The sequence below is a fragment of the Polistes fuscatus genome, unplaced genomic scaffold (assembly GCF_010416935.1).
Source record: "Polistes fuscatus isolate 324 unplaced genomic scaffold, CU_Pfus_HIC Scaffold6, whole genome shotgun sequence".
Taxonomy (NCBI): domain Eukaryota; kingdom Metazoa; phylum Arthropoda; class Insecta; order Hymenoptera; family Vespidae; genus Polistes; species Polistes fuscatus.
The window spans coordinates 2287860-2553871 of NW_025113140.1; the positions used below are offsets into that span (position 1 = coordinate 2287860).

The 266012-nt window shown below is 29.9% G+C and overlaps 35 protein-coding genes and 3 long non-coding RNA genes across 75 annotated transcripts; 23 read left to right on the plus strand and 15 right to left on the minus strand.

The window, feature by feature from the left end:
* Positions 1 to 21342: 21342 nt before the first annotated feature.
* On the minus strand, positions 21343 to 24495 carry LOC122523363 (FAD synthase-like). 4 transcript variants are annotated; one of them, XR_006305286.1, is made up of 10 exons: positions 23933 to 24495; positions 23771 to 23865; positions 23527 to 23650; positions 23331 to 23443; positions 23138 to 23269; positions 22920 to 23062; positions 22634 to 22837; positions 22363 to 22554; positions 21898 to 22286; positions 21343 to 21798 (listed from the first exon to the last, which is right to left on the minus strand). XR_006305286.1 is itself a non-coding variant. In XM_043645045.1 (10 exons), exons 2-10 carry the CDS (start codon positions 24039 to 24041, stop codon positions 22040 to 22042), a joined length of 1359 nt encoding a protein of 452 aa, XP_043500980.1. In that variant the 5' UTR covers positions 24042 to 24064; positions 24288 to 24495; the 3' UTR covers positions 21863 to 22039. The 4 variants fall into 4 exon arrangements, 3 of the variants coding, with proteins under 3 accessions (XP_043500980.1, XP_043500979.1, XP_043500978.1); XM_043645045.1 differs by lacking the exon at positions 21343 to 21798 and having other exon boundaries at positions 21863 to 22286; positions 23933 to 24064; positions 24288 to 24495; XM_043645044.1 differs by lacking the exon at positions 21343 to 21798 and having other exon boundaries at positions 21863 to 22286; positions 23933 to 24064; positions 24166 to 24495.
* Positions 24496 to 24830: 335 nt separating this feature from the next.
* On the plus strand, positions 24831 to 27172 carry LOC122523362 (probable tRNA (uracil-O(2)-)-methyltransferase). The gene is made up of 3 exons (XM_043645042.1): positions 24831 to 24922; positions 25048 to 26053; positions 26128 to 27172. The coding sequence occupies exons 2-3, from the start codon at positions 25106 to 25108 to the stop codon at positions 27016 to 27018; spliced, it is 1839 nt and encodes a 612-aa protein (XP_043500977.1). The 5' UTR covers positions 24831 to 24922; positions 25048 to 25105; the 3' UTR covers positions 27019 to 27172.
* A 290-nt stretch (positions 27173 to 27462) lies between these two features.
* Positions 27463 to 42853, minus strand: LOC122523361 (zinc finger protein 236-like). 9 transcript variants are annotated; one of them, XM_043645034.1, is made up of 19 exons: positions 42170 to 42853; positions 41917 to 42032; positions 41562 to 41828; positions 41346 to 41480; positions 41043 to 41207; positions 33360 to 33491; positions 33106 to 33249; positions 32878 to 32995; positions 32580 to 32722; positions 32294 to 32492; positions 32078 to 32156; positions 31845 to 31980; positions 31625 to 31764; positions 29973 to 31535; positions 29700 to 29874; positions 29501 to 29613; positions 29097 to 29403; positions 28747 to 29023; positions 27463 to 28624 (listed from the first exon to the last, which is right to left on the minus strand). In XM_043645034.1, the coding sequence occupies exons 1-19, from the start codon at positions 42270 to 42272 to the stop codon at positions 27501 to 27503; spliced, it is 5436 nt and encodes a 1811-aa protein (XP_043500969.1). In that variant the 5' UTR covers positions 42273 to 42853; the 3' UTR covers positions 27463 to 27500. The 9 variants fall into 9 exon arrangements, with proteins under 9 accessions (XP_043500969.1, XP_043500967.1, XP_043500973.1 ...); XM_043645032.1 differs by having other exon boundaries at positions 32282 to 32492; XM_043645038.1 differs by lacking the exons at positions 41043 to 41207; positions 41346 to 41480; positions 41562 to 41828; positions 41917 to 42032; positions 42170 to 42853 and adding exons at positions 33725 to 34698; positions 39515 to 39623 and having other exon boundaries at positions 32282 to 32492.
* An 89-nt stretch (positions 42854 to 42942) lies between these two features.
* Positions 42943 to 45561, minus strand: LOC122523369 (restriction of telomere capping protein 5). The gene is made up of 5 exons (XM_043645058.1): positions 45396 to 45561; positions 44755 to 45132; positions 44397 to 44675; positions 43695 to 44188; positions 42943 to 43625 (listed from the first exon to the last, which is right to left on the minus strand). Exons 1-5 carry the CDS (start codon positions 45558 to 45560, stop codon positions 43475 to 43477), a joined length of 1467 nt encoding a protein of 488 aa, XP_043500993.1. The 5' UTR covers position 45561; the 3' UTR covers positions 42943 to 43474.
* A 21-nt stretch (positions 45562 to 45582) lies between these two features.
* LOC122523365 lies at positions 45583 to 49645 on the minus strand. 4 transcript variants are annotated; one of them, XM_043645050.1, is made up of 6 exons: positions 49559 to 49632; positions 48642 to 48665; positions 47929 to 48527; positions 47752 to 47864; positions 46487 to 47665; positions 45583 to 46345 (listed from the first exon to the last, which is right to left on the minus strand). In XM_043645050.1, exons 2-6 carry the CDS (start codon positions 48654 to 48656, stop codon positions 46215 to 46217), a joined length of 2037 nt encoding a protein of 678 aa, XP_043500985.1. In that variant the 5' UTR covers positions 48657 to 48665; positions 49559 to 49632; the 3' UTR covers positions 45583 to 46214. The 4 variants fall into 4 exon arrangements, with proteins under 4 accessions (XP_043500985.1, XP_043500981.1, XP_043500983.1 ...); XM_043645046.1 differs by having other exon boundaries at positions 45583 to 47665; XM_043645048.1 differs by lacking the exon at positions 48642 to 48665 and having other exon boundaries at positions 45583 to 47665; positions 49559 to 49645.
* LOC122523367 (coronin-1C-A) lies at positions 49198 to 56056 on the plus strand. 5 transcript variants are annotated; one of them, XM_043645053.1, is made up of 7 exons: positions 49673 to 49990; positions 50572 to 50656; positions 50761 to 50969; positions 51163 to 51644; positions 54640 to 55018; positions 55133 to 55375; positions 55462 to 56056. In XM_043645053.1, exons 2-7 carry the CDS (start codon positions 50629 to 50631, stop codon positions 55639 to 55641), a joined length of 1521 nt encoding a protein of 506 aa, XP_043500988.1. In that variant the 5' UTR covers positions 49673 to 49990; positions 50572 to 50628; the 3' UTR covers positions 55642 to 56056. The 5 variants fall into 5 exon arrangements, with proteins under 5 accessions (XP_043500990.1, XP_043500991.1, XP_043500988.1 ...); XM_043645055.1 differs by lacking the exons at positions 49673 to 49990; positions 50572 to 50656 and adding an exon at positions 49198 to 49339; XM_043645056.1 differs by lacking the exons at positions 49673 to 49990; positions 50572 to 50656 and adding an exon at positions 49198 to 49339 and having other exon boundaries at positions 50764 to 50969.
* A 328-nt stretch (positions 56057 to 56384) lies between these two features.
* Positions 56385 to 67214, plus strand: LOC122523366 (glycerol-3-phosphate dehydrogenase, mitochondrial). 2 transcript variants are annotated; one of them, XM_043645052.1, is made up of 12 exons: positions 56385 to 56603; positions 60923 to 61091; positions 62575 to 62722; positions 62969 to 63191; positions 63308 to 63471; positions 63563 to 63675; positions 63766 to 63959; positions 64040 to 64428; positions 64570 to 64820; positions 64904 to 65251; positions 65359 to 65457; positions 66450 to 67214. In XM_043645052.1, the coding sequence occupies exons 2-12, from the start codon at positions 61005 to 61007 to the stop codon at positions 66582 to 66584; spliced, it is 2151 nt and encodes a 716-aa protein (XP_043500987.1). In that variant the 5' UTR covers positions 56385 to 56603; positions 60923 to 61004; the 3' UTR covers positions 66585 to 67214. The 2 variants fall into 2 exon arrangements, with proteins under 2 accessions (XP_043500987.1, XP_043500986.1); XM_043645051.1 differs by lacking the exon at positions 65359 to 65457 and adding an exon at positions 65509 to 65610 and having other exon boundaries at positions 56387 to 56603.
* A 2417-nt stretch (positions 67215 to 69631) lies between these two features.
* LOC122523370 (transcription factor Sp4-like) lies at positions 69632 to 74914 on the plus strand. Of its 2 annotated transcripts, none has more exons than XM_043645059.1 (11): positions 69632 to 69777; positions 70560 to 70761; positions 70872 to 71186; positions 71254 to 71662; positions 71780 to 71964; positions 72323 to 72412; positions 72527 to 72889; positions 73037 to 73271; positions 73486 to 73963; positions 74094 to 74388; positions 74564 to 74914. In XM_043645059.1, exons 2-11 carry the CDS (start codon positions 70726 to 70728, stop codon positions 74729 to 74731), a joined length of 2574 nt encoding a protein of 857 aa, XP_043500994.1. In that variant the 5' UTR covers positions 69632 to 69777; positions 70560 to 70725; the 3' UTR covers positions 74732 to 74914. The 2 variants fall into 2 exon arrangements, with proteins under 2 accessions (XP_043500994.1, XP_043500995.1); XM_043645060.1 differs by lacking the exon at positions 69632 to 69777 and adding an exon at positions 69794 to 70327.
* A 590-nt stretch (positions 74915 to 75504) lies between these two features.
* LOC122523371 (putative Polycomb group protein ASXL3) lies at positions 75505 to 81333 on the plus strand. Of its 4 annotated transcripts, XM_043645065.1 has the most exons (9): positions 75509 to 75744; positions 75883 to 76143; positions 76218 to 76477; positions 77025 to 78107; positions 78179 to 78460; positions 78541 to 79389; positions 79474 to 79713; positions 80425 to 80468; positions 80723 to 80813. In XM_043645065.1, exons 1-8 carry the CDS (start codon positions 75735 to 75737, stop codon positions 80428 to 80430), a joined length of 2991 nt encoding a protein of 996 aa, XP_043501000.1. In that variant the 5' UTR covers positions 75509 to 75734; the 3' UTR covers positions 80431 to 80468; positions 80723 to 80813. The 4 variants fall into 4 exon arrangements, with proteins under 4 accessions (XP_043500997.1, XP_043501000.1, XP_043500998.1 ...); XM_043645062.1 differs by lacking the exon at positions 80425 to 80468 and having other exon boundaries at positions 75505 to 75744; positions 80723 to 81333; XM_043645063.1 differs by lacking the exon at positions 80425 to 80468 and having other exon boundaries at positions 75510 to 75744; positions 76221 to 76477; positions 80723 to 81333.
* Positions 81334 to 85226: 3893 nt separating this feature from the next.
* LOC122523372 (protein spire) lies at positions 85227 to 93945 on the minus strand. 4 transcript variants are annotated; one of them, XM_043645068.1, is made up of 16 exons: positions 93732 to 93945; positions 93027 to 93339; positions 92905 to 92936; positions 92685 to 92808; positions 92377 to 92543; positions 91787 to 92008; positions 91556 to 91585; positions 90906 to 91163; positions 90630 to 90777; positions 88719 to 88949; positions 87999 to 88129; positions 87662 to 87902; positions 87049 to 87359; positions 86714 to 86962; positions 86341 to 86630; positions 85227 to 86238 (listed from the first exon to the last, which is right to left on the minus strand). In XM_043645068.1, exons 2-16 carry the CDS (start codon positions 93328 to 93330, stop codon positions 85995 to 85997), a joined length of 2982 nt encoding a protein of 993 aa, XP_043501003.1. In that variant the 5' UTR covers positions 93331 to 93339; positions 93732 to 93945; the 3' UTR covers positions 85227 to 85994. The 4 variants fall into 4 exon arrangements, with proteins under 4 accessions (XP_043501003.1, XP_043501001.1, XP_043501002.1 ...); XM_043645066.1 differs by having other exon boundaries at positions 88686 to 88949; XM_043645067.1 differs by having other exon boundaries at positions 88686 to 88949; positions 93577 to 93945.
* LOC122523375 (exosome complex component RRP4-like) lies at positions 89844 to 96966 on the plus strand. Of its 3 annotated transcripts, none has more exons than XM_043645072.1 (7): positions 89844 to 89931; positions 94315 to 94453; positions 94534 to 94774; positions 94853 to 95293; positions 95767 to 95976; positions 96057 to 96301; positions 96380 to 96966. In XM_043645072.1, the coding sequence occupies exons 2-7, from the start codon at positions 94320 to 94322 to the stop codon at positions 96945 to 96947; spliced, it is 1839 nt and encodes a 612-aa protein (XP_043501007.1). In that variant the 5' UTR covers positions 89844 to 89931; positions 94315 to 94319; the 3' UTR covers positions 96948 to 96966. The 3 variants fall into 3 exon arrangements, with proteins under 3 accessions (XP_043501007.1, XP_043501006.1, XP_043501008.1); XM_043645071.1 differs by lacking the exon at positions 89844 to 89931 and adding an exon at positions 94082 to 94187; XM_043645073.1 differs by lacking the exons at positions 89844 to 89931; positions 95767 to 95976; positions 96057 to 96301; positions 96380 to 96966 and adding an exon at positions 94082 to 94187 and having other exon boundaries at positions 94853 to 95389.
* Positions 96967 to 96996: 30 nt separating this feature from the next.
* On the minus strand, positions 96997 to 99962 carry LOC122523373 (ATP-dependent RNA helicase abstrakt). Its single transcript, XM_043645070.1, has 10 exons — positions 99746 to 99962; positions 99366 to 99642; positions 98944 to 99289; positions 98731 to 98864; positions 98502 to 98658; positions 98270 to 98432; positions 97886 to 98186; positions 97646 to 97795; positions 97359 to 97541; positions 96997 to 97279 (listed from the first exon to the last, which is right to left on the minus strand). Exons 1-10 carry the CDS (start codon positions 99779 to 99781, stop codon positions 97143 to 97145), a joined length of 1884 nt encoding a protein of 627 aa, XP_043501005.1. The 5' UTR covers positions 99782 to 99962; the 3' UTR covers positions 96997 to 97142.
* A 695-nt stretch (positions 99963 to 100657) lies between these two features.
* On the minus strand, positions 100658 to 106062 carry LOC122523273 (TATA box-binding protein-associated factor RNA polymerase I subunit B). 2 transcript variants are annotated; one of them, XM_043644934.1, is made up of 10 exons: positions 105768 to 106062; positions 105594 to 105681; positions 105269 to 105473; positions 105033 to 105192; positions 104817 to 104941; positions 104525 to 104740; positions 104200 to 104429; positions 103934 to 104126; positions 102031 to 102471; positions 100658 to 101931 (listed from the first exon to the last, which is right to left on the minus strand). In XM_043644934.1, the coding sequence occupies exons 1-10, from the start codon at positions 105873 to 105875 to the stop codon at positions 100713 to 100715; spliced, it is 2985 nt and encodes a 994-aa protein (XP_043500869.1). In that variant the 5' UTR covers positions 105876 to 106062; the 3' UTR covers positions 100658 to 100712. The 2 variants fall into 2 exon arrangements, with proteins under 2 accessions (XP_043500869.1, XP_043500870.1); XM_043644935.1 differs by having other exon boundaries at positions 103934 to 104123; positions 105768 to 106056.
* Positions 102401 to 103916, minus strand: LOC122523274 (isoaspartyl peptidase/L-asparaginase-like). The gene is made up of 4 exons (XM_043644936.1): positions 103448 to 103916; positions 103081 to 103380; positions 102550 to 103019; positions 102401 to 102466 (listed from the first exon to the last, which is right to left on the minus strand). The coding sequence occupies exons 1-3, from the start codon at positions 103785 to 103787 to the stop codon at positions 102565 to 102567; spliced, it is 1095 nt and encodes a 364-aa protein (XP_043500871.1). The 5' UTR covers positions 103788 to 103916; the 3' UTR covers positions 102401 to 102466; positions 102550 to 102564.
* Positions 106063 to 107540: 1478 nt separating the features above from the next.
* Positions 107541 to 149892, plus strand: LOC122523486 (protein phosphatase PP2A 55 kDa regulatory subunit). Of its 5 annotated transcripts, none has more exons than XM_043645252.1 (11): positions 107541 to 107642; positions 123080 to 123128; positions 134198 to 134611; positions 140903 to 140968; positions 141109 to 141206; positions 141742 to 142020; positions 142098 to 142275; positions 142389 to 142723; positions 142830 to 143045; positions 143122 to 143289; positions 143373 to 149892. In XM_043645252.1, the coding sequence occupies exons 3-10, from the start codon at positions 134524 to 134526 to the stop codon at positions 143272 to 143274; spliced, it is 1413 nt and encodes a 470-aa protein (XP_043501187.1). In that variant the 5' UTR covers positions 107541 to 107642; positions 123080 to 123128; positions 134198 to 134523; the 3' UTR covers positions 143275 to 143289; positions 143373 to 149892. The 5 variants fall into 5 exon arrangements, with proteins under 5 accessions (XP_043501187.1, XP_043501186.1, XP_043501191.1 ...); XM_043645251.1 differs by having other exon boundaries at positions 143390 to 149892; XM_043645256.1 differs by lacking the exons at positions 107541 to 107642; positions 123080 to 123128; positions 134198 to 134611 and adding an exon at positions 138349 to 139322 and having other exon boundaries at positions 143390 to 149892.
* Positions 137670 to 138349, minus strand: LOC122523488. Its single transcript, XR_006305310.1, has 2 exons — positions 138233 to 138349; positions 137670 to 138038 (listed from the first exon to the last, which is right to left on the minus strand). It is a non-coding gene; the product is annotated as an uncharacterized LOC122523488 (long non-coding RNA).
* A 174-nt stretch (positions 149893 to 150066) lies between the features above and the next one.
* On the plus strand, positions 150067 to 154246 carry LOC122523485 (protein TRC8 homolog). The gene is made up of 4 exons (XM_043645250.1): positions 150067 to 151242; positions 151346 to 151651; positions 152029 to 152396; positions 152487 to 154246. The coding sequence occupies exons 2-4, from the start codon at positions 151360 to 151362 to the stop codon at positions 153765 to 153767; spliced, it is 1941 nt and encodes a 646-aa protein (XP_043501185.1). The 5' UTR covers positions 150067 to 151242; positions 151346 to 151359; the 3' UTR covers positions 153768 to 154246.
* A 1789-nt stretch (positions 154247 to 156035) lies between these two features.
* LOC122523490 lies at positions 156036 to 169206 on the plus strand. The gene is made up of 4 exons (XM_043645258.1): positions 156036 to 156142; positions 167332 to 167468; positions 168430 to 168632; positions 168958 to 169206. Exons 2-4 carry the CDS (start codon positions 167348 to 167350, stop codon positions 169027 to 169029), a joined length of 396 nt encoding a protein of 131 aa, XP_043501193.1. The 5' UTR covers positions 156036 to 156142; positions 167332 to 167347; the 3' UTR covers positions 169030 to 169206.
* LOC122523206 (cilia- and flagella-associated protein 61-like) lies at positions 158260 to 162519 on the plus strand. The gene is made up of 8 exons (XM_043644861.1): positions 158260 to 158435; positions 158557 to 158691; positions 159681 to 160013; positions 160412 to 160488; positions 161099 to 161346; positions 161470 to 161726; positions 161813 to 162029; positions 162256 to 162519. The coding sequence occupies exons 1-8, from the start codon at positions 158260 to 158262 to the stop codon at positions 162517 to 162519; spliced, it is 1707 nt and encodes a 568-aa protein (XP_043500796.1).
* On the plus strand, positions 160412 to 165836 carry LOC122523489 (cilia- and flagella-associated protein 61-like). The gene is made up of 14 exons (XM_043645257.1): positions 160412 to 160488; positions 161813 to 162029; positions 162256 to 162813; positions 162911 to 163036; positions 163114 to 163226; positions 163309 to 163460; positions 163547 to 163763; positions 163968 to 164137; positions 164389 to 164601; positions 164680 to 164784; positions 164868 to 164945; positions 165051 to 165167; positions 165432 to 165500; positions 165637 to 165836. The coding sequence occupies exons 3-14, from the start codon at positions 162602 to 162604 to the stop codon at positions 165823 to 165825; spliced, it is 1761 nt and encodes a 586-aa protein (XP_043501192.1). The 5' UTR covers positions 160412 to 160488; positions 161813 to 162029; positions 162256 to 162601; the 3' UTR covers positions 165826 to 165836.
* Positions 169207 to 170382: 1176 nt separating the features above from the next.
* LOC122523116 (odorant receptor 13a-like) lies at positions 170383 to 172567 on the plus strand. The gene is made up of 7 exons (XM_043644715.1): positions 170383 to 170594; positions 170880 to 171188; positions 171312 to 171598; positions 171769 to 171868; positions 171995 to 172099; positions 172195 to 172344; positions 172441 to 172567. The coding sequence occupies exons 1-7, from the start codon at positions 170439 to 170441 to the stop codon at positions 172495 to 172497; spliced, it is 1164 nt and encodes a 387-aa protein (XP_043500650.1). The 5' UTR covers positions 170383 to 170438; the 3' UTR covers positions 172498 to 172567.
* Positions 172568 to 172592: 25 nt separating this feature from the next.
* Positions 172593 to 185713, plus strand: LOC122523207 (kinesin-related protein 4-like). The gene is made up of 8 exons (XM_043644862.1): positions 172593 to 173255; positions 174178 to 174481; positions 174578 to 174672; positions 179021 to 179127; positions 179491 to 179903; positions 180224 to 180404; positions 180567 to 180736; positions 180830 to 185713. The coding sequence occupies exons 1-8, from the start codon at positions 173173 to 173175 to the stop codon at positions 185648 to 185650; spliced, it is 6174 nt and encodes a 2057-aa protein (XP_043500797.1). The 5' UTR covers positions 172593 to 173172; the 3' UTR covers positions 185651 to 185713.
* Positions 185714 to 186122: 409 nt separating this feature from the next.
* On the minus strand, positions 186123 to 188362 carry LOC122523157 (dehydrodolichyl diphosphate synthase complex subunit nus1). Its single transcript, XM_043644784.1, has 4 exons — positions 187845 to 188362; positions 187296 to 187415; positions 186455 to 186704; positions 186123 to 186354 (listed from the first exon to the last, which is right to left on the minus strand). The coding sequence occupies exons 1-4, from the start codon at positions 188134 to 188136 to the stop codon at positions 186264 to 186266; spliced, it is 753 nt and encodes a 250-aa protein (XP_043500719.1). The 5' UTR covers positions 188137 to 188362; the 3' UTR covers positions 186123 to 186263.
* Positions 188363 to 188658: 296 nt separating this feature from the next.
* Positions 188659 to 190943, plus strand: LOC122523159 (programmed cell death protein 2-like). The gene is made up of 4 exons (XM_043644786.1): positions 188659 to 188913; positions 189299 to 189732; positions 189841 to 190293; positions 190383 to 190943. Exons 1-4 carry the CDS (start codon positions 188803 to 188805, stop codon positions 190645 to 190647), a joined length of 1263 nt encoding a protein of 420 aa, XP_043500721.1. The 5' UTR covers positions 188659 to 188802; the 3' UTR covers positions 190648 to 190943.
* A 1215-nt stretch (positions 190944 to 192158) lies between these two features.
* On the minus strand, positions 192159 to 194299 carry LOC122523158 (complex I assembly factor ACAD9, mitochondrial-like). The gene has a single exon (XM_043644785.1). The coding sequence runs from the start codon at positions 194041 to 194043 to the stop codon at positions 192184 to 192186; it is 1860 nt and encodes a 619-aa protein (XP_043500720.1). The 5' UTR covers positions 194044 to 194299; the 3' UTR covers positions 192159 to 192183.
* Positions 194300 to 194384: 85 nt separating this feature from the next.
* On the plus strand, positions 194385 to 194665 carry LOC122523160. Its single transcript, XR_006305261.1, has 2 exons — positions 194385 to 194444; positions 194522 to 194665. It is a non-coding gene; the product is annotated as an uncharacterized LOC122523160 (long non-coding RNA).
* A 1068-nt stretch (positions 194666 to 195733) lies between these two features.
* On the plus strand, positions 195734 to 197679 carry LOC122522908 (dehydrogenase/reductase SDR family member on chromosome X-like). Of its 2 annotated transcripts, XM_043644288.1 has the most exons (6): positions 195734 to 196190; positions 196368 to 196475; positions 196556 to 196729; positions 196817 to 197024; positions 197103 to 197301; positions 197391 to 197679. In XM_043644288.1, exons 1-6 carry the CDS (start codon positions 196022 to 196024, stop codon positions 197592 to 197594), a joined length of 1062 nt encoding a protein of 353 aa, XP_043500223.1. In that variant the 5' UTR covers positions 195734 to 196021; the 3' UTR covers positions 197595 to 197679. The 2 variants fall into 2 exon arrangements, with proteins under 2 accessions (XP_043500223.1, XP_043500222.1); XM_043644287.1 differs by having other exon boundaries at positions 196817 to 197301.
* Positions 196463 to 197010, minus strand: LOC122522909. Its single transcript, XR_006305201.1, has 2 exons — positions 196919 to 197010; positions 196463 to 196591 (listed from the first exon to the last, which is right to left on the minus strand). It is a non-coding gene; the product is annotated as an uncharacterized LOC122522909 (long non-coding RNA).
* Positions 197680 to 198941: 1262 nt separating the features above from the next.
* Positions 198942 to 200359, plus strand: LOC122523132 (probable dimethyladenosine transferase). The gene is made up of 5 exons (XM_043644740.1): positions 198942 to 199187; positions 199275 to 199641; positions 199725 to 200070; positions 200143 to 200249; positions 200316 to 200359. Exons 1-5 carry the CDS (start codon positions 199130 to 199132, stop codon positions 200356 to 200358), a joined length of 921 nt encoding a protein of 306 aa, XP_043500675.1. The 5' UTR covers positions 198942 to 199129; the 3' UTR covers position 200359.
* A 1962-nt stretch (positions 200360 to 202321) lies between these two features.
* On the minus strand, positions 202322 to 206801 carry LOC122523133 (E3 ubiquitin-protein ligase Topors-like). Of its 2 annotated transcripts, none has more exons than XM_043644743.1 (7): positions 206682 to 206801; positions 205478 to 205937; positions 205083 to 205292; positions 204777 to 205012; positions 204510 to 204668; positions 204214 to 204421; positions 202322 to 204072 (listed from the first exon to the last, which is right to left on the minus strand). In XM_043644743.1, exons 2-7 carry the CDS (start codon positions 205900 to 205902, stop codon positions 202491 to 202493), a joined length of 2820 nt encoding a protein of 939 aa, XP_043500678.1. In that variant the 5' UTR covers positions 205903 to 205937; positions 206682 to 206801; the 3' UTR covers positions 202322 to 202490. The 2 variants fall into 2 exon arrangements, with proteins under 2 accessions (XP_043500678.1, XP_043500677.1); XM_043644742.1 differs by having other exon boundaries at positions 204741 to 205012.
* A 432-nt stretch (positions 206802 to 207233) lies between these two features.
* On the plus strand, positions 207234 to 208647 carry LOC122522982 (succinate dehydrogenase cytochrome b560 subunit, mitochondrial-like). The gene is made up of 5 exons (XM_043644458.1): positions 207234 to 207471; positions 207539 to 207595; positions 207839 to 208038; positions 208163 to 208305; positions 208401 to 208647. Exons 1-5 carry the CDS (start codon positions 207452 to 207454, stop codon positions 208503 to 208505), a joined length of 525 nt encoding a protein of 174 aa, XP_043500393.1. The 5' UTR covers positions 207234 to 207451; the 3' UTR covers positions 208506 to 208647.
* Positions 208648 to 208755: 108 nt separating this feature from the next.
* Positions 208756 to 210527, minus strand: LOC122522981 (replication factor C subunit 3). The gene is made up of 5 exons (XM_043644457.1): positions 210382 to 210527; positions 210017 to 210154; positions 209757 to 209922; positions 209363 to 209681; positions 208756 to 209283 (listed from the first exon to the last, which is right to left on the minus strand). Exons 1-5 carry the CDS (start codon positions 210466 to 210468, stop codon positions 208926 to 208928), a joined length of 1068 nt encoding a protein of 355 aa, XP_043500392.1. The 5' UTR covers positions 210469 to 210527; the 3' UTR covers positions 208756 to 208925.
* Positions 210528 to 211072: 545 nt separating this feature from the next.
* On the plus strand, positions 211073 to 214005 carry LOC122522983 (ras association domain-containing protein 8). 3 transcript variants are annotated; one of them, XM_043644459.1, is made up of 10 exons: positions 211073 to 211296; positions 211412 to 211522; positions 211644 to 211952; positions 212039 to 212150; positions 212257 to 212498; positions 212560 to 212721; positions 212788 to 212904; positions 213000 to 213139; positions 213251 to 213558; positions 213692 to 214005. In XM_043644459.1, the coding sequence occupies exons 1-10, from the start codon at positions 211225 to 211227 to the stop codon at positions 213790 to 213792; spliced, it is 1674 nt and encodes a 557-aa protein (XP_043500394.1). In that variant the 5' UTR covers positions 211073 to 211224; the 3' UTR covers positions 213793 to 214005. The 3 variants fall into 3 exon arrangements, with proteins under 3 accessions (XP_043500394.1, XP_043500395.1, XP_043500396.1); XM_043644460.1 differs by having other exon boundaries at positions 211108 to 211296; positions 212257 to 212495; XM_043644461.1 differs by having other exon boundaries at positions 211108 to 211296; positions 212257 to 212468.
* A 1152-nt stretch (positions 214006 to 215157) lies between these two features.
* Positions 215158 to 217509, plus strand: LOC122522985 (FYVE, RhoGEF and PH domain-containing protein 4-like). The gene is made up of 9 exons (XM_043644462.1): positions 215158 to 215233; positions 215331 to 215476; positions 215592 to 215722; positions 215796 to 216017; positions 216091 to 216277; positions 216392 to 216804; positions 216869 to 217006; positions 217083 to 217229; positions 217329 to 217509. The coding sequence occupies exons 2-9, from the start codon at positions 215380 to 215382 to the stop codon at positions 217485 to 217487; spliced, it is 1494 nt and encodes a 497-aa protein (XP_043500397.1). The 5' UTR covers positions 215158 to 215233; positions 215331 to 215379; the 3' UTR covers positions 217488 to 217509.
* A 177-nt stretch (positions 217510 to 217686) lies between these two features.
* Positions 217687 to 221996, plus strand: LOC122522895 (probable splicing factor, arginine/serine-rich 7). The gene is made up of 2 exons (XM_043644259.1): positions 217687 to 218505; positions 218595 to 221996. Exons 1-2 carry the CDS (start codon positions 218184 to 218186, stop codon positions 219722 to 219724), a joined length of 1452 nt encoding a protein of 483 aa, XP_043500194.1. The 5' UTR covers positions 217687 to 218183; the 3' UTR covers positions 219725 to 221996.
* LOC122522898 (dual oxidase maturation factor 1-like) lies at positions 220040 to 221962 on the minus strand. The gene is made up of 9 exons (XM_043644261.1): positions 221801 to 221962; positions 221643 to 221700; positions 221427 to 221561; positions 221249 to 221347; positions 221026 to 221179; positions 220679 to 220890; positions 220484 to 220600; positions 220314 to 220420; positions 220040 to 220201 (listed from the first exon to the last, which is right to left on the minus strand). Exons 1-9 carry the CDS (start codon positions 221960 to 221962, stop codon positions 220088 to 220090), a joined length of 1158 nt encoding a protein of 385 aa, XP_043500196.1. The 3' UTR covers positions 220040 to 220087.
* A 501-nt stretch (positions 221997 to 222497) lies between the features above and the next one.
* LOC122522897 (membralin) lies at positions 222498 to 243537 on the plus strand. Its single transcript, XM_043644260.1, has 10 exons — positions 222498 to 222758; positions 223239 to 223669; positions 223775 to 223995; positions 224173 to 224389; positions 224549 to 224642; positions 224737 to 224980; positions 225090 to 225180; positions 227649 to 227706; positions 234944 to 235027; positions 243388 to 243537. The coding sequence occupies exons 2-10, from the start codon at positions 223403 to 223405 to the stop codon at positions 243522 to 243524; spliced, it is 1413 nt and encodes a 470-aa protein (XP_043500195.1). The 5' UTR covers positions 222498 to 222758; positions 223239 to 223402; the 3' UTR covers positions 243525 to 243537.
* On the plus strand, positions 228267 to 230522 carry LOC122522894 (cytochrome P450 9e2-like). The gene has a single exon (XM_043644258.1). It carries the CDS (start codon positions 228318 to 228320, stop codon positions 229866 to 229868), a length of 1551 nt encoding a protein of 516 aa, XP_043500193.1. The 5' UTR covers positions 228267 to 228317; the 3' UTR covers positions 229869 to 230522.
* Positions 243538 to 266012: the final 22475 nt, after the last annotated feature.

Consider the following 266012-nt stretch of genomic DNA (forward strand, 5'->3'; position numbering starts at 1 on the left):
ACGATTGCAATCTGAAACAGAAATAAAAAACAATACTATTAATATCATTACTATTACTGAAAACCATTAAAATGTTTGTGGAATTATGAGATACAAAAAAAAACTTACTTCGAATCTTCAACGATGAATGCACGATGGGTCTCCTACCCTTAGGATGACGATGACAATGCACTAACACTGATTCTACAACTGCATTACATGCAATTAATTCAATTAACACTAGATTAATGGACTAACAATAAACCAATTTGACTCATATCAAATTTCTTTGTTACATATGCTACATATATATAAAATTTTAATATTATTTTTTTTAAATATACGTTGATTTTTAATACCATAATGAAATATATGTAAATATTAATTAATCCCCTCTACCCATTTCTTCATGCAAACAATTTTTGTAAGTTTTTAAAAAATAGTAAATGAAACAATAATAAAAAAATCTAGTGTTAAACGAATTTCCAAATGAATTTAATTAATAAATTGTAACACTATTCCAACGATGATCTGAAACAAAAATAAAAACAAGATTATATAGACCATTGATATAAAAACATTATTATAATTATTGAGAAAATGTTTTATATAAAAATTGACTTACATTTATTCTTCAGTGATGAATGCACGATGGGTATCCTACCCTTAGGATGACGATGAGCACACGTTTAAACCGAATAAAAGAAACTTACGGAGTTTCTTAACCGAGCAAACGAAACTTTTACATACGGCGTACAACACTGACTTTACTTTCCGATTCTTTTATATTTTATTTTATCGATACAACACACGAGTACTTCATTGCCTACGCGCTCGATTGCAATGATGTTCTGAAACAGAAAAAGAAAAAGAACAATTAATGTCATTGTCGCAATAAAAAACCATGGAAATTATCATAGAAATGTTTGATAGAAAAATATACTTACTTTTAGTCTTCATTGATGACTGCAGGATGGGTATCCTACCCTTAGGATGACGATGAATAAAATAAAATTAAATAAAACTCTGAAAAGCTGAAACATACTAAAAATTATATTACATACAATTAAATATTACAATATTTCCTGAAATCATTCCTGAAGGCATTGCACACTTTCAAAGATATTTTATCATAAAGAATCAATATAAATTCAAGCAATATTAATTGCCTTAATCTCACTACTTGTATAATATTACATACAAAGTATGTAATGTTATTTAAAATATTTATTGAAAATTTTTTAAGTTATAATATAATTCAATAAAGAGTAATCTAAAAAATAAAACTTTTTTATACTATTCTATCTAATGAGAAACTTATTAAAGTATTTAATGTTAGAATGTAGAAGTATTAAACGTTAGACAACGTTAGAAATAAAATCAATAAATAGTTTAATACGTCACGTTCGTTAGATCTTTACTCGATGAAGGACGGAAGGGGAATGGAGATCTCTCTGCGTATATCTCGTAGAAGTATCGAATGCTCGGTGCTCGACTGTTTACGTTTCGTTTCGACGGTTATTCTTCTGTTTTCACCTCGAGAAATTCCTACAAATATACATACACATTCATAGTTGCTTGTAGGTGAATGTTTTGTTTTCTTTTTTTCTCTCTCTCTCTCTCTCACTCTCTTTCCAACTCTTTTTATACATTTCTATATGTCACATAGCTTAAAAAAAGAATAACGCTTACCTCGATGAATATGAAGATAAAAAAGTGTAAACACAATTGTTAGACTGAGTATATGTATTCCTGCTGGACTATTCGGTAACCTAAAAAAGTAAAAGAAAATAAAATTACATTAGTACAATATAAAGAAAATCAAATATATGAGTGTATGTGTACGAGCTACCTATACTTATGTATATATGCCTGATGTATGTGTGTATTAATTTAATACGAAATACGATCTTTGAATACATAATTATGAAAAATAATTAATTATAGCATCATTAGAGATGGTAGTAAGTATCGATACCATGAAGAAAGCTGGAAATTAGAAGAAATATTGTTAAGTAACATTGGTGAGATTTGGCGGCACGCCGAGATATATCGAAGTTACATTGTCACAGATATCGTTCGAACTTTTCAATATTTCGTTTTGAAAACACTCACATATGAAAATCTTGTGCGTAGCTATCATTTGATATATAATAGAAAGGTGTAAACTATTTTTTAATTACCTGGATTAAACGAGATGACGCAGTACGTTAGAACATATACAGCTGACAGAAAATGGCGTTTCCTCTACCTTTCCCCTGCGTTTCCCCTTGCGTTGCCACTGCGTTGCCTCTGCTGCGCATCTGCTGCGCGCGGTAGTATGCGCGGTAGTCCACTTTCAAAAAAGTAGCGAAATCCGTTGACCAATGGCTACTTGAGATTTTGCATTTTTTCAATCTATTATAGAAAAAATCGAATAGTTAAAAATCATATAGGAACATAATTGTCGAAATATATACTATAAAAATCGAGTCGTTATCTATAGAAATGATGCCGTAAAACAAGATACATATAATTACGTAGAAAAATGCATACCAATGTACATGGAATTTTTTTCTACGCATATATTTTATCCTCGACATTATCGTAATCTTTCGATTATATCATTTGGAAATCATTTGTTAGAAGAATCTATTAGTATATAGGAATATTATTTACGTTAGAAAATAATTTTTAATTACCTGAGATTAACGGGACGACGAAGTATCCATGCGATCTCCACGACGGCCAAGAAGAAAAGAGCGCTGATTCGCTAATCATCTTTGGTCTTACATTTTGGACGTAAAGTGACCAATCAGAAATTCCTAATTACCATATAGAAATTTCATGACCACGCTAGTCAAGCTAGATATGATAATTTATTTATTAAATAAATAAAAAATTTATTCTATTTTTCTATTTAAAGTACACGTATCTTGTTAATATTTAAAAAATAACGAAAAGAATAAAGACAATATGCACTATAATCCTTATCACACAGAACAGAAAAACATTCATAATTTATTTATTACAATAATTAAATATCTATTTTATTATTAATTATAATTATCTAATTATTAATTCAATTAATAATTATTGTTTTCAAATTTATTTTTCTATTAAATGTATACGTTCCTTTATAATATTTAAAAAATAAGAAATAAAATAAAGAGGTTATACACTAAAAACCGCACAGCAGACGTAGTCGTATAGAAAAGAAACCTCGTTGCAGATATTTTAAAAACAATTGACATACAGCATTGTAGCCATCCTTCAAGAATTAAAATAACAAGAGTTTTTCCACATCAAAACAGAGTATGGGAATTTATACTTTCATCGTTGGCATGAGAGATTTCAATTGTTTTGTTTCAATTTATTTTAATTCTTTAAGGATGGCTATATTGCTTTATGTCATTTGTTTTAAAGATTTCTATAACGTGGTTTCTTATCTATACGATTATGTTTCTCTGTGCAATGTGATGTCAATTGTCTTATAAATATCAACAACGTGGTTTCTTTTCTATATAATTGTGTTTTTCTGTGCAATGTGACAAAGTTTTTAGTGTATATTATCTTTATTCTATGCATTATTTTTTAAATATTAACAAGGAAAGTGTTACACGTATAATAAACACTTATATATTTAATTTTCTTTATATTATACTAATGTTAAGTTATTTTATACTTTTTTTTAGGTTTCCAAACATTGGTAGAATACAGCATGAATACACATACTCATTGTCAGTCTAATTGTGTTTACTTTTTTATATTGATGTCAGTTGTGATAAGTTTATGTCTTTTCTTTTATAACATAAAGAAGATTGTTATAAAAAGTATAAGAAGGAGAAAAAGAGAGTGAGTGACATCTTATACAAATATCATACAAATACATATAGAGACTCTTTCAGTTTGCTTGATACTTTACTAATACAATCTTATGATTTTCAGATTTGCAAGAATTTTAGGATTTGGAAAAGCACAGCATCTATTAGGCTTTCTTATTGTTTTGTGTATCAAGTACATACATAAAAGAAGGGTTTACAAGATTTTGAAATGAATCCTGGCAATTTTTTTTATGGTACTTAAACGAGCAAACATCTCAGCTTTCTTCTATTATAATGGTAAACTTCAACAATTCACATTTTCCATTAGTATATTGTTTATTCATTGTTAGAATATATTGGTTGTATAATTGTTTAGAAAAATGTACTTTCTTTTTTCATTTACGTATACGTATATATTATGTATACATTAACAATTATTTTAATGCATTAATGCACTCTCTTTATGTTACAGCAGAATTTTACCCTCGAAGTCCTCACTGCGCAGGAGCATTAAAATAATTACATGAAATAGATAAAAATACGAAAATCATAACGTTTTAATCTTAAATTTTATTGATTAGATGGATTATTCAATTTATACACATGCGCAACGTTCGCAAAGTCATATAAACAACTTTCAATAAAAGTACTTTCATAGAGGACAACGTCTCATTTCAACGGTGGATTTCGAAGGGGACGGTACATAGATCATATATTCCGATCTTTTAGACATCAATAGACATTCCTATCGATTATTTAACAATTATTTTAATATTCTAATGCAATCTCTTTATATTTCAGATTGTTTAAACACATATGTGCTGGTTTAAACATTACATACTTATTAACATACTTTGAATATAAAATAATTTTAATGTGATATTTTTCTGGATAAAAATTTTATTATCCAAAGTCATCATTGCACAGGGACGTTAAAACAAATGTATATTAGTTTAAACAATTACATAAAAATTGAAGGAATGTTTAAATCAGAACGTTGCCATGTGATAAAGTTTTTAGTCTATATTGTCTTTATTTTACTCGTTATTTTTGAAATATTAACAAGGAACGTATACATCTAATAGAAAAATAGATTAGATAATAATAATTATAAATTGGATAATTATATTTATATATTATTAATAATATAAAATGGATTTTTGATTTGTTAATAAATACATTATGTATGTTTCTTTATGCAGTGTGATAAGGTTTATAATGCATATTGTCTTTATTCTTTTCGTTATTTTTTAAATATTAACAAGATACGTGTACTTTAAATAGAAAAATAGAATAAATTTTTTATTTATTTAATAAATAAATTATCATATCTAGCTTGACTAGCGTGGTCATGAAATTTCTATATGGTAATTAGGAATTTCTGATTGGTCACTTTACGTCCAAAATGTAAGACCAAAGATGATTAGCGAATCAGCGCTCTTTTCTTCTTGGCCGTCGTGGAGATCGTATGGATACTTCGTCGTCCCGTTAATCTCAGGTAATTAAAAATTATTTTCTAACGTAAATAATATTCCTATATACTAATAGATTCTTCTAACAAATGATTTCCAAATGATATAATCGAAAGATTACGATAATGTCGAGGATAAAATATATATGCGTAGAAAAAAATTCCATGTACATTGGTATGCATTTTTCTACGTAATTATATGTATCTTGTTTTACGGCATCATTTCTATAGATATCGACTTATAATGATCGATTTTTATTGTTTGGATTAATAAAGTATATATTTCGACAATTGTTATGTTCCTATATCTTATTTTTGACTATTCGATATTTTTCTATAATAGATGGAAAAAATGCATAATTATAAAGCAGTCAGATGTCAACGGATTTCTATACTTTTTTTGAAAGTTGACTACCGCGCATACTACCGCGCGCAGCAGATGCGCAGCAGAGGCAACGCAGTGGCAACGCAAGGGGGTACGCAGGGGAAAGGTAGAGGAAACGCCATTTTCTGTCAGCTGTATATGTTCTAACGTACTGCGTCATCTCGTTTAATCCAGGTAATTAAAATATAGTTTACACCTTTCTATTATATATCAAATGATAGCTACGCACAAGATTTTCATACGTGAGTGTTTTCAAAACGAAATATTGAAAAGTTCGAACGATATCTGTGACAATGTAACTTCGATATATCTCGGCGTGCCGCCAAATCTCACCAATGTTACTTAACAATATTTCTTCTAATTTCCAGCTTTCTTCATGGTATCGATACTTACTACCATCTCTAATGATGCTATAATTAATTATTTTTCATAATTATGTATTCAAAGATCGTATTTCGTATTAAATTAATACACACATACATCAGGCATATATACATAAGTATAGGTAGCTCGTACACATACACTCATATATTTGATTTTCTTTATATTGTACTAATGTAATTTTATTTTCTTTTACTTTTTTAGGTTACCGAATAGTCCAGCAGGAATACATATACTCAGTCTAACAATTGTGTTTACACTTTTTTATCTTCATATTCATCGAGGTAAGCGTTATTCTTTTTTTTAAACCATACAGAAATGTATACAAAGAGTGAGAACGAAAGTGAGAGAGAGAGAGAGAGAAAATAAGAAAACAAAATATTCTATCTACGGGCAATAACGAATGTGTACGTATATTCCAGGAATTTCTCGAAGTGAGAACAGAAGAAACGAAGGCAGCCGAAAACAAAACGAAGACAGCCGAACGTTCGACATGAAGGACGCGATTACGTGTTCATTCCTGATCAGTCCTTCAACGAGCTAACAATAAGATCTAACGAACCTGACGTATTAAACTATTATATATATATAACGTTATCGATTTTTATTAACAATTTTTACTGATATTAAATACTTTATATGTAATTTTATACAAGTAGTGAGATAAAGGCAATTAATATTGCTTGAATTTATATTGATTCTTTATGATAAAATATCTTTAAAAGTGTGCAATGCCTTCAGGAATGATTCACAGGATATATTGTTCTATAATCTTTTTAGTATGTTTCAGCTTTTCAGAGTTTTATTTAATTTTATTTTATTCATCGTCATCCTAAGGGTAGGATACCCATCCTGCAGTCATCAATGAAGACTAAAAGTAAGTATATTTTCCTATTAAACGTTTCTATGATAACTTTAATGGTTTTTTATTATAACGATGATATTAATGTTCTTTTTCTTTTTCTGTTTCAGAACATCATTGCAATCGAGCGCGTAGGCAATGAGGTACTCGTGTGTTGCATCGTAAAAATAAAATACAAAAGAATCGGAAAGTAAAGTCAGTGTTGATCGTCGCATGTTAAAGTTTCGTTTGCTCGGTTAAGAAACTCCGTAAGTTTCTTTTATTCGGTTTAAACGTGTGCTCATCGTCATCCTAAGGGTAGGATACCCATCGTGCATTCATCAATGAAGAATAAACGTAAGTCAATTTTTATTTTAAACACTTTCTCAATAATTATAATAATTTTTTTACTTACAACAATGATATTTATAATTTTGTTTTTATTTCTGTTTCAGATCATCATGGGAATATATCAGTGTTGGAAGTGTTTGTGAATTGTGTTTGTGAAGTGTTGCAAGTGTTCGTGCATTGCTATCGTGCGCGAAGCAATATACGGGAGTGTTGTATCGTTAAATAAATTAAAATCACGGATTAGAAGCACGTTCGTTCGTTAATTCAATTCCGTCGCGTTCGCGAACTATTTTTGAAATTTATATATTAAATTAACTGCGACCAATGCAGTAATTGCATTAGAGTTTGTTCGAGTAAAGTTGTATTTTTATCTTTAAACAGTCGCACAGACTGTTCGCGTATTAGAATCAGTGCATCAATGAAGATTTTTCTACTTGCATTGACTGTGTGCAAAGCAGTCTTTGAATTAGTTGTGTAGAATCAGTGATCGGGCGTAAAACAAATTAAAATCAAACGCGAATTAGAATCAGTGTTGTTCGCCGTATAATAAAATTTCGGTTTCGCGATAAGAAACTCATCTATAGTTTCTTATTTTCGTTTATACCGCGTTTTTAGATTCACGCGAGGTGCATCGCCATGGTGCAATTGAATTTCATCCCATTGAAATGCATTGTAAGTATCTATTTTTATTTACATTTTATTCGATTTTATTTTATATGATTTTGGATTATATTGCAAATAACTTATCGTTTTGTTCTATTTTATTTTACAGATATGACGACGGACTTTCTACCTTATCAAAGAGGAATGAATTCTTCGATGGATCTTCGATGGATCTTCGGTGGATCTTCGATGGATCTTCGATGATCTTCGATGGATCTTCGATATTCGCATTCTACAATACTTGCTGCGAAGTAGGAGTGTTTTGGAGCCATCGTAGAACTTCTTATGCCGTGAGTTAAAATTTAAAGTCCCTCCGGTGCTCAATCATGTCGAGGATGAAAGGTCCTAATCGGCACGAGTTACTGGTTGTAATTATTTAAATAAATTAGTGACGAGCACATGAGTAATTTCTTTCTAGGAGTTACTCATGAAAATTGTATATTATATTGTATATTGTATTGTATATTTTATATTAGTTCAGGATAGGTTTTCTTGTCTCACCGGTTAAATTCACTTAATTAATAATGCAATTAATTAATGCACTTTCTTTTTCATTACGTGTTTTGTTCGTGGTTAGTAGTGGTGAAATCGAGCATTTATTTACTCGGTTTCGTCCAGAAAAGCATGTAATAAATGTCTTACATGCATTGCTTCGTACTTAGTTTATCTAATCGCGATTAATTTTGATATATCGATACTTCGATATTATAAATAAATGAGCAAGAAACAAACTCATTCGCGACGGATAGATTCTAGCAGTTAAGTGGTGGCTCAAAGCCCAGTTCTTTTATTAGAACAGCCAACTTAATGAAAGGAGTCGTCCGAGGTTTTGAAATATATTAAAAGATATTAAAAGATATTAAAAGTTAATATTTATCAAATAAATTGTAGAGTCCTTAGCCGCTTAGATAAATTTCTATAAAAATGTATTTATGTCTTATGTATATATGTTTTTAATCATATTTTTTAGATCAGGATTTTCAGCTTCTAATATACTAATCTCCCGTTTCTCCCCCCTATACTTTCTGCGTTCTCATCTATACGTGTGCCCAGGTGCTACTCGTATGGGTGAGAAACGGTTAGTATAGGTTTAGTTTTAAGTTTTACCCCTATTGGCGGCTGTCATTGTGCTAGTGATTGCACGATGTACTTTACACCTGTATGTGCGTATTAGGTAGTGTACTGTACATCGTTTCGTGATAGTTTTTAATAAATGAATTATTTAATACTTAAAGTAATACTTAGTATAGCACACCTAGAGTTAGGTGTGATATAAAAAATACCCCTGGTTGTATTTTTCTATTTATATTAAATTTTTCTCATTTTTTTTTGTTATATATAAAATCGTTTTGAATAGTAGAGTTCCCACATTTGTTTGTGGAAATTTAACAATACTTGTATTATATTAGTATGCTGATATATACTAGTATGTACCAGTATTTTTGCTTTAGTCATTATTGCAATAATCATTAGCCTTGGCAGTCGATTACAGCATTGGTACGTACTCCCATAAGTTTAGAAAACACGCGTTTGAACTAGGGTGTCGGAGGTGCCCCGGGGCATGCTCTCTAGTTTAGGCTTTTGCACCCTGGTGGTATGTGAGAGAATCGTGGAGTGAGTGGGTGGGTATGTATGTATGTTTGATCTTTTTAGATATTGCCAATATATAGGCAAGTAGCATACTTAGGTGTGAATGTTTATTTAATTTGTAAGTAGGTAGAGACCGGAGAAGTCGCGCGATTGTAATTTCCACTCAGGAGTGGACAATTTCTTCTCCGGATATTATACAAAGTTTCAGCAACCTTTAGATTCATTTATCATTTAAATATTTCTTTTATATTTTCCATATATTGCTGATACTCTGTACCGCGAGATATAAATTAGTATCGAACGATTCCAAAGTCTTTGCGTTTTCTTAAAAATTAATTTTTTTAAGAAAAAGTGAAGATAGCTGAATACGTTGGATACTTACTTAATATTAAGTATATTAACGCTTTGCACTTTAGTAATTCCTACTCAAAATACTTCATTTGTTACATGTGTATAGTAAATACAAAGTAGAGTAAAAATTAAAGATAGAAGTGGTCGAGTAAAAAAGTAAGACCATATGATTATATGACAAAGTTCCTGCTTTTGTTTGATATTTTTTAATTTTTTAAAAGCAAAGTGTTAATAATAGGTTCATCGATTAGATCAAATATCTATTGAGGCATTCGAGTAAATGTAACTGTACGATTTGTTTTGTAAAATGCGCTTAGAAAAAGCCTCACAGCAGAGTTTAGGGCATGAAGAAAGAAGAGGCTAAATGCCGAAGAGGCTAATTGCCGAAGAGGCCCCCACTTAAATGTGGCTGAAGAGGGCAACTACATAGACTATTGAGTTATTTTCAAAGGTTCGACAACAAGTTCGAACTTTTCGAAAATAGCTCTTTAGTCATATTTTATACTTTATTATATTACATTCTTGCTCGTCATTAATTTGTAGTTGTAATTGGAGATGATGGACCATTCCATCTCCTTGGGACACCAAATTTGTGTCTCTATCGTCTAAAAGATGCATATGTGTTTAGTTAGAGTCAGAAATATTACAATTTTTGTATTATTAAATTTTAAATCTTAAATAACGTTCGGTAAATATTACAGTAATTTCTCTTTTCTTGTTTCGTCTTTAAAATTTTTTATTGTGATCGTATTTTATTAAATTTGCAATTTTTCTTTTCTATAAGTTTTTCGTAATAATTATTAGATATTATTTTTTTTAGTAACTTGATATTTGTACTTTTCCCTTTTTTTTTTTTGTATATACTTTATGTAAATGTAAAATCACGCGTTTAAATTTAATTTCATTGTAACGGTAAATAGAGATTTGATCAAAATAAATAGAGAATTCAATTGAAAAGTGCATCTACGAATTGGACGATTTATATGTCAGGCTATTGTATCACTTGATTATATGATTAATATAGTTTGCTTCTTGTTTCAGGTGATCATCGTTGGATATATCATCTACTCGTTTGGATTTCCTTCTACTTAAGCTCCTAATAATGACTACTTTTTATAATGTATATGTAAAATGCATTTCTGAAGGCACACACATTCATTGTTATTTGAAATTTTATAACAAATATAACTCTAAATATTTGTAAAAATGCACCCTTTTTTTAAATCATATTAATATAAAATACTGACCATTACAATTGTGCATAATTTAAAAAAAATCGGTGGGGCGTCTACCTGACCATCCCCTGGTAAGAACGGCTCGACCAACGTTTACTAAATGCAATTTATAGGAAACTTTTATGGAATGGCGCCATAAAGGAAAGTAGGTCAGAAGTTTTTCCGACTGTAAAGATACACGACCGTAGAAATATTTCGCGATATGAGAAAGACAGGAAAGATGGTTGTGGGTTGTGTAGGATGAGATTGGGGGTGACGGGAAGGGTGGAGGGAGCTGGAAGCGGGTAAGGGGACAAAATGCATCGCGGTAAACTCGATTGACCCTTTTTCTTCCAACGATCGAAAAAAAAAAAACCAAAGACTTTATTGCTATTCTAAAAAAAAAAGAAACATAAAATAATTAGGACGAATATAAAAATTCGATGAAAATAATTTTATTTCTATATGGTTTTCTAATTATGAAATACAAAAATTACACCACGGTATATAAATATTTATTTTTAATCGTATAAATGAAATAGCAAGTTTCATTTCTAACGTCTAAGAAGAAAATTTTCTTCTATGATTCTTTTTGTTCGTATATATTTTATTAACATAAATAGAAATATTCTATCTTCAGCTAACTTGATGTTTCAATTTGTACATTCCCTCATACTTCAAATATACCAAAATCGCTAAAATAACGCACGTCGTGTTGTCTACGAAATTCTTTACCAACTTTCTCACATTTTTTGACATCCTGTCTTTCAGTTCATTCTCTCACATTCTTTACTATTTTCATACGTGGGAGGAAGAAGACGAACGAGATGATGCATCGTAAGACGTCGACGAGTTTGAATTTATATACGAGCGATATGCTGCTACGAAGCAAAAAACGAAAAAATAAACTAAAGGAAAAGAGAAAGAAAAACAGGGAAAGAAAAAAAAATCTACGACAACAATAACGATGAAAAGCATCCAACGAACTGTATCCTGTTTGCAATAATATTTTCTATTCTACCATCTCCATTGTTGTTTCTACGAAATACGAAAGGGTAGTCCAAGTGATGTTTTAAATTCAATTATTCTTTTTCGAGACCTTTTATGAAAATTTTGTTTTTTTTTTTTTATATTATTTAAACTGTAAACCTAAATACTTGTAGAATCCTACAGAATATATATATTTATTCTGATTTCTGTAAATGCATACAAGAACTTGATATTCTACAGTTTTCTATTTTATTTTCTTTTTAATGCTATGCTTACCTACCGTAATGTTATCAAAAAAAAGTAGAATTTATTTCGACCAAGTTTCCTAACACGTTCGTATAATTTAATTTCCGCTAAAAAAGAAAAATGTGTAAGCATTGTTTCAATAAAAACTTTGGAAGTCTCGGAAAGTAAGTTTTCTCACATATCAGGTTCTTGCATGCACCCACAAAATTGAATTCGAGTCGATATCGAGTTAGACATATGAGAGAGAATGAAATCTGGGAAAGAATCGTAAAGTCTCGTAGAAATAGGTTTCGCGTAGATCAACGCTGTCCCAACTGGCGGCATAGCTAAGCAAATCACAATTTTCTTTTTTTTTTCTTTTTTAAATTTAAATAAACATCCAATATCAAACTAAATTAATATTTAAATTGAAGATACAACGCGTTGTTTTATATAGAAAATTTACAACAACGTTTGCTATGATGTTAAGACGTTCTTAAATTTGCGTATACATTAATTTTTGGTAAATTGAAACTTTGATAAACACTCGTCAATTCATTGATTGTTTCTATTGATCACATTTTATAATTAAAATATTAAAAAGCGTAGATATATTTGATAAAAGAATAAATTCATTTGAGAACGTGTTACCGTTAATCTACTTATTGCAAGATTACGAAAGATAAAAGAACTTTGATAAACAATCGTCACCGATCTTTTCAAGACAATTAAAATGATCGAACTGTTTTTTCCTATTTTCTATACGTAGATTTTTATTTTTTAATTTTCTATATTTTATTTATTACTTAAACCGATCGTTTATTAATTATCAATGTTTCTTCGCGTACTAAGAGAACATTGAACAACATTGGGGCTTAGAAAATGAACAAATAATCGAATATGACAAAAATGGTTTATTTTTAAATTAGTCAAATTGTGTGATAGAAAGAATAACAAAAAAGGGTTTTTTCTTTTTTCGTTCTTCGGCAAAGCTCAACGGTTGTTCCAAGTGAAACGAAACGATGCCAAAAGGAAAGACGAGAGAATATAAGACATAATTAACGGAGCTTCTACCGCTGTTGATTTATCAAATTTCCTTGATTTATCCGCGACATTATCCGTTTCTCCAACTTTCTGTTTGCGCAAACTTCGCGTATTGAGAAGCACACTTGAAACTCTTGAAAGTTCGTAAACTCTCTCTCTCTCTCTCTTTCTCTCTCTTACTCTTTCTCTTTTACTTTCCTCCCTCCCCCTCCCCCTCCCTCTGTTTCTTTCTCTCTCTCTCTCTCTTGCAACGTTCCTTACGAACAGTGGCTTCAACCCATTTTACTCTTCCAAACTCCCTCTCGACGGATCAATACCGAGGATATAATAAAGGTAAACAAGAATACGAAATGAATACTCTACGAATACACGTTTTACTCGAACGCTTGCAAGTAGAACGCCAAGGAGAATAAGAAATAACTTGTAGATAAATAATACAAGGGAATAATGCAAGCGAGGGTGGTGGTGGTGTGTGTGTGTTATCATTCTTTTAAAAATCTATATATGTGTGTGTGTGTGTGTATAAAATTCGAATAAATTAAATAATTGAAATTATTTTGTAGATTAAAAACTCGAATAATTGTATTCAAATATTAAATACAATTTACATAGACGCGAATTTTTAATCTGATTTAAAATGATGTATCACGAGAGATAGGGGGATGTTATTTAAAATTTCAAAGTAGGGAATAACCAAAGTGAAATATTACATTTTATATATATATATATTTGTTTTAAACTTTCTTTTAATATATAAATTGATGTATATTTTCTTGTTATTTCTCTTTTTTTTTCAAAATCAACATTAATTCACGGTAGTTAGTATTTAAAATAAATCCTACCGTATATATAATATATTTATAAAGGAAATAAAAATTTAAATTAATGCTTTTCAATCTTATAATCAATGAATGAATTTAATTAATGAATTAAAATGCATCAATATGACTCATATTTAATTAAATATTATAACATGCGTATATATATATATATATATATATATTTTAATTTCGAGAAAAATACGTACTTTTTATTATTATTACTTTCAGTAATTCATTATCAACGATATTTCATTTACTAGAATACTTTATCCCTCACTATCTCTCCACACAATCTATTTATTTCTATCTATCTTAAAAACATTAATAAATAAATAAAATAACTCGTTGCTCTTCTTAGATTGTTCAAATCTTCGTAGGAATAATCAAAGTTATATCGAAAAATCGAGAATAGGGTGAGATTGTTCATCCAATCGGCAGGCCATCTTTTACGAGACTACAACCTCGGGACCCTGCCAGTTTCTATCGTCATCCTTTTCCTCATCCTCGTCCTTGTCCTTGTCTTCATCCTCATCCTCGTTGTCCTCGTCCTCGTCGTCGTCGTCGTCGTACGAGAATGGAATTTACGATCGTCGCATTTTGCATGATTTATAAGACGATATTACACTTGTAAATGCCGAATAAAACGATCTTTCTCTCTCTTTTTCTTCCTCTCTCTCTTTCTTTCTTTCTTTAGAGACAATCGTAGTCTGATTTACGAGCTCACTCTCATTGTAACTGTCGCGAAACGAGAATCGATCGCGAAAGAGTTCTCCAAGAGGAGGAACATTGCTTTCGAGCCCTCCAACGACGATAATAATAATAATAATAATAATAATAATATTGTATCGAACATTTGTTAAGAAAATAAATTGAAATAATTGTCCGTTCAATATTAGGGTGAATCAAAAGTTTTTTTTTAATCAATATTTATCAAAATAAATTTTACAATAAACAATCCCCATTATGCATATTTCAAGATAAAATTTCTAACGCAATAAACTTACGAACACTTTTGATTCGCTCTAACATTCAATCATAATCAAAGATACGTTTATAAAGATGAACAAAATTCAATCATAAATGTTCCAATCAAAGAGTATAAAAATTAATTATACGAAAGATGATATAGCGAGCCTTCGAGATGATCGTTGATTTTTATTTAAATTTTCTTTTCTTTTTATTTATTTTTTTTTCTTCTATCGACGTACACTTGTCAGAGTGTGAACGAGTATCGAAGATTTACCAAACAGATATCGGATGCTTGAAAATATGAGAGTAAATCGTAAGTTCAATGTTAATCCGATACCCGGTTCATCTTTCGAACGGGCACCCTTTCGAAGAGAACGTTTTGTGAAAGACCAACAGAGAAAGATAGAGTTAAAGAGAGAAAGAAAGAGAAAGAACATTGACTAACAGGTGGCCTCCATCGGCCGTTAACAACGTCTTCCCGAGAAAAGAACAGCAAAACCAAGGGAAGAAGGAACGTGGTGGTGTTAGTAGTGGTAGTTGTGGTGGTAGTAGTGGTAGTAGTAGTGGTGGTGGTGGTGGAGGAGGAGGAGGGTGGGTAAAAAAGAAAGGTAAAACGTAAGGTAGGCTCACAAAGGGGACAGATAAATGTGATGGAAGAAGGAGAGAAAAGTTTCTGCTTGCCACCTGACGGCCTCGTGCCGTAATCCGAGACCCTTTTCGAAGATTCGGTTTCTCATATTTTGGATATTATGTCGTAGGCGACTACCTGATCATTATCTTTCCAGCTAATCGAACCGTTATTCATACTGAATCAACATAATCAATGTTATTGAAACTGTGTAATCCACAGAGTAAATATAATTTTTAGTTCAAATACATGTGTGTGTATATATATATATATATATACGTAATTATATATTTATATTGTTAAATTGTTCATATGTTATTTTTTCAATGTTATTTTCTATTGGAAAAAGAAAATTAGTGTACATGTATCTTTAGTTTTTGTAAAATTGAAAAAATTCTGTTCATCGATAAATTGAGAATATGTATATAACATAGGAATACCTATTATTTGTTTAATGTTAATTGAGATAAAAAAGAAAAATCAACTGTACATAATATCTTTATTTTGATAAGCTTTTTTTTTCCAGCTTATAAGCATTTCACGTTGGGTAAAGTAATTTGAAGATTTTTCAATTGCGAATAAATTGCATTCCTTTCAAACAATTTGCTTTTATAAAAAGGATAGGATGGAAGGAGAAATAAGATAAAAAATAAAGAAAAAAAGAAAACGAGAAGAAGAAGAAGAAGAAGAAGTAATAGTAGTAGTAGTAATAGTAGTAGTAATAGTAGTAGTAGTAGAAAAGTATCTCTTACACCTCGTTTCTCGAATGAATCCAATGAATTCTCGCGAAGAACGTTAACGCGACTCTACTATCTCTGGTGGTAAAGGAAATAAGGATAGAGGGGAAAATAGAAAGAGAATGTAAACCGTTCAGACATTATCCGTCATTATCCGTCATTCGGCAATTTGCAAATGAGATCGTAAAACGATAATCTACTGGGAGTTAGCTTCTCTTCTTACTTTCCTTAACGTAACCCCCAAGTAGGAGATTAGAGAAGAAACGTTTTGCTACGAGGCAACCGGTAATTTCACGAGATATTTTCGATGCTTCTATGTGTATAATGTTTTAAGGAATATGCGACAGTTTCTCAGCAAGGGGGAGAAGAGGGGTAAAAAAGCTTTTCTTCGACGATGAATCACAAGCAAATGGAGATGGACGAGTAACTGAGAGAGAAAGAGAAAGAGAGAGAGAAAGGAATCGTAAAACAAAAGTAGTGGCCTTAGTAAAAGATAAACCGTTCCCTCGCAAAACTCTATTTCACCCAATGATAATAATAAATCTCTAGTGGACAGTCAAAATAGCCTATAAGTCTCTTTTCTTTTTCTTCTTTTTTTTTTCTTTTTTTTTTTCTTTGTCAAAACAGTATAAGTACAACTATATATTTTATGTATCGACGTTCTACATTGTTTATAGTATGTAAATTTTGTATGTTATACGAGATGAGATATATGTTTGAGTCAAGTTTGACGTTTAAAATTTTTAATATCCGAATTTTTATATATCGTACTTTAGAAATTTAATATTAAATATACGCGTTTTTCGTTTTTTACTGTTAAATTAATAAATTTTAATTTATACTCTTTTCGTCGTCCGTTATGCAAATTTTGTCATATAAAAATCGATTATAAATAATAAGAGTATATTATTATCATTAGGTAAAGTAAATTTTAAACGACGTTCTAGACGTTCTAGAAAAGATGGAAATATATTTCGTAAATTATTCGTCGATCCTACCTTAAAAAAAAAAAAGAAGAAAAAAAAATTAAACCTTCGCGATGTAGAAATTTCTTGATCAAATTATTCCCCATAGACGATTCTCAGGATAAAATTTAAATTTTATTTTTTTATTTTTTATTTAAAAATACGATTGAATCTCTCTATTTCCTACAAAATATCAAGATTTCTTATCGTTTCCTTTGTACAATATTTAAAAAGACTAAAACAAAGTTCTATAAACCGTTGTCGAGTTCGTAGTAGAGGAGAAGAAGAATGGTAAAAAAGAAAAGAAAAGAAAAGAAAAGAAAAGAAAAGAAAAGAAAAGAAAAAAAATGTGATCGTAAAAAGAAACAGAAGGTACTTTTCATTGGTGGCCGCTCATCGGTCACTTTTAACGGTCCACGTAAACGACGTTTCTTGTGTCTTTTCGAATTTGAAATTCCACGGAGAGGAATTCTCCTAGCGGGTTGTCGAAGAGTTGGATGAGCACCCCCGATGGCCAAATGCATAATTCATAGCTCACTTACGATTCACTCCGTCGGATCCCCTTCCACGAATCTGCCTTTACTCGTTCTCTCTCTCTCTCTCTCTCTCCTCTCTCTCCTCTCTTTTTCTCTCTCATACTCTGCCTCGCTTCCTAGTTACTTTTGTTATTAGAGGAAACTTTATACTTCGTTATTTATGTGATGATTATACCGCGGGAACTTCACTCGTGACGAAACCACCACCTCCTTCCATTCCACCTCCTTTTCCTCCCCCTCTTCCTCCCCCCACGACGACGACGACGACGAAGATGAAGACGAAGACGAAAAGGAGAGTTAACAATTTCAATATTTGCTCGACTTTATGTTGCATGTAATAATATACGTTTCTCTCAACGATATGACAACACACACAGGGACACGGATATATCTTGATAACGATTTCGTTTCGTTCGATCAACCATAAAATAATTTAACGAGACGATGAGAAGAAAGAGAGAGAAAGAGATAGGGTAGAGGAACAAGTGTTAGGTGATTAAAAAATACCTTTCGAAACGGGATAAAGTGATCCCATGCAAAATTGAACGATCTCAGAAAGTTTAAATTACCATTCGTAGAGGAAATATAATAATACAAGGAAAAAAAAATTACGATTAAAAGGAAAGGAGAGGAAAGAGATATAAGAGGGAGAGAGAGAGAGAAAGAGAGAGTGTACGATTGTACATATAAAAAGAAAAAGAGAGAGAAGTTATTCGCAGCTTATATTCATTGATTTTCGAAATGTCTAGGTGGTAGTAATGGATAGGTAATTAGCGAAGTTTGGAGCCGCGAGCGCATGCCTTCGAATAAAAGCAAATAAGGGAAACAGGGAAATCGTGTGTGGGATGGAGAGTACACCAAGAAGAGGAGGAAGAGGAGGAAAAGGAAGAGAGAAAAAGAGAGAGAGAGAGAGGGTGGGTAGGAGGGAGAGAAAAAAAAGTCAGAAACAGAGAGAAAACGAAAGAGAAGGGGGAAAGAGAGAGACATACCGTGGTGAGGGTGAAGTGAGGTGAGGGGGTTCGGGCCGGAAAGAAAAATACAGTCGCAAATCAAACAGAAAACACATTTTCGCTCTTTTTATACCTCTTTCGCGTAAATATTTGTTCTGGAAATATACGTTCGTTTCGTTCCATTCCGTCTCTCGTCGTTCGGCTGTTCTGTTCTCACCGAATATATATTCACTCTCCCTCTCCTTCTGACCCTGTGCCACTTCCCCCTCGTATCCTCCTCTACAGCTTGGAGGCTCCCTTCCAACGAGCCAACCCTCACCCTCTTCTATATTCTCTCTTTCTCTCTTCCTCTCTCTGTGCACCCCAACCCACCGACTTTCTTCAACCCGCCGAGCAATCAATTCCAAACTCAAATGAAATACTCCGTTGAAATACGAGACTCCCCTGTCTACTTCGTCTGCTACAACCGCCTCAAAATGGTCGCATGTGAGCGAACGTTCAGCGATCGTTTAAGAAGATCGTACCTTTCGGCATACCTTATTTTACCTCGTCATTCTAGTTAGTTTCTTCTTCTTCTTCTTCTTCTTCTTCTTTAGATATGTATATAACATATATACATATATACATATATGTATGTGTGTGTATATATGTATAAGTATGTAAGTAGACAATTAAATCTTCAATCTCGAATCTAAATCAAATTCAAGACGATCCACGTAACGCAAGATGATGTAATTCCTACGAAGAGATGGTACAGCGGGGATCCTATCTATTAACAAGGGAGTACTACCAACTCGTTAATTAATTGGAAAACTTCGTAGAACATCCTCGGCAAACTCGTAAAGGATTCGTATTTCTCTCTCTCTCTCTCACTCTCTCTATCTTAGTATGTATGTATGCATATATACATGTATGTATATACGTATGAATATATGTACTTTTATATATAATATATATATGTATATATAAAATGTTACAGCAACGTTGGTATTACGTTATTCCGCGTTGAATTCTGTACTGATTCTTTTTTCTTCTATTTTTCTTTTCTCTCTCTCTCTCTTTTCATCCCCCTCACCCCCTGTCCCACTCCTTCCTCTCCATATAAAAGAACCAATACAATTTCTACAGATATTAAACTGGCATTGCTATAGAAAAGCTGAAATAGTATTTTATCCATTTCCGTTTTGCGCCGCGCTTGCATTATATACACTTTCCCTCGGTTTAGTCTGTGCCAGCAACACAAGCTCGTGCGTGTTCGTGTTTGTTTGAAAAATACCACCGGTGTACTTCAATATTTTTAACCGAAATTGAAATGACGATGAACGCGGTATTTTTATAAAGTTCCTTTGCTTGAAACCCCACCGGTGAAGAGGGGAAGAGGAGAAGGGGAGAAAAAGGAGAAGAGAGGAAAAGAGATAAATATTTCCTTTTTCTCCTGTTGACTCCTGTAATATAGGAATATATTGTGATAAAGAGATACCAAGGGACATATTAAAATGTAGTTTGCTTTATAAAACCTAACTAAATCACGCTTTGTATTCCATTAGTATTTTCTATTATTAATCCGCCTCTTCATAATAATAAATATATGTATTATGTTACATATTTCGTATATAGACAGAGATAAAAATAATTTTAACGTTAGCATGGAGATATGATACACGAGATAGGTTGAAATTCAAAATTTACAATGATAACAGATATGCATATGTAGAGTGTCCCAGCTGAAGAAGACCACCTAAATATTTTCGATATTTTTAATGACATAAAAAATGTTTAAGACATACTTTGATTGGTTTCAATAGAAGTCTATCATAGAAATGATAAGATAAACAGAAACAGCATTAATAAACGTATTTGCCTTTTTTCTATTTATATTTTGAAATTCTTCTGAATATTAAAAATCATTATGTTTCGCAAAGATAACAATAAAAAAATCCTTGGATTATATTTTACGGGACTTAAAATCAGCGTAGTAACGTTAATCGAAAAATATCCGTGGTGTTTGTCTGGAGAATGCGGGTACGAGGACGTTTGAAGTTTCAAAATGATTTCCCGCAAGGAACAATCTATGTATAATGTAAGAAAAACGAAAGAATAAGGATATGAAAAATAGTAACTCTCTTTCGCGGAATATCGCGAATAGAACGACTCGGTGAAGACGTAGAAGAAAAAAGGAAGGGGAAAGAAGGGTGGGTGGGTGGTTGGTTGGTTGGGAGAACAGTGAGGGGGCTCTCCTCCCCGGTCTCATTTTAAAGTTTCAAAGGAAAAAAGCTAGAAATACTTTAACTGGAAATGAAATTTCGAAAGGGTGGAAGGAGGTGGAAACGGAGGGAGATTCCTCCTCTTCTACCACCCTCCTCCCCCAAACAGCCTTTTCCCTCACTTGAAAAATGTGTAATACGAGCTTATACTCAGACTTCTCCTTCCTCTCTCTCTCTCTCTCTCTTTCTCTCTCCTAACTTCAGTTCCTGGAATCTCACAACCCCTCCTCCTCCTCATCCTCATTCTCATCATCTTTCTCTTGCTCTCCCTCAAACTCACCCTCGCTCTTACCCTCACCACCAGCACCCATACCCACCCCCTGAACCTCATACCTCTTCAATGTACATTCGAGTTCCGCTGCTCGGATGGCTGAGCAGACATATTGAAAGCGCACGTAGACAATGGTAGGAAGCTTTTGTGTTTCTTGCTGTGCATGCCCTTACGAATATTAAACGACTTCCGTCAACCTGCCGGAAGCATTTTGGGATTTTTCAAATCGAGGTCGCGCGTGATTCGCAACGATGAGATGACTGTTACTCTCCTCCTTCTTCTCCTCCTCCTCCTCCTTCTCCTCTCAGAGATGAGACACAGATTCATATCAAAATATCTATTTCTTGTCGTAAACTCGTTCTTTTTTCTCTAACGAGGTAATTAATTGTTCTCAATAAAATAATTGAATATTGAAGAATAAAAAAGTACGAGATTGTTAAAAGATATCATTATTATTTATTAGCATACCTGCTTTCTGTTATTTGTATTACTTTCACTTTAACGAAATATTTTCATATTTTACGAGTTTATATACAAGACTGCGAAAATATGTGTATAAAGGTGATTCAGTAAAACACGTTTCTTCTTTCATCTTGGAAAGTTCATGAAATCATGTTAAGGGCAATGATAGAAATCTAGCAAAGTTTCGTATATCTTCTTGTGTCCATTTATGTAAAGGATTTGTTATTTCTAATTGCCCAATAGCCTCCTCATTTCTTGATTGGCATTCCAATGCTTCACTAAATTTCTTTTCCTCCGTTCCGACTAATAAGATTTCTAATTGCGGTTTTACTGACCTTAATTTCTTCATAGCATGCAAAAGATCACTTTCTAAATTGCAAATATTTACGTTATATCTGAAAACAATATAAATATCAAATAAACTGTTTAAGATTAAATAATTTGATAAAAAATTAAAAAATGATATCCTACCTTTTTACAGTATCTTCGATTAATTGTTCGTCGTTTTTAGAAAGTTCGGACAATTTGAAACAAAAAATTTGTAATTTATCGTGCACGCGTAATACTGTGTGAGCCAAATGAACAAAATGTATGACTATCTGTGTTTCTATACTACTATTAAGAAAAACTGCTATTTTCTCAGATTGATGTTGATAAGTTTTTCTAGAATAATCAAATGATAAAATGATAAATAAAAAATATATATAATTGTATTATAAAAATTAATATAACTATGTTTTACATTAATTTGTCCAAGGTCTCTTCATAAATAAACGATCGTTGACATTTCTCAAGAAAGTTTTTATATTTTGTAAGGCTATCAATATGTGAATTATTATCGTATTCCACCAAAATATCTGGTTCAATAAGATTGCAAAGTTGTTGTTTTGCTTTGTTCGTTTGTTCAATGCTGTCACTTTCTATAGTAATAAATGCTTTGTAGTAGCTAGGAATAATTTATATATATATATATAATGTCTACTTATTTGATATAACAAAAATTATGTTAGAGATAAACATTTTTTTACCTATTATTGCTTACAGGATAGGAACCAAATGAAACATTTGGAAATTCTTTAGAAACAAGTGTTAAGGCATTTGCAAATAATTCCTCTTTCGCATTCAAATATATTTCATCCTTCGCAAAGTACCTATTTGATGAAAACAATTCCTAAAGAAATGTGTTATAAAAAACTTATAATAAATACTACTAAATATATTTGTAAAGAGTTTTAACGAACATTACCTTGTGCAATATTCCAAAAGATTTTTCAAAGAATATTGGCGACCCAGGGAATATATACACATTTTCTAACATAACGCATGGATATCTCACGCTTTTTCTTTTCCCAAATATTAAAGATGCTTTCGTTGGTATCTAAGACAAAATCATATATAACAAAAGTATTTAATCATAATAGTATAATAAATGTACATACATAAGCCATTTTGTAATTAGGTGATGTTGGACTTATTACATCAAATTGATTTTTTATAATCTCAACAAGTTCCGGATGATAGTGTAGGGAGTCGTCAAAAGCTTTAGCAAGTCCTACACAGTTACCCCAATTTTGTATTCATTATTTTTAATATTTATTATTCGCTACCAAAGAAATACTTTCTTCAATCATTTACCCTCATATGTAACATCGTCATGAGTTGGTCCAATACCGCCCGATGTAATAACATGATTATATTTTCCAGAGAACTTCTTGATTTCTTCTTTTATTTCTTCTACATCATCGCTTATAACTGATATCTTTAAAAAAGAAAAACATATAAACATAATATTAAATATGACATTAATTAGAATATAGGATTTTGTATAATTATTTAAAGTTCACTCAGTAATAATAAAAAAATGTTAAAATATACTAACTTTTTCTACCTTAACGCCACATTTATATAATAAACTACAAGCATAATGAGAATTAGTGTCCTTTACCCGTGCTTTCAGTATTTCATTTCCAATGACTAAAAATTATAAATACTGAATGTTATTGTTTTTAAAAAAGATATAATAAATTTTAATTATACTCACTAATTAGGCCAGCTGATGGATGTTCATTAGAATTATGTATCCAACTTTGTAATAAATTTTGATAAAATTTAACAGAACTCCGGAGAGTATATTGACGTATATGAAACATTTTACACTTCAAATTACTTTCATCTATAGAAGTGATCACATTATATACATAAATATAAATATAAAATCTTACTTGTTTTCTACTACACATACAAAAGAAAAAACAATTTAATATATAACATAACCTTTTGACATCAAGATCTAATAATAATTAATGTCGTGTTTCTATTAAATGCATTTGCCAAGTTGTTTCATGATAATCTAAACGACAAAAACCTTAAAGAAACGACTCTAATTATTACTATACCTGATAATATATAATATATTATTTTCCTTTTTTTATTTACACTTGTTTCACGTGTTGATTTTATAATTCGATAATCGAAAGTATTGATTTCGATAATCTATCTCGATTGTAAGTAGTAGATTCAATTAAGAGTACGACACGGAGTACGAACGTAGTATAAAATAAAATAAATATTTTATATTATATATTGTACCAACTCTTAAAAATAATGGCTAGTACGGTGTTAAAAAATGCAGGTATTCATTCGTCAAAACAATTATACAAGTTTCTGTTACGGGAATGTAATAAACTTCCACAAGGTGCTAACGAATTTTATAAACATTCTGTTAGACAAGTAAGTCTGTGTGTATGTAGTAATAAAATTCTAAAGAATTTCATCGAAATGTCAATAATACAAAATAGTTAGCCACGTGTTTATATCAACATAACCTATCATAACTTGTTTTAAACGTTATCGGTTTGATTAACGCGTTATTTCGTTGACTATTATTTCTCTTGGATAAATATATTTTATATTTATTCAATGTTGCATCATTCTACAGAGTTTTAAACAACACACACAAGAGTCTGATCCGGAACGTGTTAAAGTGATTATGGAAAAAGCATTCTTTGATGCTAAATGGGTTTTGCAAAAGGTATTTTTAGATAGTATTTAAGTTTTAATAAGTTTTAATATAAACAAGTATATATATATATATATACACACATGTGCATATTTATGTAATTTATATTATTTTTTGTTTTCTTTTGTTATCCACAGTACAACAAGGAAATAGGAAAATAAAATACACATAAAAAAATATAAAATATTTTTTAAAATGAATTTTGAACTGGTAGTATCTGAAAGTAGTGATAATAATGTTTTAAATTTTTGGAAAGCTATAGAGATTCTAATAAATAATCCACATACTATTAATCGTAGAATTCTAATTTGCCAAAAAATACTTACAGCACAATTTAAAAGTAATCACAACTTATATTCCTATATTAAAGTAATACAATCTTTGTCGATAGAGAATAATGTCTGTGAGGATAATAATAATTGGATAGAGACGTTAAAAATAAATGAATATTGTAATGTAGTTAATTCCATAAATTTTCTTAAAAATAACGGTGAGAATATATTTTTAAATGTGAACAAATTATTATCTCGTAGTTCTCAATTTGGTACAACATTAGAATTTATATTTATTAATAAAGCAGAAAACTATGTTTTGTTTCTTCAAAAATGTATTTCTGAAGATAAACTTTCATTAGGTACAAATGTAATTTATAAAATAGTATACGAAAAAGAAGGTATTATTTCTATGTACGTACAAAAAATAGATGATATAAATTCTCATAAAAGTATTAATTGGCTCAAAAACACATTGTTTATACGTTTATTGAAATGGATAAAACAAGATACTTCTGTTAAAAATCGTCTTATTATCAATTCTTTATCTCTTGTGCATTCCGAAAAATATGCTAAATTATATACTGAATTGAAATTAAAATATGGTACTTCTATGGTCAAAGTATGGCCTGAAAATACTGATCCCTCAAAATTTGTTTACGAAGATATCGCTATTGCAACTTATTTAATTTTATTATGGGAAAATGAAAGAAATGAAAATGGCAGTAAAAAATTACAATCATTTGTTGATCTTGGTTGCGGAAATGGTCTACTTGTATATATTTTATCAAGCGAGGGTTATCCAGGATTAGGAATTGATCTACGAGCAAGAAAACTCTGGGATCATTTTCCAAAAAGTACTCGTTTAGAAGTACGTATATAAAATTAAATTATTATAAAATGGATAATTACTTGTTTACTATATAATTTTACTGATATCTATAGGTTCGAACTATTATTCCATCAACTTCATTATTTCCTGATGTAGATTGGCTTATCGGAAATCATTCTGATGAACTTACACCATGGATTCCAGTTATTGCTGCACGTAGTTCATATAATTGTCGATTCTTTTTATTACCATGTTGTGCTTATGAATTTGATGGTAGCAAATTTCAAAGACAAAATACACTTATAAGTAAATATTCAGAATATATTTCGTGTATCTCAAATATGTCCAAAATATGTGGCTTTGATACTCAATTGGATAAGTTAAGAATACCATCGACAAAAAGAATTTCTTTAATTGGTTTGAAAAGAAATTATTCAAAGGAAGATTTTCTTTTACAAGAAAAACGTATTCAGGAATTAATAAATATTACGTCATTGGCAAAAAATAATGTGATTAAAAACGATAATAATGAAATGTCATTTAATTCATGGTCTGATAATTTTAAACCAAGAAATCCTATTGAAAAAGTACGAAATTGCACACAATTAAATCAAACTTTAATATCTGATATTGTCAAATTAGTTACATCAAAATTATTGTCTACGTATCGTCCTATAAATCTTGCAGAAAAAAATAATAAAGTTTGGAATGCAGGTGGTCAAATTGATTTAAAGGATATTATCAAATGTATACCTTTAGAAATGTTGAAACAGCTCAAAAATGAATGTGGTGGTATTCAAACATTACTAAAAAATAATGGCCACATATTTTCTGTTATTCAAGGAAAAGTACAATTAAAAATACCTGGAATTAGTTCTATCAATGTTAAAAAAAAACGAAGGACTAATGCTATAAATTCAATAAAAACAAAATCTTGTTGGTTTCATGAAAATCATCCTGATGGTTGTCCAAACATTGAAATGAACTGTAATTTTAAACATTAATTTTTATTTGTTCATTAATCGCTTATACTTTAAAAGTTTTCACACATAAATGCTATATAAGTTCAATTCTATAATATGTTTTATTACAAACAGTAGTAATTTATGTACAAGTTATATTTTTACGTATCAAATAAAGATAATACAACTTATCAAAGAAAGTTTTTTGCATCTTAGTAATACCAGATAGGTTTAGCATTAGAACACTTAAAATAACTGACTCTCAGAATTCTAATAAACCGCAGAATATAAATTTACTATTTTAGTGTTATCAGTGTACACGATATATACATCACAGCGAGTTTTAAAAAATTTCTCAATGTAAAGACAAAGAGAGATCAGTCTAATATTATTTATTTTTTTTTTCCTTTTTTAATCTTTCATAATTAGAGCAGTGAAAAGTAATCAACCTGATTTCTCAGACAGGATTAGAGGAGTTTAAGCGTATTTAGCATTTGAAAATGTTATTCTATTTTTAAAAATGATTATTTTACAAACTGGACAAAGGCAATATCATCTAAACTTAAAATTTTTGTTTCACTTATATTATTTTGTATTAATTTAGCACTTAAAACTTGTTGACTTGATTTTAACTTTTTAGCACTGACAAGATCCAATCGATGAACACGTCTTAAATGTGTTCGTAAATTTCCTCTTTGTGAAAAAGTAAAATCACAACATGGACAAGCGTGTGGTCGATCACCTGTATGGTGTTTTTGATGCATTTGTAATGTTGCCTTTTGGGCAAATGATTTGGTACATAATTCACATTTAAATGGACGTTCACCTGTGTGAATTCGTTTATGTCTCTCTACTTGGTATGGCTTCATAAATGTTTTTCCACAAATATCACATGCTCTCTGTTTTGATGAATTGCTCTTATTTGTTTGCTTCTTCATTGTCTCTTCTGTTTTAATTGGTGTAGTGTCTGTATATTCTAACTGTGTTATATTGATATCTATATTTGGCTCTACTGAAACATGACTGGTTGGAAGGGCTGCTCTTGCGGATGCTTCATTTGTAATAACAACGTGTTTAGCACTCGTATCAATATAAGATTCTTGTATAGATGTAGCATTAACAAATTCTGGTAATTTATTCTCATTCTGAATAACATTTGCATTAGAAATAGGTACTAATGGTGGTGGTACTGCTGCTACTGGTGGTGGTGGTGGTGGTGGTGGTTGCGATGGTGAAGTTTCATCCGTTTGAATAGTAACATATCCATTTGCTAATAAGAAATGCAAATTTGCTACTAATTGATTATTCTCATTTAATACTATCGAATTATTATTTAATATCATCGCTTCGCTATTCAAATTAATCTGATTGACCAAATTATTAGTATCGATACTAATTGTATCAAGATTTGAATAATCAACATTTGACGATGTAGATACATCATTATCAGTTGCTACTAAATGCACTACACCTTCAACTGATTTCTCTAAATCAAGACTTGCTTCAGCTACGGCAGAAACTTTCATGTGCTTTGGTTTTCGTTTTGTTATACCTTTGTGTTGTCTCGCGTGTTTTAATAAATGTACCTTTCTGTGACCAGAAGTTCGAAATCTTAGATCACAAATCTGACATCTGAATGGTTTGGAACCTAAACAAAAATTATTGTAAAAAAATAATCTTAGACATCTATAATTATTTCGGGGACAATTATATTTATGGGACACAACCTAATATATATCTATATAAAATTAATGAATTATTTTTACATACCAGTATGTAATCGCATGTGAACCTTTAAACTGCCCTTTGTAGCAAATAGACTATTGCAAACATGACAACAAAATGTCTTCTTGCCACTATGTACTTTCATATGAGAATCCAATGTACATTTCACTGCAAAACACTTATTGCAATGTTCACACTTGTATGGCCGTTCACCAGTATGTGTCCGAATGTGTCTTATAAGATCACTTGGTTTGCGAAATGTTTTCGGACAGTATTTACATTTATTAATATATTGCTTTGTTTCTTTTTTCTGTACACCACCCTAGATCGTAAGTTCATCAAGTTGTTTAATTAAGTTTCGATCCATACATATAATAAATTTTATTATTACTTACACTTATTTGATCCATGATTTTTTTTTCTGCAACTATGTCTAAAAGAACTTTTTCTGACACTGATGAATCGGTACCCATTTTATCATCTAAAGAAATATTTTCCTCTAAGGAAGTTTTGTCATCAAAAGAGATTTTACTATTTGAAGTAGAATCGATAGAAAAACTTGTATTAATAGACATATTTTCTTTTTGCGAGCTGTCTGGTTCTAATGAGCTAAAATTAAGTTTATTAAAATGCATTTTATGATGAGATTTCAACTGGACCTTGCTAACAAAACCTCGTTGACAAATTGTACACTTCCATTGTCTATATTATTTAAACAAACAAAAATGTTAAATTTCAATAGAGTACAATTTATTATATTAATATTCTTTAATGATAACAATATTAAATAAATACTTACTCTTTATTTTTATGTAATTTTATATGTCTGCTAAGTCCACCGCTAGTACAAAATTTAAGAAAACATATTGTACACTGGAAGCCTTTTGTTCCACGATGAGTTTGTAAATGTTCCTAATGATACGATTATAAAAATTTTTTTTTTTTACATCGACTAGTATTAATCAATCATAATTAAAATAATATTTGATATTTTTTACCTTTAATTCTTCTGTAGTAAAACCTTGTTCACTGCAAATATGACATTGAAGTAAAGAGTCACATTGAATGTTGCATCCATTAATATCTGTATAAATGATATTTGATGGGGAATGTAACTTTGAATGAGCATTTAATTGTAATGTATCTTGAAAATTATCGTTGTTTAAGTCACATCTATAAGAAATAATTATAATTGTATAGACATGCATTTTCACATTTCCAAAAATATATAATTATTATATAAGTAACATTAAATATCTAATGTAACTTACTTTATATGCAAAGTATTATTTTCATGTTCGTGACATACGATATTTTCTTGATGTTTTTTATTACAATCATTTATCATCTGTATTTCAGTGCTATTTGTTAAATTCATCATTTCTATATCTGTTGTATCCGTTGTATCTGCTTTAACTACAACTTTCGGATATCTTGGACAAGATTGTGGCAGTTTTAAGGCATCGGATCCAGTTTGTTTGGAATCCAATATCATTAATTGTTTAGGTGTTTTAATGTGATTGTCATTTGTATTACTTTCAATAGCAATAGTGTTTATTTCTTGTCTCTCTTGTATAGACCTAGTTAAAATATTTGCTATATTTGCAGAATTGTCTGTATTCAGTCCAATGTCTATTTCAGAATCAGGTTGTAATGTTATCTGGCTAATATCAAATGAGTCAAATTGTGATGAGAACATCGTATTAACAGATGACTCCAAGTTTTTATTATTATCATAAATAATATTCAGAACAGGTTGTTCTCTTTGTTCAAGAGTATTTGCGTTTGTATCATCTACAGGTCTTGAGAGATTGCTTCCTAAACCAAGATTCATTCCAATATTAAATAATTGTTGATTAAAAGTTTCTTCTATTTCGCGTATACTTTCAGGTGTAAGCGATTGATCCCCTGTATAATTAGGAATTGTAATAGTGGCTGTTTCATCGGTGTGTAAAGTTTGCGATGTTGTTAAATTATTAGTTTCAATTGTAGACAAATTTGTAGACAAACTTGGATTGATAACTGGCTGTGTTCTGTCTGTAGTTAAAAATGTTTTTTCTTTATCAGTTATATTTTGAAATTGATCGGAAAAAGCTAATGCAAAATCAGGTGCCATTTGTGGTTGGAATGATACTTCCATTTCCTCTGAAAGTGCTATATTCTCTGGTAAAATAGTTCCCTTATCCTTATTTAATGTCTTTGGTACATCCTTTATCTGTTGTTGTTTCTTTTGTTGTTCTAACTGTCTCTGTGCGAGTTCATGCTTATGTATCTTCATATGTTTTCTACAATTAACTGAAGTTTTGAAGGTTTTATGGCAATAAGGACACATAAATGGTCTTTTGTTACTATGAGTAACTAAATGTCTCTTCATACTGCTTTGAGTAGAAAACTTAGTATTACATACGGTACAACTGTATGGTCTTGCGTCATCGTGTGTATGCAAATGTGACTTAAGAACGCTATTAGATGTAAATCTTCTATCACACTTTGTGCATTTAAAAGGACGCTCTCCAGTATGCCGGCGAAAATGTTGTTTTAAGTGACTAATTTTTCTAAACGCTGCATGACATACCCAGCATTTGTGTGGTCTTGCAACATCTGCACTGTCATAAACATGCTTTTGTTTTGATTGTACATGCGCCACGCTGATCTTATTGCCAGCATCGCTAATAACTAATGGTTCTTGTAAAACTATTTGTGGTACTAGACTTTCTGCTTCCGGTGAGATATTTGATTTTCCTTTAGAATGACTTTTCATATGACTTTTTAAAACAGCACTAGAACTAAACGATTTATCACATACAGTGCATTTATGTGGTTTTGTATGTAATCTGTAATATATTAAAATATATTTCGTTTAATAATAATTAATGTTAATAATTATACATATATTAATTGTATAAACCAATGTATAAAATACCTTGTGTGAGTAGTAAGACTACTATGACATGCAAAAGTTTTATCGCACGAACCACAAGCATACTTCTTGGTACCAGTGTGAGTACGTTCGTGTGCAATCATCGTTGATTTTAATGCAAATGAGCGAACACAATAAGAACACTAAAATACATTAAATATAAAACATATTAATAATATTATTTTTATACAACGTGTAAAATTTGAAACATTTTAAAACCTACCTTAAATGGTTTTTCTTGAGTATGTACTCTTAAATGACGTATTAAATCTGATGGTTTTTTAAATTCTTTGTGACAGAAAGAGCATGCATACCATCGTATATTTCCTATACATCGCTGCTTTATTGTTAAATATTTTCTGAAGCAACAATCATATATATATAATTATACAAAATACTACAGATAAAAATACAATAATACGTAAAAGCAAATAAAAACGTTATAAATAATTATACCTCATTGTGCCGTCTGGTGCTCTATCCAATAATGTAACGTATGTTGTTTTTGCTTCTGCTTTTCTCGAGTCTATTGTTTCTAAAATGAAATATAAATATAAATATATATATATTTATATACATATAAAAATATACAATAAAAAAAAAATTAAAACATATTATTAAAATTTGCACACATCGACAAGATTATACATTATATAATACCATTAGTGGGACCTTTTTCTTTACTAGGCAATCCACTATTATTTAATGCTTCCTGTAAAATATCAGTTCTGTTTTCAGTCGTAGCTACAGATTGAGTAGAATTTTCTACATTAGTAATGCCAGATTCCAAGGATGCTAGTTGTGATATGACACTATCAACTGTAGCTCGCATATCAGCCTCCGCAGAAGTTTCGCATTTTGATGTTGTCTCCTAAAGAAAATATTAAATATTTTCCATTTGATTCAAATAATATATATATATATATAATATTTTAATTAATTATAATGTTTTAATTACTTCTGTCACATTCGAATGCATTCTTTTCATATGACCATTAAGACTGCCAAGTTTTTTAAAAATACAAGGACAATAAGTACATCCATATATTGATTCTCCTTCAGTAGCACTGTGTACCCTTAAAATATGGGCATTTAGGTTTCCTGAAAATATATTTATAAAGAAATAGATATATATTTTAGAATGATTAAAAGAAAAATTATTAAAACAGCTCGCGATAAAAAATATATCTTTTAATATTTCAAATTACTTGTGTTAGATTAAATTAATAGATACATTACGTTAATTACAATCCTACCTTTTTGACTAAATCTTGCATTGCAAAGAGTACATGTATGAGGTCTGATACCCTCATGTTGCCACATATGAATTCGTAAAGAACCTTTTTGAGTAAATGCTCTACTACAGATGTTACACTGTAAATAAAAAAAAAAAAAAAGAAACATAATGTTAATAAATATTTGCATCGTTTGGTTAACAATAAGAAGAAGACAAATTCTCCGAAGAGAGAAAAAAATATGCTTACTTTAAAAGGCTTCTCTCCCGTGTGAACTCTAATATGACGCATCAGTTGACTAGGTTTTTGAAACGATTTCAAGCATATCGTACACTTATACATAATCTTATGTTTCGTTCCTTTTTTCGTCTGTTTGACGATTTTCGTCCGTAGCTGTACGCAAAAATCATCCAAAATAAGATAACATTATGATTATTTTATATATATATATATAAATCATTGTCTTATATAAATAAATAAAAAAAGAAAAGAAAAACTCTTACCTTGTAATGTTCACGAATATGAAGTCTATATAAAGCTGACTGCACGAATTGTTTATTGCAAATCTTACACTTTCTTACTTCCTCAGTCAATGATTTTTCCCCATGTAACTTCAAGTGTGCATCCAATTGAGCCTTAACAAAAAAATAAAATATATATATATAAGAAATAAAAAATTATATAAATATAAATAAAAAGAGAAAGAATAAAAAGAATAATAAATAAGATATCGCTATATTAAAAATTTGTTAACGAGAGATAATATACATTATACAACGATTCGTTAAATAATTAAAACCTTCTCTTGGATTGATAAATATAATTTAATAAGATCCAATATATATCTATAAACAAAAAACCGATGTACCTTATAATACTGTGCACCGATTCCAAGAGCGAGATGAAAGACACGAGTGCAGATCAGTAGGAGAGCAAAATTGATGCAGTCCACGGCGAACGACATTATGAAGAAGATATACTTCTCCAGAATAAAACATATATGTGTATGCGTATGTATATATATATATATTTATATATATGTATATAAAAAACGAGAAAGTATATAAATTTGACTAAATGATACTCTCGTTTATAGATTCGCGATGTGATTATAAAAACTTATAGTCCAATTGGAAGAACATGATAATCACTTGTGGCAGTAATATAATATTGTGCGTGTATATGCATGCAATAATATATAAATAATAATCCATATAAATAATTATATTAACAATTATATATGAACACAATCAATAATTAAATATGCAATGAGAATTATTAATCATTGCATTTTACTTTTGTTCACAAAGTTTATAGTTTATCAATTTTGTCTCCTATTATTTTTCTTCTATCTCGTAATAAAAGATAAAGGAAACACAAAATAACAATGAACACCTTGATGAACACAAAACGTATTAAATAGAAAATAGTCTTCTTCGGAGATCATCGATCCTCGATGATAGGGGAGTTGGCTTTGCGGTATAAAAAAAATGATGAACATCAGAGTTATTACCGCCTCCGCGTTAACTTCGAAGTTCACTCTCTCTTTCTCTTTTTCTGTTAGATTACGATTCCAATCCTCGAATAATAAAATCTTTCTTTCTACTTCTTTTAATTCTTATACAGTTCTCGCTTCGCACCTCCTGCTGCTGTGGCTGCTGCTTCTTCTGCTTCTTCTGCTGTTGCTGTTGCTGCATCCTTAAAGGAGGACGTTGCACTTCTTGCAAGTTGTAGCCCATTCGTGGGTTCGTTTCAATGTGCGAAACACGGTAATCTTTCTTCTTCTCCTCCTTCCTTTTTTCTTTTTTTATTTTTTGTTTTTATCCTTCCTCTATCTCCTTACTTTTACAAACAACATTTTAACAAACACTTAAAATGTAATCAAACAAATCATTCAATATCGCGATCCTTTTTTTTATAGGATAATCTTATACGAAAAAAGATATGATTTAAAAAAAAGTAAAAAAAAGAAAGGAAAAAAAACGGAGTAAAGAACGAAACATGTGTGGTAAGTATCGTTCGAGGTTGCTGAAACTGTTCTAACACAGCATAGTCAGTCGGAAAGCAGTAAGACGGAAGTTAAGTTTACGAAATTTGGTTTATGTTCGTCGTAATCGATATACTCGTCTCGTTTCTCTAAAGACTTCTAAATTTGAATCGCGGTATCGCGGCTAGATTTTAACAAGAAGGAACAATCTTTCTCCTTTTATTTTTCTTTCTTTCTCTTTCTCTCTTACTCTCTTTCTCTCTCCTCCCTTTTCTTCTACTTTTACTTTTATTTCTTTTCCTTCCTTAGATCTTTGGGATTTTAATCGAAGAATTTTTAAAATTAAAAATACATACTATAATTCCATCGGTAAAATGAAAAACAAAGATACAACTCTTTATGCGTATATAATTTTTTTCATTTTACATTATAAAAATGTTGAATAATAATAACAATAATAATAATAATCAATGATCTTTTTTTCTTCTCCCCATCTTTCGAATACGAAAGAAATTTTTACGATGTGATAAGATAAAGGCACCTTTCTCTTTCTTTCTTTTCTTTTTGTTTTTTTCTCTTTATCCCAATATAACGAAATGAATTAAAGAACGATACACACACACACAAATAAAATAGAACTTTTTCTCGTCGATTAATTCATCGTGAAAGAAGAGATAAACCCGTATATTTATCGCGTTCACGGACGTGTAGCGAGGAAGTAGTATCCGATAGATCGCCCACCCTTTTTTTCACGAAGACAAGACTGATAAACGCATCATCATTTTCAAATCTTTTTATTACACGCCTTTGAGAAGTAAGCGAGACGAAATTTTCAAGAGGAATAACAGCGCAATGGCGAATTCGTGACCCCGTAGAGTTCACTTTTTACGAAAGAAATAAATGTGATTCGTAAATTTGTTTTATCAATTTTTTTTTTCCTTTTTTTTTTTTTAAATTACATTTAAAAGAGTAAAAATGATCTATATTAAATATTTTAATAGAAAATTATTATTATGTCATAATAATAATTAGAATCCAAAGATACTCTCTTTTGTAACATTGTTAAAAAAAAAAAAACAATTCTGATATTTAAAAAAAAAAAAAGAATAATTATCAACGCAAAAGCAACCGGCAAATTTCGCGCTAATTTTAAACAAAATTATTTCTGTAGAGATTGATTCAATAATTTAATATAGAGAATATTTTTGTTATCTCTTTTTTGTTAAATACTTTGATAAATTATCAGTCGTTGAAATGTTTAATTCACGATTAGGGAGGGAAATAAAAAATAAAATATATGTTTGATTTGATTCTGACGCACGGCCGACAAAAAAATTCGCCATCGCTGTTCTAAAGAAAATGTACGTAACACAGTAATACGGTTATTTAACTGGAAGAACTATGATAAAATGACGGAATCAAGATCGCCTTCTCTTGATTCCGGTAGCCAAAACGAGGACAAAGTGGACGCAAATTATAGTCATGGATAATTGTCGTGTCAAGTGTCAAACTGCCTCGTTTCGCCTATGCAAACGTTACCGGGAACAATATGAATCTTCTCTCATTCTTATCAACTGAGATTTTTTTGATACTATTTTTACCACTACCTCATTTCCCTTATCCCATCCTTTTCCTATTTTTTCATATTTTTTCCATTACAATTGAACCGGTGATTAATACAAAAAAAAAAAAAAAAAAAATGATTTAACTCGAAAAAAATTAAAAGAACAACAATTAATTTATTCCACGATTCGTGGATATAGAAATGATCTACATAATTATTACGAATTAAGCGATAAAATAATTGTTTGAATTTTTTTACTTACGATTACAGAGATCTTCAACTTATTTCGATTTGAAGAAAAAAATTACAGAACCTATAAACCTGAAGTTAGATCGACATACGTCTTACTGACATAGTATAAATCTCGCATACTTCCATATTTGGTATTATACAGTTATAAAAATAATAAAAATAAAAATACGCGTGTATGTGTGTGTGTGTGTGTGTGTGTGTATATGCAAAGAAGTGTGTTATATTTCACGTTACACGCAACCACTCGCAATGTATTATCCTGGGGGGGGGTCCACTTTGACTTGTAATGCGCGTATTCGAATCTCGTGTTCTTATTTTATATGTATATACATATATTTTGTTTTTTCTTTTTTTTTCTCTTCACTCTTACTTCCAAAACTTTCGCTCATTTTTCATATCCGACAGCCGCGTCGTCGTTTCGATTAAATAAAAAAAAAAAGAAAAAGAAATAAAATAATTAATGAAGAAAAAACAAAAAAATGTGACCAACATTGGCTGCCATGATTTTAATCATTGCTTATTATAATGAATGTTTTATTTAATCGAACAAACCATAATTAATTATACTATCGAGAAATAGATATTGCGAGGAAGTAATAAAATCATGCGCCATCGCGAAACCCCCCCATAGATTATTCAAATTACCTATACACTTCTCTATTGGCTATTACCTATTACCTATGTACATTGAGTTACCATCAATAAAGGTAACTTGAGATCGTCAATCTAAAATAACGATAACGAAAGTTATACGATCCTTTGTTTGCCCTGTCTAATGTTAAAAACGGAATACGTTGCAAATACAGAGTGTTCCAATAAACAGGAAGTGATTCATCGTGAAAGAAATAAGTCGAAAATGTAAAATATAGTTTAACCCTCACCCACCCCGCCAAAAAAAGCTTCCTTTCGGATAAGAATAACTTTGACAATTTTCAATGTAAAATATTTCTTTTTATATGGGGTTTCGTTAAATCAAAAATCTATTCAATTTGAGTAAGTAAATAATTATAAGAATGTATTAAAAAAAGATAAAAAGATACTTAATAATTTAGTTAAAACTATCAGAGAAACTTCTTTAACTCGTCATTGTCTTTGCGATCATAATATGGTTGACATCATCTCAGCCATAGAACGATGCAATAAGTGTATGATTTAACTTACGAACCCGATGATTTACGTCATCGTTTTATTATAAAATAAATACAATTTTCAAATGTTTTCCTTATATCTGTAGCAATTATTACGATAAATATATTTTCGATGATAAGCATTTTGAGAGAAGAAAAGAGGAAAGAAGAAGAGTTAAGAAACCTAAAAGAGGACTTGGAAAAAAAAGTCCTTACAGGTCGGTGGACTTTCTTGAAGAGAACTTCGTTTATATTACGTCAGCGAATATTTGGCACGAGAGGAGTCTTTCCTTATTCCTCTCGTCGTTCTTTCTTCTTCATTTTTTCTCTCTCTTTCTCTGTCCTTTCTTTCTTTTTTTTTTTTTTTTTTTTATTTGCAAGGATTGAAGAGAAGAAGGACCAAAACCAGTTCTTGGTTTTAACCTCCGTTATCAAATCGGTATATCTAGCGGTACGGATTAACAAATAAAATTTTTAAAAATATAAAAAGAAAAAAAACAAGAAGAAGAAGAAAAAGTAGGAGAAACGAGAGACGAAAAGAAAAGAAATTTGCGAGTAATGTTGACGATTAAGGGGCCATTTTAAAGAAATTCGTGGGCTTTATATAATATATATATATATAATATTATTTTAATGAAAATAATAGAAAAAAAAAGAGCCGAATGAATTTTTCTTCAACTTCCTTAAATACAACATCTCAACGACGCGTGTCCTATTTTTTCTTGTTAAATAAAAAAATAATAATGATAAAAAAAAAACACCATTACGATAAGGTGAAAGAAGAGACCAAAAAATACAAGAGAGCGAAAGGGGGGGGAGAGAGAGAGAGAAAGTGAAAAAAAATGGTCAACATCGAGAAAAAAAAATCAGCCGACTCGATCTTCCACTCTTCTCTCTCTCTATCTATCTTTCTCTTTTTCTCTTCTTAGCATCCACCACGTGCGCGCGCGTGCACGAGAGCTTTTATCGCGTCTCTTTTCCTCTCTTGGTATATATTTATTCGTAAGCACGTTTCACGCACACATTTTTCTTCTTGGTACCAACGACCCCTGGTCTTCTCTTCCGAGAAACGATAGTCATGAATATAAAAAAAAAAAAAAAAAAAAAAAAGGAGAACGATCCTCGTGAGAATGACCTAAAATCGCGGAACGCGATATTATATTAAAAAATTCAAATGACGAGAGAGAGGGAGAGAGAGATGATGATGATGATGATGATATAGATATATGATTAAAACAATAAATAAGAAATTTGTTTATAAAAAAAGAAAAACTCTTTGGAGAGGTATACACGTGTGCCTTTATAAGAAGAGGGCTACAAAGATAATGTTTCTTCGTATTTATAGTGTTTACTAAAGCTTCTAAGAATTTTCAAGGGTCTCTCGACCAAGTTAGAAGAAAATGATCTTACGGTCAACTTATATACGGATTATTAACACATACAAAACACACCATAGTGTTAGTGTCTTTTTTAAATGTCCCCATGAAAAACGCACCACTTTAATTACACTACATGGTATAGCATTGGTAACAAGATATCTTTTTAATTACGATAAATATTCGTAAACGACAAAGTTAACAAAAATGAAAAAAAAAAAAAACAAACCTTGATCAATTAATGAGTCAATAAATAAATCCGATTATCGAAGGGAAAGAATTATGAACGGGGAAGTGAGAGATAAATAAAGAAATAAAATTTTAAAGAAAAAAAGAAAAAAAGATATAGAACAATTTGTTGAAATCTTGATCGGTTTAAAACACGTGCGCGTCCCACGAGATCCAGATTCTGACTGACTGACTGACTGTTAGAGCACAACTATCGCTTCATCGTCGTCATCGTTACCACAGTCTCGTTCTCTTCCACGATTCCAATTAATTTTTTTTTCTCTTTCCCCTCCTTTTGTACTAATAGATACATCAAAGTAGAATACTTTTGTTAATACGTTAATAGGATCTCCATAAATTATATCATTCTTAACTTTATTGATGTTACATTACTATATCTATATTATCTAAAAATATGTAACTATACTATTCTCTCTCTTTAACAAGACAGATTGGTGGATCGATTTTAAAAGTTTATAGCTTATGCTTCGATGCACTCTATGACACCGGGTGCATGAATATTTGCGTATTGAATCGATCAACCGTAAAATAAATCGATAAATAAATAAGTTCTATTTGTTTATCCAACCGGTAATAATCGTTGGATTGAAAATAAGAAAGTCAATAACTTCTATGTTTCTTTATCTTCCTTTCTTTTTATAGTTTTTCTTCTATTTTTATCAAGACACGCGATAACGAAGAAAATAAAAGTTGCATTTTTATGTATTCCCTTCTTCTCTCTATATATTTCTATAATGTCAAGCATATCTTCTCTTCACTCTTGAATCTTGGTGTCTTTGTTAATCTTTTACTGGACTGTTGGTGAGATAAGAAAAGTGTCATATAAGTTCCCTTCGAAAAACGCTAAGTATGCAGATGCTCGTCGCATATGCATGCATAAGTGTAAGCTAATATTCTAACACTTTAGAATTTACGATACATGCAAGAGCTACAAAAGAGAAGGAGAGGGATCTATGAGATCATACGATTCAGTTGCATAACACATGTGTGTCCACGTTATATACCGCCCGCCGCCCACTTGCAACACTTTTACAGTCCATATCCCTATCACGGTCGCATGTGCTATAAAGACGCGGCAAATGCACATACAAGTTCATCCTTGAATCAATGGCAATTGACGACATTCATTTATCGATCTTAATAACGGGATAGAACGTCGATCGTGAAATGTATTTCAAATATTGTAAAGATGATTTAACATGAAATGATATTTTTGTAATTATTAATTTTTACATTTCTTTTCCTCTTTCATTTATGAAAGTATTACGACTTTTTTTTTCTAGATCAAATCTTTACCTTCTTTTGCCTTTTTTTTTGTAATACGAGTTTGCTTTTATATTTCCTTAGCTACAATTTAATTTCAGTTTAATGAGGAGATAAGAACACAAGGGTCAAGGGGTTGACCTTACCTAAACTGAATAAAAGTAGTTTTAAAATCGCGTTGATATGTCGAAAGATTTTGTTTGTGACGCATTCACGTTTATCGTATCCAGGAGAACAGAAAAATATACTACAAAATTATATATGATCCCTCGTGATTTGAATATTTTTAAATACTAATTATATAATAGTATATACGGGGTTTTTCCTTCTTTTTTTTCGTTATAAATAAGAAATAACTAAATGCTTACTTTCGTTGGAAAGGCATCTTCGCATTCCGTACAAAAAAGATTTTCTTCTTTCACATGCAACGACATGTGAGATTTTAAACTGGCCATTCTTGCAAATTTCCTACCGCATTCGGGACATTTTGGTTCTCCAGTATTATGTGTTGCCATGTGAAGCGTGAAATTCGTCTGTAATGATATTATATGAAATTACTAGACTGTAGCTAAATATAGACTGTATCTAATAAAAATTATAATTTGTGTATGAAATGAAAATCAAATGTGTAATCTATTAATAAATTTTCTTCTGTATTCATGATAAATTACCGGAATATTAAAGGATGCAGAACACTTTGGACAACGATGTGGTTTTTCCTCTGCATGCTGATCCATATGTTTCCGATATAGAGATTGTTTATCAAATTCTTGCCCACAGACATTGCATTTCATATCATCTGCATTCTATTTACAGAAACATATATAGTTTTAATTCAGTTGATTTTATATTATATCGATACTAATAACAAATTTAAGATAACATACATAAGATGAAATGATTTCATTTTTTCTTGGCCTACCAGGATTGCGCTTAGTATTATTTTTTTGAATGGTAGGTTGATTTGTATTTAACTCGGAAGAAAAGTTTTGTTCTTTATTATTTACTGCTAAATCTGTTGACGGAGGAACTATAGATTCTATGTAACTTGGTACATCTTCCATAACAGCAGGAACTGCTTCTAATGTTTGTATCGGTAATATAGCACCTTGTGGAATCCCAGTAATACTATCTATAGTTATTTGAAAAACAGGCTACAACAAAATATAAAAATATTTATATTATAATTATATTTACAATTATATAAACTGCAAGAGGTAACAAAATATTAAATGAACATACAGGATGCACAATCATATTTCCATCTATGGTTTTAACTAACGATGGTGATATAATATTATTCTGCTGCATAAATGCTACAGGTGTTGACATTATTGCTAAAACACCATCTTCGTGTTCTGTAATAATTAAATTCCTATTTAACATCGATTAAGAAGTAATATATACATATATATTTTTTTAAAATGTTTATTTAAATCTAATTAATCAATAAGAGATAATAGGATCTCTTATTAATATAAATATAAATTTCTACCTGTTACTGCTAAAAGAGTTCGACCATCTTCAGCGGTTATAAATCCTAATGGTAATGCATCGCCAGTCGATGATTCAGAAACTACAATTTGTTCTGTCAACATTTTGCTACTTATAAATAGACAAATATTAAAGTAAAAAATGTTTATCTATCTACATATCATGAGATACTACATTGGATTATGTGTATTGAGTCTATTCATTACTAATGAACTAATGAATAAGAAAGTGCATTGAACCTCTTTAATATTTCACTTGTTGAGTTTTTATCATTACTCATTTATTTCACCGTTACTTTAATCATAATATCATTATTAAATTTATCTTTCTTTTTCGAGAAAGAAGTTAACCTCTAAATGAACGCTGAGATAATAATGAAATAGATCGCCATGATATACGCAAAAAAGTGTACGAAACTATAATGAGCAAAACAAAAGAGTTCGCACTATACTATAATGATTTATCAATCCAAACACTTGCAATGAATAACAATATTACTGTCACAAACTTTATTTGACAGAGCACAGAATTTTTAAAGCAACCGCATATGAATATACTACAATACGTTATTTGATAATATGGCGGCACATATAATTAGTTCAAAGTAGGAAAAAGTTTCATTTTTATTTTTCCTTTGTTTCTCTCTCTCAATCCTGTATCTATTATTAATAAAATCCACCTTTATCCAAATAAATTATACATAAAGTTTTTTTTTTATAAGAATATAATAATATAAATATGAATATTAATTAAAAAGTATTTTTTACAATATGGTTTCGTCACGTACTTATAAAAGTAAGGACATTTCTTAAAAAAGAAACTCTTTACTTAGATGTTTATTTAAAATAGAGGAAAATTTTCCATTGTTAAACATAATGAATAAGAAAATATTCGTACATTTTAACACGTCACAATTAATACGATCAAAATTTTTAAAAACCATAAGTACATAAAGGTATATCATAACACATTGGAGTTTCTTTTAAGTATGCATAAATCTATAAAAAGTCACATTAATTCTAATTTTTTAAAAATCGTTAAAATAAAACGGCATATACTGATTGTTTACAATCTAGTTTGGCATTGTGCTTAAGTGCGTAAGTACATACATTGCAAAAATAAAATTGTAAATGGACATCCTAACTGCAATCTTATATATGCATATATGTATACACATATAGGCATAAGAAATAAGTACACTTTTCTTCTGAAGAAAACTTCAGCAGTATATACATATATACAAAAATATTCATTCCCTAATCCTGCATAAATTTGTAAGTTTCATAATACAGTTTTGTAATCCGTGTTACTTATTAGATTCGTTGTAAGATGCTCTTCCTGCTAGTTCTAGAAGATAACGGTCAGGATGATCTAACCAATCGCTTGCACTTAATTTAACAATTCTTTGTCTTTCTGCCTCTTTTACTTGCCACTTTTTAATATCCAATTGGCGTTCTCTGAAAAATGTATTCTATTTAATACATTACATTCTGATTTTGTAAAATAATTTAATATAATATTATTACCTTAACTTTTCATCTCCACACCCCCAGACTTCTAGAGTACTAATAGGATATGGTGCACCTGCGATACTGACTGAATGGAATGATTCATCGATACTTATATGTGGTGTACGTGGATTACTTCCAAATCGTAAGCCATGAGGATAACCCCTAATTCCAGTATTTAAGTATAATACTTTGGGTCCTTTTTCTATTACTCTATAAGTTGGACTTAATTGAATTCCCATTGAATCTTCATCACCCCAATAAAGATGACTTTCACGCCATTCAACTGCTGAGCATATGCAGTATATGAAATATTCACCATCCTTTTTTGGATCAGCAGCTTTTACAAGTAACAATGTTGGACCTCTGTAGCCTAGTACATGATGAAGAAAGCGATTAGCGCCTGCTCCATGCTCTGAACTATTATATAATAAAGTCCAGTGTTTAGGACATATATTGCCTGTAGTTTTGGCTATAATAGCGTGTGTAATATCCTTGGGTGTATTATTTGCCTAAATAACAAGGCTACGATGAAACGCCAATAGAATTTGTATTTATTATTAAAGAAAAACTTAATTTAGAAGTATGTATGCCATATGTTTTTCTCTAAATTAAATAATTCCTATTATGAATATATATGCACATATTATACATATACGTACACACACATACATATAGAAATATATACATGATTGATAAATCACAATAAATTGAAATTACCTGAAGATAACATTGTGGTAAAGTGGTTGATAATAACCAAACATAGCTCACAGGCAATAATGACTGAGGTTGTTCAAACCAATCAGCACATTCCAATACGGGTGTTGGAATTTCTAAATGTGGTTGCGGTTGTTCTTTTGATAACAGCGCTTTACCATTTCTATAAGCTGTCGTCAACACATGAACTACATAACAATGCAGCCCATGTACAATACGTGGACAATGATGCCACATCCAATTATTAACATAACTCACAGACAAACTATCTTTACCGTGAAACTGAAATAGCCAAAAACATTCATTTATATATCTTAGTTTAGATAATGAAATAAAATAATAAGCAGTACATCTTACTAACGCATGAAACGACAACAGCATTGACAACACGATGTATATAAATACATGTTGCAGTTCCACTACTATCCATTGCCAGTTGATAACAATTCATAAGTAAAGATCTAAGTAGATCGGGGCATATATCTTTACTTTTTATATTAGAATAAATTGTTATATAATTTTCCAATATAGTTTGATCGCTCATAACAGATAAAAACTTTTCTGCTTGTTGTTTGAAAATAGAAACTGTCAAATGTGGCGTAGTTGCTTCAGCAGAGTAATGCAAATAAGTAAATAAATTTTTAGCTAATGTAGGATAATTGGGAAATAAGTACTTCTCAAATATGCCCATCGTAACTCCATGTACATGTTCTTCTTCATATGTAAGATGCGATAAAATCTGGAAAAAATTTTAAGGTTATGTTTTAAGTAACAATTCATAACTTTACATGATAAATAAACATAAAATATATAATGAGTTAATATCATTAATTAAATATAGAAATTGATAACAAATACCCCTTAAAGGATTAAAATTAAAAATATATATATATAATTTTGTATAGCTATAAAATTCTTGGTAATAAGAAAACATAAAATACACATCTTTTACTACATGGAGAAGAAGAAACAAATTTTTTAATTATTTAATTAATTAATTACCTTAGCTAGATTATCAATTGGTAAAAATGGTGTAGAATTATGTTCGATGTCATTACCAGAGGAACTTCGTGAAACCGCGTTTGTATTTTGCGTATTGCCATTATTTGTATCTGCATCAGTCTTTTTATGAGAATTGCTTATATTACGTGACGCGTGATTACCCATTTTTATATTGAACTTTTAAATATTTTTTTTTTGTTTCGTTACTTTTTATCTTTAATACATATCATTCCAACATTAGCAAAACCTAGACCTATATCAACGTTGTGCGCTATTGTACGAATTTCACATATGCCTACATTCAACATCACACAATCTCGGCTTTGCTTTCACCTCTTATAAGCAAAATCTCATAGACTTTCCTTGCTTGTGAATCAAGCATTAATTTATATCATATGTATATATATATATATATGTATACACACATATTTACTTAATATACAAATGTAATATACATTTGTATATACAGGTATATATTACTGTAGATGCGGCTATGTATGTCAAAGCAAAATGAAATATGGGAACTTATACATTGATACATATTAATTAGATATATGTGTAGTAATGAATGTGGCGACACGGCTACCGTGTCGAGATACGGAACTAATTGTTTTTCAAAGTTTAATTTAAAAAATACAAATATATTCACAAAATATTCATACTTTTGACAATAAAATAGTTATTTAAAAGTAATATATGATCATTAGAAGAATTTATAAGGATCCCATATAATTTATTTTTAACTTTTATACAAAATTTATAGCAATATTAAAAAAATATATGAACAAATATTATTTCTATTTAATTCTTTTAATGCTATCAAATACAAAAATAACGATCCGTACCATTAAAGGTATTTATTGTTCTTGGCTTTTTGGTGCTGCGTTTTGTAATTTCTATTGTATTTAAATGTTTTTTGTAATTGGTCCTTGGTAATTCTTCCTCATCGTCTGTAATGGAAATGTTGTTATCATATTTATTATCAAAATTACTCTTTTTTCTTCCATGGGATGTTTTAATACGATTCATATTGTTTACTTGTGATGTTTCATCTTCAATAATGCTAATATTGTCATCATTATAAACTTTACCAAGATTTCTTTCGTACGTTACAAATCCCTGAGGACAAGATATTGTTTTTGATTGTTTAATATCTTTCTGTTGTTCTAATGCATTACATTTAATTGCTTTATCGCCTTTTTTTATTTTGTCATCAAGCACAGAATATTTAATATCATCTTCAATATTAATATCATTTAAATTAGAATGATGTGCTGGTCTATCTTTTGTTTTTATTTTTTTTTGTGATTTAGTATAATCCTTAGAAATGGAATTCAATATTGCTTTTCTTTTCCTTTCTTTATCCTGTTGTAATGATAATCTTCTGTTTTCTAATACTTTTTCAAATACAATTTTAGGAGTACCATAAACTTGACTTTCTTCAAAGTCTTCCGAATCTTTTATACTCGTTCGTTGTAAACTGTTTCGTGACTGTTCTTGTAAAATTGTATTTGGGTTCGCATGCATATTTACTATGTTGTGATTATTGTGATCAATACTTTTTGAAGTTATACTTCTTTTTATTGTAGATATATTTTGATATTCTGGCACATAAGACCTCCTTAATATTTCTTTACTATGTAAGTGACTGCTATACAATTCAGAATCATCATAAGCCCTTTGTTCTTTATTTGCATCGTTTAACTCTATTTTATAAGAGAAAACATCTTCAAGACAATTAAACATTTGTAAAATTTTCACAATGTATTCTTTAGGACAATTTTTATGTTGTAAATTATTGACAATGATATTGACTTTATCTTCCTTTATAATGTCCAGTAATGTACGCTGATTTCGAACACTTAGAAACTGAGTAATATTTGTAATATTAATATGTTCCTGTCGAATTTCCTTATTAAAAATTTTACTATCGTGAACTTTCTTTGTTAAATTAGGAAATTGTATATTTGTTAAATTTGGCACAAAATTTTCAATATTAGATACATTATTATCAATGTTGATTTTGGGAGTATGATCCGTATCATTAATACATATTTTATTGGAAGATTTAAGATATTTGTCTTCGTCTATATGTATGGATTGCATTGTCACTTCGCTATTTAAATCATCATCACTATCTGTAATTTTTGTTGGCCAATGAAAATTATGTTGATGGTTATTAGATACATATGATTGCCATAATAAATATACATTTTCCCAATCGTCTGGGAAGCCATTATAAAATTTGCCTCTCACATATTTTGGTAATTCTAAATCAAAATTTAAGAACAGTAATATTTTTTAATAATATTATAAAACGATTAATTATGTCTTATGTAGAAATTTGAATTCTTACCATTTTCGTTATCCATGATATTTCCTTCAAGATGATATACGAATAAACAAATAGACTGTATACTTCTAGCTGTTAATCTCCTAATAATAGGTTTACTGCACGCAATTTTTCCACTAAAAAAATTAATATGAAATAATAGTAACGAACATTACTATAAATTTAGTTTCTAAAATTTACCTTTCTAATTGTCCCTTGATAACTAGTTCATAATCTTGGTTTAATATAACTTTCCAATTATAAAAACGTATAAATGATTTTTCATTTGAACTATTTATAGAATTTCTTTTAGATTGACCAAGATATTTATAAGTATTTAATGTTGTAGCATCATTATTATCGAAGCAGTTATTTCGTTGAGGAGATTCTTTAGTACTCGAAAATGCAATTGTCGGTTCATAAGAAATATATTTGTTTTTTTTCGTTGTCATTACTTTTTGTACATTATTACTGAAGCAGTTATCTTGTTCTGGAGATTTTTTATCATTCGAAGATGCAATTCTCGGTTCATAAGTTGTATATTTTTTGTTTTTTTCTATTATTCTTCGTCTGTTGTCTTCTGTTGTCATTATTTTTTGTTCATTGTTGTTAAAAGATGTACTTTTATCTTCTATTCTTGAAGATTCCAAAAACATAGAAAAACTCCAGTTATGTGCATTTGAATTATTCTTGGATTGATCAGCATTACTTGAATCTCCACTTCTCTTCAGCATAGAAAGTTTCAAGGAACGCTCTAATCTTTTACAACGTTCATCTCTTTTAAATTTAGCAAAATTCATCTATAAATGATAAAAACATTCACTTTTAAACAAATATAACATCATAAGTATAACAAGAAGTAATGCATACAAGTATAGCCGTAGGCAAGGAAACCGTTAAAGTTTGAAACTAACCTCCACTTCTGCCATTGTATATATCTAAAATATCAAAACAAAGCTTTTCTAATCTACCTTTGAAAAAATATTTATAATATAATAAATGTAGTTTTAACTACTTAGCATTTTTCACATGATTGCAGATAACTAATTTGCTAAGTTTAACATAAACCGTATGTATTTATAGAGAAATAAAATAGCATTTTAAATCTAACATTATACGTGTTTATGATGGCATTTAATGTGGTATAAACGACCAATGAAAAATCAGCTTTAATTATCCAATCAATTTTGATATATATATATATATAATTATATATATCGTTATTATATATATTTTGTTTTATTTTCTAGCATATTATTTAAAAAATCCTACTCTTATTTTATTATTATTTTTAATATAATGAAAAGCATTAAATAAATAAACTAAGTTAAGTAAGTTAACTTCGTAATTAGTCAGTGAACGATTAAACGGCATTAATAAATAAATAGTATATGAATATCAAATTTTATATAAAATCGGTATATCGTGATATTCATTAATTTAATGATTATTTGAAACTTTATATTCACTTCGATTATTCGCGCTTAAAGTAGCCATATTGAATCGAAAAGCATGCGCAACTGTCGTCTTCGTCAGCGCGTGAAATTTGGGGGGTGGGGAGAATTCTTTCCCAAAAGCGTGCATTGCCTGTCATCCGGATTATAATTCGTTGGTAAAGTACAATTTGTATTAACTAATTTATATTATTGATTAGTTAGATTAAATTTTTTCTTTTTAAATGACGATAAGACAATTTTGACAAGTGATATGTTTTGCAATTACATTGTTGCAATTATTATATGTGCAAAACAATTAGAGAATATAATTTAAAGCTAAATATATATTTATTTAAATATAAGAGTTAAAAAAGTTTAAAAGAAAATAATATTACCCGGGGGTGGCTTTTCGCGTGAGTAGGGTGCGCATTTCCAAATAAGGTGTTCTGAAACGACCGATTCGTTTGTGTTAAATGGCGCTACTAGGACGTGGACGCCTAATGAATTACAATGTGGTGAATTAGAATAATGGCGGGAGTATTCAAATGTTCAACCTTCTAGCGTAGATACGTTTTACATTGTTTACCTATGTATAGTATAGAAAAGAAGAAGATGAAAAAGAAGAAAGGAAGGACGCATAAATAGTATATTTTTATACTGTTCACTTAGATTCTAATGAAAATTATTCCTCTTATTCAGTGAATCATACCGGTGACGCATCACCTGCCATACCCGTATGACTGTTACCGTATCAAGTAACTGTTTTTATCATGAAGTTACAGTGATATCGTAAAGATCAAAGACTACTTGAGAGTAATAAAATAGTAGTACGTATATAAACTCTTTTTTTGTATTCATTAAAGTAAAGCAGAGTGGAAGATTTGTGTATTTCTTTACATACGAAAGCGTGCGCGCATTCACAAATACATTTCCATCTTATGAAAAAAGTACTACTGAGTTTGTGCTATTTGAATATTGTAAATTACTTAAATATACCATGTTACCTTGCTTCAATCTCACTCAATTTACAATCACGATAAGATCGCGCATTAATTTTCTGTTTATTTAACTATAATATATTGTTGTAACATTACATATGTACATATATATATATATAATAGATATATATGTACGTGACTGTAGCGTTTCTCATTATGAATCATGTTCTTATAAAAGCAACGGAGAGAGTTTATTTCTGTAGTCGCCAATTTCGGTTAGAATGAAATCTATTTTCTGATGCATCAAGCTCAGGATGCAGAGAAAGATAGAAAAGGAAAGAGTGAAAGAAAAGTTTCCTCTTATATTTGTAATAATTGGCAACCCTGGCATACACTTCATTTGCACATATTAACTCGTAGAAAGAGAGACCGGGATACAAAATCACGGTTTGGAAATATTCTTATTTCAGTCGCGCTCGTTTCGACGTCAAGGGTGGGGAATCTATTTATAAATTGGGGGATGTTCCATGCGTCGCCCACGCCCGCAGTACCCACGTAACAATAATTTATTAAAATAATCATAATAGCCGGTGTATCAAGATATTGGTGTTTCCTTCTAGGTTAATATTTGTTGGTTTAATTTTTGTTTGCGTTGAAAGTAGGTGCAGATATGTCTTTTCGTGTTGTACGTAGCAGCAAGTTCCGCCACGTGTACGGAACGTCTTTAAAACGGGAACAATGCTATGACAATATTAGAGTTTCGAAATCCTCATGGGATTCTACATTTTGCGCCGTAAATCCGAAATTTTTGGCTATCATCGTTGAGTCCGCGGGCGGTGGTGCTTTCATAGTTTTACCCCATAATAAGGTAAATTTCTAAAGTTTTTCATTTCTTATTTATGCAATATATCTTTACTGAGTATCATACGTTGTAGTGGATTTATTAAGATTCTATATAGTATATTTCATAGAATTTGTTTCTTAGTTTATATGCATGATCATGATCATGAATACCTTAGTTACAGTAATCTCTAAACCAGATCATTGAATTATTTTCATAGGTAGGAAGAATATCAGCAGACTATCCTTTAGTGGGTGGACACAAAGGTCCTGTATTAGATATCGCATGGTGCCCTCATAATGATAATGTCATAGCTTCGGGATCTGAAGATTGCGTTGTTAAAATATGGCAAATACCGGATGGAGGTATTTCCAGGACATTGACAGAGTCTGTGGTAGACTTACAATTGCATCAACGAAGGGTCGGTCTTGTGCTATGGCATCCTACAGCGTTAAATGTATTACTCACTGCTGGATCAGACAATCTTGTTTTAATTTGGAATGTTGGAACCGGTGAATGTTTAGTAAGAATAGACTCTCATCCTGATGTTATTTATTCTGCCTGTTGGAACTGGGATGGATCCCGATTGGTAACTACATGTAAGGACAAAAGGATTCGTATCTTAGATCCAAGAACAGGAAAAGTTTTAGAGGATGCTATTGCCCATGAAGGAAGCAAAGCAACACGTGCAATATTTTTAAGGTATGCAAATACATTATATTTTTATTCTTACTGTTTATTTTAATTATTAAAAATGATCTACTTGTAAGTAACATTATTTTTATTTATCTTGTTTGAAATGTTTTTAATGTAATATAATTATAATCACAGGAGTATTAATTTCATAAGTTTATTCTTATGATTAGCTTTTTCTCACTATAATAGGTTTTATTTTATATTTGATAATATTGAAATAAACCAGTTTGAATTTTAACGAACATATAAGGCTCTTGCAAGATATTTTTGTAATATTTAAAAAAAGGCAGATTTATGATATTTGATATTTGATATATATATGATTTTATTTTATATAATTATTTACTTTAAAACGTTACATTGAAATAGATAATAAACATATACATTAACTATAGTCAAAATTTAAGCATGCACACTATAGATATTAGAACTGTACTTTATATATAAAGGCATGTCTTCCATTTCTGGTACTTTACAACCATTAAGAAGTATAAAATATAGCTGCCTTAAATTGTCTTAATACAGCATTATAATGCTTTAATGTATCTACAAATGAAAAACTTTATGTGCCTGTAAGATGCTTTCTATATTACAAGAATGACAGTAGTTAGTCTTAAATGCGCCTATGTAACAATAATACACTATATGCTTTGCAAATATCTATTATTTAATCACAACATTGGTGCATATTGCACAGGAAAATTTGCATACAAGGTGATGGTGCACAAATGCACACTTAGAGTGGTGAACATTTTTATATTTATGGGAACACAATAATAAAAATATATTTAATATATTAAATAATAAATTATGAAACATTTATTTCAGTGAATGCTCTTCACGCATAGAATAGAAATGCACAGTATCTTTAATTGTTGGAAATTTATTTACATAGTATTATTTATTTTTTTAGATTTAATAAAATAGGACAGTGTTGATGAGCAAGTGAATTTAACATATATTTAAGTATTTCTTTTATATCAATTGTAACATGTGAATTATCAACTTTTCCTAAAAGAATATGTACAAAATATTATATGCAATAGCAACATATATTTGTGAACGATAGGATAATTTATATGTATTATTATGAGTATCATTTTATACATATAAATTAATGGTTTACGTAGGGTACTACATATTCTAGTCTTTTTAACGTAGCCAAGTAATCTTTTTTTCTATCAATCATCGAACTATATACATCCGCCTTTTTACATTATAATTATATCATATTAATTGCTCTTCTATTTAGGATTCAAGTATTTTAACTAAATTAATTTAAGAAGAAAACAAAATATTAAATTATGAACTGAATACTTTTCTTTCTTTTGTTAGTAAAAAGGGATATATATTTTAATTGCTTCAAACAATCAGCCTAATTTAGTCAAATTGCTTGCTACATTGGTTTATTGTGATCCTTTTTATGTATTTCTGGATTATTCTTTGGTTATGAGAAAAATCTGCAACAGCTTTCTAAATGAGGCATTTGTCTGCACAATAGAATTATTTCCATTGCTTTTTATCACTTGGTCTTTCCAATTTGTGTAGTGCAAGATTCACATAATTTTAATGGAAAACTTCAAGGTTGAAATTTCATCATGAGGAGGACACCACCTTAATAAATGCAAATATCAAGACGTCTGCTCTATAATGTCCAGTTAAAAATTACAGTAAGTATTGTACATTAACTTATTCATCCGAAGTATCATGCTGAAAATGTAAAGTATCATTGTCTCAGTCTAGAATATGTGACTCTCTATATTAAAATATATTTAACTATTACATTTTATTTATATTTTTGGAAATAAGAAGAATCATTTGCTGCTCACAAATTTGAAAGGGAAGTATGTTAGATCTATATTGCATACATATCACAGAAACATTATTTGCATTCTTAGAAGATAGATGATTGACAAAAATTAATTTACAGTTAATGTCAAACGTGTCAAGGATAATTTTCCATTTTCATTTAACTATAATAAAATGTCCTATTTTTTTAAATCTAATACTACAGCAACATGGTACAGTTTGTGAAGACTACTAATGCTGGCTACTGAAATATTCAATTAATAAATGTACTGTTGAAGTTTTACTATATCTTCATTATTTAAATGTATAGAAGCAATATAATCGCATTTTTAACAAGTTAAGTTTGTACGTGGCTACAGACTAGTAAAACAATAATTCCTCCGATGAAAGCACTTATGAACAGTTGCAAAGTCTCTGTTTATGTTGTAACAAGGTGGATGTTAATAAGTACTGATGATTAATATAGGTACAGAAGATATAATGTATTGCCTCCGATAATACAATAAAAATAAAACTAAAACAAATATACAGTATGTACCTTAATCAGGCACGCGGCCAACTTGATTATCTATCTTCCATGTACATTACACATTATACACAAATAAAACATGGATTATCCTTTATATCACATCTTTTACAGTAGGGATTTCGGTTTTATGTATGATATTTCATATTTTACATATCTACTGGGGAAGATTTCTATTTTAAAAAAGGTATAAATTAATTTTCCTTTGTGTGTTAAAATATCCTACTCGAATATTAATATCTTTATTGTAATATTGCTTGTCAATTGTTTAAATTTGTATTGCTAAAGAAAAGAAGGAAAATTAATTTACTTCTTCTCATGGAGTCATACCTCCGTGTATATATATATGCATATATAAATATGTACACACATTTTCATGGAATTGCACCAAAAACCATGTTATTATTAAAGAAGATATGTCGATTATCTTCAATAATTATGTGACTTATATTTACATATATTGTATAAAGGAGTGAGAGAAAATGCTAAGTTCACCACTCAAACCTACCAAATTAAACCAAAATTGGAGTAGTAATTATCTATTAATATATTAATGGCATATCAATTTAATTATCTAATAGTGCTTGTAACATTACTAATCCAGTGCCAATAATTGGATAAGTTAATATTTTCCATTAATATTTAATAATATTTATTCTGTTTCAGGGGAGGTTTGGTTTTCACAACTGGGTTCAGTAAAATGTCTGAAAGGCAGTATTCGTTACGAGCCCCAGATATGTTAGGTGAACCTATAGTTATGGTAGAATTAGATACCAGCAACGGAGTTATGTTTCCTTTGTATGATCCTGATACAAATTTGGTATATCTGTGTGGCAAGGGTGATTCTGTTATTCGATACTTTGAGATTACACCCGAACCTCCGTTTGTTCATTATATCAATACTTTTCAAACTCCTGACCCTCAACGAGGCATAGGAATGATGCCAAAACGAGGTTGTGATGTTAATAGCTGTGAAATCAGCAGATTTTATCGACTAAATAATTCAGGCTTTTGTCAAGTCATTTCGATGACTGTTCCTAGAAAGGTAAATGTTGTTACAAATTGTTATATGTATTATGTTGTTACAAATTGTAAGGTTGCTATATATGCGTGTATTCTTGTTTTCTTTTCTTCTTTTATATATCATAATATCTTGTAGTCTGAGCTTTTTCAAGAAGATTTATATCCTGATACTCCTGGAGATACAGCTGCAATAACTGCAGAGGAATGGGAGAGCGGTGCTGATGCAGATCCCATACTGATATCTCTTAGAGATGGTTATCAGCCATCGTCATCTAAAAATGAACTTAAAGTACATAAGAAAACGAATATATTAGATAAAGGAGCCAAAGTTGGATCCAATCCTGCACAAAATACTGCACAAGTCTCACCTGGCATTCTTGTAAGTTTTATATTTTCTTTTTTATGAAAAAAATTCATACATGCGCTATATGTCATATTCTAAAAATAGTATTTCACTTTTTGTAGGAAGAAATGTTAAAAGAATTCACAGAGGAAATCAGAAAATTAAAAGCTGTGATTGTAAAACACGAAGGAAGGATACGAGTATTGGAATCAGCCGTGGCTCTTCAAATGAAGGAAGAAGAGAGAAATGAAAAAACATCTTCTCCAGCTGACAGAGAGTTGCTAGCTTCTGACGAAGTGTAATTTCAAAGTCATATTTTTAGCTGACAAAAAAAAATAATAATAATAATAATACAAAAGAAATTAATCGTGTAACAAAGTAATTATATATTTTGATATAACAATTTGTGTAAATAGTAGGTTTCAACGATGTGAGGCGTGTTTTGATTCTTGCAAAGATCTTTGCTATTTATTGTACATCATTCATCATACATCTACATTTGTATTATCTTTACATCTCTTTATTGTGTTAAAAAGTTAACTAATTATGATGGTGTTAGCTGTTGTTAGTATTAAGACATCCCATGATTATATATACTATAGTATTTCACTATGTATATGAAACTTTATAACAATAATTGTTGAAAAGAAAAAAAGAGTGCCTAATTTGTACAGATATTTTGCTGTAAAATAACAAAAGTAAAATATTCTATTTAAATACGTGCTACCCTCCAGTTCCTGTATCTTGATAAAGATAAAAACTCGTTTAGATTAAAGAAACACTATAAAGAGAGAAAATAATAAATAAATATATAAACGCGAACGATCGTAAATTCTGAAAAATAAAAAGAAAATCTTTTTCAAACAATTTTCATATATAATAAATATATATAATACAAATTTTAACTGAATTTTTATCTGTAAAAGATATATGATAGGTTGATATCTATTATAGTCGTTCTTTTTTTTAATTATCTACAAAGCGTCACTTTGATAGGTTACAGAAACCATGGAGGGGGGCGGGTATTTAATTCTGATAATATCCGAGAGATATCGCTTTAATCGAAATAGTTAGAGTTCTCAGTTGGGTCCCGGGCCGGTTCGTTTATACTGTTCTTGTAATGTCGTGAACAGTTCTCACAGATCGCTGGACGATGCGAGCTGTCGCGATTTTCGTCGGTGAATATGTCCTTCGTTAAATCATAAAGTTCTTATTTAATCAATTGGACGATCGTGAAAGAAACGTTGAGACGATATATCTCGCGGTGAGTAAATGCCATTCAAAGAAACTTCCAAATTATTACATAGAAATGTTTTTTAAACAAGTAGATAGAAAGAAGAGAGATAAAGTATATTGTATCTATTTGTAAGAGAGAGAGAGAGATAGATAGAGAGAGAAAGAGATTCATCGATGTAGGTGTAACGTGGGATATGTAGTAGAAAAAAAAAGAGACAGGAGTCCCTTGGCGCGCCTTCTTCGTTCCTTGTTCGAATCAATGCGCGCTCGAACCCGGCTTAACCTCTTAGAAAGAAAGATATTTACCTGAAGGCTATAGTAGTTTCCTATTGTTCGAAATTTTGTTGTCCCTTTTTTTATTTTTCGATTAGGTACGCTTGACTTGGCTTTCTATTAACGTTTCGTAAATGGATTCAATGTAGGACCATACCTAATCATTATCTTACCTACGGCCTGTCTTGACATTCGAAAACATTTGGCACGAAAGCGGCAGCTATTTCGAATACGTCCTTGCGACATCGGCCCCTCTTTTCACAAATGGATTTGACGAGAGTTTTATATATATATATATATGTATTGTAAATTTTTAGAGTGTATTATCCGCGCAAGTCCTCATTATCACTAAAGGGTAAGATATGAACTCTCGGGATTGTGGGGTGGTAGATAGAACAATTCGAGTGGGAAGTTTTAAAAGGAACATTCGAATATTTAGCGTATTATTGTATCCTGGTACTTGCCCTCAGGTGCAATCTTTCTGTTAAGAAGGACGAATCATGATTTTCCAATGTCATTTACGCCTATCGTTGGTACGTACTTCGTTCGTCTCAACGTCGAGATAGGGTTACGTAATTACACGTGCTCGAGGGGGCATTATCAAGGTCTTGTTTTCTAGAGGCCATTCTCGGCATTATCGTATATCCAAGGATACTTGCTTTCCTATTTAATATTCTTCTACATTTATCGAAGAAAATTGTACGTCTTTTAATTAATCGTAATTTTTCAATTTTCTTTGAACATTTCTCACACAAAGACCTTTTACTTTGCATTCTCGTAAGATACATACATTATTTAAGATGGCGGACGTAAGTGTGACGTCTTGGATCAAAATTACACTATAGTTAAATTCTAAGAATTCCCGCGTAATTTAAGATATCGTATAATATTATTTTCACATTTTTCCTTTGTTTTTTTCGCATTGAAAAAAAAACCAGATAAATTAATTGATTTGATTAATTATTAACATGTCGTTGATCAAGTCACCAAGTTTACGAATTTATATTTGCTTTCACTCAATATTAAAAAAAGCTAAGATAATGTATGACGTAACTCACGCACACACGCATACTCATAAATATACGTATACATATGTTTGCCACGAAAACGAATAGGAGTTTCTATAATGCAACAGGTACTGGTAGCAACTAGTTTATACTCAACGCGATTCTCGTGATACATTCGTTTGGCATTACAATACTTCGAGTATAAAACTTGTGCCAAATTTTTATTGTAAGTTAGAGGATAATAATGTATCATATCGCTGTCTCAACACCATCTTATTTTCGAAATCAAATAAAAGGTTTATACGAGTCCGATCTTACCTGTGTATCAATTTGATTAACTCTGTACAAGTTCACATAAAAAATCTGAACTTGCTCTCTCTTGTTAATTATTTTAAAACATTGATATTAAATATATATATAATGCATAATTAATATATTTATGATACATGTGCATATAGTTGAAATATTATAGAGGACATTGTCTTTTATTTGTCACTTCCTCGTCTATATACAAATTGGAATCGTTACAAGAATTTGCACGTGGAAGACGGATTCATATATATATATGTGTAGATTTAAAGATAAACAAGAGAGGAAAGAATTATTAGATAAGCATGAGATGTCCGATTTCGAACTGAAAGTAATCGTATTAATCAGAAGTTTCATACTTAATGACTTGATATACCTTGAAGCTGAAAGAAAAAAAGGGAGAAGGGATAAAAGAATAGAGAAAAAGTAAAAATATTAGATTTCTCAAAAAGTTCGTATCAATTTTGAAAAAAAATTATTTGAGGGCAACAAAAAGAGATAAGTATCATTTAATTAAATATATTTATAAATTCGGCACAGAAACTTTTCGAGCAATCCAATAATATGTAGAAGAGATGGATTCAAAAAATTTTTAAATGATTTCAAACATTAATTACATTGTTTCAAAATTTGTTTATATTAATTTTCTTTGTAGATCGTAACACACTACAAGATTAGAAATTTTTCTTACAGACCTCGTAAATATAAAAGAAAACATTCATTAATTTATTTCATAGGTTCATCCTATATTACTACTCTAATCATACAATCATGTATTTGAATTATTTGAAAAAAATAATTAAAAATCATAAAAAAAGTATTCACACATATGTCACGTATGATACACGCAAGTACTTATTAGAGATAAGGATCTAAACGAATAATCTAATATCGCGCGATTCACGTATTTGATGAAGAAAATATAAATAAAAATGAAAAGAAAGAAATATAGAAAAAAACTGTATAAAATAAAAAGGATATATAACGAGATAAATGATGATGCATATATATATATATATGTAACTAGTATCAAGTACAACATGTAAACCGATAAGATACAATTATACATGTATATACTTATGCACTTATATCCTATACGAAATTGGCACATCACGTGAGATTAACAATTAGAAAAGGTAATACAACAACAAAAAGAATTTAAGCTTGTCGTCAACTAGTCTTTCACTCATTGCCAATTTCGATATCCTTCCTCTTCTCTTCGTATTGTATGCATTATAATAGAATCGAATTTAATTTTAACTAATTATATCCTCGAGACAATTAGTTGGATAAATTAAAAATAGAAAGAGTATTTTATTTTTAATGACTATTAATAATTATCAAATAATTAGATAACTAGAGATAGATATTTTTTTCTGTTAAATATTCAAAACTCCTAATAACTCTACATAATTGTTGCATTCGTCATTAATAATCATATCGTAATTCATCCAACATATATTTTATTTATATTTTTTTTATCTATTCTCTTCTCTCTTTTTTTTTGTTCATCTTCTTCTTTCATTACTTTTAATCCTTAACATGATAAATTTTTATCGATTCTTATCTAATTGTAAACTGAGATTTCTCACTAAGGAAATTAGCGATACATATTTTCTGCATGCGTCAATAGTCATCAGTAAAATGCGTGATGCCTCATGCTCAGGAGAAACAATTTCATTACGTAATTTTTTACTAATGATATAATCTTATTCAAGATCGTAAACAACTAACTATAGTAAAGATTAGTTAATCGTAAGCTTCAACATATGGACAACATACTTTCTTTTTTTAATTTATTTTATATTTTATTTTATTTTATTATTTTTTTTTCCATTGCCACTTTATACTATAATTATTTATGCATTAAAAAATATAAATACTTCTGTTTAATCTTTAGTCGAGTTAATGGAAATTTACATTAAACAAATATACTATCACGTGTTCGTAACATGAACCTACTATCATATTAACAAGTGTATTAATTCGAATTCTCACATTAATTACATTCAAAATATTATTTATAATAACGAACAAATTGAGACTCTATGGGGATCATCTTTTTCAATCTTATTCCTCATAGAAAACAGCCAAATCCATTTACTATAGCTAAGAAAAGAAAAAAAAGAAAACATATATGAATTTGATTAACTGTGAACCGAAGAATTTGTTCTTTCGAAACACTTATAATAATCTCTTACGCCTAAGGGCATTCGATCGTATTATCTATTTTATCGTATTATAATTTCTATTACAGTAAAACCTCTTTTTGTGCGGTCCTTTTTTATACGATTTTATTTTTGTGCGATTTGTTTTGTGTGATTTTATTTTTGTGCGATTTGTTTTGTGCGATTTATTTTTATGCGGTATCTAAATCTCAGCAGCGTTGCTACCAGTTTTATGTTTTCTTTCAATGTACATATACATGTGTGACGAACTCTGGTTACATGGTCTCCTTGACGACGATGTATCCGGACTTCGCGACGCTGTTCATCTGATTTAAATTTGATTAAAAAAAATTTAAATTGATGTATTTTCTAAGTGCGACTTTTTTTATGCGGTCCCTGTCCGCCGCATAAAACAAAATTAAGTAGTATATCGTACAAAGTTGTTTATAATATGTAAGTATTTATAAAATTACCGAATATTTTTTTGTACGATTTCTTTTATGCGGTCCCTATCCACCGCACAAAAAGAGGTTTTACTGTATTTCAACATCTTTTATCTCCGACATTTCTAATCTTAAATTTGATTTCAGATTTTTCTTGAAGGATTTATTTACCGTCGAGGGAGAGAGATAGAAAACGAATAAATAAATAAATAAATAAAAAAAAAGAAATATGGCGTCGTTGAAGTTACTGGTAGCAGGTGCTAGCGCTGTGGGAACTGGCGCATTAACATCCTATTTATTCTTATCCGATTCAACGGTGAGTATTTTAAAAGACAATTACTCTTAAAAATGTTTTGCATAGTTAGAGAGAGAAAGAAAGAAAAGATAAAGATAAAGATAAAGATAAGAAAAATATCGATATAAAAACTTGTCTCGATCGTAAGTAATTCAAAGACGTAAACAATATATATTTTATAATACGACTTTTAGATAGCGATAGTCAGTCAGTCAGTCAGTCAGTCAGTCAATGATCACGTGATTGTATAACAAAAATTTCACGAGTTCTAAAAGAGCATGTGCCAGGCCAGGGTAAATCTTAAGGCCGGTGCTAAACGACTATTTCTAACACACGAACGAAACAAAAACGTTTTCGAATAGAAGAATCCCAATGTGAGATGATCGCAGACTCTCTGGTTAATATATCGTATTAAATATTTTCAAATGTAAGACTTGTGTTGACTTATTTACAGCTCATTATAGGAAAATTTTGTTAACTCGTTAATAATCGTCGAATAATTCCAAGTTGATTCATTTAGAGATCATATGAAAATGACTATTTTCGTCTAAGCTTTAATAAGATGTACATACACAGAGTATCAGCAGCAAACAGGCAAACCTAAATACATACATGTAAACGTAATCGTTCCCCTTCCTTTTAAAATACGCATTACAACAAGCGACGAACGTGTTGCGAAAAATGGGTGTGTGTTTTTTCGAAAGTTAGTCTTTGACCATAAAAGTTTCAATTGATGTAGGAGAATTTTTAATCTTATTAAATCATATGCTAAAAAAAATCGATACTTTAAAAAACAAAGAACTGTTTTCTTTCGATTACGTACTTTCGAATAGTTCAATTTTATAATGTAATTATAGAAAAATAACATAAAATTTGTTTTAAAATGAATTTATCAATGAAACATAAAGTTTTTTTTATTGGAAGATCTTTAGTGAGAATGTTAGAGGTTACTTTATCGCGATTATTTCTTTGTTTCAAGGCTATTCATATAGCTGGCACGTATGTTCGCTAACCACGATAATAGTCGACGCATAAATTTAGGATAGACGAGATATTTAGCTATTCGTTATTTAATTCATACGATTTATTATTTCTTTTTTTTTTCTGTGGATATTATAAATTTATAAGTATATAAATATAACTATACGCAAAGAGGGGTGCAAAATGAACGCGATCAAAGCTTTTATCGATTAGAAATTAACAAAGTGTGAAGACGTTCGAGCTCCCATGAGGCTGATCTTTTTATTTTTACTACTTTTTTTTCCCCGGAAATGATACCCAGAGATGTAAAGTGTGAGTCACATTAAATGTTCAAATATGGAAGTAATTTACATATTCATTTATAGAAAGTTCATTAAGAATAAGATAAGAAAAATTATTGTTTACGCGAATCTTGGGTCATTAAAATTTGAAAAGCTTTGATCTGTAGATACAATTTTTGAAATAATATTTATATATATATTCATATTATTTACTTATCATCGTTATAATGTTTATACACAAGGTACATGCTGAAAAACCAAAAGCAGTAAAGAGACCACTGCCAACTAGAGAAAATCAAGTAGCGACTTTGAAATCTCAAGATTATGATGTTCTTATCATTGGAGGTGGTGCAACTGGCGCAGGATGTGCTCTTGACGCTTGCACGAGAGGTAATTTATATCTATATTGATTACAAATCGATTAAAAATACTTTATCTAAGATAAGAAAAATAAATGTATAAAAAATAATTTACATTATAATAGTAATGTTTGTATCTTGAATATAAATATTTTTCATGAAATTTGACACGATAATATATAATACATATATATTACTATATTATTATATTATTATTATATAAGAAAAATAATTATTAATATTTTATACTTATACTTTGTTTTTATATTTCATTAAGGTTTAAAAACGGCATTAGTGGAAGCGGACGACTTTGCCTCCGGCACTTCCTCCAGGAGTACGAAATTGATTCATGGAGGTGTCCGTTATTTGCAAAAGGCTATAATGCAAATAGACATAGAACAATATAAAATGGTTAAAGAGGCTTTACATGAACGTGCATCAATGTTACAAAGCGCACCTCATCTCGCTCATCCTTTACCTATCATGTTACCTGTTTATACGTACGTATCGTACCATTGTAACACGATCATCTTATTAGTTATATTTATAAAACGTTCAACAAAAGCGCGCTAGTTCTTCCTTTGTTAATTTTTATTCCCTTGTGTTTACTCGATAGATGGTGGCAAATTCCCTATTATTGGTTTGGTATAAAAATGTACGACATAGTAGCAGGCAGTAAAACTGTTAAGTCGTCGTATTATCTTAGCAAATCGAACGCTCTCGAACTTTTCCCTATGTTGAAGGGTGATAAATTGACTGGGGCTATCGTTTATTACGATGGTAAGATCGAATTTAAAAAAATTATTCTTTTTCTTTAGTACAAATTTTAATATCTTAATTATTAATGATTTAATATTATATTAAATCTTAGGTCAACAAGACGACGCTAGGATGAACTTAGCGATTGCTTTGACAGCCTCCAGACACGGGGCAACGGTTGTCAATCACGTTAAAGTCGTTAATCTGTTAAAAGGTCTCGATAGAGTAAGTAAATAGTTTTGAAAGACACATTGGACAATTAAATGTATATTTATTCTTTTCATTATTTTATATTCTTTCTCTGCTTTTGTGCAGGATGGTAACAGGGTACTTACAGGAGCTCGTTTGAAGGATGAACTCACAGGAGAAGAATGGGATGTAAAAGCAAGGGCTATAATAAACGCAACAGGACCTTTTACGGATCATATTAGAAAGATGGATGACCAAAATGTGAAAGAAATTTGTGCTCCTTCGTCTGGAGTCCACATTGTTTTGCCAGGCTATTACAGGTATCTAATTATAAAATAATAAATTTCTATCGTATAAGTCATAATACAACAAAAAAACAAGTTCTTAAGAAATTCTTTAGTCCCGACCAGATGGGTCTTCTCGATCCTGCAACTAGCGACGGTCGTGTTATTTTCTTTTTGCCATGGCAAAAGCAAACAATCGCAGGTACAACCGACCTACCCTGCGAAGTAACGCACAATCCACGTCCGACCGAAGATGAAATTATGTTCATTTTACAAGAAGTTAAGAACTACCTCAATCCTGACGTTGAAGTACGTCGTGGTGATGTCTTATCAGCTTGGAGCGGTATCAGGCCATTGGTATCCGATCCGAACAAACCGAATACACAATCGTTAGCTAGAAATCACATAGTACACGTTAGTCCTACGAAACTTATTACAATAGCTGGCGGAAAATGGACAACATATCGTGCTATGGCCCAAGAAACAATTGATGCAGCCATCAAAGGTATTTTTAATAGAGCTCTTACTATCCCAATATGCGAATATGAATAATGAATATGACAGATATATGCTAATGAATAATACAAAAAGCGTTTTGTACAAAAGATATATATTATATTAATCTAATAATACTTCTAATATACAGCCTGCGATTTAAGTCCTGAAAGAGAATGCCAGACTGACGGATTTCTCTTAGAAGGAGCACATGGTTGGACTCCTACGATGTATATTAGATTAGTACAAGATTTTGGTTTAGAATGTGAAACCGCACAACATCTTTCCAAAAGTTATGGAGATCGCGCATTTGCAGTTGCAAAAATGGCATCTCTTACTGGCAAGCGTTGGCCTATCATTGGTAAAAAAATCCATCCAGAGTTTCCATATATTGATGCCGAGGTAAAAATTAATTTTTCTTCTTATTTACAAACTGAATTATAAATATCGTTAGATAATAATGAATGTGTGTGTTTGTATTTTAGATCCGTTATGGTGTACGTGAATACGCTCGAACTGCAATCGATATGATCGCTCGACGACTCAGACTTGCCTTTCTTAATGTACAAGCTGCCCAGGAAGCACTTCCAGGAATTATAGATATTATGGCTGAAGAGCTTCATTGGTCAGCCGAAGAGAAAAAGAAACAACAACGTGAGGCTAGCGAATTTCTTTCGAATGAGATGGGACAAATGGTGAATCGCGCTTCCAGGGACAAAATACCCATTAATCTTACAAAAGACGAAATCCAATTATATATCAAACGTTTTACTATTATCGATAAGGACAACAAAGGATACGTGTCGATTAATGACATCAGGAGAGGACTCAAGGTTTGCTTTCAAAAATAATTCGTCTTTCTTTTCTATCTTTCTTAAATATTATTTTAGTATTATTCGAGTTCCTTCATTTTATACTTTATGCGATCGTTAATATCTAGGTACTTGGTATTAAGTTAAACGAAGATGAGATACACACATTACTCAATGAAATTGACCTCAGCTATAATGGGCAAATGGAGTTGCAAGATTATTTACAGGTAAATTATTAAACACATTTATAATTTAGATATTTTGTTTACTATTCACAGCTTTTTGGTGACAAGGATGTACCAGGCGAAGAACTTCACGAAATACTCCGCGAAATCGACACTAATATGAACGGTCAAGTTGAATTGGATGAGTACCTTCAGGTCTGTGAATATTAATATGCACAGATTGCCAAATAGTTTTGCTGCTCTAAATATATTGTTTGTTATTTTTACTTTGCAAGATATCAAATTATTATTCATTCCTGTTCTTTTTTTTTTCTTTCTTTTTTTTTTAATTTATAACATCCACTATAAATTTGTGAATATTTGCCAATTGATAATTGCTGTGCAAATTAATTCCAAATAATATCTTAATAATATGCTTGTTTTCTATCTCATCCTCTGATATTTTACACAAACGATAGTATATTACTAAAAATACTCATCATTCAAACCTGTTGCACTTATGCTGTGATGACGTGCCATTTGCAGCCTGGTAACAATTCTTTGCTAATTATTATTAGAGATCAAATTGATATTTCAGTTATAAAAGACTTGTGCTATTCTTTCTTTTTTTAAATATATGTATTTATTTTGCTATTGTTTTATGCATGATTATATTTATCTATTTGTTATTACACGAGTTAATGAAAGAAAAAAGTATTATTTTAATTTCATCATTTTTTATATTGTTTCGTTCTCTTTTTTTACCGAATTTAATTTATGTATTTTCAACGATTTATATTTGGATTATTTTTGTAAATGAACTACGTAATAACAAAATCCATAATTACTTCTATAAAATAACTAATTTATATAAATTGAGATTTATCGCTGATTGATAGTAATCTAATTTTTTTATTATAATTTTGTTTGAACAAAATTTTATGTACTGTCTTTTTCTTAAATTGATTTTAATTAATATTGTGTAAATTTACAATGAATTTTGTGTGTAAAAGTTTCAATATAAAAATTTTACCTATGATTTTTTTTAAATACAGATGATGTCAGCTATAAAATCTGGACATGTGGCATACTCTCGTTTTGCTCGAATGGCCGAGATGGAGCAAGAACAACACGAAAAAGAAATGTTGAAGAAACAAATTAGCGTTGAAAGATCCGGTGGAGGACTGTGAAGAAATTTCTGTCCAACAGAAATTACTATCTTCCTCTATTTCCGTATAGCATACTAAAAAAATTGCAATAAACTATTTATTATAGTATGTTACAAAACTCGAGGCTGCACACTTAAGAAAAACTATTACAAATACTCTGAACAATTTTTATTATCTGCAGTTTGAACAATTCTAGTTCAGAGATTTGAAGATTTGTTATATTGCACTTTAACAGCAAGAATATATATATTGCTGTACATATGTAAAATATATGGAATATGTGAAAAGTAAAATGTGAAATGAAAACATCTTTAATGTATATACAAAAGTTATAAGAATATGCAAAATGCAGTATGGTTATCGCTCTGAAAGATTTTATAATATAATTATTGAATAATTATACTGCAGATAATTATATAATATCAAATACACATAATGATCAAAGTATCTTTTAAGAAATTCATGTACTTGCTATGAAGCTATTAAGTCTTGTAAAGGCATAAATACATTAAAAATACGTATCATTAAATCGCACATATTATCATAAAAATAAAAAAAGAAGAAACATTACATTAAAATATATCGCATACAATAATCAACGGTTTCCTCGAGTGTATTTTAGCAGAATTATATTACGTATTAGAATTCAAACGAGATTGCTTTTATTTGTAAATTGTTAGACCAAAATCTTAAACGTACGATGTATGAATTACAAAATTTATAAAAGAGATCTATTTATTAAGAAACTTTTATTGTTATTATGGGACAAACAGGCAGTAGAAATGAGATTCATGAAAAGTATTTATTAATTTATTTCATGCTACTATCGTACCATTAAATTAATAAACAGTATAAATAAATAGTACTTTCACGTATCATTTCTTTCAATCAAGATGATTACACTGTAATTTAAAATTATTGTGGAATAAGATTAATGATTATTTTCACTATGAAAAAAATAAAAAAACTGTGCATTATTTATTTATTTAATTATTTATTTATATCTATTTATGATGTAGATACATAGATGTTTACTATGTACTTATGTTTTAACAAAAAATGTTAACTGATCATGATTATAATAAAAATGATATACATATACAAATTATATTATATGTATTACACTTTATTATGAAAAGCATATAAAAATAAGTTTAATCAACTTTATTTTTGTCTTCCTGATGTATATCTCTTTTCTCTCTATATATACTATACATATATATATATATATATATATGTAGCATAGAGAAGAGAAAAGAGGAGAAGAGAGAGAGAGAGAGAGAAAGAGAAAGGCAGAAAAAGAGAAGAGTATGATTATAAAGGTTCAATTTATTGATTTTTCTAATTTTAAATATATTTAGATAGAAAAAGAGAGAAAAATTTAGGTTAACTAATATACTAAAAATAAAATAAAAATAAAAGAATATAAATTCACCTATCGGCACAAACGCGTCGTAGTGTTAGTCCAATAGCGGATGATAGTTCAACATTCGATGGCACAAGCAAACGCACTGTATAACAAAAGTTGAAGAAAGAAAAGGTATTCAACTGTAGGAGAAAACGCGTAAACCGTATTCAAGACTAGAAAAAGAATTCTTTCGTTCCTTCGTTCGGTCGTAGACTACTTGCTGAGCGGAAGGTTGGACAAATACGACAGAAACAATCCAAAGGGAAAAAAGGGAAAATTGAAAAGAAAGAAAAAAAAGTGAAAGTATAGAGAAAGAAAAAGAAGGAAAGAGAAGGGAAGGGGACTATGTGTTCTTAGAACAAGCCTCGTGATCCGCTTAGTCGTGGCCTCCAGAATAGGGTGAAGAGGGATGAGAAGAAGGGGAGAGGAGGACTCTTGGGACAAAAAGAGGGGAAGTAAGGCCTGAGTGAAAGTAGGAGGTGGTTTAGCCCCTCGGTTGGGGTGGGCGTCCGACGGTTAGCGCGTACGCCCCTGCGTAACGAGTTTCGGTCTCGGAGCGACGCGTTCGACCAATCGGAGCCACCGTCGGTCGTCCTCAGCTACGGTGAACGGTGCTGCTTGCGCGCCGCCCCACCGTCCAAAGTAGTCCTCTTTCGGTGCTGGATTCGTGGCCTTGTTTCCGTGAACGCGAGGGACGAACGAAACGGCGCGTCCCACGTATTTGATGCGTGCCCCGTGCGCACACGTACACGAACTGTTCTATAGTAACAAGCACACATACTTACTTTAACGCGTCCTCCTGTCCGCGCCTACCAAGCAGTCACGTTGCGAATTGCGCTTGATCCCAAACGATCATCATCCTCCTCCTCGTGTGATATCGTGTTTTCCTTTTTCGAACTAATGTTGTGAATGTGAATTTACTTCGCTGAAAACTTTTGTGTAGCGGCGTGCCCGCTCGAGTGTTCTCGAACCTCTTTCCCCTCTAACTTCTTCGTCGAAAATCATTTTTAATTTTGGCGGCAATCTCGAACACGATTATTTTATTATTATTAATTAGAATAATTATTTTAATGAAGAAAATACGCGTAGGATTAGTTTAATGGAAAAAGGAATGTAACAGTAGTGTCGTGATGTGGCGAGTGTTGGTAGTATAGTAGTGTAGTGGTATTAACAGAGTGGTAGTGTTAGGTAGTAGTGGTAGTGCAGTAGTGTAGTAGGCTGGTGTGAGAATCGAAGAAAGGAATCAGTAGTAAACGTGCAGCGTATGCATAAGGCGGTATGTAGTAAGGAGATATCTTGTAGACAAAAAAAATATAACAATGCTACCTGCTCGAACTACTTGCAAGGAACGCATTGAATATAGCGCGTAAGAACACTTTCGAAAGTACTGATCGGTTCGAGGAGGATTATTTAATAAGATTAATAATAATACGAAGATGTTTATTTCACTGTAAAGAAACTGAAGAGACGCATTTTAAGGTTAGAGTTATAAAAGGAAAAAATAGTGAGGCTCTCGGAAAGAAAATTTTGTTTGATACATTGTGCACTAGAAGAATTGTGAAGGGGGAGGGAGAGGCAAGGATAGAGCGCGCGTAGAAGCAGAGTGGACGACCAGAGGCGGAAGAGGAAGGGGCGGTGGTGGTGGCGGTGGCGGCGGGAACGGAAGAGGAGGAGGTGGTGGAGGCGGCGGCGGTGCCGTTTCGTAGAGCCAGAGCACGTGTTGGCCGAGAATTAGGTGGAGTCCCATGTGCAAAGTGGGTGGAGGCTGCCGCATCGTGAGGCTGCCTTCCGCGCGTTATATCGCAAGTACGTGAGTCCGAGTATTAGTGTGAGTACGAGGGTGAACGCCTGCGAGCGAGCGAAAGGGCGAGCGCGAGTGGGCGGGTGTGACGACGCGTTCGCGCCTCTGTGTGTTGGTATTGTACGCGCGGCCTTACGCCTCTACCGGCGCAGATACGCCGATACGCGCTCTCTTCCGAGAAGAGGCGACCGAACACGAGCGAGAAAACGACTGAGTTAGTTGGTTGAATGTTTTATATATGTATGTGTGTGGTGTGTGTGTGTGAAAGAGAGAGAGAGAGAGAAAGCGCGCGAGAGAGAGAGAGAGAGAGAGAGAGAAAGAGAAAGTGGGCGAACGGGTGGGACAGTAGGAACAGGGGCGTAGGGAGGCGGTCCTCGATCGGGTTCTCGAGGAGGGCTCTGTGTCCATCTTTGTCTCGGAAGAGAGTAGCCCCTCGCTTCGCGCACGTGTCAATATATCGCATCGCGCGATCGTCCCTGCTGGACCGATAGAGTAACAATAATCCGTCACTGATTTCTCCTCAATCTTTTTACTTCGTATTCTTCTTATTTCACGGTAGATACATATGTACTTGTCTCATTCGACGTCAACTCTTATTTATACGCCTCGCCCGTCGCGATATATGTAAAATTCTGATGAAACGAAACAGATCCGGATGGATCTAATACTATCATCCTACTCGTATCCTCGATACTATTTATTTCCAAAACAATGTCCTCTTCTTTCCTTTCCTTTTATGGAAACAAACCTCCATGGAATTCTGCGTGAAAAAGATATCCATTTTCAGGAAGTGTGCCGACAGAAAATAAAGTGGTTTTCATTATTACAATAACAACTTCTATCGCGGGAGAATGCTGAAAAATGAAATCCTAGCATAAAAACTGTAGACGTCAAATTGATTTTAAAGTTTATACCAATTTACTTGCCAAAAGTAAAAAATAAATATTTTCATCATGAAGCGCAGCGTTGATGGGAGAACTATCACTCAAGTAAGAAAAACTTTGTTTACATTATATTTTTATTATGCATGATATTGTATTCATGTTATGATTTTTATATTATACAAGAAAAGAAAAATAAACATTGTTTGGTTTGATAGGAAGAGATCGATGAGCAAGACCCTTTACAATCGCAAACTTCTCAACATCAAGATGAAGCTGAACAGCAACAGTTGGATCAACAACAGCAAACTGCTCAACCACAAATTAGATTTTTAAGTTCCAATATGTTACAACAACTTCAGCAACAGCAACAAGATGTTCAGCAGCAAGCGCAACAGCAACAACAGCAACCACAGGTTATTACTTTACAACAACTGCAAAATTTTGTGCCTTTACAAGCCCAACAAGCGCAACATGATCAACAAAGGACGCAAACAATTTCTGTACAATCTTTGCCTCAGCAATTTTTACAGGTAGGTCAATTAAATAATGTCTTTGTTCGATTAGTAGTTTCAATGGAATTTTCTTGTTTATTTATAGGGTGCACAAATACTTGGTACTCAAGCTCAAGCGGCACTTCAGCAACAGCAACAACAAGCACAGCAACATCAGGCACAACAACAAACGCCACAACCGCAGCAACAGCAACAGCAGCAACTTAGTTATAATGTGATACCACAAATGCAAGCTGTAAATATTGAAGGGGGAGAAACTATATTCCTTCCATGTTCTGCGATGTCGGGTGCTGCGGCTCACCATCAAACACAGCCTACAATGCAATTTGCTACTGCTAATGGACAGCAAGTACAACTAGCCAGTCAACAAGTGCAATTGGCTAATGGCCAAACTATTATAACACCGCAACCTGTCAGTCTCATAAGAGCGCCTGGAGTATTTCCTACTTCTATTATTCAAAACATTGCTGGGCAAACAGTTCAGTTGCCTACAGGTATGGTTTTATATACTATATTTACCTATTAGTATTACAATATATCTGTGGTATATATGTACATATGTTTTACTATTTTATCAATTAAAAATAATAGTTTATTTTTTTATCTGGTAGGACAAAGCGTTCAAGTAAGACCATTACAATTTCCTATGCAACATGTTCAGCAAACTGTGCCTGTTCAAGTACCAGTCACTGCCAGTAATGGACAAACTGTCTATCAAACTGTGCATTTTCCTGTTCAAGCTTTATTAAGTGTCTTTAATATGCCAGCTACGCAAATGATACCACAAATTACACAAGTAAGTAGATACTCTATAAATATTGTAATTTTAATTAGTAAAATAAGTGTAGAATACAGCAAAACAGTAACTATAGACTTTGATCAACATTCAAATTCAAAATAATAAACGTGTTGGATGATAACAATGTTAAGGATCTCTCCAGGTTTATAAAACCATATTCACAATCAGTTTACAAAAGTATAACGTTATTGTCAGTAGAATAATAATCAATTACAACGTTGATCAATTATAATTTTTGAACAGACATACTTATAACTCTGATATCAATATTTTTAATATTACATATTGCTGTGAATGTTAATTTGTATAAATTGATTTACATTCATGCATACTCATAAATAATAATATATTTCAGCAAATTCCTCAAATGGCTCAAATTATTACACCAAACGGACAGATTCAACAAGTTCAGATTGCAAATTTACCACAACTGCAAAGTTTACAAGTAAGTGTAAAATCAGTAGATTTGTTGAAAGTAAGCTTTCCTAACAAAACAATATATTAATGAATTATTTGAAATATGTTAATAACAATAAACAAAAAATTTGTGATATTATAGAGTCAACAAGTAACACAAATGGCTCAACAAGTTGCTCAACAACAAGCACAGCAGCAAGTTGTACAGCAACAAGCAGTACAAGCGCAAGTTCAGCAGCAACAACAAGCTGCTGTACAAGCGCAAGTCCAACAGCAACAACAACAGCAGCAGCAACAACAACAACAACAGCAACAACAACAAGTCGTACAAGTAATACAGCAACAGCAACAACAACAGCAGCAGCAGCAACAACAACAACAACAACAACAACAGCAGCAGCAGCAGCAGCAACAACAACAAGTTCAACAAGTACAACAATCATCAGCACCAGCTTCTACAGTAGCAACTTGGAGTACAACTGTTACAACTCCAAGTAATGTTCAGGTAATAATAATATTATGTATATTTTTTTTATGTAATGGTAGATATGGATTTACAATATGATGAATATTAGTAAATAATAGTAATATTAGTAAAATAAAAAATAAATGATACACAAAATATTAAAAATTAAATTAAATGTATTTACAGGTACTTGGTATTGGTTCTCTTGCAAGGCCTATGCCAGCAAACAGCAGTGTAATTACTACGAAAGATGGTCAGAAAATTGATGTGCAGACGTTAACTGCTTTAACAAGACCACCTGAAACAATTGAAGGTGATATAAAATTGACAAATATAGATGCAAGTCAATTGGCTAATCAAATTATACATATTCCAACTGCACAATCTGCGCAAACTACAGTTCAACCAAACACGATAACAGGTATATAAACAATTTTGTATCTATTATTGTGTAATTTATATAATTAACACATTGTCGGCCGCCGTTGCGTATGCGTGACTTCTTTTTGCCAGCAGTTATCGACTGGTATCACGAAAATATTATTTTACGAAAAATGTGCAGCCGTCAAAGTGTTTATAATATATATATATATAAATTTATATAAAAATATATATTCTTTTAATGTTTCTCATAGGTGCGCAAGGTCAACAGCTTACTCTAATTCCTGCATCTGCTCTAGCAAATTTAACTGCTCAACAAGGAAATATGATGAGAAGTGTTGGTAGCGGGAGTATAATGCAACTGCAACCTGCTGCTGGAATGAATACTACAAATGGATTTCTTCAATCCATACCTCTACAGAATATTCCAGGTTTAGGAAATGTACAAGTAATACCTGCAAGTGCGTTACAGCCTGCTACTGTACAAACTTTACCTACTGCTGCTACAGCACCTATTGTCGCTGCTCCAGCTTTACAACTAGAGTCAAGTGATCCATCTAAATGGCAAATTCTACAAACATTGCAACCAAATGGAACGCTTACGACGTCAGCTCCTACATCACATCAACATCAAATAACAACTGCAACAAATGCAAACGTAGATACAGATACTAATAAACAACATCGAAGAAGAGTGGCTTGTACATGTCCCAATTGCGGTGATGGTGATAGGTACGGTGTATTATTGCTTTAATTTAATACTGATTTCATGTTCTTTTTATCGTGCACTATTAGAGTCGGTTTTTTTTTTGTTTTCTTTTACATAACATTGATGACCCTGGCACAATGGTTTTATGTTTAGAAATAGGGACATGACTCGAAAACGTCAGCACATTTGTCACATTGCTGGTTGTAATAAAGTTTATGGGAAAACAAGTCATCTTCGGGCTCATTTAAGATGGCACACAGGGGAACGACCATTTGTTTGTACTTGGGTATTTTGTGGAAAAAAATTTACAAGATCAGACGAATTACAACGGCATCGTAGGACGCATACTGGAGAGAAACGATTCGAGTGTCCTGAGTGCACGAAAAAGTTCATGCGATCAGATCATCTGACAAAGCATATTAAAACGCATACAAAAATTCGTAGTACGGTAAGTAAATTTTGTAATGCGTAGACATCATGGGAGAGATGCATGAAATCATTCTAGTCTAACATTTTCAAGTAATTTGTTCATGATATCATCTTGTAAAAACTTTCTAAAAATAAAAAATGAATTAATTTTTGGTTAATTAAATTTATAATACCACTTTTAATTTGTGTTTTAGGAAGCTGCCACTTCTACCCAGGAAGGCTCCTCTGAAAGCCAATCTTCCGCGGAAGAAAAAATTATAATTGGTCTTCATAAAACAGAGCCAGAACAGGGAGCGATTATTTTATCGGAACCAATAGACGAAATGAAAAGTGATACGATCAAGCATATAACAAACGAATAATATGTTAATGTCTTTTACATTTGAATTTTCTTAATGGAGCTTAAACGAAAGTCAAATCAAATGAACTTTCTAGTATTTATATATGTACATATTTAATTAGCTGTCTAAGTTATTGGGTTATCTAGTGAGTTGGTTATTACGAACTTTCTAGACAACTCAATATATTAACAATAATAGCCTGCACAGATTATTGAAGTTATTTTCTCTAAAAAGAATTATAACTGAAAAATTTTTACAGGAATTGTAGTAATTACTAAGTTATACAATCTATTTTTTTATTGGAAAAGTGTAAATATGTATATATTGTATATCTATGTAAAAAAACTTTTTGCACAAGAAAATTTTACACCTATAAACGTTTTTTTGATATATGATTATTAGAAAAATCAGTCTTTCACCTTATTGAAAAATATAGATTAAAAGAAATAAATGACATGTTAGTATACAATTTTTGATGATGGAATTTAAATACAATCTTGTAAAAAGAAATAAATGATAGAGTTAAAATACCTAGTATTGTTATATGATATGTTAAATAGTTTCAAATATATAATAGAACTAATGGTTTTCACAGATTGTATTTCTTTCAATAGAAAACAAAAAAATATATATATATATATTAGCAGATCCTAGATATTTTTAAAGTTTTATCTCTGTAAGTAAATAATATTTTGTAATAATATTTTTTAATTACTCGGGTGGTTATATATATTTTGTGATATTATTTTATTTATTTCAACATTTGTCGCCAGAGGACAGCTCATTCGTGTAAGCTCGAGAATAGCGCTCTTATGGTATAAATATACAAATACAATATGGCCGAAAGAGGAGGAAGTTTGCGAATCTTAACGAATGACACTTTATTAAACGTATAAAAAAATTTTTTAAATTTGAATGTTCGGTCGGCATCGAGTGTTTATTATCATTGACGAACGATGGATCTTGGAATATATTAAAAATTATTTCGTTCTTCTGCAGCCACATTGAACGATTATGTTACTGAATGATTGTTGGTGAGAGATGTTATGTTTATTTCTTTAATAGGAGAAGGCATTTGTAAGGTTTGTTCTTACAAAATGTAATCAAAGAATTGAATTAATACAATTCCGTACCATTATACTATGTATTCTTTATTACTGTCAAATGGATAGGTGCTGTCATGGACACTGATGTTGAACTGTCTAAAGAAGGATGTGAATCTGGTCCAGGTTGTTCCGGTTATTCTAGCATGGTGCACAGTAAGAAAGTTATTAAACATGCATTGCGACAACAAGCCAAGAGACGTAGAAAAAATACCACCATAGCAGCAGGAAATTCTCGTACTTTGCCAAGAATTGTTGTTAAACCACTGCCACCACCTCCACCAAATGAACCGCCACCACCGGTTAACAATGTACAACACATCAATACAGGTATTTACAATCATTTATTTTTTTCTTACATTCCTAATTGTTTATAGATGTTTAAGTTTTTCCTTATCCGATAGTAGTTGAAGAACCCGCTGCAACAATGAGGGAAGTTTTGGCTAGTTTGCCAGGATTTAGTTTAAAATCAGGAAGAAGACGTTCGACAAAAAAATTGTCTGTGACTGCACAATTAGAAGCTGGTTTAGTAGATCTTGAATCACCAGCAAGCATTTTAGCAAGTACAAGTTTACGTGCTTTATTAAATAGGCATACGTTCCAAGGCCTTCCTCCTTTATATCAAAGAAAACTCGCACAGCTTTTACCTGCGGTTGACCGACAGGTTGGTATTTTTAAATTAAAAGATAATTCCTCAACTTTTTGATATTTAGATAATTATTTAGAAATTTGCCCTTCGTACTGATTTCAATGACCTTGAAATATATCGTCAAGGTTATTATTCTGGAAAACTTGTTTCTATGCATGTTTCAATCGGTCAGCCTTAGTTTTTAAGATATTCATAAAAAACTTGTTAAACTTATATGGATCGGGTTCGATTTATATAACCCAGATGCAGTCTAGACGCAATCAAAAACTAACCCTTACGTAGAAATATACTTACCTATATTATATGTTACTTTGCATTGAGTCATTTTCATTAATTTATTGCACTTTATATAATTCATCATAGCATTCATTACTTTTAGTTTTATTAAAAACTATATCAAATGTTTATTTGAATGTCATGTAACATATATAAGGAAAAAGTCATTGAAATCAGTTAAGAAATTTTTAAATAATTACTAATATTTATTTTGATAATACTTATTTCTATTTTTTTTTTTCTATTAAATATTAATTAATTGATCCGATGTGTTATATACATTTAGGATGCAGCAACTTCTGGATTAAATAATGAGTTTTTTGCTCGAGCCCTTTTAGAATGGCGTAAACGATTAGCAGAAGGAGAATTTACTCCAGAAAATCAACAGCGATTAAAGATGGAAGCAGAACGTGACAAAAATAAATTAGATCCTTGGAAAGTAAAACATTTTGAACCCATTTGGGGTGAGAAACGTGAACCTAAGCTAAGGTCGGGCCTTCATTGCATTAACGAATCACGATCTAGTGGTGCAGTAACACGTTCAAGCCTAAGGCTACGTTTGGAAAACAATATTGACACAATAACATCAGAAAATACTCATTGTCCTATTGTATTGTCAGAAGATAAAATTGAAGAAGATAGTTGTAAAGTTGACATTAATACAAATAACACTGAAGATATAAATGATGCACAAGAAGAGCAAGCAAATCTTTTATCTACTGAATACAATGAATCTGTACACACTGACTCTGTAGAAATAGCTGTAGGCACACAATTATGTCAGGAAAGGATAGATGATACTATTCGTGTTAACGATATTACAGAAGAAACATCAAAAACTAATGAGATAGAAAATCAGATCTGTGAAGAAAAGAGTGTAGATACATATATGGAAGAAGAGTTACAGGAAAACCATAAAGAAGTAGAAGATGATGTTAAAGATCACCTTCTTGAAGTTTCAGAAGAAAATACAGGACCTTTATTAGAAGATAATTCATTATCAAAATCTAATGAGCAACCAGAACAAATGTCCTTAGAAGAACCAAGCTCGCAATTGTCCAAGGAATGTACACCTGAAACTTCAGTAGACCAAATATCTCAAATATCAAAAGAACAAATTACTCAAATTTCTGATAATCAAATTTATCAAATAACAGATTGTGAAACTAGTACTACACTTGGAAATTCACCAACACATTCTCAAGTTAGAACAAGTGATATTGTAATGGATGAATCCAATTTGATAGTTAATAATACACAGGCAGAGTCAGGGCCAGTATCGCATGAAAATTCAGCAGATGGTGAGTCACAAATTCCTGAAGGAATGGAAATTGATAGTGAAACTTTACAACGTATACATGAGCTAGAGGTAAGAAGTAAGTGTGAATATTGCTTAACTGTTATTTTTTTCGATTACGATAATTTATGTATAATATTTAGGTACGAGGAGAAATGCGAGAAGCTTATGAAGAAATTTCAGGATGTCCAGAAGAAATTATGTATCCAATTCTAGAAAGTATGGAAATGGAATCAAACACTACTGAAGAAACAGAAACTCAAGTAGTATCTGCACAAGTAGAAGATGTCAGAGGGCCGCCAGATGTAACTGGCGGAAATGAAGATGAAGCTTTAAGAGAAGCAAATAATTATGTTTGTTCTGAAATGTTAGAGTGTAGTTGGACAGTAGATCCTGCTGTTAATACCATCAATAATAACAACAGGGTATGTAAATACAAAATGTATGATATAGAAGTATTCTTTTTCTATATGATTTTTCATCCTTTTTTTTAAATATTAAACAGACGCAACAAGAAGAACTTCAAGTTCCCTGGCCTTTGGTAGCTGCTGCTTTAGATGGTTCAGTTGCTGCTAATATTACAGTGACTACACAAGATGAATGTGGCGAAGTACCTGCTACAACCGAATCAACTAATAGTTCTGCACAACAATTTATAAATTCAGACGCCACTGTTGAATCTGTTAACTGCATTCAACTTCCTGTCGTTCAAGGAACTCCTTTTCAATCTGAAAATTTGGCAATTGGAAATCCAGGAACAAGTTGCATAATGAAGAACCTTCAATCACAGAATCCACCAATTATTGCCTTTCCACAATTGCAGTCTATTAGATTTGTACAAACCAGTTTTCATTCAGAACAAAATACAACACCAGTATTGAATAATGCTACTGCAATTTCGACTCAGTTACAAAATCAGCCAAACTCAACTCCACAAGTTAACATTATGAGAGCACAAGAAGAAATTGTACAGCTGAACACACAGAATAATATTCTGCATAATAATATTCGTGATAATGTAACGCAAAATCAAATTCAAAATACAGTGCCAGTTGGAATCGGAGTGCAAACACAGAATAATCCCCGAAGTACTATTATGGTTCAACATCAAGCAACAACACCTACACAATCGCGTCAAATTGTCGCCACACTACATCAACAACAGCAACAGCCGCAGCAGTATCATAATACATCTATGTCCGTTTCTTCAAGAACATCTCGTTCTAATAATCAAGGGAGTCAAAGAGGTTCAAGGAATAGTAATAAAGAACAGGGAGGAGGAAGATCCAGAGGTACAACTAAAGAACCACCCGGAGCTGTTAATTTGGAACGCAGCTATCAAATTTGTCAAGCGGTAAAGCTAATGTCCTGATCTTTGTTTAAATGTATTATACGTGCATAATAAATAATACCTCTATCATTTATGATATCATTTTAGGTAATACAAAGTTCACCAAATAGAGATCAACTTAAAGCCCATCTCAAACCACCTCCTAGTTTGCTGGCAAGAGGTGATGGAGCATTTACAACTAGTAAGTCCGGCGGACGGACAATAACAACACTTAAAACTTCAAAAACACAACAATCTATCCAACATAATAAGCAAGGACAAAATAAACCTCAAGCAGTCATGCTTAGGCATGTTTTTGCTACAGCACGTCAAGCAACATCCACAGAGGTATGTTCTAATATTTTATTTTATTTTATTTTAATAAGTTTAACATTTATATATGTATTTTTTTGGGAGTTTTATATAATATTTGAATACAAATATTTGATAATGGCTTACTTTTTGACCAAAAATAAATGTGGTACACCAATGTGTACATTTGGTAAAAAAGGGTTCGATATTTTAAGAACTCATAGTGTTTACCAAGATGAGTAAAAAATGTTTAATTAACATGGGTCTTAAAATTAATCGATGTAAATTAAGTTTCTTGGCAAAAAATATATTAATAAAGGAATTTTATTAGAAATATGTTTAGTTCAAAGTGTGATCAAAATGTAAAATATGAAATTAAACAAAGACTGTTATTAATATCAAGAACGATTACTTCGTAGATGTAGACAGTTCAAATCTTTAGTAGATATTTATCTAGAATGCTTATAAATAATAAAAGTTAATTTACGTCGAAAGGGTTTGTTTCAGGATCTATGTTAATTAGATATTTTTTACTAATCTCGATGAATACTATAAATCTTTAAAAGATCGGATCCTTTCTTTTTACCACCTTGTATGTATTTATATGTATGTCGATATTTCTTTGATTAATTATGCTGCTTTTTCTTTTCATTTTTGATATTGTATATTTCTGTACTTGATGCATTTGCATAGATTAGAAACTCAAGCCTGGTCAGTATACTATTTTATATTTTTCTCTGTGTACAGTGCTAATCTTGCGTGTGGCTTGATACGATCTCTGTATCATACAGGTACTTAACAGACAAATCTTTATCCTAGTTCTGAGTTTCTAATAGATAGTTGAAAAAGTATAGTGATATACACATCGAAAAGGTAGCAAATTAGAAAAAAAAATAAAAAATATAATAAATCTATAAATTTCATATTGTTGTATTGTAAAAAATAATAACAAAACTTTTGCGTGTAAATAATTCAATGATGTATAGAATAAAGTAATATCATTAATGTTATCCCATAGCTAATTGCATAATCGGCAAATTATTAGGTTACAGAAAGCAATACAGTAGCGCAGTTAGGATCTACAGCTACCAGTGCACTTGGACAATACATTCTTGTGCAAAGGACAGGCGTTGGAGATGGTGCGCCAAGAGCATCATCTGCACCACCATTACCTCCTCAAATTGCAGGAATGGGTGTTGGAGTACATTTAGTTAGAGGTAGACCAGCGAGTGCAGGAGAAGGCTCACACCAAGCAGTTACGTTAAAGGCACGAGGTACTGATGGCAGAGGAGCAGGTGGAGCTGAACCTGGAGCACCTGGTATGATTATGGGTGGAGATCCACCACCACCTTGCGATTGCAATATGCGGGGTGCTATGGTAATCTGTCGACAATGTGGTGCCTTTTGTCACGACGATTGCATTGGACCACAGCGTATCTGCGCTACTTGTCTTAATTAACGTATATATCTATTAATTGTTTATATATAATGGTAATTAACACTGGGAGAGAGTGTTGAATATCCAAGAAAAATGTCGAACAGTATTTGCAGCCATGTATGTGAACGTTATATTATGATTTATTCGTTTGTGACATAGTCACCTCCTTGAACAGTTTTTCAAAAGTATTATATGTGGTTCTAGAAGATAGACAAAAAGAAACTAATGCTACAAAAGAAACGGATAGTTTATCACCAGCACTTTAATATTAATACTATTCTACGTGACAAGGGTATCAAGGATATAGTTTAAAAGAAATTACATTTTTTTAAATTATTATTTATAATATTCATATTGAATTGAACATTCACTTTTTTTGTTATTTAACAATTTTATGTATGTTTACATAATATATATATATATATTATGACTAGTATATTTTACATTATGAGATAATTCACTACTTTATAATAATTTGTATAATATGTTTTGTACAGACAAATTTTTTTATACTCTTATACACGCGCTTTTTTATCTTTTCCCTCTCTCTCTTTTCTTTTTCTTTTTTTAAAAATCTTGATATATATATATATATAATAAATCTTTTAAAGTGGAAGGATAATGTGTCTATTATATTATGGTTTATAATATAAAATATTTTATATTTTAATCGCTGAAATTTGGTTTTTTATGATGAAATAATTTTATTTTATTACATTTCACGTTTATCTTATTGGGTACGATATCATTTAATTGTATAAAATCTCATTACATATCATATTATATTTAAATGTTATTACAATATAATTATCTCTCATAACAATATTAAGTATCTTAATCCAATAATACCATAAACGTGATTATATTCCGGAAGTTGTTAGTATTTATAAATATGAATTTCAACTGTATCCTTGCAACTCAGATTTGCAGTAAGAAGTAAATCTCTTACAGTCCGACTCTAATACCGTCTTCCACTCAATATTACATCCTGTAATATGCATCGCGCGCTATTTATTTATTAATGCAAATTTAAATTCATTCTTATTGTGTAGGAAATATCCCTGTACATTATGGTCATAAGACTATATTAATGATCTCTTATAATGACTTTCTTAAGTCCTCCAAGGAGACTGTTAAAGTATGACATTTTAGAAACGGAGTTTAAAATATCATTTGCATAATATTAATTATGTTATTATTTAAATACGTGCAAGATAGGCCATGGTGTACAGGAATGCTATTTACTATATAGTATATTAGAGCTACAATCAATTAAACAGTGAAGAATCAATTTAGCTGTTATATCTTATTTTCTTAATAGATAATCTCTATAAAATATTTCTCTATAAGTTCATTATCCATTTTTCATTAGTACTATGTGATTTTGAAAAGAAATCAATTTCGTCAATCAATTAACATTACATTTTGTATATAGTCAGCATTATGATTACTCATTTATATATATATTTGTTCATTATTCATTTGTAACTTTATTAATGAAGCCATGACTTTAATCGTGTAAGATTGTCATTGCAAAATATAGGAAGGACTCTTGGCTTCGCGTGTAATATTAATTTTCTTTCTTCTCCTTTTTTCCATGTTATATTTTCTCTTCATCAATATTAGTAATTATATAATTACATTTCAGTAGAATAATCGATGTATTTGTCGCTCAAATGTAAATAAAATCATATTCGTTTATTGTGTGTGATTTAGTTTAATACGCAGATTGTACATGGCTTAATTATATGTACAATTCTTCTTGAAATGAATTTGCACATAGAGCGTTTTACAGAAGAGTTAAGGTATGCAAGGTAAAGTAGCCCTATAAAAATAATTATTTACTTCAATTATTCAAATATTTATGATTTTTATCCATTTTTGATGAAGTATATTTGAATTGTGAAAGTATATCGGAAAGTATACTTGATATTCTTCTGCAAATGCCTGCTAAAATTAAAGTCTGTAATAGCTATTATATAAGTAAATTTAAAAAAAAATCAAGATATATATATCGAAATGCATTGTTGCAATAATGTATAGAGGGAAAAAAAACTATATAAATATACATGTATCTATCTAACTGTGTTGACCAAGATTAAAGTACTTAAAATATAAAGGAATTTAAGATTGTCAAGATGTACAATATAGATCTGTGGTCAGTAAATATCTTCAATTTAAAGCAGCAGAACTGATTATCATAATCGTAATAGATGCATAGAGACTGAAATACAAAATTAGGGCTACTCAAATTATCTGTTTTGTTTTTAAAATACACAAATTTCATATAAGAATAGACGTTGACCATGACTATCTCTTTAAGTCTTTAAATTAAAATATCTGTTATAGTTTCTTATCACATACATATATACAATATGAATATGTTTAGCAAAATAAATTATAATTATTTTAATTTTTATTTTAATATAAAACGAAAAAATTGTTTATTCTTTCAGCACATGTATCTACATATTAATAGTTTTTTTCCATGTATGTGACTTGGGTTTTACTTAATAAGTGTGGTAGACTCATACATGTATGTGGTTGCCTACTACAGATTTATTTGTGCGGAAATTGCACATTAAACAATTTACAGAAAATTATATATTGATTAATCACCTTCTCCATAAAAATAAATAAATCCATTTTTTAATAAATAATATTCATTATATATAGTTGTGTACTGTTTGATTATTATACATTAATAAATTTATTTTTTTTCTCCAATATTATTTCTACAATTAGGTTTTAAAATATATTACAATTTTAACGCAATTTAAATTCAACTGTAATAATCTTTGTACATTAGACTATTTCATATCACAACTTGCAGTAATTATCAGATCATGTTTGTACTTCCTATTTTTGTGACAATTTTAATTGCGTTCAGATAAACGTTCACTTTATTATATTTGAACATTTCATAGCAACTTCAATGCAGACCACATGAATGTAATTTTACATTTAGTAATCTTTCATCCGCTTTCTCTCTCCCTCTTTCTGTCTGTCTATCTCTCTCTCTCTCTCTCTTCCTTTTGCAATTTATTTTAAATTATTTATATACGAAATAAAAAAAATAAGTTACTTCTTAAATATTTCTTATATTAATAGATGCAACAGATTACAAATAAATCTTACTAAAAACAATATTATCATTGAATAAATAATAATACTGTGAAAAATAAAAATTGACATGAACAGTTAATTAATAGTAGGCAAAATATATAAATATATGCAATAATGGTGAAGAATGTTTAACCTCATAATGTACATTCTAATCTAATTAATTTACAAGAACAAATCAGTACAAAAAAGTATAAATAAAACTTAATCTCATTTAAATATTATATATATATAAGCACATAATAAAAAAAATTTAACTTAAATTAAGTAACTATTGTGCACACAAGACTGCAAAAATCAAAAATCTTAATAATTTGTAGGCTTACTAATTTGGTCACTTTTTCGACCGATAAAATAAATTAGTATTGCATATATATTACATATAATTATAAATTTTAATGTGAGCAAAGTATTATTATTGTAGAGTAATGTGATATGATAAAGTTTAACTTCTCTCATATGAAACTAATTCAAACTTCGTACAGATCCAATATTACTTTCCATTATACATTTAAATGAAATATAACTTTGATTCATTATATTGGGTTGAAGCATATATCTGTCCCGCTTCTTTGTTTTTTTACAAATAGGGTTAGCGGGACGAATATATATTACTATCCAATAAATAAATCATACTGCAATCTTTACGATATATAAAAAGCAAGAAATAATATATATTTATTATTTTTTATATGTCGTAAAAAGATATTTAGGCTGAATCGATATAATTAATATTGTATACATATTATTAAATAAAGTGATATTGTATGATAAATAAAATATAAATTCTGTACTAGTAACATAAACTTAAATTTAATAATCTTTCAGGTACTGGAATAAAAAAAATAAATTATTACATAAGTACAAAATAGGACAATAGCTTTGTAAGCAAACATAAAGTGGCACTCTACAATATATATCTTTTAAATTGCATGCATTAACAATTTATGCTCAAGCATTAATATATATTTATATACTATACCAAATATTACTGTTATTCTGATTTATTAGATTAATTTGTTGAACTGTAATTGTATTGATGAATTGATAACTCTTTTATAATATAATATTTTCTTTTCTATACAATATATGATTTTTAATTTCCTAATAATATAGATTTTTAGTGTTATTTATGCAGCAGGGCAGAAAAATTATTGGATTCTTATTTAAATAACATAATCAATATATTAGAATGAAATTTCATTTGATCGGGCAAGCAATAGAAAATGCTTTGTATGCATTAGTAATTCTTGTATATAAGGACTAAAAATGTATGAAAATATTGCTAATTCAAATATAATAAATTGTCATTTTTAATGTTCCTAATGAAGGTATGTGCAATATATTATATGAATAGTTGTTTCTTGTAAAATTTAATATAATTACGCTTAGCGCAAGCTGAAATAAATGTAAGAAAATAATGTTACTCATATAATTTAAACTCATTTAACAATACATTTTAAGATTTATATACATCCCCTGCTTTATTCTTTGTTTATGCCAAAGATGTAATCACAGATTTGAAACTGTGCTTAGTTACCACTTGGAATGTATCTGTGGAAGATCAACAGTGATATTGTACAAGAAAAAAGAATCTATAATCTACAGGTCATCTCTTACAATATCTTATATTGATTTTTTGTCTTTAGGATTATCTATCTTCCATTATTAGAAGAACTGCAGGGTTGTCTTTTTTTTTTTTTTTTTTAACTGAGCTTTGGAATATTTTTTTGGATTTTAGCTCAGTAAAAATATTTTAAACATATGCAGGCGAAAGACTTAAAGTAAGACGAGAAATAACATTGTTGCGTATCGTAGCCCGAGTTGTCCTAGAACTTTTAATAATTTGTATCACCATGATGCGGCAATCATGGCAGACAACCATAGCAGACCCTCTTAATCGTTCTGCCGCCAAACGTTGTTCGGAATTTGGACTAGCAAATGTTGAAAATGCTTTCGTAGATGTGGTAGTTGCTGGACTACCACTTCCTTTATAATTTCTATAAATACATTATTATATTGAGAAGACTTATAAATCGAGCGAAAGTATATATATACATGCATGCATATATATAGTGATATATATATCGTGTGAGCTATACCTTTTCTCTGCAGTATCAATGTCTCGCCGAGAATTAGATAAAGGAATCGAGGTTGGTGTTATGGCCGAAAGAGGTGTAGTGGCAGGAGTCGAGGAGGGTGTTATACTTCGTAATGCAGAATCTTTACGCCTAGAAGCTGGTGAAGCTGGGGCCGAACCAACTGCTCCTGTACCTCTTAACCAAGAATTTTTTCCACTTGTATCTGGTTCTGAAGATGACGGCGATAACAATAAACCAGGAGATAATAATACCACTGGTACATGAGCAAAATGTTCAGTTGGAATCCGCATCTACAATTATTATTAATAATTACAATTAAAATAAAGAGATTTTTTTTAAACAAAAAAATAATTTCGAGATATATATTACGAACTTTGGAATAACATTTAACGCAAACTGTTCTTTCGCAAAGACGACAACGTTGACCCCATGGCCCTAATAAACCAAATCTTGTTTTCAGACACAAGAAACAAACGCGTCTTTTTTCGACATCTTCTTTCACTTGACCCTCGACAGGCAGCGATTCCAATTCGGCTTTAGTCAATACGCTTCGAATATGTACGATTTCTTCTAACGTTAATGAAAGTCTTTCGTCAAAGAACATATCACCCAAGGAAGATTTCTGAACAAAATAGTAATTAACATTCAAATAGTATCATTTTTCTATTTCTACGAAATTTTTGTTCATAATTTTCATGAATTTTGTACCTGTGTATTATCTTCTTGCCAATCAACGTTTCGATCCTCGGTACTATCTTTTCCTTCAACAACCGTATTCGATCTTCGAGGTTGTCTCGCTCTAGGCTGAGGACTAAGACTTGGACTTGGATTAAGACTAATATTTGGACTAGTCCCTTGACTCAAAGTAGATCCTGTTATATTTGCATGTTGTCGACTTTGAGGTCTTGAATGCGGAAGAGATGTTGTCCCAGTAAAAGATATAAGACCTATATTACGCCTGGCTGCATGTTTTCTTGCAGAAGCTCTTCTAGAAGGACACTGAGTTGCAAGATCGTATGCTGTGAATTAAAAGACAATATCACATGATTATTTATAATATTTTAATATTTTCGCGTGCTTCTGCATATGTGATGCGCGTATTTATCGATTTTTATATTATACATATATATAAATATTTTTAAACAAATTATTTATTTTAACGCGTTTAGAACCAAAACATTTAACTTTAATGAATAATATAACAAAGGTCAATTAAATAATCTTTCATGCATTAAAGGTTAAAGTGTAAAATTATACATGCGGTTAATTGTTATATAAAAAGATTTTCTCTTGGAAATAAATTATATACGGATATCATTACATTCCAGTTGAGTATCGCAGAAACGGTGATACTCGTTTTTCGTAAGCCGAAGACCACCAGTTTTTTTCCAAGGATTCGCTGAATCCACATCTTCGTCGTCTCTCTCATGATCATGATCTTTATTATCATTTGGAATATCACGATTTTCAAATGGATAATCATAGGTCTCGTCTTCTTCCTCGAATCTTGTTACATTTAATTCATCGTTATAATCTTCATCGTCTTCGTCTTCCGCATCGAGCTATATATAATGCCCAAATATTTTATATTTTAATTGAAAATCGTTTCAAATTATTTCTACAAAAAAAAAAGCAAGAAAACTTTAAATACAGCCCACCTTCAAATCGAAATCAACGGGAATTATTTTTCTAGTACGTCTGGTATTCAAACTATCGGAATCTCTACGAGCAGGTTTCGGTACGGTCGGCGACCCATTTTCTTTCATGTTATTAATGTCGGATGTCTGTTCTGTAAATTTAATTTTTCAATCTTAAGTTACTCTTTAATGCAATTAGGAGCAAGAAGCGTCAGAAGTATAGATGTATGCTTGTCAGAGCTTAATGAAATATGACTGATGCGACACGTTATATGTTATCGTCGTAATTTTTATTATTCATAAATAATAATAAACACGTAATTTTAAAAATTGGAAAGTATATATGTACGAATAAGACGAATGGCGTTGAGGGATAAATAAAGATGGTGTAACATGGATATATTTATATATAATACATCGAAATACTTTTAATTTTTAGCACGAAAATTAAATGAAATAAATTTAGCAAGAAAATTACCGATCAAACGTCTGGACAAAAAAAAAAATAAACCCCAATTATACACGCCTGTGAATAAAAATCTCTTTTAGAGAAAATCAGATAATAAACAGCAGTAGCAGCAGTAGTAGTAGTAGTAGCAGCAGCAGCAGCAGCAATTCTTCGTAAACGTTGAAACGAAGAATAATATCTTATATGTTGAAGTGGCACTTCGTCAGATTCTATTTAATGCGATGGGATGTGATGATTACCTGTCGTCGTAATGCGTCTTCTACGCGACTTACGATTCCTATTTCCTGGCACGCGATTCTCAAATTTTCCGATCCTTTGACGTGGTTGTGGTACTGGAGCAAGACCAGAAGTAACCCGACTGGTTTTCGTCGTGCTCGTCGTCGTCGTCGTGGTCTGATCATCGGACTGCAACCATTGAGCCGCAACATCCTGAGCAGGTTCTTGTTCCTGTTCTGGTTGAATCGGTGGCACTTCACCTAGCACTATTCTACGCGATTCTCCACCTACAGCGAGTAACATCACTCTTTCTCTAGTTCTTTCTCTCTTTGATATATCCCTTATTATCATTTAGAATTTAGGATAATTTCAAATTTCCTTTGATTATTACGCGACTTTAAAAAAAAAAAAAAAAACAAAATCACTGATATTTAAATCCAACCCTATGGAACGCGATTATTTCGCGAAGACAAATCTTCTTGACTGATTAAAATATAAATAATATTTTCTCAATACGTGCACGTACAATTATATCGCCATTATTATTTCGTTCATGTTTCATATTTATCTTCCAAAGATAATCGCGAGACCCTTCTGCAAAATACACAGTCCGAACGATCAAATGTTTGTTCTGTTCCGCACGTATTGTTTATTCGTATCGACTTTTGCAAATAATTACAAAAAAAAAGAAAAAAAGAAAGAAAGGTAATTGGAACGTTCCCTCTTCGACACAGCAGGGACAAAATGTTAAAGGCACGTGCTCTCGTTGTTATACGGATATATCTTCGACGACGTGCTTGACCTATTCCGAACCAAGTCGAGAGTTCGGATAGACTTTTTCACGAGCGAACGAATTCTCCCCTTTTTCTAAGCGTACAAGTGGAAAAACGAAAACTAAGAGGGAGGAACTAAAGAATGAAGAGTTAACTACTTCTGGTCGATTAGAAAGCGAGTGAAAATAGAGGGTGATTATGGAACGTCTGTTAGGTAAGCGTCGATCGTGATCTCGTGTTACTACTATGCTCCGATCGCGACTTGGTGAATGTCTCAGCCGCCACAGTCGCCACCTCGTCATCTCTTTCTCTTTCTCTCCACTGGTGGTGCACACTTTCGGTTATTGATCGTCGACGGAGTCTCTCCCTTTTAACAGTCAGTCAGCTAGCTAGCTAGCCAGCTAGTCAGCTAGCCAGCCAGCCAGCAAGCCAACCAGCTAACAGCGCCCCAAATCATGATTCATTCAGAGTAATACTGATCTAAGCAGCCCCACAGGTGAGCAAAAATACGATGCAGTTACTCTACCACATCTACAACATTTTAAATAGCACCCATGGGCTGCTCCATATATACCCTATTACATATAGTATCTATGTAGGTATCTATAGGATCATCGAAATTGAATATAAACCGTCTACAAACATGCCACGTTTGATCTGGCATACTTTCTTTTTGATTACGTTAGATTTTAAAGCAACCGCCTAATCATTTCCATAATCGTGCAAGCGTGTACACATTCACACATGCGCGCGTCGTTCGCTGCGCATGAGCCACGATCTTTTATATACTTCTTTCCGTTTGTATCTATATATATAAACATGCATATATATACAACATACATACTCGTGTAAGGTACCCGTCACACGTGCATACCGCACGATCTGTCAGTGAATTCAACATCAATGCGCATACGTGACCTCATAAAAGAGGTGCATGTGTCTGCTGCAGTACACTCGATACTTTAATCTTCCTCTAATTTTTGTATTACAACCGTTTATACAATGATAATTAACACTTAACGTATTTTTATTATAAGATATATGAGATAGGATAAAGCTGAGTATGTCTTCATGACGTTTATTATTTACGTGCATAGGTGTAGTGATGTCAATTGTTAACGTATCGCAACGTTCAAAGTCTTTCAACATTAAAAGCGAAATGTATCGAATAAACAATAAAATATTTACACTCACCATTCGATCGTATTCTTTCTTCAATCGTAGGAGTTTGCCGTCTCTCACGTGATGATCGTAAAGGCTTCGGGGGTTTCTTTATACTCTCCATCAGCAATTCTCGTAGGGTGCATTCTTTCCGTAAAGGAGGTAATTGTCTCTCTGATGCCTGTTAATATTTTAAATATCGAATATTAAAATTTTTATATATATTCGATTATTTAAATATACATTTCCTAACAATACTTGCAATGATTTTGCAATGTTGTTTCTTAATCAATTAAAATTTCCTTTTACCTTTTTCAAAGGCGGTCGACTTCGAATAAATTCAAGAATAATAGCGTGAACGTCTTTCTTTGAATGAGGTGTCGGCGATGGTGTCTTTTTCAGACGATACCTTCGTTCCCGAATATCATCCATTAAAATTTCGTAAGGAGTTAATTCAAATTCTGCACCTCGTCTCTGCCCTTGTCCTCGGGATTGTAAATTGGCTTCTACTTTTTTCAATTTAACACCTTTCCTTAACTCGCTTATAACTTGAACCCAAAATCTTGCCTGTGAATATATTATATACCACAATTCAATGATACTTTACATATATGTGTATATATAAAAATTTACACAAATATGTTGCATCAATACCGCGCAACGAAACGAATGAATTCCTGTAAATGCCATTTTGTGTTTAAATATAACACGTGTTACCTTTGAAAATGTATACTTAATCATTTTTATATTACAGTTTCAAAAGTATAAAAGTTATTTATGTAATCTGTTTTAAATAGTTTATCAAATGTGTGTTTATATGCATTATGTATATATATATGTATATATATGTATGTATATATATATATATCTAATCATGCGACATGCATAAAATTTTTTTATTATGATTATGCTAGCATTATCAGTTTATACTATGCACACAATTATCATTAATGACGTACTTGTATAGCTCTCCAAATCCTAATGTCAGTCTATAATAGCAGACACACAAATGAATAGATGTTAAAAATCTTATCGCTGAAAACAAAAAACACTGGCATACATCGATGCAACTTATTGTCTTTTTCTTTTACATATTTACTTTATGCCAGTTGGATAAATAGCATAGGATAAGTTAGATTTGACAGATAATTATAAAGAATTTATCTTATGTTTTTTTTTATAAAACTTACCCAGTCATTGAAACCAAATCTATCTAACTCGTGTAATGATGTCGACCCGTGTTTTGCATTATCTGTAGTAGATGATGGTTTTTCTCTATCGTGAAGCTTGTTTGTTGCAACTTTTCTTAAAAATTGAGATAATTCCAATGCCTCTGCTACATAAGCTCTTATTACAGCACGATAATGCATTTCTGCTACTTCGGTTGTAGTCTCCATGTGTATAGTACATAACTATAAGTTAATAATTCAAATTTATTTTACACAAGTACAATGGTTTAATTATAAATATATTATTACGTCCTAGGACATTTTCTTTTTATTTCCTAAGCTCGATATTTTCTTCGTCGAAAGCAATAGTCATAAAATCCAAGATAGAAACTAAAAAAGATCCGACGACTAATATTCTGTAAATATGCGTCGTATCGTCTTCAAATAGAAAACCAAATAGAAAATTCTGTAAATTTCGTATTTACTATCGCTTTCGAAATATCAGTCATCCGACAAAGGGACAAAATCTTAATCTCGCTACTTTCAATCTCTGACCAACACAGGGACGTAACAATATCTATTTTATATCTAAGGAAATATATTAAACTTACATTCAAAACATGCTTCAAGGAGAATGTAGATGAATTTCCTTCATAAGAGGAATTAGTTTCTTCCATAGCGAATTCGTCTATATCCATTTCTCCCGAATCTCTCTCGATACCTTCATCATCTGTTTCTTGCAAACGTTCTGTATTTGTCTCACAATCAGTTCTAGAATCTATTAAAAATAATCCATTCATAAATAAGAACTTATATAATGATATGAATTTTATAAGAAATACTTTGTTGCAATTACTATTATAAATTATTATTTGAAACATAATTATGATATATATAGAATTATAAACTGTAATTCAACCTTGCTCTGAATTTGTCATTAGTGTAATAAGCTTTTCCAAAGCAGGGGGTAAAGTTCTCTCTTCTTCTTTCTTAGAGCCAAAATCAAGAGCTTTAAAAATTATAGTCCCCAAATAATAAACCGCCTATATAATTAGAAAATAATATTATTTTTTTTTATTATATTATAGAAAAGTAATATAAAATTAATACTTAAAATTGATAAGTTTTCTATAACTTACTTTTCGTTCAGAGACAATTGAACATTTTGTATCTGTGGGAGAAATAATGAAATAATGAAATAAATTTGTAAAACAACTTTAACAGTTAAAAAGATAAAAGAATAAGAAAATATAGTATATACCTATAACAACATTACCATCCTTGTGAAGAAATATTTGTGATAATTTAGACAGCTTATAACATTTATTTTGTGGAAGAGAAGACAAAGTTTTAGCAGCCTGATAACATAATGCCCATGCTTGTTCTTCTCCGACAGGACCATTGAAGGATGACAATATATTGTGAAGATTTAATCGGCCTTTTTCATCAAGTTTGCATAAAGATGTACTTGATTTTTTAGACATTTCTATTTCTGATTTTACTTCTTCATCTGAAGCCTCGCTACTTTCCTCTCCTGATATTGAATTTGTCTTTGCGGTAGTCATTTCTGATTTCTAAAATCACACACACACATATACATAAGAAATAATTATTTAAAAATTTATTAAAAATAAAATTTCATTCTACTAAAAACAAATTTTTTATTAAGCAAATGAATATGTATTTTGATATTTTTTGTAGTTAATATAAAATATATTAAGAAGAAAAATAATAATCTCCATTTTAACATTAAATTTAAATTAATCATATCAGATAATAAATTTTCTGTCATGTCCAATTTGTATGCTTACATTGTAACAATTAAATGTAATAATCGAACATCATTGATTGAAATAATTTGTTTATACAGTAGTAATGTAATGGTTTTAACCGTACACTGCAATACATGACCTTTACATTTGTACGTTTAAAATTTTGATATTGCATGAAACAATTATGTACGTACAGCGACTATAATATTGTTCGTGTTTGATACGTAAACACAGCCATTGAAGAAAAATTGAATTACTAATAAAATAATTGTACTATTTATTAGTCGTCAGAGAATTAAATATATTCTATAAAATGGTGAGATACTTCTTATTACGCTTTTTTTTAAACAGTATTCCACTATCAACTATTATGACACGAACTGACTACAGAGATATCAAACCATTAAGCAAAGTTGACAAAGATAGATGAAACGAAAGCTAAAAAGTAATAAATGCTTCACTACCGCTATCTGACGGGCTAATTATGTATTAGGGTCACGTGAGATAATCATAAAAATTATTAACCAATGAATGAGATAATACCGTATCGTTTCTATTTATGAGTTAAACGCTCTCTATAATTCTTCATGATTCTTATTATTTTCTGAATAATAACTTAACCTTTTTATCTTCTTGTCTTCGTTATTTTCGTATGTATAATATATATTTCGTATCTATAATATATTTACATATTTTTAAATAATGCAATGTTATTGTCTATTTATAGAGAAAATATAAATTATTTCATAATAATTTTTAATAAATAATTTATTAAAGGCACAATGGATGAGATTCCGAGTATTGTTGTCCGTTTAGCAGTAGATAGAGCAGATATGAGTACAGTTACAAGTGAAAATATACAACCACGATTTTATACTCCTGGAGAAGAAATATCAAGTCAACCTAATTTTTTAAGGTAACAAAATATAATAAAATAATGAATCATGTTCATCAGACATACATATGTATTATAAAAATTTAATATAATTTTATTAGGGGTCATGGTACTTATGTTGATGATGAAAATACACTGAGAGCTTCAGTTGCTGGTGTTTTAGAAAAAGTTAATAAATTAATATCAATACGAGCATTCAAAGCGCGTTATCAGGGTGAGATTGGTGATGTTGTTGTTGGACGTATAACTGAAGTACAACAAAAGCGTTGGAAGGTTGATACAAATTCAAAACTTGATTCTGTTCTATTACTATCCAGTGTAAATTTACCTGGAGGTGAATTGGTAAGAAATGTATTATTTGAATAAAACATTATTTGTATATATATTACTAGTGTACGCTAAATTTTATCATCTTTACAGAGAAGACGATCTACTGAAGATGAGCAAACAATGAGACGTTATTTACAAGAAGGAGATCTTATTTGTGCAGAAGTACAAAGTATTTTCGTAGATGGTTCTCTATCATTACATACAAGAGTTTTAAAGTATGGTAAATTGTCTCAAGGGATAATGCTAAAAGTACCACCTGCTCTTATAAAGAGGAAAAAAACACATTTTCACAATTTAGAGAATGGAGCTAGTTTAATATTGGGAAATAATGGCTATGTATGGATTGGTGCTAATACACAAGACAGTGATAAATCGGAAGGTGGTTTTACGCAAGACTTGTCCAGAGTACCTCATGAAAATCGTGAAGTATGTGCTCGCCTTCGGAACTGTGTTTTAATTTTGGCACAATGTAACATGAAATTAACTGACACATCTATAACATATGCTTATGAAGAATCTATGAAATATAAGGTGAGCGAATTATTGCTACCTGAACCAATAGTCGATATATCGTTACTTACACATCGAAGACTTATACAAATTTAATAAAAACGTATTAAAGAATAATTCTTTGTTATATATTCAATATAATAAAAAAGACATGTAAATTATATTTAAATAAAATGTTACATTTACATACAAAATTAATTTATTTTAATTGTTGATCTATATGAAAATTTATAAGGAATAATTTATATTATCGTGAATAAGATATATGGAAAAGTAGATACGATATAAAGGTTGTTCTGTTGATTGTAACTACTTTAAAAAGTGCCGACAGCAATAATAAATAATCTCTTCCCTATATTACTAGTAAAAGAATGCATATATACAATACTGCAGTATTTCACTAATAACTATACTTCGGATAAATAGCTCTTTATAAGGTGTTTGCATAGAAATTGCTAAAGTATTGATTAAACAAATAACTTGGAAACGAGTAGCCAAAGTGGACAAACATGGATGCATGCTTTACTGCCTTTGACAAGGATGAAGATGGATTTCTATCTCTGTCAGAATTTAAACTTATATGCTGTGCACTATTTCGCAATAATCTTGGAAATATTTATACGCTTGAAGAAGAACAATTACGAGAAATATATTCTATCTTTGATCTAAATCATGATGGAATGATAGATAAAGAAGAATTTGAAGTGTGTAAAAATATGTTTATACATATCTAAATGCATAAGTAAGTAAGAAATATTTTAATAATTTATTATTATATATTCAGATATGCTGGAATCTTTGGATTAAAGTGTGCACACGTCCAAAAAATGCTTTCCTCATTGTGGATGTGCAGAATGACTTTATATCAGGATCTTTAAACATTAAACATTGTGCTGCACAACATGACGGTTTAGAAGTAGTTGAACCTATTAATCGTCTACTAGATACAGTGCAATTTGATGCTGTATTTTATTCTCTTGATTGGCATCCTGTAGATCATGTGTCCTTCATTGATAATTTATCTCTAAGGTATCGTTTTAATAAGATTCTTTATATATTATTTTATTAAAAATTCTTCATATGTAATATTACTTATTCTTTTTATAGGGAAATTGATGAAAGCAATGGTATAACTAAGGAAACGATCAAAGTATATGACACTGTAACATTTAAAGGACCACCTACAATAAAGCAAAGGTTATGGCCTCGTCATTGTGTTCAGGATTCATGGGGTGCTGAACTTCATAAAGATTTAAAAATTGTTAAAGATGCTATAAAAATTTACAAGGGAACTAATTCGGAAGTAGATTCATATTCCGTATTTTGGGATAATAAAAAATTAACAGAAACGACATTAGCTTCTCAATTACAAGAGATAGGTACTACAGACATATACATCTGTGGATTGGCATATGATGTATGTGTAGGTGCTACTGCTGTTGATGCAATGACAAGTGGTTATCGTACTATTCTAATTGATGATTGTAGCCGTGGAGTCGATCTAGTTGATATCGAAAAAACAAAATCAAATGTAATAGCTAATAATGGAGTAATAGTGAACTCAAGTCAAGTTAAAGCTATGGTCGAAGGAAGAGATAGAAGACCAGAACTCGGATATAAACTTGCTCTGGAAATTAAACAGAAATTAAGTATTTTAAATGGTGTTGAGAAATAGCTTGCTTCTAATGTAAAAATAAATTAGATAGAAAGAGTGTATAAATATATAGAGAGAGAGAGATATATAATAATTGTACATTGAAATGTATAAAGACTTAGTAGGCTATTACTGAAAATTAAAAGATAGATAGATATAATATAAAATAATAAAATACTATATTTATTATAAACTATAAAAAGAGAAGAATATACATTAATAATCAGCTGCATTACTGGCCAAATAGTCACGTCGGCCAATATTCGATGCTTGTTTATTTTGAATAGCTTCCAGTTTAGGACATTCAGTAATTCTGTGTCCAAGACCACCACAATAACTGCAACCACGTTCATCTATAAAATTAAATAACAGTATAGATTTCTATTGAAGTAAAGAATGAATAATTAATAAAATTTGTAGATATTATTTTACCTCCTAAATTAAGATATTTCTCATTTTCAGAACAAAGTTCAAGTAGAAATGGTGGAACTTTCTGTTTGGCTTCCATTAATAAATGTTTAAGATCAAGTAAGACAGACTCGTCATTTGCTTTATTAATAAATGTTGTTGCTATTCCAGTTCTCCCTGATCTTCCAGTTCTTCCAATTCTATGTACTAAAACACAGCAAATTATTTTCTTAATTGCATGCTCACGTGAGAAGATATATTAATATTATTTTAAAAATGTATTACTGATTTTTTTGGATAATTCATATTACCATAATTTTCTACATCATCTGGCATATCATAATTTATAACGTGCTGTACGTCCGCAAAATCAAGACCCTTAGAAGCAACGTCTGTCGCAACTAATACATCTTTTCTACCAGCGCGAAACGCTTCAACCGAACGTGATCTTTCTTCTTGATCTGAAATTGAAAAAGCCTACAAGTGAAGAATTTTGTAAAATATTTTCGAATTATTATGACATGACAAATGTTTTATTTAAATATTATTACCTTTTCCTCCGTGTATTGCTACAGCTTCTACACCTTTTAGAAGTAAATACTCATGAATAGCATCAACATCCTGTTTTTTTTCAGCAAATATAAGTACAGGTGGTGGAGTTTTTTGAAGACATTCCAAAAGGTATACTATCTTTGCCTCTTGTTTTACATATTCTACTTCTTGTATAACATTCATTGAAGCAGCACCTGCACGGCCAACATTTATTGTTACAGGTTTAACTAAAGCTGAACGAGCAAAATTTTGAATCTTTTTTGGCATAGTTGCGGAGAATAGTAACGTTTGTCTTTGGCCCTATATACAATAAAAATATTTTTTATTTTCACGTTAAAATCTTAGTAATAATTTATACTTTAAAATTAATCTGTTATACATACTCTGAAGAAAGAAAAAATTGTCCTCACGTCCTCTTCAAAACCCATGTCTATCATACGATCTGCTTCATCCATACATAAATATCTGCATACACTTAATTTAACCATTTTTTTGTCTAGCATATCCATAAGACGTCCTGGGGTAGCTACCATTATATGTACACCTCTGCAGATATTAAATTATTATTAGTAATTAAATGCATGTTAATAGTTAAGACAATTGTACTTTACATACTTATTAATAACTTCCAAAGATTCAGATACAGGTACTCCACCAATTGCTAAACAACTACGTATATCAGGACAACCAGCTTGTCTTAAACTATTCGTGTAATGTCGAATAATATCATAAGTTTGCTTTGCTAATTCACGTGATGGACAAATTATAAGACCTATAAGAAAGAAATAACATTATAAAATGACTTTTAGTAATATATTGCTATACTAATTATTTTAGTAATTACCATAGGGTCCTTCATTTCGTATAAAAGGCATGCCTACTTCTTGTTCTAAACAAAACATTATAATAGGTAAAACAAATACTAATGTTTTACCACTTCCAGTAAAAGCTATACCTATCATATCACGACCAGAAAGCCTGTTAAAAAATCATAAATTAATTATACAATGGTATTAAAGATTAAAATCAATAAAAGTGAGATAAATGTATTACTGACACAGTAGGTATTCCTTGTACTTGTATTGGAGTAGGCTTAGTAATTCCTTTCTGTTCTAAACCATTCAAAATACCTCTGTGAAATTTCATTTCTTTAAAGCTTTTTAATGGAGGGGGTACGTCGTCTCCTTCTACCAAAATTCTTAATTTTTTTCTAACTCTTTCATGTCTTCCTTCTCCAAGATGAAGTACTAATTTTGGAGGGTGCCAACTAGTTTTAATTGGATCTTCATATTGAATACCTTTTGCCAATTCAGCAACACCCATTAAAGCTTTATTTTCAGCTACGCTTTCCAAAATTTTTTCTTCTTCCTTTAATTGTTTTTCCATAGCGCTTTCTTTTTTAGCTGCATATAAATAACATTAATATTTTAATCATTTTATTTAATGGTAGGTTTATACTTATTTATAAACATGAATTACCTTCTGCTAATTTTTTTAATTCTGTATGTTGATCCAAAAGAGAAATATTAGATTTACGGCCCCAAACTTGACCGTTATCATCATCTGCATCGTCTTTTTCATTTTCACTGCTACTCTTTCCAATACCACCATTTGCACTTTCTTCTTTCAACTGATTGATTTTACCAAGTTTAATAAGCTGTTGTTTTTTTCGTTCTTTAATAGGTATGTATGGTACATAATCCTCATCTGTGTCGGAGAAAGTATTTTTTTCTTCTTCATCATCTTTTCTGTATCTCTATAAACATATTATACAATATTATATTATTTATATACATGCATATACGCTTACTTATATACAATTAAATAATAAAATAATAAATGCAGCTAAATTTACTTACTTTTCTAGGTCGTTCATTACTATCAACCTGACTCATAATGATTATTTACAAATCACTATTAAGTTTATATTATTTAATAAAACAAAATTACTTTGTTATAAAATACCACCACATAATTTTGTAAACAGAGAACTGTATTTTAATAAATTATATTATTATTAAATATAATTATACGTTAGAATACAAAACTCAATTAATTATACATTATCAATATATGTAAGGTTATGTGATGCCAATCCAAAACATTGATGCACCACCTGTTTTAAATTTTGGAAACTGTTAGTTTAATATTATTAAATTGGAAACTGCCATTACCAACGGTAAATATTTTAACAATAGGAACCTACTATTACCGACGGTCGATATTTTAAAGAAGAAAACTGTAATTAACTACTATCGATATTTTTTAAAGTAGAAAATTACCGTTATCGACGGTCGATAAGATAAAGGTAGAGCACTACTATTACCGATATCGCCTTAGCCGGCCTGCCACTAAAGTGGCTTTTGCGAATATTTTTTCCAGGTCGATGCGCCACTATAGTGGCTCATTCGATTAGCTTAGAATGGATAAATTTCTTTTGCCTAAATCTTAAGATATATATTTTCAAATATTTGTGGAATATTATATGTATCAAAGTTTAGGAAAATGTTTATTAATAAAGTATTTAATTAATAAAAATATCTATTTCGGGTCTAAAATCTCAATTGTTACATTGGATTGCTTTGTATATTAACTATACTGCTAAGCACATTAATCAACTACAATAATGATTAATAAATAAAATATAAATTAATGATTAACAATATGAGATTGAAGTTTATAGATACGAATAAATTACAAAATAACAGATAAATAAGATAATTATGAACCAATTAGATATTTTACAAAATCTATTTTTTTTTATTATATGCAGCTACATGCATAATTACATTTTTAAATAAAGTTTCTTAGACTATAAAATAAATTTCACCATTTACTAATAATAAGACTACGATGTAATCTCGTAGAATGGTCAAATACATTATTAGGATTTAGAATTTGCGAGTAAAAATTTTCTATCGTACAAATTTCTTCATACAACTCTTCTGTAGTCATCTCTAAAACATTTGCACATTCATTTAATAGCCAACGAAAACTTCTCGGTAAAACTTTTTCAAATAATTCGAAGTTTTTTGCTTTTACACGACTAAATATACAGTGATACATCCAGTAATCTTCACAGGGACGGAAAAATTTCATGTTTTCAGATTCTTGTTCGCTAGAATCTATGTCATTTTTTAAAATTAATTTTGTCTCATCTATATCTAGATTCTGTTCCAAAATGTCTTCATTTAATATGGATATGTCAGATAAATCGAAATAATTATTCATATTATTTAAATCGCTTTTAAAATTGTATTCTCCATCAAATATTTTTTCTTCATTTTTTGATATATCACATGGCACTTTGAATAAACTCATTTCAAGATCATTAAATGAATCCAAATCATTATTATCCAAATTTATTCCAGTAAAGTTATGTAAGTCATAAAAATTAAGATTATCTATTATATTAGGTTTTATAAAATTATAGCTATTCATTAATTTTTGTGCTTCTGAAGCTTTCATGAATTGTCCTTTCGAATTACGATATCGATGCATTTTACGTTTCATAAAATCTTCAATACTTTCCATTTCTTGTGGCTTAAGTATTGACTCTTGCTCGTATTGTGTTAATTGGATATTATATTTCTGATAAAAATCTATATCTATTGTATCTGATTTTTGTTTAATTGTGTCTTTAAAATGTAATACATCATCATCCGATGTAGAATCATTTTCTTCGGGTATTAATAATTTACCATCTGGTAATACATCTCCAAATATAAAATCATTATGATCGTTATGATTAAAATTTGTATTTATTTTTAATGAATTTCGTACGTCATCAAAATATTGTAATTTTGTATCGTCAATTCTAGTATAGCAAGGTATATTTTTATCTATATAAGAAACAAAATTTTCTATCTTTTTTATATTTTCTTCTTCTGACTCGTTAAAATCACATATTTGAACATCTTCTTTAAGTTTTGACACTTCTTGCATCTTATTTCGTTCAAAGTAAGGTACAATTTTATTGATAAAATGTGATCTGGAGTTTATAATTTTCAAATTTATGTTGCATTGTGCAGCAAGTTGCTGAAAACTATAAAAATAAAGAATTAAATAAAATAACGATTTTTTGTTTATAGATATAAATACTGTTACCATAAACGTGAATTTATATATATTAAAATTTACTCACTCTTTGATATGTGTCATATATCCAACTTTGGTTTCATAAAAGTCAGTTTTTAAAATATCAGGAATTTTGTTAGAAGAATTTTCCCATAGTTGTTGAAGATAAGAGTAAAGAGGCGTCAATGATGGATTAAATATTGTTACGTCTTCCGATGGTTTATTATCTTGATTTAACTTTTCAAAACACCGCTTCATAGCATCAGAAAGATCTCGTGGAAGGAGATGCTTATAATTAATAATTTCTGGATTTTCTCCATCTTTTTTTGATTTAATAAATTCCAAGAAATTAAGGTACATGTTATTGCTCAGCGGTAACGTTGGGTCGTATTTTAATTTTGTTGGATAATGTTTATTAACTAAAATATTTTTTCTACATTCGATATATCTTTGCCATTCGCAAAAACTAAATAATTTTTTATCAAGTACATTTTGTTTCCTACCTACACTGAAACAAAAAAAACCATATGAATGACATATTCTAAGAAATAAAAAAAATAACACAGTATCACAAAAAAATTATTACAAAGGAATATTCATATTAAAAAAAATCATTTGCATCGAGATCTTTATAAACATCTGTTTTTCGTTCATTTAAATCTGCTCCAAATATCATCTCATTATTTTTAATAACAGCATATGGCATTCTTTTATATGTAAAATATATATCCCAAGATCCATCTTTTTTAAGTACAATACCACCGCTATTTTTCGCAAATTTAATCAACATGTAATCAAGATTTCTCTGTAATGCAGTTCTTGGATCGTAACCTTGATTAATATCATCTGCAATACGTCGAGCCATTCCAAGCTTTATTATAGATTCTCCATGACCCGTTAAAGAACATCCTACATTTTTATCAGCATAAGTTCCACATCCCAATAATGGAGAATCTCCCACTCTTCCAACCATTTTTCTATTCAAGCCACCTGTTGTTGTTCCTGCAGCAATACTACAACCATCCCATGCCACGCAGCCAACAGTTCCCACGCTACCTACAGACAGTTAGTTTTAAAATAATGTTTGTGATCAATTGTAAGATTGTTATTTCATTACTTTGCAATGCTTGAATATTTTCTAAATCTTCAACATTATAATCAGCTACAGAATCTCCTGTTTCACTTAATTTATAGGCAAGATATGCTGTTGGTGCAACCATATTCCCATGTGATAGTAAATTTATATTAGCAAATTGTGCCAACTGTTTGGCACTTTCTCCAACAATTATATTATTTGGGAGATTCTCCAAAACATATCTAGCAAGTGATATAGGATGTTCTATATCTGAAACTGCTGCTACTGAGCCACATTCAAATTTATCTCCATCCATAATACCTGCATCCATTTGTACTTGTCCTATATTTAATATATATGTCATTATTTAGATTTATATATTTCTTAGACAATAGGTACATATTTCTACCTATTTCATTCAATACAGATCCATAACCACAATTAAAGAATTCATCACATTCCAACCACCATAAAGCTGCTTCTACAGCTTCTATAGAATTTCCTCCATTTTTTAATTTTTTATATCCAATAGATGCAGCTTTTTGACAAGCTGTTATTTTCTCAATTACCGTAAAATCTTTACAGTCTCCTATACCGCCATGTACAATTATACATGGTGAATTTGTATCCCTTTGACAAATGTACTTCTCTTCCCATTTATTACATATTACATTTGGAAATGTTTCATCTATTTCATTTTTTTTCTTAAGACTATTATTTTTTTTATAATGATATCTTTTCATATACATAATCACTAATTTTAGAGCAATATTTTCACACAAAATTTGATACAAATATAAATGAATATTTAACCTACTTAATTAAACTGTCATTTCTCTTTCAAATAAAAAAATTGAAGGCTGAAATAATATTAATAATTTAATATGTAACTTACATATTAATACGTTCTGCGATCTTACTAATGGTACACTCCGTTATACCATCCAATCCAAATAATACTTTTAATACTACTATAATAAATGCCATAGCACGTGCTTCATAGTTAGGAATATCTGACTTTTTAAAATCAAAAATCATTGTTGGAGGCGAGAGAGCAATAAATCTTTCAGCATATAGTAGTACACCTTCTAAAATATTTTAGTAATGAATAACTGATAATAAGTACACATTTTTTCTTATATATAAGAAAAATATTCATACTTGGTAATGCTAGTTCCTGACAATAACGATTGATCAATGGTAAAAGGTTCGGAGAACTCATTTTTCTAATTCCAATAAATTTTGCCATCCTTGCAGCTATCTTTCTAAGACCTTTATGTGTTATCTCTGTATTTTGTGTTAAAAAATTCACATCATTTTGAGATAGTTTTACTTCGGACGGAATTAAATGATCTAATCTATAATAAGACATATGACCCTCTCTCGCAAACCTAGTATACCACATCATAAATGCATACAATAATTAATAAACAAGAAACGATTTATTTTAAAATAAAATAAAAAACAGAAATATATAATTACGTACCTTAACATATCACCTAACTGTATAGGTTCTTTATGAATTCTCATGGCAAGATAAACAATAGCCCACAGTTTAATTCCCGTAATTACACATGGCCCTGTTTTATATTGAGAAGTAATATGTTTTTCTCTGTATTTAACTCTTTTAATATATGAAACATTTTTAGCTAATTTTTTTATCTTTTTCTTTTCTTCTTTTGCAAATTTGTTAAAGGATACTCTGCATAAAAAATATTAGTTAATGAATATCCTAGTATAAATGCAGATTTTATTTTATAGTTCAAAATACAAAATACCTTTCTTCTTTATCGGATGATCTTACTGTATTAGAACTGTATGCACTTATACTAACTGCACTAATAGCATCAGAATTTGTCTGGGATTTCAAGTATTTTTCATAATCTGAATTTATCAAGAGTTTCTGTTAAAACCAATTATAAGAATAACATTATTCTAATATGATTTCATTAATCTGTTTGTAAAGGAAAAAGTTATAAACTAGAATACGATACTTTATTTCTGTGAAATCCTTGTGAACCACCATGAGTACCAGATGAGTAACCACTATGTGTAGCAGAAACCACAGATTGATTTGTACTATTTGTATGCATTTTATGACGTTTAAAAATCTTCTTTTTTGATTGAATTTTACCATAAATAATTTCTGCATCGCTGAAATGAAATAATCATAAATGTAAAAGAGTTTTTGAGTTCATATCATAATATGGTCACTGCATTATAAACCAACTTTTTATTATACTGTTTAGAAAGTTTTGGTAAAGATTTTCTATTTATTGAAGTAAATGCCACTTGAAGTTTACTTAAATAAGTTGACCATAATTGTAATACTGTAAATTTTATATCCGGTGAAGCACCAAGTTCAATCATTTCTTCGGTTAGTCCAATTAAAGCAAAATTATAGATTTCCCACGTTGTCCATCCCTGAGGTTCATCTGCATAGTCATTTAAATTTATTTTATATATGTTTCATTAGTATTACAGGAAATGATTTCAATAAATACTCTTAACAAATAAGAAAGAAAATGCAGAATTAAATATAAAATTATATTAACTGTGCTTTCGATCGGCATGTTTGATTTTAATCTTTCGCAGTTTTGTACTTGGATCTACACGCATATCAAATATTTCTTCTCTTATTTCCTGAAAAAAAAACAAGAAACAATACAAAGTTGTATCCTAACCTTTACATAATTTTTCATATATATTTTATTTTTACACATAATTACATCATTTTGTGTTTGACAGGTTTCACAGTAATAAAAACCAGCATCTTTGAAAAAATTTGTACATCCGCAAACTCGGCATACTGATTTTACTTTTAAATCTCCTTCCATTGCGACTCTTTAATTTCGGTAAACAAAGGACACGGTACACGTGGTAACCAACTTATGTCACTTTAGAGCCCGCCTTAGCAACCCCCACTCTTTTTAATACATCTCTTATGGACAAATGAAATTGTTTATAATTTTCGCTACTAGAGTGCGCAACAGTCTCGTTCGTAATGTATCTGCAGTAGATAATCTAGATATCTCGAAAATCGAAGTGTCCTTTTATAATATTTTCTAAAAGATATTAATTTTTCTAAAAAGAAATCTATCCATTAAAAGTTACTTACATAAAGTCGAGTTTCACGCATAGATGTGCATATAATTATTCATAGAGATATACATAAAGAACGTAATTTAAGACAAAATGCATGGTCATTTTTTCACCGGTTTTTTGCTTCCCCCACTTTTACTTTTTCTCGGTGCACTTTCGCGGTACAAGAATATAAATAAATAAAAATAACTCTCAATGACAAGCGGGAATACACGATGAGAAGGTATAAATTTATTTATTTATTTATTTCCGATCATAAAACTCGAATGTAATTAATTAAAAAAAGAGGGTCAAGAAATGATGTTTTATTACAAGTCAATGATGAGAATAAAGCTTATGGAAGGATTACAAGCCGGTTCTCTATAGTATACTCATAATCAGGTTAGGTTAGGTAGTACTATATAAAAGGTTGTGCTAGTGTGTGTATGTTCATGCGCACGATCCCTTCGTTATCGGTAGACAGGACACTCGGGGCACAGACTCGGGCAGTGACTCGAGTAGTCAACACGACAATTCTTCCCTCGCGGGTTAGCCGAAGGTTTAGAAAAAGACAAGTAGACAACCCCGGGGTGGTGGCGCTTCGATCGGGCGAACTGTTGCACTCCGTTCGGAAGTGGCTCGGGTACCCCGGTCCTTGTCCCCCGGATTCGTTGGGGACTCGAGAGGAGAGTCACGTCGGCGCGTTATCACCGTTTCAGTAGTAAACACCAGTTCGCGTAAGACGAATCTCGGATGTCGCGTTAACGCGTTATTATTCTGTCATCTTCAACTAGATTATCGTAATAATCTTTTTGTTAATGGTTCGCGTTTTTACTATATAAATTATCGATTAATCGATAAGGAACGATCATCGCCGTCACGATGATTGTTCGTCGGTGTTTGATAGAACGTTTTAACGCGTTTCACCATGTGTACAAATTGAACAGAAGACTCGTCGATGCGTAGTAGTAGTTTGCTTATCCTCGACGAAGTATTTTCTTTCTTTCACGAGTTATCTATTAACTACCTTGTTATTGCTATCATCATCATCATCATCATCATCATCGTCGTCGTCGTCGTCTTCGTCGTCTTCGTCGTCGTCGTCGTCGTCGTCGTGGAAATTTCTTCGAATTTACGTGCTACGAAAGAAGACGAGGAAAAGGAGAAAAGAGAGAACGCGACGACAGGAAGAGGAAGAGAGTGCGTGTGCTTTCGTGCTTCCTAGTGATCGAGACACGGCAAGTTTTTTTTTTTCTTTAAAGGACGATTGCATATAACTGCCATCGTTCTTCTTCTTCTTCTTCTTTTTACCTCGTCGATCAGGTCTATACGTTTGAGAAAGTTCAGCTTTCTCTCTCCTATCCTATTTTTCTTCTTCCTTTTCATCTCTTCTTCCTTCCTTTCTTTTTATTAAAGGAATACTTTAAACGTTGCCTCGAGAACCTCTATGTAGGTGTGGACCTTTCAACCAGGACACTCCAGCATACTTTTTATTTTCTCCGAACGTTCTTCGAACACCACGGGTAAGTTTTCCCGGGTATTTTTGTGCTTTTCTTTTCTTTTCTTTTCTTTTCTTATACTTTTTTTTTCTATACTTTCTTCTTACTTAGATAAGATATATCTTTTTAAAGGGAGTTACGTTTAAGTAGTTGCGCTTAATAAGGAAAATAAATAAAAAAAAAAAATATATCTTTAGGGGGGATGTTTTTCAAAGCTCCCTTACATCGACGATTATTCTTTTATTATAAGCGAAAGTGGTGCAACCTCTCTTTTCTGCTTTCACGTAATACCTGATATAAAAAAGTCTCGTCTCTCTATCGGGTTTTATATAGTAAAAGTAAATTACAGAACGATAAGATCAACTTATAAAAAAAAAAGTACGCAAGCACTACGAAATTAAATTGCGAGACAACGCCGCGATGCATGCTGGACATACAACATCGCAAAACGGGGGTTAGGAAATGAACGAATTAGGTTTTACAATTTCATTTTTTTTTCTTTTCTCTTTTTAGTTTTTTTTTCTTTTTTTCTTGTTTTTCTTTTCCTCCCTGATACGTTCGAACTTCTATCAGATAGGAACGTAGATTATTCGTATTTTATATACCTTCGTCTCGTGGAATAAAGTTAATATTATTTTATTTTTTAAATATATATATGTATATATATAAATCATAGATATTTTCGCGTTTCAATAAAAATATCTTTAGTCGGCATTTTATATTCCATTACGCGCGAATTCGAAAATAATAACGTCGCGTCGTAATATATAAAATAATATTCGTTTTAATTTTCTGTATTAATGTACTATAAGTCTTATATTTCGAAATACAATAGATAATATATCAAATAATTTTATGCTAATTGCGTATCAATGACATTTTAATGAAGTGCATTACCATATTGAAAAAAAATGATAAATCAATTTCTATTGGGTTATTGGTGGAAACGAATGACAGAATGACGACACGATGTAGAATAATTATACACATATGTATATATATATGTAGCATTAGAATTAGTATTTGCTAATGCAGGGGAAAAGGGAATATTATGCGTGTATAGAGAAAACTATATCTCCTTGTGGTTGATCATGTGCATACATATTCATTATTATTACACGACTAGCCCCATCCATTGCCATTATTCACAGCACGTCCTAGCATAGACTTACGTACCACGTGGTGTGGTATTTTTTATTTTAGAAACGGTCAGTTCGATTTTTTATTTCGACCTTGAAACGATTCAGGCCCTTGCCCTTGCCAGGTTGTTGTTCTTTTCTGTTAATATTGCGATTAATCCGCTTTCTTTTTTTTCTTTTTCTTTTTTTTCATCTTTTTTCCACCCTTATAGATATATATATATATGTGTGTATACGTAAGTGTATCGATCGAACATGGTAGAGAATACCTAAACGATTGCATGCGATCATTGTCGGTCAAACTATCCTGACGCTCTAACAAAGATATTATCTTAAGATACTTCTCATTGGTGGTGGTTCGTCGATCGATGAAAAGCACGTTCTGCTTAAATATCGTCATAGCATAGTGATTCTCTATTTCACTCTTTCTTTCGCATGTTCGTCTCATAACTGAGAACACGAATCGGGCCAAGGTTTTCCTTTGGGGTCCTTCTCTTTTACATTTTCATAGTTTGTTCGTAGTTCCTAATCGAGGTTAGCTTAGAAAAAGAAAAAAGAAAAAGTAAAAGAAGAGAAGAAGAAGAAGAAGAAGAAGAAGACATACCATTTCGAATTTTTCGCGCTTAGTTAACGCGCGACTCTTCCAATCGTCGTTCTTCGACCTTCGTGATTCTTTCCTCTGTAATATAAATATATATAGATAGGATGTATTTTGTCGAGTGCTTTTACGCAGGCCAGAAATATAGAAGGATCGATATTCGTCGTGAGAGAAACAGAGAAAGAGAGAAAAGACATCTTGTTGTTCGTTGAAGAGGTTGTCGAGCTTGGACATACATATATTTATGTCAAATATATTAGGATCCTTCTACGAATAGAAAAACAACAATTTTTACGACGATTCAATTGACAATCCTTTCGCAATATGGATATAATAATATCTCATAACGATATTTTGTTTCGTTGAAACAAGACGATAGATTTCTATCTCTATCTCTATCACTCTTTCATTCTTATTCTTCTTCTTCTTCTATTTTTCAAAATTTGTCGTATCACACTTTTAGGTAAAAGTTTTATAGACGATCGATATTCCTAAACTTACGTATATATATATATATATATATATATATATATATATACATATTTTTTTTTTTATAAGTTTGTGTTTTGAGAAATAGTAATAAGAAGGATAACTTCGCCATTATTTTTTATACAGCTATAGTAGCTTTTCTTCCATTATCGTATATAACTGAACTTAAAGGGGATGCTCTTTTTTTATTCGATGTCGTTGCATTAAGAAAAAATATTATAAGACAGAATTTAAGAGAGAAAATTAATTAGAATTCAATTGCAACGTTTTCTCATCGAACTTTTACATATTCATTTTCATGCTTAATTATTTGTGACTATATAAATCCAATAGTTCATTTATCGAAATTACAAATGAATTTATAATTCAGCACTCTTTAATTGTCCTATTTTTATTGAACTCTTAATTTAATTTCGAATTAGATCATCATTTCTTTGGTCATACGTAATAATAGTCGGTAAGATTAAAAAATATTTATGACAGTCATAGAAATACCATATTCCTGTATAAATTTGAAAGGATCGGCCGTGTTCTCGCATACTATAAAAAATACTATCTCTTATATAATATAAAAGGGTAGAAAAGAAGACAAATTGGGAGCTTTCGAATGGTTCTTTCAACAATAAAACCTTTTTTTTCTCTCTCTCTTTTTTTCCTTGCTCGATCATTGTGACGAGTCGATGTGAACATCGATTTTATTCTTCTTCCCTTTTTTTCATTCTCTATTTTTCAAACGACAAAGTTTTATCACTAGAGAATACCTTACGATGTGTTTTAAATAATCCGTAAAGAAATACGCGAATCCTATGGAGTGTCGTTTCCTGTTCTCAGGCTACACACGTTAAATTTTTTTTTTTCCCACGTTGGAAGAAATGGACTCTGCTTTTTTCTTTCATAGTTCCCTGTAGTGATAGTAGATAGGAAAAGGTCTATCGCAGAGTATCTATCCTAAATTTTATATTGACACTACTTCGTAAATAAAAAATAAAAGTTCGAGGGACGTTTCCTATATGTCTCATGGGGTTTTATCTGATCGCTGGACCAACCCAGATGTATGTATACTTAAGAATGATATTTTCCTTCGATTTTTATCACCACAGATGCGTGACATTTCTCGATGAAGATATATTAATGTTACGAAAAAAAAAAAATAATAATAAAAAAGAAGAAAAAAGAAAAGAAAAAGGAAAAAGACCTAACGTGATTTTTAAACGAGCAGCGAAAAGTAACGTGTTGTTAAGTTTTCAAATTGATTAATGGATCCTTTTCTTTTTTTTTTTTTTTTGTGGGATATTTTGATGATACTCGTGCGAATAACGAAATATTATATCTCGTAAAAGTTATTGTTAAAGAAAATCGATAAGGAAGAAAAGTTAAAGGAGAAAGATCTAAAGATGAGATATTACAACGAAGCTGTGAATCCTTTGAGAAATGTGGATACAGATAACATAATCTTTCTCATCAAATTTTAATTACTGCCGTCAGTCGTTAGATATATATATATATATATATTTTGTATATAACAAAACGTAGTACCAACGATAGTAGTTATGAGTACACAATGACATCAGCCACACCTGAGTATACAACGGCTTCGACTGTGAGTTTAATATCTTCTTTGGTAATGCATTTTATATGATGCTACTGTAAAAACGAATACATTCTCGTGTCTATTTTTATATTTGGAATTTTTCTAGAAAATGAAAAATGATCGGCTTGCATCCAAATTCAATGCGTTCCCCTTTTCGTTCTACTTTTAACGCTTTTCAAAAAAAAAAAAAGAAAAAAATAAAAAGAAAAGAAGTGAAAAAAAGAACAGATTAAGAAACAAGATATAAGATTTAAAAAAAAAGAAGAAAGCAAATTTATGTTATCGAAAAATTTTTGTCGGGGAAACTTTACTTTTTTTCTCTTTCTTTTTTTCTTAAATCTTTCCAAAGACAAAGAAACTTTAAAGTTCTAATATAAAACTTGGCATTGTTCCAAGTTTCGCACGCTTTTAGGTATCCTTTTTTAAATGGCGATTGGTTGAGAAGAATTTTTCGAGTATCATCGAGAAAATCGAAAATAAAATTCTTCTATACGATGTTATTAGAATTATTTCGCGTTTTAATTTTTAAATAATCGGACGTGTTTCATTCATTAATACGATTCGTGAATTATCGTACGTGTTCGCACATGTATTTAAATAATTACTTTTGATAGATAAGAAATTTTCTTTCGAATGATTCCAGATGGTATCTCTAATTCGAGAGACGTGATTTTTATTTGATTTCATTCCCTCCTTTTTCCTTCCCAAGGAATGTGCCATTAATACTGTACATTATTTTACATTTCGATCTGCGTAAAATCAATACTTCGTTACGGTAGTTTTTATCAGGACGACACCTGTTGATAGCAAGTCGTTTGAGAAAATCGATAAAAAAAGGGGATACTTTTTTTTTCTCTTCAGGTATGTATATTACACTTATACGTTTGAATCGCTAAATAATTCCGAAATATAAATTCCAATTTTTACAGTATTTAACAATTAGACTAATTAAAATGAACGAAAATAATTGTTTAAAAAGTTACATTATAATGTCTATTTTAACCTTTCGCATTCCACATAAATTTATAATCAATATATTATAATAAATTTATATAAATAGATAATCAGTTCCAATTCGTCGACAAAATACGAAATAACTTTTTCTCCCCAAATATCAAAAATAAAATGACTACATTGAGAATAAAATCTATAATGAAATATAATAATAATTTATATTTGTATTATTTACAAGAGAACACATTTATTTATCGTTAGATTAAGCTTATCAAATTATTCTAACGTTATCGAAATTTATTTATTTTTATTAGCGTAACTAAAACTAAATAATATTATCAATAATTGGAATAACAAAGGGTTGAATGATTATTCACCTATAATTACAAATTCTGATTCAACCAGCACACACAAATGTTTTTCTTTCAATCGCGTATTTACTTACTTAGCAATAAAATAACATTCGATTTGCTTTAGGTATAAGATTTCGCCGCTTTTGTGTGGCTTTTCAACATTATCGCTGCGTTCGCAGAATTTTTGCTGTTATTAATATTTTTTTGTTTGTTTCTAACGGTTAGATTTCGCTGCATTGAGCAATCAACGATTGATATTATAACAGGAAATTGTTGCTCCCAATATCAGTATGTTATTATTATGATATAATATCAGAAATACTTCGATTTTTTCAAAATATTAATAGTTAGATCGTTGTGTAAACTTCATTATCAAAGCAACGCGAATTCAACGAATCACGGAACAGCGATGGGGTTTAATGAAATAATTCAAATATTGATGGTGGTTTGATGATAATACTTGCGTATCTCGTACATGTGTTCTCTTTCTCGTTAGGAAGATATATCATCCAATTTGCAATTGAAACTAATATTAAAACGATTAGTATATTTACGACTGTTTTAATTGCATCGAATTAGAACGGCAACGTTGTTGAAGATCAAATTTAATTTTACCGGTTCGTCTATGCATACATACATACATACATTCGTACATGAAATAGATAAGAATATGGTATATTGCAATGAGATCTGTTTGTATAACATTGATTCGCTATTCGTTTCATGTTAAAAAGGTCAAGAAATACGGTAAACATTTGTAGTATTTTTTATTACCGAATGAGATTTCTTTTTGTCACGTTATAATCGAAAAAATATGACTCTGTTACTGTGTATTATCAAGCTAACAAAGATTTTGAGATTATTTTTGATTTCATTGAGATAATCAAGATTTCTGTAAAGATTATTTTGGTATTTCATTTTATTTTAATAAATTCAGGTCTAACAAAAATAACTAAAATTGAATTACTGTTTTGTACTTAAGATAGAAATAGAGTCGAAAGAACAAGGATGATATTTCGAATAAAAATACAAGTTTTATTAAGAAATATGTGAAGAGAGAAGGTTCAGAGTGTAAGTAAGTGACGTGTCAAGAATTTCATCCTTCGACGTAGTAATCTTTTAAAAAAATATCATGATTTCAAACAATTTCTTAAACTCAATTTAATTCATCATTTCGTTCAACCCCAATACAACAATAGCATCGAATTTATTAAATTAACTTGAAAAAAGTAGAATTACATTTTACGCGTTAGTTCGTAACGCGAATCGACGAATTTTCCAAGTGCTTTTCTTTCTGTCTTCATTTTTCTCCGTTTTTCTTTCAGGATAACCACTATGAGAGAAAGAAAGAGAAAAAGATAGAGAGAAAGCTGACAGGAGTGTAAAAAATCGCTATTATTATCATATATACAAACCATACGTACTTACTACATATATAAATGACGTTTTATCAGAAACCTATCAGAAGAGAGTGAACTGCGTCGCCAAAGGGAGAGTTGGGTGGTTCAATTGATCGATAAACTGATTCCATTAATTCACCCGTTACCAGGGAGGTAAATGGGTTACCCTAACGCACACATATATTCATTCGCATCCTTCAGAATTTCTTCGTATAAACTGTTACTTCGTTTATTCGTTATAAAGTTAATTGTTGGTGCATACGTAATTAATATATTTTCGTAAATGTCAATGAATACGATTCTCATTTGAAATGTGTATATACACGCTTGAACTATTATTATATTCTTATGAAAGAGTGATTATTACGTAGGTACAGCATCGTTTAACTACTATGACGTAACTATTTCTACCAATCACGATGCACAGAACTGTTCGTTAATTGGATTAATTCGGATTTTGTCGTTCGTTCTCTGTTGAAACATTTAACACACACACACATATATATATATGGACAATTAAAGAGAGAGAGAGGGTGATATATTACGTATCTTGTTTCATACTCATTTTACACTAGATTTTTTTTTTCTTTTTTAACTTTTTTCTTTTTTTTTTTCTTCTTTTTTCTTCCCTTTGTTAAATTTATTCGAGTATAACCTCTGATACACCTGTTGAACTCTGTACGTCATACTTCGATACTCATTCGAGAGAGAATGAGAGAGAATGAGAGAGAAATAGAGAAGTATATATATATATATACACGTTTAGATTATATTAGGTATGTATAAAGAATAAAGGATCTTCCTTAACGACATCGAACGAAATATTCTCTCGTCGTTATCATTTTTCTATGTAAATTTTTCTAACGTGTTTAGTTAAGGAATAATCTCTCGATATCATAAATTTTCATCTCCTAGGGTTTGGTCGAAAGTTGACGTAATTCTTTTTCAGAGTACAATCTGTCTCGACCACATTCGATATAATCAGTACGAAGAAAACTTCAGTTAGATTATGTGATGTGGTTTTGATCCTGTAAATTGATGATATTTTTTTGTTATTATTTTCTTTATTCTTTATTTATTAATTTTTAATTTTCGATTATAGTAATATCGTAGAATTAATGTGATTTATAATACAATTTTCTTTATTATTTTCTCTAAATAAATATAAATATAATAAAAAGGAAGAATATATCTAATAATAATATGGAAGCAGATAACAGATAAAAATATATTTCTTTATCTTTATAATTATTAAAATATACTACGGGTTTTAAATAAACATACAATTATGTAATATTTAAAATATATATATACATAAGTTATATTCTTATACAATTATAGTAATATTTTAAATATAAAACTTAACATTGGCGCCATCTCTGAGTTACAGTAGAAACTTGTATAGGAAGGTGATAATGAAATTAGCATAGGAAACCATATATCTATAGCAAGTTAATTTAGAAATTTTCCTTCGAACTTCCCCAATTTGAAGGAAGTTATTACAAGAAGAGAAATTTTGCAGAATAAATACAATTAGAATAATCAAATTACCATACAGTAGCAAAAATATCAAATTCGTTTCCTCTTTTATTATTACAATTTTTTTGTTCTCACAGTTATCATAATTCAAATGTATTAATACGAGAAATTATTTCTCTTTCTTTTTATTTTTTTTTCTTTTTAAAATTCTTTATTATCGATCGTGCTCGTTAAAAAAAGAAAAAAAAATAAGAAAAACATGCCAATTTTTCAGAATAAATAATTTTCGTTGCAACACACCACGTACACGCGTCTAATTATACATAAGAGACGTAATTTATAAACAAACGCACATAATTCCCTATTCATTTTACGGGGAATAATCGCACAGCTGTTCTGTTTCGTCACGGCTGGTCAAAGAAAAAAAAAGACAAATAAAAAAAATAATAAGGGGCAAGAGGGAATAAGATGGGGGGGGGGTGTGCAGAGGAGGGAAAAATTGCAATTATCTCCTTCACCTTGAAGGAAAGATCGACCGGAATAAACGAATGTTCTTTATTTTCATTTACCCACTAGAGGGCCCTTAAGTACGCTTAACTATAATGTACCTCTTTCAGTTTAGTAAATGCAGCCCCTACTCACGTTTATGTACGCACCCCTTGACGGTGCAGTAATGAGCGAGTGCTTTTAAAGTAATCAGCGCGTAAAATTCTGTGTGTCTTTGGGTAGTATACAGTGTGCACACTCTAGGTACGTGTTGGACAAAGGGCCTCAATAACAGCACGTACACCTTTTTAGAAAATTTTTTTTTCCTTTTTCTGAAATTTCATTAATATTTTATTATATTCTTTTTTTTGGGATTCTTTTTAAAGAATATCTGATCATCCGATTATAACGAGGAAATTTAATGAGAATAGAATTATTCGATTTGAATATCTATATAATCTGATAATTATGAAAGTAAACTTAATTATTTCAGATATTTAAAAAAAAAAAGAAATACATTTTGTCATTAATAAATTATTAAATTATGTAAAAGTACTTATGTAAAATTACTTTTATAATCATCGATTCGTATATAAGGACGCATGTATTACATATATAGTATGATATGATAAGAATGATACAACTTAAAAAATGCGAAAAGATAAGCTTCGTCATTTTTTTACTTGTCTATCATTTCTATCGTTTCTAGCAAAGGAAATGAACTCGTAAATTCGAGGTTTAGAAGACCACTTTGAATTTCCACATGATAAGCAAGGCACAAGTTTAGTATGATAGCTTGAAAAGTATACCCAACCGGGATCTTCGGTTTTAACTGAAATATATTTTCAATTATATCCCGTACACAGAAAATTATTTCAAAAATGTTTAATATTTGTTGAGAAAAATTAAAAAAAATGAAAAAAAAGAAAACTACGAGAATTTGAAGTGAACGGTGTCAGTAGAATCGCATCGCAGGGTAAATTTTATTATTCCGTAAAATGTCTAATATAAAATACAAACACATGACGAAGTGTCGGTAACCTTGTGAGAGAATCTGTTCAAACAGTTTGCTAATCGTGTGTAAGTGGGGATTAATGTGCGAGTAAAGTAATAACTTGACAATGATTGTGTCAGTTTAAATCGTTAAGAAAATAGTAATGTTTCCCCCTCACTCTGGTGTTTCTCTTTGCTTTCTAACACCATTCATTCCCCCATACTCTCTGTCGTCCCCATTCCCCTACTTTTTCTTTTCTATGATCTCCAACCCCACCGTTGATAGATGCACTCGGTGATTTAAAGTTGCACATGTGTTTTCGATTTCGCACCTCGGTAATCAATCCAAACGCTGCTGCTGCTGCTTCCTTTTTTTATTATATACAAATGTTCCTGGTTACTTACGTAATTAGATAATAAAATCAAGACAAATCTAATCACATGGGAAGATTAAGTACGCTACTTCAAAGAATTCGATTATTCTTTTTAAAATAAATATTTATTGCAATATAGAATTATTATTGACGATTGATATTGGATAAGTGTAAAGTTTCTAAATGATTTTAAAAATTAATTTTTTTCTTTTTTTCTTTTTTGGACATTTTACAGACTTACAATTAATAGAAGAAATAATAATTAATCTAAAAAGTTTAGATAAAGAATAATTGATATTTAAAATCATGAATGAACTTTTAATTCTTTCTGCATTGTTTGACTAATCATTTCAATTGCACATATGCATGTACGTATAGATTAGAAAAATATAACATGTTAGTATAGGACACATATTCGAGTTACACGATCGGTATTGTTTATTAATTAAATGAGAATTCGAGCTTCAAAGGCAAACAAAAAGAGAATTCGTAGAAACGTGATACTTCGTAGAGAATAGAAATTTTGAAGGTAACGAGATCCGTTTTCCTTGACATATAAACTGGATGAATAATTTGAAGTGTATAATAAGTAGGTAGTACTTAACTGTATTACTGATTAAACGTACACATATGTATTTAGGTAGGTTACCAAATCCTCATCAAACTGACCTTTAATAATGAAATTGTGCAAATTATCTACTAGTAGGTAGAACACACACTGTAATAACACTAATAACAATTTGTATATCGAGTGTTACATATGGTCTACCATTTTCATGGAATTAACCATAATATATTGGAAGATAAATTGAAACTAAGCAAAATATTTTCATTAGAATAAAATTCTTTATTATTAAAAAAAAATACTTTCTTCTGTAATTAATACAATTAATTAACAATGAGATTTATTTCCTTTGTGCATACGCAATAGAGTACGTCTATTAATAATTGATTTTTTATTTCTTTTCTATTTCTTTTTTATTCGCGAATATCAAACGTGTGTGTGTGTGAGTTAATTTGAAAGCATTTTAATTATTAAACGATTCATAAAAAAGATTTACTGCATATTGTATAATCCTCGAAAGGAATGGATAGAAGAATTAGGATTTATAGAAGGCATCACATCTATAGTTATCAAAGTTTCTGTGTGAGTGTATATATATATATATATATATATAGATGTTATATCGAACAATAGCACCCTCTGCTAATAAGAGATACAAAGCATAAATCCGTTTACGTATATTCTCCAGCTCACTGGTTAACAATGGATTCGTATCCTATCATTTACAATTAGTTCGTCCACTTTTGTTTGTATGATAAAACGCACACACTACTAGGCACCTATCCATTTCTATTGTCATAGAAAAGCTTGGCTATTGTAAACTATATATATATATATTTATAAAGTGTCCCAACTCTAAAGGAGGCCACCTAAATATTTTCTTTGTTTTTAATGATTTGAAATATCCTTAACTAATGAAACATATTTAAACAGATTTTCAAGATTTCTTATAAGATTATTTTTTATGGATTTTTTTTCTAGATCGTCGATATTTCTTATCCTATAAGCGTGTATTTTTTTTTTTATTGTATCCTACAGCAGATAAAAAAATACATTTAACATTATAACCGTGTCAAGATTATTTTACCTGTTAAGAAAAGTTTTTATCAATTTGAAGGTTTAATTTGTTAATTTCTGAAATAAATTTCTGTGTATGGAAATTTTAGAAAGGTTTCCGTTACAAATAAATATCAATTATTTAAAATTTACACTGGGGATGGATACGAATACTTCTATGATACACTGTATACGTGTATATATATGCACATATATCTCTGGGATAGATATTTCCTTTTGTATAAGCTATTCGTACGTAAAATTGGCATTGTACTCAACGAAGGGTAGACTGAAAGAGACAGAGAGAGAGAGAGAGAGAGAGAAAGAGAAAAGAAAAGAAAAGAATGCATCGAGCGTTCGATTCAATCCAATTTATTGTGATGTGATTGAAGCAAATTCGATTGAAAGTTTCGATTTAAATCTTCGAGATTAAGGACGACGAGGTGTAACGTTCCATAACTGCACAACAGGGAAAATCTAATCGATATATTCGTTAAATAATATTCCTATTATTTCTCTTTATATGTATTAGTGATTTTAACAATAATTATTAGTGTAATATCATATGATTTTCTTATTAATACATTCGAGATCAGAGTGTCATAGTCTTATGTCATTTCAAATACTTTAATTGGATATCATTGACGTAATCCTACATCGTTTTGAAATTTGTAACTAAATATTTTCTAACATAATCCTACGCTATATCAAATATTAAATGTTAATCGTTACATTATTATATATTCTAATATTTGATTACGTATAAAAATTGAAATGTAATTCTTGTATGTAATTTAATAACATTTTAAAATAACATACGTCCAAAATGTCTTTTAATCTTTCAAATGATTTAGATCAATTTCATAATCATCAACTTATATACACGTGCTTCCTTGGTCAGTCTCTCTCTTTCGTCTCGTATGTTCATTAAAAAAAAAAAAAATAAAGAAACCATGTAAAAGAAATGTAATTGAATGCCGCAATATATTTTATCTCGACGTGATTTGTAATTCACCCTACATATATATAAGTATACTACCGTAATACCATTGTATCGTTTGGATTGGATTAGAAGATTGTCCACGACAAAGAATAATTTTCATTCATGGGTTACAGTCAATGATAGTTTTGCCTGGCTAGTTGCGTTTCGTTACCACGCGCTTCCGTAAGTCAATAAGCCACGACCTATTGATCCGAAAAGTCCCTTCTCTCTTATTTTTTTTTTTCTTTCCTCCTCTTTCTTCTTCTTCTTCTTCTTCTAATTCTTCTGTCGTTATCTTCATCTTCTTATTGTGTATTAATCTTTCTCGTCTAACCCTCCTACAAATCCCAACATCTTTTCTCTTTTTACTTTGAAAATGGCTACGTTGTCAAAGACGAGATGCCTCAAAAAGGGTGGAAAGGAGAAGCTAGGGCACCTTCAACGAACCAGCCAAACACCAACAACCACAGAACAGGTGCAAAAGGTTCCATCGACCCTCGACCTCGTAAAGACCCTGCTTGCTGCTTCTCGTGTTAGTAAAACGGCAGCTGCTGACGTCGTGCGTCCAGTACTTACATATATATATAAATATATATGTATATACATAGACCATAAATGTATGTGTATATTTTATATGGTGAGGAAACGAGATAGGGAGTGTAGGTATGAGAGGGAAATATGTGTATGCAACTAAACGATTCATTTTCTTAATGTTTCTATGATCTTTTTTTTTTTCAACATTTTCGACTCACCATTTTTTTAATTATTTTTCTTCTTCTTATTATTATTATTCTCTCTTTTTCATTCTTCTGAATTGCATTAAATTCTTATATATATATATTATATAATACTTATGCATATTCACCTCGCAGGAAGCACTTGTCGAAATTCAGAATATTCCACGGTATGACAGGATTTTAATTGGGCCAAATTATAAATAAACCTACCGATCTTAAAAATGACAAAAAGATAATTAGGTTTTATATAATTTTGTGATTATCATATTGAGTAAAATATGATCAAGTGATAGTCTGATTATTAAGTTTATAAACTAAAGAAAAAGTATTTAATACTTTTAATTATTATTAATCAATATTAAATAGAAAAGCTATTAAAATATGGAGGTAGGAGGGTAGCAAACGTTCGAATAAAAATGTAGTAGCCATCTTTTATTTAGCTGTATAAAATCTTCAAACAATATTTATTTATATAAATATCAGATCCTCCAGGGGATAAATAACTTCTTAACATAAATTTAACCCAAATTAATCTTAAATTAACATCGCATTGTTAGTTATTTAAATTAATTTGAAAAAACAAACAAATTCAATAACCTATTTCGTTCTGTATAAAAAAGAAATAAAAAGAAATTTATTGAGAGAAATGACAGAGATAATTTTGGGTTTGAAAGATATTATTAAAAGAGATAACAAAGGGAGGAAGATAAAATGAGATAGAGAGAAAAGATTAAAAGAAATATTATCTAGGTTACTTTTCTCGCGGTAAATGAAGAAAGCAATGGGAGAGGGAAAGAGGTTAAGTAACGTCTTCTCGATTTCGAGCGGATGTATCGATCGTTCGGTCAACGTACAGGAAGTCGAAGCTCACCGAGAAGCTCGACCCGATATTATCATCGTTTGCCATAAAGTGCAACGTCTATATGCATATTATGTTATATGCATATGCATCCTGGTGTTCTATTAAAAACTACAAACGTACTTTCGTAATTACTTTAACGAGAACGTTCCTTATTAATCGATACGATTGATAACATTAAAGATCAATTTTATCGATTAAGACAATCATTATAATAATAATAATAATAATAATAATAATATAGTTATTATTTATTCAGTTATTAAATACACTAATAGTAATACAAGAAATTACAAAGTAAAAATAAAAATAAATTCATCGGTAATTCGTCGAGACTATATAAACAAAACATTTCAATTAAAATCTATTAATCGGTTACTAGTAATTAATGTATTCATTTATTTACAGATTAATAGAACTGTGAGAGTTTGCAAAATGAAACATTATTATTAGGTGACAGAGACTTAGGATTATATCTGTTAATAGATTATGCTAATATATTATATTAAATAAATTGTAATCACGTATAATATATATAATTCAAAGGATTATAAAATTCATATAATAAATTATAATTAAAAGAAATAGAGAGAGGTGATAATTTTGGTGGGATATAAATATTACTTAAAACTAAAATTAATTCGTTGTAATAATAATAATAATAATACTACTACTACTATTACTACTGACAGAGAATAATAATAAAAAGAGTGCATTTTTGTAGGAAGTATATACTTAGCGACCATGAGAGGAAAGAAAGGTTAACACTCTCTCGAGTGAAGTCTTACAAAAACACACTTCTATACGGATTCACCAGTATGTCCTACTTAAATGTTAGACGCTTTTGCGATTCTTTTAACATTGAGTGTTGACCCACTATCGTGGAAGGACGCTCGCATCTTTTTGTCGGTTTGGAGTACTTTGTCTTTCTTCATTATTGTTTTTTCTTCTCATAACAGATTACAACAGTATTATTATTATACTTTTTCTTCATCCTCTTTTTTGTACCAACAGATCCCCAATACATGTATTTAATTTATATCACGCGATATTTCTTGTTGTTTTACATTTTAAATCGATCGGATAACAAAAAACGTGCACGACCTTTCGAACGAATTTCAAAGCGAATTTAGTTGTTACGTTAAAGAGAAGCCCCATATTATTCGACGAATACGTTTCAATCGTAATTAATAGAAAAGCTATGATTTGTTTGATTTGTTTTTTTTTTCGTTTTTTCTCTTTTTCCACCCACACAGTCTCGTCATCGTCATCGTTGTTACTTATTATATAATATAAGTAATTTTAGATATTTCTTATAGTACTAATTTATTCGAATATGATTTGTATAAATGTTGATATAACATGTACGTATGCATTCCTAATAAATGATTTTTCTCTTGTTCTAGGTCCCCCATTGACGCGGGTTTGCACTTGGCACGTTATTAAACATTCCAAGTAAGGTCAATGCGTATAATAAAACTATGTCATTAACTCATTACCATAAATCATCCTGTACTTAGGAATTTATTTCATTTAATAAACAGGAGAGACAATTAGAAAATCTTCGAAGATAAAACATATGTATTATGCATGCATTGATACAAAACAAACGAAATATTTCAATCATTCAAACGTTTATACGTGTATTAGTATATGTATAAGAATATTAACGTGAATTAAATAGAACAAATTTATGAAAAACATTTTTTCAATGAGATTCAACTCAAATTGAAATCTTCTGCTGGAGGGGGGATTGTAATCTTGAATAAAAAATACGATAAGATAATTACGAGATAATGAGACAGATCCCATTACTAGTTTAATAAATGAAACTTTAGTAACATTGATACCTGTGTAGGTGTAGTATATATGTATATACTACATGCAGTTCGAGTTATGTGACTCTCGAATCCCGTGAGAAAAGATCGCGTCTCTTTAGTTAGTAACCTTTGCACTCGTCGAGACACTATTCGAGACCCTTCACAACAAAACGTCGTCCATGCGAAGGTCAAATTCCTTGCGAATCTTATCCGTTCTCGTTTTACCTACGCAGCACTTTGCAATGCCATTTCGTATTGTGTTGAACGAATTTTTCTTTTTTTTTTTTTATAAATATATATAATTCTTAAATGAATTAATGATTATGAAAAATGTGAATAGTTTTATAATAAGTTAAAAAATTAATTTATTTATTTATTGTATAATTCGTATGATTACATCATTGCAATAAGAATTATCGACAGGATCATCTGAAGTTTGAAAAAGATTAGAATATTTATTTTTTTTTCTTTTTTTATTCGCATATTTTTTATTGATCGTAAAAAAAGATATTTTTCTTTGGAAGAGTATAAATCATTATGTGATATAATTTATTGATAATTTATCATCCTAACATTTTGATTAGCTTTAAAGCTTGATGATAGATTTAAAACTTTGATATAATTTATGGTTGTAACAGATTGATTTTTTTGATCATAATAATAATTCAGAAAATGGTCATCGTCGATTTGATATACTTTGTTATCCTAAAATTGGTGATATCTTCTCTCAGGGCTTATTCGCACGTTTTGGATCATAGGTTAACCTTTTCTTCGATCTAATATTTATCCTATCAGTCAACGAGTGGGGTAGTTGGGTCGTTAATCCTTCTTTGGCCTCCCCCAGTCTACTTAGCACGTTCTTCCAATCGTTTTGCTATCATCAAAAGATGCAATAACTTCTTCTTAAGGTTTCAATTTTCGATAAGAGGATCGATAACAACGTCTTCAAAATAATCTAACGTAAGTTGTTGTCTTGTGTTTATATGCCGTGAGAAAAATTAAGATAAAAATAAAAACATAAAGATAAAGATGAAGGGGAGCGAGATGATCGAATTTTCGTAAAAAAAAAAAAGAAAATCAATTTTATTTTGAGTTGTAGAACGAAATCAAGAAGATACAAAAATTGAGCAGGTTCGCTTTTAATAATTATAAATATTACGAAACAAGACGAATATCTTTTTAGTTGGCTTTAAAAAAAAAAGGAGAAAGAATAGAAAAAGATAAAGGACGAAAAAAAAAGCTTTTCGATGCAGAAGCTTTGGTTGCTTCTTTTTTTTTTTTTTTCACCATCTGCACTCTCGTTATTACTCCTACCATTTTGCCATTGTACTTTCAAAAAATGACGAATCTTGATCGTGAAAGATAGACAGATAGAGTAGACGACCAACCAGACACGAGTTTGAGAAAAGACAAAAGACAAAAATAAAGAGAAATAATATTTAAATAATAAGAAACGAGAGGTGAGAGAAAGAATTGTGATTTAAAGTATATTCAGTCAAGTTGTAGTATCGTTGAAGTTTATAACGAAGTGTCCGCGAAATCATAGTTTTTTATCTTTCGGCTTTTTCAAAAGCGTGCAAACTCGACCTAGAAAATATTATTGGCATGGGGAGGAAGTAGTGATGGTGGTGGTGGTGGTAGATTGGTACAACGTCGGTACTTTTATTCGGTCCCTAGACCAAAAACGATTTATTACACTTTGTTTTAGTCCGGGGGATGTTTTTAGAGCAACCGTATGAAATTCCCTCTTTACCGATTTAAATTAAAAAAAATACAGAAAGTTAAAAAAAAAGAGAAAGAGAAAGATAGATAAGTGAGGGTGGCACCGTTCAAAAAAGGATTTTTATCTATGTGAAGTAATTTAAGGACACGGATGATGCTATCAATTTATACTGCATGACAAAACTGAACATTCATTTATTATAAAACGTTTCTTCGAATAAAAAAAAAAAGAGTAGGAAAAAGAAGACATATATTCTAAATTAAATATAAATTAATTAAATATAATGATAAATTTGTAATAATAATTTAGGAAATTTTTCAAGTCAAGATATAATGATATTTATATATTTAAAAAAATGTATATAATGTAGGATTTATATTTCGAGTTTTATTAACAAATATCTTTATTAATCTTGTTATAAATTATATATATATTATATATATAATTTTAATGATTGAGAAACGATAGAAAGACTTTGAAGGCCGAGGTTGTAAGGAACGAATCTATCAAGTATATTGATTTTGCACATCAAGGTTCGTTCGTTAAAAATAGGTAATGCTAAGGAAACGGATCAAGATAGGACGGTTATTTATATTTGAATTTTCAAAAGATAGATCTTACTGCTTTTAGAAACTATTTATTTATTTTATCGGTATGCTAGAATTTCTTTTTTTTTATACATATACACATATATATGCATTTATGCTACGTATACGCGAACATATATAAAAAGAACGGGATATCAAAAAGATATTTACTTGCTTGAGTAAATAAAAACAAAAGGAAAAAGAAAGAAAAAATGTACCGACTCATAGATGATAGAAATTTTCGCGAACGTTTAGAGAAAACCGATATTCCTGTAAGTTTTCTAAACAGAGAAGAACATACTTCGAGCATGCGCCAATAGTACAACAACGTCGATAAAGTCTTCTTGATATTTCAAAGAGAAAGTACCTTGTTCTCTTTCTATCTATATATATATATATTTAACCAAAAAAATAAATAAGAACAATTCATCGAAATGAAAGATTTGTGTTACGATAAAGAAGAATTTTCAAGTACGATTATATATTATTATTATTATTACTTACATACTTATTCGAATACGCGTTTCTACCACTCCTCTTTCTAAAAAGGAACCAGTTATTACCAGTGTCATACATACATAATAAGCTCTATTGAAATTGACCGTCTTACATTTGCAGACTGAAAGTGAGTCGCACGTAATCCCCAGATGACACGTTACAAATTGTACAAACGACCATTCGTAACAAGACTTATAAATACGTTCGTTATTAATACTCGATGTAAAAATCTGAACCCTTATCATTGTTGTAAACGTCGTAATTGACGTTGATCTCCAGACTATGTGATTGGTCTGCATCTTTTCTACTTCAAAGTTCTTTCATAGACCAGGTTTTCTTTATTTATTATTATTATTATTGTAAATGTTTTATCTTTCTCTTTTTCGACAAGTTTATTAATTCGATCTTATTACAATCGTATAAAAAACGTGGTTAATCGAATTCACTTTTAAGAAGATTTGAAATAAATCGAATGGAATAATCATAAACAATTTGTTTTTTCAAACATTTCTGTTCAATTTGTTCATATTTCTACCTTATTTGTTTTAAGGGTAATATGAGGGTTAAAATTCTGAAACTTCATTTGTTTCTTTTTCCTCGATTGTTGAGATATTTTTATGCTTATGCATGTTTGATTTGTTAGACTGTTTCATAAATTTCTTGACACGACATGAAATATATGAAATGTATCTATAAATAGTAATGAAAAAAAAACCATCGCATGTTAAATGTTTTTACTTTGCAGATATTGTCGTTCAAAGTTCTGAACACCGATTTGTTCTCATTGTTCTTTTTTTAAACGTTAAAAATGTAAATTTGTTTTACACGCAATTTTTCCCATGAATACATCAAATTTTATGTCCTACAAGCTCAATTTTGCCAAGTTATGCAAAAACTTACCGACCCTTAAAATCATCAAAATTAATTAAACGCAATACGGTTTCCATAATTTGGTAATTTATATTTTATACATTAATTACTAACTTATGTTAATAGAATTTTCTTAATATGCAATTAGGCTTATAAACTAGATAAATGAATTATTTAAAAATTGCTTTATTATAAAACAACAACAACAATATAAAACATATAACCAAATATATAAGCCAATAGAAATAAAATAATTAATATTAATATAAAATTAAAAATATAAATACTTTTAAACATATCAAATTTTCTGATACAATCATTCGCGATTGATAGCTTTATTCTATAAAATTTGCATTTCAAATTAAATGCATAAAACTGAATTACTTTTTATAAATTCTGACTTTATTGTAAGATAATATTCCCTTTCAGTCACGGTATATATTTTCGAATAAACGTGGAACGAAAGATCGAAGTGCACCTGTCGATAGGCAATTTACCGTACACAAACGAAATCGCGTTTATTTTCTCTCTCGGTGATCGTAAAAGTGAGCTTATTGACGACATTCGTAGGACCCATTAGCAAACGGAAAATGAAATTACAACACGGGGGGACGGTGGGCAGGGGGTAGGGGGACAGGGGGACAGGGAGAGGAGGAGAAAACACAGTCTAAGAAAGTTTGGAATTTTTATCGAATCAGAAAAAAATCTTCGAATTTTATCGAAGTGTTAAAACCCAAAAAAAGGGGGACCCTTCTTTTTCTTTTTTTTTTGGATGAATCGTTATCACGTCTCTAGACGAAGTCAGAAGGACAGTCTAAGTCATCGATTCTTTTTGTGCGTCGAACTAAACGTTAGATGTGAGTCCTGTATATATACACACGTATATTCGTTCGTATTACACGCACGAAAAACCAAGAAAGAAAGGAAGAAAGAAAGGAAGAAAGAGAGAACGAATTTCGAGCTTTAGAACCAGACGGAAAATTCTTTGGCAAGATGCCAAAAAGACCTAGCATCCCCCTCGCGTGTCCCGACGCTTTAACAAACTACTATCCGCCTGCCAGCATCCCCGACGAGTTGAGAGCAACGAGAATAAGAGAAAGAAAGAGAGAGAGAGGAACAGCAGACAGACAGACAGACAGACAGACAGACAGACAGACGAACGGATAGAGAGAAAGGAGAAAGAAAGAGGGTTGGTTGGAAAAGAAAAATCGAATCCATAGTTCGCGAATATTCTTCTTGGTGTCTGCACGTTTAAAGTGGTTTGGTATGTATTTACAAAAAGAAACAAAAAAAATATAGAGAAATGGAGGAGAAAGAAGAGGGGAGGGGGGAATAAGGAATTCGCGAAAATGTAGACGAACTCGCCAAAAGGATTTACCACCAACTCCGTGCCAAGCAAACTCAATTTTGCTTAGGATCAGGATAAAAAAAAGAAAAAGATCAAATCTACAGTTATCCAGCAATTTAATAATCGCGTGGGACAGCACCTATCGTAGATTGATACGAGAGTTTATCGTAGCTAACTTTTGTGCGATTTAATCTTTTGATATTTGTCGCTTGGTTGTCGCATATTGAAATTCGCTGAGTTTATTAAATTGATAAAAGGATTGTTCTGTCTATCTTTCTTTTTTTCTGTCTGTCTGTCTGTCTGTGCCTGATGTCCTTTTCTGTCACTCGAGATCATTATACCTTCGGAGAGGCGAATGTTTTTTTTTAAATAAAACTTAACTAAAGTGTGTACCGTGTTGGAGAATCGTTAATTTGAACCTCGTCGTCGTGTCATAGCATCAGCAATGTTTTACGAGAGAAATATGCTGAGAATAAGGGAAATATATATCTCTCTCACTTTTTTATCCGGGTATAGATGTCTCGTATTTAAAAATAAATATCATTTCAATGTTCATTTTAAATCTTTCTTTTTTTTTTTTTTTAATTTTTTTTTTTCGTAAAGCCAAAAATAATTGGAGGATATTATGAGAAGCAACGACACGTGGAACCACTTGATTGCGATTGCTTGCGAACGATATACTTATTAGAACGTATTAGAGCGTTGACCTTGAGACACTTGAATTAACTAGAGGTAACGATTAGCGTTTTACAGATTCGGCCTTGCCTTCCATTCTCATGTACTAGAAGAAAATTGCAACGTGTGTGTGTGTGTGTGTTATCACTACGATATAGATTCGCAATGATGATGATGATCATCATCATCATCATCATCATCACAATGAATTTGGAATGAAGAAATTATATACATATCTGCGTTTAATTACTTTCATTTACGTTTACAAGACAATAATGTTTGATCGTGGAAAAATCTTAAAAGGAAATCTTGTCTTACGTATTGTACAACATCGAGATGATATTATCCAGATCGAACTGGCTAATATTAACGAACTCAATCAATACCAGATTAAACTAAATCCTTTACATTTAATCTTTGGTATCGTTATTGTTCATCCTTTTATGTCAAACCCGCAAACGTTTTTCTTTAAGAAATGCTACTTCTAATTTATGCAATTTTTTTCTTTTTTTTCCTATTTTAATCGTAATTACGTGACCAAGAGCTTTTTCTTTTTTTTTTAAGAGAGAGAGAGAGAGAGAGATCTTTTAAGTCAAACTAATAACGTTTCCTTCAAAAATGCTACTTCGAATTTGTGCCATTTTTTTTATTTTCCTTTTTTTTTTTTTTTAATCGTAATTACGCAGCCAAGAGCTTTTCTACGATCTTTTAAGTCAAAGTCGTAACATTTTCTTCAAAAGTGCTACTTTGAATTTATGCACAATAATTTTTTGTTTTTTTGTTTTTTATTCTTATCATAATGATGCGGCCAAGAGCTTTTCTACGATAGGACCACTCATAGAGAATCTTACTGTTGAACTTTACAACTTGCGTTTAGACACGTAGGTATAAAAGACGGCTCGTTGAGAAGCTCTTTTCAACGGTCTTACGCTTCCATTAATTCAAACTCTGAAAGAGAGAGAGAGAGAGAGAGAGAGAGAGAAATGAATAAGACATAAATACATATACATTGGACGACCATTAGCATTCGTCCTCTTCACGTATCTATAATAATTCGAGAATAGCAGTTAGAGTTGATTCACCGTTAAAACTTGTATACCATTCGCGTATCGTAAAATAAAATGAATACAAATTATTAGTTACTTATAAATTATTAAATAATTAGTTAAGAATAGTTATTATTAATTAGAATTATATTATTATTACGATTAAATGAAATTCATTCAATTATTTATTTCGCATAATCAAGTAATTATAACTCTAATTTTTTGTTGTAAAAATCATATTTACATATATACATTAAATATATACATACATACATGCGTACAAGAGAAAAGATATTTCGTATAATTACATATTAACGAGATAAAGGGGAAAATTAGAGAGAATAAAATAAGAGATGAAAAAAAAAAACAAAAAATATAACTAGTTAAGAAACAATAAATCTTTCTGGCAATAATTTGAACAATCTTTTATATCTTTACTCGCGCAGTGATATTACGTAAAAGAAAATATAACTTCAAAACAAAAAAGCAAATTAGAACGATTCACGTTAAACAATTTTTTTTCCCATATAAATTAATTTGCCACAAGGATATCCTAGTTTTGACGAAATTCGCGGACGAGAGATAGATATTCGAGAAAATTATTCCGAACGATATTATCCGAGGATGAGAGGGCGTTGGAGTAATAAATCGATATAGTAGAAACCGATCGAGATTAATTACCACGTTGCTAATTACATTTCACGTTTCATCTTATCCTAATTACGGTATACGTAGATTAACGCTTAAGGGGGAGGAGGAGGGGCAAAATTATCTTCTTATTCGAACAAAACGATTCCTTTGCATTAATATAACAGATAAAATATCACGAATTAATTGAAATACATGACGAATAAGTAAAGAAATCTTTCGATGAATATAATCACACAATTATAAACAATTAATCTCGTGATTTTAATTAATCATACTTTATATCATGCGTATTATTATTTTTTCAATATGGTGTCATCAGAAACGAATGTTTCGCGTGAGACACGATATCTTGTTAAAAATGAAACGTAGTTGTAACCTCGTTTGCTATTCGCTGTTTTAGAAACCGAGGACAGCATAGTCAATTCGAAACTGATTTAATCAATGGCAAGTTTTGTCTTCGTCTCTTGATTACTTGCGCATCTATCTGATTCTTTCTCTTTTTTTTTCTCTCTCTCACTCTCTCTCTCTCTTTCTCTCGCTGTTCTATCTTTCTCTCTTCTCAATCAAGGGCACCCACGCTCTTCTCCTTCTTCTTCTTCTTCTTCATCTCTTTCTTTCTCTATTTGTCTCTCTCTCTCTCTTTCTCTCTCTCTCTTTCTACCTCTTCTTCTTTCTCTTTTTACGCCGTAAGATATGCAAGTATGCTTAACCCAATTTTCACGGACGTTTTCATTCCGCAGGATCATCGTGCGATGTAGCATTGTTTTTTTGTTCACTGAAACCAACCTCTCCCTTTCCTCCCCCTTTCCTCTCCCTAGCACACAATTCTCTCGCAACATTTCTCGCGAAAGTAAATTTTATCTAAATATAATTATATACGTTCGTTCCTTTTCTTTTTCTTTACCTTTTTCTTTTTTTTTCCTTATTTTCTTGTATAATTCTACCTTATTTTTTATTCTCTTTCTCTCAACGAACTTTTCTATTCGTTACTCTAACCGGAGAAAGAAAACAACATTTTCACGAATGCACTCTCTTTCGGGGACACTTTTTCTTTATTTTTCTTTTCTTTTTGATTTTTATCTAGATGTAAACATTGTATATATACATGAATTATATTTACATAAATCATACAAATTATATATTACAATCCTTACGGAGATTAACATATAATGCGTATCCGAGCCTAGTGAAAAATAAAAGATAAACAATTGAGGTCTTAATAATATAAATTATTAGCTCAATATATTTTATATTTTTAATTATTATTAAAACACGACGAATATAGGTATTTTATAATTGCAAGTTACAGATAAACAAGTTAAATTGTTTTTGTTTTTTTTTTTCTATTATTATTACTATTATTTTTTCTTATTTCATTAGAATAATATTAATAACACGTGACTTTTTTCGTCTTGCACAATCAATCACATACGAATAAAATTTATTTTCTTATGAATATACATGGAACATCTTACAAGCACATCCATAAAATGTTGTTACGATCTTTGTATCGTATGGTACATGCGTAATGTTTCGTTTATGACCGTATAAATGTCATAGGAATGATTGCGTATATTATATATGCATTCACATTAATTACAATAGGTTGACGGCATCCGGTTAAATACTCAACAACGAATATACACTCGTTCGCTTTTTTTTCTTTCTTTTTTTATTGTTATCGTTGATATACACACGAATCTTTGATATTCTTTTCTTAGAATATCTTCTATCGCTTGAACTTTATCTTTCGATTGGAGTTTAAAAAATTCCGTAAAATATTTATGTATTTATGTATTTATTATCGCTAAAAAGGCATTACTTTACAACGTTCGTTTGATTATTTTTCCGATAAAGAAAGAAATCCGTAATGTATGCATCATTGAAGAATTTTCATTACAGCAAACGTTATTAACAATAATATTCTATTGTTTTAATTGTAAGAATTCGAGTGTGTGTGTATTTTTATGTCGCGGAACGTGTTCTCCAAAATGGCGGCATATAAAATATCACTCGTGCCCCGGTAATTATGAAATTAGATTAAATTAAATTGAAAAATAATAGATATTATGATTGATTTTATATTTTACAATTATTTATATATTATAAAATAAATTATGAAATATAAACTATTCGTATTTATTTAACTTACAATTAATCGTCTCCTATTATACTACGTTCTTTCGATCAAGTGATTTTTGAAGGAGCAATAAAACGAATCTAAAATATCGTAAAAGTGTATAACACACACACACACACAAGTAGTACGTTATTGTCTCGGGTATAATCGAGCCTTTCAACGGGTCATCGTCGTTCGAAAATGGCGACAAAGGAAATCGTAGTCGACGGTCGCATAGTAGGTGGTAGATGCTTCTTGGTCACGCGACGTGTCCTGAAGAAGTATCGTAGAACTAGAGAGAAGGCAAGCATATGAAGAAGGAACGCGAGTACTTCGAACTTCCTCGAGTAGTTTTCATCGATTTCTACAATGAGTCGGTGCTTCTCGATGATCTGTACTCTACTCTTGCTGCTTTAGCTTATGCCTCTACTTCTGCTTCTACTTTTACTTCTGCTTCTGCTTCTGCTAGTGCAAATGCTGTTGTCTTGGTTTTCAAGTACCGCAACGCAAGCTTCTCTCGAGTAGTTTTCTCTTGCAATAGTAGTCTTCTTGCACACGTATCGCAAATCGTACCTACCGTAGTACCTTCGTAATAAAATAGAAAATCCTTTATGAAATTTAAATTAAATTTTCCTATTTTCACGTAGGAAATTCAAATGATTTCGCATTAATAATTCCGCAGTTTTTACATTGGAAAATGTTATTATACAATTCTCTTTGATTATTACCTCTTCTATATTAACTTTACTCGTTTACTAATCTCAATCAGGACGATTCGAAAATATATTCCGTTCACGTACCACGATCAATCTTTTCTTTCATCAACAGACGTTTAAAATATTGAAATTTTAGATTTAGAAATATATTACCTCGTATTCTTATATACCATTTGTGATATATGTATGATTATAAAATATGATTTGAAAAGATATTAAAATATATTTTGTTAGATTGAATAAAAGAGTAAATGAAACTTAATTTTGTCTATATTTGCCATTATAGACAAGTCATTTTTGTAAATAATTCTAATTCAAATATCCAAATATATCTAAACAAAAAATATAATATACAATTGATATTAACATCAGTTAATATATGATTCAACATTTCGATTAACTGTAAAACTAAATTTAACGTACCCGGAAATAAAGTGAACTAATTTATCAGCCTTATCCGAATTTCAACAGGTGAAGATCCTGGAGAAGGATCGAGAATTTGTTGAAGGAAATTTGTCACTTCCGGAGTTGAAAGAAGGGGTGGCAGGTGGTCTCGAAAGAGAAGAAGATTCGAAGGGAGATTTGGACGAAGGGCAAGAAGAAGAAGAAGAAGAAGAGAAATACAACGACGAGTAAAAAGTGTCACCACGCGTCACGCAGGGGTCGTGGGTCTATGGGGGGCACCGCCCCAGCGGCCCCCCAATTCGAATCCAAACAGAAACTGTTATACCGAAATTCGTGCTATTTTGGCACGGGCCAGAACCACCGCCCCAATTTCGGTCCAACCGTCCAAACGGATGAAGAGAAGTCCATCCAATATCATGAGGCAGTCAAGCCTCACGAAACTTGGTTCTATGATCAACACCGCCGTCAACAAAAGAGCTGGTGAGTTAATCGCTTGTTTTGTTTCTTTTTCTTTTGTTTTACCCTTTTATTTTCGTTTAGCTGGTAAAGTTAGTTGAAATAACATGGAAAAGAAAAGATATATAATGCCAATAAATTTAAGATCGAGCAATGTAAGTATAAACCTTTACGATCAGACAACGTCTCGTAGATATTTCAACTAATGCATTCTCATTTTCCAACATATTTCTCGGTAACACGAGTAACAACGCGAACAGTAATACAAAGATTTAGTAAGACAGGGAAAAATATCACCAAAAAGGTTGCAATATATTATTCGTTTTAAATAGAAATTTATGTGTTAAACTTCAATATTGCATATATTATGAAATTTGTTTTTTTTAAATACTTAACACAAACGTAAAGATATTTTTATTTTCAATGATATTTAAATTAAAACGTGTAGCCGAAGTAATAGATTTTCTTATTATTAATAATTCAATTTGTGTACAAATTTAAATCAAGTCTTGAAGTTATGATAAAACATGTTGAATGTTTTCTGTGAAAATAAATAAAAAAAGAAAAGACATTTTTCGTATGATTGTAGATAGTTTACATTGTTTACTTGCTAAAGGTATATAGCAGGGTTCTATATTAGGTACTGTTCTATATTAGGTACGGTTTCCCTATACGTACACTAAAGAAAATAGTGTCGAGCAGAATTGAAATGTTTATATTAGGTTTTCTGTTCCAAATGAGAAAAATAAAGATAGATAAATATATATATATAGAAAGAGAGAGATAGAGAGAGAGAGTAAAGGGAAAGGGAAAGAAAGTAGGGAGAGTGAGGAAGGAAAACGGAAATTCTTCCTTAACAATGTCACACAAGGAAAACAGCGTAACACATAAACGCGTGTTATGTGTTCTTCTCTCTTACGAATTATCTAGTGAGAAGTGTGTCTTCCGTCGTGAATAGAATTCATTTAGATTCGTTTTAGAAAAAGAATATGTATTATTCGCGAGTTCGTGGAAGAAACGTTTTACATAGCGACTTAAATTGTAACAATAAAACGGACACGAGCGAAACAGAATCCGAGGATGGTTTTTCCGACTACTATTCATATGAAAATTGTGGCCAACTAATAGGTATGTAAATACGTTTTCGTTTCTAAAGGATTAACCATCAAATCCGTAGATCGTCGTGATCGTAATTGTTATGTTTCGTTATCTAATTTCGTATAGGAATTTTCGATAATTACGTTAGATTAATTGTTACGTTAAAGATCGATAAATTTCATTTGATTATTTATAGATTATTGTTTATAACTCTATTAAATACGTATATATTGTGTAAGTTGTAAATTCGCGTGTAGATCCTTGGAAATGATTTATTACGATAAAGAGATGGATGTAATAAGAAAGAGAAAGAGAGATACGTGTCGTTACAGTGGAAGTGTTATTTCGAATTATAATGATATCAGCAGATTCAAATGAATTGAATTTATAGCATACGCGTCACACATACACACACACACACACAAGAAAGTAATATTTCAATTGTACTTACATTTAATCTTTTCGTGTCCTAATCGTTTTTAAAGAAAACCTAGGGAGAGAGAAAGAGAATGAGAGAGAAAGAGATAAAGCATACAATTTTTAAACAGTCGTTATATCATCTTGACATTGATAACATGACGCACGCGTACAAGCACATTATTTATATAAAATCTTAACAGATATTCGAAGGAATCTCAATCATCAAAGAGAAAAATTAATTAATAGTGATAATAGGTTAGTGTTGTAGTATTGGGATAATATTCGAATGTTTATTTGATCGTATTCATAATTTTTGTTTCGATTTATAACGAAGAGATGCGAAAGTAAATGCAGTATTGGGTGCGCGTGTTTGTTAGGACAAATCAATTAACGAATTGTCTCTAATACATAAGGCAATCAGTACCTTCCTTGAGAGCCAACGTTTACGTACCAGTTCGAGACAGTCTCTCGCACATCGTGCTATTATTTCGGCCATTTTGCTCGTGTTTCTTCATAATTTGTATCGTATGTATTTATTATATATAAGGACATTAATCTGCGATATTATTTATTTCAACAAATTATCAATAGTGTCAATTGAGAGATTTATTTGAGTAAAAAATTGTCAACGAAATAAAACGAGATAGTGAGAGAGAGAAAGAGAGAGAGAGAGATCGTAAATTTTTTCTTTCTTCTTTGGTTCATATTGTTCACAAGACGCAATTTAATAGCACACCTGAGAAATCTTTTGTTGAAGATCGACAAAGCCCCGAGGTCTCGATGAATGACTCCGAGTTAAGGATTAGCATAAATCGAGTCGAATAATATTTGACGCAGTTTAAACGATGAAAGTGTTTCGATCTGTCGGTACGGTAGCTCGTAGAAAATCTTTAGACAAATATAAAATTCGATTCTAATTAAATTTTACGGTACGTTCGGGAGAAATTAAATTTAATGCATATTCTATACTTGGTTGTAAGATAAATATGTTATAACGTAAAAAAAAAAAGTGTATCGAATTTTATCGAATAAAAATGGATCGACCGACTTATTCGGAAATGCGTGCTCCCAAAAATTTATCTAAACTGATGAGGAACAAACCATTGTTTTCTTCTATGGAAGAGCTGCATGAGAAACTAACGGAACTCTTAGGTAATGTGTGTTAATTTGAAAATAAGTCAAAAAGGGGATTAAATAAATAATATTCACATTTCTTTTTCGTTAAATTGTAATTTTATCTTTGATTTAATTTTAACTAGCTCGCTTCTTTCTTTTATTACGTTGTCGGAAAGCAAGATCGTTGAAGCTGCACCAATGGAAGATTTACTTTTCGTTAGTATAAATCTTCAGATAATAATGTCGCGAAACGTGTTCGCAACGAAAGAAGAAAGTGAAAGAGTAGAAACGCTTTAATGGCAGTTAATGCCCAGTATGAATTTGTTAGCCTGTAATACATTTAAGCTTATTCGCGCAAGCTTGTTTGCTAGTATACTTATATGCTTACTTACGCATTCAAGTAATACGATATTCGAAAAGAATGGAAGATAAACGATTAAATGGTAAGTATTTCAAGCAAAAAGACGCGGAAGGTTTTATTTTCGATGCATCTGATAACGGCCATTGTTCGAGTTGTGTGAAGACGTCATATTATCATAGTAATGTAAAAATTCTTTTGAGAGAAGATATATTCAACGGTACAACATCCTAGTATGCACACAAGACGCATTATATACTATGTACTTTTAATAACTAACAATAAGCTCGATTATGAAAGCTATTTTTTGACGGTAGAATGATACATATTATTCTCTTTTTTTTCGTCGTCATGCTGTATATTACATCGTAAAATAATTGACGAGACATCAAAGACATTTAATAATTCACTTCTTCGTTCGTATTAATTCCCAAATCGATCTTCTGATTTTGTAATAACCTAAATAAAAATAGAAAAGATTAGTACATACGCGTAACGAATATTTTATTTTAGTGTCGGTTTAAAATATATCGCCTCATTCTCTGCCGAGTTCTTAGAACCGTATTCATTTGGTTATCTCGATTAGGCAAAGCACGTTTTGTGTATTCCAAGTGTACCCACATAGAATTGAAATGCGTTAATATCCTACTTACTAGGACATGAATTCGTGTTTTATAAACCAATATTGTCTACTCCTTTCATTTCAGATTCGTTTCAATCGATATCATAAAATAATTAAACATGCGTTGTTTTTCATTTTCGAATAATAATAAAAGAAGACATCTCGATAATAAAGATACATTAGAAATTAGAAAATCACGCGCGAATATATTCAAGCAAGGGAGAACACGAATGTAAGCTTTTTAGTAAAAATAAAATTCGAAAGTGGCGCGTAAACGATGCCGGAAGGTTCGTCAGAGGTCGGTGATCTTCGGTCGAAGTCGGGGGCGCGAGGCAGCGTCGTTTCTTGTACGCACTAACATGGCGGATCTCGTGAAAGCAACTAAACTTGGTTGCATGGTGTGTTTGTGACGTCACGGCAAGGAGTCGTGTAGCGCGGTTATGCGTTCCTGAATACCTCCGCCATTGAAATAAAATTTTCGAATCGTACGATAGGGCTATTTTGCCTATTTTTTGTATGGTGCATAGCTAGCGGCATGGGAATAACCGCGTTGAATATGTGACGTAGGCGAGGCCCGGAATGTAAAAAGAACCTGTATTAGGAGGAAGAGTGTTGTCTGGTGGTGGCGCGTGTCTTCACTTTAGTGTGAAAAAAAGTTTAACACAAAGCCCTCGGCGTATCATAAACACACATAATTCTTTCATATTTTTGTTAAACCGACTGCAATAACGGCGACGAAGACAAAAACGAAAACGAAAACGAAAACGACGACAACGACGACGACGACGACGACGAGATAGTCCGATAGTAGTGATAATAGTGGCGGTGGCAGGGGTGTGCGCGCGCGAGTTCGTGTGACTTTGCGCGTAAGAAGAAGATATATACGAGTGAGAGAGTATCTGTCGTGTCGTGCTATGCTTGTACTGTGTTTCGTCTCGTGTGTTCTCTTAGCGTGTTCGCATAACCGCTAACACTATAGTCAATCATTTATCAAGCTTTGTACGTGCGGTACGATAAAAACGTGCCATCTTTCTCAGTCAGTTATTTCTCTATTGGCCGTTACTTAAAAAGTTCTTAAACGCGCGTTGCATCTCGCCGCGTGTGTGTATGCGAGATGGCCGGTAAGTAAACGGCACACGCAGAAGAGTCTCTCTCTCCTTCGGGTCTTCTCTTATACCTGCCTTGCATTATACTCATATGTATTATATGTATCTCTCTTGAAAAAAAAGAGAAAGAAAGAAAGAAAGAGAGAGAGAGAGGGAGACACATACAGGTTGTTCACTACCGCGAGTAGTACTATTTTAATGTGTGCATATATGCACATAATATACATATATACATATATACGTCTCTAGTACGCGTGGCTCTCTATCTATACGCGTGTCTTACGAAGCAAGGAAAGAAAAAAGGAATATAAAAAAGCGATAGAAAAAAAGAGAAAGAAAGAGAGTGTGTATGTGAGAGAGAAAGAGTAGAGTGAGAGTGAGTGAGTGAGAAAGAAAGAAAGAAATACAGGGAGAGGAGAACGATCGAGACAGCGTGATTCTTCTGCATCTTTGGCGTTTTCGTTCGTGGTGTGTTTTGTACGTTCCCTACGTTCGTTCATCTACGTTCTTTCCTTCCTGCTGTGGCCGTTCGGTTATGCCGCACCGTACACCGCGGCAGGGTGAACCTTGACCTAGTTATCTCGCGGGTTCACGGGTATATCTGCAGCGCTGAGTGCAACGGGGCTTACCTTCCGCCATTCTTTCTCTTTTTTCTTAACCTTTCCTACGAATATTTATTTCGCATATCCCTCTGGAATAATATTATCTCTTATACGCGGCCACCGCACGCCGCGTTCGTGATTCTTCTTCGGGTTTTTTGGCGAGTCGCGCGAGACCAGATGCGCTTGTCGCCGGTGGCGACGGCAACGGCGACGGTGACGGCGACGGTGGCAACGGTGGCGACGGCGAAGCCGGTAGCGGCTTAGAAGCACGATGGATTACGCCGAAACTTCAAGTAGGGATCGCTATTTACCACCTTTACTTTGTGTTCTTCGGCTTATCGTTTAACTCACGCGTGACTTTACACTTTTCTCTCTTTCTCTCTCTTACTCCTTCCTATCTCGCTTTCTATCTCTCTTACGCTATTTTGCATCGTCTTCTTATATACCCTACTTATATACTACACTATCACTTTTCTATCTCTTCTCTTCTCTACTACTCTACTCTACTCTACTCTACTTCAATTGTGTTATCGTAACGTCTTCCGCGTTCTTTCATAGCGATCAAATAACTCAGCCATGTCGCGGAGCTTTCTGAAGCATCCTTTTTTTTCTTTTTTACCGGCACCCCGTTGTGTTCCATTCGCTTGCATTCCCATTCTCGTTGCAATTGTTTTCAGTGTTTCTAACCTCCTCGTTAGCTTACAATTCTTCATGGAGTTTAACTCTCAATCATGCGACAACGTATGAAGATATATATGAAATTATTAGATTAAGATTTTTATTATTATTATATATATATATATATATATATATATTATTATTATATATATTATTATTTATTTTTACATATTGTTGCTTCTTTAAGATAAGACATTCTATTTATATACGTAAATGTGCATTTATCACTTAATAATAGGATGATTAGTATACAAGAGAAATAACGTTCAGAGATTATTATTGTTCAGAGTATTAGGAAAATTTCATATGTTACAGGCAATGGTGACATTCAGTGGTGTTTCTCACAAGTGAAAGGGACTTTGGAAGACGACGTTACCGAAGGCAAGTATTACTTTAATTACTTTCCATTAGAGGAACAATATACTATTGTCATACGTTAATATAAAATAGGTTCAAAATTATAAGTTATTTAATAATTTTTTTTCTTTTAAATATGTATTTATTTCTCATCGGTATTTCAGCTGATATAATATCGTGCGTTGAGTTTAATCACGATGGTGACCTTCTTGCAACTGGGGACAAGGGTGGACGAGTTGTTATTTTTCAAAGGGATCCTATTGTAAGTATTAAGGAATATAATAGGATTACAAACCATTATTAACCAGACTTATTCCGTACCTATTTTGTTGAATGAGAAAGTATATAGATTAATAAGAAATTATATGCGTTGTTTGTGTGATATAGTAATGTCGTTCTCACTCGAGTGAGATTTTTGTATAGATCTAGTATTTAGAATACTAATAACTTATATTTGCAAACTGTTACTACGTTTGCAGACAGTACAGTCGTTACCAAGAAATCAGTATAACTAGTGATGATTTGAGGTAGAGCTTATGTAACTTCGGACAATCTTGTATAGGTGATCTTTTATTGAGCCATAATAGCTTTTCACTGGCTCTATTAAAGGTAACACCGTGTTCTCTTAAAGGAGACTATTGGTAAAGTGGTTGTATTGAAGGTAGTTTATTCAGTTAGGTGATTAATCATTTAAGAAAGACATTGTGACTGTTAATTTTTAGTGCAAATTTATATTACTGATGTGCCATTACTGCGCTTTGATTATAGAATATTTAAAAAGATATTTCTTTCCGCAGAGTAAAAATAGTATACCACGGAGAGGTGAATATAATGTATACAGCACTTTCCAAAGCCACGAGCCCGAATTTGATTACCTGAAATCATTAGAAATAGAAGAAAAAATAAATAAAATTAGATGGTTAAAAAGAAAAAATCCGGCACATTTTTTACTTTCCACAAATGATAAGACAATAAAATTGTGGAAAGTTAGTGAAAGGGATAAAAGAGTGGAAGGATATAATACGAAAGAAGAAAATGGTGCGATTCGGGACCCTGCTTGTATAACTGCCTTGAGGGTAAGTTTAATCAATGTGATAGAAAGTGTTCTACTATTAAAAATTATTAGAGAGTATTGCATATTTGTATTATTTAGGTGCCAACTATAAAACCAATGGAATTAATGGTAGAGGCATCTCCGAGGAGAATATTTGCCAATGCGCACACTTACCATATAAACAGTATAAGTGTCAACAGTGATCAAGAAACGTACCTCAGTGCGGATGATCTTAGAATTAATTTATGGCATCTTGAAATTACCGATCAAAGTTTTAGTATCCTTTTTTAATCAATTATTTTATGTTTTTTTTTTTACACTTAATTTATACAAAATTACATATACAATGTGTATAGTTGAAAATCTAGTTTCCTTAATGATGATATACAGATATTGTAGACATAAAGCCTACTAACATGGAAGAGTTGACGGAAGTCATAACAGCTGCAGAATTTCATCCTGTAGAGTGTAATGTCTTGGTCTATAGTAGTAGCAAAGGGACCATCAGACTTTGCGATATGAGATCTGCTGCTCTTTGTGATCATCATAGTAAACTTTTTGAAGAACCAGAAGATCCGACCAATAAGAGTTTTTTCTCAGAAATAATCTCAAGTATAAGTGATGTTAAGCTGAGTAACTCTGGAAGATACATGATTAGTAGGGACTACCTCAGCGTTAAAGTTTGGGATCTTCAAATGGAAACAAAACCAATTGAATGCTATCCTGTAAGTATAAAACATTTTGAAGGTGTAGTTTCCTTTTTTTGAATATATTCTTTTGTGAGAATGTAATCATTTATGCATTTTATAATGTTCATATGGGTAATTTTAGGTACATGAATATTTAAGATCAAAATTATGTTCTCTTTATGAAAATGATTGCATCTTCGACAAATTTGAGTGCTGTTGGAGTGGTAATGATTGTGCCATTATGACAGGCTCATATAATAATTTCTTTAGAGTATTTGATCGTAATACCAAACGTGATTTAACTTTGGAAGCAGCACGTGACATTGCCAAACCAAAAACTCTTCTAAAGCCTCGTAAGGTTGGTAAATGCTTTTAAAAGTTTGTATTGTCAAGTAAAAACTGTATGTAAACTAATTAGCCTTATCATGCAATAGGTTTGCACTGGTGGAAAACGTAAAAAGGATGAGATTAGTGTTGATTGTTTGGATTTCAACAAAAAAATATTACATACTGCATGGCATCCATCTGAAAATGTGGTAGCAGTTGCTGCCACCAATAATCTTTTCTTATTCCAAGATAAACTCTAGCACATCTGCATGCAAGTATGTTAGAAAATATTTAATGTAATTTTCAATAAATAAATTTCTTTTTTATAACTATATAAAATACACTATAAGTATTCAAGAATTTATTGTATTACAGATAATACAACGGTATATATTGACGTGAACGAGGCACGTTAAACTAAATGGACACAGTGAAACAATAGGTGTCGGAATTACATTGACGAAAGTCGACTATTTGCATGTCAATAGTCGATTGACCGAAAAGTGGTGTACATAGCGCCGTCCACACAGCTCACGCGTTCATATAAGTTATATATACACCTACATGCAGAAATTTGCACCTGATACCTTGCCATGCGCATACATGTACATAGATGCATGTAAGTCAAAACACATGCATAAGACTTCTCAAAACTCTTAAGTTGACTAGTTCAAATAAGTTTGCACACGGAGTCACTCTCAACTGATAAAATGAATCGTCAAGTCAATTATTTGATAATTGTGCCGACGATATTATTATCAAGTTTTCTTACACCAAACGTGCAGCTGAATTTCTAGCTTGTTCTACTACAGTAATTGCGCTACTACACTATGCAGAGACGGTCAGTGAAAATATCTAATTCGCCCATACGTTATATAAAAAGTGTTTTAATATAACACACCTTATGATCAGTTATACAAATAATACTACAATTACAGACAGTGGATATATAACCGATGTTTCGGCATGAGCTGAATATATTGCACAGGCAATTATTTGCTTTATTTATCCACTAGATTATTAAATTGAGTTTTTAAAAAATAAAGAAAATAAATCGCTATCACGTGTGCCAATGAGATTTTATCGTTTACTTTCATATTCGTGAGTATTTTATGAAGATCATTATATACTTAATAATAGTAATAATTACAAAACATGATAGCACAGTATACAGGATCATGTTTCTTTACTACTTTTTTTTTCTTCTTTTTTTTTTTCTTTATTTCCTGGAGAAATTTGCTACTAAATCTTCGTACTAAACTATTTCGAATATTTATTAGTAAACTCTGCTTAATGCGCATCTAGCTGAATGAATAACATCAGTTACCAAATACCAGAACAAAAAATCTTATACATATGTAGGCCTACACACACATTATCTTGTTTTTATTTTCATAATAAAGCTATTGTTACGTATATTTCCTATATTGCATTAGCTAATATGGATCAAGGAATATATGGCACAAATTTCTGCTTCAAAGGATTCGGGTAAAAAAAATAAAATCTTAAAACAACGTTAAAAATGTTATAAACGATGAGAAAAGTAAGAAGCAGTGTTACGGTACAGCAATAACAAAAAGAACATTCATTTATATAAAATTATTTGTGTAAAAGATAAAAATAGGAACTGAAAAATAATTATATAAAAGAAAATGTAGATTTTCTAAATATTACTCTTATTAATTATTTATTGAAACTCGTATGAATATAAACAGTGAATGAATACAGTACAGTTGTTGATGGTAAGCTGGGCTTGCAGACTTTACATAAAATATGTAATAATAACTTAATTAATAACTTAACACGAGAATAACGTAAAATTTCGAATAAGTGTACCAACGGGTTTAACTCAGTTTGAGTACGGCCAAAGAGCCAAGCTCTCCGTATCTATGTTGTATTTAGTATTTATACCATCTCTTAAATATTGTGTAGTAGAACTATGAAACCTAAAAGAGACAGAATATAATAAGTTTTATCTTAGGCAGATTCAATTGATGATTGCACTAATTTTGAAATACAAAGCAGGCTTCTTTTAAACAACACCACCATATATATTTTTTTACGTAATTAGTATATCTCACCATATACATACTTATGCAGTCTGGATTTTGCTATGCATATACATTGAGGTGCTCCAAATGTTCTTAAGGCTGTCAATTGTGTTTTTATTAATTCTAGCTTCATTTATAGCGTTTTCAATGAATGATAACTTCAAAAACCAACATTTTATGTAATTTTTCTTAGATCAACAATAATCTCCTCATCTTTTAGATTTATTTTTATTAAAATGTGTATTACTTTACCGTCAATTTTCTTATCCGCTTTTTACTTAAATGATGGTTCATAAGTGCCTTGAAGCGCATTAAGAGTGCTCGATTATTAAAACAGAAATTCTAAAGTACTAAATTCTTACAGGTGTTTTTAATACGGATTATAATATAAACAATTTCATAAACACATATGCTACTTCAGGATGCAAAGATTTTGGTAATAAAACAGAGAAAATAAAAAGCACTCAAAAATGTATAAAGCACCAGACTAATGTATATTCACGATTAATGATTTTCCATATCAAGATAAAAAGGAAACGTTAGAAATTTCCCTTTCTTAGGAAATTATTTCCTTCGATAGAGAATAAATATTTTCCACTTTGACACTAATGATTCTTTAACGTTACACGTGAAAAAATAAAATAAAGTAATTTGAAAGAAAGAGAGAGAGAGAGAGAGGAAAGGGGAAGAAAAAGAAAGTTGTTAAATATTCTGTTAATTATAAACAGTAATAATAGATTGACATTATTTATTTTAAAATGACACACACTTAAATTTTTTTTTAACTAGCATACTCTTATAATTATGGGTCTGATAATTAGGATAAACATATTAGTTTTGAGTCATGAATTAACTAATGCATTATTATGCTTCCTGTAATGCAGTTTAAAATTATGATGCTGCGAACCTTTCTCCATAGTCTTCATTAACAAATTTGGAAAAAAATAAGCTTTGTAGGAGAAAGGAAAAATATACTTCTACGATTAAAGATGATCTCTTTCTTCAACAAAAAAAAAAAAAACTGCAAACTAATGTAAAAGAAAAAAAAAGATATTTAATATATCACGTTACAACATGTGATATACATACATCAGAATAATAAAATAGTTCTTGAAAAAAAGTTAGATCAGTTTTAATGATATTGACTGCACTGCACGGATCATGATAATTGCAATGTCATCATATAAAGGATGCGTATATAGACTCTTTGAGACTTTGCTCAATGTATAGAAAATTTGTATTATTTATAAATTGTCAGTTTAAATAACGAAGAAGATGTATGAAATCTATGTTTGTGTAACATGTAATTGCAAAAAATTATCTTGCGTAACAGCAGATCTACTGCTACATTTAGGGAAGTTGTTCCTTGATGTTAGATATCCATGAAAAGAGAAACAAACAAAAGATCAAAAAACGAGGATGTAAAAAAAGAAAGAAAGAAAGAAAGAAAAAAGAAAAAAAAATAATAAGGAGATAAAGGTTTAGAGATTTCATCGATCTCTAAACCTTTTCAACTTCATTATAAAGTATATTATAAGTACATATATATATTAAGGAAATTCATATTTCGTCTTATGTTACAGTCATCAAAAAATCGTAACATTACTTTTTAGTACGTAAAATCATCGTCATCTTCCTTCATCCCCAACCACATCCTTATACCTCAATCCCCTATAATAATGTTACTATTATTATCTTTTCGTTATTTGTTTCAGTCTTTGTTTTTTGTTAACTGCTATGCAGGATTAGTCATGGTAATAACGATGATCTGATATCTTGATTTATTAGATTATATAAATGATTTATCTTCTTGATTGGTTGTTAGGATTAAAAGAATAAATTGAATAATGCGATGGTGAAAGAGGGAGGGAGAGAGAAATAAAAATCATGCGAATGCGGTTAATTCTCTAGGAAGTGCACGCTCGATGATAACGCTATAAGAATAAGTACTTGGAAAAAGAAAAAAAAAAAAGAAAGAAATAGACAAAGAAATGCTTCGAAAAAAAAGATACAAAAAAAAAGAGCGGATAATTTAAATTTCATCTCCGTTGAGATCGTTCAGCGAACGATGCTAAAAACAACGAGGTCTAGATTAAATTTTAATAAGGGAAACAAAGAAGAAGTTGATATTAAAAGCAATACGAGTACTACCTGTCTTCTCGAAAGCCCTTAAATCCCTCGTCTTCATTTTCAACCCCCTCCCCTTCACCACCACTACTATCACCTCCATTTTCATTTCCGATAAGAGAAGACACGTCGTAACGATTCCTATTAATTATGTTTGATTACTCGAAATGCCTTGCGACTTTCGCTACATCAGTACACATCCGGACTAAAAATTGAATTCAGACGAAGAAAGAAAACAAAGAAAAAAGAAAAAAGATAAAGATAAAGATAAAAGGAACATTGAATATTGAGATTAGAACTTTGGCTCTCGCAGGACCTGTCTCGTGTGATAATAATAAATGTCATTGTATCAATTAGCTAAAGCTCTATTTTTATTAACGAGACCACGTAAATACGTATAATCCAGAAATTAGGATTTTTATAGCTCGCAATTTAAGTGTAGTGTCTTTACTCTTGTATTTGCGCGCGCGCGAAGCGCAACACACGATATATAATAGAAAGAGAAACAAAACAAAAAATAAGGAAAACAAAAAAAAATATAAACATTAAACATACACACACGAAATATCCATTTTTGCGTGCATATTATAAATGATTAACTACGCTCGCTGAAACGATTCGATAAATTATCATCGCATTTTAAAGAAATCTTTGCGATATCATGATAATATTTAGAAGGGGGAAAAGAAAATAATAAACGAACGAACGAATGAACGAACAAATAGAATGCAGTGACTGTGCGTACGGCGAACGATACCTAAAAAAAAAAAAATAAAAAAAAGACACATTCTTCGCATTTGCACGGAACGATTAAGCTAAGCTATATTACATATATACATATAATGAGAAAAAAGAACAATATAATATACCATTTTTGTACAAAGTTTCGCGCTGTTATGTTCTCTCTGTACTTTTTCTGCGCTCATTATTATTTCGCGTATAATTTTAATTCGTAAGATTGCATATGAAATAATACCACGTATTGTAATCATTTTTTTTTTCTTTTCTGTAATGGTTTTTTTTTCCTTTTTTTTTCCTTTTTTTTCTCTAAATGATTACTCTTATTGGCAAGTTAAGTATATTTTAAATTAATATTCTTTTTTTCAAAATTCGTAATCGTATAAGTATATTCATGAACGATGTTTAAGAGAAAGAGAGAGAGAGAGAGAGATAAAGAGATAAATTAGAGCGAAAGAGAAAAGAAAAGGAGGGGGTATAACTATTTTAGTTTAACTTATAGCAGCGAATTGTGCCTCGAGTGACTTATTAGCTGACTTCTGCGATCGAATATTTTTCTGAGCATCCCGATCTCTCTTGGAACATTCCTCGGTTCTCCAAAAAAAAAAGAACGATATTATAAATACTGGACAGGGAGACTTTAACAAGACTATGCTGAGACCGATGAACCGGAGTTAGACCAGTTAAGTTGTCAGGTATTAGAACGAGACGCTAACAAGAGAATCGCAATTATGCTCTCGTAAAGCATTATGAGTAAACGAACTATTACTCTTTGCAGATAATATAAATAAATAAATAAATAAATGAATAAATAAATAAAAAAAAAAGAACACTTGTATTATAAACATAGCAAATAATGTTATTCATAGAATATACAAGGAAGCGTGTTACATCTTGATCGATAAATTGTTTTGATGAAAGGATACACATACATCGTGTAGGAATGATTATTGTATGCTGAACAATGAAAAAATGAACAAGATAGATAGAGAGATTTCAATGAGTGGGTGGTATGAACTATTATTATCTGTATGATGATACGAACGTTTGCGTAATCGCATGTGTCCTCTGTGAAAAATAAGGAAAGAGCATTTTCAAATTCCTCAACAATTTGTTTATTTAGTTTTTCTTTTTTTTATGTCGGACATCCCTCGTTCTTTATAATTTTACATTCGATACTCGAATATTTTTTTTAGGATTATTTTCTTTCAAAAAAGTAACGACGACGGATCGAATACAGGAAGATCCGATCTTTTTATCTTAATATATAAAAATATTCATTTAAATTATGATCTTATTTTTTTAGCTTAGAATATTAATATGTAATGTCGTGAGTCTAATCTCGTACAATAATTTACGATTAACTAAAGCTTATCGTTTTACGATATTTCTGTTTTTCTTTTTTAATTATTTAAATAAAAAATCAAATTCTGTTCTCTACCAATAATAAGCTCGACCCACATTACCATCTGAAACTTTTAGAGAGAAAAAATAAACATATAAGCTAATTATAAATATCGGAATAAATAGTAACACAATCGTTACCGTGCTTTTAGGATTTATTATCGATCTTCTAAAAAAGAATATGAAATATCGTATAAAAAATTGATATGAAAGAAAGAGAGAGAGAAAGAGAGAGAGAGTATCCGCGTTATCTTAAGACGCAACATAACACCAAGAAATTTTCAAATCGTAAGAACGACGTATTTCCGTAAAAAAATTTTTAATGAGAGATTGCGAGTGACGAAAGTGGACGTATGCTTCCAAATATAATTATTATTTTATAATAATCTCTGTATACCTCTCGCGCCCTTCTAATCCCAAACCCCAAACCCGCCTCAACCCCTCCCACCCTCCCCTCGCCCTTTGGCCGCGCTTTACATTCGTTCACAGCCATCGTACTATTATCGTCACCATAAGTTATATGTACACGCGAACAATAAAAGTACGTATTAACAACTACTCGATGAAACTGTGAATTTGAATAATAAAATTATCAATGATAAATAAGAAAAATTCGTTTGTATTAATAAGTTCCGTTTGAGTTTTTCTCGATGATTAGAAAGTTATTTAAGAAGAATAAATAAAAATAATTAAACAGGAACTATATATATAAAATAAATATATTTTCGAAATAATATTAACGAAATGTATTACGTACTTTTCAAAATATTTTTATTCGTATTTCATCGTAATATTTCGTCTATTTTCGGAAACACTCGTCAATCAACAGGCCAGCCATCTCTTGGCATTTACGATTATTACTTTCTCCTTGAATCGCGTTATGTCGGTAAAACAGAAAATCACTGAACCAACCAAGTAAACTAGTTGAAATGGATAAAAAGATTGAATGTGATCATCGGAGAAACGTGAAGTCAGACGTATACCAATAGAATTAACGACATTTCGCGAAGAAAAACATGATTGACAAAAAACGAGAAACCGTCAAAAATTTATTAAAATAATAGTCATCGTATGAGTTTTTACTTTGTTGATATTAATAATTAGGTTTTATAAAATATAATTTGAAAAAAAATAATGATACTTTGATTGTAAAGTGAAAAAGCTTATTGTAAATTCTATCGTCTTCTTGGTTATTCTTCCATTTGTGTTGTGCTTGACTGCGAATCTTTCAATTTTATCAAACGCCAAGTGCTTCAGAAAGCAAAAGTTGTCGTCTTGGGAAAAAAAACTATATGTATATATCTATATATATACAACTATATATATATACACACAATTTCTTTGTAAAATTTTAGTTACATTATATATATATATATACTTACCAACTGTTAAACGTTATTTTGTATGTACTATTACGTATCGTTTTTTGTTTTTTTTTTTAACGTAGTAAAAAATCAATTGATCATATGTTTTTAGTTAAAACTCGATTCTAAGCACCACTGGTTTCTAATCGGCTATCTCTCATTGCTTTTCCTTTATCTTTTATTTTTATTCATATCAAAAATTGAAACGTTAAAATTGCCAACAAAATTATATTTAAGACGAACGATATGTGACTCTTGTTATCCAGTGAATACATGACTCGAGTGAGCTCGCTGTGTGTTGTGTTATTTGCTAAAATAGTTAAACAGTTATTAATATTTATTTCTTTAATATCTTCCTTATATTTTGGGAAGAACATATTTAAAGTGTCTCCTTCTTGTTGAGATTTTAGTGTTAAAGAGTTCAATTAAATCTTTCAATTTTATATAAACTCTATAAATTTTATTCTAAAATTTTTATTTTTATTCTAAAATTCAACATTGTTATTGTTTGGTATATTATTCCAAGTACTTGTGCTTGTGTAAGGTAATAGTGTTTGTTAACATTCAATTGCATCATCTTATAAGAATTTATCAAAATATACGTTTTTTTTTCTTTTTATCGTAACAAATTCCGTACGACGCATTAGTCAAATCATCAAATATGGAATTCCCATTATGGAATAAGTTTTTTATTTTTGCTGATATTATAATGAGAGTGCCACCTTTGTTCATTATTGATGGATTACTTCGTCTCAATATTGGAGGATCAGATAAAATTCTTATGTTAAACAAAACTGACAATTTCATAGTTGACAACGAGTCAAGTATTTTCTTTGAATCTACTCCTTTTTATGGGAATGTTTCCTTCCTAACGTATTACTTTAACTTTGAAGTAAACAATGGTTACCAAATGTTTCTTATGGCAATGGTGATGAATATAATATTCGGTTTAGGTAAGAATAACGCAAATTTTTTATTCTAATTTAAATATAAGTAAATATTGGTACATTTGCTTATAGTTTCCTTTAATATATACACAGTAAATATACGCAGAAGAATAATCAAAGTTCATACATTATTAATGTAAAAATGTTTTTTCTTTAGTGCTAGTGTCAATTTGCATAGGTCACCAGTTTTGTCCAGAAAGAAAACTTACAATTCAAATTATCGTATACTGATCAAAATTTAGTTAAATTTTGGAAGATATTTCAACAAAATTTCTTATTTAGTAGAGATTATTTGAACAATATATGCAATCAAAATATACAATGAGGTGGTGGTAGCAACAAATTTGTAATAATTTTTATCTAATACAGTGATTTGTTTGCAGCAATTATAGCAGCTTTGTGCGCATTCATGTTATGGACAAAACATCTTATAATCGTCTACTTATACATGATGTCTGTAGGAGTAATATTTATTTCCTACTGGTTCAATTCTAATACTATCAAAGCTGTAATAACATATATGAGCAAGCCTGAATATACAGCCAGTGTATTGGATGATATATTACACTTGGATCTAACTTCTATTATTAAGGAAGGAATAGGATCTCTGATTATTCAGAATTATATATTACAGTGTTTACTGGCTACCATTTTTTGTTATGTACACTTTGCTCCAAGACATTATATTCTCCAGAAATTATTGGTATTAAGTTTTATGGCGCCATCACTTCTGGCTATTTATCCATTACCTGTGAGTAAAAATAGACATTTATTAATTTAACGTCACTATCATTGATTTTTAAATTCAAGGAATTCAAACTAATATTCATGATTGTTTCAGATATCGATCCTTTCTAATGCACCAGTTTTTGCTACACTGCTTCCATTAGCTGTTTGTAAATTTATTATCTGGTACAACAGCGTTTTAATTCTGAAGACAATTTATCTGGGATATGCTCACGCACGCAATTTTATAAGTAATTATGGTCTATCTGCTCTTTTAGAGACAGAATGGTTCCGTTTGAACGTTCCATGCGTGTTACGTACATTTTGGTTGTTAAGAATAGGAGAACAAGTTATCAAAATTTTGGGAAATCATTATGGAGATGAAGATTTCTCATATTACGATATGGTTAGAACCTTATTGGTAAATGGCTGTGAAACTTTGACGGCATTGTTGGGAATGACTAGTATAATTTCACTTATTTGTCATTATATTGGTTGTTTCTTCCAATGGGTATTATTGACTGAAGATGGGGATGAAAAAAGCATTGGTGCGATATCTGCAATGTTATTTTATATATTAGCACTTCAAACTGGACTGACAAGCTTAGATAGAGAAAATCGATTAGTCAAACTGTGTAGAAATTTTTGCTTATTATTTACCGCAGTACTACATTTTGTACATAACATTGTAAATCCACTTTTAATGTCTCTCAGTGCCTCACACAATTCAGCACTGCATAGGCATCTACGTGCTCTTGGGGTTTGCGCCTTCCTTATATTCTTTCCAGTATCTTTATTGGCATTCCTCTGGTCACAATTTAGTGTGAGCACATGGTTACTGGCTGTGTCTGTCTTCAGCGTTGAAGTAATAGTCAAAGTAATGGTATCCTTGGCTATATACGTCTTATTTCTCATCGACACGTATCGCACTGCATTTTGGGAAGAGTTGGATGATTGCGTTTATATTATAAGATCATTTGGCAATATCATTGAATTTGCCTTTGGCGTAATATTACTCTTCAATGGTTTCTGGATACTAATCTTCGAAGCTGGCGGTGCTATTCGTGCTATTATGATGTGCATCCACGCATACTTCAATATTTGGTGCGAAGTTAAAGCTGGATGGCTAGTTTTTATGAAGAGACGAACCGCAGTTAACAAAATTAATTCATTAGCCGAGGCGAAATTTGAACAACTACGATCGCTCAACGACGTATGTGCCATATGCTATCAAGAAATGCAGGCAGCAAAAATTACACGCTGCAATCATTACTTCCATGGTGTATGCTTACGAAAATGGCTCTACGTACAAGATCGATGTCCACTTTGTCATGATGTTGTTTACCAGCCTCAAAATAAGGATGATAGTTCTTCGGATTCGCTATTAATAGAATAGAGAAAAAAACATTTAAACAACAAACGAGAAAAACGAAGTCTTCCAACAAGGAGATCAGAATTATTTGGAATTATTTTAAACAAAAAACTCGCCATTGGAAGATATAATTGACGAAATTCTTCAATGAGGGTAATTAGTATGGTACATAGCCTTATTGTGATATTCTTTACACTAATTAATATTGCAAACTCGAAGAGACTTAAATAGTGCGACATTGATCTTCACAATTTCGTTTGATACATTTTATTTATTTCTTCTTCCAATAACCTACTGTATTTTACAAAAAAATTACGAATAGGACTAAATATAATTTATTCTTCCTTAAATTTACTATACGCTATTGTATGTGTTCATTATAACAAACACATACAATTAAAGAAATTTAACAGATCGCATCAATAATTTACTAAGTAATATTAATAGTTAATTATCTACAATTATACTACCTAGTGATTAATATAACTTTCTCTTTTTCCTTACATTATCTTTTATAATTTTTGTACATATGATTATAATCAAATTAATGATTTCAATTCGTATGTATTGTTAAAATACATTTCCAAAATTTGAAAAGAGTGAATTCCTATATGTATATATATATATGTATATACAGTGGAACCTTGAATTTCGTCATAAAAAATACATAATGAAAAATCGAATAATTCGTGTGTTCCACAATTATTTATATATATATATTTATATACATAAATGTATATGAATTGTGGCATATCTTATTGCCATTGAGAATGATGTCTGCACAAAGATTCGAAGCCTATTCTTAAGCTTCTGTACATACGCTTTATGTATATATATGCATGTATACATTGAGATCAGAAAGTCCAATAGATAAGTAATATTATTTTATCGCGAATATTTGATATATCTCGTATGTTACTCGATTATCTCATGTATACTTTTCCAAGTGATTTTTTTTTCTATTAATAGGCGAGAATCACATAACTTCATTTATCATGGGAACTTCAAATTTTATGGAATGTTTTGTGAAATCAATTTATCAAAATGATATTAATTTTTTGTTTGCTTCATTTTCTAACAAAATCATATAGATATAGATGTAGATGATTCAGAAACCAAATTAGTTAACATGAGGGAAAAAAAGATGAATACTGTATTTTAAAAGACAAATATGAAAGTGTATAATAATTGTGAAGTTATAGGAAAAATCGTGTAAGTGTGTACATATATACACACTTAAATATAAATATTATTTTCTTTAAACTCATTAATCTTGATCAAATCAAGTTATTTATATATGTATAGATAAAAGAGAAAATTTATTGAAATTGATCAAATCCATTGGGTCGATACAATCAAAAATGAAAATTTCATTAACACATTCGAGATCTATAAAGTAGTCCCACGTCATTTAATATTCTGTACCTAAACAAAAAAATTGTTTAAAAGGTAATGTTGATAGCGTAGTTCTACGCCATTAGATAATAAATTATGATTATTAATTTTTTTGTTAAATTTTGGTTTGATTGTTGAACGTTAATGTGTATTCTATTTTATTGTTAAACTTATTAAATTGTGATATTATTTCTTAACGAAATAATTTATTTTAGATTTATAATGTAATATCCAAAATTAAATGTTACGTAAGGACAACGTCGATTGCGAATGTGTTAATTAATTATAACAATAATAATAATAATAATAAAAAAAAAAGAAAAGAAAATGAAAGAGAATTTATTTATGGAATAAAATAAAATAATGTAAAAGAAACAAGAAAGGCAAGATGTACTTTAAAAATATTTAGAGTATATAAATAGAAGATAGTAGGGAGAGTGTAAATGGATAATATTCATATCACTTTTTTCGTTTTATGAAAATCCAAATAACTCGAGATGATCTGTTTAAAATAATAAAAGAAAATATCAAAATATGATGTATGTATCGATACCATTTATTGTTAGAAAAAAAAAAAGAAAAAAAAAGAAAGGGAAGAAAAAAAGAAAAAAATTTAAATAACATAAAACGCATTCTGTTACAATGTGGATAAAGATCATTAAAAACATTATATTTTTAAATATCGAATATTTATTTATTTCTCTCCTTATCTGAAAAAAATATTCTAATAAAAAATAGGGTGCAAGATCCTTGCGTGCATGCATGCATGCATGTGCATGCATGTGCATGCTGTATATATGACATTATTTACAGTACGTATTTACAAGAACGCGCACAGCATCCTTTTCTCCCTCTCCTTCCTGGCTGTATTATTACGTACTACACGTTCGAACTTGAAATCTCAAATATCAGTCGTGTGCGTGCTTCGAACGAGTGAGGGTTGTGGTGTCGTGCCTTCGAGGACTTCGGAAAAAATTCTTTTTAAAACGAACGAAGATAAACAGGTAGCGTCGAATTAAATATCAATAATAAATTACAAAGAAACAAAGTTCAATCAGGGTAACAAATGTATTAGCAAATATAAATCTAAATATTTTTTTTACATATATTACAAAAATAAAATCTTCGTTATAGGAAATCTAAATAATAATTAATTAAATTTTCTTTCTTAAACGATATATAGTTCAAAATTTTCTAAATGATTTGAAAATTTACATATTAGTAATTAATATATATATATATATATAGAATTTGTTAGATTTTAATAGATTTTGTTTTTTGTCAGATTGATTGTAACACATTGCCAAATCAGAAACTTTTGCCTAATTTTCTATTTGCAATATCATTTATGGAAATATTTATTGCGATGTTTCATTATGTTCTACCGCAAAGCATATAAAAATAATTATACATATGTATTATATATATACATATATATGTATATGTATAGTATATACCATTTAGCGAGTTTGCATATCTAATTCCTTTGCTAATTCCTTCGACGAGAAATTTGATACAGACTTAACAGTGAACGTTTGTCGCGCGACTATAACTACTGTTTGTACGGTTCTTATTTACAAATGTAAATCTTGTTAATCAATTTTATTATGTATATTTACGAAACAAATATCTAAAAGGATAAAACGATGATCTAGATCAAAGGAAACAAAAATAATGGAAAAAACTATTATAATTTTTCTTTGATATTATTATTTGTATTATACGAGTATATATATGGTGTTTGTTTCTAATCCTCTCTCTTTCTTTCTCTTTCTTTCTCTCTCTCTCTTTTTCTCTCTCTCATGGTTCAACGAACGCCGGAATGTTTTTCAAGTTGTAGGAGTGGCTTCAAACATGATCTTATAACGCGGGTATGAACGTGAGGAGATGAATGGCATCGATTCAAGAATCATTTTTCGCGTCGGTAATTACAAATTATAAGATCCCTCAAGAGAAAATGTATGAAAGATAGATGAAGAAAATCGTTCAAGAATTTATACGCGATTATTGTATATTCCAATTGATTTTCCTTTTTCTTCTTCTTCTTCTTCTTCTTCTTTAAAATATTCTTACGCATCTAATTTATATACAGTAAATGTATTTTTAATATTTACGAGTACTTTTCTACGAATGCCTTTTGGAAATGATCCAAAAGCACAATTGTTATATATTTATATAACTATTTTCAAATTATATTAATAAATTAAATAAATTTTCTTAAAACGTGTCATTAAAATTTTGTCGGTAACACTTATTTTCTTTAGAATCGAAATAACAATATTATATTATTTGTGTAATAACATAAATATAATTTAAATAGAAAGAGAAAACAATCTAAAATCAAATGATAAATTTATCATTTGTTAATGGTATTATTTTATATTGACCAATAATAATAATAATAATAATAATAATAATAATAATGTTTTGTAATATAAAGAACAAATTTGTAATTTTCAATATCGATCTATAATGCGTAACGAGCTAAATATTTCCTGAGTTTATGATACTGATAATAAATTTAAGGGTGTGAAATCCGGACACTGGCTATTATCTTCTCAACACGGAAATCCTTTTAATACGGAAGATGAAATTAATATCTGTTATTTTGATTTACATTTATAAAACGCGTTGCATATCCGTATATATACGTGATAGGAAATACTTAGAAGAAGGGTGTATGAGTGTGTCTGTGTGTACGAGTGGATACTTCCGTTCGTACAATCGCATTGTTCAATCGAACTTTTAAAAGGGATATAACATCTTTCGAGTAATTGTCAGTTAGAAATGACAATACGAATAAGAAAATAGATTTCGTTTTGCGTTAGATCGTAATCTTAAATAACATAATTATTTTAATCTTATTAATTAATTTTAATCTTATTAATCTTTTCTTTTTTTTTTCATTTTTCATTTTTCACAACTTGACGGCGCCACTGAGTTACGTCATTTATTCAAATATACATATATAGTTACTTATCATTTGTGTGGCAATCTTCAAACGATACCTGTTATACACGCTCACGTTAGTTACTTCACCTTGACAATTTTTATCATCTCCCAAAATATTACTTGATCTTTTTTACACGTTTAAATCTTAATTATCCAAATTTTCTCGAAAATGTTTAATATTGGTACATATATGATCGAGCCCAATACTGGAAGATGCAAAAAAGAATACGTTCCACAAATAAGCGGTTATCGTCGTGCATTACATTCTGATTTACCAGCATTGGAACGTTTAATATCCATCAAAACTTACGACACATTTGGAAATATCGATATTGGACAATTATAGTAATTATATCTAAATGATCATATATTTAATATCAAATTTCTAATCATTTTCTCAATATTATCCCTTGGAATTTAACATATATTTCTTTCGTGGGAAATTTCATGAGAAAAACATTTACAGCGAATCCTCCTGTTACACTGTAATTCAATACAACGAAAAAGGAGATATTATATCAGGAATATTTCTTTGCAATTATCCTAATATTCCATCAGTTCCAAAACAGGAATGGCTTCATTGGTTAAGATTACATTATAAGTAAATATAATATATATGTATAATATTTTATGAAATATTTATTTTATTTTGAATATTTCTTATAAATCAAAAATCTAGTTTCTTTTTTATGTATTTTATTTATTTATTTTATTTTCAAATAGCATTGAAAATATTAAAAAAAATGATACGATGTTCGTTCATTGTCTCGTCTGGGACAATCGTTATACCGACAAATTTTTCGAACATCTTCTTGTCGCTTTATTCGACATGGACGTTCATTGTTTCAACATTATTCTTTTACTCCCACCTCAGATAAAACCAGGTAAACTTTCCATAAATACATAGAATACATACTTACTTAGTCATGTCTACTACTGATATCGATTCTTCAATCAAGATCTTTTTTTATTTATCCTTTATGTGTATTCTTCCTCATTCTTTACCGATATTTTATTTGTTTTTCTTTAGAAAATTCTTTCACATGTCACATGACCAGAATAGTTCCAATAGATTTCAAGGACACTTTTATGGTGCAAGCTTTGTATTTGAGTACACGATACACTATTATTCCAAGATTAAAGATTCGTCGTGCTGTGTAATTATTATTAATATTGTCATCATTTTTAGTTTTTTAAATTCTGTTTTTTGTTTTTAAATAGAAGTAGACTGTAGGTTTTAATTATGACCATATGCATTTGTCTTCATGTATACGAATTTTTGTGTTGTGTATGAGAAATATTTTTACTTACTAGTATTTAATATTTTTTTATGTTGTATTTTATGAGAAATATTGTTATGTTTTTATTATGAACATGTTGGTTTTAATTTTTTAAATAATTAATGTGTTATGTGTCTAGTGTTTTATTTTTATTTAATTTTATATTTTTTCTTTTTGTATGAAAAGAGTATTGAGATAATAGTTATTAAAAATATTACATTAAAAAAAAGATATATGTATTATATTCGTACGAGTTTCATTAAAAAAAAGATATATGTATTATATTCGTACGAGTTTTTCGATTATACAGGGAGGAAGATAACGACGACATAATACCGATAATCGATGCAGATTCATCCTATGTAAAAGAATTGTATGGGGAGTATTACATAAGCGAAATGATTCGCTATCCTGACGGCAATCGTCAGTTAATCGTTTCGGAGGATGACAATGGTTTGACCACTGGAGTGATTTGCCTTAACTCGAACATCGACGTAGATATTTTAAACGAAAATTTTGAATTAAATGTTTATCGTGGATTGAGAAAACCACATGAAACAGATGATGGTGTTGAAATATTTCAAAAGTGTACTAGCGAAATTTTATCGAAAACTTTCTCTGGAAACATGCAGGATTTATTATCGTTAGTAAATATTTAAAAAAAAATAATATGTAAAAAAAAATAAGTCGTTTTATCGAAATAGAAAAAATTAATGTGTGGGTGTTTATTAAAATTTAATTAATTATTTTATTTATAATAGATATTTTGTAATTTAAATTTTATATTTAACTTTATTTGTAAAAAATGTATACTTCTATAAAAAAGTTTGAACACATTTATAATATATATTTCAAGATATAAATTTTTTAGTTAAAGTGTTGTTTAAAAAAGTATGAACTTATGAAGCTTGTACTTCAAATACTTGTCCTAAAAAATTTACAATTTTTCTATTCTCGATAAAATGACTTCTGTGAAGCTTTGCACATATAAAAAAAACAAAAATATAATTATTATATGTACAATAAAATATTTTTATTCAGAGATAATGTTAAACTCGAACAAAAATCAAGTGCAATGGTCGAGGATAAAATTGAGATTAAAACAAATTTCGAAAATGGTTAGTAAAAGATAATTCACGTTTCTTTTCGCATCATCGGATGAAAATCATATAATTTATCCATGTAAACATACGATAGATGAAAAACCTCAAACGAATGATATAGAAATTAAAGAAATTTATAATCGAAAGGTATCTTTGCCAAAAGAAAAGAAACACGTTCGTATCAGCGATGTTTATGACAACGACGACGAACAAATTATAGTAAGGCATTTATTTTTCTTTTTTAACATTTAATTTGAACGTCAATCAACTGTTGCGTTGATTTGACACACGCACGTGGTTTTTTTTCTTTTTATTTATATCTTTAGAAAAAAGAAAAAGATTTGACAAATATCAATGAAATTCGATCGTCGTTGCGTAAAAATTCGTCGAAGGAAGAAACTTTTCACGAATCTAAAGACGAAAATTCCGTGATAAATATTAAAAATTCTGATAGAAATGTCGGATCATCGCTACTCGATCATTTGAATGTCAACGTTACGTTTGCAGATGCAATCAATCAAATACCGAGTAAGAATAATTAAAAATCATTATTAATATATATATTTTTACTATATTTAAATTGATTAATTTTATCGAATAAATAAATGTGTTCGTATCGTCACAGAATTGGAGAAACATCATCTCGTCGGATCAAAATCAACTAATATCGAGCAAAAGATTTTCACGATTCCAAATTATTACGGTCAAGTAAATGCATTCGTTGTAGAAATTTTTGCTGTACGAGATGACATTGGTAATCGTGGTACTCGAGAATTTTTGGAAACTGCTTTCGAGTGTTTTCCTGATTTAGATTACTGCGTATTACTTTTACCATCTGCTTACTCGTACTTTTCATTTTTGGAACAGTTTGTGGTAGGTACGATTTGATACGAAAAAAAAAATAATTTTATTTGACTGTATAACACGTGTAAAAAGATATATTAAATGAAATATATTTATTCGTAATTAATAATTAATAATTAATAAATAATATAGCGAGTACCATTGAGATGTAACAAAGATTTTCCTATGTCTTTGTACTTGTCACACAAGGCAGTACTTTTCGGAGAAATAAAAACACATAAGGCTGATTTTTCCGATAGAACTGAAGTTAAGAAATTTTTAATAAATATTCCAAAATCTACAAATATAATGAAAGATTTTAATCGATCTATAAATCGAATTAATCATAACGATCTTAATAGTTATATTTTCAAATCAGATAATACTATCATTGGCTTAGCTATTGTATGGTAATTAAATAATACACATTCCATTTATAATATTTCAAAAATTATTTTCTTTATCATAATTTAATATATTTTATTATTAATTTTAGTATCGAAAAAGATCACGAACAACTCAAAAAGAATTTTCACGTAGAAGATTTTATCACGAGACGATATATATTTAACGAATCTTATGGTCGTTTGTTACATTTCGTACTTATGCCAATATTTTCGACTAATCAGAAATTTTTCTTTTGCGAAATCATGCGATTAAATGACTTGACGATTCTTTATTATCGTCTCTACGAGGAAGAAGGAAGTTCACTCGTGAGTTTTTTTTCTTTCCTTTTTTTATTCTCACGAAGAGTACATAAGTACTATTTACGAAGAACAATTTAAAAAGTTTCCCCTTAACGAACAAAGTATGAGAAAAGAATCGTGGATAATTAGAACAGCTAGATCATTACAGTTTAATAAAGATTCAATAATAATAATAATAATAATAATAATAATAATAATGAAATGATGGTAACAAAAATTCACACGTTTTTAGACTAGAACTCAGCCATTGGTATCTTGCTTGAACACCATGGTACCAGTTAATCCCCGTAGAAGAATAGAATACAAATTTTGTGATTGTCTTTCGACAAATAATATGACTGATGAAATATCTAAAAATAATAACAAATTATTTTCATTATTTATGACGACACCGAGAATTGCGACAATACCAAACAAGATCATCGATACGAAGATAGTCGTCGTAGGTGGTTCCGATTGTGGCATAGCTTTTGTCGAATTTTTAGCATTAGGGTAAAAGATTTTTAATTGTATACGATAAATTATTTATTTTTTTACATAAATATTTGTTTAAAAAAAAAAAAAAGAAACACGTATTAATGTATCGAAGGTATCAACAAAATTTCGTTCACTTTACGAATTTAACTTTGATATCACATAATGGATTGCCATACGAAAAGAAACATAATAATGATCTTAAATGGGATATAATGATACCGTTTAAAGGAAAATATTGTCGCGATTATCGACACCTCATTACAAGACGTGCTTGGATTAACGTCGTTTACGGAACATTACTAGCAATTAACAGGTAATAAACTGATTGTACGTTGTAAAAGTAATGAGTGACCTTGGTTATCTTTTTTTTTTATTATTTAAAATGTACGACATGTTTCTTTCTTCAACAGGAAGGAAAAATACGTGACTGTAATGGATCGAGGGAATTTGACTTACGACTTTTTGATATTAACTTGCGGTCTCCAATATCAAAAGACATTATTCAGGGATAAAAAAGTGGAGACGCGAGAAAAGGGGTACACGCTTTTGGAATTTTATTAATCGAAAAAAGTATTATTATTATTATTATTATTATTATTTATCTTTCGTATAGCGATATCACAAAATCGGAAATCATTTGGAATTGTTTAACTATTAACGATGATGTCGAAGCATACATTTCGTTGAAAAAAATTCAATCATTGACAAATAATTTCAAAGATAAAAGTATGCTATTATCATTCGTGCGATATTAATTAAACAATTATAATATAAAAATATATGATTGATTTATATACGTGTTTTATAGAAGCCATTGTATTTTATGGTCATGATATTAATTGTTATTGTGCTATTCATGGATTATTGAAACATGGAATTAAAGGTTCTTGGATTACTTTAATCGAGCCTAAATTAAAATTATGCGACCGACACGACAATGTTTTCTTTCATAATTGCGAAGTATGATGAGAAATACGTGAACTATTATACAATATTATATCAATAACATAGTGTGTAGAATGATAATAAAAGGATTATTATAATAGGTTGATACAGCCATAATGAATTCCATTTTGGAAAATGAAATAAACGTACTTTTGGGATGGAACGTAATTAATTGGAATTTATTAAAGGAATGTCAAAATGATAATAAGAACAAAATCACATCGATCGTTGTTAGATCAGGAACTCAAATTCGAACCATTCCTTGTGACATTTTTTTCAATTTTTATAACAAACAAATTGATATCAATTCATTTTTAGGTAAAAATATATACAATTGTCTTTTATATAATATCAATACAAGATAAACTAAAAAGTTTCTAGGTGTAAAATATAAAAACCGAATTAAAATATGATCGAATAAACGAAATAAAATAGAAACTTTTGGTTTAACCTGTATTTTGTTTCGATAGATCGCACGTACAAAATTATTTTTAATTGATTTTAATTATTTATATAATCCAGCAATTTGCCGTGCTGGTTTAGTATTTGATGGTCGGTTGGTGATAAATCCTGAATTTCGTACGAACGACCCATTTGTATTCGCAGCTGGTGCGATTACCAAATACTCAAGAAAATTTCAAGCTGAATTATTCGAACACAAGTATTACAGTAGCATAGAGATTGGCGAAAGAGTTAGTAGATAATTAAAACAAGAACAATTGTTCGTTATTTCAATTTTTTTTTGTACAAGTTAAATTTATTATACAACTCGTTAACATATTTTTTTTTTTTTCTAAAAATTTACGTGAATTTTCTCGATTAATATATAATAATATTATAATTATTTATTATATATATAATAATAATATTATAATTATTATTATATATATATAATATTAATATTATAATTGTTTTTCTTTCGCGAAACTCGCGAACAAATTAGCTCGGTAAAGTTATTCGCAAAGTGGTAGAAATTTATCAAGAACGTAAAGGAAGATACGATAATTTTGATAGAAGTCAATCGAATTTATTATTACCGGAATTTCGTTCACCGATCATTGTATCCTGCGTATTACCTGGTGATTACCATTACCTTTACGTCAGCAGACCAGGAAAGAACTTACCACGTGATATTTATATAAAACAATCACTTTATGTAAGAATTATTTGATAATATGATATACTTTATTATTATTATTATTTCATTAATTCAAATATTTGTATTATTTATTAGGGTGACGTTATGATAACTGGTAATTGTTTATCCGAAATTGGTTACTTTCGTTTACGTGTAAATTCTCGAAACTTTGTAGATTCGATCACCTGTTGCAGTAAAAAGGTTTATATCAATGTTAAATGTAATTTAATTAATATAATTCATTAGAAATTGTCTATTTATTTTTGTTATAAATATTATTGTAGAATTTTGAAGTACATCACATGATAGCTTTGTACGGAAAACACGACAGTATGTTAAACGAAGTTAAATATCGTTTCAAAGTAAATCTTTTCATCTCTCTTCTCCTGTTCTTTTTATTTTTTTTTTTTAATTATTATTATTAACTCTCATTGAATTTTTCTAATTTGATACAAACTTTTAATCAGAATTCTCTTATCTTGGATTTTTACGCATACTTTCGGGAGCCATGGGCCATGGCATTGTTTTACGACAGATTCGAATGTTTGAGAGTAGAAAATCGTGCCACTTTGTTATCCAAAACGGTAAGATACGTGTTTTAAAATATATTTTATATAGGATGAGGTAAAAAAAATCATAACTTATTTGAAAAAACAATTATATTCTTTTTAACAAAATTATTGAACCCCCCATAAGTAGACTTGTAATTTATATTCTATAAAAAAAAATAATTAATTATAATCGAATAATTTAACACATTTTTTTAAATAAGATTTGTCAAGAAAATATATATTAGTAAATATTTGAAAGTAAAAGAAAAAAAAAATTAGAATATTTTTTCGTAACAGAATGTTTCCGGTGGTGATTCCTTGATTGAAGATTGCGTGCGTGCTTTGTTAAAATCTGAAGGGAAAAAGGTGAGTGATGATACTTTTAAATAGACACGATCGATCGTTATTCGATATGACTCATTGAAATGTGATATGCTTATTATCTCCAGTTCATGCTTTTTAAAATGTTATATCATATATAAAGCGTGCCTTTTTATTATAGATATCAGAAAAGGATCGTAATTTAATAGAGAAAAAATATGTTGGATCTGTCTATCAGCAAGAAATAGAAAACAGTGTGGTTGATTTTCTACAATTTTCCGAAGAAGATTTACCTGTTTATTGTACGCCACGTTTCGTGAGATGGTTATACGCTGATATCGAATCTAACCCATTATTTTTTGAACACTGAGAAATTATATTTTATTCTATAATATTGATTTTGTATTTTAATTATATTTATACGTAATTTAAATAATATTAAAAAATTTACGAAATTATATTAATTATTTTAATATAAATATACGTAAATACATATATATATACGTACGAATCTAAGCCTATTATTTATTGAACAATGAAGTTGTATTTTATTCTATAATATTGATTTTGTATTTTACTTATATTTATATATGTAATTTAAATAACATTAGAAAATTTACAAAATATATTATATTAATTATTTTAATATAAATATATGTTTATACGTACATTTATATATTTATGCATTGATTCATAAATGCATGAACGTATTTATGAATGTTGTCAAGATTCTATTGAATTAACATTCGAATCTCGCGGGCGGGTGTGATGGTTGTATACGTTTTCTTGATCTACGATCAAAGTGTCCTCGTCGAAAGAATCCAAGTATGCTTGTTTAACATGCTATTCGATCTGTAGGTCAAGTTTAATATGCAGTAGAGTTGTTTCATGTAATGGCCTTAGGCATTTCACCGCAATGTCGTACCGTTCTTTACGCTAAACGACGGAATAATAAACGCATACGAGATGAGACCTTTCTCGTGAGAATAACATTAGTGTTTTGACACTGTCATTTATCTTTATCTTGATCCTACAAATCGTAATCTGATATCTCCTTACGTGTCCCTGTGTCTTTTTTATTTACGTGAGTAGAAAAAAGTAGGCTGTTGTATTAACTCACGAAAACTTTATTATGACCTTATTTGACTCAAGGTTCATTACACTCACTCACATTTCTCTGGAAATTTCATTTTATTCTTATAAACGTGCGAGTATGTGAAATTTTAATTTTCAATATTTTGGGGGAAAGAGAGGGGGAGGATTTTATTATAATATTTATTATACGTATATTGTGTATATATGTAAAATAAAAAAAAGAATGAAAAAGGTATACAAAATGACAAGTTCATCGTGCAGATCTTAAAGATTATCAATCTACGTTTATTTCTTATTATCTTAACGTTCTGCGAATATTTCTCAAGGCAATTTACTAACCCACGCATTTACATAGATTAACATTTACAATTTTACTCCATATAGAAAAATAAATACAGAATAAAAAATGTCTACGACACTTATCGTTATTTAAAATGTTGATCAGTCTTTTTGTCGAATTGCGTAAGCCTTGAAACAGCGCAATAATAATTTTGAAACGTATCCAAAAAAATCAACTCAAGGATTACGTTATTTAGGTCAATGTCATGCTATTATTAATATCTCTTATTTCTTTTTACCGTGTAATATAACACCTTCGCGATAATGATAATAATAAGATTTTGTATTTTTTTGGTCCATAAATGATATTTCCAGTAATTAATTTTATCGAGTTGCTTTTTCACAAATCAACTTGTTTGTTACTTTTTTTCTTCTTTTTTTCTTTTTTCTTTCAATATTTTTATACGATTAATATTCGTATAACTCGCGATTTGTATTTCAGATAATATTTTTGAAAGATGTTACCATCACCAAGCAACACGTGGCAATCAACGTATTATTACAATTCCGATAATAATTACGCTTATTATCGTACGACTGCTATCAATTTGGAAGATGCAAAGAAATCAATTAAACCAGGTAAATAAATAAAAAAAAAAAAAAACAAAGAAAATCATGTACACTTTTAATAATAAAATTTGTTAATTTGTTAACCGGTGTTCTTTCTGCTCTTCTTTTCTAAATAATTTTATCGTTTTAAACGTTCCATTATACAATGTCAAGAAATTTCTTGTCTCGTCGTAATAAAGAAGTAGAGATTATGCATTTTCCTTTTTTTTTTTAATGAACTACATCTATTATATCGTGACTAATCCGCGGAAAAATGCAAGAATGTTGTAACGAAGCAAAACGAGACGGAGATTATGATTATGACATGAATAATAGTATTAAAATATTACGTAGGTGATCTACTCAGCAATGAATGAATACTATTCGCGGATTATAAACGAGTAATCACTGCATTATAATTTTCAAGGACAAATTTAATCTTCTCGAATGAAATAAAAAAAAAAGAAAAAGAAAAAACCAAATACTCAAGAGAGATTATTCTTTAAGATTAATTAAATTCGCAATGAAAATGTAAAATTGTTTTAAATTCTACACAATTGTATGGGTTCATTAAGATCATAAACTGTGCAAGCAATAAGATATCCAGTACTCAAACGTTACCGAAAAAAAAAAACGTAGGGAACAATTACAAATGTTCGTTTTATGTTAGACGAAAAAATAAATTTTTTGTAGTTCGATTAAAAAATAAATTATTAAAGAAATATACACGGAAAGGATGAAAAGTTTTGAGCTTAACACGAGAAGTATTAAAATGTGAACCTAATGGACGTGTTGAATTACAAAAAAAGAATGATGTTTTCAAGGTCTTATGGAAAGCTTATAAAATTGTATTTTGACGTTTAAATGTAAACTTATTTAAATATTTTTCTATTTTTACAACGACCAAACGGAAATAAATTTCACATATTTTTTCACAAATAAATTAATTTTATATTAAATCATTGATTGATAATTATTTTTAATTTTATAGCAAGAACGTTAAAGTTCGTACCACGAAGCAGCAGTACTCGAAACTTTTCACCCCAAAGGAAAGCTGTACCACGAACGATCCGTTTAACGGAATATCAGGAAGCTGTACTCGAAGATCAATTTAAAAGATGGCCACGGGCACCTCACACAGGTGATATTGTCCTGTTGGCAGCTGAAACAGGTCTATCCGAGGACGATGTTCAGGTCTTTTTAAAAATAATTATTTGACTAAAATCCTTCAAACATAATTGTGCCCATAATTATGAAAATGGTCTAAGTCATATATTTCTTGTTTCGAGATAATTAAAGAATTACATTTGAACATTAAATGAATTTTATATAATATTGAAATAACAAACACTATCTAAAGGTTCATTTTTGACAATATCATGAAAATTACATTGAATTAATTTAGTTTAAAATAATGTGGTGTGAAATAACTAATAAACTTAATTTTTTTTTAATTTCATAATTATGGATACAATTATATGTGACATTTATTGTCTAATATAAAAGAAACATATTTTAGGATTGGTACGCCATAAGATTGGCTCAATGGAGAAAGGAACAAGGTCTTGGTGGAAATTTAGGATTGCACTGATATGCGTGTTTTGAAAACATGTCGAAGGGATGAAATCATTCGCGTACCTGAAATAGAAGTATAATGATCTTATCATTTATTATAAATAACATAATCATTGATATACGTGAGATCGGAAAAAGTACAGTTTTTCATTGAAAAATGAATATCAATAAACGAAAAACGAATACTGAATTATATGAGAATAATATAAGTAAGTTTAAAAGAAAAAATAATATCCTGTGGGAAAAAAAAAAGTATGATTTATTTATAGATTATTTTTGGAAACACCAAAGAATTTTCTTTTCTCATATAATCGATTAATTCATTTTTAGTAACTAACCCCATTCTATAGAATATAGTTTATTGCTTTTAAGATATTATAAGCATATGAGTAGTTGCTTAATTAATTTAGTATATAATTAATTATTAGAATTATTATATAATATTATATTATACAAAGATTATCAATAGTAGAATATATTAATATGCATTATAAAATTATATTATATTAATAATGATTTGATGAATATACAATTCGTTATTATTAGTATTACACACATATACTTGTTTTATTTATTATTCTCTCTTTGAATAGAATCGTTGTTTTAATTCTAAAACGAATAGACGTTACGTTCAAATAATAGTTCTATCGTAGGTTAATCTAATAGTAAGAGACAGGATACATCTTCGACGTTATTCATTCGATAGGAGCGTAGAGTATCGGAGCATAGTTATAAATAAATAGGGAATAAGAATAGCATGAGAGAGAGAGAGAGAGAGAGACAATGCTATCAATCTGTCAACTTATCTTAATAGACCTAATCCTAAGAAGAAGTCGACGAAAAGTTCAATATCCATTTTTAGAGAAGAACAATTGTTGCTTTGAGACTATTCTTATGAACATATCTAGCACTTTGAAGTATTCTCAAAATGTTACCTTACGAGTTACTAAATTTTATGGTATCAAATATGCAAATATATATATATATATATATGGTAGTGAAAATGGTGTAGAAAATTTCGTAGAAAATATATGGTCAGTTGAAAAGTTCTCGTATAACTTTATTTGATTAGGGGTATTATTTGAAACGTCTAATTTTAGTGTTCTCGCAAATGACATATGTGTCAGTATCGATTTAACGCACGAACAATCGTTCCAGGATACTTTTGTAGATAATATTTTTTTACTATTACTTTCATATGGAGTTAGATACCTAGAAGTAACGTTCTCCTCTCTCTCGATCCGTTATTGGTTATTTAAAAGAATAAAAATAATAGGAAGGAACGAGTACTTTGATATTGGAATATTTTTCTTCTTTTTTTTTTTTAACGCGTTAGTTATGAAATAAAAATCATAGAAAATATTTTTTGTCGTATAAATTATAAGACATATATATATTTATATATATTATATCTTGAAATAAAAAATGAACACACAATACTTTAACGTTCAACAATACGAAAAACTTATAAGACCTATAATGATAACTACCAAAATTATTTCCGTTTGGCCATTGGATAAAGACTCCACTAGGACAACTAAAATACTTCATAACTTGCACACGTTTGCTATGTTTTTTCTGGTAAGAAATAATCAATATTATCTTATCTTATCTATTTATATAAACGGGTATCCCAAAAATTGTTAAAATAAGAACCCAAATTTTGTTGTTAAATAAAATTATAATATTTTATTTATTGATATGAATAATCAATTATTGTGTTGTTAAGAACAACGATTTCAAATAAATATCAACAACAAAATATCGATGCGATTTTTGGAATATCCTGAATATGTAATAACTTTTTTTAATATGTAGAATATTATATATAATTAAATAAAAATTCTTAATATATAATATATACAGATTATAGCAATATCAACTGCAACCACGATGGAGGTAATAAATACAATCGATGATTTAAATGAAGCAACCGAGTGTGCTCTCCTATGTACTGCCTTTTATCTCAGTTTATTACGAGTAACGATTTATTCTTTACATCGCAAAGATATCTCTTACATCGTCGAAACTATGAAAAATGATTGGATTTTATCTAACTATGAAGATATCTTAATACTCAAGGATAAATGTTTACTTACGTTTCGTCTATCAAAATTGTTCATATTCTCTGTGGCTGGTACTATTTGTATATTCATATGTGCTCCTCTCATAGAGGTATATTTAACAACAATTAATAAATATAAATATATCATAAAAATTAATAACAAAAAAAAAATAGAAAAATGCATTATTTGAGATTATCTTTTTTATTTGTTTTTTTTTTGTTCTCTTTTTAAGGGATTCATCTTTAATACAAACGTTAGGATATTACCATTTCGTGGGCATTACTTTGTAAATCACACGATTTCACCGGCATTCGAGATAATTTATACCTTCAACATTTTATCCGGCTGTTTTTCGGCCACTACCATAGCCGGTGCTACAACTTTCAATCTCGTAGTTATCATGCACGGTTCAGCTAAATTTGCTATTCTACAAAAAAGATTGAAAAATATCAAGGGCAACGATAGAAACGCATACGCCGAACTTTCGGCGTGCGTTAAAAGTCATCAGGATGCTATCACGTGAGTTCAATCATTTTCTCTGGTTTTTTTTCAAATCTGTTCTTTTTTTTTTCGTTTTGTTTTTCATCGCAAAATATACGATCATCAAAAAAACTTTGCATTATATTATAATCTTTTATGAAAAATAATTAATTATTTTGTTAATTAATTTACAAATTATTCTTAGATAGGTTCGCCGATACATTGGAAAACGTTATAAATATCTTGGTATTAGGACAATTTATTATTAGTACCGGTTTAGTATGTTTCGCAGGATTTCAAATAACTGCGGTTCGTTATCATTTGCATTGATAATATATAATAATACATTTTGAACGTAACGCAATAAATTAAATAATTTATAAAAAATCAATCTGTTATATGTGTATGTATGTATGTGTGTGTGTGTTATCTTAGATGATCGAAGATAAAGCTCGACTAATAAAATATACCTGTTTTTTGAATTCTGCAATTCTGGAACTTTTTCTATTTAGTTATAGCGGTAATAAATTGATCGACGAGGTAAAAATTATTTAATTATTTTTTTTCCTTTATTAAATAAATATATATATGTATTAAAGATTCACATAAAACGTGTATTATATATATAAATACAGAGCGAAGCTATAGGATATGCTGCTTACGAAAGTGAATGGTATAACAACAACTTAGGCCTAACTTTACAAACGATTATCATGCGATGCAGAATACCATGTAAAATAACAGCCGCTAAATTTTATAATATGTCTCTGGAAAGCTTCGCAAAGGTGAGTTAAACAAATTCAAATCACATAAGATTCTTACAAATCGTTATTTTCAACTTGTATATATATATATACATTTATATATATATATATCTGAAGGTTCTCAGTACATCATTTTCATATCTCACAGTACTTCAAGCAACTAATGAAGAATAAAAAAGAAAATATACTTGTAGTAAATGTTAAGGCTACATCAAACTGGATGATGATTATGCCAACTTCGTGATAGTTTAACATTTGGAATGTTACTACGAATACCAATAAGATTAATATATTATAAATATATATATATATATTATTATTATTATTCAGTAAGTAAAAGTTTGAAGGTGTAGAAAATGAATTATACGATTGTACTTGACTCTTTAATGAGAAAATAGGAAGAAAGAAAAAAAGAAGAAAAAAAAAATAACAATTAGTTATAATAGTTTCTTCTTAAATGGAGCATCGTAAAAACGAGCAAGTATCCCGGCCGGGATAAACCATAAGCACGAATGACGTTCTTTGGAGCGTCTCTCTCGTGGATATTTTCATCACAGCAGTAGAGCACGTGCACTTGGCCCGAACACGCACGGCTCCTTCATTTTCTGCCTTTTCGCGTTCTTATGCACTTTCAAACGACCTGGATAGTCTGAGTTTTGTGTTTTCAAAAATTCATAAAAAAAAAAGGGAAAAAAATCTCAACATCTCGAATTAAATTAACATTAACTCGAATACTTTCACTCGCATATAAATATATCACAGTCATTCAATCATTCGTATACACGTACTCCAATTGTCATCCATTAACAATAGTTAAATTAGGTTTAAACGAGTTTACAATGTGAATGAATGACAATTAGTGTTTTATTAACGAGCTCTGACAATATGGCGAACATTAAAGTGGCTGTTCGCGTGAGACCAATCTCAACTCGGTGAGTATACTCATATGATTTTATTTTAATTGATTTATGCAATTAATCGGTCTAAGTTAAATAGTCGGATTTAAGTATTGTACTCAAAGTCAAAGAAAACAGGATGTCATATCTACGGATGTGGATAACATACGGCCGACTCTCCGTCTTTATGAGGAGTGTTTTCGTTTCTATACTTAGACGACCAGACGTGGTTGTTAAAGAAGTGGTAGAGAAATAAAGAACAAAATCACGATCAATTTTCATCGAGTAATACGAAGCTGACCCTCGAAGTGTGATCGGTTAGAAATATCATAAGAAATTAATTAACCGTATCCAATTGCAATTAATTGTGCTCATAATTATTAAAGTGGTCTAATTGTAAGTCAAAATTAAAAACAAAATAAGTTTATTAGTTATTTCACGCCACGTTATTTGAAACTAAATTAATTCAATGTAATTTTCATGATATTGTCAAAAATGAACCGTTAGATAGTGTGTTTGTTATTTTAATATTATATAGAATTCATTTAGTGTTCAAATGTAATTCTTTAAATATTTAGAAACCAAAATATATATATAACTTACAATTAGATCACTTTCGTAATTATTGGCATAATTGCGTTCAGCTTCGGTACTTCTTTCATTTTTTTTTTTTTAAGATGCATACAAGAATAAATAAATATTAATCGATCGCGAGTGGACTTGAAGGATAAGTCAACAAATTTATTTTATTATAGAAAATAATTGTAATATCTCAAATTAAATCATAAAATTAATATCTTTTCATTAACATATATTAATTCAGTATTACAATTCAAGAATATATATATATATTTTTGTTTTTGTATATAAAAAAAAGAATCATCGTTTAATAAAATTTCATCGCTTTGTTTAATTGGATATAATTATGATTATTGTATATATTTTATTGATTATTTAGGGAATCGAAGAATTCTAGATCGAACGTAATCGTCTGCAACACCGATCAAAATGTGATATCATTGACGAATCTGAAAGTTTCGTTGAACAAAGCTGGTGATAGTCGTGAACGTACAAGAAAGTATGGTTTCGATTACTGCTTTGATTCCACCGATCCTGAATCAGAGAATTATGCTGATCAAGAGAAGATTTATGATACACTTGGTAAAACTGTCCTGAATGATATATTTTCAGGATACAATTCTTGTCTTCTTGCTTATGGACAAAGTGCATCAGGAAAGACTTATACTATTATGGGTACAGAGGTATAACAAATATTACGTAAATAAATATTTCATATATTTATTATAAACAATAGGATTCGTTATTTTTTATTTTTTTTTTTTGTTTTTTTTTCGCAGAATGATCCAGGATTAACGCCAAGACTTTGTCAGGGTATCTTTACTCGTATAAATGAAGAAAAATTAAAGGATAATTTCTTCCACGTATCAATCAGGTGTTTACATTGATTATATTATAAATTATATTATTATTATTAGGAATCAAAAGTTCCCAAGTAGATCTAAAATATCTATTTGATTTTAAAAATTAAATAATTTTTATTTCCAAATTTTCATTCTACTAAAATTTTCTCTACAAATTACAAAATGACTACTAACCTATTTAAAAAGTTTTCAAATAAAATCATTAATTTTTCAAATCAATTAAAAACTTTTAACTCATACATTAACGTATAATATAAAAATGAAGTTTTAAGTTTAGATGATATATAAAACTCGTTTATTGTAGAAATCAATGATCGAACGAATCTGATGAGACCAAAGTGTTAGAAATCATGAATAAGCATTAAACGTAAGATCGATAAATATATATATATGTATAGCTTAATAACATCTTTCAAAGAAAGCCACTGCCATGCAAAATATACTGCAAACATGATTGATGATACCTCTCAACGATTAGACAGCTCGTTTTCGAATGCTTATAGTAATGAAAAACGATGGAAAGTAGTTGGATGATCTCTCAAGATAAACGATTATACGTTTCTCACTCTTACCTTTTGAAAATGATTACACGTATAACGAATGTGTAATATGAATCGTGAAAATGTTTTCAATAATAACAGGTAGCATATTTGTGGATTCAGCTTGGAAGGTTAAACCCGTACGTGACCTTGATTTTCTTATCGGGGTTTATAATATACCTATTTAATAATCGTGAGAATGATAGCACAGGTTCGGCACCTTTCTCACGAATATATTCACGTGAACGTGAATATGTACGTACATACGTGTAGCTTACTTATTGTTAGGATAGATTGGTTATCTATGACGACACTGTTTGCTTTTTGGTCAAGGTTCACCTATCGATGCAATTTTATCAGCTATTTTCAACGGTTCTCACATTTCAAGTAGTATTACCATTGTGTTTCTATGCTCGATCAGATTTTCGATCGATACTCGAGGAAGAATAATCGTTTTGTTATCGTTCGATTGTACGTGTTCTCTTCGTAGAAAATTGACGAATATTAGTCGGGTCAATTTTCTGCGTATATAGAGAAATTCGATAATTTTACTATGAATAGTAACGATTAATGATTTAAAATTCATTTAAAAATTAATAATTATCCTATCTAACTTTTTAACAAATACATTTTATTAACATTGCGAAAATATTGAAAATACTTAATATAAATAACTAATAAATCGTATAATATAATTTTTAATAATTGCCTACGGGTATCACATTTAAATGTATTAATGTTTCTTTGAAAGTTACATCAATTGGCTTCGTGTATATTGTTTTCTGGGTTTCTCATAATCATTTTACTATACTACGAGAAGCCACTAACATGAAGACATTACGAATTATATTATGTTAAGTTTTAAGAGCAAATAGTTGGGTTTTGTAATACTACGTAATAGAGAATACGAAGAATAGTTATGAGAAAGGGTTGAGAGGGTAGAGTGGAGGGTGTCTGAGACGTATAAGTTGAGCTTGCAAACTTGTAAGCTCGATCCCTAGTTGGCCTGGATGTGTCTTATAACTTTAGTCAGTGCCTCGTGACTCGCAATCCTAAACGGACGCAAGCTCATTCTCTTTATATATTTTCTATCTCACGTTTTTTACCCTATTAATCTTTATCTATTTAGTTTCCTTTCTTTCTTACCCCAGTCAGTTTAGAAAATAGAAAATTTACAACTATTACGTGTCTTCTTACGTGTATCATTTTTTTGTATTTTCAAAATAGATATCCGGAATTTCAGTTCGCAATATATTCATATTTATTGGGAAAAAAATAATAATTTAATAGACAAAAAATATTTGAATTATATTAGTTAAATATAAAATATATAACTCGAATAAAAATTGTTGAAAATTGATATTATATTTTGCTCGATGTGTTTGAGATCAAATTATTATTACAAAAAAAAATAAAATAATACAAATATAACGGGGGTTTTTTCGTCGTGATTGTGATGTCCTTGAAGAATGAATTACTTATAACATGGTACCACACCACCGTAGTTATTATATCATAAAAGAACAACCTGGAGTAATTAAAGGGTGAAACAAAAAAAAAAAAAAGACGAACGTGATAAGGAACTCTAACGTGCGTTTAATCAAGCAAAAAACTTTATAATTTTACTACGGAATGAAAACTGTTTAAAAGCTAGTGGTATAATAAGAGAAGTAGAAAAAGGTGGGGGAGGAAACGTGAAGAGAAAGAGTCACGTGTTAAATAATTAGATCAAGTTGAAATCTCGACTTGAAATCTTACTCAAGGTATATATGTATATATATATATACTAAAGTTGTTGTTGCATGGTCGCACGTGAACGGGATATAGTGATCTGTATATATTAAAAGATATTTAATTCTTAAACTGCAACAAACCTACCAACATTTCTGGCATAATAAGAAACGTACATACGTATACGTAAAAAAAAAATAAGAACACGCCTAATGAAACTAATTAAAAAATAACGTTATTATATGAAAACTTGTATAGAATTTTATTAGCATAATTAAAAGCTGTTATACTGTTGACAGCAATCCTGGAAGTTGAATTAAAATACTTTTAGTAGTGTTGTTGTCATGCCAGTAATGTTAGTAATAGTTTCAATGCAAAAGATTCAAGGATAATACGTTATTAAAATGATAATTATTATCATTCGTATGAAAGATATTTTTTTTCTTGTATGTGATATATATATATATATATATCGTGAACGTATAAACGAATATTGCTTGTCTTCGTAAAGACAGTCGTGGACGTAAAATCGTTAAATAGGTTAATGGGTAGCGAGAGAAACTTTGCTTGAACATTTGCCGAGTGAACAAGGACTCAAAGGGTGTTATTGTTAGTCCTTAAGGAACATAACTTACACCCATAAATTATATCTAATTATATGCAATTTTGTTTCTTTTTCTTTTTTCTTAATTGTTAGTTGTTTCACAATAAAACTAGTCGTAATTCTTTATACACGACTATCAAACGAAATAACAATCGAAATTTTAAATATGTAATGTTTTAATAATATATTTTAATATTAAATAATATATCAAATGAGATCATTTGATATATTTCATTGTAATTGTATACATTTTTATGATACAATTTTGCAATGATTTTGATTTTAACTTTAAGCTCTTTATAAGAGTAAAATTTTTTATGAATGATTATTATCAGACGAAATAATAATCAAAGAGTTTCGAATATATAATATTATATTTTAACAAACATATATTCTTTATATTAAATAATATATCGAATGAAAATTATTTTCCAATAGCATGATATAAGGTAGTTTATAATAACGTGCATTCTTAGGATAAAAACGCAACGAATCTTTTGTTCGCACGCCCTTTCGAGAAACGTGCAAGATATTATGCACGCAACACGTTCGAATATATGATTTACGATATATCATCCAAATTTATATTCGATTATTGTCAAAACTAAATTGTCCAAAACAAAATTCGACACGTTGATTTTTTTTTCTTTTATTTAAATCTTTTTTTGTTGCAATTTCTTCTCGTTCGTTTGTTTGTTTGTTTATTTTTTTCTTTTCGTATCTAATTTATTCGATCGCGTCAAAAACACTATTATTCCATAATATTTTTGAGATTTAATTTTTCAATTTTTAAAATAATAATAATAATAATATTAATATAAAAAAAAATCCTGAATTATATACGTTTTACGTAAAAAAACAAGGTAAGAATCGTGTCGAAGGTCATGTTTCGATCGTACCTTTTACGCGGCTATTAGGATTGTTCGATGAGTTCGCGGGTAAAATGTAACTATTACTTTTTCCTTTTCCATTTCTTTTTCTTTTTCAAATTACCATCACGTTCGTCGTCGATATAACGGCCGAGAGAGTTAAGATTGCAAATCGATTCTTATTCCCAGGGTTTGTAATAACCGTTAGACACGAAAACTTAACGTGTTATACGACGTCGCCCCGTTTTGCTTTAGTTTTTTTCCCCGACACCTGCTTCTATCTCTTCTTTTTTCTTTTTTTTTTTCTTAATTCTTTTCTTCTTCTTCATCCTCTTTAAGAATTCGTCTCTCGTTACGCGAACTACTCCAAAAGTTGAAAGCTCACGGATAAATGATTTTTCACACCTTGCGTTTTCATTGATAACAACAAAATTAGCAAAATAATTATTAGATTGTTTGTAATGAAATAAATGAAGCAAATAGGTTTACTTCTCTCCGTTACTGTGAAAATTAAATTTACGAATTAATTGTAGTGAATGAAACAAATAAAATAATAATAATAATAATAATAATAATAATAATTAGTTCGTTATCTTGATGTATTTAATTGTTTTAGCTATTTAGAAATTTATAACGAACGGGTGAGGGATCTTTTAAAGCCATCCACGAGTTGCCATAATCTAAAAGTTCGTGAACATCCTCGATTAGGTCCTTACGTTCAAGGTATATATATATATAACAAATTTATTATTAATACAATAGAATCTACATTTTATCATGAACAAAATATATATTTTACATAAAGAATATATAGAATAATTATATACATTATTAACACATTCCATGCCACGTGTACCATTTATGGTACACGTTAAACTTGACCATCAGGCCACATGTACCACCGGTGGTACACATAGTCATATTTATTTAATGCGTTAAACATCAAATGGCTTGGCACGAAACGTGTTAATAACAATCGAAGATTCTATTGTATAATATAATCTTATTAAAACATTCAAATGTGCATATAAAATCTTATAAATAAATATAATAAAAATTAATTATAAAAATAATTGTTTTATTAAGGATTGACGCATCACGTGGCTGACACGTTGGAAACGTTAATGTCATACGTTGAGGGTGGTACCAAAGCAAGAAAAACAGCATCCACGTTACAAAATTCAAACAGTAGTCGTAGCCACGCATTGCTCACAATTCTTCTTAATCCAGAAACAACAACAACAACAACGACGACGACGACGACGACGACGACGACAACAACGACGACGACGACGACGACGACGTCAACGTCAACGTCAACGTCGACTACGATAGAACAACAATTAATTAAAAAAGGGAATACCGATAGAAAATACGATGACGTATTATCATTTAGGCGCAACGACGTCACACTTCCAAATAACAGCAGTAAACTGCATTTGGTCGATCTAGCCGGTAGCGAAAATGCTCAAAGATGCGACGGTGTGCATCGTTTAAAAGTGAGTCCATCCTCTTTAAAAAATAAAATTTAAAAAAACATAAATAAAATATAATAAATATTCGCGTAAGTATTAACAAATTTGTATCACTTTATTCGATTTTGATCAAATTAGAAAAACAAAAATAAATATATTTACTTATCTATTTGCAATAATTTAATTAATTTTATGAATATTATATTATATATTGCAATAATATATATTAATAATAAATAATTAATTCGCGAGATAAGACACTTGTAAGATTTATTATTGTATAATGCACACACACACACACATTTTTATTAATGTAATAATACGATAGATTTATTTTTACATAGGAAGGTGCGAATATAAATAAAAGTTTAGTAGCCTTGGGAAATGTTATTTCGGCTCTAACAGGGAAAATCTCAGGTGCTGGTAGTGGTACCAATAAAAGGTATATCCCTTATCGAGATTCTTCTCTTACCTGGCTTTTGAAGGACGCACTCGGTGGAAATGCTACCACCATTATGCTCGCAAGTAAATGTTAACTTTAGTTAAATGTACTTTTTTTTTGTGTTGTTTTTTATCATTTATGTACATACCTCACCTACCGTAATATTTGCTTGTTCGAATAGAAGAACCTTTTTCTTTTTGTTAGCAAAATAAAAATATATTAAAAATATGAAATTATTCACACAGCCGTATCACCAGCCAGTGAAAATTACAACGAAACCGCGCATACATTGCGATTCGCTCAAAGGGCGCACAGTGTGGTCAATAAACCCATGGTCAATGAAGATCCCATGGCAAAAACAATTCGAGAATTAAAGGCTGAAATAACTAGATTGAAATCTTTGTTATTGGAAAAGGTATATGTTAATCAAATTTGTAATAATGTTTTTCATATTTTCTTGATTTATTTCTATATCTTAAATATATTTTATTTTTTGGTATATATATAGAACATCGAGCCAGATAAAACAACATTACAGGATGAATTCGAAACGAAGGATTCGGGAAAAAAGAAGAAGGATAATTCGTCGAATAGTAGCGTGCCGGAAAATAAACAGAAAATCGAAACTCATCCACAAATAGAATATAAAAAAGAAAATGATAGTAGTAATAGTAGTAATAGTGGTGGTTGTGGTAGTGGTGGTGGTGATGGTAGTGGTGGTGTTGGTTGTGTTGGTAATGGAATCCTTACTTTAGTCAGGAGGGTAAATTCTACAGAAAACCTAGCAACTCACGATACTGCAACCGTAAAATCTATCAGAAAATTTGGTTCGTACGAATGTCTCGATAACAAAACAACGAACACTCTAACCGGTTACAGTTATAATCGTGCCGAAGTTTCGGAATTGGAGAACGAGGAAAATGATTTCATCGGTGAAATTAACGAGGCAGTTTTTGTCGACATTCCAACTCTTGTTGCGGTACTTATAAAACCAGATAACAGTTTCAACGAGAGATCCCAACAAATCGAAGAAATATGTTCAGACGAAATACACGAATATCCGATAGAATCGGATTTTATGAGGAATAATAATAATCTTCATGAGATTTGCGGTAATCGTACGAAGAAAAATATTACTACGGACCAATACGATGACGAATATAATCATTTCAATTTAGATCTGAACGATGAAATAAACGATACTCGTTCGAAAATTATTCGTTCGGGAAGAAAGGAAAAATCGAAATTTCGTAAACAGGATTCAATCAATATTGCAACGCCAACAACATCTACGAACTTGTATACCTCAAAAAAATTCGGCTCCGTCGAGATAATACAAAAGAAACACAATAATCTGGCAACTTATTTGGAAAGATCCAATACAAATTTGGAGAAAAAATCTACAATATCGGATAAAGTTAACGTTGAGAATAAATTTCTAGATAAAATAAAAATTGATGATTCTAAAAATGACAGTTATACGAATTTATGGAAAGATAATAACAAATCTGACAGCGTAGATCATTTACAGAGAACGGATAGTAACGAGTTTGAGAAAAATTCTAAGGATAATTCGTCGGTGATAAGTCTCATTAATAAAATCAAAAATACCGCTAGAAAACCAAGTTTAGAAAGTTTAAAAAGGAAAACAAGTAAGGACAGTAGTTCGAGTAGCTCGAAAGATGAACAAATATTGATTTCTAGTTTGACGAACGACAAAATATTAAGGAGAAAGGATTCGTTGGATCATAGTTTGTCTACGAGGGCTCATACCCCTGTACAAAAAGCAAAAAGAGCGGAAATCGTGGCTGCTGTTACAGAAAGATTATATTCAAGTAGAAAACAGGTGGAAGAAATGACAACTGCGACAGGATCAGCATCAACTTCGGTGTCAGGTATTCGTTCCCCTCCCGAGGGAACGGACGTTAGATTAACAACTTCCGGAGCTTTGACGACTAAAAATAAACTTCAAGAAATATCAAGGAAAATGTTAGCAAAAAGACGGCGTGTCAACGTCGACACGCAAACGGAACAAAACCAAACGATTCGTATGAAGGATTCGGCGTCTTTAACGGATGAAACCAAAATTCTTTGTCAAGATGTAGGTGTGTTGACTGACGAACATAACGTTTGTCAAACAATGACAGACAACAGATTACCTGTCATTAGAGTCAAAGAAATGGCAACGTTAACGGATAGATTAAAAAGTCAAATCATAGAATCTAAGGATGCTGAGTGTTTGGTGAATGATCTTAATTTTTACGAATACGGTGTTAATTTTATAAATAATCATTCAACATTTTTATTGGACGATACGCGAACTTATGCTAATCAAATGTCTAACACGGATATTTCTGAATTATGTTTAACTAATGATAAGAAAGTCGATCGTTTTGACAAATCAACAAATACCGTGGTTGTTGCGCCTGTTGCAATCAATTCGGTCGTTCAAACACAAACGCCATTGCAACAACCCGTTGTAAAAGAAAAGACAACGCAATATTTAGTAGAAAATTGCAATCCTATCGAAGAATCAAATCCTACAACAACGACCGTACAGCAGAAATCGGAAAGAAATATTATTTCCATGTGTTTACCTGATACAATTAATATAACTATTGAAAGCTCGAATTTATTAGAATCCAATATTGTTATAATGGACAACAGTTTAGATAAGACAGATATCACGGATAAAAAGGATATATCTCATTTAAAAGATAACGAATGTCAAACGGAAAACAAAAATATCAAACAGGATGATAAGAGTAATGATTGTTACGTTAAGGGATTTACAACAAAGTCAAGTGTCAGTCAAACGGATAGCAAATCTTTTAGAATCGAAAATATCTTTGAGGATCCTCGAAATAATATCTCGAAGATACGTGCTCAATCGGAAGATACATTGAATAAATCTAAAGAAAATACTAAATCAGTTACTTTTACAAATTCTTTGGGTACTTCCTTTATTCCAGACACAAAAGAATCTGCTACCGATATGAACAAGAGACAAATTTATGCACTTCAAAGTGGTCAATCATTTACCCAAAATAAAAGCATCAGGGAAACGTTTATTTCCAAAAAATATAATAACAATACATTAGCCACAGATGTTTGGAAAAATTGGATGATCTCGTTTCCTTCGACATCCTCCTGGCAACGTCCGAGAAATGTATTATCAGTTAATGGGTTGACATTTGCATGGAACGATTCTTTAAATAATGACTGTGCCGCGATTGTTAGCACTGCGAATTTGAAAAATACTTACGAAGAATCTAATATTAATTCTAACATTTTTCTTTCCAATAATAACACCGAAGTTACTGATTTAAAATCACCGTCTTTGATCGCCAGAATAACAGATTCCAAGAGATTACTCGAACATGATTATAATTTTTCCGACGACAGTCTTGATTATAACGAAGAAAATATAATCTCTAATTCTAATAATATTAATACGGAAACTAACGAAGATAATGAAACGTTTGAAAATATTTGTCCGCCCGACGTAATCGCTCAAACGAAAAAAGAAAATTTGACTTTGTTAGGAAATTCCTGCGACAATAATGTCGAACAACTCTCACTCGCTAATCATTTTGACGAGGATCAAATTGAATTTCCCAAAAAAATACCCTCCGAACCGATCGACGGATCTTCCATCTCTGTTCATGATTATAAATCATTGATTTTAGGTGAAAATTCAATAAACGTCGATCATTTGCAAGAAGCTCATACTAATTTGGAAGAAAATTCATCGAATTTTGTTAAGAATTCTTACAAGAAAAAAGTCACCTTTATGGATAAGAAAAGTTCGAAAGAATGTCATAATCATGATAAACCAAAAGAAATAAATTCATTGAGTCAAACTACGAGTTTGTCCAAATCTGTTGCTCAAAATAATCCTAACAACGGTGATTCTCAGAATTATTTATTGGATATTTATACGGATAATAGAACATTATTAAAAAATAAGGATAAAACTTTGGATTTATTTGAAAATGAAAGTAACAGTGAACTTGATAATGTCCAAAATAGAATGCAAGAGAAAATGAATTCGTCTAATTTTGTCAAAATTTCAAATAATAATAATAATAATGATGATGATGATGATAATAATACTAAAACATTTAATGAAATTCCTGTTGAAAATAGTTGTAATGACTCTGACAGCGGTGAAGAAGTTAACAAAGAGGAAGATTGCGTTGTAAAATTGAAAAGAAAAATATTACAAGAATACATTAACGAGGCAACTATTTTTATGCGTAATATGAATTCTCTCAACGAATGTATAAATACGGCAAATATTTGTGGAAAACATCCAAGACAACAAAAAAAACGAGGAAATTATCAACGATGTTGTCCTCATTTGCTAAATGAACACAGAAATACACCATTAAAAGATAAGAAAGTTATTGATGACGGTAATAAACTATTAGAAGAAACCGATATGGTAATACCAACAGAATCGTTTAAAAAATGTTTACAAGGTATTGAAAGATTAGAAAATTGTATAGAAAAAACAAATAAACACAACGAGTATCTACGCGAAAAATATGGTATCGTAGTTGAATCTACTGGCGCTAAATTAGGTTTAGCGAGCTCTAGTATAGATTCTAGTAAAAATTCTAACATCTCTTCTAATTTCATTCGAAGAGATACAAATTTACAAGAAAAAGAATCAATTAATTCGGAAACGTTAGAAAATGACGTACCTTCGAACAGAATTTCTCTCAAAAATTCTTTCATGCCGAAATTTATAGAAGATCCATATGATCCATTAAGGATCTATGATGATTTTTACGATACGAGTAACGAAGAAATGTTTGGTATAAAAAGTAAAATTGAAAGGAAACATTCTAATCGTTCAATGAACAACGCTTATCCATCATCTTGCCATTGTCGTACGAAAAGTATTTTTTATCGAAAAGAAAAACAATTTCAAAAAAGTACTTGCAAACTTTATCATTTTTATGACGATAGAACAATAAACGTACCTACCGATGATTCGATCGCAAGACCGGAAGATGAAAATGTAGAATTACCGAGTAGTATTTTAATGAAACCCATAAAGTATTACGAAAATTTCGAAAAATCATTCGGGGATAATGAATTTCCAAGATTAATATCTAATACATTATTGAAATGTACCAAAAATGAAACACCTAATTTTGTTAATTCACGAATATTCCATCGATCTACTACTATTACGGATACTAAACCTTATTTACGGGAAAGGTGGCGATATCGTCCTGAAAGTCCAAGAGCTAAATTTTTAGAATTGTTACACGAAAGACGACGAATCGTTGAAAACAGTAGAGATGTCATATTTTAAAAAGTCATCTACATCAAATATGTAAATTATAAATTCATTTTTCCCATATATTTTTCTACATTAATCAAGAAAGAAAGATAATAAAAAAAAAAAAAAGAATATATAATGCAACAATATTATAACGAATTATATATATAACATACAATTGTCATTATTATTTTTATCTCTCTTATCGTTCTATTATAAAGCAATTAACATGAATGTCATTCATTTTTATCATTTACCTTAAGAATAACAATGCATTTCTATATAATTACACTTACATATATGTACATTAGAAAACAATAAGACTTCAAAAATTGTATAATTGATAAATACAATATTTTTTCTCTTGAAATCTAATATTCTCTTTAATATTTTAATATAGGAATAACAATCAATTTATTTTAAATAGATAGAAAATTCTTAATTGCACGATATAATTAAATAATGACAAAAATATTGTCACTTCGTGCTAAGAAGTCATTAATTATTAGAAAACAATTCCTCTTGTATTCTTTTCACTCAGTCTTTATCGAAGATTTAATAAATTGTCTTTTTTTTATACAAATATATAGATATACATATATATATATATATAGATATATATATAAGTTATTAATAAATTATTATATTATTTACCGTGTCGTTGTTCACACTTACTATACTTTTTTAGTATCCAAATGAAATCCTTTACTGATACATCATGGCATTCAGGTAATGTACTAAAAATATAGAAGCATCTATATATCAAACTGTTTAAATAATTTAATAAATATTTAATAGAAATTTATATAATAGAAATTTAATAAAAATTATATGTACATGAATTCTGTTGTTCTGATATGCCATGGAAGAAAGCCAAACGTAGAAATAAAATGTCCATGTATTAAAGCCAAATCAGGATCAGGAATCCCTTTTAACATCATTTTTTCCGAAATAAACTTTTCATTTATTTCTTCTATTTGTAAATTTTTTGTTGTTACAGCCTCTGCTAAATGCTGCGTTAATAATACTATTCCGTTTTTCCCAGCGTTCTTAGTTGGTAATAATATTCTAATTACAGTATTAGAACCTAGAAATATATACATTAAATATTATTATAATCAAACAAAAAAAGAATAGCATGTAAGAAATTTATATTCATTATTACTGTTTCATTTAGATTCATTTAAACTCCATCGCTTTTACAATCAATTTTTACTTAAAGTAGGCACAACGAACCTTCTTGAATACATCAATTTTGCAAAAGGATTGGCCCTCTTCAGAAGTGGTGTCAACTTCCATGTAAAGGAATACTTTTAAAAACTCATTGGTAATATTTATTTTTAAAAAATACTTCTTAACATGCGATTAACTAATATTTTATTATATTGAGCAATATGATTAAAAAAAAGTATTAAAAGAATTAAAGAGATGGCCAAACAAACAATTATAAAGTTTACATAAAGAAAAATATATTTTGACTTTAACGTAACCACATACCGTTTTAATAATAATAGCAAATATACTTTAGAAGCGAATAAACTCTCTGCCAGATAAGATATCCTTCAAATCTCTTTTTTCTGTACGCATTCTTTTAATAACATCATACTTATTTATTTCAACATAATTCTATGAAATCTTCTTTATATATAATAAATTTATAAATAATTATATTATATACCTGTAATTCCATTTTTTGTGTGTGGAATATGAAACTGACTCCAATTAACGTATTCCATTAATTCAGGTCTCCTAACAGCAAACTCTTGTTTTATTTCGCTCTTATGTTGTGATAAGAAATCTATATAAAATTGTAGAAGAAACAAATATATAAATGTAAGAATAACATTTCATTTTAAGTATCATTATAATGTTTATGTTATATAATCGATAATCCAAAAAACACATATACATTATTATTATTATTCATAATTATTAGTTATAAAAATAATCTTACTATTTAACATAAAATAACTTTTCAGTACTAATGGCTCTTTATCTATCAATGTAGGTTATATAAAAACTATCCCCATATATATACATTTGAAATACATTTGAAATACATTTAAAATATTTTAAAATACATTTAAAATATTTTAAAATACATTTAAATATTGCACAATTATTAGTCATAAAATTTATTTTACTATTAAAGATAAAATAACTTGACAGTACTGATGATTCTTAATCTAACAGCTAAACTTCATAAATAATTATTGTAAAATATTACCTTTTCGACCATAAAAACTGATAAAAGGTATACCCAATGTAATACACCAAACAATTATTTGTATAGAATCTTTGATGCAATCTTTCTTTTCTCCCAAAATAACCACATGCTCTGGCAGTTTTCTTAAATTATTAGTACTATTTACAAGCATTTCAATGTCTATCTTTGAATTTCTATTATACCAATATCCTATACACTTTCGATGGATAATTAAACAGCTATTATAAATGATTAACCTTAAGCTGTATAAAAGATGAATAAGTACGAGAAGTGTACGAAATATTATAAACATCTTGTCTTTTTCTAATTATAATATCACACAACAAAATCATAAATATCTTTATACAATATAACTCGTTTAAATTCACCGGTGAATACCACGAGACTGATCCCCCATCACAATCCCGCACGTTATTAATACATGACAATGCTGCCAATATTACGGTACATAATATGATTAACATATGTAGTATTTACTACGATGTTTATCCTTGAAATTGAATGATAACAAAATAAAGATACTCTCATATTGATACATATTTTTAATAAAAAGAATTAAATATATTAATAAACAAAATAATTTCATTCATATTTATTTCTTATTTAATTATAAATTGCAATTATAAAAGTTATTATCTGTAACATGTGTATTGGTTTATGAATTATATACGACCAATGAACGAGCAATAAATACCAACATAAAAAATAATATAAAAATAAAAAGCTACAGTAGCGCCACCGCAAGAATTTATCTTCGAACTATGAGTGAAGAAATCTGTAATATGTTTTATCATTTGTGAAAGATTCAAAAATCGATTAAAGCAGACACCGGTAAAAGCGCACGCGTCGTACTAAAATTATGTACATATCAGCTGCATTGATATAGGTGTATTGAGAAAAATCAGTGTTATTTTATTGTCGAGTGTCTTCCAATGAAATATTATTTAAATCATATTTAATGGCTCGTAATAATCGTACGAAAGTATATCTTGGTTATGAAGATGACTATGTAACTGATAAGCATCGTAATCTCATTAATTTTACGACTAATAAAATTGGTGGATTTCCAGTGAGTATACAAAAAAAAAAGAAGTCTGCGTAAACATTTTATTTTATTTTCTTGCTTTTTAAATATATAAATTAGTAAATTAAAAATTAGATAATAATAAATGTCCACGTAATTGCATGTTTATAGTTAGTATAATATTATTTGTATAGTGGGTGGTAAAATAATATAACTATTTAATACACTTTTCTATTAATTTATGTTATATTTTTTGCACAAATTGTAAACAATTTGTTTGTAGATAGATCAAATTTAATATTTTGAATTATTTCTTATACATTATTTTTTGAAGTAGATCCTTAGAAAATACATACTAATATTTAGTATAATTTTTCCAATCATATTTAATGAATTAACACTTACTTATGTATAATATTTCTATGGATAGGACTGGCATGGAAAGAACACACTGTCGTCACCACAGTGTAGACTTTGCGGCTTGCACCAACTCTTGGCTCTACAATTGTATGCTCCACTAGAAAATTCTAAATACCATCGCACACTTTATATATTTGCATGCATCAATCCAAATTGTTGGAATCACAATGAAAGTTGGACTTGTTTGAGAATTCAGTCCTTGGAAAACGAAAGTAAAACGCATCCATCTGACGAAGATGGCACAAGTGTATTACTTACAAAAACTTGGTTGGCAGGAGCAGATGACTGGGGCGATAACTTAAATGATAATTCTTGTGAACATAATGGAAATAACATGATATCAAATGTTCCTATTGATTTTAATCATTCCATGCAGTCTGCTATCGGAAAAGATTTTGTAGATGATTTTGCTGTATTGCAAGTAGATGATCCAAATGCGAATAGGTTTGTGAAAATAATTTTTCTTTATTTTATATATTTATATTTAATTATATTATATATTAAATTACCTAATATATATATATTTTAATCTATATCAATCATATTCTTTAGCCCTGCAAGTATAGAATCTCCAATTGGAGGAGCTGTAGGAAAAGTAGATTCTCCTCAAGCTTCTGCAGAAATAGAAGGAGAAGAAAGTGAAGTCGTTTGCATTGATACTCCTACGCAACCACAATGTGATTTGGTCAGTTTGTTACACGAAGTAACACCATTCCCAATACAGATTGAATTAAATACAGAAGAGAAATACTTTTTTACTGAAATTTTTATTTCTGTTGACGAAGAAGCTTCCAATATTGATGTACCACAACATGTTCGAGAGTTACTTTTAGAATATCAACATACCAATCCAGATTTATCGCCAACATTTGTTCCAGAATCTAATGATTCTAAAAATGCTGGGACAGATACAGAAAAGTATGAAAAAAGTATTCCATTGCATGGAGATGAAATGTTTCATAATTTTGTCACTCGCATACAAGATAATCCTGGACAGTTACTAAGGTACAGAAACTTTATTTATCTTAAAGACTGTTCATTTTCTTTATACATATAAAATATATATTATCTTATCTTATCTTCTTATTTGATAGATATTGCAGAGATAAATCTGCACCTATACTATTATATCCTATGAGCGGTTGTGTTGGAAAATGTAGACATTGTGGAGCAGAAATGATTTTTGAATTACAAGTTTTGCCAACACTTATACCAAAGCTAATATTGCAACCGCAAAGTGAAGAAAATTTCCAAATTGAATTTGGTACAGTTCTGATATTCACATGTTTAAAAAGTTGCTGGTCTTCGACTGATTCATACAGAGAAGAGCATATTATTGTTCAAGCAGAAAGATTATAGTAATTATATTGTTTTAATCGATTCTATAAGATAGTATAGAGACATAATTTTGGTAAAAATATAGTTATTTGATTTCTATAGATAAATACCGTCCATAGTTTGAAATGTCTGTAATACAAAGAAAATCTGTTGAAAATCATGACAAATATGCATTTTAAATAATTTTGAAAAAACTAACGGAAACATTATAAAAATTTCGTAATTATGTAATTTATAAAACTTATGTAAATGTCTATTGACCTAACTATACAACCCAGTTGTGTACTTAACTATTTATTATATTTTTATGTATAATATTTTTTGTACAATTTATTTATTATATTTTTTATGATAAAATAAGTTTGACTCTGTTCTTACTAAAGACAACATTAACTATGACGAATTAATGAATTGGTTGTAATAACACAATTTTTTTTAGTTACTCGACTTTTGATTTTTGATATATTATTTTCAATTTTAATTTTCAATAATTTAACATACGAAACTAAAATATTTTGGCAACATTCTCTTATATAAGTGACCATTTAATTTCACTTAATTACCATACTTAACATCTCTCTCCTAATATATTATATACTATATAATACTAAAAACCTAATAAATGATATTAAATATAATTGGAAACAATTGGAAAATCAAGTATATAAAATTCATGAAAGATTATTTCCGATAATGAATTTAAATAAATCCTTTAATTATGAGCAACGATAGTAGGATTCAATCACTCAAATATTTTTAAGTGATTGTTAATTAATTAAAATAAATAAAACTTTAATATAAAATATATAGTACGCTGTAAAAACAAAAAGAATTAAGCATTTCAATGTTTAATTTTAGTGTAAAAATATAAATGTACATTGTAGTTGATATGTAAATAGAAAAAGTTAAAAAAAAATAAACATCAACTCTTTAATTTCTTGAAACTTTTTAGGATATATCACATGTTATCACATGTTACATTACTTTTAGTATTCATAATATAGAATTGATTCTATAGTAATATTGATTTTAAATGATTTTTATTTTACGATTTATTTTTACAAATTATTTTAAATAATTAAAGTATTCTTATATTTTTAAAGCAATACTTATTTCTAAACAATACATTTTTATACAATTATGTAAGCTTACATACAGCTTTTATACAATTATGTAATTATTAGTATGTTTATTCTTATATATTTGATTATATCATCAATTATAAAACCTATGATCAAAAGAAGTCTACGTTCTCAATATTTTTGATATTTAATTTTTTATGAAGTAATTAACACTAGATTTTCACATACAGCAATCTCGACACAATGAGATTAGTCTAAATAAAATTATGTTTTATATAATACAACATAACATAACTATCGAGTTAATCGCTCTTTTATAGATTATAATAATTCTAGAATATGTTAATTATCTGAAAATAAAATGTTCAAATATTACAATATAAGGATAATATATGTGGGTCGTATTGTTTAGATAATAAGTTTCTAATAGTAAATAAATGTACTACTATATTGGATAAACTTTTTTTCTATATAATTAAATGTTTCTTTTCAAAGGATGTTCACACATATAACCTTTATATTCAAATGCAGATTGAGATACTGTGTGTAATGCTCTATCAGAATAATTTAAACAATTAAATATATCATCTCTTAATATTTGTACTGATTTAAGCGTCTGTTGTGTAACATACATCGCAATATATCGTTCTTGATCAGTATTCCTCATTCCTGTACAATAACTTCTAGAAGCACGCGATACTACAGCAATTGCTACATATAACTGAATTGCAATGTCAGCCAATTTTTGTAAAATTATATGCTTGGAAGATATTTCTGTTCCATACATTTCTAATAACCTTATGCTCATATCTACTAATATATTAATACATTCTTCAATTGTAGAACATGCAATTTTAAGGGATAAATGTGCATATTCAAACAAATATAAATTAACTTTTTTTTGAGAAATCATTTGCTTGAACAAATAAATAGGATTTTGTAAGATATTCCTTGATTTATGTACATCTTCATGAATATTCATTCCAACATGTTGCAAACCTAACAAAGCTATGTATATTTTTTCATCAATAGCAGATCCATCAAGTAAAGATAATCCTAAAGCATCCTGATATAATTGCATGTATGGATTATTATTCAAATAACTTTCAACTCCAATCACTTGTAATCCTTTTTGTATTTGTTTTATGCATTCATTAGCACAATAAGTTTCTGTTATTGCCTTTTCTATTTCCAAATCTTGATCTTCATAAATATCATTTATTGAACTAGTAAATAATGCGACACTTTCCATACAATACAAACGACTTGATATAATTCCGACAACTTCTTGTATTGCTTCAAATTCATGCATATTTTTGTCAAGATGTTTTCTTCCTAAAATATTTCTGTTCAATAAGGATAGGAAATTTCGCAAAATACCAATTGATTCTCCAGCAACCCTGTTGTTTCCAGGGGCATATACATCCAATAAAACAGAATGTCCATTAGACAATTCACTTAACAAATTTTCCGCAGGAATACATGTATCTTTAAAGTCAACCGTACAAAAATGTACTTCCGGTTGACCTACTGTATTAATAACCTTACTACAAGTAATACCTCCATGCTTACTTTCTACTATAAAAGTAGATAGCGAGTGATGCATTGAGAGATGTTTTTCTTCAGATCGAGCAACAACTAAAAAGAGATTAGAATCTACTCCATTAGCAATAAATTCTTTCCTGCCATTTATCGTCCAATATTTACCACAATTTGAAAGTATTGCTTCGGTTTCAATGTTTTTCATATTTGGACCGGTTAAAATTTCAGTAATACAAACTGTAGGTAATAATTCTCCACTGCCTATTTTAGGCAAATAATATTCCTTTTGCTTTTCATTACCAAATTTAGAAATTAAGTCAATAGGCAGAAGATTATTCTTAATAAATCTTGTAGCTAGCCAAGGTATAGATGCTAAAATTTCCAATACTTTAACAGTTTCTGCTTCAGACATATCTAATCCACCATACTTTGAATTTATTCTTGCTCGTAAGACATCAAGTTCTTTCAATGCTTGAAATGCTTCTTTTTTAGATAAATCATTTCTGTTTACGGAAGACATATAATTTTCAATTGGTTTTATCCATTCAAAAAACTGGTTGTACCTATCGTCTGATTGTGGTTCAGGAAAAGCCATAAATTCATAATCAAATTTACCAAGAAATAGATTTTTAAAAAATGGTGGCCTTCTTTTTAATTTTTTATTTTGTTGAGGTAATTTTGTTTTAACTTCATATAAATCTATATCCTCAATATTTTGAATAGTTCTTTTGGACATATAAATACATGTTGGTATGTACCGTCTTCCATTATGGTATATTTTTTGTGTCAACATTATATATTTTTATTCTTGTTATAAAACAATATCCAAAATTCGATAAATATAATTATAAATAATCACTAATAAAGTTGTACTTGCTTAAAAAAGAACTTAAGTAACCACATATACAAATGTTTCATAGATTTTCATTATCTAAATTGCCGATAGGTTTGCTAGTATCGTTACTACACGTGCTTTCAAATTTAAAACCATACAAAAAATAAGTAATTAGTAAGGATATTGAAACTAGAAAAAATTTAAAAGTAACTTTTCTAATTAAGGTTAGAAGATTTATATATATATATATATATATATATATAAGAATAATATGGTGAATATCTTTGTTGAAGTTCATTATTTTTCTGACAGATGGTGTGTTTATCATTCCTTATCAATTGGAATAATTTTTCTTTTGCGTGAGAATAAACATTTAGAATTTAAATGATTAATTTACATTCAATAAGTTCCACTTAATTTCCAATTGTAATTGTAGATAATTATTACTAATGAGAGGTTATCGTTTTTTCAACACCAGGAATTATTTTTTAAACAGCTTTAATATCAAGGTCATATGCAATTTCTTCATGTTATTTTTTCTTAAATTGCTCAACGAATAAATAACATCTCACAAAGTTCAGAAATTGTTTAAAGCGATTTATTATTTCGGAGATTATCCAAAACAACTGTGTTAATACGGATTACTTTGTTATACAGTATAGATTATGAAAATAATTATGAAAAAAGAATAAAAAATATTTAATATGGATGTATATTTTAGAATATTAGAATTTTAATACACTCCCTACATAAAATTAATTCTGAAAATTGTGTTGTGAAATCGATTGAATCTTCTTATATATAAATATTTTTTTTTTCATATTTTTATTTCCTATTATATTTCTTATTTTGTATAATTTCCTCAACTGTACTAGTTACATTTTACAACTAACTAGGGTTTACTATTAGAAACTAATACTGTACTGAAAAAAATAGTACATATCGTTACCTTGCTCTAATGGAATATTTTTCGAATAAATTAGTTGTGAAAAAAAAGGCTAGTATAAAAAAAAGGAATAAAATTCGATGCATATAAAAACAAATATCAAATCAATAGAATAAAAACAATCTATGCAATATTTACGTACATATTTCCTTAACCTGCTTAATAGAATTTTAAATTCTTACGAAGGACGAATTTTTTTGTATTATGCTTCTAACGTATAATTAAATTATTTGTCTATTGATTATTTTCTTTATATTATTTGATTATTGAAATAAATAATTATAGTTATATAATAATATTAATTTTTCTAAGTAAACAAATCTAATAATATATAATACAATAACGAATATCATCAAAAGAACTTATTTCTCGTAAAAATAAAAATTAATTATTAGTTCAATATGCTATCAGTACATATCATTATAAATGAAACGAAAAAGAATTAAATTCAATTATATATTAAATATTATCATATATATTTAAATATTTTTTTCATTGATTTGTATTTGAAGTAGATAGATACAAATGTAATAATATAATCAATAAATTTAGTTACTACTGTCTACTATTGCTCTAAAAATAAAAGAAAGGACTAAGAATAATTTAGTATAACAAATACGTTATAAACCTCATATCAAATTTAAAATAAATCGTTATATATATACGGTTTTAAAAAGAAATATTTTCAAAAAGAAGATTTTTCTTTCTTCGAAATTATATATATGTATGTGTTTGTGAAAGCGTGTGTTGTGTCTATATACATAAAAAAGAAAACGACGTCTTCACTTTCTAGCTGACCTAATAAACAAATACCTCCTTTCATGTAAATTCAAAACTGCTATAAAACGTGTACCGATAATGCGAGGAGCACAGTGATACTTCCTCTTTCATTTATTTAGTTTCTTTTTAAAGTATTAGATAGAAAAAATTCTTATATAATAAATAAAAATAAATATATACAATAAATAGCATAATATATACAATAAAACCATGTTATTTATAACAATTTCACTGTGCGCGTTTATTTGTAGTTTTTTATATTATTATAAACCTCGAATAGATAATTATTATTTATTATTTTATTATAACTTAATATACGCGCCGGAGGCCATGAAAGATATATTCTACTCCATAATTTATGCCAGGAATAATAAAACAGGTACGATATAATTTTATTATTTTTTTTTATAAATCTATTGACGTTATTTTTTAATATATTGACATACGAATCATCATAAAAATGTAAATATAAATTTTATTGATAATTTTAATTAGATGTATGTATCTTAATGACAGTACTATTTGGATTAAAATTATTTTTGTAAAATATATTTAGCTTTATTACCAATGCCTGGAAAAATTGCTATTGTAACGGGTGGTTCAAGAGGAATTGGGTCAGAAGTTGTAAAAATGTTGCTGCAATGTGAAATAGAAGTAATAATCGGTAAATATTATAATAATGTCCTTTTTACAATTTTGAAGCTAGTACTATTATATATACTATTATATGTATTAATATTACAGCTTGTCGAACGCCTTCTGCTGGGGAGAAATTAATTTCTAAAATAAGAGAATCTGGTATTACTACAGGAAAAGCAAAAGTTTACAAACTTGACAATAACTCTTTAGCATCCGTAAAAGAATTTGCTGACCAAATTAAAAATAATTATAATAAAATACACATTTTAATAAATAATGGTAAAAATAATTAAATTTGAATTTTAGTTAACGCGTTTGCATGTAATCAATAATTTTATAGAATCAATGTACTAATTTTTATTGTAGCCGGTATAATGTTCTCTCCGCAAAAAGAAACAACGGATGGTTTTGATCAGCAGTGGAGTACAAATTATTTGTCACACTTTTATTTAACAGTATTGTTATTACCTCTATTGAAAGCTGGTAGTCGTCCAAAACAAAATAGTAGAATTGTCAATGTTTCTTCTTGTGCTCAACGCATTGGATCAATGAATTTCGATGACATTAATTTTAAGTATGACACATTGCAATTTAATAAACTAACAATTATAGATAAAGATTATTTAGTTAATAATACAATTGAATTAATTAGGAAAAACTTTAACACATATTTATTGTACGCGCAAACTAAATTGGCTCAAGTAATATCTACTAAACATTTACAAAATCTTTTGGAAAAGAAACAATTAGGAATTCAAGTATATGCAGTACATCCAGGACTTGTTGATACAAATTTATTTCAATATTCCAATCTAAAAAAATTTCGATGGTTTTATAAATATATAGTAAAGGTAAGTCCCAGACTAAATTATTTCAATGTTATAATATATCTTAATATTATTTTAATTATTTATTGATAAATAAATTCAAATAATTTCAGACTCCTGAACAAGGAGCTATGTCAATAGTTTATGCAGCCACTAATGATGAAATTGAAGAACATGGTGGAATTTATATAAGTAATTGTAAAGAAGACAAGAATGTACATCCTGCAGTTTATGCCAAATCTATTCAAGAAAAATTACTCCGTATATCTCTTGACCAAGTGCAATTAAAAGATATTTTCCAATACGTCGATACTTAATAGTAATTACAATGTTTTTTATAAGAATATATAATATGAATTTATTAAAAATGTTGTGTAATATATAATGATAAATAAAAATATATATAATTATTGTAACACATATAAAATAAATAACAAATATAAAATAATATATAAAAAAGAAATTAATTCGAACTCATAAAAGGAACAGGAAGAAAAAGCAATAAATTATGCGATCAAATATAAAATAATTCATAAAAATTTGTTAAAAGTATAAAAATTATATTATTACTATTATTCTAGCATTTTTACCAAAAAAACAAATGATATAGAAAAGAAAAAGATTAATTTTTTAAAACTTCACAATTTCCCAGACATTATAAATAATAATTAAAATTGCAACTTAGTTCCTTTAATACTCACATCACCGTGTTGCTGTAGAGAAAGAATATAAGAAGCGCAAAAAAGTTGACATAGAACTTCAAGAATTAAAAAAAATATATATTTGCATTTAATTGCTAGCTATTTTCTAATTCGATATCCATAAATGCTAACTCTTTTAATTAATTATTTAATTAGTTATTGACAATTAAAAATGTGAACATTTTTTTTTATTTCTTAGCAAAGCAACGTAGTTGGCCACAAAAGAAAAAATGAATAAGTGCGCTAAATTGCTAACAAAATGTTCATTTAAAATCCATATAACTTCTAACTTTATTAATTAATGATTTAATTAGTCATTAATAATTGCAAATGTGGAAACGTCATGAGAAGGTTATATGTTATACGCATGCGCAACCACAAATTCAAGGTGCAAGCACACTTTGAGAAAAATAAAAGTAAAGTTGGTATACCTGCAGGGGATATATTTAAAGTTGATTTCCAAAGCAACAACCATGGAGACTATACAAGGAACACGAACTCCATGTATACAAATGAGATATGAAAATAAGAAAGCGCCCGTGTTCTATTTCGATTTTATATCAGAACATACCCATCATATAGGTTAAAAGAAGTGTTCCTTTCTTTTTAATAAACATACTTATATGACTTAAAAAATATAGTTTTTAATTCTGTCTTAATAAATAATTAATTCCTTGGCTATTATTGAAAATACATATATACATGCATTTCTGAAGGCACACACATATGTTTATACACTAAAAATTAAATATAATTGTTTAAAATTCTATTATAATATAACACTATACTATATACGCTATCAAAGAATATATCATGTACTATCATATACTATCAAATACAGTATTCTTTGATAGTATTGTATCTTTATCGCATTACATACCTACTCTCGTCATCTGGTGGTCAAGTGTACTAACTAAGATGATAATGGTTACGCAAAAATTGGACTTGTGAGTTTCTATGTACTTCTATATTCTATGCTTTAGAAGAGTGCACGTGTTGATTAATCTTAAAGAATAACAAATTTGAAGATAAAAACATATGAGTATTGTTGACAGAAAATTTGTATTTAATTTTTTTTTTTATAAAGTTCATTTTTTCACAAGAGAGAGAAAGAGAGAAAAAAAAGTAAATTTATTATATTTATTATAAAAATGCCGAAAATACGTAACGAGAAGGTATCTCGTGTGCACAAAGAAGTTGCAAGACAAGGTAGAGAAATTTCTAAGTTATTAATTGTTTGTTTCAATACTTTGTTGTGTTTTATGAGATTTAATTTTCTTTTTTCTGTTTTCATAGGTATTCAGTTTAATAAGGATTTTGGTCAACACATTTTAAAAAATCCGCTTGTTATACATAATATGGTTGAAAAAGCTGCGATTAGACCAACGGATGTTGTGTTAGAAATCGGTCCTGGTACTGGAAATATGACTGTTAAAATGTTAGATAAAGCAAAAAAAGTAATAGCATGTGAATTGGATCCAAGAATGGTTGCAGAATTGCAAAAACGTGTTCAAGGATCACCTTATCAATCAAAATTACAAATAATCGTGGGAAACGTTTTGAAAACAAATTTGCCATTTTTTGATTTGTGCATTGCTAATATTCCTTATAAAATTTCATCTCCATTAGTTTTCAAATTACTTTTGCATCGACCTATTTTTAGGTAACCACGTATATTTATATGAAACTAAATTACAGATAGAAATATTTATTGATTATTAATATTATTATAAATTATTTTTTTAGGTGTGCAGTACTTATGTTTCAAAGAGAATTTGCAGAACGTTTGGTTGCAAAACCAGGTGATAAATTATATTGTCGTCTCAGCATTAACACACAACTTTTAGCACGCATAGATATGTTAATGAAAGTTGGAAAAAATAATTTTGTACCACCACCAAAAGTAGAGTCTAATGTAGTTAGAATAGAACCTCGAAATCCACCACCACCGATTAATTATCAGGAATGGGATGGATTAACAAGGATTGCATTTGTTAGGAAAAATAAAACACTTTCGGCAGCATTTAAACAAACTACTGTAACAACAATGTTAGAAAAAAATTATAAAATTCATTGTAGTTTAAACAATAAGGTACTCATTGCTTTTATTCTGTAAGGTTATTATTTCAAATGTCTGTATTAATTTGATTATGTTAAAATATAGACCGTACCTGAAGATTTTGATATAAAAGAAAAAGTAAATGCAATATTGCAAACTGCTAAGGCAGAAAATATGCGGGCTAGGACTATGGATATTGATGATTTTATTAGGTATGTAGAAATGATCATATATATCTAAAATTCTGTCATATACGATATAACATCTTTTGTTTCTAGTCTCTTACATGCATTCAATGCCGAAGGAATTCATTTTACATGAATAAAAAAAAATTTATGTATATTATTTTCTTTCACCAAATTATAAAAATTATTAGAATTATATGCAAAATCCGAAGAGAAAAATAAAAAAATCTTCATAATTGTTTTTTTTTAGGAAAAACATTGTAATATTTGTAAATAAATATAAATATTTTTCTATAAGCGAATGTTTATATTTAAATAAAACTTTAAATTTTAAAGTATATCATTGTTAAAGTTAATTATTATGGTACAGATATACCATTTGTGCTCTAATCTTGTATATTATTAATTGTTACTATTATCTTATTGGTTTTCATACTTTATTTAATTTATAAAGAAAAAGATAATCTTTTTGTTACAAAGAACTTGCAATATATATATATACATAATACATGACAGCAGCGTGAGTTCATAGTTATTATCTACTCTATTTATAAAACATTTTGTTTTTTTTTTTTCTATTTTTTTCTTTTCCATTATTCTTATAATCATAAATAATAAAATTATATTTAATATAAAAATTATCGCTCGCAAAATTTTTTCATATAGTTGTGTCTTTATCATTTACATATGTATTCATTACATTATTCGCATACAAGATGAAATTGTATATATGCTTATTTCTTTGGGAATCACGTTGTAGGAGAACAGTATTTAGATTTTCGTATAAAGCAATACATGATAACTTATTTTTTAATATAAGATTATAAATATGAAAGTAATTTTGGAAAATAATGTACATAAAAAATTTAATCATATAGCATAAGAAAAACTTTAATAATTGATTTTTTAATGAAATAATTAAATATCAAATGATTAAATCAAATCATTTTCTATTCTGACCTGTTTTACGAATATATTTAATTTATATATGTATTTTATCAATTTTATTTCTTTTTTTTTTCGCATAAAAATTGATAAATATTATTCAAACTTATTATGTCCATTTGCCTTAATTTTTTAATATTTTCTTCTTTTTCCCTCATTAACTTTTGTAAAAGAGATATGCAAAACTTATATACATTAATTTTAGTTAGTATCATATTTTAGTATGAAAACGTTCTTCTTGTTAATTAACTTAATAATATTATTATTTAAGAATCTCTCGTAAATAAGGAATAACTTTGTTTTAATAAAGAATGGAATTTCCAAAGGTTATTTTCATTGTAACATTGTTAATAATATTATGTGTATTTATGTATTATTCTATTTATAATTTTGTATTCATGCATTTACATTTATGCAACTTGTGCATTATTATATATTTTTTTCTCTTAATAACTGTATTAAAAAATAATCATTAAAGAAATTTGCAAATAGTATTTATTATAAATGCTATATTATTTCATTGTGAATCATATTGCGATATATATTTCGTTTAAAATTTTCTATTGATAGTATAGAACAATAATATTTGAATTTTTCATTTACTATTGTATAATTCTATAATTATACTTTATTACATAAGTTCTAACATATACTTATAATCGACTAATATATCAGTACATTTTGCTTTTGTTAATTTTTATAAATATCCTTATATATAAATGTGTGTGTGTGTGTGTGTGACATGTTTTATCTTACATAATATTCATAAATATCTTTAAACGATAGTTATATATCGTATAAGATTATTACATTAATATAATAATAGTGATTAATAATATATAAAAGAAATGCGTCTATCAGCAATTCGAGGGATTACTTGAATTAATAAATCGGGAAGTTCGTACTAATTTATAAATATATACTCGATATATTGATGTCGAAATATAAGAATGTTTATTTTATATATTTTTTTTAAATCATCACGAACTTTTCAGATAACCGGAAGAATAAAACTTTATACATTTATAAGAAAATTTAGACAAATTTATAAAAATATTTCTTGACAATGAACTAATTAGCCAACAATTACGGGAGTGAACGGAAAATGTTTTCCGATAAATAATAAAAAATAATTTTTTGTTATTTTCTTAACATTTTCTCATTTAATTAATTAACATATTTCAAAACTGTAGCAATATAAACAATTGTCATAGCAAGATAAAATTTAAATAATAAAACATATTTCGCGATGTACATTATAATAGTGTGATAAAAAAACCTTATTTATATTCGGAAATAGATTAATAAGTTTTATGGAAAAAATTAGTCCGTGTTAGAGCTATAAGACCACCTCGCAATACGATTTGACGGTTCCTTTTTAGATCTTGTTTTTGATCGAGATCTTCGATATTTTGATTTTTTATGACTTTTGTGTGATCTATGTTTCTTTTTGTTGCATAAACTATTTTTAGAATCGGAATGTTTCGATATTGAACATGTTTCACTTTTAAATGATATTACTGAATTTGTTAAACTCGAATTAGAGGTGGAAGATCTGCTACGAAAACTGCTACAAGATCTGCTGCGAGATCTGCTGCGAGATCTGCTACGAGATCTGCTACGAGATCTGCTATGAGATCTGTTACGAGATCTGCTACGAGACCTGCTACGAGATCTGCTACGAGGTCTACTAGAAGATCTGCTAGATCTGCTACGAGATCTGCTACGAGATTTGCTACGAGATTTGCTACGAGATTTGCTACGAGATCTATTACGAGATCTGCTACGAGACTTACTACGAGAACGTCTTGTCTTTTTATCTTTACATGAATGTTTAGATCTTCTTTTATATTTGTTGTATGGACTATCTGAATAATTGCTAATTTGACTATTGGAACGTGTACTACTTTCTCTTTTTAAGAATATTGCGTCTAACAATTTATCTGCATCTTCACTTTCATATTCATTCTTACATTTATGAACCTGCCATTTTTTACGGGTAGATCGTTTGGTTTTTTTCCGCATATGAGGAGATTCGCTAGTACTTCTGGTTCTAGATCGTTTATTTTCTTTGTATTTGTAGTTTTTTCGACTAGAATCATCTAATGATGTTACTGTATCAATCGTTAATCGTGATTTAGCTTTATTTTTGCTTATTGTTATAGTTTTATCAATATCATACTTCAAAGACCATGGAGGCGGACAATTAGAATCTTTATTTCTTGCCATTTGTTTGAAAAATTCATATTTTCGAGCTTCTTTACTTTCATTGGATGTCTCACTGCTGCTAGTACTACTATTGCTGCTAGTACTAGTAGTACTGGTACTGCTGCAACAGCTACTGCTACTGCTACTAGTACTAGTACTGCTACTGCTACTACTACTACTATTGTTATTAACAATATTATTTTCCTTGTATTTTACTTCTTTTTTGATTAAATCCTTACGCACTTTTACTGTGGCTTTAATTGAATTAGTTTCTTTTCTTGATTTTGTTTCATTCAATTTCTTCTTTCTATCTTCTTCCAAACTGGATTCGCTAGAACTACTTTGTTTTATTTTTCCATGTTGACTGCTTCTTCTACTACTTTTATTTCTGAAATCACTTTCACCTGATGATACACTTGATACACTTCTGTCCGCTCTTTTACGGTTTTTGGCATTATTATGTTTACGCCTTTTATTATTAATTTTTTTCTTCGACGATTTCTTTACATGACCTCGACATTTTCTACTTCTTCTAGGATTGTAATCACTATCTGACGAATTATCGCTTGAAGAAGAAGAGCTTTCTGAAATACTTGTCCTAAAAATTTCACTATTCACCTTAGTAGGTAATCCTTTCTTAGAATTAAATGATGTACTAGCTTGAGGAACATCCTCCTTAAGAGAAGTTCGCACAGACCTGTTAAATGAATAATAGTATAATTTAATTAACAAAATAAAATAATTAAGTTCAAACAAACACATTATATAGTTGAACTAAAATTTATTAATTTTATAGATTAAATAATGATGTATAGAAGTTTATGTAAAAGAAACTTACTCTGCATTATCGTTAGATACATAAGTTGTATTTATGTCCTCAGGATCAGAAGAGTCTAAATCTATAATTTCAGGTGTTCTTTCATGACGAGGCTTAACATAACAAATAACTTCACATTCATCATCTGAAGATCCAGATGATATTGTTAAAACATCTGGTACATTATATGGTATTTCTATAGGAAAAGCTTGTGCAACAGTACTAGGTCCTGAAATAATTAAATATTATATTAATGTTTGCTAGTGCTATGGTTTTCTGTAATAATATTTTGGAAATAATTATGTGTTTATTATTACCAGGCATATTAACTGGAATTGGTATTACACCAGGCATTTCAGTATTCACACGTAAATCAATTGCTTCATCAAGTACATGAACATCTGAATCATCGGAAGAACTACTACTGCTACTAGATACAGGTGAAACAACATGTGGAACGTATTCTCTTGATAAACCTGTCACAAAATATATACATACTTTTGCTTTCAGTAAATTATTAAAACAATTAAATATAAATATATATAAACCTTGATATAAATAAGTAACAGCTTGATCATATGCACCTATATCATAATTAGTTCCTGCAAAATTAAATAATTCGTGTATGAAATGTTCAGTATGTACACCAAAAAATGGCCGCACAGTATTTTGAAACTGAAGACTTCTAATATCATGAAGTGTTAGTGCATTCATAATAATTCTTAAAACATATGGAATATGTCCTGGTCTATTACTAATAAGTATTTGTAATTCTCTGTTTAACCATGGAACAAGACGATCCAATTCTCTTGGAAATCTCCTATAAAATATAATTATTTAATGAACTAATTGTCGTTACAACTTACGATAAAGATCATATTGAAATATACCGGTAATAATCTGCACTACATTCTTGAAAACGTCCAGGTAATGAAGTAGCCCATATTCCATGTGTGTATATAGCACGACGTAAAGTAGGGTTTATGCGTCTAGTCCTGTGTTCTTCTCTTGGAACTTCTGATAGCAATGCGAGTATACGTTCTCTTGTAGCCTGTTCAGTATTTTGGAAACCACGACGACGATTATCAGTCATTGTTGTTCTATAAAGTTAGATCAAACCAAAATTATAAAAAATATTTTGTTTTATAAAAATATTAAATATATATATGTATGTGTTACTAAACAAACTTATAGAATAACAGTATATGTATTCACAATACCAATAAAACTAAAAGAGAAGATAAAAATAAAGATAAAATACGAATAAAAATAAATCATATTATACCCATAGATGCAACGACGTTGGTTGATAACCCAATTTGCATCTTCATAATCATCATCCAACTGCTGAATTGTCATGACTGGAGGTTGTGGAATTTGAGTTGCAAATTCACGTGGTACATGATATTGATCATAATCTTCTTCTGATCTTACATTATGAATGATTGATTTGAAAGTTTGTTTGCATAATGGACATTCTGTTTTTATTTTAGACCATTGTAATAAACAATTAAAACAAAACTGATGTAAACAACTGTCTGTAAATGATGTGTTGATTAGTTTTCCAAGACAGATACTGCAATTAGGAGGCGGAGAAGCTGCTTCTTCGCTTCGTTCATTGTTATCCGAATTTTGTACAATTCCTTCTGACTTAATTGGTTCTGCAGTAGCAGAAGTAGAATCCTTTACTTGCTGGAGTGCGCCCTCCATTATATTTGAATATTTGATTTCAATCAAACAATCATCTGTTGGGATTATTAATACAAAACCATGTAGTAACTTTAAGAACTTTTTCATATTGCCTAATATTATGAAAATATTATTTAAACTTTAAATATAATCATATAATCATCTCGCGTGGATATATAATAAAAGTTAGCTTGAATTAAATATAAAAATAAAGGATACAAGAAATTTAGATCAATTACATAAAATAATAATAGACAATATGCATTAAAAAATATATAATATCTTAAAATTACACAAATAATATTTTTTTGTAATTATCAAAAACATATGCATAAAGAATATTTAAATCCATTAACATTACATATATGTAGAATTTGTAACAATCAAATATAAATATCGATATTTACACAAGATTACACTTGATATATGTATACGTTAAAATTATTTTTTTTTTCTTTCTATCTTCCTTTTTCTCCCCAAGATTATTTTCAAAATGAACGCACAAATATTAAATTGTCCTTTAAGGATGCGTCTAATGCTTTATGATATTAATTCTAACGTTATTAGACTATCACAAATACTTCGTACAATAATATTTGTTCTTACGAATATCGAAGTACAAGGGATATATTTATTTGAGAAACGTTACGAGAAAATGGATTCGAAAAAAATGATTGAAAGAATAGCACGTCATAAATTAACAATGCTTCTCTCGCTTTTTACGAAGTAACAATTCTTCTACGATTTATTCGAAATTATGAAAAATATAAAAACAATTGACATAATAATAAATCTCTTACCTTAAACTAGATAGCAGTAAATGCATAAATTTTCGACTGAGTTCAATACTGTTTAATGAATATGATTCTTTTCACAACTCTCGACATCGACGACCATAAGGCAAAAACTAACGAATATGTCAAGTTGGTATCACATGTAGAATATATAAATGATACAAGAATCGAATCACTTATATTTTCTTTGTTTACCAGTGCCATCTATCAATACTCTATGTTTTCTTTTCTCTTATTTTATGTATATAATTATTTACTTTAAAGAAAATTATTTATTATTAATATTTTAATATTTCTTTCTATATTTTAATTTTATATTTTTTATTTATTTTTATATATAATTTATTTTTAAGATTATGTGGTTCTTCAATTCACTACACTTTAGTTACAGAAACTCATCTTTATATCATATATATTAATTTAAAAAAATGATTGTAAAATTATTTTAATATAATAATTAAAATTTATGTGATAACAATGTGTAAAAATTATAAAAAATTCAAATAAGCCTCTTCTCAATGATCTGATCATGTGATATGTTATTGTAAAGAACATTTTTTATTAGACATTTGGCAATTCTGCTTATGGTACATTTTCGTACTTTATCTAGCAAATATTTAAAGAAGAGGTGATTCTTGTCTTACCTGCATATACTTTTTCGATACGAATTGATGAAATATTTTACGCGCGACAAAATAAAAAGTAATATATACCTAAATCTTATTCTATAATATCTAGCACCTTTGTGACACGAGAATATAAATTTGAACAACACGATGGCGTTATGTTATACTAGGTATTAAATATTAATTCATTTGATTTCATTAATCAAACCTTTATTATTAATTGAAATATGTTTTTAGACTTATTTGTCGACGAGGTATTGGTTTTCAACATTTTCGAGGCTTATTTACGAGCAAGTAAGTATTAATGTATTACGTAATTATGTAATGTTATGCTATTTGATCATCTGACTGTCACAATTTTCATTCATTTTTTTAATTTATCCAAACTTCAATGCATATTTATTTTTGCTTATTTACATATTTATGAAAATAATAACTCGTATTAAAATTAATATATATTAAAATACCATACTTTTATATTAAATAAAATTATAAATAAATATATAATAGATCAAATTAAAATTCAATATGTTACAGTTCACTAACCACTTCCTTGTCACAACCAGTATGTGCTAGCAATAATATCTGTGAAACATATGATGAAAGGAATATGCGTCTTAAACGACCCATGTCACCACATTTGACTATATATCAAGTGCAATTAACAGCATTGCTTTCTATATCTCATCGTACAACTGGTATAATATTGTCAAGTTATGCTATGTTTTTAGGACTTGGTAAGTATATAATTTTATATCAAACTTACAATTATATATAGTGGTATAAAAAAATCAATATTTTAATGATATTTATTTTTTTAATGTTACTATATAAATATCTTTTATTTTTTGTATATTTTAGGTACTCTATTCGTGCCAGGTGGAATACCTTGTGTTATAGAAATCTTAAATGAATTAAATTTACCCGTAGCGTTACTTTTTGCAGGTAAAACATTACTTGCTTTTCCTGCTACGTTTCATACATTCAATGGATTTCGACATTTGGTAAGAAGTTAAAACTTACGATAATTGCGATATAGAAATCAATAGAACAAGAAATTATTTTTAGAATAAATTTGATCTATGTTCTATAATTACAGGCTTGGGATTTAGGAATGTTTCTAACAATTAAACAAGTATATACAACAGGCTATGCTGTAACTGCTTTAGCAGCTATTTCTGCCATTATTTTAGCAGCCTTGTAAAGCACTAAAATTAAGTGCAGTAATTGAGAATTTATTTATTTTTAGAAATTCTTTGTTATTTGGATGTGCATCATATCTCATCCTATAATCTTAGTATTGTATGAAATAAAATAAGTTATTGTAGAGATACTTTATTTCAAAATTCTTCTGTATTATTGTTTCTTACTCATTAATATTTCTTTCTAATACTTCTTAATGTGTTCATTTATTTAGGAAAATTATTGTAGAAGAAATTTAGAAAACGCGCTTATGTTAAGACCAATGCCAAAATTGTACTTTTCTCAATGTAAAATTACAATACTTCATATAATTCGGACCTTTTGTAAATAATAAAACATTTATGATTACATATGTTTCATGGTCGAAATAGACCATTGTTTCGACCTTTTATAATAATAGCTTTGATTAAATAATTTAGAATCATATAAAATCTTCAAGAGAGGAATCCATAAATTTTTTATATACAGCCATGAACCTAGCGATAAAAGCTTCCAAATGGAAAATAGGTTTTGACCCGTTTAGCATCCTATGTTCATATTCTGCAGCTATAAATATTATTTCACTTTTTAATTGAAAATCACAATTTTTTATACACTCCTGTAATAATCCTTTAAGAATGACATCGCAAGGTATTAAATGAGTTAACAATTCGTAAAGTCTTTTCCTAATGTCTAATAGTTTTTTTGGAGTTTGTTCTGCTATCATCATATTAGCTGTAGTACGAATAAATGTTTGCCAATCAGGTTCAGAAATCTTTTGATCTACAGTAAATGGATACCTGAACATAATATTAAAATTGTTATTGAAAGAAAGAAATTAGATTATTAGACTAATTAAAAGTATTTAATTTTACTTACTGTTCAACTTTACAAGCTTCGAGCATCAATATTGCTCTTCTAAGATTTCTTCCACTAGCATTTGCAAGTCTGGTAGCAAATTCATCCGGTAAAGTTATACTTTCTCGTTTACATACCGATTGTAAAATAGATTTAATTTCTGGTATCGTTGGTGCAGAAACACGTATTCCTAGACACCGAGATCTGATAGCTGGTGATACACGAGATATAGAATTTGCGCAAAGAATTAATCTGCACGTAGCAATATATTTCTCCATGGTTCTACGAAGTGCATGTTGAGCATCCTTTGTAAGTTGATCCACGTTTGTCAACAAAACCACTATTTGAAAAATAAAATAATTTACCAGAATATTCTACTTAGCATTTGCTAAATATTTGTTTTAACATTTTATACCTTTAAACTCTTTTTGTCCAGTTGAATCAATCTGATGAGTTTGTGCTGTCATTTTAACTAAATCCATTACAACAACTTTATCGTATATATTTACATCACTGGGATTTACTTCTATGTGATAATTACTGCTTATAGTCATTATTTCTAATTTTTTTTTAGAAGGAGTCTGTAACAATGTCATGAAGAAATGTAATCTATACATTATTAAGCGATTAATAGATTAATTACTAATACAGTTATTCGCTGAATAAAAAATAAACCTCAAAATTCATATTTTCCATTCGTAATCTTTCAACTCCAGAACCATATAATTCTTTCAAAATACACATTATTCTTGTTTTCTTTCCAGCTCCAGAAGGTCCATATATTAACAAATGTGGAAAGTCTCCTTTATGCACCTGTTATTATAAATAAAATGTGTTACTTATATTTATATATACATTATAAACAATTAACAGATTACAAGTATGTGAATTTACTAAAGGTATATTTATATGATTTTACATTTTGATTATTTTTATAAACTAAATATTATCCAAAATAAATTAGGCGGGAACATTATACAGTCAAAAATAAAGTCCAATTGTATTTGCTTGTCGGCATATTGCAATTTCTTTATAGTTACCATATTTTTAAGATATTCTGCTTGTTCTTTATGATAATCTAATTTAGAAAATGTTGTTGGTCGATATTTATCTACCCACAGACTCATTTTCTTTGGATTTTATTATAAAACAGTTATGAAACTTAAGCTATGATCTTTCTCCTTTTGTCACTTATAAAAGCTTTACATATTCCAAAACTATTATATCATCATAACCAATAGTATCATTTCGCGCTAAAATTTAAAAACAAAACATTTCATATAGATATATATAATAAATTTTATAGAATAAATTATTTAAATTGTTTTAATAATTAATAATAATTAATGTCATTTTTATTTCATGCATTTTTACAGTTGTTGATAATTAATTTGTGCTTTATTGGATATACGTGTTAGTGCATCCTTTTCTATGCCATCAGTTAGTGCATCTGTGCAACAGAAAATTACTACGTAGTTCGTGCACATGGCTTCAGTAAAACTTTTTTGTATTGTGAGGCGCTCTTTCTTTTTTACTTGAAAAAGTCGTTCTATAGCCATTTGTATCGTGGTAGAGAGAGATCTGGTTTTATAAACAAAAATATTCAACTAAATTATTATTTTAGATTCTATATATTATAATTCATAGTAATGAATTGATAAATATTTTTTCAAGCGTTATTATTATTATTATTATTATTATAATTATTATTATTAAAAGGTAAGAGTGTGTAAATACTCTTTTAAATTTATAGAATGTGTTTTCAGAATAAACAAATAAACAATTTTAAAGATAAAAGTAAAAAAGGATGTACTAGTTTGGATTTATAGTTAGATATAATTTAGAAATGCAAAATATACTTGGATATATATACTGCTAACGTAATGGAACTGAAAGTATGGGTGGAAGGAATACAACGTATTGTGTGTGGAGTTACAGAAAATACAACTTGTCAGGTTTGTTGTGAAACACAATGTATGTATGTTGTAGAATATTAGATATTGATATATATTTTCTATAATTATATAATGAAAAAATATTTAAAGCGTCTTGATAATTATCTGCTTCTAGGATGTTGTGTACGCTCTTGCACATGCGACAGCACAGACTGGTAGATTTACCTTAGTAGAACGTTGGAGAACTAATGAACGACTTTTAGCTCCATATGAAAACCCTCTTAAGGTATAAAATATTAAAGAAAGTTAAAGGATATAAAATATTTTGTCATTATAATAGATCTTTTAAAGTATCTATATAAAAATAAGTAGTTAGAGTATCGCTAAAGTAATATCTCTAAAAACAGATTTTATTAAAATGGGGAGAATATTCTTCTGAAGTCCAGCTGATTCTGAGACGTTCTACTGATAACAATAAGAATCCAGGATCATCGGCATCACGTATAACACATGGAACACGGATAAATGGAACATCGAATATGTCATCAGAAGTTGGAGCAATGAATAATGTTCAAGAGGATTCTAAATCTACTCCAACAATTTTAAATTCAGATTTCGATGAATTACAGCAAGGTGGTCTAGATAGAAATCGTGATACAAGGAAGTCATTAACGTTTGGTGGATTTCAAGGGAATCTTACTGAGAATAATGCTGATGTAAAACAATATATCATTTTTATGTGAAATTATTTTTATAAATTCTTTAGTTTACATATATTTAATAATTTCTAATCTTATTACAGGTTCAAATGGAGAATGTTGCTATTGTTCAGCCTACGCCCCATTTTAAAAATAAAGAATTAAATATCCGAAAAAATATCCCACCATCTCCTACGCGAGGAGCTAATCCTGATAGTAAGCTAATATTTTTGGTTTTTTAATTATATTAACAAATTTATTAACTATTGTATAAGAATTTATGACTTAATTATAGCCAATTTTAATGCTTATGTATTTTTAGTTAATACGCATTTATCTCAGAAGAAAATAAGGGAAGTTCCTCCTTATAGAGATCCTCCGGGACCAGTTTCTCCTCCATTACGAACATTACCACCATATAGAGATCCACCACCACCAAATTTAAATAGTCCAGCAAGATCACAATTTGCTCCTAGCACAAACAGTAATATTCTACATATTCACAAAGAAGAACAACCATCATCTAGCAACACTGTAAAATTGAAAAGAAATTTAATTCAGGTAGTATAATCAAAGGAAATTGTTTTATAGTGTTAATGTGTATGTGTGGTACATTTGTATTTAGGAATTTCAAGATACGAAAAGCCAAACGCAAGGAATTGCTCAATTATCTGGTCAAACACAAAATATGATGACAGTTGCTTATACCCAACGTTATGTCGACCTTATTAGACTAGTCAATAAACAAAGAGATACTATTAGTGCACAACAAGCTGATCTCACTAAAGTAAGTCAAAATAAAAATACATTATTATACAAATTTAAATATATTCGTATTATTTATTTATTTCAGTTTGATGCAGAAATATTATATTGGGAAACTAAAAATAGAGAACAAATGCATCAAATGGATTTTATTTCACAAGAATTAAATCGCATTGAAGCTAACGGTCGTATTATAGAAGATCAGGTATATATGTATTTATTTTAAACATAAATATTGTATGTCTTGGAATATTTAGAGATGAATTTATGAAAATTTATTAAAATTTACATAAAAAAAAGCTTAAAGAATTAGCTCACGTGGAAGAAGAAAGTGAAATTGTAAGGCAGCAAGAAAAAACTTTAAAGTCGGAGATAACGCTTCTCAGATCAAAGCTCGCTAACTGCGAAACGGAATTACTTCAATGTAAAAATAAGATTAGGTAAAAATATAAGCTTTGAATTTATTGACAATTTACTATTATACAATACCAAATATATCCTATATAATATTATATCTGACTTTCTTTCCAATAATATGTTTCATATGATAGATTTATCATGGAGGAACTTGCTGTAGAACAACACAATACTAATCGTGAAACAGATGAACGTCAAATAATTGAACGAAAAATAATCAACGAAGTTGAACGTCTTCAGAATGAAGTAGAGCAAGCTAAACGATCTGCCGAGTTAGCTTCGCAATGCGCGGAATCGTTAAAACTTGAAATAGTTAGTTTGGAAACAGCGATTGTAGAAAAAAAATTACAAGTTGAGAGATTAGTTGCTGATATGAAAGAGGCGAATTTACAAAGTTTAACCGTTGCTTGTCAAGATGAACAAGTGAAATCTTTACTTGAAGGTATATATTGTCTGTTTGTATTGATAGATTGCTATTGTCAAATATAATGCATAATTAATTTATTATATTTTACTCTTTAATTGTTAATTTATATTATATTCTATTTTATTTTTTTCTTGTTAATTTTTTTTAGGTGCCCATAAACCAGGAAGTACACGTAAAATGATAGGATCTCCTAGACAGTTAGAGACAGCAGTACCCACAAGTAAAAACCCACATGGCGTTTGGGTCTGAGCAAAATGCATTATGTAAATAGATTTATATATGAATGTTTATATACAAGAATAATCGTGTATTTACAAAAGTATTGCTTGCCGTTTATCAAGTTTATAACATTCCGACGAATGTTCAATACTTTATCTGGACATTATGAGAGGAATTACCATTATAGTGTTCTACTTATTCATTCCTTCTCTATTACTGCAATAAAAATTAAAGAAGATTAGAGAGGTACGAATGTAATAATTATCCTTATTGATATACATATGTATATAAATGTATAACTACAAATTCTTTAGGGATTATAAGACCCACAGATAAGATACATATTATTAGCTACGTATTTTCTATTTTTTTAAATTTTGTTACCATCTCTTACAAATACAAATAATTATATTCTTCCTTATGTTCATATTTTTGTTTAATTAATTAAAATAATTTTCTTCTTCTTCTTCCTCTTTTTATTAGGACTTTGTCCTGTTATAATAGCTTTTTTCATTGCTATTTCTAGGAGCGATTTATTGTTTTTACCGAGGATAGGTTGCTAGCCTAGCCCCGAGGCTAATAATTTTCATTATAAAAATTAGACAATTATAGGGAAGTACTTTTGTAGATATTTTATTATTGATAATGTAATAATTAAGTAGTGTATATTTAATGATATATATAAAAGTATATTTCATTTGTATATTATTTTTTTTTATATAATACATTAATACTACTTATAATAAATTTTTAATTCTCTTAGCAATTAACATATAAGCTTAATTCATTATTTTTTTTTATACATAATATGCAAACAGGTTCATAAGTATTCATGGTCTCAAGATGTTTATTAACCCTTTACACGCAACAACTTTTTCTCTAGGGTGAACTAGCAACTAAAGGCGATTTTACAAATATCAGACAAGAGTGCAAAGGGTTTTAATAATTATGTACAAAATAATAGACTTAAAATTTCCATGTAATTTCATTTTGTTTTTTTATTCTTTTACACGTTGAGTTCTATTATTATCGATTTTTTACAAAAAATTTACTTCTGCTATGATTGACTATTTGTAATACAGAAATCTATTATACCGACGGTCTGTAAAACAGAAATATATCTTACTGATATTTGGAAAAAAACAAAAATTATTTTCTTAAAATATTAATTTTAAGATTTTCTTTACTCACAATCATAAATTTATAGGACGTTTCAAAACTGTACTTTAAATAGATTTAATTATAAAAATCAATTATACCGTTGTATATATTAATATTTTTGTAGCTTTCTTTATCCACGAATGAAAATGTGTTTTACTATCTGCTTTCTATTTCTAGAGAAATTTTTTTATATATTGTTTGCATTATTGACTTCTGTTAGTTCTGTCAGCATTTTCAAATTGTAACTGCAGCATATGATTTTCGTTTTGCTTACTTTAAGCATGGTTAAAAAGTTGTAAATAAAACAAATGTACATTTTTATATTTCTATTGGAATTAGAGTAATATTTGCTTTTACAATTTTTTTAATGCAATTATATATGAATTGTTTTATTTATGTGTGTGTAGATGTGTACTTATAAATATTAAATAAGGAAAAATTAATAATTATTGAAGAATGGATTCTCCAAGATCACCGCACAATAACCTTAGTTCTGAATTGAGAAACATTATTACTAATAAAAATGTACTTACTATGAAATCACGTATGAAAGGTATTATTACTATATTATTGTATTATTTAGTAATAATAATAATAATAATAATAATAATAATAATAATAAATAATTATTAAGCTTATAATGATATAACTTAATTTATTATTTTCAGTTTTAAATGCTCTTAACGAAGATGATTTAAGAAATAAAGCTGAAAAAGAAAAGCGTTTGCGAATCCAAGCTATAGAAGAAATTTTAACAACAGAGGCAACATATTTACAACAATTAGAAATATTAATGGAGGTATTTAACTGATGCTAAATAACATATATTGATAATATATTGTAAATTAAAATCTAATAATAATATTTTTCAGTTCTTTTTACAACCGATCATTGAAAAACAGTTCTTAAATACTGTATTATTAAATACGTTATTTGAAAATGTAAAAACATTATATAACATTAGTGGAGAATTAATTAAAGAAATAAAACAAGATACTGAGTGCATTGCTGGAGCATTTTATAAGCTTGCACCATTCTTTAAGTTGTATTCTGTTTATGCATATGATTACGAACAATTATCATCACTTATACAGGTGCTTAAATGTGTTTATTTTTATCTTTAAACTGTAAATGTTTATTTAATAAAAATTCTTATTTTTCGTATAGATTATTCAACAGAAGGATCCTATTTTTAAAAGTTTCATAAGTGAACAAGAAACACGACCAGAAGTTGGAAGAACATTGTCTTCGTTATTAATTACTCCTATACAAAGAGTACCAAGATATAAATTACTTTTGAAAGAAGTTCTAAAACATACTCCTAACAAACACAAAGAGTATAATCTTTTACAAGGTAATCAATTATTTGCATCCATAGTATTATGATATGATTATTTTATATATGTTTATTTAACTTTATTTATTTTATTAATATTAATATTATTATTATTTGTCTTTTTTGACACAGCATGCTTAGTAGAAGTTGAAAAAGCTGCTGTACATATTAATAATTTAGTTGCCGTTAATGAAGATACCAAAAAATTATTGAATCTACAAAAGTGTATAGTAAATGGAGTTAATTTAGTAAAGCCTGGAAGAAAAATACTTAAGCAAGGAAATTTAATGAGAGTTTCAAGGAATGGCGTTACTGCTTATAGAAGATATTTTGTACTTTTAAATGATACTTTATTATATTGTAAAGGAAAACCAGAAAGTTCATTGACTGTACGTTGTGTACTTCCTTTAAATAAGTGTAAAGTAGTAAGTGTCTTAAGTGGTGGACTTTTTCGTGTAACATGTTTAGAAGAAATTCTGTTTTTATATTCAGAAAATGGAGACAGCAACTCTTGGATACAATTATTGGAAAAATCTATCGTAAAGGTATTATTTTTATGAAATAATTTATTTTTATAAGGATCTAACTTTAATTTATTTTTATTTTTAGTACACTGAAAGTAGACAAACTTTAAGGAAAGATAGTAGTTCAAGGCAACCGCTGAGACATAAAAATATAAATTTATTTCAGTCGGATGATATACAAGAAAAATACTTAAAACGAAAAAGAGAGAAAAATAAAAAAGATGTAGGATATCGGTTTTAATATACTTTAATATTTTAGTTTAAATATATTGAATCTTCTTTTTAATAATAATTATTAGGTTCAATTAAATCCATCAAGAATAATGTATTTTGAGAAGGAGAATCAAGAAACTGATATGGAAGAGGAGAAAGAAAAATGTTTTCAATTACATAGAAAATCAAAAAGATTTAAAACTGATATTCCTACAAGCATACACAGAGACAAGGTTTAACTTATATTCATTATAAAAATCTATGTGTACAAATTATTTAAAGTTTCTGTAATATAACTGTCAAAAAATTGTCTTTTTCTTTTTTTCTTTCAGGATACATTAGAACTTTGCGTAATGGAAAGTTCAAATACATCATTTTCCTATTTGACTGATTCAGATTCTACTCATTCTTTCTCTTCAGCATTTAAAAATATTTGTGAATTTTTTTCATACGTTAGTTCATCCATAAAAAATATTTTTGGATATAGATAGTGTTCTTATATTCATTAACAAATGAATTGTAATAAATAGGTGGAGGGGTTTGATACATTTTTTAAATTATAGTAACTAATATATTTAAAATTTTTTATTTTGTTTACTTTTCAAAATAATTACAATGTATTTGAGATACATTATTATATATATATATATATATATTATATATTTATTAAAAAAAATGATATAAGAAAAATTTAGTCTCGTAAATTTTTAGCATATCTGTAGATTATAACTCATGATAGTAAACACATATGTGGATAGAGATATTTTAAAATAATTAAATATATACGTAGTGTGATATTGGATTAGCAAAGATTTGAAAAAAAGAGAGGGAAAAAGAAAGAGAAATCGATTCATAGAGGGAGCTGAACATTTGGTCTTCTCGTCACCAGATGGCGTCTTTTATCGTCTAAAACCGTTTTTTATCGAGTATTAGTGAAATTGAGGTTGTAATCGACAAATATTTTATTATTATTAATAATTATAAGCTATACATATAAGTGTTTTAAGGTAAAGGAAAAAGAAAAATAAAACGGAAGAAATAAGGTATAGTGTTTTACTTATATTACTTCATTTAACGAAGCTTCCGTATTTATGTTCGAAGAAGAGAATGTAATATTGGCGGTTTTCACTCGTGTACGACTTCTTCATGATATAGCCTTTGTATTTATCGTCTAAAACGATTTAACTATGGCGGTTGGTTCAACAAAAGTAGTACAAGTGACGAATATTGCACCTCAAGCAACTAAAGATCAAATGCAAACTTTATTTGGTTACTTAGGAAAAATAGAAGATATTAGATTATATCCTACTATAAGGGATGTAGCAGTGCCCGTACAATCACGTATATGTTATGTTAAATTTCATGATCAAGGATGTGTTGCAGTTGCTCAACACATGACAAATACTGTTTTCATTGACAGAGCTTTAATAGTTATTCCTTATCAAAATGGAGATATTCCAGACGAACAGAGAGCACTTGAATTAACCAACAATGGCACTGTTGTACCAGGTAAATAGTTAAAATTTAATAATTATTATTGTGTCATTGTGTATCTTTTAATTTATGAATGTTACGCTAATATTCATTTTTCTTCTTAGGTCTATATCCTTCTGAGCCAAAGCTTCCGCCAAATGTTGTAAATGCAATCGAAGGGATTCCTCCGAATCATGTAATTACAACAATGGATCCTAAATTAGAAGCTCATGGATTACCACCTTATCCACATTTACCTGGCCATTTGGATAGTAGAAGAATTGAGGAAATAAGAAGAACATTAGTGATAGCCAATTTAGATGCTTCTACGACGGCTGAGCAATTGCTTGATTTTTTTAGCAATAATAATGTTGAGATTAAGTACTTACGTCTTTGTACAAGAGATTCTGATACAGATCATTACGCATTGGTGGAACTCACAGAACAAGGAGCAGTGGTCTCTGCATTATTATTAAATGGAAAGACGCTTGGTGATAGACATATAAAAATTTATCATTCGACGCAAGCAATAGCAAAACCAGAAGCCAAAAGTAATGAAGCGGCTCAAAAAGAAATAGAGGAAGCTATGTCTCGTGTTAAAGAAGCTCACAATTTGATTTCTGCAGCGATAGATCCAATGATTGGTATGCTTTCGAAAGACAAACGTAGTCGCAGTGGTTCACGTAGTAGAAAATCGAGATCTAGATCGCGTGGTCGTAGTAGACGTTCAAGATCACGAAAAAGATCTCGTTCACGACACCGACGTTCACGTTCACGCCATCGACGTAGATCCAGATCGCGTTCAAAACGATCTCGATCTAAAGAACGTAGAAGAAAATCACCGTCACGGAGAAGAAGTGGCTCTCGCAGTCGTCATCGTTCTCGATCACGATCGAGACGATCTAGATCGCGTAGATCTCGATCTAGATCAAGAGATCGTAGAAAAAGATCACCAAGGCGCAGAAGTCGTTCTCATTCTCGTAGTAAACGTTCTAAATCTAAATCTAGACGGTCAAGATCTAAATCTAAATCTAGAACATCTAAATCGAAATATTCTGATAAATATAAGGATAAGGATAAAGATAGAGGTAAGGATAAGTCTGATAATGGTAAAAAAAGTGACGGGGATAAAGGTGACAAGGAAAAAAGCGAGAAGAAATCCAAGGATAAAAAGTCAGATAAAGAATCAAAGTCAGACGAAAAAAATAGAATTACAGCCGATAATGATAGTAAAGATAAGGAATCTGCATCTTAAATTTTTCAAAAAATTTAATTAACACGTATCTTTATTTTATTATTATTTTGTTAATTTCAATTTATATTAATAAGATATAATTTATCTGTACAGTAAGCACATTATTCAAAGTTATAAAAACATATCTCATCCATATGTCATTATGTTTATTTGAAAAGAGAAAACAGAAAATATTACTTTGGTATTAATTCTTGCTTGCTACTAATTTTAGTTTTTATAATTCATTCCTTGCCACCACTTATAAATTACTCCCTATTTTATTTGTATTTTTTTTAATTCTCATGTACTTTACAAAATTATATTTTCATTACAATAATAAATGCTATTGTGCCGATAGATGTATGTATTTAAATATTTATTTTGCTATAGATTTTCATAAAATGCTACACTTTCATATTCTTCAAATTTTACTGGAACTTGTTTGCGAAAACGATCTTTTTGAACGAATTTCATACTTGATCGTCTCTTCATTAGCATCTATATAGAATGTGTGGACTCATATTTAATCATTATATTAAAACAATTTTGTGCTCTTATTGCAAATGAATTTTATTTAAAATTTTGTAAAAAAGTATTTATTGTCACTTACCATGCCTTTATTTTCCGTTGATGAGCTAGCATCTGATCTAGAAGTCATCTCCATTGTATCATCTGGCATTTTTTTATTTTGTGCTATAGTTTTTATTTCCTCTGGGCCTAATTAGAAATAAATTATTAATTTAACATTAGTAACATTCTTATATGTGACATCAAACTTACTTAGTAAACATTCATCGTATTGATCTAGTGGATCAATTCCAAGAAATTCAGATAGATTGTCTGGATATCGTAAATCCATGAATATAATTACTAAAGCCAGGATAATACAAAAACTACCTATATAGTTAAATTCACAATATATTAATAAGTTTTCATTTATAAGATGGCAAGATAAAGATGTGTAACAATTTTTACCACATGCAAGAGACATCCAAAAATGTACACCAAAATTTAATGTTAGAGTTCCATTTTCGAAAGGTATAACAAGTGGGGTTTCATTGCGTATAGTGTACCATAAGACACAAGTTGATAGTTGTAGTCCACCAACTATTCCAATTAAGTAAGCTGCATATCGAGTTACAGATTGCAACATTATATTTGACACTATCCAACAACTAAATGCAGCCCTGTGTGGGTTGAGATATATTAGTAAATTTAGTATAGAATATTTACATAAAATTGAGCATAACATTTTATTGTTCTTATATATGATTATGTACAAAAGCATTAATGAGTATTTTATACGTATTATATATACAAACCATAATAAGATATGACAGTACCATCCAGCAGTTCGATAAAATCTACCAAATCGTATACCTTCCCCATCAATAACAAAATATTCAGCAACCCATAAAATTGGAATAGGTAAACCTTTTCTTTGAGCACTTCGTAAACTTCTTTGTAGTAAACCACCTAAAATAATAATAGTTAATGGCATTATTATTTGAATAATGTACATATTGTTATGGTAAGAGTACAAACTATAAGGTCCAAATCCAAATCTGCCCTGATCCCATGTCCATGGAAATCTTTCATTGTAATTAATAATTTCATTTTGTAGCGTTCCATGTTTTCCTTTGCCTGCAATCAAATTTGTACATTCATTTAAAATTACTTATATACATATAAAAAAAGAGATGAATGTTCTCTGTAGACTTACCTTTCAAAGTAATATTAACTGACCTCAGACCTATTTTTACACCAATTAGTGAATCTATCTCTGCGTTACTTCCAGCTTTATAAGGTACAGTAGTATTTACACTACCAACTTCCCATTCCTGACCAAAGTTTTCCACTGCAAAATTTTTTAGAACAATACAGATAATAATCCAAAAATATGTATATAAATTGTAGAAAGTATGAAAAATATTCTTACAAATCAAGAAACATCCAATCATTAAACTGAAGCTGATTTTTATGGTAACATAAATACTCTAGCCACATAAAACAAAAATTATATATTATTATTATTTCTTTTTATTTTTTTATTTATCGCGAATGATAAATAAATAAAATATTCATATTGATACTTACGCGCTTTTTGCTGTAGCTTGGGATAATACAAGCAAATGCTATTAATATAAGAAGAAAAACTGTACTGAAAAGGATTTCTACTACATCAAATAATACTGGAGTTATATCAGAAAAATATTGCGATGGAAAGCCCTCAGATCTACCAAAATCAAAAAATCCCATTTTTGAATTGAAAATATAAGAATGATGAAATATCGTCTTTTGGCTAACAATAAATTTAAGGATTCTTATAATCTTATCGCGGTTTTCTTTTTTCCGCTTTTAATGTGGTGATAGCTTTGAAAAAGACTTATATGATAATATGATGTTTTATTTTATTTAAAAAATATATGTCGAATATATATGTTGAAAGCATATATGTATATATAAGTTTTTATGAAATAATATATTTAAAGGAGTATTAAATATCAGATAAATTTATAAGCAGATTCATATTAACGCGGTTTTTATTTAATACGCAACGATTGGACAAAGTTTCAAATATTTGAAATTTGACATATTTTTCTAACAAGAAATTTATATTTATATATAACATTATTGAATAATAATAGATGATGTATAGAGTATTTTTTTATTGTGTAATAATTTTAAGTAGATAATTCTTTTATTATTACATATATTTTTGTGTATTATTATTAAAAAGATAAATATTGGAAACTGTTATTTTCGCTAAAATATTAGTTTCCTATATTACCGACTCTTCTAAATGGCGCTCGTGTCGATTAGAAATTGTCCACTAAATGTTACTAGAGATTTCCATACTTATTTCTAGTTAGTATATGCGAGTATTGTAAGCTGACGGGTATCAAAACATATGATGATGAAGTGACAATTTCATGATCATTGTATTGCGTTTATAAAGTTAGAAAACTATTAATAAGTAATGCGGTAACGTAAATAAAAACAAAAACATTGATTTAAATAAGATAACGATATTTTTACTTCGCTTTTAAATAAGGTATGGCATGCCAGATTTTACACAGAAAGTTCAAACAGTAGATAGATTAGTAAAGTTTCATATGTTATGGATATAATATCGATTTAGTCTAATCATAACATGTTTAGAAAAAAATATGGAATATGTAACGTTTTTTTAATGCTTCTTAATGCTCCATAATAGAACTTTTTCGCACTGTTAATTACGTAACTGAACGTTTCTTCATAATATGACACTTGACTTTTCTCTCTATTGCATATTTTAATTGATAAAGTAAATAAAAGCAAGAATTGTATTGTTTTATATAATAAGAATTATTACTAATAAATTTAATCATGATAATGAGATATTTTGACGTATGTAATTCAAGGTAATACTTTATATATCGGTAATTTATCACATTGCAGGTTAAGTTTAATTGTAACACTGCTTTTCATTTAATTTTATTATATTACTTATCTTATTAATAAACTATATCTTTTTTCTTTGTTTCTGTTTCAGGATAAGTTTGTAATAATCAGTGGGAAATGTCAAACAGCGCATATAAATATTTATTAACAGCGCATATAAACATAAGATATATGAAAATCCTTTGAGTATCTATTACAAGTTATTATACTTAAATTATATTGTCTATAGAAATAACAAAAATTCTTATTGTTACAATGTCACAACCCGATGCTGCTACTGCTCCAGTACCTAATAATCAAAATGGCACAGTTTCACATAATAATCGTACTCTCACTGGTGTTAACGGACCAGTTTTAAATAATAATAATATGAATACTGCGAGGAATAATAATAATCAGAATCCATTATTTAATGTGCGAGATAGATTATTTCATGCAGTTTTTATCAAGGCTGCATTAGCTTATGCACGAACATTTCCACGACCTGTTAGAAGATTTATAGAGTTCATAGTTTTGTTCAAAGTAAGTATATGTTAAAGAGAGATAAGTAATAGAAAATTATTACAATATAACATAGAAGAAAACTGGTTAACAGATTATATATACATATATTTTGTTTTTTTCTAGGCAATATTGGCTTTTTTTGTACTCACTTATATTCACATAGTCTTTTCACGAGCACCTATAAATTGTTTAGAGCATATAAAAGATGATTGGCCACGTGAAGGTATATTAAGGGTAGAGATTCTTAGAAATAAGGGCGAAGATTATAGTATAGAAAAAAGTTATGCAAAAGAAGAGAAGTTACGACAAGAAAAGAATGATATTGGGATACTGTTGCAAGATGGGTAAGTATGATTATTATTCCAATAATATATATATGCTAGTATATAATGCTAGTTATGATAAAATTTATTATATATTATTTAAAATAATCTTCATTCAGAGATTTATGATCATTTGTATTTTTATCATAAAATGGTAGATTATTTTGTATTTTAACAATAGAATAAATTATTTAATAGGCTTATCAATATCGAGCCATCTTCTGTCGACGAAGGGCGAGATACCATTCATCTGTCTACCGAAAATAACTACGAAAATGTTACTTTACCTGTAAACAATGCGGATATAACCAGTACAACAATTTTTGGAGAAACGCAGTATCCGAACTTAAGTACATCTAATGCAACGAGAAGTCCATCATTAACTGGGTCTGATATAAATGGAGAAAGATTAGAGGTATACTTTCAAATAGATTATTTAAAATAACGACTTTTATTTTAAATTTCAAAATAAATAAATGAAATGAAATATTAGTAGAACGTGAAGTAGTATAATTTATTTTAGACATCGATTAAATATATGTTAAACATATTATAACTGGTAAATGCACGACAGGGTAATGCGACGAAGGCGGAAGCATATGATAAAGATAAAGAGATTCACTCTTCAAAAGAACATGCTACGGATTCCGAGAAGACATCAAGACCAGGTAAATATTTATATAATTATTATTACTTATATATATATATATATACACACATAAAATGTTTAATTAATTTGAAATATTAATTATTTGTCATTAGTTCTTCCAGAGGATGGATACATCGTGGAATATTCATTGGAGTATGGCTACTTGAGATTACCTCCTGAAAAACGAGAACAATTAAACATATCGGTGAAAATTGTCACGTTGGATCCATTAAATGATAAATGTTTTGGAGATGCATTTTCAAGATTAATACTAGACGAATTCTTAGGTTACGATGATCTGCTAATGGCAAGTATTAAGACATTAGCAGAGCACGAAGATAATAAAGGTTTCTTGAGGTAAGTAAAACAATATGTAGTACAATAATATACGAAATAAATATATATTTTTATTAATTGTATTATCACACGTATATATATATATATATATTTATCTTATTTGTTTTAGAAATGTTGTAACCGGTGAACATTATCGTTTTGTTAGCATGTGGATGGCCAAAACATCGTATCTCGCTGCATTTTTCATTATGCTAGTATTCGTAAGTATTATTTATATAGCGTTTTTTGTTTTTACATATCATCTTTCTTATCTCTGTATACAATAAGCAAACGAATCTTCGTTAATTTGCTTTATGAAATCCTAGAGAAGGGTTAGATCTTTTTTATTCGTATCTTCATATCTTGTTGTTTCTATTTTTTTTTCCTCGTCATTTGACGAGACGGATCGCTATGGCACGTTGACGTTTGACATCAAAAGTGAGCTCTTGATGTATCGTTTGGAAAGGTAATACCGTACGAAGACTCAAGTTAAATTTACTTTCACGTATACGTTTTCGATGCAGAGTTATTCCTTTCCGTCAGATTACCTACACGATAGAGCAGGGCGTGTAAAAGGATATGGCAATCAATTTAAACTAACCACCCGGCGAGGCAACTCGCACATAGACTTTCAACCCTCCCCTGTCCTCATCACAGCGATCCCTTTGGAGTTGAACCGGTGGTATAAATCAACGTTATTAGGGGCATCATATTCGTTGTGGTGGCCCCAGGCCGGTAATTTTGTATCAAATTGTCATGAAATACATCGTGTTATCCCATGACCGGAATTACAGTATTTGTTAGGAATTCTCTCATCACTATGTAAAACCAAATTCAATCATTCCGGAAGGTGTTTAGGATGAATAACAATTATTATCACGATCATCGTTCGTCTCCTTTTATTAGGAGATTTCTTTTATATATAAAAAAAAAAAAAAAAAAGGGGAAAGATAGAACAATATTCTAGTGTTCTTCCTGTAACGAATCAAAAAATATAATATACTCTAGGGTGTACATGTTCATCGATTTTCTTCCATTATACGCGACCCTTATGAATGCTTCGATTGATGGTAATCGAGGAGGAATAGCAGGAAACGGGGAAAGGAGGGCGGAGTTCTAGTTACGCTCGTGCTGTTACACGTGAATTTGAGTTCGCTTTAAAGGTACTTTGCCTTCGAATGCTACCGCCTTCCTCCCTCTTCCTGCAAACGGTCTACACAGCGGTCACGTGTACGCGACTGTTGTCCGTCCCGTATATCACACCTATCCGTTCTGTCATGTGCATACGATGCTCGTGCTACCATTCCAAATTTACCCTCTTCATTAACACTCCTCGAAATATCTCTTTCATTTTCTTGTTATATTTATATTTATGTCATACGATTATTCTATTATTTTTTTCATATTCATCATTTTCGACCTCATTCGTCAATGTTATTCGGTATTTATATGTTGTTATAGAAACAATTTTATATTATTTAGAAAAAGAGATATTATACCGTGTGATCAATTTCTGTTGCTCCTTTAAATTATCTATTATATAATATTACAGAACAAAAGAAGAAAATATAGGAAGAACACTTTTTCGAGTATCATACGAATGGCAAAGAGTTGAAGAACATATTTTTTATTTTTTTTTTTTTTTTAATATAAGTCAGTAGCAAAAGCGCGATAATGTGTGATAGAATGAGAAAGAATTAGTTATCAATATAGAGTTAGATGTATTCTCGACTATTATCGAATGAGAGGAAATGACAGAGGATAAAAATAAAAAATAAAGATAAGGGGCGGAACGGGGATGGGATGATCGGGGCGGGGGTGGGGGCAGGGGACAAGGAGAAGGGGAAGGGGGGGATGATGAAACAAGAAGAAATCGATAACGATTTTCCAAAGCAGAATTTCTCGAAAAAGGGATGGATGCTTCGTCGTCCCGGTTTACAGTTATTGGGCATCTCACTCGATAATAGATTATCTTCGGTAGGGTGTCAGGTGGTACTTCAATTTCTACGGGTCGAAATACAATTGCATCATTCGTTCAACCCGGTAACCGAGTGCGACCGTCCCGCTTTCCAATTTACTCGATGCTAAACCTTTCTCAGAGCCAGAGACTCCAATGTTCTGCTGCTACTGTTGAAACTACTGTGCCTCTACGAAATATTAACGGAAGCAAATCCTCCACCCAACCCTCCTCCTCACCCCACCCCACCCCCTTCCGATTCAGAATCTGTTCTACGAGATAGAGAGAACGGTAAAGGTTAACGCGTTTTCTCTCTCTCTCTCTCTCTCTCTTTGTAACTTCGTTTCTATCCTCACGCTAGAGATAGTATTCTACATAATGAAAACAACTCCGGGCTCGAGCTAAACTCGAGTATACGAGGAGGAATTAAGCGTGCAAAAGGAATCTCAGTAACGAACGATATTTCTCGAGCATAGAAAAAATATAATTTTTGTTTTTTATTTTTTATTTTTTTTTTTTTTTTTCTAACACCATTACGATCATCAACCTTGTACGAGAATAATTCGAAAACAAAAAATTTCGCGCTCATTTTTATACATTGATACATGAATAATTTTGTCATATATATTTTGATACTTTTATATTTGTGTTTTATTTCGTTTTATTATTTTTTTTTATTAATCTTGTCGATCGATTTATATTCTTACAATGCAATATTTTCCATTGTTTCAGACTGTCTCGATATCTATGTTGCTTCGTTATTCTCATCACCAGATCTTCATTTTTATCGGTAAGTTATAATTGTTGTTATTAATATTGGAAGGTAAATATCATCGTCTTATGATTAGATTAGAAAGAAAGACTTTGAGATATAAACAATTAAAAAAAAAAAAAATGAAGCGTAGCGCTTTAATTCTTTTCTTTCTCTCTCTCTCTCTCTTTCTTTCTTTCTCTAATCTTGTTTTCTTTTATCTGAAAAGTTAATTAGTCATATTGAATTTTACAATTAATTTTTATATATGTTTTTGTTTTTCATGCATAACATGACTCTAATTATAATTTAATAATATAGAACACAGATTTGTATTTTAAACTATTATTTCCATAAACGTATGCATCGTAAAATGCGATGCAATAAACACGTATAATGACACGATTACTATCATTAAAGATAAACGGTACGATGACGTAATGATTGTTTAGTGAGTTACGTCAGATATTTCTCTCTTACTCTTTGCGCGTGTCTCTCTCTCTCTCTCTCTCTTTCTCGTTTGTATCATCATTCCCCTTCTCTTTGACTTCATTCGTTCAAGACAAAGATAAAAATCCTTTATGGCAGCTATCCTCATATTCTGTTGCTTATCGTTGGAACTGTCAGTAGTTTATTCGACGTCCGTCACGATGGAGTTGTCTTTTTTACCATCCTCCAGTTTTTACATACTTTTAATTACTCTGATCGTTATAATCGCGATCAGAGTGATATCGGTATTTTACTTTCAATATACATATTGGAAGAAGAAAGGTGTACCAACTGCATTAAATTTTCCTTTATTCGGTATCAATTGGAAAATGTTGTTCAGTAAAACGTCCTTTGTAGATTACAGTAAGATAATGTATACAGAAGTGCCAGGGGCCAAATACATTGGCAGCATGGATTTTATATCACCCCTTTTGATAATACGCGATCCAGAATTATTGAAGGATATCACGGTGAAACAATTCGATCATTTTCCCGATCATCGTGCATTCGTTGACGAAAATATCGACCCGGTTTTCGGTAAAAACGTATTCTCGTTACGTGGGGAACGTTGGAAGGAAATGAGGAACACTTTGAGCCCGTCCTTTACCGCGAGCAAAATGAGATTTATGCTCGAGCTCGTGTCCAAGTGTTCAGACGAATTCGTTAATTATTTCGTGGAACATCCGGAAGCTGCTAAAGAAGTCGAGATGAAGGATGCTTTTACGAGATATACCAATGACGTGATCGCTACTGTAGCATTTGGGATTTCGGTAAATTCTATGAAGGACAGGGATAATATTTTTTTTCAAAAGGGTGCAGAATCAAGCAACTTTAATGGTTTATTGAATGCGATCAAGTTCACCTTATTACGGGTTTGCCCTGGATTAATGAAATTATTAAGAATCGGTTTTTTAACATCGTCGACTGCTCAATTCTTCAACGATATCGTACGCGAGACTGTAAAGGCACGAGATGAACAAGGTATCATCAGACCGGATATGATTCATCTGTTGATACAAGCCAGAGACAAAGAATCCAGCAATTTGGATATTCAAGATATCGTAGCTCAAGCTTTTATCTTTTTCCTGGCTGGTTTCGATACGTCATCGACATTGATGTGTTTTATGGTTTATGAATTATCGATACATGAAGATATTCAAAATAGATTACGCGAGGAAATTGACGAAGCGTTGCTACAAGCCAACGGGGAACTTAATTACGAGGATCTTTCTAAATTGACCTATCTGGAAATGGTTATAAACGAGACTTTAAGAAAATATCCACCTGCAGTTTTTATGGATAGACTTTGCGCGAAACGTACAGTCCTTCCTCCATTGGTACCGGGTGGCAAAGAAACAATTATCGAACCTGACACCAGTCTTTGGATTCCAATGTATGGTTTTCATCACGATCCGAAATACTTCCCGGATCCGGACAAATTCGATCCGGAAAGATTTAACGAAGAAAACAAACACAATATCAATCCTTACACTTTCTTCCCGTTTGGCTTAGGTCCTAGAAAATGTATCGGCGAACGTTTCGCATTAATGGAAACGAAAGTAGTTATAATTAATATACTTAAGAAATTTATTATCAAACGTACGAGTAAAACCGTTGATCCGGTTGAGTTCGATAACAAATCGTTCAATCTGAAGATCAAAGGTGGATTTTGGGTTAGTTTAGAATTAAGACAAGATTTAGACAAAAAGTAAACATTGATATCGATCGATTTGTTCTAATCAGTTATTTTTGAAAATAACGTTAATGCATAATCTTTGATTATTCATCGTCGAAATGTTTACTCGATGTTGACGATGCGAGAAATATTATTTGAAATTAAATTGATTTATCTCATATCTCGTTGAAACAATTCTCCAATCGATAAATAGCTTTATACGTTAATCTAATTTTTTCTTTTTAAATTGTACGTAAAGCCATAAGCACTATCGCAGCTTGAATAGTAGGCCTAATGCCCGATAATGAGGATAATATTCGCTAATGAGTATTCACGATTCATTGTATTGAATTGCTGCATTGACGTTTTCGAATTATGTATTACTAACAAGCTACGTGAGAGATCAATAAGAGGAAATATGTATATATATATATATATATATATATTATATAATATATACATACATACCTATTTACTTCTATATCATTACACTGAATCATGTTCTATCATATTAGTGTGATGTATCTTTTAATTTCTCTATTTAATCTAATTCATATTTAACCTGATTTATTATAATATTATATATATATTATATTATAAAAATGAAATTAATTATAATTAATCGTAATTATTTTTTTTTTTTTTTAAATAAATATACGAATTACAATGTGTACAATTTTAGAATGGCAAATGGAAAAGAGAAATAAGTATTGTATTATTTTTCTTTTTTGCGAACAAATTAAAATAAAACACATGTATTTTTAATAATTAAATTAATGATAATTAAATCGTAATAATAAATTTTTTTTTTGATATACGTCTACGAATTTCGTTGTAGAAATAATTTCAGGAAATAGAAATGAGAAGGTGAGAGGGGGTTTCTTCTTCTTTTTTTTTTTTTTTTACAAAGAAATAAATTTGGAACAATTTTTTTTTTCTTTAGATTATTATTGTTTTTGCGATGCAAATCTGATAAAATGCGAGACTCCGATCTCAATGGATGTGCAACCTCGACATTAATTGAGTCCGAGCCAACACGTTTGACATGAATTATTTATACTTTCTGAGAAATTGCAATGTTGTTGCAACAATGTTGTTGATTGAAGTCTTCTTAAGAGAACGATGTCGTAGAAGTTGATAATATTACAAATGCGTAGAAAATGTGTAGAGAATCTTTCTTCTATGCCTACCCCCCACTCCACCTCCCATCCTCTCATCCCCCGTAATTATCAGTATCGTGAATACTCGTGGATTCTTTCAAAAACATTTTAAAGAATTATCATTTAATCGAATAGCGATAAGATAATTAAATTTGACACATCTCGTAAGTTAATTGCAATAATAATGTATATAATAATAATAATAAAGAGACTTGTTATTAAAATATTACGAATCTGTATTTGTAAGACAACAACAAAGAAAATATCATCGTGGAAGGGGAGGGGGTGATTGGTTGTTAATTATTAACGATATTTTTCTCGCAATTGTATTACGAATATTTATCCAAAAAAAAAAGAAAAAAAAGAAAAACAAATGTCTGACGAACGAAATAAGAATATTTTTGTTTTAAAACAAATTTTATCCGATAAGGAAAGAAAAGTATCTTTCCAAAGGAATCACATTTTTCATGTTATGTTGTTTGATATTCTAGATTTTTAGTTTTCTATCGATATACGTATAATACAGAGAGAAAGAGAGAGAGAGAGAGAGAAAGAGTTCGATTGTTTACAGGATGTCGAATCTTTTTTCTCTTGGTTGCATATAAATTTGACCCATGGCAAAATCAAGCGGGTGGTTCGGTGGTGGGTAGTCGGCAAACATCTTCGAAAGCAAAGGTATCTTCTAAATCGGTATCTTACTCGTCGTTTCCTTCCTCTTGGCATCAGATCTCTCTCTCTCTCTCTCTTTATGTGTACGTCCCGAGCTAAGTTTCTTCTTCAAAGCTCCTGCCAACTTCCTGGAATATCGCTTTGTACCTTCCTACCGCTCGACTTTATCTTTGAACTAGACGACCGATTGGAGGAAAGGGGGATGTTCAATTTGTCATTTTGTTTGACTAACGCTTTGGTGATGCTCCGTTTCGTTAAGACGATCGATCCGTTCAATTCGACGAAAAATACTAAAAATATTATGAAAAAAGATACACATATATATATATGTGTGTGTGTTTGTGTGTATGTATGCTCATAATTATGAATGTGTGTCTAATTTAAAATTTGAAAGAAAAAAATAATAAATTTATCAGTCAATACAAAAAATATTATGAAAAAAGATATATATATGTGTGTGTTTGTGTGTATGTATGCTTATAATTATGAATGTGTGTCTAAGTTAAAATTTAAAAGACAAAAATAATAAGTTTAATAGTCATTTCACACGAAATTATTTGAAATGAAATTAATTCAATGTAATTTTCACGATATTATCAAAAATGATGAAACGTTGGATAGTTTTTGTTGTTTCAATATTATATAGAATTTATTTAATATTCAAATGTAATTCTTTAAATATCTCGAAACAAGAGATATATGATTTATGGTTACACCACTTTCATAATTACGAACATATATACATATACGTATTTCTACAAATATTTATTATTACATCGTAATACCATCTGATAGTCTAAACATATTTTCGTAAGGTAATCGTTTGAAATGCAAATTTGTATTTAAAAAACAAAAAATCAGTGTTATTTTCCCTCTCTCTCTTTGCACAGTTATTTCTATGTTTTATTCTTAGAATTTCGAATGTTTCACATTTTCTGGCAATTTTTATTAAAGTTTAACTCGTCTTATGTATATTCCATCGATATTTATTTTCGTCTTTGTTATTTTATCGTTTCTCGTTTTGAACCAATCAACTTTATTATCTGAATTTTCTATCAATTTATACTTTCATTCTTTTGGAATATTATCAATATTCCGAAGTCCTTGGGTGAAAAAAGTCACCTTTCTCGTTATCGTTTCGTAGATATATACTCATTGTCAGATATTTTGCGTCATCTCGAAGATCGATATTATCGATTAAGTTTGATCGATCTTGTTGACAACCCGAGTATCTTGAAATCTTTTTTTTGATCGATTACACGGATGGGAACGTTCATTTAAGTGTGAAGATGATTCGATATTGTATATCTGTGTATGCACACGTATGTGGTGGTAGTGTAAAGGATATTACAAATATTTTTATATTAATTTTTTAATAAATAAGATAATAAAAAGTAACGGCTCTCAAAACGTACACGTGGAACGTGACTTTAATTATTTTCTTTTTTTAATCAAACTTCGAGTTATAATTGGGTTCATCGTACTCCTAATCGAAATACGTTATTTTTTCGAGTGTATCGATATTTAAATATATGACCATTAGTCATCTTTTAATTAATACTTTTTCTTTCTTTCTTTTTTTATCTTTATATCGTTCTTATAGCACGTTTGTTTTGATTTTATTCAGCAAATTCTTTCGAATTATCTTTTCTCATGGAAAAGAGAACGCGACGAGGGGTTAGAAACAACGAGGACGCGTATATTGCTCTGACGGGGTAGGAAAGAAAAAAATAAAAAGAAAAAAAAAGAAAAAAGAAAAAGAAAAGAAAAGATGTTAGTATGCGGTAAACGAGATAGTGGTGTGTGGTTTGTAGGTAGAAAACTGTGTTATAAGTAGAGGGGACGCGAAGTAAGACGCCATGGAGTTTTTTAATAACCAACCGGGGAACGGCAGTTAGTTGGCGATAACTTAAAATCTAAAATTCATTGAATCTCCAGGACTGTCGAGAAAATTTGTAACCGACGATGCAGCTCGTATCGTAAAAAAAAAAGACACCGTGGAGGACACGACGCATGGAAATAAAGGAAAAAAGAATGTACTTGTGTGTGTATGTATGAGAAAGAGAAAGAGAGAGAGAGAGAAAGAAAGAAAAAAAGTAACACGAAAAATTGATGCATTAGTTTATAACATAATCGAAATATTGTTTTCATTTTGATCTCGTTCAAATAGATGGGGGTTCAAATGTTTGATTTAAAAATCAATTTCTTTTTTTAAGATTAGTCTTACGAGAGAGATTATACGCGAGAGAAAATTAAAAAAAAAAGGTGTAATTTATTTGTAAAAATCATCTAGGAACTTGCGACCACCATCACCACCACCATCCTCATTCCGTATTTTTTATAATTTTTTAATATTCTTATCTTTTTCTCTCTTCTTTTTTTTTGATCGTTCGTGCATTTTTAACATGGCGTATCCGATGATCAAAGAGAGATAGATAGAGAGAGAGAGAGAAGGGGAGCGTGATAGAGATAGAAATACGTATTAGTTCTTCTAGAATTACTCAGTACGGATTTTGGTTTTATCGCGACGACGGTGTACAGGTAACGGGGGACGCAAACTTCGAGAGAATTTAAATCAAGATTGACAAAGTTTTGAAATTAATTTTTATCGAGTTTCGAAGTGTCCTTCCTCCCTCCCTCCCTCCCCTCCCCCCTGCTTCTTCCTCGAACGAACGCTTCGACCTCGATGCCTTCAGAATGTTCCACTTTCATAATAACCTCCTGCCAAGCGAAGATCCTCCCCGGAAATCTAATAAATATTAAATTCATAGATATACTTATACCGGCTTGCACGGCATCGATGATATTATGTTTCATTGAAGTATCGTGTGTAATATGTATTTCAACGATATCATGAATCATGTATACATTTATTCTATGATTATTATCTTGTTGGTTTTTCTTTTTTTTTTTTTTGTAATTTTATATTCCGATTATTTATTTCATTAATTCTTACGTGTATTTATTTATTTATTTATTTATTTATTTATTTATTTAGCAAATTTATACAATTAATTGTGAACAAATTCGTTAAGTAAATTCAGAGAATAGGATTTTGTTGGTTGAGAAACAAACGAATTACTTTTGGGTAACGTTGTTCAACTTTTCTTGTTAGTTCATTGGGGAATTTTTTTTTGTTTTTTCAAACATTCAAGGCTCAAAGAAGGGTAGGATTATTAAAAAGTCGATTAATGTCACGTGAAAAATGAACGAGAGAAAGAAAGAAAGAAAGAGAAAGAGAGAGTTTATTATTAATCGATAATCTGTTTCTATTCTGTTACAGTGGATCTCCTACAAATGTTGGAATTCAACATGCCGGTGTCGTTTCCAGCTGCATCTCTTTTAACGGTTATCCTGGCATTGGTCGGTGAGTATAATATGGCAAAAGAAAGAAATAAAATAAAAATAAGGATCCTTTTCCTTTTCTCATCTCTTATTTTTCTCTTCTATTTTATTTTTCTTTTTTTTGTTGATATTCACTTGAACACTCGGGGTAATATTAAACACTCCGAGTATTTCGTTATCTTGACGAAAATTTAAGGAAAGTTGTTTCGTAACTTTCGGCACTTAATCGAGTTAAACGTTGGACATCGTCGAGTTTAGAAAGAATAAAGCGAAGAAGTTGAAGTTGAAGTTGAAGTTGAAGTTGAAGAAGAAGAAGAAGAAGAAAAAAAAATCTCCACATTTACACACACCAATATACAGAAAAAAAAGAGAGAGAGACACGTATAAAGGACTCAATGAAATATTTAAGGTCTCCTTTTTACTAAATCAGTAACGGTGGTGGCGTGTTTCGAGAGTCTGTTCGTTCCCTTGTCGGTACGACGTTAGCTCTGTTACAAAGCTGATTGGCCGGGACGGTTAACCGAGGATTCTGCATAAATTTCTGATGAAGGCGCAACAGTTGGGCAACCCGCTCGAAGTCCATTTAGGAAGAGGTCGTCACACGGGGGTGATGGTGGTGGTGGTGGTGGTTGGTGTTGTACTGCCATAGTCCTCGTTATCCTCGTTCCTCCTCGTTTCGATGCCCATTTCCATTTATTTCAACATTCCTGTTAAAGGATCATACTGTTCCTTCTCTCGTCCGTTAACGATTCATTCATTCTCGTGATATTGACGAAAATATTCAATCATTTCAGATTTATCAAAATCATGCTTGTCGTTGTTCTCGGTATTTATAAATCAACTTTGACACTTAGCCATTAATATCATTTGACAAATGTTCAATGAGGGATAAAAAAAAGTTTCTTCAATTATTTCCAATTAATTTTATATAAATATCTGTTAATATTATTCGTTTATATAATCAATTTGTAGCCAAATTCAATCTCGATTTTGTATAATTGTTAGATAAATAGACAAATATACGTATATGTATCGATATTATATAATCACACACAAACACAAACACATACATATATATATTTTATACACTTATAGGTGTAGTCAAGTTAAATTTTGATTTTGTATAATTGTTAGATAAATAGACAAATATACGTATATGTATCGATATTATATAATCACACACAAACACATACACATACATATACATATATATTTTATACACTTATAGGTCGGTGTGTATTATACGTTGGTTGGCTTTTCACTGGCTTATCCTAAAATTCTCTACTCGCGTTTGGATGGTCCGACGGTATCGTGGGGCCACCAGTTGCACGAGAGCCAGCAAAATGGCAAGAGGAGCGTTAAATTTCCGGATTCGCGTTGCTGACTGTAACCCTCTGCTACTATCTCTCTCTCTCTCTTTCTCTCTTTCCATTTCTATGTATGTGTCGGGATATACGTTCAAGCGTATATTGGGTTTAGAGAGGGTAGACTTGTAGAAGGAAAGGAAAGGAAAGGAAAGGAAGCCTCAGGGAAGTTGTTATCTGAAGTAATGGGTTCCGGTTCCTGTGTCGCTTCCTGCCCTTCATCCGTCATCCTTCTTCGAGTTTCTTCTCTGAAAATCCTCACGATTTCCTTCGACCCTCTACAACCAAACCTTTACCTTCCCCTTCTTTCCTTTCCTTTCCTTTACCCTTTTTACTGCATACTACCTTACTCCCGTTTTACTTCGAACGCGTGGTAACGAGTTTTATAGAACATCCGAATGCATTCGTACAAAAATACATATTGCAATTTCTTCTTTTTTTCTTCCCCCAAACCTATGGGAAAGATTTTCTTTCGGCTCGAACTCGTCTCTGATTTGAGCAGCGCACGAAATTGATTTTCATTTTACGATCACAAATTTTTGGATTATACAACACTCGTGGAACTCAAGATAGAATTCGAATAATTTGCATATATGATATTATGATTAATAGTTATGAATAAAAAAAATCGATTAGTCTTTCGTTTGGAGTTGAAATTTTCTCGAGGAAAATAACGAGTAATATTATTATGATTATTTTTCTTTTCGATTATATTGTTAAATGAGTATTATTTATGGTAGTTTACATCGTGATTTAATCGACGCCTGAAATGATGCGTTCCAACGATCTAACGTCGCTGTGAAATCGTCCACGCGTCATTCAGCATTTACTTCCGCTCGGGAACAACGATTTTGCATAATGGAATGTCAAAAGAACGGAGAGTAACCGGCAGAAAAGCGTGTTAGTAACGCATGATCAACCACCCAACATGCTGTAAACGCATTCTCAAGAGTACTAGCAACATGTCGCATTCTTTATATTGTTTTCTCTTTCATCCATTTAACAAACAGAGAGATTCTGAGTTTTCTGAAGTTTTTCTCTCGAGTTAGTTATTCCTTCGAATTTTTCTTAGATTTTCGTTATCGTCGAGAAGAATATTTAACGTAATAACAAAGTTATATACTTGCGCGTGTGTAAGAATCTGATATTTTCCAAAGTTGTTGTTGATTTTTTTTTTTTTATAACAACGTTCTCGTATATATTTTTATTTCTTTTTTTTCCCCCCTCCGTTTCGAAATCAAATTAAATTTAATACGGTTTGGAAAATTCTTGATGATATTAAAATCGTTGTAAAATCGTGACAAAAGATTTATTATTAAAATAAAAATGATGAAATATATATTTTACACACACACACACACACACACACGCGTGGTAAAATAAATTTAAATTGTGTAAAAAAAAAATTAACAATAACGCGTATCATTTTGCATAAACCTATCGGAATTGTTATTGAAAAAAATAAAAAAAGAATTGTTTGATATGATAAAATATATTCATTGTTAGAATCTATTGTTTGAAGAGTATTTCGAGAAATGGGGTCTACACGTGAAAATAACTTTCAAAACGTTATTCACACGTATATCACACATATAAAGGCCACACGAGTTGACCGCTAGTGAAACGTAGGAAAACAGGCTTGTCAAACGTACAGCTGTTGGGATCGTTGTTTCCGGTGGAAATGTTTGATGAAATTTCCAGTGGTCCATTGGTCGTCGTAGTTGTCGAGAAATTTGTAGAGGTACGTACGGTGTGAGGTTTGTATCTCTGTCAACAAAGTGTCGATGTGTTTCTGATGGTACGTAATGGCCATGGAGAGAATTATGCTTCTCTCATAAATAATAAATATCGTTATATACTCAATGTTCATTTATTTCATAAAGGTATTAGGTCATTCCTCAAAAAAATTTTCTTTTCCATATTTTTCATTATTTTATATTATCTTACTGTGACAATTAATAATATAGAAAATAAAAAAAAAGATAAAAGTTATAATAGTATAGAATAAATTATATATCATTTAATGAAATGTAACACATAATATACAGTAACACACATATATATATATAGTAACATATATAGATTTATATATTTTATATAATGTTACTATATGTATATATATATATATATGTATATATACAGTAACACATATATATATAGTAAAATATATAGATTTATAAATTTTATATATTTTATATAATGTTACTATATGTATATATATATAGTAACATTATAATATCTATATATATATATAGTAACACATAATATAAAATATTACGTTAATAAAAATTTATTAAGCAAATAACTTTCGGAACGATCTAATAATACTTGTGCATTATTTAAAATTACTTTTTAGTAGTATAGTTTTTAGATTATTAGATAGTTTTATTATACATATTTATATACAAATGTGTCTATTATAATATATTAGATACATATTCTCTAATGGCAAGCTTTTGAACGATACTCAAAGGACATTGTGGCCGGTCAACGAGAAATATTATGTCCATTAGATCGCGCTGATTTTCGAGGTCTGTGCGAAATTGTCAGCGGTCGGGGTGTAGTCAATGTCGGTAGCATAACTCGACCATTGATTAACCACATTATTAGCCTTCGTTCCTTCAGACAAACCACGTTACACTTTCAACATACTCTCAAACATCCTTTTGCATTTACGAAATTATAATACTTTGTGGAATCGATCGTAAGTTCATTTTGTATTCGTAATGGGCTGGGCTGAGGGGTGGGGTGGGGGGGGCAGTGGTTGGGGGTTGGGGATTCGTTTGTTCGAATCGAAATCGAGAAGATTTTTTTCCTTCGTATTTCGATGTCAGCTAACTTCCAAATGGAACGTCTTTATGAAGGAAAAGAAGAGTTTCTAGGGAAAAGGGTACTATTATTACGATCAGACCTAATACACTTGGTTCTCTCTCTCTCTCTCTTTCTCTTCGAGCCCTTGGCTTACCAACGTGAAGTAATGCTCGGCTAGCATGCATTTAAATGAGTGCATTATCCGGACATTATCCGACGTAAGAAGCCCTTTCGGCGTGAGGACACTCGATATAGAACTGATTCATGTCCCGCAATGTCACCATTTTTAATCGAATCTCAAATGAATATCCTTGATAATCGAGTCTACTCATTTTCCATGCTACAAATATTATTAAATTCGATATATTATTATTCGTCTAATTTCGGAGATATAATATTCGTAATTAAATAGAAATATTATTATATTGTTAAGTATTTTATATAGAGTGTACGTGTAATTATTATTTAATATATATATAATTATTTATTTTGGTATATTAATTAACAGGATTTTGATAAAAGAAAATTTTCACAAAATTTGTATATATATTATATTCTATATATATTTAAATATTCCAAAAAATTTTCAAAATTTGTATATATATATATTATTATATATTTATTTATATTATTATATTTATATATAATTTATTATTATAAATATATATATTTAGATATTCTTCAAATATATATTTGATATATTTATATATTTATTTAGAGTATACGAGATTTTAAACAAATGACGAGATAACTCGTAGTTGATGGGGTGTTAGACAATAATGCAAATTGGTAGTCAATGTGTTAAGAGGGTTCAATATGTATATATATATATATGTATGTATAATTGTTCACGTGTTGCCAACGGCATTTCGGATACAAAGAGGAGCAACGACAGTTGTCACACCAATGGCATTAGAATTCTTAGAGATCCCTGTTTTCTTCGTGTTTTGTGTCACCTTCTGTCTCGGGATCAAGAAACTAATTATCCGACGTTTCGCCCTTAGTCTCCGGCTCATTTATCCTCCTCTTTCCGACTACCTTTATCCACTAGCACCGTCATTCTTACCACCCCTACAATAGCACGTATAATATACTCTCGGTGTCCTTGTTTCTCTTATTTTTTCTTCTTTTTTTTTTTTTTCCTTTATCTTCCTTTCTTTCTTTACTTTGTTTTCCCCCGTAATATTTTGTAGGAAAAACGAATCTTCGAAAAAGGTTTTTCCCTCGAGACGATTATTATCATTTACTATTATTTCGTTATTTTCCATTTTATTTCTCTAACGGCACAATAAAAACGAAGTGGAACGAATTTATTTTTAAAAATCACTTTGGTTTATCCATTCAAAGATTTCGATTATATTCGTTTAAATAGTAAATAACAATACAGGTGTGTATATCCCCTGTTACGAATTAATATTATTAATACAATATATATTAGTGACTCGTTAAAGTTTAATTTATATCGTTTAATTATTTGAAGTACAAATCGCGTTATTGTATAAACGGTTATTCGAATACTAGGATAGTTGTTGGATAATGGAAATTTCAATGTAATAATTTAACATCAAGTAAAATGACGTTAACAAGAAAATATTATCGTACAACAATACTAAAGTAGAACCGTGTTTTCTAAGAAATTGTGTTTACGTATATTTACATATCTTTGTTAATCGCAAAAAACCTGTTATACTTATCGCAAGTTTTTTTTCTTTTTCTTTTTTTCTTTCTTCTTCCATGCGGGATGGAATTAAGAAGTCAATGTTACTTGCAACCATGTCAACTTATACCGAGCGTTATTAATCACATTTCAGACGGGGGTATTTTTCAACGTACTCGTTTTACACTCTCGTGACCTGCCGACGACACGCCCTGGCATGGCGGTACTTCTTTTATTATTTCCGTGTGCTCCCCCGTGGCTTTCCATATCGTTACAATGCATTAGGAAACACGCCATTAGATATAGTAAGACTCACACAATCACTATTATATTAGACGTATAATGTTACGGTACTTTTGTTAAATTCTCTTATTTCGTCTTGCTGTTTTTCTTCTTCTTCTTCTTTCTTCTTCTTTTTATTTAACTTAAAAAAAGTAAATTTCCGTTCTCAAATTTTTAAAATGATTCGTTTCATGGTTTCGTATATATTTTTTTGACAACAAATAATTTCAAAAGTTTAGTTCATATATTTAGTAGAAGGATTGATTTTGTTTGCTAAATAATTAAGTTATAATACGTAATATAAATTTCGCAGTTTTATTTTTTTATTATTTAATAAATTTTTTAATTTTTTAAATTTAATTAATTCAATTTACATTTTATTATTATTTATTACTTTTTTGTTTTATTAAATACGAGAAACAAGAATCGTGTCTTTTCCTTTTCTTCTTTTATTTTTTTTTAATGCATACTCGACGAATTAATCGAACCCACGTTTAAAGAAAGAGAAAGAAATAACTATGGAAGGTAATCGATTAAGTTATCTCATCGTTTCGATATTACAACGAAATTACGATCATACGAATTTCGCAAATTAGATCAAATTTTGTTTTAAAGTAACTACACGTAAAAATTATTTATAGAAAGTTAACAAGTTTAGTCAAATTCACGTTGAAAGAAAGAGAGAGAGAGAGAGAGTGAGAGAGTGAGAGTGAAATAGAGATAGATAGATAAATAGATAGATAGATAGAAAGATAGATAGATAGAAATAGAGATAGAGTGTAATCGAGTCAGTTATCTCATAATTTAAATTGCAACGAATCGTAATCGACTCGGTGTAACTACGTTGAGATTTAAGAGAGGCTCAATGTGCGTTTTCGCACGGACGTAAAAACGAGTATTCGCGTGCGACCACCACCACCATCACCATCACCATCACCAATACCAACACCATCACCAACACCATCATCATCACGATCGAGTCATGCATCGTCTCGTTTTAACGCACATAACGGGGGAGGAGCTCACGTATAATATTTTATCGTGGAAAACGTTCAACGAATCACGTGGTACCCATCTGTCGGACTTTTAATTGCGTGGAAACTATTCGATTAATAGCAGTACAGCTCGCGCTCGAACGAATCTTCGATGGTAGCCGGTTACCAGAAAAAGAGAGAAAGAGAGAGAGAGAGAGAGAATATCGATTATACGCTTCGTATACGAATTGTTTCGAGTTTGTCATGATTAAGGTCGTACTTTACTATTTAAACTTTTGATTCCACGAAAATATGCTTTCCCTATCACTATGGGTTTCTCTATTTTCTTTTTTTTTGTTTGTTAAATTTAATTTTTAATTTAATTTAATTTAATATATTTTTTTTTTTCTAATGTACAATTTATATCAAGATAATGTGTATGTGTTATATAGTATAATATTATAATTTTCTTTTATAACGAAATATTCTACTTTTTTTAATTTTTTTTTTGTTCACATTAGTTCAAGTAAATATTTTCATTTTCTACGATCGCGAATATTATCTCTTAATTATTTGAAATATGCGATTATATAAGCAACGTATAATTTACATATATTTTTATATTATATTATATTATATTTTACATATATTTTATATTATATTATAATTTATATATATTTATCAGATATGAATTTTACTCGATGAACAACAAAAATGCAATTAAATAGATTTGAAGTATACTAATGCGATGTTTAAGTTATGTATAACACACATACACGCACACACGCAACACGCGTGGCATTAATAGGATTAATTTTATTCAACGTTTCGGAAGGAAACGAACGATCGTGAAGAAACCGAGCGACGTGTGAGTTTCTGATTACAAAGAAAGTCACATTCAGTCTATCCTTGTACTGGAAGAAGGTAGAAAGAAAGAAAGAAAGAGAGAGAGAGAGAGAATGTTTAAGAAGAGGGTAGCATCGAGTCTTATAAACTTAACAGCATAGGATCATTAGTCACTATCATTCCTACTTTTTTCTCATTTTTTTCGTGCACGAAATAGAACTTCCTTCTTTATTTATTTTTTCTTCTTCTTCTTCTTCTTCTTATTCTTACCTGCGAGAGATATAATCAAACGTATTCGAAAAATATCGTAAGAATATTGTTTTGTTTTTTCTTCTTTTTTGTTTTCTTTAAATATTTTATCGAAAGTATTTTGAAAAGACAAAATAATTTAACTTTGACATTTTAATTCTAATATTTATGTAAAATTGATTTATTACGTTTATTACAGGTATGGAAGCTATCATGTCGGAGTTCTTTAATGATACCACAACTGCATTTTACATCATATTGATAGTTTGGATTGCCGATCAGTACGATGCCATATGTTGCCACACACCTGTAACGAAAAGACATTGGTTAAGGTAAGAGAAATAGAAAAGAAATATACATATATATATATATTTTGATAGGAAAAAAAGACAAGAGATACATGTAATAAAAATAAGAAAATAGAAAAATAGGGAGGAAAAGATATAAGGAGAAAAGATATGTCCAAGTATCAAGTAAATATATCAAGTAAAATATCTTGTATCGTATCGTATCGTACGTTTACTACTCGTAAATAATATCTTCAATATATATTGAATACGATGGTAAAATAATCGATGTATATATATATATTATTTTATATATTTTTTTATATTTTAAAAATTTCTATATATATTAATATAATAATATTATATTATTTTATTTTATATTATAATATATATATATTATTTTATATATTTTTTTATATTTTAAAAATTTTTATATATATTAATATAATAATATTATATTATTTTATTTTATATTATAATATATATATCGATTATTTTATATATATATATATATATATAAATATATTATTTTATATATTTTTTTATATTTTAAAAATTTGTATATATATTAATATAATAATATTATACTATTTTATTTTATTTTATAATATATATATATATATTGATTATTTTACCATCGTCGTATTTATTTCATTCAAGAGAAATACATACAAATATATATATGTATGTATAATAAGTATAATATGCTCGTAAAAATACGTACGACGTTTATATTTATATATTTAAGTTACTTTAACGTGAATCTTGAAGGTTTTAAGAAAGAAAACGGTCGGTTGGTAAAAGAAAGTTTCTAACGATAAGAAAAAGATATAAAGGATCTGGAAAAATGTGGTAGAGAAGGGAACGGTTAGTAGTGCGTATTAGTAGTAGTAGTAGTAGAACATGGGGGTTAGAGGTAGGATGATCGAAGGAGCATTTAATTAAAAAGGATTAAACTGTTCTTCGAAAAGCCGATGGAGCGTTTGTAGACTTGGTTACCTTGTTATTCATCCTTTTTCTCTCAAGTATAATATATTCTTCGGCTCTTGAACAGACTAAAACCTAAATGATCAAAGTGTCCTTATTATTCTGGCTTCTTTGTTAAACTTGTTTCTTGATTTGTCTCTTATGATGAGATAAGAGACTCTTATTAGAATATTGTGTGTAGATTATAAATTCTTTTTCTTTTTTTTTTCTTTTCATATAATGTATATATATAAATATATAAATATATGTATGTTCTTTTTATTTTATATTTTGGATTAGGTACTTAGGTACTTAACGTATAAATGTATATGATTCTGTGTGAGTGCATGCAAGAAACTTATTTAAAAAAGAATTTAAAGATTTTATATGAAATTATTTTTAATTTAATGAAAATTGAATTTCTATGAATATATATATTAGAAAAATCTCTTATAGAAATATATTTAAAAAAAACAAATAATTATTTAAGTCGTAATATAATATATTAATAATTTTTTTGAAACTTTTGAACGTTTCTTTTTTATTTTTTTCTTTTCTTTTCTTTTCGATTAAACCCTAAACAAAATATTATGCATCATTTAAATTCAAATATATATTTGTAACTCGTATATTTTTGTTCTTTTAAATAAGTTATATGTGCACTCGTAGAATTAAGATTTAAAAATATGATAAATATAATATATATATTTTTTATTCGTAATTTTTTCTTTGCAAAGATGAGAACGCACATATATCGGTACGTTTAAATTCTCGCGATGAAATTTCATTGGTGAAAATTATTGATCGTGGTTGAAAAGATTGTTCGATAAGTTAGCTAGCTTTCGGTGATAGGAAGGAGGACAGTTTCGGACTTTACGCTCGATGTATTTTAGATATACCTACCACGTACCAACGGTGAATCGAGAGATTCAAAGTATCTCTGCTTCTCATAGCTATTTCCTATCTCGATTCTAGCTACGTGTTTGAACAAAGCGTTACAATCGTACGATACATTAGAGACGTTAGAAGACGATTAAACAACATTCACCTGGGGTCGTTGATGTTTCTCTATTTAATGAAAACGAACGTGATAGATTTTCCTTGAATTATATTATGAAAAATTTTCTATTTTATTATTTTTAATCATATCATTTTTCTTCGTACAGATATAAAAATTTAGACAAAAAGAATATTTGAGTATACCGTAATAGATGAAAAGTTCTTTTTCTTTTTGTTCCACACCCCCCCCCCCCGAACAAAAATTAGCCTTAATAATATCAGAAAAAAAAAAGAAAAACGATACAAACGTTTCGAATACAATTATTGTTTAATATGGAAATAATATTTGATTAATTAATAAGTATCATATTAATTAAATATTAGATCGAAGTAAATGAATTGTTCAATCAAATTGTGGTTTAGAACAAAAAACAAAAAAGTTCGTTAGAGATTATTCCACTTTAATCAGGATCGATTAATTTCTCTCGTATATAAGGTTGATATATAAAAGTTGAGAGTTTAAGTTTCGTTCTCGTTTCTCTTCTTTCCTTTTTTTTTTTTTTTAGAAAATAATTAACGAAGTCGTAGTTAAACGTATAACGTAGTTTAAAACGTCGATTAGGAATGGGTCGAAAATTACAAAGGCATTTGGTATTATCGATAAGTTAATTCACACGGCCTGTGATAATCTTGCTTTCTTGCGAACGACTACTATGGGGTCGTGTCTGTTTCTGGGTTTCAACGAGAGAGAAAGAAAGAGAAAGAGAGAGAGAGAGAGAGAAGGGGGGTGAGGGGGTGTAGGTAGGAGACCACAGTTGAATACCACGAGACCGGCTGTTTCCATGGGTCATCCGGTTTTAATTAGAAGACCGACTTCCGTTTACATGCGGTTTAGTCGATAACTCCGTATTCCTATTCTCTCTCTGTACTTCTCTTGCAACTCCCACCCTTCGACCCTACTACTCCCTTATAATCTAAATCCCTTCATGATCAAAACGAATAACGAACAGATTAACGGAATGATAGTTCTCGAATCATTGAAATTATTGCTTTGAATTCGTTTGCTGATTAAATTATAGTAGTTAAGTATTAGATTTTGTTTCATTTTCTTTTTAATATTTTTTCATTTTTTTTTCTTTTCAATCGGTATACGTAATAATTTTCTTTTCTTTTTTTTTCTTTTTAATAATAGTTTTTTATTCCCAGTAGCTAAAAATAAAAGTAAAATTTGTAATTATACAAATATTTATTACTAATTCAAAGTGATCATTATATTGTGTTGTATTTCATACAACACCATACTATTTTTGTTCGAATCTAAATGAAATTGTAAATGATTTATACGAACGTGTTAAGTAGTATAGACTTTTTTTACCCCTCAGACAGAATTATGCAAAATTTCATCTGGATAGTACGATGATGATGGGTTAAGAGTTTTTTAGAAAATTACAAAACGCACGGATTTATACTTTCGAAAAAATTTGTAAATATTATATATAATAATAATAATAATAAAAATAATTTTTAATGAGTATATTTTTATACGCGTTTTTACGATTATCAAATAATACTTTATTATTCATTAAATTCATAAGATATCGAAGGGTATAATAAAATACATTATTTCTTTTTTTTTTTTTTTTTTGAAATTCGATTGAACTTGCTCACCCTGGTAGACTATCTACGCGTTCACGTATCAGCACGAATCGACAATCTGAAAAGTAAAACCGAGATGGTACTTTCAAGGATAACCACTCGGCTCTTTGCTTTTGCACACACATTGGAAAAAAGATACTTGCTATGCTATGAGAATGGATATCGCTCGAAGGGAAACTGTACCTTCTACTGAAAGTTCGATGATCGTTCTATACTGATACAAGCATTCGACCTAAACTTACGTGTTTTCATGTTTCTCATAGGATACGCAATAGGAAGTTTTCATGTTAACCATACTCTCTTTTCTTCCCTTTTTTTTTATCTTCTTCTTCTCTTTCTATTAGATTTGTTTTTTTTTTCGTTTTGTAACTTGTAACAATCCTTGAAAGATATCGTTCGAAGAAGAGAGAGAGATCATTGTACTTACGATGTATCTCAATACGTATTACGAAAGTAATTTTACGAGTACAAAAATAAGAATATCAAAAAAATCAACAAATCATTTATCACGAGTATAATATTGGGATAATTAATTATTAATGTCAACAACAAAAATCACTGATATATATTTTTGTATTAATTAACAATTTCGACAATACCGTTCTATCCGATACTGTATCATGATTATTATTATTATTATTATTATTATCATCATAATCGTCAATATTTTAGTGCTATTTAATTTAAATAATTATTTTATCTTGCATTTATTATATATATACACGTGTCGTATATTTGTATTCATTATTTTTATACTTATTCGTTTACTCGATATTTTAATATTCTAATCTCCCTTTTTAATGCGTATGTTTTTTCAAAATATTGTTTTTCGAATATGTTCGAGGTTTAATCTTTATTTTAATGGGCGGATGTTTCAACGAAAGTAGAACGATAACGAATCGTGTGCCAGTCATTCAACCCGAAGTGTCGATTAAGCATAAGAGATAAAGAGAGAGAGAGAGATAGATAAAGAGAGAGAGAGAGAGAGAAAACTATATATATGTGTGTGTGTGTGTGTTTCTCGCGTTGCATACGAGTCGTACTGTAATATTTACAATGTGTTCTCGATTTTTATATCAATTCGTACGCATTCTCAAATAACTTTGGAAACCTCGGATTCTCATACGAATGAGAACGAACGAACGAACGAACGAATGAACTGATGCGTCCGGTGCAATGTTTACGTTTAATTATGTCTTTCTCTCTCTCTCTCTCTCTTTTTCGTTTATTCCTTGCATGCATACAAGAGTTACACGCTTACGTGCATTTCACTTTTCGTTAACGATTCATCCATCCTAGTTTAGTTAATTCCATAAATTGATATTTTCTTTTTTTTATTTATTTATTTATATTTATTTATTTATTTATTTACTATATTTCATTTTTACCTTTTATGCAGTGGTCGTCGTGTACGCGGATAGGTGGTAGTATTTTAAACGATGATATCAATTTTTCAACGAACCCTTTTCAAAAAACGTTATAACTACTTTTTTTTATACTTTTATTATTAAAATATTGTATTATAATTTTGGTGAAAACGTTTACCGCGATTCGTTTCTTTTTATACATTCTTTTATTCGGTCTAGGAAACAAAAAAAAAAAGAGTAAAAATAGTACATTTGAATATTCGTATAAAATTTTCTTTTTTTCCTATTTCTTTTCTCTCTTTTTTCTCCCCCCTCTCTTATTCTATCTCAAGTTCATGGTGTTTTTATGCGTACTATTCTTTTTGATTTTGTCTTACGCTAAAGTTTCTACTTCATTCCGTATCGCGAGAATCAACGAGAGAAAACGTTAAAAGGGCTCTTTTAAGGTTGGTCCATGAACACCGTGAGAGAGAAACGAAGAAAAGAAAAAGAAGAAAAAAAAAATAGATGGGAAAAGAAAGAAAGAGCGAGATAGAGATAGAGATAGATAGAAAGTACGAAACATACTCCGCGATACGATTTTATTTCTTCGAAACGGCCGAGGATAAACGCAATCAAGCAATTGCTTCTACAGGCTCGACAGGTTAAAACCTCAACCGTGGTAAGAGTTTCATCCATTTGTTCGACGATTTAAAAGGGTCGCTATCCACACTTTACACACATACGTATATACGTGTATTCCTCGCTACACGTACACCTGAATGTACCTGCGTGCGTGCGTGCGTGCGTGGATGCGTGCGTCATTGGAAACAATTAGAGAAGTGCTTTGACGATGCTTTCTCTCTTTCGTGGCTTCAGAAGCTACGAAACTTTTGTGTCTATTGCTTTTTTTTTCTTTCTCTTTCTTTTTTTTTTTTAATTTTCCTGCAAATAGATATAAGTATTTGTTTTCTGATGGACAGGTAACAGAATGTTGCAAATCATATTTTTGTTTGTATTCATCAAAACAACCGGGATACGTATCTTAAATTTATTTTTATTCCAATTATTGCTATCTCATCATTGAAATCTCGTTTTCGTTTATGGTAATAGAAATAAATATATTTGAAGTAATGTCGTGTTGAATTTTTGCGCGCATGGTTTCTCTTTCCTTTTTTTAAATTATCCATAGAATATAAAAAATATCTACCTAGTGTAAAAATAATTAATATATATCATATTACGCGCATAATTTTTATGATATTTATTATTTCTTCAAAGATTAATCTTATAAGATTGTTATATCTTATCAATTTGATATTATAAATTCTCTGCAAAAATAATAATAATAATAATATGTATATCTTATATTATTCTTTTGTCAAAATATCAGATACACAGATAATAATAAGCAAATCCGATCATTCTTTTGTTTATTATTTACGTCGATTAAAAAATATTTATTTATCGTCATTTAAAAACAGAAAAACAACAAACGAACAAATAGGAGATCCGTTTAAATTCGTCAATATTAAAATAATTACAATTTTCGGGGGGTATCGTTACTGTCGTCTTCGTCAACGATAAAAAAAAAGAAAAACACTTTTCAATCTGCGAAATGAATCGAATCGAATGTATATTTGAAATTCGTATGTCCGAAATGTGATGGAGAGACGAGAGAACCAGAAAGAGAAAGAGAAAGAGAGAAAGTGGGGTGGAAAAGGGCTGAATGGTGGCTGCGAAGGGGGGGAGGGGGAGGGAGTGCGAGTGATCGATCGAGACCTGGTTAACAAACAGTGAATTGTGGGTAATGAAGCGGAGGGAGGAACAGATGTTGCAGCTTTATCGTTGTGTAGGTATTTTAAATTTTCCCCGATGAAAAGAAGGAGAGTTTGCTTTCATTATTATCATCATAATCATCATTATTATTATTATTATCATTATCGTTATCGTTATCGTCGTAGTCGCGATAGTAGTCGTAGTAATCATTATAATTTTCTCGAAAGTTTGTTTTCAATGAAACGAACATGGAAAGTTGTCGAACGAGTGTTTGGCTGTCTCGTACACTCGAAGGAAATTGATCGATCGTTGGATATAATAGATAGAAGGGGAGTGGAGGGGGTCGGAGGGGGTCGGAGAGAAGGGGAGGGGTGGGAGGGAACGGATGGGAGGCCCCCGGAAAGAGGATGCAAATGGTTTCGCATTACTAATACCATTGTGTTCGGATTGTTATCGTAAGTTGCAGTTATCGGCCAGACAGGAAAATATTTAGAAAGAGTTAATCCTACGAAAAATTACTTTGCTTTTATATATATATATACTTATGTATATGTATGAGTATATAAATATGTACATTTCTTTTTTTTTTTTTACGAACTAACAGTCGCATCGATTTATATAGGAAATGGGCATCAATTCTTTTCAAACGCACACGCGTGTGTAAGTAAAATGTAGGGTTAAAGGTTAGTATAATTAATCTTTTATACATATATCATAAATATTCGTTTATTATTATTATTTTTCTTTTTCTTTTTCTATGTAATTTATCTTAGTTTTACGATAAGAACGTTGAAAAGCGTTATATCAGAGTATTATAATTCGTGCCTTTTTTTTTTTTTTATAAACATTCGTGGTGTTTCGTTGCCGTTAAAACCGTGTGTCAACTAGAAATTCGTTGGAGAGTTCGTAGATTGTCGTCAAACGATGGCAGAGAAGTAGGAGACGATCGAGAAACACCAGCGGTGGTTTTTAGGTGTCGGTGGGTTCAGATAGGAAAGGTGAAAGAGGGAGGAAGGGAGGGTGGGTGGGTGAGTGGGTGGTGTGCACTTTACTTTAGATCCTTAACGTAGACCTGGGCTCCTTTAGCTAGCAGCCAGATAGCGAACGTTTGCTTCCATTTCAGACGACGAAGGGCCAACTCACTCTTCGGTATTTCGCTTGGCTGACTAACGTAAAGCTAGGTATTAAGGGACACGTGTCTCTATATATAAATATATATTTTTTTCTCTTTTTCCTAAACCTATTTATACTTTTTTATATTTAATTCTTCCTTCCATTAATACAAATATGTGAATATCGTTAGAATAAAAAATATACATCTATTCGTTTGGATAGAAATTCTTGTCTTTTCTTATTTTAACAAAACAAATTAATTGGTTTAATATTTTGCGAATAATAACGATATAGGTATGTATATAATTAACCATCCCGAGATTAATAGATCGTTTGAAAATAAGGGAATAAGGATCGTTGGATCGTAACGAGAATGAAAGAAAGAAGACGTAGTCATAGTCATAGTCATAGTCATAGTCATAGTCGAGGATGAGGACGAGAAGATGATTGGCGACGTACCGTAACAAGTGGCGCGCCGGAGTGAGTAGTGCTTACAATCAGCTGGGCTTGTCCGCAAATAACATCGGGGGCGGTGTTGGGTAGGTGGGGGGTGGGGATGGGGGTTGGGGGGGGTGTATGATTATGATTGAATAAGGTCCCGTAATTGAGGCTATTGAGCAATTATATAAATAAAACGAGCCACGGTGTTTACGGGCAAATGTGTTGCTGAGCGCGTGTCGTTTCTAGGTGTATTGGATACCATAAGATATATATATGGGGGATATATGTATTCCATGGTAATGGTAATAGTAGGACACACAGTCGTGAACGCGACCAACCGAGCTGGCGAGGGTTGCGTTGGCAGGCCAGGGGTGTTATTTCAGCATTATGACCGTAGGACAAGGAGGAGATAGGTGGAGAATGTATAGAGAAGGGTGAGAGGTAGGGTGAGGGGGGAAGGGGGGAAGGGAGATTCGCAGGCGGCAAAGCACGCTTGCCTGCCTGCCTGCCTGCTTGCCTGCCTGCCGAGCGGTACCGAGTTAGGTGGAAAATTACAGTGCAAACATCAGCTATACCCGTATAACGCGATCCGTGGAACACATCACGTCGTAGTCGGTACGTATGTACGTACGTACATCGGTGTTTCGCATCAGGCGGGGCCGATGTTCTCGAATTATCCCTTCTTGCCAAGTACGACTCGCTCCGCCCTTACCCTCCCTCTCCCTCACCATCTCCCTCTCATTCTCTCACCCACTGTCTCATATCCTTTTCCATCTACCTCCTCCCCCACCCACCTCGTAACACAGCTCGTATCTCTCTCTCTTTTTTACATCTAACTATAATTTATTCTATAATATTATAACCACGTATATATGTATTTTGTATTATTTCTTTACGAGTATTAACAAATATATAATAATCGTTTTTGAAATCTTACAGAATAATAATAATAATAATGATAATAATGATAATAATAAAAATAATAAAAATAAGTACGCTCGAGGAAAAAGATAGTAAGAAGTAAGTAATAGAGAATTTGAAGTTACCTTATCTAGTGGTGTATACTTACTTTTAAATATATTTCTCATCGTCCAAGCGTGAGAAGAAAGTAGAAAGAAAGAGAGAGAGTAAGAGAGAGAGAGAGGGAGAGAGGGAGAAAAGTATAGCGAGGTTGTAGGAAAGAGAGGAGGAAGGTTGCCTTGGAAAAGTGTAATTAGTTCGTCCGTCCTTCGTCCGCTTTCTCATATTTACTTTCCTCAGCCGGACTTGGGCGAGTACAGAGTATTGCGAAGGTGTGCGAGAAAGAGAGATAAATATATATATAAAAAGAAAGAGAGAGAGAGAGAGAAAAAGATGCGGAGGTGGAGAAGAAAAAAAAGGAAAGTGCGAGCCGTAGGAGCTCGATACCCCTCAGAGTTGGCGTTTTAATCAGGGTGTCACGCTCGTCTCGGGTATCTCGGTGGTATCTAGGAGGCTGGATGGGTAGAAAGAGGGGAAAACTGAAGGAGGTGGAGGTGTTAAAAGCGAAGGAGCGTCAGACTGGCGCCACCAAGGCGCACAGAAGTCTGGCTCCGGCACCGCCGGACGAAAGAGAGAGACTTCATTTTCCACGAATCGTCCTTTCGCGTTCCGTCTATATACGACGATTGGTCAATGCTTTCCCTCTCTTTTTCTATCTTTCTCTATCTCTCTTTTCGTTATTTAGGTAAGTTAGAAGCAATGTTCTCGCGATGCTGGATGTTTAGGTAGAAGGTTAGATTTCGAATGGTTTGTGTTATTTGTCTTTGGTTTTTTTCTACTTTTCTTTTCTCTTCTCTTAATTTATTTTATTTTATTTTATTTTATTCGATTGTATCGTTCCCACCCATCCACTCTCTCCTCCCTTCTCTTCTCCACGATTAAATATCCCCTATCGTTTTAAATTGGGTAACTTAGTAACTTATTAAACAATTTCGTTGGAACACGTAAGTAAACGTGTACGTGTTATATTGATTGTTATAATACTTGCGTGAATATTATTATTTAGAATTATATGATTCGTTTCGTTGATTTTTTCTTTTTAATCGTAATTCTTAAATTTATTATTATTAAACACCCAACAATTCGTAAACTCATTAAAATGAAATAAAAATAATATAAATCTATATAAAATAAATGTATTCCACCCATTAATAAATTTGTTGAAAATAAATATTTAGAAAAATCATTATGAAAAATATAATAAAAGAAAATTATGAATTTATTAAATTTATTATTAAATAAAAATAAACCTATTTGATCGTAAATTTCTTTTTTTTTTTTCGAAACCCTCGAGAAAGGAGTTTTCGATAAATTCAAAGACACGAAGAAGAGAGTAAGAGAGAGAGAGAGATAGAGAGGGAGGGTGAGAGGGAGAAGGGTGATTAATGTTATTAGAAAGTAGAGGGACGCGTTTCAGCCGTGTGGTGTCGTCGTTTTGCTCAGAAACGAATATACATTCGAGCATTCGTGGTCCATCCATACGGTATTTGCCGCACGACAAGGCGCATGATTAATCGTAAACACCGGATAGAAAATTAGTCCCCCGTAAGATAATTAAGGGAACATAATTAATTGTCTTGACTCCGTGCATACAGACGGGAATACTAAGCAGTCTGTCAGCCGTGCATAGAAAAATGCTTTTTCCGAAGTGCCTTGACGATCATCTCTCTTCTTTCTCTCTCTTTTTTTTTTCTTTTCTTTTTTCTTATTTTTTCATTTTTATTTTTTATTCTTTTCGTTGAAGTTAATTTCGAAATTTTACCATCGTACGTCTGTACTCCAATTATATTAATACATTTTTTTTTTTGGATTATTTTCGATATCACTCATTAGCCGATTTATAATACAGTTTTTATCTCGTTGATATATAATAGATAATGAATATTTTATTATACTTAACGATTTGTTATCCAATCCAATCCAATTTTCTTTTTTTCTCGGACGGATCAATAAAATATAATTTCGTGATTTTCTATATAAAATATATTAGGATTTTGATCGAATTTTTAAATTGCAAGACGAAATGATTACGAAGTAATTTTTCAGTTAACGGAGATAATATTTTATATAGTATTATTTAATTTAATGTAAGATACAAAATATCTTTAATGGAAAATACAATGGTACGTTTTATTTTTATATATGTGCTATAATTTTTTTGTTGAAAAAATAGACAGAGAAGTGATATTAAATCGTGTACAGTTCGATAGTGTACCATACCTACGTAAATTACGAAACAAGTCAACGAAAATGAATTTTTTCTCTCGTAAAATATCATTCTCGTTTTTTTTTACCCCTCTCCCGAGAAATAAGAATCCCTGATTCTCGTAAGTATGTCTCCCGAACTCCCGAATCTCGCGAATTGGGTGTCGCGAATGGAATACTCGGGATTTTCCTTTGATATTCGAAGATTCTTCTTTGGACTTTTCAGGATGCCCTTTGACGATAGAAGAAAATTCCCAATTACGAGGTGTCGGTTCTTTTGAGACCGTTCCACTTACGTTTCTTTCTTTTTTTTTATTTTTCCTTCTCTCGCCAGACGTAAATTGATCGGTAACAAGCGAATATGAAAGAAAATTTCTAAAGGAGAACGCGAGTTCGCGCAACAGTTGAGATGCGTGTTGGAATTATTCCTTCTTTCGAATTTTTTTTTCTATCTCTTTCTTTTTTTTTTTTGTCTCTCTTTCTCTCGTTTTTGAGCTTCCTTTGTACAAGTTTTAATCGCAATTTTATGTCACCGAACGAGCTGTGTTTTCTAATCGGTGGTTTTGATTTGCAGTAGCACAAACATTCGCGTTTTCAATTTTCTTGAACGTGTTATACAAAATGATATGATGATATCTATTCGAGTTTATGTTCAAATATTGGACTAGTCGAATAAGTAACGTCGAAATTTTTAATATACGCAAAATATATTAGGATTATTTATTTTATAAAGATAATATACTTCTACGAAGTGTTGTTTAAGTTAACAAAATATACAAATATTTCTTCTATAGAAAATATATTTCTAATCGTTATGTAATATGCTTGAAATATATTTGAAAATGTATATATAATATTAATTTTATTTATTTAGATAAAAAATATTAATACATATATCTATTATATTAATACATTTTATATATAAATTACAAAATATTCCGATGATATTACTTATATCGGTTAACCTAATAAAATTGTTTTATCTTGTTTGTATAGCCAGAGATAAACAGTAAGAGAAGGAGGAAAAGTGGGAAAGAAAGATAAATAAAAATAATTACTGATTATTATTTTTAAACGAACGTTTATACGAAAGTTATCGTTTTGATCCTTCAGATCATAGTTCATGCTAGATTTCTTCTTTTTTTTTTTCTTCAAGAAAAGACAAAATTAGATTGATTCGTTTATTAAAATTCTTCCTCTTATCAAATTCTATAAATATCTATGTAGAATATAAAAAAAGAATTGGCGTTGTGATGACGTGTCACTGAGTTAAACTTATATAATGAGGAACTAACGAAAATAAACGAGAATGATAGCGATTCTCGTTTCGTGATATCTTCTATCCTGTTATCTTATCAGGCGTATGATACAACCTGTCTTGTCGCAAAGACCTTTAACAAAATGAGTACAGATCCCACGGTGCTTTAACTTCAAATAAGGGTTGCAAAGTAAATAGGTAAACGCTTGCGTTTAGATTAGACGGTAAATTTTTTACAAAAATATTCTCCTCCTTTATTATTTTTCTTTTTCTTCTTTTTTCTTCTTTTTTTCTTGCAAAGTTAACTCTCCGTTGTTGGCCCTGTTTTTTTTATATCGACGATTAACGAGCCAAGTCTTCTCCCCACAATTTTTTCTTTTTTTTTCTTCTTTTTAAAGAAGATCATTAACTAGCTAATTTTGTCGTTGAAAATGTTTTCCAATCAGACAAGTTGTTTATAACAATATAATTATATTCAAATAATGTTCCCCAAATGAGAATAATGTGGCAGCTGATTAAAACAAAAGATGACTTCCTTTTATTTTCTATTTATTCAAAATAATCAACCTTTTTAAAACGTTTCGCATTCGAGAATAATTGCAAATTGAAAATGTTTCAAATTACAGATCATTAGAAAAGAAAAAACAACAAAATATAATTAAATTTGTAATCGGTGTTCATCTAACGTTAAATACGATAACCAATGAGTAGGGAATTACACGTTAGAATCAACTGGGGGCGGGGGGGGGATACTTGTTCGTATTTCTCAAATACCATAGGGCAAATCCTCGCGAATCTGTTTCGTTAGGTAAAAGGCACGCAACAGGATGTATTCGTTCGATCGCAGAACAAATGACGATCATCTCATCCCCTTCTAATAGCAAGCCACCCTCCTTCGTATATACGATGATTCTATCTTTCTCTCACTTTTACACGTAGATAGATACGATATATATATATATATATATAGATAGATAGATATACGAATACAAGTGCAGAGAGTTCTAACTCTCACGCATGGACAATTTCATTACTCCTATTGGAGATTCTCCGTGGGGTTGGGGGAGGGGGTTAGGGGGTTAGGGGGAGTGTGAGAGAGGAAGAAGAGCTGAGCGAGCGAGTTGACGGAGTGCAGCGGCATGTGCAGGCGAAACTACACTATTAAACGGTGTTCTGACGGGCGCCAGTTAGGTGCACGAGGGTGTAGCCCATTCTCGTCGTGTCACTCCGAATCTATTTGCATAGTAATGGCGCCGACCGGCGGCGTCTACTACTACTACCGTATATACTGGAAAAACTGGAATGGGAAAAGGGGAAACCCGTTTTCTATTCTCGACTTTCTTTCCTATGGTTTTAAACGAAACTCGATGTTCCTCGTTATTATTCGTTGGTAAAAATTTCTTACCCCTCTTACATCTCTTCCCCCTCCCCCTACCCCCCGCCCCGCCACCCGTCCTTCGCCTTATTTTCGAAATTTAATTTTTTTTTTTTTTTTTTTATTTATTTATTTATTTATTCTTCTTATTTTCTATAATACACTTTTTTGTCAGATATAATTATATTTCATATTTGTTACAAAATTGATTTCCTTTCAAGCCAAACACTTAAATAGGCATTCGTGAAGAGATTGAATGGTGGGCCCTGGATAGCTCAATTGGTTAAAGAGCAGTCGCCCGAAAGCGGACGATCCGGGTTCGAGTCCCGGTCCAGTCAGTCAACGGATTTTTTTCACGAATCCTACATATATATTAATAAACGATCGGTATAATTAATTTTAAGATATCCAACGTAACGAGAATAGAAAAGAAAAAAAACAAACAAAAAGATAAATAGAAAATAACATTTTCGGCAAGGCGAACTACTTGTTAAGTTAATTATCTTTAATCTTTCGGTATCATCGTATATCATCTCGGTAGGAAATTATTTGTATTATTCTAAACGTCTTCTAATTACGACAGGTAGAATGATTGTAAGATAGAAAGCAGGTAGTTTAAGATGTTGAGTTGTACGTTAAGGCTGGGTGCGTCTGGGATGCAACAGGAGTCGTATATATATATATATATATATATATGTGTGTGTGTGTGTTTGAAAGTCAAGCGAGCGTATTAATAACGTCAGTAGGTAAGGTCTAATAATGTTGTCATTCCATAACAGTGCTTCTAGTACTCTGGCATCTCTCAGTCGTGAAGTGATTCGAGTACTTCACGAGAGAAGGAGGGATAAGATAGATAGAAGATAAGATCCATTGCTAATTGCATTGCTATTTCGATATGCTTCTCAATATGCGTGTAAATATCGTTAGATCGATATGTTATACATATATATATCCTATAAATAGATGGATAGATAGATAAGATAGATAGATAGATAGATAAATTGATGTATATATATCAAAACTTTGCATCTCGATGCGTTGATTGGTTTTCCAAGTAGATCCGTTCTATCCTCGTAATTCTGATATCTCCATCGGGTCAAAGCGCTTAACGTTCGTTATCTTAAGAGATATTCGAACAACAAATGAAATTAATCAGAAGATAATTAATAACGTCAGTTACATTTTCATCCTTATCTACTTTAGGTATTCTCCTTTGTCTATATATTTTGTTTCTCTTGAAATTTTATTAGAATTTTTTTTTTTTATTAAAAATCTATAATATGTTTATTATATATTTTTATATATAAAATCTTTTCTCTCTGAATGTTACAAGTATACGTATATTTACAAATAAGTATTTTTAGAATATAATTCTATCGCTTATTTTTAATCGTTGATACATTTTAAATGAATATAACGATATACGTTTGTTATTGTATTAATTATTTCATCGAGAGAGAGAGAAAGGAGAAACAAAATTTGTCGATACGATAAATAAATATGATGGACATTCGTTCGTGCATAATTTTCAATTCAATTAAATAAGAAAGATGAGAGTTATTGGAACAGGAGGATTGGGGGAGGGGAGAGAAGAGATAAATATCTGTTCGATGATAAACAATTAACATATTGCGTGAAAATGTGAATACAAAAATGGAAGACGGTTGGGCGAAATATCTAGACGTTCGAAGTATTTTATTTGATGCGAGAAAAAAAAAAAGATGAATAAAAAGAATGAAGAAAATAATGATAGACGTTTCACCAATTACCGATCATAATCCTAATTATCTCGTTTATCTTTGACTTGTTCTCGACTATGGATGAATATCGACTCTAACTTATCGCAGTAAAAACATCTTGAAGGAAAAGCTTATAATAATTAGACGCGCGAGAAAATCTACTTCCCTTTTTACCCCTCAACCACAACTGTTACTCTCTCTTACTCTCTCTCACACATACACACATACACACTTTCTCGCTTTATTTTATCTCTTTTTCCTACCACTCGTCGGATGCCGCTTTCCATTAGAAGAATAATAAACTATCACCGAGCTGATTCCTTCCGTTTCACGAAGAGGAAGAGGAAGAAGAAGAAGAAGAAGAAGAAGAAGAAGAAGGAGGAGAAGGAGGAGGAGGAAAGAAACGGGTGACTTTATCCCTTTCTCATAGGAATGGTGGTATGGTTGTTGGTAGTGGTGGTGTTGCTACTGGAAGTAAAAGATAGAGATAAAAAACAGATAGAGATAGATAAAGAGAGAGAGAGAGAGAGAAAGATAGAGTCTCAAATTGAAGCAAGATGGTAAGGGTTGTACGGGGTTTGAAGGGGGGTGATAGTGGTGGTGGTGGAGGAAAGAGGGTAGTGCGACAGAAAACAGCGGTAATGGAGGTTAATCACAGAGGGGTGATTGCAGAGAAAGAGAGAAAGAGAGAGAGAAAAATCAAGAAAGAAGACGATGAACGTTGTGCAAGATAGAGAAAGATAGCAGATAAGAGAAAAAGAGAGTATGAAAGAGAGAGAGATGGATACAGCATTGGATTTTTTCTTCACTCTCTCTTTCTCTCTATTACTCTCTTCGTCTGTCTATTTTTTACTCTTTTTCTCTCTCTTTCTCTTTTTCTCTCTCAGAGTAACTCCAAGCTCGCTCTTCCCTTTTTTCCTGTTTATTTATTTTTCTCTCCTCTGACTTACTTTTAACCCTCGTAAGATTCGACCGTAGCCGGTAGGAAAACTCGTTCGGTTGCCAGGGCATCGTCACACCCCGTCGAACGATCGAACCATCCTTCCGTAAGAATCTCTCTCTTCGTGGAAAGACGAGCGAGGCTTTTAACGACAGTGTTGGACGAGAGTTGAACGACCATTTTTTGCGCTCTTTCCTAACGTATATATATATATTTTTTTTTATTTTTTATTTTATTTTATATATATATCCGTTTGTATCACACGAAAGTTAAATTTTTCTTCTTCTTCTTTTTTTTTTTTTTAATTAATCTTTCCTTTTTCCCTTTTCTTTTGAATTTCTCTTTTTTTTTTTTTTAATTTTATTTATCATTATTTACATCTTCCCCCGTTATGAATTATTTTCAGTGAGTTTGATAAACAAGAGAAAAAAAAAATAGAATATTTAAGAATATACTTACATTAGAATTTTTACATTGAGTAGGTAAGTAATCCTAACTTTCGAAGAGAGAGACTCAGAGAGAGAGAGAGAGAGAGAGAGAGATAGATAGAGTTAAACAGTGACAGAGAGCAGAAAAATCCGAAGTTCGAAAAAGTAATCTAGTAACTTGTACTTACAACTTTTCGAAATTGGATCATCTACTTATTTTCTACGTAGCTCGTTCAATTACCTGTCGTCTTTTCGGTAAAGTCTAATGTTAAATCGAGTTGCATGCATATTTTCTTTTACGAATACTTTATTACGATTCAAGATTAACGGTTTATTCGATGTGTTTCGAATTAATATTCTCGTAGAGTATCATCTTATTAAAGTAATCTTTTTAAAGAAATCTCAACGCGATCATCTCTCTTTCTTATTTATTTACATTAAACAAATTATTTGTAAGATGCGTAAAGAATAGTTCGAAAATATTTCAAAAAAATATTTCACCGAGTTCGACGTAGTTTCTTTTCTTTCTCTCACTCTTTCTCTCTTTCTTTATTTCTTTTTTTTTTTTTCTTTCTTTCTGACATCGTTCGTAAAGGCCCTTATCGAGACTCAGCAAAAAGGACGAGGCGCGAATTTACATCCTAGAACCCGATCAAGCGTAGTTCCTTATAATTGGTAACATTCACAACCCTCCTACTTTTTCTTCTTCTCTCTCTCTCTCTCTCTCGTTTTTATTCGCTATGTTTGCTCAGAGATCCACCGGCGTTACCATGGAACCCCGGATACCATTGCTGTTGCTCTTATTTGCCATATTCGTTTGATTTTGTTACTTTTCTTTCTGATTTCTTACGTAATCGAGACACGTCTCGTTGATTTGTCATTTTATCGGAGAAATGGTCGTCGTTTGGTAATAATAATAAACCACCTGGTGCTAACGATCTACGTTCGTTCGTTCGTTCGTTCGTTCTTCGTCGTCGTCGTCGTTTCAAACTGCTTTTCTCTGTGATTCGTTTCGTAAGAAAATAAGCAAGTAAGTTAGCAAGCAAGCAAGCAAGCGAGCAGAATATAGTTACGCACTCGAGCGTGAATATATCGTCTTTTCTGCTTAAGAGATCATCGTTTCCTTCTATGAAAAGTAATACTGTTAATTAGGATTGTTATTCTTTGAAAAAAAAAAAAAAAACGAACAAAAATTTCCTTCCATTTTTGTCCTTTTTTCATCATCATCATCATCATCATCATTATTATTATTCGAAAATATCATGTTATTTATAAAAATAATAATATTTTATAGAGAAACGTGAAAAGTGTTTTTAGAACAACAACAACAACAAGAACAACAAACAATTATTATTATAATTGTTATTAGAAAATTGTGATAAAGATTATCTTACAATTAGTATTTCTATTTTTTCTTTTTCTTTATTAAACAAATCGCAACGACGATTGAGCCGATTTCTAATACGATCGAAATAATGAGATAACGAATTCTTCCAATCCCTTTTTGGTTCTTCTTCCTCCTCCTCCTCCTTCTTCTCCTCCTCTTGCTCCCCGTCTGGAGAATCCTTTTTGGATCACTCTTAGCGAAAACGTGAAGGGTGGGGTTGGGGAGGGTAGCCAATGTGCACCGAGCTGGAAATGGATGATCTCTGCAAGTTAATTTGTAACTTGAGCATTCCGTCGGTAGAAGTAGAGAAGCTATCGTGAAAGTCACTAGAGGGTGGTTTCTATGGTTGCATGAGAAGAAGAGGGTGCAAGAGAAAGAGAGATAGGTGTGGGAAGGTACACGGTATCTCCTCTCGGGCTTGTTTGTTGCGCTAATGCCTAATTAGCGGGATGGTATCGCGTCACGACAACAGAAAGTCGTCTAGTTTCTGTTGTTTTCAACACTTTCCTACCCCTCGTACCTCCTACCTACCTACTCACCCACCCACTGGCCGACCCCACCTTTTCGCAACGAGATCGTACAAATTTTCTTCCCCTCAGGTTTTTTTTATACTTTTTCTTCTATACTTATATACAACCGTTTCACCTTTTCGCCTTTTATATAAATTAATCTACGAGTTAATCTCTCTCTCTCTCTCTCTCTCGTTTTGTCTTCGTTTGTCGTTCGAATAAGAAACTTTATTGTTGGCAATGTGACGATCAAACGAGGTGTTAAATATCTAATTCTAATTGTATAGTTTTATTATTGGATTGGGCAACTAAGTGAGCATGGGTTACCTTTAATTGATTGTTTAATTGAAAATACAGACACACTCGGAGCCTTTAAATTTAATATGAATTAATTTATCGAATTAATTTCACATATTTTGCGTTCGTGACAAATGTTTATGTTTTTTTCTTTTATAATAATCCGTAAGGTGTTTAATTTGGAAGTATTGATTGTACAAAAAAAATGATTGACACTCGACAAATCGTACATTTGTCGAATATTTTCTAACATATTCGTTTGAAATGATCATTCTTGGCTGATACGAATAGGATGGGATCGTAATAGTAACGAAAAGATTACTTTAACAGGTGGGAAACAGGGCTATCAAGTTTTTTTTTCTATCGAAATTGATCTGTTAGATTCGAACAGATTCTCAGGAAAAGGACCCTCTTATATGGTCCTCGGATAGTTTCATGCCAATATCTGCGACGATCTCTTAAACTCTAATTCAGTTCTCGTTCGAAGGCCACAGGAAACGTGTTCAAAGACTATGTTACGACATTGGCGAAAGCACGGGTTTTATCGTCTTGCTTGTGCCATCAAACGAACGTATAAGAATTTTTACGAAATGTATATAGTACATTCAAGATAGAAAATCGTTTTCACCTGGTAACAGTTATTTAATATTTCTTTTTCTTTTGGAATTTTTATTATAACCTTTTCTTTTTTTTTTATTAAAGTAAACCCCTTGACAAAATTGCAATTGCAATCGATGATCTTTCTTCTTTTGTTTTTTTTTCTTTTTATAAATGTGCAGAATAAAATCAAGAATAAATGGAAAATATTTGAGAGTTAATTTTGACACATTAAAACGATCAAAATATTTTTATATAAGTTTTAATAATTTTCATTTTAATTTTATTTAAGTTTAATAATTTTATATATAAATATTTTTATATCCTATTCGATTTCATTTGTCGATCTACAGATTGAAAAAAAATATATTATTTCAAAATAAAATATATCCAAATATTTGATTTATTCAAAAATTTCATTGAATTATCATTCGTTAAATAAAAATATTATATCACTACAATATACAATAATTCGATTACTAGATACATTAACATAAAACATTTTATTTTATTGATCAGACCAAACCTATGTCATTTTCGTATAAATATTATATTTGTTTAATTATTATCCGAACACACTTCGAATGAATTTCGATGATAATCAATTTCACGAAAATTTAAATTTATTCTTCTTCTTCTCCTCTTTTGATTTTCTTTTCTTTTTAATGTTTACAAAAATCTCGTACGTCTTTTCTATATAATATTGGCGATTATTTCTTGAGAATATAATACGACATATCGAGGCATTTTACAATCACGTACCGTTCGGTGGACTTATGCGAGGGGTGGAAGGGGTAGGTGGTGGGAGGGTAAGTAAGGGACGATAGAACATCTCTTTTACCCCGTAGTGTTCCTTTCCAAGGGAAAATGGCTTCTTCCCCACCTGGCCCTCGAAATCCTCCGTTGAGCGTGATAAAATGATCTCTTTTCCAGCGTCTCTCGAGTTAGGATCATTAATCATGTTATTCCAACGCTTCAGACTGTGGCTGGAGGTAAGAATGTTAGAAAGAACGAGGAGACAGACAACTTACTGCTGTTGCTACTTATGTTCTGTCTGTAGGTGAAAAGAAAAAAAGAAAGAAAGAAAGAAAGAAAGAAAGAAAGAGAAAAAGAAACCTTTCGAAAGCTCAGGTCTCTTATTGTACGCTTGGCAGCTTTATCCGTGCTTTAATGTACAATAGCATATCCACTGCATTACGATACTTAGATACATATGATACTTGTCATAAAAAATAAATAAATAATAATAATATTAATATTTTAATATAGTAATAATAAGATTAATATTTTAATATAATAAAATAAATAATATTGAATATAGAAAGAAAATAAAAAAGAGAAATAAATCGTTAATAATATTAATATTTAATATAATAAAATAAATAATATTGAATATAGAAAGAAAATAAAAAAAAGAAATAAATCGTTAATAATATTATTATTTTAATATAATAATAATAATAATAATATTAATATTTTAATATAGTAATACTAATAATAATATTTTAATATAATAAAATAAATAATATTGAATATAGAAAGAAAATAAAAAAAAAAAGAAATAAATCGTTGTTTATATTCAACACTCGAGAATGTCATTGTATTGGATTATATCTTGGCTGGCATTTTATTATATGTAATACATTATTATACGCACAATGTGCAGCTTTATGTACATGTACTTTCATGAGATACTATGATAATACTATTCCAAGACGATAATCCCCGCAAGAATACGAATATTCTATTTTTATTGGACAACAGGAGATCAACAGAATAATGTTTTCGTTCGTTTTCAAATCGTAGATTATTATTCACTTCTTAGTTTCTTATACTTTTTCTTTTTCTTATATGCATTTCTTTCCTTTCTCGAGACTTTTTCATATTCAACAGCGCGTAAAGGATTTTGCATTCGTTGACTTGAGAGAGGAGAGACGGTTGGTGAAAGGGGTGGGAGGGGGGAGGGGAATCGGGTAGGCATAATTCTCTTATGAAGAGCGAAAAACTCGTCGCATGGGGGGGGGGGTTCTTTACGTGAGTCAAATTCTTTAAAAGTTTCATATTTCGTCGTAGGTAGGGAAAACATTTATCCGTAATTAGAATTATTTGAAAAATCGAAAATAAATTTCTTTGATTATTTTGTAATGTTTAATTTTTTTTGTTCGTTAGCACCATAAATGCCGTAATTTTTTTAATTATTAAAAATACGAGAAATTTCTAAGGAGAACACGATACGAAAATTTTGGTCTCGATTATCTGATATTTAAAAATATAGTCAAACATTTTTTAAAATTAAAAAGAATTTAAAAAAAAAAATTTTAATTTAAAAGAATTTAAAAAAATTTAAAAGAATTTAAAAATTAATCAAACATTTTTCTTTTTTTTTTTACTAATAATAATTACAAAATAGTTCGTTTTATTTTTAATCGATGATAACAAATGACGATAATAGTATAGTCTAAAGGAAAGAAAATTAATACAA

Excerpts from the sequence above, each read along its gene's own strand:
- LOC122523363 (XM_043645043.1), bottom strand. The coding sequence starts at position 24,131 with ATGTGTAGTAGAAAACAAGTAAGATTTTATATTTATATTTATGTATAT. Across the intron at positions 23,866-23,932 it reads TCCATCAGCTGGCCTAATTA|TCATTGGAAATGAAATACTG; the intron begins GTGAGTATAATT and ends TATAATTTTTAG. Across the intron at positions 23,651-23,770 it reads GTGGCGTTAAGGTAGAAAAA|ATATCAGTTATAAGCGATGA; the intron begins GTTAGTATATTT and ends TCTTTTTTAAAG.
- LOC122523362 (XM_043645042.1), top strand. The coding sequence starts at position 25,106 with ATGAATTTTGAACTGGTAGTATCTGAAAGTAGTGATAATAATGTTTTA. Across the intron at positions 26,054-26,127 it reads CAAAAAGTACTCGTTTAGAA|GTTCGAACTATTATTCCATC; the intron begins GTACGTATATAA and ends TGATATCTATAG.
- LOC122523361 (XM_043645032.1), bottom strand. The coding sequence starts at position 42,272 with ATGTTGACAGAACAAATTGTAGTTTCTGAATCATCGACTGGCGATGCA. Across the intron at positions 41,829-41,916 it reads GAAATATGATTGTGCATCCT|CCTGTTTTTCAAATAACTAT; the intron begins GTATGTTCATTT and ends ATTTTGTTGTAG. Across the intron at positions 29,875-29,972 it reads AATAATACTTTGCATATAAA|ATGTGACTTAAACAACGATA; the intron begins GTAAGTTACATT and ends TATTTCTTATAG.
- LOC122523369 (XM_043645058.1), bottom strand. The coding sequence starts at position 45,560 with ATGGGTAATCACGCGTCACGTAATATAAGCAATTCTCATAAAAAGACT. Across the intron at positions 44,189-44,396 it reads TACCACAATGTTATCTTCAG|GCAAATAATACACCCAAGGA; the intron begins GTAATTTCAATT and ends CTTGTTATTTAG. Across the intron at positions 43,626-43,694 it reads TGTGGAGATGAAAAGTTAAG|AGAACGCCAATTGGATATTA; the intron begins GTAATAATATTA and ends TACATTTTTCAG.
- LOC122523365 (XM_043645046.1), bottom strand. Across the intron at positions 47,865-47,928 it reads ATCAAGGGACAATTAGAAAG|TGGAAAAATTGCGTGCAGTA; the intron begins GTAAATTTTAGA and ends TAATTTTTTTAG. Across the intron at positions 47,666-47,751 it reads TATCATGGATAACGAAAATG|AATTACCAAAATATGTGAGA; the intron begins GTAAGAATTCAA and ends ATTTTGATTTAG.
- LOC122523367 (XM_043645053.1), top strand. The coding sequence starts at position 50,629 with ATGCGTCGCCCACGCCCGCAGTACCCAC. Across the intron at positions 55,019-55,132 it reads CGATGACTGTTCCTAGAAAG|TCTGAGCTTTTTCAAGAAGA; the intron begins GTAAATGTTGTT and ends AATATCTTGTAG. Across the intron at positions 55,376-55,461 it reads AAGTCTCACCTGGCATTCTT|GAAGAAATGTTAAAAGAATT; the intron begins GTAAGTTTTATA and ends CACTTTTTGTAG.
- LOC122523366 (XM_043645051.1), top strand. The coding sequence starts at position 61,005 with ATGGCGTCGTTGAAGTTACTGGTAGCAGGTGCTAGCGCTGTGGGAACT. Across the intron at positions 62,723-62,968 it reads TCTTGACGCTTGCACGAGAG|GTTTAAAAACGGCATTAGTG; the intron begins GTAATTTATATC and ends TATTTCATTAAG. Across the intron at positions 63,192-63,307 it reads ATCATGTTACCTGTTTATAC|ATGGTGGCAAATTCCCTATT; the intron begins GTACGTATCGTA and ends TTTACTCGATAG.
- LOC122523370 (XM_043645059.1), top strand. The coding sequence starts at position 70,726 with ATGAAGCGCAGCGTTGATGGGAGAACTATCACTCAA. Across the intron at positions 73,272-73,485 it reads TCAACCAAACACGATAACAG|GTGCGCAAGGTCAACAGCTT; the intron begins GTATATAAACAA and ends TGTTTCTCATAG. Across the intron at positions 73,964-74,093 it reads AATTGCGGTGATGGTGATAG|AAATAGGGACATGACTCGAA; the intron begins GTACGGTGTATT and ends TTTTATGTTTAG.
- LOC122523371 (XM_043645062.1), top strand. Across the intron at positions 78,461-78,540 it reads CCATCAATAATAACAACAGG|ACGCAACAAGAAGAACTTCA; the intron begins GTATGTAAATAC and ends AATATTAAACAG. Across the intron at positions 79,390-79,473 it reads GCTATCAAATTTGTCAAGCG|GTAATACAAAGTTCACCAAA; the intron begins GTAAAGCTAATG and ends ATATCATTTTAG.
- LOC122523372 (XM_043645066.1), bottom strand. The coding sequence starts at position 93,330 with ATGACTACCGCAAAGACAAATTCAATATCAGGAGAGGAAAGTAGCGAG. Across the intron at positions 88,950-90,629 it reads AGAAAGAATACGATCGAATG|GTGGAGAATCGCGTAGAATA; the intron begins GTGAGTGTAAAT and ends TACTCGCTGTAG. Across the intron at positions 86,631-86,713 it reads GCGTTAAATGTTATTCCAAA|ATGCGGATTCCAACTGAACA; the intron begins GTTCGTAATATA and ends TAATAATTGTAG.
- LOC122523375 (XM_043645072.1), top strand. The coding sequence starts at position 94,320 with ATGGATGAGATTCCGAGTATTGTTGTCCGTTTAGCAGTAGATAGAGCA. Across the intron at positions 94,454-94,533 it reads AGTCAACCTAATTTTTTAAG|GGGTCATGGTACTTATGTTG; the intron begins GTAACAAAATAT and ends TAATTTTATTAG. Across the intron at positions 94,775-94,852 it reads ATTTACCTGGAGGTGAATTG|AGAAGACGATCTACTGAAGA; the intron begins GTAAGAAATGTA and ends TCATCTTTACAG.
- LOC122523373 (XM_043645070.1), bottom strand. The coding sequence starts at position 99,781 with ATGAGTCAGGTTGATAGTAATGAACGACCTAGAAAA. Across the intron at positions 99,290-99,365 it reads ATTAAAAAAATTAGCAGAAG|CTAAAAAAGAAAGCGCTATG; the intron begins GTAATTCATGTT and ends ATTTATATGCAG. Across the intron at positions 97,796-97,885 it reads AGCAATACACGGAGGAAAAG|ATCAAGAAGAAAGATCACGT; the intron begins GTAATAATATTT and ends TTTCAATTTCAG.
- LOC122523274 (XM_043644936.1), bottom strand. The coding sequence starts at position 103,787 with ATGTATATGAAAAGATATCATTATAAAAAAAATAATAGTCTTAAGAAA. Across the intron at positions 103,381-103,447 it reads ATCTGTATTGAATGAAATAG|GACAAGTACAAATGGATGCA; the intron begins GTAGAAATATGT and ends TATTAAATATAG. Across the intron at positions 103,020-103,080 it reads AAATATTCAAGCATTGCAAA|GTAGCGTGGGAACTGTTGGC; the intron begins GTAATGAAATAA and ends AACTGTCTGTAG.
- LOC122523273 (XM_043644934.1), bottom strand. The coding sequence starts at position 105,875 with ATGGAAGGAGATTTAAAAGTAAAATCAGTATGCCGAGTTTGCGGATGT. Across the intron at positions 105,193-105,268 it reads TCTAAACAGTATAATAAAAA|CGATGCAGAAATTATTTATG; the intron begins GTTGGTTTATAA and ends ATTTCATTTCAG. Across the intron at positions 104,741-104,816 it reads TCATCCGATAAAGAAGAAAG|AGTATCCTTTAACAAATTTG; the intron begins GTATTTTGTATT and ends TTTTTTATGCAG.
- LOC122523486 (XM_043645252.1), top strand. The coding sequence starts at position 134,524 with ATGAAGAGAAGTCCATCCAATATCATGAGGCAGTCAAGCCTCACGAAA. Across the intron at positions 141,207-141,741 it reads TTTTTCAAAGGGATCCTATT|AGTAAAAATAGTATACCACG; the intron begins GTAAGTATTAAG and ends TTCTTTCCGCAG. Across the intron at positions 143,046-143,121 it reads CTCTTCTAAAGCCTCGTAAG|GTTTGCACTGGTGGAAAACG; the intron begins GTTGGTAAATGC and ends ATCATGCAATAG.
- LOC122523485 (XM_043645250.1), top strand. The coding sequence starts at position 151,360 with ATGGAATTCCCATTATGGAATAAGTTTTTTATTTTTGCTGATATTATA. Across the intron at positions 151,652-152,028 it reads GAATATAATATTCGGTTTAG|CAATTATAGCAGCTTTGTGC; the intron begins GTAAGAATAACG and ends ATTTGTTTGCAG. Across the intron at positions 152,397-152,486 it reads TGGCTATTTATCCATTACCT|ATATCGATCCTTTCTAATGC; the intron begins GTGAGTAAAAAT and ends TGATTGTTTCAG.
- LOC122523206 (XM_043644861.1), top strand. The coding sequence starts at position 158,260 with ATGTTTAATATTGGTACATATATGATCGAGCCCAATACTGGAAGATGC. Across the intron at positions 158,692-159,680 it reads TGGTTAAGATTACATTATAA|GGAGGAAGATAACGACGACA; the intron begins GTAAATATAATA and ends TCGATTATACAG. Across the intron at positions 162,030-162,255 it reads AGGAAGAAGGAAGTTCACTC|ACTAGAACTCAGCCATTGGT; the intron begins GTGAGTTTTTTT and ends ACACGTTTTTAG.
- LOC122523489 (XM_043645257.1), top strand. The coding sequence starts at position 162,602 with ATGTATCGAAGGTATCAACAAAATTTCGTTCACTTTACGAATTTAACT. Across the intron at positions 163,461-163,546 it reads TTTTCTTTCATAATTGCGAA|GTTGATACAGCCATAATGAA; the intron begins GTATGATGAGAA and ends TTATTATAATAG. Across the intron at positions 165,168-165,431 it reads CCACTTTGTTATCCAAAACG|AATGTTTCCGGTGGTGATTC; the intron begins GTAAGATACGTG and ends TTTTCGTAACAG.
- LOC122523490 (XM_043645258.1), top strand. The coding sequence starts at position 167,348 with ATGTTACCATCACCAAGCAACACGTGGCAATCAACGTATTATTACAAT. Across the intron at positions 167,469-168,429 it reads AAAGAAATCAATTAAACCAG|CAAGAACGTTAAAGTTCGTA; the intron begins GTAAATAAATAA and ends TTAATTTTATAG. Across the intron at positions 168,633-168,957 it reads TATCCGAGGACGATGTTCAG|GATTGGTACGCCATAAGATT; the intron begins GTCTTTTTAAAA and ends AACATATTTTAG.
- LOC122523116 (XM_043644715.1), top strand. The coding sequence starts at position 170,439 with ATGAACACACAATACTTTAACGTTCAACAATACGAAAAACTTATAAGA. Across the intron at positions 171,189-171,311 it reads TATGTGCTCCTCTCATAGAG|GGATTCATCTTTAATACAAA; the intron begins GTATATTTAACA and ends TCTCTTTTTAAG. Across the intron at positions 172,345-172,440 it reads CTCTGGAAAGCTTCGCAAAG|GTTCTCAGTACATCATTTTC; the intron begins GTGAGTTAAACA and ends ATATATCTGAAG.
- LOC122523207 (XM_043644862.1), top strand. The coding sequence starts at position 173,173 with ATGACAATTAGTGTTTTATTAACGAGCTCTGACAATATGGCGAACATT. Across the intron at positions 174,673-179,020 it reads TTCTTCCACGTATCAATCAG|CTATTTAGAAATTTATAACG; the intron begins GTGTTTACATTG and ends TAATTGTTTTAG. Across the intron at positions 180,737-180,829 it reads AATCTTTGTTATTGGAAAAG|AACATCGAGCCAGATAAAAC; the intron begins GTATATGTTAAT and ends GTATATATATAG.
- LOC122523157 (XM_043644784.1), bottom strand. The coding sequence starts at position 188,136 with ATGTTTATAATATTTCGTACACTTCTCGTACTTATTCATCTTTTATAC. Across the intron at positions 186,705-187,295 it reads CACAAAAAATGGAATTACAG|GTTCTAATACTGTAATTAGA; the intron begins GTATATAATATA and ends ATATATTTCTAG. Across the intron at positions 186,355-186,454 it reads ATCAGAACAACAGAATTCAT|TACATTACCTGAATGCCATG; the intron begins GTACATATAATT and ends CTATATTTTTAG.
- LOC122523159 (XM_043644786.1), top strand. The coding sequence starts at position 188,803 with ATGGCTCGTAATAATCGTACGAAAGTATATCTTGGTTATGAAGATGAC. Across the intron at positions 188,914-189,298 it reads ATAAAATTGGTGGATTTCCA|GACTGGCATGGAAAGAACAC; the intron begins GTGAGTATACAA and ends TTCTATGGATAG. Across the intron at positions 190,294-190,382 it reads AATCCTGGACAGTTACTAAG|ATATTGCAGAGATAAATCTG; the intron begins GTACAGAAACTT and ends CTTATTTGATAG.
- LOC122523158 (XM_043644785.1), bottom strand. The coding sequence starts at position 194,043 with ATGTTGACACAAAAAATATACCATAATGGAAGACGGTACATACCAACA.
- LOC122522908 (XM_043644287.1), top strand. The coding sequence starts at position 196,022 with ATGTTATTTATAACAATTTCACTGTGCGCGTTTATTTGTAGTTTTTTA. Across the intron at positions 196,476-196,555 it reads TGAAATAGAAGTAATAATCG|CTTGTCGAACGCCTTCTGCT; the intron begins GTAAATATTATA and ends TTAATATTACAG. Across the intron at positions 196,730-196,816 it reads ACACATTTTAATAAATAATG|CCGGTATAATGTTCTCTCCG; the intron begins GTAAAAATAATT and ends TTTTTATTGTAG.
- LOC122523132 (XM_043644740.1), top strand. The coding sequence starts at position 199,130 with ATGCCGAAAATACGTAACGAGAAGGTATCTCGTGTGCACAAAGAAGTT. Across the intron at positions 199,188-199,274 it reads CAAAGAAGTTGCAAGACAAG|GTATTCAGTTTAATAAGGAT; the intron begins GTAGAGAAATTT and ends CTGTTTTCATAG. Across the intron at positions 199,642-199,724 it reads TTGCATCGACCTATTTTTAG|GTGTGCAGTACTTATGTTTC; the intron begins GTAACCACGTAT and ends TTATTTTTTTAG.
- LOC122523133 (XM_043644742.1), bottom strand. The coding sequence starts at position 205,902 with ATGGAGGGCGCACTCCAGCAAGTAAAGGATTCTACTTCTGCTACTGCA. Across the intron at positions 205,013-205,082 it reads TGTAGTGCAGATTATTACCG|GAGATTTCCAAGAGAATTGG; the intron begins GTATATTTCAAT and ends TATATTTTATAG. Across the intron at positions 204,422-204,509 it reads AATTCCAGTTAATATGCCTG|GACCTAGTACTGTTGCACAA; the intron begins GTAATAATAAAC and ends TAATTATTTCAG.
- LOC122522982 (XM_043644458.1), top strand. The coding sequence starts at position 207,452 with ATGGCGTTATGTTATACTAG. Across the intron at positions 207,596-207,838 it reads CGAGGCTTATTTACGAGCAA|TTCACTAACCACTTCCTTGT; the intron begins GTAAGTATTAAT and ends AATATGTTACAG. Across the intron at positions 208,039-208,162 it reads TGCTATGTTTTTAGGACTTG|GTACTCTATTCGTGCCAGGT; the intron begins GTAAGTATATAA and ends TGTATATTTTAG.
- LOC122522981 (XM_043644457.1), bottom strand. The coding sequence starts at position 210,468 with ATGAGTCTGTGGGTAGATAAATATCGACCAACAACATTTTCTAAATTA. Across the intron at positions 209,682-209,756 it reads TGGACAAAAAGAGTTTAAAG|TGGTTTTGTTGACAAACGTG; the intron begins GTATAAAATGTT and ends TTTTTCAAATAG. Across the intron at positions 209,284-209,362 it reads GAAGCTTGTAAAGTTGAACA|GTATCCATTTACTGTAGATC; the intron begins GTAAGTAAAATT and ends TATTATGTTCAG.
- LOC122522983 (XM_043644459.1), top strand. The coding sequence starts at position 211,225 with ATGGAACTGAAAGTATGGGTGGAAGGAATACAACGTATTGTGTGTGGA. Across the intron at positions 211,953-212,038 it reads TTACTGAGAATAATGCTGAT|GTTCAAATGGAGAATGTTGC; the intron begins GTAAAACAATAT and ends ATCTTATTACAG. Across the intron at positions 212,905-212,999 it reads GTCGTATTATAGAAGATCAG|CTTAAAGAATTAGCTCACGT; the intron begins GTATATATGTAT and ends CATAAAAAAAAG.
- LOC122522985 (XM_043644462.1), top strand. The coding sequence starts at position 215,380 with ATGGATTCTCCAAGATCACCGCACAATAACCTTAGTTCTGAATTGAGA. Across the intron at positions 215,477-215,591 it reads TATGAAATCACGTATGAAAG|TTTTAAATGCTCTTAACGAA; the intron begins GTATTATTACTA and ends TATTATTTTCAG. Across the intron at positions 216,278-216,391 it reads AGAGTATAATCTTTTACAAG|CATGCTTAGTAGAAGTTGAA; the intron begins GTAATCAATTAT and ends TTTTTGACACAG.
- LOC122522895 (XM_043644259.1), top strand. The coding sequence starts at position 218,184 with ATGGCGGTTGGTTCAACAAAAGTAGTACAAGTGACGAATATTGCACCT. Across the intron at positions 218,506-218,594 it reads CAATGGCACTGTTGTACCAG|GTCTATATCCTTCTGAGCCA; the intron begins GTAAATAGTTAA and ends TTTTCTTCTTAG.
- LOC122522898 (XM_043644261.1), bottom strand. The coding sequence starts at position 221,962 with ATGGGATTTTTTGATTTTGGTAGATCTGAGGGCTTTCCATCGCAATAT. Across the intron at positions 220,601-220,678 it reads TTGGATGTCTCTTGCATGTG|GTAGTTTTTGTATTATCCTG; the intron begins GTAAAAATTGTT and ends TTAACTATATAG. Across the intron at positions 220,421-220,483 it reads ATACGATGAATGTTTACTAA|GCCCAGAGGAAATAAAAACT; the intron begins GTAAGTTTGATG and ends ATTTCTAATTAG.
- LOC122522897 (XM_043644260.1), top strand. The coding sequence starts at position 223,403 with ATGTCACAACCCGATGCTGCTACTGCTCCAGTACCTAATAATCAAAAT. Across the intron at positions 223,670-223,774 it reads AGTTCATAGTTTTGTTCAAA|GCAATATTGGCTTTTTTTGT; the intron begins GTAAGTATATGT and ends GTTTTTTTCTAG. Across the intron at positions 235,028-243,387 it reads GGTTATCCTGGCATTGGTCG|GTATGGAAGCTATCATGTCG; the intron begins GTGAGTATAATA and ends CGTTTATTACAG.
- LOC122522894 (XM_043644258.1), top strand. The coding sequence starts at position 228,318 with ATGGAGTTGTCTTTTTTACCATCCTCCAGTTTTTACATACTTTTAATT.